Consider the following 233,084-nt stretch of genomic DNA (forward strand, 5'->3'; position numbering starts at 1 on the left):
CTCACAGTGCTCCATCCACCGCTCCTCCGGTCAGGGGCCACGATCTACTGTAGCAGTAGGTCCCAGGACCAGAGGAGCAGTGGTCTTAGAACTGAAGATGACATGCAGGTAACTTACCATGCCTGCGCGACCTCCTCCGTTCCTATGGGCTGCCTCTGCGTTTTTAAAGTTAACGCAGGGCCGCAGAAAGGTAACCGGGACATCCTTGTGTCCTGAAAAGATCTTTCGGGACACAGGGACATCCCGATTTGTCCCGCCTGGCGAACTATGGCAGTGTGCCAACAGAGGGGGCTCAGTGTGCCACCTGTGGCATGCGTGCTATAAGTTCGCCATCACTGGTCTAGAGTAACCCTCTGAACATAAAATACAAGGAAAGCAACTTTAATTTAGATAAGGGTGGTTTAACATGCACACAACTTTTTGTGGCAGTTTTTCTTTCAGCTTTTCGAGCCAGCAATGAATCCCGCAGGAAAGAGGGAGAGAGGGTTTTTGTTTTTTATTTCTCATTTGCTATTCAATCAATTACTGGCTTTGTGTAAAAAAATAAATTCAAAACTGCCATAAACATGAGACTGTATGTGAAAATACAGAATGGCCCTTGAAGCAGAGCCCCATTATTTTCAATGTGATTCCACTGCTCTGTGCATACTGTGGAATTTCCGCCGCAAATGTCCCCCTAAAGAATGAACATGTCGGACTGCATTGCAGTCTATGAGATGGCTCACGTCTGCACGTTCCTACCTCCGATAATTTTGGTGGCACTTGCTTCAAGCAGAATTACAGCAGCTGAATGCCCGCAGGGTGCATGAGGTCTTATAGATGTAGGATGCTTCAACTGGAATTAATGTATGTATACTTCTCTAATAAACACCATTGTTGAAGTAAATCTGTCACCAGTGTCACCTGCACTAACCTGTCAATATCAACAGGTAGTGCTGGTGACACTTAACGGTACTGGTAATCTCCTCCGTTAGCTCAAATGTGATGTGAAAATTATAGAATCTGGCAGATTATTCCTATGTATCACCTATAAAGTAATATAACAAAGAATGTGTTGCCAAAGCTACCCACTGGGAAAATCTAACACCAACAACAAAAGCATCAGCAACAGGGATGTATGAAACATAGCAAAAGTTTATATATTAAAGATTACATAAAATATTCATCATGAGAAATTAAAAGCACAGTGTACACAGCTGGAAGAGAAGGCAGGGACATACAGGTTCAAGTGGAAGGTATTAGATGTAAAGGAAACTGACAAACGTTGCATGGGCAAGTGACTCAGTGAAGAAATACAGACAATGCAGTATAACTAAATAAACTGAATGCGGGTGCAACAACAGTCAGAGAGAGGGACAAGCATATATTACCACAACAGAGCCATGTATTTACCTGCACCTACCCAAACGCACGTTTCATGCCAATGCGCTTCGTCAGGGGGCATGGCTATTCCTGGATACAGGTGTTCTATTTATATGGTGGACTAACCTATCCCTTACTATCAACCATGAATTGACACGTGTCCCTGTGGGCTTATATACGTCAGCATGACCACGAGAGAGTTCCGAACACGTATCAGGGAACATGCTCTTGGCATTTCAGCCGCCGCCAATCAAGAGGACCCATCTAGCCTTACTGTTATCCCAAGACATACCATAACAGTGACCCCACAAGATTCAGATTCAGAGGAATAGACAGGGTCTTCATCAGTCCCAGAGGAGGTGAGTGGAGAAAATTATTGGCACAATGGGAAATCAAGTGGATTGTGAAATTAAAAACCATGCAACCTGCTGGACTCAATGATTATATCAGCTATGCCCCCTTCTTATAAAACATCACCATCACACGTGGTCTCTATACATTTGGTCTGCTCCCATGTGTTTATTTCTGGTTTTAATTAATTTTATTTTAATCTTTTTCCCTTCTTTTCTTTTTCTCTCTTTTTTGCCTGTAGAGTTCTTTACTGGATGGGCACCGTCATCTTCCCATTGGACTATCAACTTTTTAATGCACCTTATACTTCCTGTAATTGCTGCTAGTATGGTTATGTACTATTAACTGAGCCATGTATTATCTGCGCCTAGGCGGTATTCACTTTTTGCACATGCACTGTATATTGTATTATGCATATATATACTTATATTTTTTGATATAATTATTAATTTCTAAAATTCAGTTGTATATATATATATATATATATATATATAACATTTTCTCACAATTTATTTTTTCTAGAAATTCTTTATAGATGTTTTCTTTGTCTAATCTGTATGCATATCCTAGTAATGAACTGTGTATAAATCATCCATTAACCCCTTAAGGACCAGGCCATTTTACACCTTAGGACCAGAGCGTTTTTTGAACATCTGACCACTGTCACTTTAAGCATTAATAACTCTAAGACGCTTTTACCTATCATTCTGATTCCAAGATTGTTTTTTCGTGACATATTGTACTTTATGTAATTGGTAAAATTTTGTCGATACTTGCATCGTTTCTTAGTGAAAAATTCCAAAATTTGATGAAAAAATTGAAAATTTTGCATTTTTCTAACTTTGAAGCTCTCTGCTTGTAAGGAAAATGGATATTCCAAATAATTTTTTTTTATTCACATATACAATATGTCCACTTTATGTTTGCATCATAAAATGTACAATTTTTTACTTTTGGAAGACACCAGAGGGCTTCAAAGTTCAGCAGCAATTTTCCAATTTTTCACAAAATTTCCAAAATCACAATTTTTCAGGGACCAGTTCAGGTTTGAAGTGGATTTGAAGGGTCTTCATATTAGAAATACCCCACAAATGACCCCATTATAAAAACTGCACCCCCCAAAGTATTCAAAATGACATTCAGTCAGTGTTTTAACCCTTTAGGTGTTTCACAGGAATAGCAGCAAAGTGAAGGAGAAAATTCACAATCTTCATTTTTTACACTTGCATGTTCTTGTAGACCCAATTTTTGAATTTTTACAAGGGGTAAAAGGAGAAAATGTATACTTATATTTGTAGCCCAATTTCTCTTGAGTAAGCAAATACCTCATATGTCTATGTAAAGTGTTCGGCGGGCGCAGAAGAGGGCTCAGAAGCGAAGAGGGGATTTTGGAGAGTACGTTTTTCTGAAATGGTTTTTGGGGGGCATGTTGCATTTAGGAAGCCCCTATGGTGCCAGAACAGGAAAAAATACCCACATGGCATACCATTTTGGAAACTAGACCCCTTGAGGAACGTAACAAGGAATAAAGTGAGCCTTAATACCCCCACAGGTGTTTCACGACTTTTGCATATGTAAAAAAATGTTAAAAAAATTTCACTAAAATGTGTGTTTCCACCCAAATTTCACATGTATGCAAGGGTTAATAGCAGAAAATACCCCCCAAAATTTGTAACCCCATCTCTTCTGAGTATGGAGGTACCCATAAGTTGACCTGAAGTGCACTACGGGCGAACTACAATGCTCAGAAGAGAAGGAGTCATATTTGGCTTTTTGAGAGCAAATTTTGCTCGGGGGCATGTCGCATTTAGGAAGCCCCTATGGTGCCAGGACAGCAAAATAACCCCCACATGGCATACCATTTTGGAAACTAGACCCCTTGAGGAACGTAATAAGGGGTACAGTGAGCATTTACCCCCCACTGGTGTCTGTCAGATCTTTGGAACAGTGGGCTGTACAAAATTTTTTATTTGCACAGCCCACTGTTCCAAAGATCTGTCAGACACCAGTGGGGTGTAAATTCTCACTGCACCCCTCATTACATTCCGTGAGGGGTGTAGTTTCTGAAATGGGGTCACATGTGAGGTTTTTTTTTTTTTGCGTTTGTCAAAACCGCTGTAACAATCAGCCAGCCCTGTGCAAATCACCTCAAATGTACATGGCGCACTCTCCCTTCTGGGCCTTGTTGTGCGCCCCCAGAGCACTTTGCGCCCACATATGGGGTATCTCCGTAGTCGGGAGAAATTGCATTACAAATTCTGGGGGGCGTTTTTCCCTTTTACCTCTTGTCAAAATGAAAAGTATGGGGCAACACCAGCAGGTTAGTGTAAAAATTTTTTTTTTTTTTTACACTAACATGCTGGTGTAGACCCCCAACTTCACCTTTTCATGAGGGGTGAAAGGAGAAAAAGCCCCCCAAAATTTGTTAGGCAATTTCTCCCGAGTACGGCGATACCCCATATGTGACCCTACACTGTTGCCTTGAAATACGACAGGGCTCCAAAGCGAGAGCGCCATGCGCATTTGAGGCCTGAATTAGGGACTTGCATAGGGGTGGACATAGGGGTATTCTACGCCAGTGATTCCCAAACAGGGTGCCTCCAGCTGTTGCAAAACTCCCAGCATGCCTGGACAAGTCAACGGCTGTCCGGCAATACTGGGAGTTGTTGCTTTGCAACAGCTGGAGGCTCCATTTTGGAAACAGTGGCGTACCAGACGTTTTTCATTTTTATTGGGATGGGGGGCTGTGTAGGGGTATGTGTATATGTAGTGTTTTTTTACTTTTTATTTTGTGGTAGTGTAGTGTTTTTAGGGTACAGTCACATGGGCGGGGGATTACAGCGAGTTTGAGCTGCCGCGCAAAATTTGCTGCATCGCAAACTTGCAGCCTGATACTCACTGTAAGCCCCCTGCCCATGTGAATGTACCCTGTACATTCACAGGGGGGGGGGGGGGGACCTCCAGGTGTTGCAAAACTACAACTCCCAGCATGCACAGTCTATCAGTGCATGCTGGTAGTTATAGTTTTGCAACAGCTGGAGGCACACGGGTTGGGAAACACTGAGTTAGGAAACAGACAATGTTTCCCAACCAGTGTGCCTCCTGTTGTTGCAAAAACCACAACTCCCAGCATTCTCAGGCATGCTGGGAGTAGTAGTTCGGCAACATCTTTAGAGCCAGATGTTGCCGAACTACAACTCCCAGCATGCTTGGAGTTGCAGTTTTGCGACATCTGGAGGACTACAGTTTGCAGACCACTAATACAGGGGTTCCCAATCTGTGCCCTTCTAGATGTTGCAAAACTACAACTCCCAGTATGCCAAAACTGTCCAGCCATGCTGGGAGTTGTAGTTCTGCAACATCTAAAGGGCCAGATGTTACAGAACTACAACTCCCAGCATGCCTGGACAATAAGGGCATGCTGAGGATGTGTAGTTTTGCAACATCTGGGAGGGAACAGTGGTCTCCAAACTGTGGACCTCCAGATGTTGCAAAACTGCAACTCCCAGCATGCCCAGATGCCAAGGGCTGTCTGGGCATGCTGGGAGTTGTAGTTTACAGGGTCCCATTACAGCAATGCATGTCGCTTTACGGCGACGTGCATTGCTGTAAAGGGCCCGACCGCGGCTGAAGATCTACTCACCTGTCGCGGGTCTTCAGGGACTAGGTAAGTACCGGGGCCGGTCCCCAGCACTCCCCCGTCCCCCGCCGCGTCCTCTGGTCTTCCTCCCGTCCTCTCCGGACTTCAAGGGGCTGGGCAGGACGGGAGGAAGTAACCACCCCCCCCCCCTGCGATTGGTCGGTTAACTAACCGACGGATCGCAGGGGATCGGAGGAGGTGGCAGGCCTGCCACCTCGCTCCTATACTCCAGCATGGTCCTGGCTGTCTGTGACAGCCGGGATCATGCGAAATTACCGGGCGGTCGGGTCCCAGAGACCCGATCAGCCCGGTATCGCCGCAGATCGCAAGGGCGATTTCCCTTGCGATTTGCGGCCATCGCCGACATGGGGGGCCTACATGGCCCCCCTCGGCATTTGCCCTGGATGCCTGCTGAAGGATTTCAGCAGGCATCCAGTTCCTATCTCTGCCCGGCGAGCGGCAGAGACCGGAAAAGGCCATGACGTTGGGGAACGTCATTGGTCCTTAAAGCCCAGGGTGCCATGACGTTCCACAACGTCATTGGTCCTTAAGAGGTTATGGGTAGGTGCAGGTAAATACATGGCTCTGTTGTGGTAATATATGCTTGTCCCTCTCTCTGACTGTTGTTGCACCCGCATTCAGTTTATTTAGTTATACTGCATTGTCTGTATTTCTTCACTGAGTCACTTGCCCATGCAACGTTTGTCAGTTTCCTTTACATCTAATACCTTCCACTTGAGCCTGTATGTCCCTGCCTTCTCTTCCAGCTGTGTACACTGTGCTTTTTATTTCTCATGATGAATATTTTATGTAATCTTTAATATATAAACTTTTGCTATGTTTCATACATCCCTGTTGCTGATGTTAGATTATTCCTATGACATGAGACTGTTGACTGGATTATCCCACATATCATTCTGTGTGGTATGACTCTTGTGATAGGGGTCCGATCATTAATGCTGAAGATGCCATGATCAGTATTAATCACGGCATCTAAAGGGTTAATGGCAGGCATCAGTTACCTTGTCCCAGTCCGTGGCGGAGATCTCCTGTAATCTCCTCTGTTAGCTCCAGCTCCGGCGGTGTTTAATGAAGTCACCGCTGCTTTTCCCAGGACCCAGTAGCGGCTTGAAGCACGGGCAGAGCTTAGTGACCTCACCGCTGCTGCTCTCTGCTGGGTCCCAGGAACAGCAGCGGTGACGTCACTAAGCTCCGCCGGTGTCCGGAGCTGGAGCTAAAGGAGGAGATTACATGAGATCTGCCACGGACCGGGACAAGGTAACCGATGCCTGCCATTAACCCTTTAGATGCCATGATTAATACTGATCATGGCATCTGAAGCATTAAAGGAGTTCTCCAACTGAAATCTTTTATCCCCCGCTGTGCCCAGGCTGTAAAACGGCTGCAGCCGCTGATAGGCTAAGCGCAGAGTGAAGTCACCGACCCGCAGGAAGTGGAAGAGACCGGGACGGCAATATTGGAACAACGGGGGGGATCGTAGGCAGGTAAGTGAAAGGTTATTATGTATAGTTTTACAGCCCGGGCACAGCGGGGGTTAAAAGTTTTAGCTTAGAGAACTCCTTTAATGGGACTCGAGGGGGACTGATCGGACCCCCATCACAGTCATACCATACCACACGGAATGATATGTGGGATATACCACACAGTATATGTGGGATAATCCAGTCAACAGTCTCATGTCTACAGGGACAATCATAGGAATAATCTGCCAGATTCTATCATTTTCACATCACATTTTAGCCCTTACGATCCATTAAAACAAATGACAGCCAGAGCAATTACACTCAACCTAATACAACCCAACAGGGTGAACCTGATTATAAGGAGGTATAATTGATCTCGAACGGTGGCTTTGCACAATGGAGTCAGGACCCTACATACCCAGCATGCTTGATAAGCAATGATGGGACTTTGTTCACAACCAGGCCATGGATTCACGTAATTTATCATTCATTTTAATCCAGATCACCTGCACTATATCCCTGTGGGTTGAGTTTAGAGAGAGTGAACAGTCTTTACGGATCAAAATCTATTTTGTCAATGAGAAGACAGTTAAATTGTGTCATAAAATGGGCATTAACACAAATTGGGTCCACTTCACCATTAACATTTATTGTAAGAACCCTGGGTGATTATGGCTGTTGCCATGTATCTCCTGTAGAAAGAAAGAGGGCACGTGGAAGGAGTATAACCAGCAGTATTATACTATAATCCATCAATGTGCCATAAGCACGGTAGTACAAACAATGGGAGTTGTGATTGTGATAAACTGACCATCCACAATAGATGTCCCTTGAGTTCACGTTATGTACATGACACAAGCAAAAATAAGGAGTCCCAAGAGAGGTCACTCAGAATGACCCTGCAGAGTTACCCTGCAGCTATCCTTATATACAGTCTTACATTCTAATATACCAGCCTGTGCTACCATCGTTGGGAAACACTATTACAGTGGTCCCTCAAGTTACAATATTAATTGGTTCCAGGAGGACCATTGTATGTTGAGACTATAACTCTATGGAATCCTGGTAATTGGTCCTGAAGCCACCAAAATGTCCTCCAAAAATAGGAAAAAGTGAGGATTAAAGATAAATAAGCGTATAACATGCACTTTTTAGGCTAACATTTTTAGCCTAAAGTCTATGTGCGTGTTATACGCCGATACACCCCCAGGAAAGGCAGGGGGAGAGAGGCCGTCGCTGCCCGCTTCTCTCCCCCTGCCTTTCCTGGGGTCTAGAGCCCTGCTGCCGGCCCTTCTCTCCTCCTGGCTATCGGCGCCGCTGCCCGTTCTGTCCCCCTGACTATCGGTGCCGGCGCCCCATTGCCGGCGCAGATAGCCAGGGGGAGAGAAGCGGTGCCGACAGCCAGGGGGAGAGAAGGGGGAGAGAAGGGGCATCCCCGGTTGCATAATTACCTGTTGCCGGGGTCGGGTCCGCGGTGCTTCCGGCCTTCGGTGTGCGTCCCCTGCATCGTTGCTATGCGCTGCACGGCCCCTTCTCTCCCCCTGTCTGTCGGCACCGCTTCTCTCCCCCTGGCTATTGGCGCCGGCAATGGGGCGCCAGCACCGATAGTCAGGGGGACAGAACGGGCAGCAGCGCCGATAGCCAGCGGGAGAGAAGGGCCGGCAGCAGCGCTCTAGACACCAGGAAAGGCAGGGGGAGAGAAGCGGGCAGCGACGGCCTCTCTCCCCCTGCCTTTCCTGGGGGTGTATCGGGGTATACACGCGCACACATGCACCCTCATTTTACCATGGATATTTGGGTAAAAAACTTTTTTTACCCTAATATCCTTGGTAAAATGAGGGTGCGTGTTATAGGCCGGTGCGTGGTATACCCCGATAAATACGGTAGATAACTAATACAGATAAAGCAAATCCTTACATATAAAAGAAAGAAAGATCTGCTGGGAGCTGTAAATCACTGTCTTTCAGGGTTTCCCAACCAGGGTGCCTCCAGCTGTTGCACAACTACAACTCCCAGCATGCCCGGACAGCCAAAGGCTGTCCGGGCATGTTGGGAGTTGTAGTTTTGCAACAGCTGGAGGCAACCTCTTTGGGAAACACTGGTAGAGGACAGAAGCTTCTTCAGGGTCCTGTACAGAACACGCAATGTCCTAAAAAGAGGGAAAATGGAGCCGCCCTCACCTGATGCCCAAAGGGAGAGGAAAAAAGAAAGAGGGAAATTGCGCCCCTAGTGAAGAAAGTTTAAAAATGGAGTTTACAAGTATTCAAGGTTAAACTCACCGGAGGGCGTTGCGCTCAGGGCACAACACCTAAAAAGCGTGGTATGGTAACAATTCCCAGGTCCGCAGCCTCAGTCCTCTGGTAGCAGGCACGCTGTCCCAGTGTAACGTAATAGCAGGTATTGGAAGAAAATGTGGACGAATTTTGGCGCTGGAACTCTGGATATTAAGAAAATCAGGAACACATCCGCATTCCTTTCAGAGGCTTTATTGTGAATACATAAGCTACGCGTTTCTGGTCCGAACCGGACCCTTCGTCAGGCAAAGTATATCCTTTGATATACCCTGATATACTTTGCTAAGGGTCCGGTTCGGACCAGAAACGCGTAGCTTATGTATTCACAATAAAGCCTCTGAAAGGAATGCGGATGTGTTCCTGATTTTCTTAATATACAGAGTTCCAGCGCCAAAATTCGTCCACATTTTCTTCCAATACCTGCTGATGCCCAAAAGGAGAAGCTAACCCTGGCACAGCTAATATCTCCCTGTACTGTAGGGGGCGCTACCAGACACCAGTCCGTGCATGCACAGGGGTTTTACAAGTGAAATATCCATTCTGATTGGTCGGTTCTTCCAGCCATTGACATGTTTCGCCAATTCCAAAGCAATGTATGTTGAGTCTGGTTTCAAGTTACAATGGTCGAGAAAAGACCATTGTATGTTGAGGGATCACCATATATGGTTTTTCCAGCTTGCACAGATACAGGCAGCCCAGGCATGCTGGGAGTTGTAGTTCTGCAACACTTTGAGGAACCTGTTGCTAAACACTGCAATATACTGTGGGCCTGTATGATCAAGTACATATCCTTGTGCTCCAAACACTGTGGGACCACACTGACACTGCTTGCTTTGTAACAACTCTACACACATAACAATGACTCCCCCAGGGATACTTTGTTACACTCATACCACTTCTGTGTCTCCATAGATTGTTAATCTACCACTATACATACAATGCTGCTCTTCCTCCACCCAGTGATCTGCACTCCATCCATCCACTCATAGGCAGTACCTTCTCTGTGGGGATCAAGCGCTGGTCCAGACACCTTCCTACGACCGTCCTCTTGTCCGAGCTCCTATAAGGCGCAGATTGTCTTCCCGCAGCTAAATACCCAGACGGAGCGCTCCCTCACCACACAGGACCCCAGTACTGCCCGAGCTACACACACGTTTGAATCTCGCGGACACCGCCTACACTCCGTTCCCATTGGCTCCCGTTCCACCAATCTAATTGCAGCATTCAACTATTGCCATAGCGACGCAATGTTTTCAGAAATTCGAAAATAAAGACCAATCAGAGAAGGCGGTGGGCGGAGAGACGCAAGGAAAGGGGCGTGTCCATCTAAAGTAAAAATGGTTAAATGCGTGTTTTTCGAGTGGGCGTGGCTTAGTAGTTTAAATGTCTTTATGGGAGAAGGCTACGAGTTCGAGAAATTCATGTATTATCGAAACAGGAAGTGGCGGTGATGAAAAGTTTTGCACGATCCGTAGAAAACTAATAGCGCATGCGCAGGGCAGTGGTGTCCAAACTGTGTCCCTCCAGATGTTGCAAAATTACAACTCCCAGCATGCCCGGACAGCCAACATGCTGGGAGTTGTAGTTTTGCAACATCTGGAGGGACACAGTTTGGACACCACTGGCGTTGGGCTAGTAATTACTGCGCATGCGCTCTTAGTTTTCTACTGATCGTAGAAAACTTTATATCAGCGGAATGCGGGACCGGATACCATTGGAAGGACGCTTTGTGTCATGGAATGTGATCACCTGACGGTGTATACGGTACTTTTAATGGGTGCAGAGACCTTACTGTTCAGTGTTAATGATATACGATGCACTGTTACAGCCCAGAGTAAGTAAACCGTCCTTTGTGACATCTTGTGACACTGGGAACTTTCGAATTTTCTGCCGTATAGCGACACCTCCATCCAGGACCCGAGGGGCACTAATCCTCAGACCTTGTGCTCTTACTCCACCCGCCCAAATACTTGGCCCTTATTTGTAAGTGTTGGGTTTTTATTAGTGTGGAATATACAGTGGTCCCTCAACATACGATGGTAATCCGTTCCAAACGGACCATTGTTTGTTGAAACCATTGTATGTTGAGGGATCCGTGCAATGTAAAGTATAGGACAGTGGTCTACAACCTGCGGACCTCCAGATGTTGCAAAACTACAACACCCAGCATGCCCGGACAGCCGTTGGCTGTCAGGGCATGCTGGGTGTTGTAGTTTTGCAACATCTGGAGGTCAGCAGGTTGTAGACCACTGTTAGAGGAAGTTGTACTCACCTGTCCCCGCCACTCCGGACCATCACCGCTGCCCGGGATGTCGCCGTCCATCGCTGTCGCCGCGTCCTCGAGGTGACCCCGACACTCCGGCAAGGCCTCTGCTTCCCCGGCATCCGCACTCTCCATCGCCGCCATCACATCACTACGCACGCCGCTCCTATTGGATGACGGGACGGCGTGCGCAGCGACGTGATGATGTCGATGGAGAGCGATGACGATGGAGGGGATCCTGAAGAGGACGCGTCGGAGCCATGAGGACAGGTAAGAGACATCACCGGAGCTCACGGGGCACCGTAAACGGCTATCCGGCGGCAGCTGAAGCAGTCTGCGCTGCCGGATAGCCGTTTATGCGATGGCCCCGACATAAAAAAGCATCGTATGTTGATGCTGCCTTCTACATGTGATGGCCTCTGAGAGTGATCGCATGTTGAAATTATCGTATGTCGGGGCCATCGTAGGTCGAGGGGTCACTGTATTGCTTTACACTTGCATGATTCCCCTCTGTTTACTTAGGGGACACAGGTTGTAAAAAGTTCTGAGCAGCTTTTTCTTGGTGGGAATTTCTAGCCATTTCTTAACCCCTTAAGGACCAGGGGTTTTTCCGTTTTTGCACTTTCATTTTTTCCTCCTTACCTTAAAGGAGTACTCTGGTGCAGAGTATTCCTGCTCCGTCCTGCCCGGGCTGCAAAAAAAAATGAAAATAAACCATCTCTCACCTTCCAGGGTTCCCGCAGAGCGCCACTACAGCTGATCGGTCCTCTGGTCCATCCTCTTCATACTTCCGTGTGTAACGAAGCCTCGGCCGGCGATAGGCTGAGCGCCATGTGACTCTTGGTTACACACAGAAGTATGAAGAGGATGGACCGGAGGACCCATCAGCTGTAGTGGCGCTCTGGGGGAACCCAGGAAGGTGAGAGATGGTTTATTTTCATTTTTTTTTGCAGCCCGAGCAGGAATACTCTGCACTAGAGTACTCCTTTAAAAAAAAAATAACTCTTTCAATTTTGCACCTAAAAATCTTTTGCGCCACCAATTCTTCTTTGTAATGACATCCGTGATTTTACCCAAAAATCTACGGCGAAACGGAAAAAAAAAAAATCATTGAGACAAAATTGAAAAAAACGCCATTTTGTAACTTTTGGGGGCTTCCGTTTCTACATAGTACATTTTTCGGTAAAAATGACACTTTCTCTTTTATTCTGTAGGTCCATACGATTAAAATGATACCCTACTTATATCGGTTTGATTTTGTTGTACTTCTGAAAAAATCATAACTACATGCAGGAAAATTTATACGTTTAAAATTGTCATCTTCTGACCCCTATAACTTTTTTATTTTTCCGCATATGGGGCAGTATGAGGGCTCATTTTTGCGCCGTGATCTTAAGTTTTTAGCGGTACCCTTTTTTGTGTGGATCGGACTTGTTGATCGCTTTTTATAAATTTTTTCATGACATAAAAAGTGACCCAAAATACACTATTTTGGATTTTGACTGCAGTTTAATTAATTATATATTTTTATAATTTGGAAATTTCTGCACGCGGCGATACCACATATGTTTATTTTTATTTACACCTTTTTTTTATGGGAAAAGGGGGTGATTCAAACTTTTATTAGGGGAGGTGTTAAATGATCTTTATTCACTTTTTTTTTTTTCACTTTTTTTTTGCAGTGTTATAGCTCCCATAGGGACCTATAACACTGCACACACTGATCTTTATCATTGATCACTGGTTTCTCATAGGAAACCAGTGATCAATAATTCTGCCGCTTGACTGCTCATGCCTGGATCTCAGCCACTGAGCAATCATTCGGCGATCGGACACCAGCAGGCAAGGTAGGGAGACCCTCCTCGTGTCCCACAGCGGTTCGGGATGCCATGATTTCGCTGCGGACATCCCGAACAGCCCCCTGAGCTAACCGGCAGTTATTTACTTTCACTTTAGACGCAGCGTTCAACTTTGAACACCACGTCTAAAGGGTTAATAGTGCGCGGCACTGCGATCATTGCCGCGCGCTATTAGCCACGGGTCCCGGCAGTTGTTATAGGCCGGGCCCGAACCGCTATGTAGTGGCCCCGCGTTATAGAAAGGGAAAGGACTCAGGACGTACCGGTACGTCCTTGGTCCTTAAGTGGTTAAAGGGAATGAATCAGCATATTTTAGGATATATAACACTTGGCAATGCGGTTATATATGCTAAAATCATTATCCTCACAATCCCTGGGGGATGTTTGTGCCCCCAGGGATGGTGAAGATATTAAAGGAGAACTCCAGAATATAAATATTGTCCCCCATACTGCCGGCAGTAAAAAATAAATAAAGATGTACTGTTACGCCGAGCGCTCCGGGTCCCCGCTCCTCCCCGGAGCGCTCACGGCGTCTCTCTCCCTGCAGCACCCCGGTCGGTCCCGCTGACCGGGAGCGCTGCACTGTCATGGCCGTCGGGGATGCGATTCGCACAGCGGGACGCGCCCGCTTGCGAATCGCGTCCCAAGTCACTTACCTGTCCCGGTCCCAGGCTGTCATGCTCTGGCGCGCGCGGCTCCGCTCTCTAGGGCGCGCGCGCGCCAGCTCTCTAGATTTAAAGGGCCAGTGCACCAATGATGGTGCCTGGTCCAATCTTACCAATTACCTTGATTAGTTTCCACCTGTGCACTCCCTACTTATACCTCACTTCCCCTGCACTCCCTTGCCGGATCTTGTTGCCCTTGTGCCTAGTGAAAGCGTTCCCTTGTGTGTTCCTAGCCCGTGTTCCAGACCTCCTGCCGTTGCCCCTGACTACGATCCTTGCTGCCTGCCCTGACCTTCTGCTACGTCCGACCTTGCTTTTGCCTTATCCCTTGTACCATGCCTATCTCAGCAGTCAGAGAGGTTGAGCCGTTGCCGGTGGATACGACCTGGTTGCTACCGCCGCTGCAAGACCATCCCGCTTTGCGGCGGGCTCTGGTGAAAACCAGTAGCTACTTAGAACCGGTCCACCGACACGGTCCTCGCCAAACCCTCTCTGACACAGAGGATCCACCTCCAGCCTGCCGATCCGTGACAGTAGATCCGGCCATGGATTCCGCTGAGGTGCCGCTGTCAAGTCTTGCCGACATTTCCACGGTGATCGCCCAGCAATCCCTAATGATCACCCAACGAAATCACCAGCTGGCATACTTGACCACCGTGACACAGCAACTTCAGTCACAAATACAGCAGCTGCTGCCGCAGATACAGCAACTTCAGTCTCAGACACAGCAGCTGCAACAGCAACAACCATCTCCTCCGCCGGCTCCTGCAACTCCTCCGCAGCGACCGGCCGCTCCTAACCCCTGCTTGTCCCTGCCGGACAAATTTGATGGGGACTCTAGACTCTGCCGTGGTCTCCTGCCTGGGAAGGCCCTGCCATGTGCCACACCGCCCGGAGCACCTCTCTTACTGTATCCATTGCAATCCACCCCTGTGCCTCCCGCCGAGGAGGCTATGCAAGTGGATCGGTCCCGCCTGACCCCTGAAGAGAGGACTCGCCGCAGGAAGAAAGAATATTTACTTCTACACTGCACTGTGCGTTACCGCACAGAACCCCTGCTCTTCAGCATGGAACTTTTTGTTTTGCCCAAATGCTCCTCTGAAGTCCTCCTCGGTCTGCCATGGCTCCAACCCCCATCTTCTGCCCTTGTCTGGACCACCTGGGAGATCGGGAGCTGGGGTGCTTCTTGCCACAGGAAGTGCCTCACCTCTGCTCCCAGTCCCGTCAGTCAAGCCTCTGTGTCTCCCCCTTTACCTGGCCTCCCCAAGGCCTGTCTGGACTATGCTGTGTCTCCTCCTCACGGCTCCCGTCCTGTTGACACTCTGCCCCGTGCCGGGCTTGACCCTCTTCCCTCCCTCCCCACCCCCACGCCTTCTTGTGTGCCCGCTGTTGAGGTTTTCCGGGGCTTCGCCACCATCTGGGAAAAGACTCTTAAATCCCTCATACTAGCCTCATCCCGGGTGAAGAAGCTTGCCGAAGGAAAAAGAAGAACCCCCCCCTGTTTTTGTGTGGCTCTCCACCAAGTATATCCGCTTCCGTGTCCCCAGTTTTAATCTTGGACAACGTTATCTTGGACCCTTTGGAGTTGAGTGCTCAGAGGAGAGATCTTGGGAACCTGAGGACATCATCCTGGACAAAAGTCTTATCCTCAGGTTCTCAGGCTCCAAGAAGAGGGGGAGACCCAAGGGGGGGGGGGTACTGTTACGCCGAGCGCTCCGGGTCCCCGCTCCTCCCCGGAGCGCTCACGGCGTCTCTCTCCCTGCAGCGCACCGGTCGGTCCCGCTGACCGGGAGCGCTGCACTGTCATGGCCGTCGGGGATGCGATTCGCACAGCAGGACGCGCCCGCTTGCGAATCGCGTCCCAAGTCACTTACCTGTCCCGGTCCCCGGCTGTCATGCTCTGGCGCGCGCGGCTCCGCTCTCTAGGGCGCGCGCGCGCCAGCTCTCTAGATTTAAAGGGCCAGTGCACCAATGATGGTGCCTGGTCCAATCTTCCCAATTACCTTGATTAGTTTCCACCTGTGCACTCCCTACTTATACCTCACTTCCCCTGCACTCCCTTGCCGGATCTTGTTGCCCTTGTGCCTAATGAAAGCGTTCCCTTGTGTGTTCCTAGCCCGTGTTCCAGACCTCCTGCCGTTGCCCCTGACTACGATCCTTGCTGCCTGCCCTGACCTTCTGCTACGTCCGACCTTGCTTTTGCCTTATCCCTTGTACCATGCCTATCTCAGCAGTCAGAGAGGTTGAGCCGTTGCCGGTGGATACGACCTGGTTGCTACCGCCGCTGCAAGACCATCCCGCTTTGCGGCGGGCTCTGGTGAAAACCAGTAGCTACTTAGAACCGGTCCACCGACACGGTCCTCGCCAAACCCTCTCTGACACAGAGGATCCACCTCCAGCCTGCCGATCCGTGACATGTACATACCTTCCTTCGCTCCCCTGGGGCCTCCGGTAACCGTCTCCGGTCTCCGCCGCGATCCTCTTTCTGGTTGCCGGTGGTCAGCGAGTCATACTGCGCTCAGCCAATCACCGGCTGCAGTGAAGTCCCAGCTCGGCCAGCGATAGGCTTAGCAGCAGTGATGTTTTCTGCCCCGGCAGCAGGTGCCGATGTAGTGAAGAATTTTGTGTCTTGAAGCGTTCTCACTTCCGCTCAGCCTATCGCCGGCCGAGTCGGGACTTCACTGCGGCCGGTGATTGGCTGAGCGCAGTATGACTCGCCGACCACCGGCAACCAGGAAGAGGATCGTGGCGAAGACCGGAGCCGGTTACCAGAGGCCCTATTTATTTTTTTTCTGCTAGCAGTATGGAGGACAATTTTTATATTCTGGAGTTCTCCTTTAAGTTATAAAGTCCCCCACCCGGCAAGTTGTCCCCTGGGCGGGGACTTATACTTACTAGCTCCGTTTGCTGCAGCCGTGGCCCCGACAGCTTGAATTACAGCTCGCGTCAGCGTTCTGCTCCGTCTGCTTAGGGAGCAGAGCAGTGATGCGAGCTGTAATTCAAGCCAGCGGGGCCACAGCGAACGGAGCTGGAAAGTGTAAGTCCCCACCGAAGGGACTACTTGCCGGGCTGCCGTGGGGACTTTATAACTTAATATCTTCACCATCTCTGGGGGCTCAAACTTCCCCCGGGGATAGTGAGGATAATGATTTTAGTATATATGATGCGTTGCCAGTTATAAATGCTAAAATCTGCTGAGTGGTTCCTTTTAATAGGCTTTTGTGTGAATTCAATATTTACCCCTTACTCGGCACATTTTGGGCTTATAGAAGATGTCCGGTGGTAAAAAATAAATGTCTGATCACGGGGGTCCGACTGCTTGTTTCCCCCGCGATCTCCAATACAGGCCCCAATTCTGCTCCTGTACGTGACTCTTTGCACACAGCACGTCAGCTGGTGGAAACATGCCCCCTCTATTCATCTCTAAGGGTGAGGCGGAGACACAGTGTCCACGTGTCTCGTCCTCTCCCATAGAGATTAATAGAGGGGCATGTTTCCACCAGCTGACATGCTGTGTATAAAACTCTCTCTAGCACAGCCTTGGCCCCATATAAATTTCTTATCACTGGACATCTATGGGCCCAATCTTCTTCCGCTTCTTGGAACCTTAAGCTTATCGTCTGCCACAGCGATGTCCTGTCTCAGTTGGTGATATGCTAAGCGCAGTGTCATGTAACAGGCCTGGGCCCCGCCTTCTTCCTGCTGACCGGGCCAGTTACATGACACTGTACTCAGCATATCACCGGCTGAGGTTGGACATTGCTGCGGCTGGTGATAAGCTGAGCGCAGTGTGACGAGTCTTGCTCCAAGATGTGGAAGAAGGCCAGGCCCAGAAGATTTACAATGGATACATAATAAAAATCCACAGAATATCTCCTTTGGGGGCACAGGAAATTTTAATTTACCGTATATACTCGAGTATAAGCCGACCCGAGTATAAGCCGAGACCCCTAATTTCAACCCAAAATCCCAGGAAAAGTTATTGACTCGAGTATAAGCCTAGGGTGGGAAATACCTCATCCCCCCCCTGTCATCATCCAGACCCATCATTAACATCCTCATCATCATCCCCTTGTCATCATCCCACACATCCCCCCTTCATCATCCCCTTATCATCCCACACATCCCCCTTCATCATCCCCTTGTCATCATCCCACACATCCCCCCTTCATCATCCCCTTATCATCCCGCACATCCCCCCTTCATCATCCCCTTATCATCCCACACATCCCCCCTTCATCATCCCCTTATCATCCCGCACATCCCCCCTTCATCATCCCCTTATCATCCCACACATCCCCCCTTCATCATCCCCTTGTAATCATCCCACACCCCCCCCCTTCATCATCCCCACCCCCCTTCATCATCCCCACACCCCCCCTTCATCATCCTCTTCTCATCATTCGCCCTCAGTGGTCTTCAACCTGCGGACCTCCAGAGGTTTCAAAACTACAACTCCCAGCAAGCCCGGGCAGCCATCGGCTGTCCGGGCTTGCTGGGAGTTGTAGTTTTGAAACCTCCGGAGGTCCGCAGGTTGAAGACCACTGCGGCCTTCAACATCATCCAGCCCCCCTCTCACCCCCTTTAGTTCTGAGTACTCACCTCCGCTCGGCGCTGGTCCGGTCCTGCAGGGCTGTCCGGTGAGGAGGTGGTCCGGGCTGCTATCTTCACCGGGGGCGCCTCTTCTCCGCGCTTCCGGCCCGGAATAGAGGCGTTGCCTTGTCAATGACGCAGAAGTACGTTGGCAATGAACGCACCTCTGCGTCGTTGTCACGGCAACGTGACTATTCTGAGGCCGGGCCCGAAGCGCTTAGAAGAGGCCTCCCCGGTGAAGATAGCAGCCCGGAACCACTATCCCACCGGACCACCTCCTCTCCGGACAGCCCTGCAGGACCGGACCAGCGCCGAGCGGAGGTGAGTACTCAGAACTAAAGGGGGTGAGAGGGGGCTGGATGATGTTGAAGGCCGCAGTGGTCTTCAACCTGCGGACCTCCGGAGGTTTCAAAACTACAACTCCCAGCAAGCCCGGACAGCCGATGGCTGCCCGGGCTTGCTGGGAGTTGTAGTTTTGAAACCTCTGGAGGTCCGCAGGTTGAAGACCACTGCGGGTGGGGGAGTTCACTCGAGTATAAGCCGAGGGGGGTGTTTTCAGCACGAAAAATCGTGCTGAAAAACTCGGCTTAGGCTGGGTCCACACTACGTTTTGTCCCATACGGGAGCGCATACGGCAGGAGGGAGCTAAAACCTCGCGCTGCCGTATGTGACCGTATGCGCTCCCGTATGTCATTCACTTCAATGAGCCGACCGGAGTGAAACGTTCGGTCCGGTTGGCTCATTTTTGCGCCGTATGCGCTTTTACAACCGGACCTAAAACCGTGGTTGACCACGGTTTTAGGTCCGGTTGTAAAAGCGCATACGGCGCAAAAATGAGCCGACCGGACCGAACGTTTCACTCCGGTCGGCTCATTGAAGTGAATGACATACGGGAGCGCATACGGTCACATACGGGAGCGCGAGGTTTTAGCTCCCTCCTGCCGTATGCGCTCCCGTATGGGACAAAACGTAGTGTGAACCCAGCCTTATACTCGAGTATATACGGTAGCTACTTTTGGAGGGTTTTATTTTTATGCAGTGCACTTTATAGTAAGGCCAGGTTTCCATATATGTTTTTTCTGCAGTTTTTGAGCCAAAGCCAGGATCCAGCAGGAAGAAAAGTCTAAGTCATTCCTTTATATTTCCCATTCCTTTTGAATACACTTCTGACTTTGGCTAAAAAGTGGTAGTATTCCCAATAATAATAAAAAAAAAAATTTAAAAAAAAGCCAGAAAAACCCGTATGGAAAGCTAACATGTTTTTTGAATTTTTTTATTCTGTGGTGTTATGGACACTGAAATTGTGTGTTTTTACATCCATCATTTGGCATACATTTCCCTGCCCCCACGGTCTAAAGCTTGGTCACATACAGCCACAGTGGGCTGGGCTGGGGAGCCTATTTTTCCAGGTTGTGCGGGGATAGTGGGAGGATACTGGACCAAAGGGGGTGGGATCTTGGTTGAAGAGGGGAGCATTCTTCTGCTCCTTAGCCTGGGATGGATAAGTATATTGATTGTATAATTTCTACACTAAATATTTATATATCACTCAGGTAGATTCAGGCTAGTTTGCTAAACATAGAGTATGTACTATTGTATTAATGCTTGTATGTATGTCTTATTTGGTTTAGCTAATGTTTTATTAAATGTTATTAACTTTGCTTGTTACCGAGTGATTGTTGATTTGGTGGGTATACACTGCTGGTACAAGACATTTCTGCCAAAATACCTTGTACAATTATTTCATAGTTGTACAAAACTTAATCAGTGTTTCTGGGTGCTTTTTACAAACATATTTAGGACCTATAGTTTTAGCCTGAACTTCCTGCTTCTGTTTTCACATAGTTGGTGGCCATTTTGGGGACTAACAAAGAGAACACATGGTCGGGGGAGGGGAATGTTTGTTTTACTCTAATTCTAAAATCACAATTGGTGTAGTATGCAGGATTTTCCACACGAAGTGTTAGCTGCAGACAGGATTATCACCCTAGAACCGCAACATGTGGGTAAATACAATTAAAATTATACCCATGTTTACATACACTGCTCAAAAAAAGTAAGGGAACACTAAGATAACACATCCTAGATCTGAATGAATGAACTAATCGTATGAAATACTTTTGTCTTTACATTGTTGAATGTGCTTACAACAAAATCACACAAAAATGATCAATGGAAATCAAATTTATCAACCTATGGAGGTTTGGATATGGAGTCACACTCAAAATCAAAGTGGAAAACCACACTACAGGCTGATCCAACTTTAATGTAATGTCCTTAAAACAAGTCAAAATGAGTCTCAGTAGTGTGTGTGGCCTCCACGTGCCTGTATGACCTCCCTACAACTCCTGGACAGTCTGTGGCGCAACGTGGCGTTGGTGGATGGAGCGAGACATGATGTCCCAGATGTGCTCAGTCAGATTCAGGTTTGGGGGATGGGCGGGCCAGTCCATAGCATCAATTCCTTCCTCTTGCAGGAACTGCTGACACTCCAGCCACATGAGGTCTAGCATTGTCTTGCATTAGGAGGAGCCCAGGGCCAACCGCACCAGCATATGGTCTCACAAGGGGTCTGAGGATCTAATCTCGGTACCTAATGGCAGTCAGGCTACCTCTGACAAGCACATGGAGAACTGTGCAGCCCCCCAAAGAAATGCCACCCCACACCTTTACTGACCTACCGCCAAACCAGTCAGGCTGGAGGATGTTGCAGGCAGCAGAACGTTCTCCACGGCGTCTCCAGACTTTGTCATGTGTGTCACATGTGCTCAGTGTGAACCTACTTAATCTGTGAAGAGCACAGGTAGCCATTTTGGTTTTCTTGGGCAAATGTCCTGCATGGTGTTGGGCAGTAAGCACAACCCCCACCTGTGGACGTCGGGCCCTCATACCACCCTCATGGAGTCTGTTTCTGACCACTTGAGTGGACACATGCACATTTGTGGGCTGCTGGATGTCATTTTGCAGGGCTCTGGCTGTGCTCCTCCTTGCACAAAGGCAGAGGTAACATAGTTCATAAGGTTGAAAAAAGACCAGAGTCCATCAAGTTCAACCTATAACCCTAATAAGACCCTATTGAGTTGAGTTGATCCAGGGGAAGGCAAAAAACCCTCATACTAGAGGTAAAAATTCCTTCCCGACTCCAAATATGGCAGTCAGAATAAATCCCTGGATCAAAGTTCTGTCCCTATAAATCTAATATACATAACCAGCGATAAATCTAGTATACATATACATCTCCAAAAATGTATCCAGCCCCATGCACAATGGATACATAAAAAAATCCACAGAATATCTCCTTTGGGGGACACAGGAAATTTTAATTTCACCATGACCACAGTCCTGCTGCTGAGTTATTGCCTGTCTCCTGGTAGCGCCTCCATGCTCTGGACACTACGCTGACAGACATAGCAAACCTTCTTGCCACAGCTCGCATTGATGTGCCATACTGGATGAGCTGCACTACCTGAGCCACTTGTGTGTGTTGTAGACTCTGTCTCATGCTACCATTAGAGTGAAAGCACTGCCAGCATTCAAAAGTGACCAAAACATCAGTGGGGAAGCATAGGAACTAAGATGTGGTCTGTGGTCACCACCTGCAGAACCACTCCTTTATTGGGGTGTTCTGCTAATTGCCCATAATTTCCACCTGTTGTCTGTCCATTTGCACAACTGTTGTCTGTTTCCATTTGCGAAATTGCGGCATTCCGAATAGCTGAGACACAGCAGGAGGGTCCCTTACCTTGCCTCTTGGTGTCCGATCGCCGAATGACTGCTCAGTGCCTGAGATCTAGGCATGAGCAGCCAAGCAGCAGAATCATTGATCAATGATTTCCTATGGGAACCCATTGATTAATGTAAAATATCAGTGTGTACAGTGTTATAGCCCCATATGGGAGTTATAACATTGCAAAGAAAAAAAAAGTGAATAAAGATCATTTAACCCCTTCCCTAATAGAAGTTTGAATCGCACCCCTTTTCCCATAAAAAAAACAATAAACATGTGGTATCGCAGCACGCGGAAATGTCCGAATTATAAAAATATCATTAATTAAACTGCATGGTCAATGGTGTACGTGCAAAAAAAGTCAAATAAGATCAATAAGTCCAATCAATAAAAAGTGATACCGCTAAAAACAGATCACGGCGCAAAAACTGAGCCCTCATTCCGCCCTGTATGCGGAAAAATAAAAAAGTTGTAGGGGTCAGAAGATGACAATTTTAAACGTATACATTTTCCTGCATGTAGTTATTATTTTTTCCAGAAGTACGACAAAATCAAACCTACATAAGTAGGGTATTGTTTTAATCGTATGGACCTACAGAATAAAGAGAAGGTGTAATTTTTACCTGAAAAATATACTGCTTAGAAACAGAAGCCCCCAAAAGTTACAAAATGGCTTTTTTTTTTTCAAGTTTGTCTCACAAAGTTTTTTTTCCCGTTTCGCCGTAGATTTTTGGGTAAAATGACTGACGTCATTACAAAGTAGAATTGGTGGCGCAAAAAATAAGCCATTATATGGATTTTTAGGTGCAAAATTGAAAGAGTTATGATTTTTTAAAGGTAAGGAGGAAAAAGCGAAAATGGAAAAACCCCGGGCCCTTAACCTCTGCAGGACGAAGGGCTTATCCATACGCCCTGCATCCCGAGTCCTTAAGGACGGAGGGCGTATGCATACACCCGTGGGAATTCCGATCCCCGCTGCTAACCGGTCGGGGAGCGGACCAGGATGCCTGCTGAAATCGTTCAGCAGGCATCCTGTCTCATTGCCGGAGGGGATCGCCGCAGTCCGCCGGTAAATACCGCCGGTCTGCGGCGCTTCCGGGTCACGTGGGTCACATGTGACCCAATGACCCAATAAGGATGATGATCGGTGGTGTAACAGACACCACCAATCATCATCCATACAGTACTGGGGGTGGCACTGTTGCCATCCCCCAGTATAGCAGTGATTGGGTGGCTGCAGTGACCGCACCAATCACTGCAGTATGGGGAGGTGGGATCAGGAGCACGCTGCTCCGTTCTGCCCACCATTACTGTGAGAGCTGGTGTGCAGGACAGAGCCTCATATCTCCATCCCCCCCCCCCTCATAGGGAAAAAAGTTCCTCCTTGGCACAGAAAGCAGTCAGGGAAAACTATAGATTAGGTAGGGACAGGAGCTAAAAAAAAAAAAAAAAATGTTTTTTTTTTTTTTTTGCAGCGTACTATCCGTAGGTGTCCGCAGGTCCGTAGCACCTTTAGCTGCATGGCCCTGGCCCTACTGGGTCGCTGTGGTCTGCCGCCAGCATTTTCTTTTTGCACCTATAGTCGGTCTGTGCCACCAGTAGCAGGCCTGTGCTGTGTGGACGGACTGTACCTCTGTGTGCAGCCTGCCCCACCGCTGTCAGTGATTTATCACTGATCAGCGTTTTTTTGGGGTTCAAGCGGGTGCATTTTTTCAGGGTAAGCGTTTTATTTTATTTTTCGGGTATTTTGTATGGGGGTCTGTGTACGTGCCACTGTTACGCCTAGCGCTCCGGGTCCCCGCTCCTCCCCGGAGCGCTCACGGCGTTTCTCTCCCCGCAGCGCCCCGGTCAGTCCCGCTGACCGGGAGCGCTGCACTGTCATGGCCGTCGGGGATGCGATTCGCACAGCGGGACGCGCCCGCTCGCGAATCGCATCCCAGGTCACTTACCCGTCCCGGTCCCCTGCTGTCATGTGCTGGCGCACGCGGCTCCGCTCTCTAGGGCGCGCGCGCGCCAGCTCTCTGAGCCTTAACCCCTTAAGGACCGGAGGTTTTTCCGTTTTTGCATTTTCGTTTTTTGCTCCTTGCCTTTAAAAAATCATAACTCTTTCAAATTTACACCTAAAAATCCATATGATGGCTTATTTTTTGCGCCACCAATTCTACTTTGTAATGACGTCAGTCATTTTGCCCAAAAATCTATGGTGAAGCGGGAAAAAAAATCATTGTGCGACAAAATTGAAAAAAAAAAACGCTGTTTTGTAACTTTTGGGGGCTTCCGTTTCTACGTAGTACATTTTTCGGTAAAAATGACACCTGATATGTATTCTGTAGGTCCATACGATTAAAATGATACCCTACTTATATAGGTTTGATTTTGTCGGACTTCTGGAAAAAATCATAACTACATGCAGGAAAATTAATACGTTTAAAATTGTCATCTTCTGACCCCTATAACTTTTTTATTTTTCCGTGTATGGGGCGGTATGAGGGCTCATTTTTTGCGCCGTGATCTGAAGTTTTTAACGGTACCATTTTTGCATTGATAGGACTTATTGATCACTTTTTATTCATTTTTAAATGATATAAAAAGTGACCAAAAATGCACTATTTTGGACTTTGGAATTTTTTTGCGCGCACGCCATTGACCGAGCGGTTTAATTAATGATATATTTTTATAATTCGGACATTTCCGCACGCGGTGATACCACATATGTTTATTTTTATTTTTATTTACACTGTGTTTTTTTTTTTATTGGAAAAGGGGGGTGATTCAAACTTTTAATAGGGGAGGAGTTAAATGATCTTTATTCACTTTTTTTTTTCACTTTTTTTTTGCAGTGTTATAGGTCCCATAGGGACCTATAACACTGCACACACTGATCTTCTATGTTGATCACTGGTTTCTCATAAGAAACCAGTGATCAACGATTCTGCCGGATGACTGCTCAGGCCTGGATCTCAGGCACTGAGCAGTCATTCGGCGATCGGACAGCGAGGAGGCAGGAAGGGGCCCTCCCGCTGTCCTGTCAGCTGTTCGGGATGCCGCGATTTCACCGCGGCTATCCCGAACAGCCCACTGAGCTAGCCGGGATGCTTTCGGTTTCACTTTAGACGCGGCGTTCAACTTTGAACGCCGCGTCTAAAGGGTTAATAGCGCGCGGCACAGCGATCAATGCCGCGCGCTATTAGCCACGGGTCCCGGCCGTTGTTAGAGGCCGGGCCCGACCCGCTATGACGCGGGGCCACGCCGTGGCCCCGCGTTATAGATCGGGAGTGGACACATGACGTTCCAGTACGTCATGTGTCCTTAAGGGGTTAAAGGGCCAGTGCACCAATGATTGGTGCCTGGCCCAATTAGCTTAAGTGGCTTCCACCTGCTCCCTGACTATATCTGATCTCTGCCCCTGCACTCCCCTGCCGGATCTTGTTGCCTTAGTGCCTAGTGAAAGCGTTACTGTGTTTGTCCATACTGTGTACTTGACCTCCTGCTATTGCCTTATTGACTACGATTCTTGCTGCCTGCCCCGACCTTCTGCTACGTCCGACCTTGCTCTTGTCTACTCCCTTGTACCGCGCCTATCTTCAGCAGTCAGAGAGGTTGAGCCGTTGCTAGTGGATACGACCTGGTTGCTACCGCCGCTGCAAGACCATCCCGCTTTGCGGCGGGCTCTGGTGAAAACCAGTAGCAGCTTAGAACCGGTCCACTAGCACGGTCCACGCCTATCCCTCTCTGGCACAGAGGATCCACATCCAGCCGGCCGATCCATGACAGCCACCAGCCACTGTTCTGGGCTGAGTGGCCGGAACCCCCACTGACTTCTGCGCTCCCTGCCGCCACCAAGCACTAATCAGTGCGCACACCACTGATTGGGTACACGCGGGTTGTTGTTTTTTTGGTGCAGGGCTTTTTTTGCGCTAGAAGTCCTTTTTTTTTTAATTTAAAAAAGGTATTTTTCCCTTTTTTTTTTTGTTAGGGTGGGTTTAGTTTGTTAGGTTAGGTTTGGGCAGGTTAGGGAGGTATTAGCGCATCACACCACACACAGCACATACACAAAGTTTCCCCCCCCCCCCCACATATATACACTTCACCCCCCATTAGAGTAGGGAAATGGCCCGCAGGGCGTTTTCAGCAGAGGAGGCATATGCTTTACTTGCCTCCGACACTTAAAGCGTCTCAGAGGACGAGGAAGACCCCACCTTCCTTATTTTCTCGTCCTCCTCATCATCTAGTTCTGATCATCATCATCATTTTCTCCTATTACACCATGTGAAAATGAAAAATTTGGAGTAACACCATAATTTTAGTGTTAAAAATCAAATCTTTCACTTTTACAGCCCACTGTTCCAAAAACCTGTGAGGTGTAAGTACTCACTGTAACCTTGTTACGTTCCTGGAGGGGTCTAGTTTCCAAAATGGTGTCACATGTAGGGGGTTTCTGCTGTTCTGGCATCATGGGAGGTTTGAAAATGTACATGACCCGACTTCAATTTCGGCAAAATTCTCTCTTCAAAAGACCAATGGTGCTCCTTCTGTTCTGAGACGTGTAGTGTGCCAGCAGAGCACTTAACATCCACATATGGGGCATTTTCTTAATCTGGAGAAATTGGGCTTCATATTTTGTGGTCCATTTTCTCCAGTTACACCATCAATTTAGTGTTAAAAATAAAAATAAAATAAAATTTTTCATTTTCACGTCCAACTTCAACGCAAAGTCGTCAAACACCTGTGAGGTGTTAAATGGGCACTGTCATCAACTTATTTTTTTTGATATGTTGTAGTACATATGTACTACAACATATCTCTAATATATTTTCATTATATATTTTTTATTTTTATTAAAATGTTTAAATTAACGTTTGAAAACCGGCCACTAAGGGTCTCCCTCCTAGTGGCCGGCTGCAGGCTGGCGTGACGTCACGCCTGAATTCGGACTGATGCCGGCCGGGTATCGGTCCTAATTCATTCAGCCTGCGCTCGCTCCCTGCCTGTCAATCAGACAGGCAGGGAGCGAGCGCATTGGCTCCCTGGCCTCAGACGCCGGCCACTCCTCCCGCACCATGCCGCTGATACTGCCCCTGCACACCGCTGATGCTGCTGGACTCTGCAGTTTAAACATATTGGGGATCGGGGTTTCAACACGGGGGTTGCGGGGAGAGCGGGGCTTGGGGTTTCAACACGGGGGTTTCGGGGAGAGCGGGGCTTGGGGTTTCAACACGGGGGTTGCGGGGATTGGGGTTTCAACACGAGGGTTTGGGGAAAGTGGGGCTTGGGGTTTCAACACAGGGTTGCGGGGATTGGGGTGTCAACACGGGGGGGCGGCTTAGCGCTGGAGGGAATGGGGTTGCGCCACGCTGCACCCATGGCCCTAACTTATTGTTTTCAACACAGGGTGCCTCCAGCTGTTTCCTCACTACAACTCCCAGCATGGCCTGACAGCCAATAGATGTCAGGGCAAGCTAGAAGTTGTATTGGTGAAACAGCTGGAGGCACCCTGTATAGTGAACTAAGGGCGGAAGTGTCAGCCCCAGCAGGCATCAGTGACGTCTGCCTGCTGGGAAAGTCTGCCTGGTAGTGAGCACACTACCAGGCAGACAAAAAGACCTTTTTTAATATAGTAAAAAAAATTAAAAGCAGGGAGGGGGTTAGGGAGAGATGGGAAATAGGCAGGGACAGAAAAAAAAATACAGGATGGTGGGAGCTACCCTTTAAAGCTCACTATACCCCTTTGTTGGGTTCCTTCAGGGGTGTAGTTTCCAAAATAGTATGCCATGCAGGTTTTTTTTTTTTTTTTTTTTTTTTTTTTGCTGTTCTGGTACCCTGGGGACTTTCTAAATGCAACATACCCCCCAAAAACCTTTTCAGCAAAATTCTCTTTCATAAAGCCAAATTTTGCTCCTTCTCTTCTGAGCATTGTAGTGCGCCAACAGAGCACTTAACGTCCACATATGGGGCGTTTTCTTAAATGGGAAAAATTGGGCTTCAAATTTTGTGGTCCATTTTCTCTTATTACCCCTTGTGAAAAATAAAAATTTGGGGTAACACCATCAATTTAATGTTAAAAATCTAATTTTCCATTTTCACATCCAACTTCAAAGCAAAGTCGTCAAACACCTGTGAGGTGATAAGGCTCACTGTACCCCTTGTTACGTTCCTTGAGGGGTGTAGTTTCAAAAATAGTATGCCATGTGTTTTTTTTTTTTTTTTTTTTACTGTTCTGGCACCATGGGGGCTTCCTAAATGCAACATGGCCCCCAAAAAAACCATGACAGCTAAATTTAAAAAAATCTTACAGTTGCTCTTTCCCTCTTGAGTCATGTTGTGAGCCCACAGAGCACTTTATGTCAACATATTAGGTATTTTCATACTCGAAAGAAATTGGGCTACAAATTTTTTTTTCACCTAATACCACTTTTAAAAATGAAAAAAATGGGGCCACAAGAACATGTTAGTGTAAAAAATGCAGATTTAGATTTTTCTCCTCCTGCTGCTATTCTTGTGAAACACCTAAAGGGTTAACAAACTTTCTGAATGTCATTTTGTATACTTTAAGGGGTGTAGTTTCTATAATGGGGTAATTTATGGGGTATTTCCCACAGAAAGGCCCCTCAAATCCACTTCAAACTTAAAGGAGTAGTCCAGTGGTGAAAAACTTATCCCCTATCCTAAGAATAGGGGATAAGTTTGAGATCACGGGGGGTCCGACCGCTGGGGCCTCCTGTGATCTCTCTGTACGGAGGCCAGGTTCTCCGGCCAGTTAGCGGGTGTCGACCACTGCACGAAGTGGCGGCCGACACGCCCCCTCAATACATCTCAATGGCAGAGCCGGAGATTGCCAAAGGCAGCGCTTCGGCTCTGCCATAGAGTTGTATTGAGGGGGCGTGTCGGCCGCTTCATGCGGAGGTCGACACGCCCCCTTCCCGCGGGCTGTCGGGGCTCCGTACAGGAGATTGCAGGGGGCCCCAGTGGTCGGACCCCCCCGCGATCTCAAACTTATCCCCTATCCTTAGGATAGGGGATAAGTTGTTCACCACTGGACTACTCCTTTAACTGGTCCCTGAAAAATTCAGATATTGAAATTTTCATGAAAATTTTGAAAATTGCTGCTATACTTTGAAGCCCTCTGATGTCTCCCAAAAGTAAAAACATGTCAACTTTATGATGTCAACATAAAGTAGACATATTGTATTTGTGAATCAATATAAAATTTATTTGGAATATCCATTTTCCTTACAAGCAAAGAGTTTCAAAGTTAGAAAAATAAAAAAACTTTCAAAATTTTCATGAAATTTGGGGATTTTTCACCAAGAAAGGATGCAAGTAACGGCAAATTTACCACTGTGTTAAAGTAGAATATGTCACGAAAAAACAGTCTCGGAATCAGAATAATAGGTAAAAGCATCTCAGAGTTATTAATGCATAAAGTGACAGTGGTCAGAATTGCAAAAAAGTGCTGCATCCTTAAGGTGAAAATGAGCTGCATTCTTAAGGGGTTAAAAAAAAAATCTTAAAATAAATGTTTAAAATTGCCTTATTCTGACCGAATTTAACTTTCTAATTTTCCATTTTTGTGCAATGATTTGTAGCTTTTATCTGTGCCACTTTTGCATATATGTGACTTTTTGATTATTTTTTTTCTGAGATGTGATTAACCCCTTAAGGACAATGGACGTAAATGTTAGTCATGTGCCGTGGTGCGGAGGTCCCCTCACCTGACTTCGTCCGTCTCCAGGGGTCTTCTGCTCTGGTCTGAGATCGAGCAGAAGATCACCGATAACACTGATCAGTACTATCCCTTATGCAATCAAAATATATTGTTAATTATCCCATACAGTGAACGGCGCAAACGTAAAAAAATTAAAAAGTCCAAAATTGCTGCTTTTTTGTCACATTTTATTCCAAGAAAAATTTATACAAAATTAATAAAAAGTAAAACGTAAGCAAAATTGGTAGCAATGAAAACTACAGATCATGGCGCAAAAAATTAGCCCTCATACCGCCCCGTATTTGGAAAAATGAGAAGGTTATAGGTGGTCAAAATAGGGTAATTTCAAACATACTAATTTTGTTAAAATAGTTAGATTTTTTTTTTTTAAAGCGGTACAATTATAGAAAAGCATATAACATGAGTATCATTGATCCACAGAATAAAGAAAACATGTCCTTTTTACCTTAAAGTGTACAGTGTGAAAACAAAACCTTCCAAAATGTGATAAATTGCGGTTTTCTTTTCAATTTTCCCTGATAAATAATATTTTTTTGCTTGCACCGTACATTTTATGGTAAAATAAGTGCCGCTGGGCACCCCCGCAATCTTGCATTCGGCACCCACCTCTTTGAGCTGCACGCCGCGCTGCCAGCTCACAAACTGCCGGGTGCTGACCACGGGGCCGGAGTATCATAATGTCTCGACTCCGCCCCCACTATGCAAGTCTATGGGAGGGGGCGTGACGTAAGATGTCTCAGGGCCGGAGTATCCCTTTAAGGACCAGGCCCATTTTGGCCTTAAGGACCAAGCCAATCGTTTTTTCCTGCTCTCCTTCTAAAAATCATAACTCTTTTTTAAATTTCCATCCACAGACCCATATGAGGGCTTGTTTTTTGCGTCACCAATCTTACTTTGTAATGACATCACTTATCTTACCATAAAATGTACGGTGCAAGCAAAACAATATTATTTATGTGGGATAATTGCGGGGGTCCCCAGCAGCGGGACCCCTGCAGTCAGACATCTTATCCCCTATCCTTTTGATAGGGGATAAGATGTCTTAGGGCAAGAGTACCCCTTTAAGCAATTATCAGCAATTTTTGACTTTGGTATTTTTTTACATTTAAGCCATTGATCTTGATTCATGGCAAGATAAATGGTACTCGCTGCAGTGCAGTACATTTATGACACATGTCCTTAAGGGGTTAAATAGGCCAGGTTATGAAAAATTACCCCCTTTTTTTATTGTTTGACTACACCCCTCTTCCAGGCTAGCAGGTCTATTTTTGCGCATTGCGCCACAAATTCTGGTGCATACACAATTTGCGGTGCACAGCCTGACAAAAGCAGTGCCCCCCCCCCCCCACTCCAAAGTGAACCTTAAATTCAGATTATTGTTATTAATGTAGTTGAGGAACAACATAGCTTCGTCACGGGAGTGGGACCATACTAGGAGGAGGTCATCCATATATTGACAATAGATTATTGGCCAGGAGTTATTCCAGAGCTACATTAACCAGCGCAAAGAACATAGCCAAAAACAAGAACCGTGATGCTCTCCTAACAGAGACCAGGGCCATAAAAAATTCAGGCAGTGTCAAGGCTAAGAATAACCTTCTCAACACAATATAGCACGGATTTTTCAATGATCAAAAACATTGTATCTAAAAACACTTACCGGTTTTATTCGATGATGAAATTTTGACTTCTATTCTACAGGAAGGGGTCCGATTTGTGGCCAAAAGGGGCCGCACGCTAGGTAATCAGTTATCACCAAGTGATATACTTAGTAAAGAATCCTCGAATACCTGGCTCCATCTCAAGGGCTTCTACAAGTGTGCCCGCAATAGATACAATCTTTGTAAGCATGTTGCCAGGTCGACAGAGTTTGTGTCAATTACAAATGGAAACAAATACCCCATAAAAACGTTCATCAACTGTGACCCCACACATGTCGTCTACTTGGCAACATGCAGACAATGCAAATTACAATACGTGGGTTGCGCCACCAGGAAACTGAAGAGACGCATATATGAACATTTTCATAGTTCACACACTGCGGTTTTTAACATGCAGTCTCTATCTGGTCTTGCAAAACATATCCACGAAATTCACCAAGGTGATGCGTCCTTCATAGAAGTATGTGGCATCTAGGGATGTAAGAAAAAATCGATTCTCGCGATAATCGCGATTTTTCATTTGCCGATACAGAATCGATTCAAAATATTTTTGAATCGATTCTTTTAGGGATGTGGAATTTTTAATAAAACGCACTTTATCTTACCTGCCAACGAGCCCGCGGAGCTCCGGTACAGGTGTTCGGTCCCCGGGCTGTATTCTTCTTACTTCCTGTTAGTCCGGCACGTCACATGGAGCTTCAGCCTATCACCGGCCGCAGCGATGTCCCGCCTCCGCTGGTGATAGGCTGAAGCTCCATGTGACGTGCCGGGCTAACAGGAAGTAAGAAGAATACAGCCCGGGGACCGAACACCTGTACCGGAGCTCCGCGGGCTCGTCGGCAGGTAAGAGAAAGTGCGTTTTATTTTATTTTGCAGCCCGGACGGGATAACATGAGAAAAGTGCGCACCGGAGTACTAGATCGCCGCTGTCAAAGCTGACAGCGGCGTCTATTGGGATCTATGAATGCTCCCAGGTGGGCGATATATCGCGATGTATCGTCACCTAGACGGTATCGCGATATATCGCGATATATCGAATCGCCACACTGGTATCGCGATTCGAATCGAATCGCCAAATTCTTGGCGATTCACACCCCTAGTGGCATCGAAAGAGTGCATCCAGCGCCAAGGTTACAGTTACTCCCGTTGGATATTAGTTTTTTATTATATTTTCTTTGTGTATACCGTACTCTAATCATTGGTGATTATACACCAGTTGTGGTTCAATCTGTGACGTAATTCGACATGTGACTGTGATTCTTAGTTCAGTATAAAAGGAGCAGCCGTCCAGATAGGATGCAGCACCATGACTAAGGACCCTTAGTTGGTCCGAAATGCGTCGGTTGGCGTGGGTTTTAACTCGCTGAGCACTGTCTGTCTTTTTTGTCATTTTTTGGACCTATTTTTAAACATGGAATATTAAAGGTTAATTTTTATTCACATTGCGGAGCTGGAGTTCCCCCTTCCCTACCTCCTCCATTTGGATTGTTTGACAAAATTTTGTGCCTGAAATCCACACTCTTGTACGAGTGTCATTTACCCTGACTTTTATGGGGGGGCGGATAAGTAAAATAAAAAGTATAAATATATTTAAAAGTGAAAAATGAAGGGGAAAAAAATAAAACAAAATAAATATAATATAATACAAAAGCAAATGGCCCAAACTATGCCCCTAGCCCAACCCCCTACATACACCACCTATATATATATTAACGATCATAGCTAGACAGGAATGTAATTTTAAATATTATTTTAGCATCACTTTGTGCTGTTAATAAAGAAAAACACGCTTATTTCTGTTTTATTTTTTACATTTCAACCCAAATTACAATAGAATGAAAATTTTCTAAAATAAAATTATGTAATGCATGAACAAAGGTATAAGATGCACTTTTTCTTCCCCAAAAATGGGGGGGGAAAGTTGGTGCGTCTTATACGGCGAATACACACCTATCGTGGCGGTCCCTGCAGCCATCAACAGCCAGGACCCGCGGCTAATACAGGACATCACCGATCGCGGTGATGCCCTGTATTAACCCTTCAGACGCGGCGATCAAAGCTGACCGCCGCGTCTGAAGCGAAAGTGACACTAACCCGGCTGCACCGGGAGGGACCTTACCTGCCTCCTCGGTGTCTGCTCCGTGCCAGGATCCCCTGCATGGTCGGCGCTCTCCTACGTCGTCAATACGTTGTCGCGCACGCCGCCCCGTCATCCAATAGGAGCGGCGTGCGTGGCGACGGCGAGCGAGGATACCGGGCAGCAGAGACGTTCCGGAGCGACGGGGACACCCCCGGGGATGCGGCAACAGCGATGGAGGGCGACATCCAGGACAGTGGTGAATGGTCCGGAGCGGCGGGGACACGTGAGTATTACCTCCTATACCAGTGGTCTTCAACCTGAGGACCTCCAGATGTTGCAAAACGACAACTCCTGGCATGCCCGGACAGCTAACGGCTGTGTGGGCATGCTGGGAGTTGTCATTTTGCAATATCTGGAGGTCCGCTGGTTGAAGATTACTGTGACCTATACTTTACATTGTATTCTAGATTTTCCTCATTTAAAATTGCGTGCGTCTTATATGCTGGAGCGTCCTATAGGGCGAAAAATACGGTACTTCACAGCTTTCAAATCTGCATGTACTTAAACATTTGTCTTCAGTCAGGAAAGAGGATAATGAGCCCCATCTGGAAGAGGTTAGTAAAAATCAAGAGGGACTAAAGGGGTAGTGCTTCTGCTTTAGGAGAGCGCCACAAAAGGTAAGTGGTGGCTATTCATGCTCCCCTGAGAAACCTATAAGTCTCCACACACCTAATGGATGTGAACAGGAGCTGCAGGGGACCGGCAGTAGACTGGGGCTAGGAATGAATGATTTTTTTTTCCTGTTTGCAAACACCCCCTTCCCACCCAGCATCATATTTATTGGTTTATTTTTAAAGGCTGGATAACTCTTTTAAAAATATAAAAAAAATACAGTAGTTAAAATACATTTTTATTTTCCATATGCAAATGTGAATTAACAACACAATAAGTGCAATTCTTAGTGACCTGGGCTGACAGAACCAAAACGGACAAATGTTTAGAAATGGGTATGGAGAGATAGGTATGAAATTACGCCTTTCGCATATGTATGACAGCAGTTCAACACTATGCTCTGGTGTCTGAGTTCCTTTATGTAACATATAAAGGGGTATTCCAAATTCAGTAAATAGTAATGCAATACTATGCAGTCTTTATCAATGCCTCATGATTTTCAAAATCTCTGCTTTTAGTCATTCAATAGAAAGTTTAATTTCTTATTCCTAGAAGATAAAAATCTGTCCAAGGTCATCTGAAGGACACACAGGTGCACTGCCTTTAGAAGACACACATAGCGGCCACAGCGCAGCTACAACACAGATGAACACTAGAAAGAGTTTTATTAGATTTGAGACATATTAAAGTTACACACTTCAACAGAATCAGTCTTTTATGGTTCCTGCTATTGTAGAAATATTTATATACATTTATGCTTCTATAAGAAACAATATTCATCTGTAGAATCTATCATTAGTGTCACTGTTGTAGTAACAGGAAGCACTTCCATCATCTCCTTTGTGATAATGGTCACACATTAAACCATTACATGGATATAAACTCATTCTGTAAACTAATTTACAGCTTGTAAACTGAAGGAAAATATTAAATAGCTTCTTTGATAAGAACACAGTTGAAGTCCATAATGCTGCAGCTCAGAAATTCTCCTTATTAAAGTAAAACTGCACTTTCCTGGGGTCCATGCTAGAGTATTGATGGCAGCATTGTTGCAAGGTCTTTCCAAGTGCTTGAGGCCCACAAAGAAAAACACCTACAGTAGACCTGAAAATAGAAATGAATAGTTAGTCCTGTATCCTAATGCAAATGCATGTTCTTAAGATCTTACCTACAATTTTTATATAATATTGTCCTATATTGTGTAACTGTCATTTAAAAAATAAATAACATTTTAAGAGATATGTCAAAAGTTTAAATCTGTTACCAGTTGTGTACGTAGAAGAAAGGGGGCCCCATAGCAAATATTAAAACAACCACCTATTATGAGACCAATCAGGGCAGGGCCCCCTCTCCCCATGAGCCCCATAACTGTCGCATACCGTCTGCAACTATGGTACCTATGCCCTTGTCATTGTCCGATTAGGTACTGAGACCACCATCATTCGCAAGGAGACGGTGAGGAGAAACAGTGCCTAGCTGAGTGCTTATCTCCGTTCTAGCAATTAGTGGGGGTATCTACTTCCAAACTCAGATAAATCAAATTTTGACATGTCAAACTTTTTTTTATTGACATTGACATCAACACTTTAACCCCTTAAGGACTGAGCCCATTTTAGCCTTAAGGACACAGACAATTTTCATTTTTACGTTTTGTTTTTTCCCTCCTCTCTGCTCCAGAACTCTTATTTTTCTACCAACAGACCGAAATGAGAGCTTGATTTTTGTGCGACCAATTGTACTCTGTAGTGACTCTTTCATTTAACCATATAATATACTGAGAAAGCAAAAATATATCATTTGTGGGCAGAAATTTATAAGAAAACTGCAATTTTGCAACTTTTGGGGGGTTTGGTTTTTACGCAGTGCACTTTTTGATAAAAAATTATACATTATCTTTATTCCATAAGTCAATGCAATTAAAATGATGCCCAAGTTTTATAGTTTTTCTATTACAGTGGGGATCAAAAGTTTGGGCACCCCAGGTAAAAATGTGTATTAATGTGCATAAAGAAGCCAAGGAAAGATGGAAAAATCTCCAAAAGGCATCAAATTACAGATTAGACATTCTTATATGTCAACAAAAGATTTTATTTCCATCATTTACACTTTCAAAATAACAGAAAACAAAAAAAAATGGCATCTCCAAAAGTTTAGGCACCGTGCAGAATTTATAGCATGCACTGCCCCCTTTGCAAAGCTGAGACCTGCCAGTGTCATGGATTGTTCTCAATCGTCATTGATTGAGGGGTGTCTGCTCCAGTAAGGAGGGAGGGAGGAGTACAGGGCAGGCCAGACAGGTACTAGTGGTGGGGGACTCAATTATTAGGGGGACAGACAGGGCGATCTGTCACAAAGACCGGGATCGCCAAACAGTGTGTTTTATGCCTGGCGCACGAGTTCGGCACATCGCGGATCGGGTTGACAGGTTGCTTGGCGGGGCTGGAGAGGACCCAACAGTCATGGTACATATTGGCACCAATGACAAAGTAAGAGGTAGGTGGAGTGTCCTTAAAAATGACTTCAGGGACTTAGGCCGCAAGCTTAAGGCAAGGACCTCCAAGGTAGTATTTTCTGAAATACTACCAGTACCACGAGCCGCACCAGAGAGGCAGCGGGAGATTAGGGAGGTAAACAAGTGGCTCAGAAGCTGGTGTAGGAAGGAAGGGTTTGGGTTCATGGAGAACTGGGCTGACTTCGCTGTCGGTTACCGGCTCTACCGTAGGGACGGGCTGCACCTCAATGGGGAGGGTGCAGCTTTGCTTGGGGAGAAGATGGCTAGAAGGGTGGAGGAGTGTTTAAACTAGGGACTTGGGGGGAGGGAACCTACAGCAAAGAGGGGGAAGATAGTGTAGATAGAGAGGTGGGAATTATAAATGTACCTGGGGGTGGAGCGGAGGGAGGGGTTAGAATAGTTAATAGGAATAGGCTTCATAGGAAAATAAAACTTACACCCTTGAATCCCATTAACCCCAATAACATAAAGGATGGAAATGTAAAGTGTATGTTCACAAATGCCAGAAGCCTAGAAAATAAAATTGGGGAGCTTGAGGCCTTGATACTGGAGGAACATATTGATATAGTTGGGGTCACTGAGACATGGCTGGACTCCTCGCATGACTGGGCTGTCAATCTGCAGGGGTTTACATTGTTTCGCAAAGATAGAATGAACAGAAAAGGTGGTGGAGTCTGTCTGTATGTTAGAAGTGGTATGAAAGTCAGTGTGAACGATGCCATAGTGTGTGATGATTCTGAGGATGTGGAATCATTGTGGGTAGAATTACAAAAGGAGGGAAATAATGAAAAAATAATACTTGGTGTAATCTACAGACCCCCTAATATCACTGAAGAGATAGAAGGTCGGCTGCATAAACAAATAGAGAGGGCCGCCCGGGCAGGTACAGTGGTAATAATGGGAGATTTTAACTATCCAGATATAGATTGGGGTCCGGGGTTGGCTAAAACTACAAAGGGGCGACAATTCCTAAATTTATTGCAGGATAATTTTATGGGCCAGTTTGTGGAGGACCCAACAAGAAGTGATGCCTTGTTGTATCTGATCATTTCCAACAACGCAGAGCTGGTTGGTAATGTAACTGTGCGGGAAAACCTTGGTAATAGCGACCACAATATAGTTACTTTTGACTTAAAATGTAGAAAACAAAGACAGGCGGGGAAGGCAAAAACATATAACTTTAAAAAGGCAAACTTCCCTGGGCTGAGGGCTTCACTACAGGACATAGACTGGGGGGAGGTGTTCTCAAATACTGATACAGAAGGTAAATGGGACATCTTTAAATCAACTCTAAATAACTATACAGTTAAATATATATACCAAAGGGGAACAAATATAAACGATTAAAACTAAATCCTACATGGCTGACAAATGATGTTAAAAGAGCAATAAACAACACAAAAATAGCCTTAAAAAAATACAAATCTGATGGGTCAGCTATAACATTTAAACAGTACAAAGAGCTTAATAAAATCTGTAAAAATGTAAAAAATTCAAAAATTCAAAATGAGAGACAGGTGGCCAAAGAAAGCAAAACTAATACTAAATATTTTTTTAGATATATAAATGCAAAAAAACCAAGGACAGAGCATGTAGGACCCATTAATAATGATAATGGGGAGGTTGTCACAGGCGATAAAGAGAAAGCGGAGCTACTGAATGGGTTCTTTAGTTCTGTATAAACTAGGGAAGAAAGGGATGGTACAAGGTAAGTTAAGTAATATAAATGTAAGCAAATCTCCAGGGCCAGATGGATTGCACCCAAGAGTTCTTAGAGAGGTAAGTTCAGTAATATCTGTACCCCTGTTCATGATATTTAGAGATTCAATGGTGTCTGGTATTGTGCCAAGGGACTGGCGCAAGGCGAATGTGGTGCCAATCTTCAAAAAGGGCTCTAGGTCTTCCCCAGGAAACTATAGACCGGTAAGTTTAACGTGCATTGTGGGTAAATTGTTTGAAGGATTTATAAGGGATTACATACAGGAATACATAGGGGATAATTGTATTATAAGTGATAACCAGCATGGGTTTACTAAGGATAGAAGTTGTCAAACCAATCTAATTTGCTTTTATGAAGAGGTGAGTAGAAGCCTTGACAGAGGAATGGCTGTGGATATAGTGTTTCTGGATTTTGCTAAAGCGTTTGATACTGTCCCTCAAAGACGTCTGACAGGTAAGTTAAGGTCTTTGGGTTTGGAAATTTTAGTTTGTTACTGGATTGAACACTGGCTCATGGATCGTACCCAGAGAGTGGTGGTCAATGATTCGTACTCTGATTGGTCCCCGGTAATTAGTGGTGTACCCCAAGGTTCTGTACTGGGACCGCTGTTGTTTAATTTATTTATCAATGATATAGAGGATGGCATTAACAGCTCTGTTTCTATCTTTGCAGATGACACCAAGCTTTGTAGCATGGTACAGTCTATAGAGGATGTGTATAGGTTGCAAGATGACTTAGATAGACTAAGTGTCTGGGCATCCACTTGGCAAATGAGGTTCAATGTGGATAAATGTAAAGTTATGCATCTGGGTACTAATAACCTGCATGCGTCGTATGTCTTAGGGGGGATTAAACTGGCAGAGTCACTGGTAGAGAAGGATCTGGGTGTACTTGTAGATCACAGACTACAGAATAGCATGCAATGTCAGGCTGCTGCTTCAAAGGCCGGCAGGATATTGTCATGTATCAAAAGAGGCATGGACTCAAGGGACAGGGACATAATACTCCCCCTTTATAAAGCATTGGTACGGCCTCACCTGGAATATGCTGTTCAGTTTTGGTCACCTGTCCATAAAAGGGACACTGTGGAGCTGGAAAGGGTGCAGAGACGTGCGACTAAACTAATATGGGGCATGGAACATCTTAGCTATGAGGAGCAATTAAAGGAGTTACAATTGTTTAGTCTTGAGAAGAGACGCTTAAGGGGGGATATGATAAACGTATATAAGTATATTAATGGCCCATACAAAAAATATGGAGAAAAACTGTTCCAGGTTAACCCCCCCCCCCCCCCCCAAAGGACGAGGGGGCACTCCCTCCGTCTGGAGAAGAAAAAGTTTAGTCTCAAGGGGCGACACGCCTTCTTTACCAATGAGAACTGTGAACTTATGGAACAGGCTACCTCAGGAACTGGTCACAGCAGGAAAAATTAACAGCTTTAAAACAGGATTAAATACATTCCTGGAACAAAATAACATTAATGCTTATGAAGAAATATAAAATCCCATACCTTCCCCAATATCGCGCCACACCCCTACCCTTCAATTCCCTAGTTGAACTTGATGGACATATGTCTTTTTTCGACCGTACTAACTATGTAACTATATAACTATCATCTGGGAAGACCAGGTGATGTCAATTTCAAAGGTTTTAAATGCCCAAACTCATCTGACCTTGCCCCAACAATCAGCACCATCGGTTCTTCTAAGCAGTTGTCTAGAAATCTGAAACTGAAAATAGTTGACGCTCACAAAGCTGGAGAAGGCTATAAGAAGATAGCAAAACGTTTTCAGATGTCAATATCCTCTGTTCGGAATGTAATTAAGAAATGGCAGTCATCAGGAACCGTGAAAGTTAAAGCAAGATCTGGAAGACCAAGAAAATATCAGACCGAACAGCTCGCAGGATTGTGAGAAAAACAATTCAAAACCCACGTTTGACTGCACAATCCCTCCAGAAAGATCTGGCAGACACTGGAGGTGTGGTACACTATTCCACTATAAAGAGATACTTGTACAAATATGGTCTTCATGGAGGAGTCATCAGAAGAAAACCTCTTCTATGTCCTCACCACAAAAATCAGCGTTTGAAATTTGCAACTGAACATTTAGACAAGCCTGATGCATTTTGGAAACAAGTTCTGTGGACCGATGAGGTTAAAATTGAACTTTTTGGCCGGAATGAGCAAAGGTACGTTTGGAGAAGAAGGGGAACAGAATTTAATGAAAAGAACCTCTGTCCAACTGTCAAGCATGGGGGGTGGATCAATCATGCTTTGGAGTTGTATTGCAGCCAGTGGCACAGGGAACATCTCACGAGTAGAAGGAAAAATTGATTCAATAAAATTTCAGCAAATTTTTGATGCTAACTTGATGCCATCTGTGAAAAAGCTGAAGTAAAAGAGAGGATGGCTTCTACAAATGGATAATGATCCTAAACACACCTCGAAATCCACAGGGGATTACATCAAGAGGCGTAAACTGAAGGTTTTGTCATGGCCTTCACAGTCTCCTGACCTCAACATAATTGAAAATCTTTGGATCTTTTGTAAGGAAGAATGGGCAAAGATACCTCAAACAAGAATTGAAAGACTCTTGGCTGGCTACAAAAAGCATTTACAAGCTGTGAACTTGCCAAAGGGGGCAGTACAAGATATTAACGCTGCAGGGTGCCCAAACTTTTGCAGACGCCATTTTTTTTGTTTTCTGTTATTTTGAAAGTGTAAATGATGGAAATAAAATCTAACTTTTGTTGACATATTATAAGAATGTCTAATCTGTAATTTGATGCCTTTTGGAGTTTTTTCGATCTTTTCTTGGCTTCTTTATGCACATTAATACATATTTTTACCTGGGGTGCCCAAACTTTTGATCCCCACTGTATTGTACAGTGGTCCCTCAACATAGGATATTTATTAGTTCCAGGAGGACCATTGTATGTTGAAACCATCATATGTTGAGTACATGTGTCTATGGAAAACTGGTAATTAGTTCCGGAACGCCCATTGTATGTTGAGTGTGTGTAGGTTCATACGATTAAAATGATAACTTATATAGGTTTCATTTTGTTTTACTTCTGTTAAAATGACTATGTTTAATTAAAAATGTCCTTTTCTGACCCCTATATCTTTCTTTCTGCATATATGGGGCTATATGAGGGCAAATTTTTTGCGTCATGGTCTGTAGTTTTTATTGGTACCCCCCCCCCCCCAGGAGAGCTGCTATTGGCCGGATCGTCCGTCCAATAGCAGCCGGCAGGGGAGGGATTAATGACCTCTTCTCGCAGCTCTGCCAGCTTACAGAGTTCAGTCAGCGGGCAGAGCTGCAAGGAGGAGCCAGGGACGACCTCCTCCCCCCCATCTGCCAAGATCGGAGCCCCTCAGGGAAGAAGACATCTGTGTAGTGCAGGGAGAGAATACAATAAAGGGACATGTAGGAGTGAAAAAAAAAATCGAAAAAATTGTTTAAAAAAAAATTTCCTTCGACCCCCTAGTAGATCCTCAAGGGTCCACCGCAGTTTCTTCAGCGTGTCCCGGGCCCTATTAGGGATTCAGGGTGCTGCGATTTGTCACCCTTTTTTGGGGGCGCAGCCAACCCCCCCCCCCCCCACATAACGGTGTCTGATTTATAATCACACACCGTTTTATATATAAAGTTACACAAAGCACATACTACATACTTAGCCGCCTCCCCCTCTCTCTCTGATCAAATCCTCAAGCCATATAACGCCATGCGGAAAACACAGGTATGGTACAAAAAAGTTTTGGTCTACATGGTCCAGGTTGCCATGTACAACTCTTTTGTACTGTCCCAGTACGCTGGCAACACAGGGACATTCCTCCAGTTCCAAGAAGAAGGTGCTGATCTAAAGGTCCTGATCTTTGGTGACTGGGATCTTTGGTGACAGGGAAAGAGCAGGCCGGACTTCCCAAGGAAATGAAGTTATAGGTGAAGAATTATTAATCCTTCCAGTATTAAACTCAGACTATCATTTCCATTTTAATATTTACAGTTCCATTTACTAATATGTAATTCATATATTCAGGCTCTATTATTTCTATAATGTAGTTAAATATATCCCTGTAAATTAGACAACAGGGAATAAGCATTTTGATCCCATAATGATGGCAATAAGAACTATTGTAATTATAGACCCACAAACTAACATTATCAATCTACTTTGGCTTATATTGTGGTTTAAGAATGCAGAATCACAAAGGTCCTTGGAGTCTTTGATTAATCTGCATAGATATACACAACAAATAAATAATTCTACCACTGTACAAATCACTTGCCAGGCCAACCATGGAATACTGTGTACAGTACTGGGCACCAGTGTACAAGAAAGATATAGTGGAGCTGGAGAGGGTTCAAAGACGGGCAACCAGGGTAATACGGGGAATGGGAGGACTTCAGTACCCAGAAAGATTATCAGAATTAGGGTTATTTAGTTTAGAACAAAAGAAGGCTTAGAGGCGACCTAATAACTATGTATAACAGGGGTCTCAAACTGCATGTCCCCGACGTCGGGTGATACAAATTGCACATCCCTGGTGCGGGCCGCAAAATTTCGTTCCGCGAGGCCGCAAGTGGCCAGCGGGCCAGGAGTTTGAGACCTCTGTTCTACATAGTTATTAGGTCACCTCTAAGCCTTTTTTTTTTTTTTTTAACGAAATAACCTTAATTCTGATAATCTCTCTGGGCACTGTAGTCCTCCCATTCCCCGTATTACCCTAGTTGTCTGTCTTTGAACCCTCTCCAGCTCCACTATATCTTTCTTGTACACTGGTGCCCAGTACTGTACACAGTATTCCATGGTTGGCCTGGCAAGTGATTTGTACAGCGGTAGAATTATTTCTTTGTTGTGTATATCTATGCAGATTAATCCAAAACTACAAGGACCTTTGTGATTCTGCATTCTTAAGCCACAACATACTGCAGCAGAAATTGCGCTGTCTGAATGGGACAGCGTAATCCATTGAAACATAATGTGCAGTAAATTCTAGTGGAATTTCTGGCAGAATTCAGCACAGAAATTCCACCGTGTGAACATAGCTTTATTTTACCTTGCAATGTATGACTAAATTGAGAATGGGGGTTTATGCCCACACACAATCTGGCACTGTCAGCAGTGGTTGGACATTGTCAGACAGACAACCCCAAGTACTGCTTGTTTTTCAATACAAACAATAAAACCATCCAGAAGTTATATCAATAGAAACATTTTAAAGGAATACGCTTTCAAATGGCTTTGATAAGTATGTAGTTAAGGTGTTAATAAAAAAATATTTTAATTACAAAGGATATGTTTAGACAGGGATAAAACATGCTGTTTTGGACACATGCTGATTTCTGTGTCACTGGGAGTAGGGGAAATGCATTGACAAAAAAGTGCTGTATCACTTCTTTTCAGGGCGGAAGGTCCTATTTATGTCAATTGGAGCAAAAGAGCTGCCCGAAAATGTTGTGTTGTGATACAACATCCCCTAAAAATTGTATCACCTAAAAAAAACACCACAAATAATTATAGTGCACAATTCTGTTTTATGGGGGAGATTTATCAAAACCTGTCCAGACGAAAAGTTGCCTATAGCAACCAATCAGAACACTTCTTTCATTTTTGAAAAGTCCTCTGAAAAATGAAAGAAGCTATTTGATTGGTTGCTATTGGGCAACTCAGCAAATTTTCCTCTGGACAGGTTTTGATAAATCTCCCCCTATTTCTCTGAAAAAAAGGGGTCTGGAAAAGTCACAAAAAAAAAAAAGAAGACATGCACTAAATTTTGTATGAGTTTTCAACACTTTTTAGACATTTTTCCAAGGTCCTACAAAAACTGGTATGGCTTTGTCAAAAGGTGGTGTGGCTTCAAAAAAATGGCCGTGCTTAAGATAGGACACTGTGAAACCAAAAGCTGTTCTGTAATATTTTGCCTTTTCAGTCTCTACTTATCAAATCCTTCTGCCACAGAGTATAAATTTCTATGGCTCTGACAATTGCTAAGAGTGTCACTTTTTTAACATATGTGACTAAATACATCATTTATTAACTCTATTGATTTGACTTTGTGCAACAAACCTGGGATGTGCATCTGCCACACTTGAAAACTCGTTCTCCCAGATGGGTCGCCCATAACTGGTTTTCTGCTTTAATCCTGTAACTGCATCAGTTGCCACATCAAAGTTAATAATAGCATGGCCAGCCTGGGGAGATAAGCACTGTATATTATGGCTCACATAACAGGTAACATTAATACAGCAAAAAAGTGTTAACATTAAAGGAAAACAGTCACCAGTTCCCCGCACTATAACCCGATACACCGGCTTATAGTGCGGGTGAACAGCAGACCGATGCGGGGTCTCAGACTGCTATGCCAACCTGCAGTCCAGAGCCCCACTCTTCCAAAGGTCCCCCTCTTCCAGCACTGACTTGCGCTTTGAGGAGGGCCTGCTGGCTAGATTTGAATATTTAAATCTAGCCGGCGGGCCCGCCTCAAAGCGCAAGTCCGCACTGGAAGAGGGGGACCTTTGGAGGAGTGGGGCTCCGGACTGCAGGTAGGTATAGCAGTCCAAGACCCCGCATCGGTCTGCTGTTCACCCACACTATAACCTGGTATATCAGGTTATAGTGCGGGGGAACTGATGACCGTTTTTCTTTTAAAGGAATAGTCCAGTTTAAAAAAATGTATCCCCTATCAGCAGAATTGGGGATAAGTTTCAGATTGCGAGGGGTCTGACCACTGGGACCCCCTGTGATCTTCTTCCCAGCATCCCATCTCTCCCCATGAAGGAATTGTGTCTACCATGGCACAAAGCGATGGCTGACACATCCCCTCCATACATCTCTATGGGAGAGTTGAAATACATCGTTCATGTATTTCTGGCTCTCCAACAGAGATGCATGACGAGGGTGTGTCAGCTGCTTTGTGCTGTGGTTGACACACTTCATTTATGCAGCGGTCTAACCTCTCACGATCTGACACGTACAAGTTTTTGTAAACTGGACTACTCCTTTAAACATGAAACAGCATGGAAAAATATGCATTTCAACAGTGTGATAAACTCCAATGAAAACATTCACAGCATGACTGCTTTTAGGCTGAGTTCACATTGCAGAATTTCGTTACTGCCTCCATGGAAGGTAGCATGGGATAATTAGATCTCTCCTGGAAGTTATTACCTTACAGACAAGGCCATGAGGAGCCAGAGAAGTCCTTTCAGATGCAGCCATATATATGTATCTAATACGACTATACGGTAACTATACAATGGCTTACTATGATCACACTTAAAGGTCTCTCATATCTGGTAGCATATAAATAATTTTTATTTGATTAAGATCATTTTAAAATGTTGATCATATTATATAAATTAGTATATATGGTGAACAGATCTTTCCCTAATCTCCAGTTTGAGTTTGTAGGTTCTAGAATACGGAGTACTCCCTTCTGCAGAGAACAGGGTGTGTTCTACGCATACTAAGGCATTCATATAATGCATATATCATAGTCTTATTTTTCACCATCTAATTGATATAAGGAAAACAAGAAAAATGTCCTCAAAATTTAGTACCATAGGTTTTAAATCTTATTGTACCTAAAAATGTACTACCAGATTTGGGTGGTTAGTTAGGGGGGCTGGAGAGTTCATACAGGTCACTTCCATTTTATATATCTAGTGATTAGATATTTGCCCATTCCTTATATGATTGTCTCTGAGAGTATTAACATGAATATGATATTGTCTAACCATTGTCACTGATGTATACTGAGACAGTTACTAAATCCTGCAAATGTGTAGTGATACAGTATGTAACTACTAAGATAAGCTTAGAGTACTTCCTTAATGTTGTACATATGTTTTAATCTCTTTAAGAATTAACACTATGTAGACGATCATCAAACTAACCTTTTAAAATATTTGTTACTAACATTAGCTTATAATGTTTTACTAATACTTTGATTATATGTATATATGAATCACCAATCAAATATGAACATATATACATATAATCATTGTGTTTATATACATATTTATGTTTATTAACCCCTCAGTGACTCAGCGTTTTTCAGTTTTTGCATTTTTGTTTTTTCCTCCTTACCTTTTAAAAACCATAATCCTTTTAATTTTCTACCTAAAAATCCATATGAGGGCTTATTTTTTGCACCACCATTTCTACTTTGTAATGACGGCAAAATAAAAAAATAAAAAAGCATTGTGCGACAAAATTGAAGAAAAAACACCATTTTGTAATTTTGAGGGCTTCTGTTTCTACACAGTACATGTTTTGGTAAAAATGACACTTTATCTTTATTCTGTAGGTCCATATGATCAAAATGATACCCTACTTATATGTTTGATTTTGTCTTACTTCTTGAAAAAATCATAACTACATGCAGGAAAATTAATATGTTTAAAAATGTCCTGTTCTGACCCTTATAACTTTTCTTATTTTTCCGCATATGGGGATGTATGTGGACAAATTTTTTGTGCTGTGATCTGAAGTTTTTATCAGTACCATTCAGTACAATTTTTCCTTTGATGAGACTTTTTGATCGCTTTTTATTCATTTTTTGTGGTATAAAAAGTGACCAAAAATACGCTAGTTTGGAATTTTTTTACGTGTACACAATTGGCCGTGCAGTTTAATTAATGTTATATTTTTATAGTTCGGACATTTACTCACGAGGCAATGCCACATATTTTTATATTTATTTTATTTACATAGTTATTTTATTTACATCGTTTTTTTAATGGGAAGGGGGTTAAATCACATTTATTAACTTTTTTATTTTGCTATGTTCTAGCCCCCCAGGCAGTACATTGATTGCCAGCACTGACCAATGCTATGCCATAGCTTTGCATTGATCAGTCTTATCAACGGTCGATTGCTCAAGCCTGGATCTCAAGCTTGGAGCAATCAATCGCCGATCGGACGCCAAGGAGGCAGGTAAGGAACCCTCCTAATGCATTCTAGCTGTTTCACCGCAGTGGTCCCGATCAGCCACTGGGATCAGGAATGCTTTTTTTTTTACTTTAGACGTGGCGATCAAAAGTTGATTGCCGCGTCTAAAGGGTTAATAGCGCATGTCACCGCGATTGGTGACATCCGCTATTAGCCACGGGTCCCGGGCTACCTTTAGCCGTTGGGACAGACCCGATGTGACCCCACGTTATATCGCGTGAGCGGGCGCAGGACGTATAGGTACACCCTGCGTCCTTAAGATGTTAATCATTACTAATAAATCTGCATATTTTAGAATACCTGTGTATTCTTTTATGAAATTGCAAAAAATACCTCCTAGAACTAAACAATTCTGAGTAAACTGTCCCAGAGACAAGGATTGTAAGGTTTATATTTTTTTTCAGCAATTCATATGTTCACATATTTTACATTTTTGGTGACCATAGGTCATTTTTTTGCGCCACCAATTTTATTTTGTAATGACATTAAGTATTTCACCACAAAATATATGGTAAAACCCCAAAAAATTATTTGTAGGGCAAAACTGAAAAAAAAAAACATGTCATTTTGTAACTTTTGGAGGCTTTAAAGGGGTACTCCGCCCCTAGACATCTTATCCTTTGGATAGGGGATAAGATGTCAGATCGCCGCCGTGCCGCTGCTGGGGATCCCCGGGATCCCCGCTGCAGCACCGCGCTATCATTACAGCACAGAGCGAGTTCGCTCTGTGCGTAATGACGAGCGATACAGGGGACGGAGCCGCATGACGTCATAGCTCCGCCCTTCGTGACATCACGGCCCGTCCCCTTAATGCAAGTCTATGGCAGGGGGCGTGACGACCACCGCGCCCCCTCCCATAGACTTGTATTGAAAGGGGCGGGCCGTGACATCACGAGGAGCGGAGCCGTGACGTAACGATGCTCCGGCCCCTGTATTGCACGTCATTACGTGCAGAGCGAACTCGCTCTGTGCTGTAATGATAGTGCAGTGCCGCAGCGGGGATCCCGGGGCTCCCCAGCAGCGGCACCGCGGCGATCTGGCATCTTATCCCCTATCCTTTGGATTGGGGATAAGATGTCTAGGGGCGGAGTACCCCTTTAAATTCCACGCAGTGCACTTTTCTGTAAAATGACACATTATATTTATTTTGTAGGTCTGTACAATTAAAATGATACCCAACTTAGGCTGGGTTCACACCACGTTATGTTAAATACGGTTCCCGTATACGGCTGGGAGGAGGGGGCGGGGCTTAATTGCGGCGCCCGCACTCAGCCGTATTCGGCAACCGTATTTAATGCATGTCCATGAGCTGACCGGAGTGAACCGCAGCCTCCGGTCGGCTTAGTTTTCGGACGTAAGCAGTTTCCCGACCGTAGCCAAAAACGCGGTCGACCACGCTGCGATTAAGCCCCGCCCCCCTCCTCCCAGCCGTATACGGGAACCGTATTTAACAAAACGTGGTGTGAACCCAGCCTTATATAGGTTTGATTTGTTTAACTTTTTTCAAAAAATTATAACTTTTTGTACAAAAATTTGTATGTTTAATATTGTCCTCTTCTGACCTCTATAACTTTAAAATTTTTAAGTATATAGGGGTGTGTGAAGGCTCATTTTTTGCACCGTGATCTGTAGTTTTTATCGGTACCATTTTTGTTTTGATGGGACTTTTTGATCATAAATTTTTTTAGGGCGCACAAAGTGACCAAAAATACACAATTCTGGACGTTGATATTTGTTTACGTATACACCATTGACCCAGCGGTTAAAGCACATTATATTGCAACAGGATTGGTGATGTTGTCTGAAAATATAGGAAAAACCTAAGGAAAGTTTGAAAATGTTTTTAAATTTTGAATTTTTTTTGTATAATTCTGGCTTCAGATTCAGCTTCTGACATGCTTGAAATTGAAGATACTCTTTTCTGTCATGATGAAGTCAATATTTTAAATGTTGGGAGTAGCAATAGTTCTAGTCTGCCAAGCAAATATGTCAAGGATTGTGTCAAGGGTTATTATTTTTAGTCAAATTATTTTTAGTCAAATATAGGCAATGAAATGATCCCTTTTTTTCGGGATCATAGGTTGTGTATGCGTAGGCCTGGTTGAAACTACCAGCAGCAAGGGTGATGGCGGACTAGAGGAACTGGTAGTAGCCAATGGACAGTGGGAGGTAGACACATTTGTTTTGAGTTCAACTTTGCAAGGTGGCCAAGGCCTGGCTGGAGGTAGTAGCAGCATCAAGGGTGATGGTGGACTAGAGGGACTGAAGCAAAAGTTATGTTGCATGCCGCCTGCTGCTGGCCCGCAAACTCCACTCTCTTCCTCTTCTAAATGTTGCTGCTGACCAGCTCCAAGCCCCAGAACAAAATCCCACCAAAACCAGAATGTATGCAACTATCATAGCTGTTGAGGGAGTTCCCAAGGCATATAAGATGAGGGGACAGTTGCCCTTCCCACATATCTGCATTATTTGTTCTTGGGGATATAGGTTGCCTACAGATGTGTCCATCAGTGGCTTTTCCGGCTTTTCCTTGCAGACATATGTACCTGCTTGGGCCCTTGCTGCAGCCATAATTATTTACTGTATTAATATACTGAATCTATTCCACCCCAGAAAGCAGGAGAATGCAGCATGGAGATGGAGTTCCAGAAGCTGTAATTCTAATCTTCCCCTGGCCATATATATTAAATAAATTAAATCTATTAAAACAAATCTATGTAATAAAGAATGTGTTGTAGAAACATATAGCGCCCTGACAAATGGGGAGGAAGGGTTTAAGACACTCTCAGTTTTTATTTCACCAATTGTGTAGCAAATCTTCACATTTATTGAGGGGTAACAAGGCCATGAAAACAGAGGAGCGGAGGAATGGGACGATGACCGTTTCGCAGGTACTTCCTGCTTCAACTGGTCCCTACCAGTTGAAGGCAAGAAGTACCTGCGAAACGGTCGTCATTCGGTTCCTCCTTGTTACCACACAATAAAAGAATGTGAAGATTTACTACACAATACGTGATTTCTGTCGCCTGCTTTCTATCTGCTTGCATTGACTTCTCCTTGTGGCGACTGAGCACCCTTATCTAGTAACATAGTTCATAAGGTTGAAAAAAGACCAGAGTCCATCAAGTTCAACCTATAACACTAATAAGTCCCTATTGAGTTGAGTTGATCCAGAGGAAGGCAAAAAACCCTCATATTAGAGGTAAAAATTGCTTCCCGACTCCAAATATGGCAGTCAGAATAAATCCTTGGATCAACCTTCTGTCCCTATAAATCTAGTATACATAACCAGCAATGTTATTACTCTCCAAAAATGCATCCAGACCCTTTTTGAACTCTATTACAGAGTTCACCATGACCACCTCCTCCGGGAGAGAATTCCACAGTCTCACTGCTCTTACAATAAAGAACTCCCGTCTGTGCTGGTGGGACCTTCTTTCCTCTTGACGCAGAGGATGCCCCCTTGTTATTGATACATTCCTGGGTATAAATAGATCATGGGAGAGATCTCTGTACTGTCCCCTGATATATTTATACATAGTTATTAGGTCTCCCCTAAGCCTTCTTTTTTCTAAACTAAATAACCCTAATTCTGATTCCTCCCATTTCCCGTATTACTCTGGTTGCCCGCCTTTGAACCCTCTCCAGCTCCACTATATCTTTCTTGTACACTGGTGCCCAGTACTGTACACAGTATTCTATGTGTGGTCTGACTAGTGATTTGTACAGCGGTAGAATTATTTCCTTGTCGTGGGCATCTATGCCCCTATTGATGCACCCCATGATTTTATTAGCCTTGGCAGCAGCTGCCCGATACTGGTCACTACAGGTAAATTTACTGTTAACTAAGACTCCTAAGTCCTTTTCCATGTCAGTCGTCCCAAGTGTTCTCCCATTTAATACATAATCCCAGCCTGGATTTTTCTTCCCCATGTGCATTACCTTACATTTATCAGTGTTGAACCTCATCTGCCATTTCCCAGCCCAAACCTCCAACCTATCCAGATCCATTTGTAACAGTGCACTGTCCTCTATAGTGTTTACCGCTTTACAGAGTTTAGTGTCATCTGCAAAGATTGCAACTTTACTATTCAACCCCTCTGCAAGGTCATTAATGAATATATTATATAGGACAGGACCCAAGACGGACCCCTGTGGTACCCCACTAGTAACAGTCATCCAATCAGAATAAGTACCATTAATAACCACCCTCTGTTTCATATCATTGAGCCAGTTACTTACCCACTTGCACACATTCTCCCCCAGCCCAAACCTTCTCATTTTATGCACCAACCTTTTATGTGGAACCGTATCAAATGCTTTGGAAAAATCCAGATATACGACATCCAGCGATTGCCCCTGGTCCAGTCTGGAGCTCACCTCTTCCATGGCACCACATTTGCCATGCGCCAGTCCTGGGGAACAGTCCCTGTCACTATAGAGGCCCTGAATATTAAAAATAGGGGTCTGTCTATTACATTACTTAATTCCTTTAGAACACAGGGGTGAATGCCATCTGGACCTGATGATTTGTCTGTTTAGATTTTTTGTAGGTGGCACTGTACTTCTTCCTGGGTTAGAGAGGTGACCTGTACTGGGGAGTTTACCTTATCACACTGTATTTCACCTGGCATTTCATTTTCCTCAGTAAATACAGTGGAGAAGAATTTGTTTAATATATTTGCTCTTTCCTGATCCCCGTTTATAATTTCTTCCTCATCATTTTTTAAAGGGCCAACACTTTCATTTTTGACCTTTTTGTTATTTATATAGTTAAAGAACATTTTGGGGTTAGTTTTACTCTCTTTGGCAATGAGTCTTTCTGTCTCTATTTTTGCGTCTTTTATCTGTTTTGTTTTTTTTACATATTTTACATTTTTCTCTATAGCTTTTTAATGATTCTTCACTGCTGTCCTGTTTTAGTAATTTAAATGCTTTTTTTTTGTCATTTTTTGCCCCCTTAACATTTTTATTCATCCATATTGGTTTTCTTTTATTTCTGACCCTTTTATTCCCATAAGGTATATACATCTTACAGTGATAATTTTAGATATTTATAAAAGTCTCCCACTTAGTGTCAGTATTGTTCTTTTTGAGGATATTATCCCATTTTATATTGTTAAGGGCTTCTCTGAGTTGATCGAACTTTTCCTTACGTTCATTGTTTTTGTGGCCCCTCGAGAGATTCCCTTATTGAAGAACAAGTTATAATGTATTATATTATGATCACTATTTCCTAGGTGTCCATCTACTTGCACATTAATTACTCTGTCAGGTACGTTGGTTAATATTAAGTCTAGTAAGGCATCCCCTCTGGTAGGGCCCTGCACCATTTGGGACAGATAATTGTCTTTAGTTATAGTCAGAAACCTGTTTCCTTTATGTGATTCACAGGTCTCAGTCTCCCAGTTTATATCAGGATAGTTAAAGTCCCCCATTATTATCACATCATTTTGATTTGCTGCCTTGTTTATTTGCCTCAATAATTGATCTTCTGGCTCTTCCATTATGTTTGGTGGCTTGTAGCAAACCCCTATCAGAATTTTTTTGTTTTTATCTCCATATATTTCTACCCATAGTGACTCCACATTATTGTTTCCCTCCCAAATATCCTCCAGCAGTGCAGCCTTCAAATTGGACTTTACATAAAGACAGACTCCTCCCCCTTTCCGTTTTGTCTGATCCTTCCTGAATAGACTATAACCCTGTATGTTGACCGCCCAGTCACAGCTATCGTCCAACCAAGTCTCTGTTATACCGACTATGTCATAATCCTCCTCCATAATCCAACTCCAGTTCGTCAGTTTTATTGGACAGACTTCTGGCATTAGTCAACATGCACTTCAATGATGTATGTTTTTTTTTCCTATGATGCCTATCCCTATTAACTATTCTAACCCCTCCCTCCTCTCCACCCCCAGGTACATTATTAAGTCGCCCCCCCCCCTCTATCTACGCTATCTTCCCCCTCTATGTTGTAGGTTCCCTCCCCCCCAGTCCCTAGTTTAAACATTCCTCGACCCTTCTAACCATCTTCTCCCCAAGCATAGCTGCACCCTCCCCATTGAGGTGCAGCCCGTCCCTACGGTAGAGCCGGTAACCGACAGCGAAGTCAGCCCAGTTCTCCATGAACCCAAACCCCTCCTTCCTACACCAGCTTCTGAGCCACTTGTTTACCTCCCTAATCTCCTGCTGCCTCTCTGGTGTGGCTCGTGGTACAGGTAATATTTCAGAAAATATTACCTTGGAGGTCCTTGCCTTAAGCTTGCAGCCTAAGTCCCTGAAATCATTTTTAAGGACACTCCACCTACCTCTTACTTTGTCATTGGTGCCAATATGTACCATGACTGCCGGGTCTTCTCCAGCCCCACCCAGCAACCTGTCAACCCGATCCACGATGTGCCGAACTTGAACACCAGGAAGATAACACACTGTTCGGCCATCCCGGTCTTTGTGACAGATCGCCCTGTCTGTCCCCCTAATAATTCAGTCCCCCACTACCAGTACCTGTCTGGCCTGCCCTGCACTCCTCCCTCCCTCCTTACTGGAGCAGACACCCCCATGGCGGTCAGAGGCAGAGTCCTGCTGCAGTAACGCTAGCTCTGAAATGGCATCCCCCTCATCTGCCAACCGGGCAAACTTGTTGGGGTGTGCCAGTTTAGGACTAGCCTCCCTGACATTTTTCCCTCTACCCCGTTTTCTAACTGTAACCCAGCTAATTGCCTGACTGTCCTGCACTTCCGTCCCACTATCCTCCCCCACCTCTACCCCAGAGAGTACCTTCTCACTGAGCAGGAGACTCCTCTCCGGGTTGTTAATGCATCTCAGTGTTGCCAGTTGCTCCTCTAGATCCTAGATCTGAGCTTCCAAATGAACAACTCGCACACATCACGCACAACAATATGCACCCTCAAACTGCTGTTCAAGGATTGCATACATTGTGCAAGATGCACACTGGACTGCCTTTTCCAACATGGAGGTCATACTAGATTTGGGGATAGCAAAAATTAACAGAAAAGAAAAAAGAAATCTAATATTTCAATTTAAACTTCCTGAATTTAAAGTCCCTTAATTTTAAGTCCCCTCACTTTTACACTCACTCACTTGTATACTTCACACTCTTGTATACAGACACACAATCGCTAGCTCAACAATCGCTTAGTGTACTTGCTTTTATATTTACCACAACCACAACCACCTATTGTGGATTACAGCTTGGGAGAGTTCTACAGCCATGTGCACGTGTGATTTCCTAGTACGGTTTTACGTTAGTGCCACCCTCCTTCTCTAAACTGAGTTTTTGTACAGTGTACTGTATAAAATTACTGTATGATAGAAACACATGCATTTCTTCTGTATTTTGGTCACTCCTCTGGCCTACAAATATTGATGCAATACTGGAGTGTGAAAATGAACTTAAAGCTTTGCAATTATCTCCAATTGTGTAAGTAACTGTTCTTGTCATGTTTAGGCCGTGTTTGCATCTCATTGCAGGACTCTGCCATCATTATGCATCAGAATACCATCAAAAAGGAATTCCAACATATGACCATGGCTTGCTCACAGCATAGTCACAGAGTTGAATAGATAAAATGTAGTCTATTTGTGATTATGATGGATCTGCTTCATGCCAGTATAACTTTTATTTGTAGTACACAATACTATGCTGTTGTGTTCTGCAAATAAAGCATATACTGCCATGAAACAGAGAGACTATCTTTGGTCTATTCAAACCTATGGTTTGAACCCTCTGCTCATACCAGCTCAAATAATATCCCAATGTAAACCACCAATGGAGCCCCAAAGCATGATGTGAATTAGACCTTAAATGTACCATGCTTGGCTACTTGAAAATAATATATAATATAATAGAGTTGAGATTGGACATGGCACATACTATGCTGCTATCCCAGCTGGTCAAAAAGAGTCGATAATTGAGAAATCCATCTTTTCCTGAGGTGATCATCTCCTGTTCCAGAGAACGCAGCAAATCAGCAAACCAAGCAAAAGCTCCAGTCTCCCGACAGATCCAATAGAAATAAATCTGCAGATGTAAAGTTAATATTTTCACTCTTCAGTCAAATAGCAGTTAACTTATACATGCTTAAAGGTAATATGTCATGCTTTACTAACCTACTGCATTAGGCCTGTAGATACGGTGATACTAGTGAAAATAGTCCCTGCCTTTGTTCCGGCAATAATCTTCTTTTTCTTGTAAGGCTAATGAGCAGCTTGGTGCATGGGGGGTGGGGTATATTCTCAAGCCCCGGTTTTCGGTTCCTGTCTCTGTGCTGAGACTCCTATGCTGCAGAAAGGAGCTCCATTCTATGGAATTATGCCTGTCCTCTGCTGTAAAACCTCTCTCACTAGAAGATAGATTTCACTTCATGCAGGCTGAGCATGTGAAGGAGAGGCATAATGCTGCAGAGTGGAGCTTCTTCCTTTAGCATAGGATCCTCAGCACAGGGGTAGAAAGCGCTTCTTATGGAGATTGAAAATGGACATCTCCAGGCACAAGGGCTTGGGCAGTCCCTCATTAGCATATTGAGAAAAAAAATATTGCCAGGACAAAGACATGGCTCAGGGATTGGTAAGAATAATTTTCATCAATATCACCCGCACTACAAGTCTATACCAATAGGTTAGTGCAGGTGATACTGATGACAGATTTCCATTAAGGCTGTGTTCACACTTTGTGGTTATGTTGTCACTTTCAAAAATTGTTACAAAATCTTCAAAGTTTCACTGTAGTTTCCAAAATTATGATAAAACCACATTTCAGGATATTAAGGCAAGGCTAGCTTTGGAACTGCAACACAATTGCAATGGTTGAACAGCTCAAAAAGCTACCCAGCAATATAACATATTTTCTGCATTGCTGCATTGTTATTTACAGTGCTTTAGTTCCTTTTTGTGCTTTTAGTTACATTAGATATTACCATAGTATTGACACCCTGCTTGTTTCACTGCCATGTGAACATTGGCTCAGTTAATATTACTAAAGATCTGACTTGATCTTAATATAAAATTATGTAGTTTACTTAAAGGCGTTGTACAATTTGCATAAAGGGTTACAAACATAAGCAGTTCATAATTTGTGGAGAAACTAGGCAGCAAGTGTTTAGAAGCGTACTTGTCATTTCAGTTGACTTTTCAGCAGAAGCTGCCCTGTGTGTATACATGAGAAGAAGCAATGTTTCTGGCCACGTTATAACTTTTATATGGGGTTACATGGCACATTTCTGCTTTGTGGGCTTCAATTCTAATTTCCAGTTTTCCCAGAGCTTCTTCCTCCTCCTCTCCATATACTTGTATTGCAGGCGAAAGAAGCATTTTTGTCTAAGATATGTTTCAAAGTTTCTTATATTCACTTGTACTATTTTTCTATGATGTGTTTGTTCAAATGACAGCACTTATTTAAGCACATCAATGCAACCATATTGTTTTATTGCTCCAATACATCTACAATAAAAAAGCATTTGGTGTCTATGCAGGATCAGTTTACAGTTTGCTTGATATCATATAGGTCTGCATAGCAGCTGTAGACAAAGAACTGTAGGATATTTTTAATATAGACTATATGCAAAGTTGCCTTATTTTTCATTTTAAATGCAACAGAGAAATAAATAAAATAAAAAAGTAGTAAAGGTGTACATATCCTTCTACTTTAGGTCTACCATAGGGGAAAGGAAGCAACACATTGCAACCATTGAAGCAATTGAATGTCCATGTACTGCACAAATGTGGCCAATCACCTAGGGCAATTAAAGGAGATATCACATGGATAAAAACATATCCCCTATCCACAGGATAGGGGATAAGCTATATATCGTGGGGGGTCCAAGTGCTGGCCCTCCCTGCTCTCCCCTGGAGCGGCGTGTCACAACCCCCATTGGAAGCGGGGGCTGCCACGCCCCCTCCGTATATCTCTATAGAAGAGCCGAAGATAAATGGAGGGGGCATGGCGGCCCCCACTACGGGTGGGGGTCATGATGTGCCGCTCCAAGGTAGAGCGAGGCTCCATACAGGAGAATGCTGGGGGCCGCAGCACTTGAACCGCCAGCGATCTAAAACCTATTCTGCGGATAGGGGATATGTTTTTCTGTTTATGTTAATTGTTGAACGTTCTTAATAAGGAAAATGAGTCTCCTATAACAGACAACTCCTTTAATGTCGAACAAGAATTGTGTATTGGGGTATATACTGTAGGGTTGCCTTGGCTATAAGTTTCCAAGTGTCTTTTACTTTGGTTTTAAGTCCAATTATTGGGTGAATGAGCACATTCATTTCCAATAGTCAGCCCATGTTAAAGGGGTACTCCACTCCCCAGCATTTGGAACATTTAGTTCCGAATGCTGGTGCAGTCTTCGGGTGTCACCACACCCCCATTGTGATTTCACGCTCTCTCAATGTAAGTCTATAGGAGGGGGCGTGACAGCTGTCACACCCGCCTCCAACCTTCAACAATTAACAAACAGAAAAGCAGCAGTTTTTTTCATTTTAAAACTTTAGTTTTTTCCTCCTCACCTTCTAACAATCATAACGCTTCCAATTTTCCACCTACAGACCCATATGAGGGTTTGTTTTTTGCACCACCAATTTTTCTTTGTAATTTCACCACAAAATCTATAGCGAAACCCCAAAAAAATATTTGTGGGGAATTTTGGAACTTTTGGGGGCTTCCGACTCTATGCAGAGCATTTTTTGGTAGATAAAAAAAGACACCTTATTTATATTCTGTAGGTCCATACGAATAAAATGACACCCAACATATATAGGTTTGATTTTGTTTTACTTCTGTTAGGAAGTTCTTTTCTGTCTGACCACAGTGCTCTCTGCTGACACCTCTGTCCATTTTAGAAACTGTCCAGAGTAGGAACAAATCCCCATAGCAAAACTTATCCTGCTCTGGACAGTTCCTGACATGGACAGTGGTGTCAGCAGAGAGCACTGTGGTCAGACAGAAGGGAGATTCAAAAAGAAAAGAACTTCCTATGGAGCATATAGCAGCTCATAACTACTGAAAGGATTAAGATTTTTTAATAGAAGTAATTTACAAATCTGTTAAACTTTCTGGCATCAGTTGATTTAAAAGAAAAAGTTTTCCAGCGGAGTACCCCTTTAACACCTTCGGGACCAAGGGTGTTCATTGCCGCGTCCAAAGTGAAAATAAATGATGCCCGGCAGCTCAGTCGGGCTGTTCGGGACCACTGCGACCCTACCTGCCTCCTCTCCGTCCAATCGGCGATCTGCTGCTCCATGCAGTAAACAAAAATAAACATATGTGGTATCGCCACATGCATAAATGTTCGAACTATAAAAATACAACTTTAATTAAACTGCACAGTCAATTGCGTATACGTAAAATAATTCCAAAGTCCAAAGTTGTGTATTTTTGTTCATTTTGTATACCCTAAAAAACTTATAAAAAGTGATCAAAAAGTCCCATCAAAACAAAAAATGGTACCGATAAAAACTTCAGACCATGGCACGAAAAATGAGCTCTCATACATCCCCGTATGCGGAAAAATCAAAATGTTATAGGGGTTAGAAGATGACAATTTTAAGCATGCTAATTTTGGTGCATGTTGTTATCATTTTTTTAACCCCTTAAGGACTCGGGGTTTTTCCGTTTTTGCATTTTAGTTTTTTCCTCATTACCTTTAAAAAATCATAACTCTTTCAATTTTGCACCTAAAAATCCATATGATGGCTTATTTTTTGCGCCACCAGTTCTACTTTGTAATGACATCAGTCATTTTACCCAAACATCTATGGCGAAACGGAAAAAAAAATAATTGTGAGACAAAATTGGAAAAAAAAAACGCCATTTTGTAACTTTTGGGGGCTTTCGTTTCTACACAGTAAATTTTTCGGTAAAAATGACACCTTATAAGTAGGGTATCATTTTAATCGTATGGACCTACAGAATAAAGATATCGGTTGGATTTTGTCGTTCTTCTGGAAAAAATCATAACTACATGCAGGAAAATTTATACGTTTAAAATAGTCATCTTCTGACCTCTATAACTTTTTTATTTTTCCGGGTATGGGGCAGTATGAGGGCTAATTTTTTGCACCGTGATCTGAAGTTTTTAGAGGTACCATTTTTGCATTGATAGGACTTATTGATCGCTTTTTATTCCTTTTTTCATGATATAAAAAGTGACCAAAAATTCACTATTTTGGACTTTGGAATTTTTTTGCTCGTACGCCATTTACCGTGCGGTTTAATTACCTATATATTTTTATAATTCGGACATTTCCACATGCGGTGATACCACATATGTTTATTTTTATTTACACTGTTTTTTTTTATGGTAAAAGGGCGGTGATTCAAACTTTTATTAGGTGAGGTGTTAAATGATCTTTATTCACTTTTTTTTGCAGTGTTATAGCTCCCATAGGGACCTATAACACTGCACACACTGATCTTTTACATTGATCACTGGTTTCTCATAGGAAACCAGTGATCGATGATTCTGCCGCTTGACTGCTCATGACTGGATCTCAGGCACTGAACAGTCATTCGGCGATCGGACACCAGGAGGCAAGGTAGGAGACCCTCCTCGTGTCCAGCAGCTGTTCTGGGCGCCATGATTTCGCCCTGGCGATCCCAAACAGCTCCCTGAGCTAACCGGCATGGTTTCACTTTCACTTTAGATGCGGCGTTCAACTTTGAACGCCACGTTTAAAGGGTTAATAGCGCGCCGCACTGCAATCAACTTATTCCCTTTCCACAGGATAGGTAAGTGTCTGATTATTTATTTCTATGGGAGTGCCAGAGATACCTGAGACGAGCACCTGGGTATCTTTGGTACTCCCTTAGAAATGAATGGATGATGTGGTGTCTGCAGCTTCAGAATGCATAGAGGGCTGGGACCTGTTCTGAACATCATGGGGGGTCCCAGTGGTCAGACATTTCACAGGATAGAGGATAATTTTTTTGGGCTAGACAACCCCTTTAACCCGATAACGACCATGGACATCTATACTCGTCCAATGGCCGTTACCGGGGTATGACGCGGGCTCCCGACTCGAGCCCGCATCATACCGGCCAGCCCCCAGCTGATTCCTGTAGCTGGGGGCCGGCGTTAATAGCCGACATGCGGCGATCGCCGCGGCCGGCTATTAACCCTTTAGATCGCCGCTGTCAAAGTTGACAGCGGCGTCTAAAGGTGCCTGTATACAGTCCCTGGTGGTCCAGTGGGGTGTATCGACCCCCCCCCCCCCCCCCCCCCCCCCGCGCGCGAGAACGTGGGGGAGCGATCCGCTACTGTGGTAGCCTGAGGGCTTACCTCTCCTGCTGCGGCGGCTCCGGCTCTCTGAATGATAAAGCCTGGCAGGGCCAGGCTTTATCAATCGAGCGCAGAGCACGCAGATCATTGTGGTTTTATGAAACCACAATGATCTGTATGAGGAATCTAATGATTCCTCCTAAAAGTCCCCTAAGGGGACTAAAAGTGTAAAAAAAAAAAAAAAAGTTTAAAAACACACACATTAACCCCTTCCATATTAAAAGTTTAAATCACCCCCCTTTTCCCAAATTCCATATAAAAAATATGTAACCATAATAAAAATATATGTGGTATCGCTGCGTGCGTAAATGTCTGAACTATAAAAATATATCATTAATTAAACCGCACGGTCAATGGCGTACACGCAAAAAATTCCAAAGTCCAAAATAGCGTATTTTTGGTCACTTCTCATACCATAAAAAAAGGAATAAAAAGCGATCAAGAACTCCAATCAAAATAAAAATGGTACCAATTAAAACTTCAGATCACGGCGCAAAAAATTAGCCCTCAAACCACCATGTACGTGGAAAAATATAAAAGTTATAGGGGTCAGAAAAGGACAATTTTAAATGTATAAATTTTCCTGCATGTAATTATGATTTTTTTCCAGAAGTACGACGAAATCAAACCTATATAAGTAGGATATCATTTTAATCGTATGGACCTACAGAATAAAGATAAAGTGTCATTTTTACCGAAAAATGTACTGCCTAGAAACAGAAGCCCCCAAAATTTACAAAATTGTGTTTTTTCTTCAATTTTGTCGCACAATGATTTTTTTTTTCCGTTTCGCCATAAATGTTTGTGTAAAATGACTGATGTCATTCCAAAGTAGAATTGGTGGCGCAAAAAATAAGCCCTCATATGGATTTTTAGGTGCAAAATTGGAAGGGTTATGATTTTTAAAAGGTAAGGAGGAAAAAACGAAAGTGTAAAAACAGAAAAATGCTTGGTCCTTAAGGGGTTAAGTTAGTGAGGTAACAGACTAACAGTGCAGAGTCTGTTCTGTGAAATGCAATGTCATAAGCAATTGTCAAGTTTTAAAGAAATCAAAGAATCAGTTTTTATCATCTTAATCCAGGCAAAATGTTGTATATCTGAATGGCAAACCCAACTATAGTCCTATTTTGTAATATTTCAGTATGTGATACTGTAAGGTAAAACTAAAAAAAAGAGCATACCTTTTTTGTTTTCAAGCGGTGATCTTCATTTTGTAACTTATACCAGATGGATTTTAAAATTGAGGCAAATGGTGTTACACCGATACCAGCACCAACCAGCATGCTGACTTCATACTTAAAAACATCCTCACTTGCTGTCCCGAATGGACCATCTACCTCAAGACTGATTAAAAAAATGCAAATTGTTGACTTCACATAGGAAAAGAAGGCAAATAACTAACCAAACAGTTATATGTACTGTAACAGTCTTACCGTGGTGGGTTATCCGCCATTTCATGAAAAATCTTAATGAGGCTTTCAGTCCAGTCCCCTGCTGATCGAATGTGCACAGAAAACATGTCTTCTTCTGGGGCAGATGTGAGAGTAAAAGGGTGCCACTCCAACCGAGAGACTGAAGGACAGTTGATAAAGATGTATTGACCAACTTCCATCCTGAATCCTCTTTTTTGCATTTGAATTTCAAGGACCTTTGATGGATGGCTGACAGTCTAGGAGAAGTAAGAATTTCATCATATATACATATATCACGCGTCACTCTGCTCATCAATAGGCATCGTTTCCCCCTTCAAACCCAGATAATGTGCAGAATATTTCCTACTTGTCCACAGCCTCTCCAACCCATAGGCCCTGCAGATAGACAGGGACTCTTTACCACCAGGTCATGTAACCCACTTCTTGATATTGACTGGATATCAAGGAGGAATGTGCCCAATAAAACAAAAGCCACTTTTGCGAGTTTAAGAGATGGCAAAAACCTGCTCGCAAGTGGCTGCAGTAAGTCGGGCGAGTTCCCCATCATGACCTAGATGAGGGAGAAAACATGTTTAGAAGGGCCAGAGCTCAAGCACAGGTGTTTTCTCCTAAAGGAGGAGGCAGAGAGCGAAAAGAAAATGCTGCAGCTGGTGAGCTTTCCAAATGCTCAAGTGACAGGGTTCAGTGGTGCACCCTAGGTCAAAAACTGAAGGACCACAATTCATGAAAAAGTGCAGAGTGGGGGACCTAACAGTATCAGTCCATAAGCCAAATGTGGCACCATCAATATCAAGTCTCAAAAAATGGATTCAGAAGCACTGAATAGATTAGGATGAATAAGCTTGGTGACCTTTAGCAAGACATTTATCACAGAGTTTTAGAGTAGAAACAAATAGTAGGGTGGGAGAGAGACAACCTGGAAGATGACACCAAAGTGACTGGGGAGGACTGAATTTCAGCAGAGACTCAGAATGTTGTGTCCGAATGCCTATGCCAGTCAATAATGGTGGATGTTCGTTAACCCAAGACCACTCTCCATTTTGGATCGGTACAGGAGAAAGTGGGCTATTCTTTCTGGTTTATTTGACTAGAAAAACTTAGTGAAGAGAAAAAACTTAACAGATGAAACCACTGGAAATTAAGACAAGTTGAGCCTGAATTAGATTAAGAATGTGGGGTAAAACATCTGTTTTGAATTTACCATTTTAATATACTTTATAAGAAACATTTCTTTTTCTAATAGAAATCATGACTTATAAAAAAAAAAAAAAAAAAAAAACACACACCACTAGGGGTCCCCATACCATCCAGAACATAATCCTGTCTGGCTGCAGCATCGTTGTTGTGCAAGCTGTAGCACAGGCAGAGACTAAGTCCAGTAAGTAAGTGTGGGACTAGCACTACTCTGTGCACACTCCTGTCCTATCAGACTGTAGCATGAAAACAGAGAGAATGGTGTTACAAAGCAGCCTGCAGTGATTGGATGAAGAGGTACTCTTTAAGTCACAGAAAGCCATTTTGATTTCATATTAAATCTTGAAAAGTTTGGAATTACATTTTTGTTACAATAGAAATCCCCTGCATAGCCAAAGCAGTAAATACCGTATTTATCGGGGTATACCAGGCACCGGCCTATAACACGCACCCTCATTTTACCAAGGATATTTGGGTAAAAAAAAGTTTTTTACCCAAATATCCATGGTAAAATGAGGGTGTGTGTGTGTGCGCGTGTATACCCCGATACACCCCCAGGAAAGGCAGGGGGAGAGAGGCAGTCGCTGCCCGCTTCTCTCCCCCTGCCTTTCCTGGGGTCTAGAGCCCTGCTGCCGCCACTTCTCTCCCGCTGGCTATCTGCGCCGCTGCCCGTTCTCTCCCCCTGACTATCGGCGCCGACAGCCAGGGGGAGAGAAGGGGCAGCGGCACCCATTGCCGACGCCGCTGCCCCATTGCCTTCCCCCATCCCCGATTGCATAATTACCTGTTGCCGGGGTCGGGTCCGCGCTGCTTCAGGCCTCCAGCGTGCATCCCCTGCGTCGTTGCTATGCACTGCGCGGCGCACTGACGTCATGCGCCGTGCAGCGCATAGCAACGACGCAGGGGACGCATGCCGGAGGCCTGAAGCAGCGCGGACCCGACCCCGGCAACAGGTAATTATGCAACCGGGGATGGGGGGAGGCAACGGGGCAGCAGCGCCGGGAATGGGTGCCACTGCCCCTTCTTTCCCCCTGTCTGTCAGCGCCGCTGCCCCATTGCCGGCGCCGCTTCTCTCCCCCTGGCTATTGGCGCCGGCAATGGGGCGCCGGCACCGATAGTCAGGGGGAGAGAACGGGCAGCGGCGCCGATAGCCAGGGGGAGAGAAGGGCCGGCAGTAGGGCTCTAGACCCCAGGGCAGGCAGGGGCAGAGAAGCCGGCAGCGCTGGCTGTCTCTGCACCTGCAAAGCCGCTGCAGTTCATTGATTTAAAGTGCCCGCTTTAAATCATTGAACTGCAGCGGCTTATCGTCGTATAACATGCACATAGACTTTAGGCTAAAAATTTTAGCCTAAGAAGTGCGTGTTATACGCCGATAAATACGGTAATTAAATTCTATGTGCTTGCAGCCAGAGCAAGAGTAGCTTACTGCATGTATAGTTTACCTTTTGTGAATGATGAATAAATAAAGGACTTCAAAAGACCAGGATTTTCGGCGCTGACCAAGGAGAAATGAACAAAGCCCAGGAAAAGGAATGGAGGTTTAATAGCATCGCGTTTCACCGCATGCGTGGCTTCATCAGGCTGGTGAAGCCGCGCATGCGGTGAAACGCGTTGCTATTAAACCTCCATTCCTTTACCTGGGCTTTGTTCATTTCTCCGTGGTCAGCGCCGAAAATCCTGGTCTTTTGAAGTCCTGTATTTATTCCACATTTCTCAGAAATGCTGCAGACTACAGGATTGTGATCCTAAGATCAGCATTGTTGTGTATGCCACTACACAACCTAGCAGGGTGAGCACGGAAATTTTTCCTTTTCTTTTTCCCCACCCTTGTGCTGGCTTTACTCCACAGGGAGTGCCTTTCTTCTTTTCTCTTGTGAATGTGTTCTATGTTTTCCTTATTTTAACACAGATAATAAAATGTAAAAATAGGGTGAAAAAAAATCTAAAATTCTTAAAATAAAATATAAAAATATAGATGCAAGTTTCAGACAGGTAAATCCGGTAACACTCACCTTTATAATAACAACTCTCTGCTGTGAGCGACAGAACCTCAGAAACCTTTCAAGTATGTATATTATAATAGGAGCTATGATCCACTTCCATGTCTGGGGTGAAAAGCAATACAAAATATAAAACATAATTTTAACATGGTACTTTTGTTACAATTCTTACATTTTCATTTTTTTTTTTATTAATTGGTAAGATATATGGTATAGCTGTCTATCGATAACACAACACTACTGTCGTAGTTTACTCATTTAGAGTAATTATGTATGCAATGTAATTATGTATGCAATGTAATAGTATGTTATAATTTCCATCACAAATGTCAAAAATAAGGGAGTAAGGGCTCATGCATATGCCAATAGTATGCATGTACTATATATTTGATATTAGGAGATGGAGATCTGTTGCAAAAACCTGAGGCAAATTGTATCGCCCTAATATTAAGCTATGAGAACCACTGTACAGTGGTTCTCATAGCTTAATATTAGGGCGATACAGTTTGTCTCAGGTTTTTGCAACATATCTCCATAAAATCCATGAAACAGAATAACCAATGGCAACCAAAAGGCCATCCAGGCAGGCTAGGATTTGTAGTTTTGCAACAGCTGGAGGCACACCTAGTTGGGAAACATTGCCCCTAGCCAAGTACCCATATTGAAATAAAGTACCCATAAAGCTATGATCATGCACTTTGCTGCAGCAACAAAACAAAGTAAAACATTTTCCCTTAGAAGCAAGACCATGGCTAAAAGAGATTTTTAATATTTGTGAACACTGTACAGGTATGTGAGCATATAAAACCCCAAAAGGACCAACCAAATTTTGTCAAATTTGTCAAATCTGACCTGTCTCACGTTAGGTGCTAATGATTTTACGATGCGTTAACTTAATCAAGTAATTCGGAGGGCGTTTTTTCGTGACATATTGCACTTTATATTAATAGTAAATTTTGGTTGCTACCTTCAGCTTTTATTTGTAAAAAATGCCAAAATTGTCCAAAAAAAAGCATTTTTAGAAATTTGACATTCATTACTATGAAGAAGGGTAGTCATTCCACATAAATTGGCTAATAATTCACATTTACAATATGACTACTTTATGTTGGCATAATTTGGTAAGCGCCCTTTTTCTTTATTAGGACGTTGCAGGGCTTAGAAGTTTAGCAAAAGTTTTAAAAATTTCTATTATTTTAAGGGATTTATTTCCAATTTCAGTTCATTTTGAAAGTGGATTTGAGAGGCCTGGATGCTAGAAACCCTCTTATATCACCCCATTTTAAATAGTGCACCACAGAATTTCAAACTGGTTTTAGAAACTTTGTGAACCCTTTAGGTCAGTGTTTCCCAACCAGCATGCCTCCAGCTGGTCATGGGAGATATAGTTTTGCAACAGCTGGAGGCACTCTGGTTGTAAAACACTGTGAACAACGGTTCACAGAAATTAAGGGAAAGTGGAGATAAAATTATAAAACTAACTTTTGCTAATTTTTATCAATTTAACTTTGTAATACAGCAGGTATAAACATTATAAATGAACTGCAGATTTATTACCCTGAATCTGCAGTATTTAGAAATATCCCATGTATGCCCCTAGTGTTCTGCTTAAAGGGGTATTCCAGGAAAAAACTTTTTTTTTTTTTTTTATATCAACTGGCTTCAGAAAGTTGATCTTTTTAATAATTATCAGCTGCTGAAGTTGAGTTTTTTTTTTCAGTGCTCTCTGCTGACATCTCTGCTTGTCTCGGGAACTGCACAGAGTGGAAGAGGTTTGCTATGGGGATTTGATTCTAAACTGGGCGGTTCCCGAGACGCGTGTCATCAGAGAGCACTTAGACAGAAAAGTCAACTTCAGCAGCTCATAAGTACTGAAAGGATTAATATTTTTAAATAGAAGTAATTTACAAATCTGTTTAACTTTCTGGAGCCAGTTGATATAAGTTTTTCCTGGATAACCCCTTTAACTCACACACCGGCCTCTAAAATAAAGGATCACTCTGTGGATTTTGAGGTCATCTTCATATTAGGATGTTTATCAAGCACCATATTCAGTTGATGTAGCTGTGTGAAGTCTTGTTGTTGTTTTTTTTTTTTTTCTTTTCAGAACAAGCTATAGTTTTTATTGGAACTATTTTAGGATAGTGGGAGAGTATATATAAAAAATAATTATATAGGACCAGTCCTCAAGGATAGTGAGTGAAAAGTAGCAAAGATGAGTAGAGAAAATTAAAAGACATAAATTAGTATAATATATTATATAGTATGCATAGATGTGATAAAAATAGAGTGGTAAAAATGTAAAACTACAAATAAGTTAAAAATAAAGGTTATCAATAAAAGTTACTGGATGATAACATATAAATGGGAATGAATAGAACCTGAATCAAGTATAACAGTAAAATTATACAATTTATTAAGGATGTAATGGTGTTAATAACTGACATCTGGGCAGGGCCCTTGCACCAGGTGTCAATACAATAAGGCATAAAAAATTGAACATAAAAAATAGGTATATGGATAAAAGTTGAAAGTCACTTCTGTGCAACCACCTGCAATTTACAGTCATAAATATGGGAAGGCGTCTGCAGATAAGAAAATCCGAGGTAGGTGGTAGTAATATATATTAAAGTACAAGGATGGTACAGTTCAGGGAGCGATATGGAGAATGGCTTCATATGTATCCTATTTTAGGATACATATGACTTTTTGATCAGTTTTTATTTAAAAAAAAATGTTGGAGGTAACCAAAATAATAATTCTGTTATTATTATGGCGTTCACTGTGCAGAAAAAAAAATGACACGCTATCTTTATTTTGCAGGTTGGTACAATGATGGCAATACCCAATTTTTTAAAACTTCTTATTGTCCCCTTACGGGACTGGAAGTTTCAATTTGATCTGCAGCTGGGCATCACTGGCTTTCTGTACCTGGCAGATTTAGAGGCTGTGATTTGGAATTCAGCTGCCATGATAACCTTAAGAACCCACAATCTGATTGTGGGGTCACCGAAGGGTGACAGGGAGGCCCCTCTACTGTCAATCCTATAGATGCCAAGGATAGTACTGACTGTGGCATCTATAGGGTTAGACTGCCTAAATCCGCACAATCCACAATCTCAATAGCTGTGGTGGAAGCGTAACTGTGATTGACAGCCAGCTCACTCTGCCAATCTCATGCATTCTCCTTCTGAGAACATGGGATCACCATGACATCAATGTATATCATGGTGCATTAAACTACCGCTCACCATGACGTACATTGATGTGCACTAATGGGTTAATTGTTACTAAAGCCATGTTTGCGTACAATTAAAGCAGCCTGCTAGCATATATAAATTATCCAAGTTTTCAATTATAGCCGTGAAAATGTTTTTACAATGTAGTGCAGATAGTACAAAACGTTTAGGGGTAAAAATAAAATGTTATACAAAATTGTGAACTACAAATCACTCAACCTACCATAGGATCATTTCCTTGAAAGCTGGGCATGAAACATTGATTCTTGTGATCATCATCATCATCCTCATCATCTTCACCACCATCTCTACTTCCTTTTTCCTTCCAAACAGTGTATTTTTCATGGCAAGCATCATAACTGTTACTGCTAAGGCTAGCAGTGGTCTGGCCTCTGACAATACGACTGAGAATACAGAAATGATGAAAGTAAACAAAGCAAGAAGCAGAAAAGTATTTATACCGAGTTACAAGTTACAACAGAACAAGTATAAAGAGAATCTGTCAGCTACAATTCATGTCCCAAACTGCTGACACTGTTAGACAGCCATTAGGACAATGATATCTATATATTTATAGCCTAGAAAATCTGAGGTACAAATTAAAAGCTGGCTATTTCATGCTGGAGTTGTTTTTTTTTTTAATTTTTTTTCAAACCTTATAGTTCCTTGTTTGTAAGTGTGAGGTAATTTTTCTTACTCCCACACATCAGCCACCCCACCCATTGAAACACACCTGTGCTGCCTTCAATGCAATAGACCAGAGTGCCTCCAGCTGTGGCAAATTCTTGCAGAATGATCTCCCACCCAGCAGTCGGTCCACCCATTGAAGCAAAGACAGGCTCCCTCTGAACACCTAACTAGTGAGGTAATGTCTCAGCCGCACTGCAACTTGGGAAAACCTGAGACAACACTCATTTTGCATGCTGTTAAAAATAAATGTAGTCGCAAAAATCACAAGAATTGCGAGGCCACTGTGAAACATAGGTACAGACACTATATTATGAACTACACTAACTTTACAGCCCCTGTAGCATAGTCAAATAAAAAGAAATACCGGAATACCCGTTTAAACGTAATGTATCTATCTATCTATATCTATATAATATATATATATATATATATATATATATATAGAGAGAGAGAGAGAGAGAGAGAGAGAGGGTGTTCCCCTGAGGAAGTCACAAACGGTGACTGAACACGTGGGGCTTAGGGGTCCCGTCCCGCCATTCACTATTTTGGCTCCTTTGTTCTGTGGTCGCTATGCACTGGTGATATGAATTTATTATTAATTTCTCTTTGCACTTTGCGTATTTACATCATTTGGTGTTTTGCTTATATGATTTGGTGGAGAGATTAATGTTGCATGTGTATCATTCTTTTTAGTTAGCACCACCACTTGAGCCATTATATGTTATTACAGAGGGACGGGACTTTGGTGAGAAGGGGGTTCATGGCCCCTCTCCCAGGTTGTAGAGGTTGCTCGATGTAGAGCTTTTTAAGTGATTTTAGCCCTTTTTGTCTTTTCTGTATTCTTTATGTGATACCTAATAAAATTTGTTATATATTTGAAACTAACATGACTCCATTTGATTTACTTTGGTGTATACATTCTGATAACGAATAAGGACGGGGGTCAGATATTTACTAGGACACTGATAAAAATCCATATCAGTTTTGGTGCCCAAACAGAGACTTGAGGTTATGAGGTTGCGACACAAGGCATCATTTTGGACCAAAAGAGATGGGACACAGAGACGGGAAGCGGATCATCTCCAAGAGTACAGTAGGGGATATCTTTTGTTCCCCTACTGTACTCTTTTGTACCACTGTCTCCCCCTTTGGTTTATCTTGGTGCCTGTCAACTGTCTCGTGGCCAACAAAAGACAGGTAACATAAATTCTTGCCCAGAGTCATTTACCTAAACCTATGTATATAGAAAGCAGGCGGGCCCAGCATCATACACAAAGGGGTGCTATTAAGCGTACCAAATAACAATGACTACACAAAAAAAGAGAAAGAGATACGCAATATAATGCACACCCACAGTAACTGTAATCCAAAAAGTATATCTTTATTACATATAAATAGTGCAAAAAGCAGACAATACAGTTAAAACCAATTAAAAAAGGCCCAATTGGCCACTGCACAAACGAAGGGGGGGGGGGGGGGGAAACCCCATACCAAAAAGAAGGGGAGAAACCCCACCCAGGGCACCTGCCTCCACAAATACACAGGTTATCAACCTATCATACAACAAGAATGTTTAATCAATACAGTCCTGTCCCCACAACACCAATAATATGTATACAACCTGAGTGTCCTTAATATATAGCACAGGGGACTGGTAGTAGAGGACAATAGATGGAGGAGTAGTACGGCAGGTGCCCCCCTAAAGACTTTGTCATAATTTTAATCATCAGTTATCATCCCACAGTATAGGAATGAGGCATATCCAGTACTATATGGACTTTCCATTGACAAATGCTGCCGCTTACATCTCTGTCATGCACTACTTTTATGTTATAAACACATTTTTTCTGTGCAAGATACATCTCAGTGAACCATTATCTTAAACATATTTATATATGTCCTCTAATGCAGAACCTTTGCTGACAAGCATTTTTCATATATATAAATGTGTACTAAAATCTTTTTATGTGATGTCATTCTGACAGGTGCGATATGCACGTCACCAATGTGCTCAGTTCACATGGGGTGGGCCCACACCTGACCCGTTCGTGGGCTTTTACTGTTTTAAAAAGAACCTGCTTGTTCAGGTAAGTTAAAAGCCACTGTTCATTGAAAGAGGCAGCAGCCTCGAAACGTGTCTGAATAGGCTAATAAAGAACCTATATCCATTACCGGATGCCTGTTTGTTCCTGCGGCACGCGCAAGAAACCAGTTTTTTTTTTCCTGCCTTCTATCTGATGTGTATGTGTCGTGTCATGTCTTAATGTGTCCATGGATTATTGTTAGCTATTATAGAAGAAGAGAAAGAGTAGATCTTTCCTTTCTAGTACCAGACTTAGTTGAAAAGGCAGAACTGCATTTAAATGTGTCTGTTAATTGAGCCCTAATGTTTTAGGGATATCTCCCAAGAAAAGGAGGGGTTTGTAGATAGCAGAAAAGTTTGGGCAGCAGCTGGAGGTCCCACAAATAGGTACCACTTTGAAGAGTACAAGGGGGGGGGGGGGGCCTGTGGGACAAATGTAAGACAGTGAGGTCACAGACACAAAGGTCACAGAGCTGCAGTTCAGAATGACCTCACTGGTAGAGTTGTTGAAAGGAAAGAGGAAGGGGGGCCACCAGACCTGAGGGGGATCGAGTGTGTAGCAAGTATCTGCTGCACAAATGTCAAATGGGTGACTGAGCTGTAGGAAAATGAGCAAAAATGCCAAAAGAAGGATATATGAGTGTGCAAAGATGAGAAATGTATAGAGATGATAATGAAAGCTGGAGAAGCTGAAAAAGTGTGTGTGTGTAAATGGATGAATAGAATGTATGATGGGAGTTGGAGTACCCTCAAAAGCTATGTCTGAGTTATAACCTTAGTAGTTGAGTATGATGCCCAATTGGCCTGATCATGCCTCTTTAGTGGTTTTGTATGTATTGTGCAAGTGATAAGTTAGTCCAAAAGTTAATGATATATACAAGTGATAAGACAAGTAGAAGAAGAACAGATTTTGTTATCGGCTTGAAAAGGAGGAGGTGTGGTTGAAAAACCAGACAAAAGAAAATGGAGACTGAAGGTTTTGATGGGAAAACATGTGGTGAGTGAAATATAAAGTAAAAGAGGATATAAAAAAAAGTGATCACTGTTTAATTGATAGTATAATTTTGTATTGCCTAAGCATTTAAAACCAGCTAATGGTATACTGGATTATAAACAATGTGCATTGAAGGTGATTTTTCCCAATTTTTGAAAGCGCTCTGAATATTTTTCATTCTTTTAAATTTTTTTCGTGAGAATGTGTGTTGGGCCCTGTGTGTTGTACATGTCGGTATTGTTACATGTGTATCATATGTGTCCTTGTACAGTAATACATAACAAGAAAAAGGCAAAAGTTGGGCCGTTGGTGGCGCTGGTCCTGATGAAAAGAAAGCTCTGTAGACCCTTCTCAGTGTCTAAATGTGGTTTTATTAGCACAGAAAGCAACGCGTTTCTGGTCCGAACTGGACCCTTCGTCTGGCAGTGCACACTGCCAGACGAAGGGTCCAGTTCGGACCAGAAACGCGTTGCTTTCTGTGCTAATAAAACCACATTTAGACACTGAGAAGGGTCTACAGAGCTTTCTTTTCATCAGGACCAGCGCCACCAACGGCCCAACTTTTGCCTTTTTCTTGTTATTTACACTGCTGGGACATCACCTTTGCTCCAGAGGACCGTGGCTGCAGACCTGAGACATCACCTAAGGCTATCACAGATGTTGTGCTCTCAGCACAACGAAAATAGGTGAGTGTTACAACTTAACTTGTTTTCATCTCACCTATAAACATCCTTCACTAGGGGCGCATATCCCTGTTTTTTTCTTCTACTTTCTATATGTACAGTAAAACAGGAATCCAGTCAGTTACTAGATATTCAAGCATTATTGAAGACTGACCAAGATGAGGGAAAACAAGAAGCCAGACTCAAAGGGGCAGTGACCAGTGACATAGAGGAGTGGGAGGAGAAAGGTGGGGCTTATAGGGAGAATGACAGCCTTGGTCTACTGAAAGTCACATTAGACTTGAAGAAAATATAAATCTACTGTTTGAACTTGAGTATGTTCATAGTACAAATGTACCCAATGTGATATACCTATACATTCTACATTGCATTTATTTGAATAACATCAGTTTTGAGTGGATAACTTTATAATGATAATTTAGTGTAACACGAAGATACTGAAAAAGAAGACCGTTCTTTGGTAGCTTTGCTACTCTCAGATTATGATTGATTGTCTTGAACTTATGAGGTTAAAAAATACAGAGCTATGATAGGATATTAGAGAATCCATGGTTAATGCTGAGTTGTAAATGTAAGCTTGCTTCAAGGGATGCAAAGATGTAATACATAAGACAGGATATATGGTGACCACACGCAGAGTGAAGTTCTACTTCAATAAACCACTCAATCTGAGCTGCTGGTTCAGAAAGTAGAGTTGAAGATATTCACTGAGACGTGTAAGATATTTGAGGGTAAGACATAATGAGTACGAGTACACTTTTATATTACCACTCACAAGTATGGACCTATTGGAGTAAAGGTTTTTTTGAATCCTTGGGCAAACCAATCAAATGTAGAATCTGTAGTTTGTAATTCAAGCGTTCAAAGTCTTAGAGCTGCCAGAGAAGGTGGCCATCATGCAAGTTCAGACCCACATGAAGGAAACAACCCCAGAAGCCAAGGGGACTGGGTGGTGGAAAAGGCTGCCAAGGCTGCAGTGCTCCTGTCCTCCCACAGTTATGGTACAGAGTGTACCGGTGGATGGGAAGTGTGGATCTGTCTGGTTAGGTCTCTTGCAGGAATCAGCAATGCAAGCTGAGAGAGACCAATTGAAGAAGAAAGAGGTGGTACAGGGCAAAGACAGCATCTGGAGAGTTGGTAAGAAATTGTGTGTGCCAACAGCCTTGTACCCCATGTTAACATATATGGCTCCATACACTAAGCAGAAGGGAGCTATGTGTGTAGTAATATCCGTACATTGGGTGGCCTCAGGATTCAACAATGCAGAAAGAAGGTTTGTACAGACTTTGATATTTACATCTGTTATGACCTAGGTAAAACAATAAAGGTACCTGACCAACTCACTCCATAATTATCTTACCTGTTTCAGAGACTATGAGTAGACTTCATCTAACTGCCTAACGTGGGCCAATATAAGTATGTCCTTGTCTGACTGTACTGATTCCCTAACCATAGATACAGTAAAGAATACAACTAAGAACCTTTTGTAAAGTTGTGCCTAGTTCAGATTCTGTAATTGTTACCCAGTTCCTTAAACCTATGAGTGTGCGTCAGGAAATAAGTGAGGAAAGAGACGCTTACATATGATGATCCTGTATAGATGTATCTAAGGTATATTCTCTGAGAACTGTTAAATTTATGTCTTTACATAACCATGGTTGCTCCAAAGGAAAAGATAATCACGTATTGTTAGGTTGTGACATTGTATGAGGAGAATCAGTGGGTAAACATTTGTGTCCTGTACAAATAGCGGGGTGAAATAAGCATCTTAGTGGGTGATAATGTTATAAGGAAAAGGAATACTTGGTATGTATATTGATGCTATAGGAGTCCCAAGGGGGGTCCCAGATGAATTTAAAGCTATAGATCAAGTGAAAGCCGGATTTGAGTCTATAACACCCCAGATTATCATAAACAAGAATGTAGAGTGGATTAATTATATCTATTATAACCAGCAGAGATTCATAAAATTCTCAGTGGATGCTCTTAAAGGTCAGGCTGAGCAACTAAGTGCCACATTCACTATGACGTTCCAAAATTGTATGGCATTAACCCCTTAAGGACTCAGGGTTTTTCCGTTTTTGCACTTTCGTTTTTTCCTCCTTACCTTTTAAAAATCATAACCCTTTCAATTTTCCACCTAAAAATCCATATTATAGCTTATTTTTTGCGTCGCCAATTCTACTTTGCAGTGACATTAGTCATTTTACCCAAAAATGCACGGCGAAACGGAAAAAAAAATCATTGTGCGACAAAATCGAAAAAAAAACGCCATTTTGTAACTTTTGGGGGCTTCCGTTTCTACGCAGTGCATATTTCGGTAAAAATTACACCTTATCATTATTCTGTAGGTCCATACGGTTAAAATGATACCCTACTTATATAGGTTTGATTTTGTCGCACTTCTGGAAAAAATCATAACTACATGCAGGAAAATTTATACGTTTAAAAATGTCATCTTCTGACCCCTATAACTTTTTTATTTTTCCACGTACGGGGTGGTATGAGGACTCATTTTTTGCGCTGTGATCTGAAGTTTTTATTGGTATGATTTTTGTTTTGATCTGACTTTTTGATCACTTTTTATTCATTTTTTAATGTTATAAAAAGTTAACAAAATACGCTTTTTTGGACTTTGGAATTTTTTTGCGCGTACGCCATTGACCGTACGGCTTAATTAATGATATATTTTTATAGTTCGGACATTTACGCACGTAGCGATACCACATATGTTTATTTATTTTTTTTTTTTTACACTGTTTTATTTTTTTTATGGGAAAAGGGGGGTGATTCAAACTTTTATTAGGGAAGGGGTTAAATGACCTTTATTAACACTTTTTTTAAACTTTTTTTTTGCAGTGTTATAGGTCCCATAGGGACCTATAACACTGCACACACTGATCTCTCATCCTGATCACAGGCGTGTATTAACACGCCTGTGATCAGCATTATCGGCGCTTGACTGCTCCTGCCTGGATCTCAGGCACGGAGCAGTCATTCGTCGATCGGACACCGAGGAGGCAGGTAAGAGCCCTCCCGGTGTCCGATCAGCTGTTCGGGACGCCGCGATTTCACCACGGCGGTCCCGAACAGCCCGACTGAGCAGCCGGGATACTTTCAGTTTCACTTTAGAAGCGGCGGTCAGCTTTGACCGCCGCTTCTAAAGGGTTAATACCGCACATCGCCGCGATCGTCGATGTGTGGTATTAGCCGCGGGTCCCAGCCGTTGATTAGCGCCGGGACCCACGCGATATGATGCGGGAGCCGGCGCAGGACGTAAACATACGTCCTGCGTCGTTAAGGGGTTAAATATGGTGTTAGCGGAAAAAGGGGGGGGGGGGGTATGTAAAATGCTTGGGGAGACCTGTTGCTCATATATCTCAGCCAATACAAAACCCTGAACTGGCACACCCCAACAAGTTTGCTCGGTTGGCAGATGTGGAGGATGCCATTTCAGAGCTAGCAGTACTGCAGCAAGATACTGTTTCTGACTGCCAGGGGGTTGTCTGCTCAAGTAAGGAGGGGAGGTGGAGTGCAGGGCAGGCCAGACAGGTACTGGTAGTGGGGGACTCTATTATTAGGGGGACAGACAGGGCGATCTGTCACAAAGACCGTGATCTCAGAACAGTGTGTTGTCTACCTGGAGCTTGAGTTCGGCACATCGTGGATTGGGTTGACAGGTTGCTGGGAGGGGCTGGAGAAGACCCAGCGGTCATGGTACATAACGGCACCAATGACAAAGTAATATGTAGGGGAAGTGTCCTTAAAAATGATTTCAGGGACTTAGGCCGCAAGCTTAAGGCAAGGACCTCCAAGGTAATATTTTCTGAAATAGTCCTTGAACCACGAGCCACACCAGAGAGGCAGCGGTAGATCAGGGTGGTAAACAAGTGGCTCAGAAGCTGGTATAGGAAGGAGGGGTTTGGGTTCATGGAGAACTGGGCCGGCTTCTCTGTCGAATACCGGCTCTACCGTAGTGACGGGCTGCACCTCAATGGGGAGGGTGCAGCTGTGCTTGGGGAGAAGATGGCTAGAAGGGTGGAGGAGTGTTTAAACTAGGGACTGGGGGGAGGGAACCTACAACATAGAGGGGGAAGATAGTGTAGATAGAGAGGGGGGACTTATTAATGTACCTGGGGGTGGAATGGCTGGAGGGGTTAGAATAGTTAAAGGGGTATTCCAGGCCAAAACCTTTTTTTATATATCAACTGGCTCTGGAAAGTTAAACAGATTTGTAAATTACTTCTATTAAAAAATCTTAATCCTTCCAATAGTTATTAGCTTCTGAAGTTGAGTTGTTGTTTTCTGTCTAACTACTCTCTGATGGCTCATGACCCGGGAGCTGTGCAGTTCCTATGGGGATATTTTCCCATCATGCACAGCTCCCGGGACGTGACATCATCATTGAGCAGTTAGACAGAAAACTTCAGAAGCTAATAACTATTGGAAGGATTAAGATTTTTTTAATAGAAGTAATTTACAAATCTGTTTAATTTCTGAGGAGAATTATGACATAGTGGGTATAACAGAGATGATAGCTATGACTGGGCGGTCAATATATAGGGTAATAGTCTATTCAGGAAGGATCGGACAAAACAGAAAGGGGAGGAGTTTGTCTTTATGTAAAGTACAGTCTGAAGGCCGCACTGCTGGAGGATATATGGGAGGGAAATGATAATGTGGAGTCATTATTGGTAGAAATATATGGAGATGAAATAAAAAAAATTCTCATAGGGGTTTGCTATAAGCCACCAAACATAATGGAAGAGGTAGAAGTTCAATTACTGAGGCAAATAAAAAAGGCAGCAAATCAAAATGATGTGATAATAATGGGGGACTTTAACTATATAACTCACGGAAATTATCAAATAAGGGGGTTATTAAATATACAGTGATTAACACAGAAAAAATATACCCTCTAAAACATAACATTTATTTATTTGCAATTAAAAAGTAACCAGCATAGTATAATATATCAAAAGAGATTTAAGATGTATCCTATAAGGGTGAGATAATTTAGATCCATATAATGAGTTCTACAAATGACAAGGACAGGTGAGTATAAAAAAGATGCTATATAAATATACACTCACGTTACTGCAGGAGTGGCAGACAATTATCTTCCTTTTCGTTGATACAAGGAGCTGAAGTGGGGATGAATAAACAATGTGACAACAATATACTCTATCCTTAACACTATCTCCTATAGAAGAAGCCTGCCCCTACCTAACAGCGGAAAAGGTGCCCCCACTTCAAAATGACGGCTGTCAACTCCCTAAAATCATGTATCCCTAATAAGGTATATATATAACACCCCTATGATGATGCATCATCATACCTTATAAACTAATGTTGTAGGCATATACCAAATAGCAGACAAATATTAAAATGATCACCACTGTGAGAAAAAATCCATATATTCCGTGTAGATTCCTATAACCTCATGTCAGAGAAATAAAATATATACATGAGGTTTTACTAATTCTCTAATCTCACCAGTGGGTGCATGCAAATACAATAGATACAAAAACTATCATTTAGTACAAATAGATATCAAAAGATATATAAAAAAAAATTATTAATGTGAAAAAAAGATATATACTGTCATAACCTCATATAATGCATATGAGGTTCACAATACCTCTAACCTCTACGCGTTTCCCCCCCAGATTTAGATGGGTACCGGGGTTCCTCAGGAGGTTTTGTGAAGTCATAGCTCATAAAACATAAGCCTGCATATGGGGGGGGGGGGGTGGACATCAAACATTAGATGACACCTCCCGCTTTTCCACAACTCCCACATGAAGGGGTAAATGCGTATCCGATGCATGCCAAAGAAGGAATGACTGTGACCAGTATTTATATCCAACATACACAATCGCTCACCTGATGTATGCTTGCACACGTGTTCCGTTTAGCCGCATGGTTCTGGCATTTACTTCCGTCCGAGATTCATCCCGGCTGGCTTGTATGATACCGGGTGGACTTAATGATCAGCTATCTTTTCAATGTTTTATTGAGTAAAGTCTCAATGAGTTCTTGGATTTTTGAAAAAAAAAAATCTAAATAAATGACATTTCTTTTTTTTTTTCCAACATGTCCTGATTGTCCATTGGAGTCTCTTTGGTAATGGCCATATCAGGGTTCTAATGTCCCAGACTTTTTTGTATGTGACAGGACTTGTTTGCCAAATTTGTACTTGGTTCAATAATTAAAAATGTCTGGACCTAAAGTTTTCCTATTTGAAAAATAAAATAATGTAAATAACTTCATATGTAAACAGATACTTGATGCATAGCAACTATTAGAACGAATGACTGACTAATATCCAACTATCAGAGTTTCCTGATGTTTAATTTTTAATTAAAATTGTAATCATATACCGCAATACATCTGGGTCTTTCAGATATTCCCATCCAGTGTTTGTAAAAATCAGTTATTTAGTATTCTTCCTGTGCGTTCCAAGTCTTTGGAACGCATAGTAGTTTTCTGGGTGCGATAGTGAGGCTTACGCATACGCAGTGTGGGAAAGGCCTACTGCGCATGCGACATCCTCCGGCCATGTTTTAAGCTTTGCATTCCATTGCGGTGAGATGCATTGATGCACTCCGAATAATGGAGCGCATGGACGATATGTGCAAGTGCGCTACGTTACTTCTTATTATTTATTGCGCATGCAATATATATATATATATACACATATTTGTTTTGGCCTTTGGAAAGTTTGTGTTCCATTGCGGTGAGACACATGGATGCGCTCCCAGCAGTGGAATACCTTGACGATTTACGCATATGCGTCACGTCACTTCCGGGATGAATCTCGGACAAAAGTAAACGCCGGAACCATGCGGCTAAACGGAACATGTGTGCAAGTATACATCAGATGAGCGATTTTGTATGTTGGATATAAATACTGGTCATAGTCATTCCTTCTTTGGCATGCATCGGATACACATGTACCCCTGCATGTGGGAGTTGTGGAACAGCGGGAGGTGTCATGTAACGTGTGATGTCCACCCCCATATGCAGGCTTATGTTTTATGAGCTATGACTTTACAAAACCTCCTGAGGAACCCCGGTACCCATCTAAATCTGGGAGGAAATGCGGTTAGAGGTTAGAGGTATTGTGAACCTCCCATGCATTATATGAGGTCATGAGAGTATATATCTCCTTTTCACATTAATCATTTTTTATACATCTTTTGATATCTATTTGTACTAAATGATTGTTTTTGTATCTATTGTATTTGCATGCACCCACTGGTGAGATTAGAGAATTTGTAAAACCTCATGTATATATTGTATTTCTCTGACATGAGGTTATAGGAATCTACACGGAATATATGGATTTTTTTCTCACAGTGGTGATCATTTTTATATTTGTCTACTATTTGGTATATGCCTACAACATTAGTTATAAGGTATGATGATGCATCATCATAGGGGTGTTATATATATATACACCTTATTAGGGAGTGGACAGCCATCGTTTTGAAGTGGGGGCACCTCCTCCGCTGTTAGGTAGGGGCAGGCCTCTTCTATAGGAGATAGTGTGAGGGATAGAGTTGTAAAATTGTTAATTCATCCATACTATTCATCCCCACTTCAGATCCTTGTATCAATGAAAAGGAAGATAATTGTCTGCCACTCCTGCAGTAACGGGAGTGTATATTTTTATAGCATCTTTTTTATACTCACCTGTCCTTGTCATTTGTAGAACTCATTATATGGATCTAAATTATCTCACCCTTATAGGATACATCATTAATCTCTTTTGATATGTTATACTATGCTGGTAACTTTTTAATTGCAAATAAATAAATGTTATGTTAACTATCCTAATATAAACTGGGAGACTGAGACCTGTGAATCTCATAAAGGAAACAGGTTTCTGACAATAGCTAAAGACAATTATCTGTCCCAAATGGTGCACGGCCCAACCAGACTGGGCGCGCTACTAGACTTGAAGGGGTATTCCAGGATTTTATCTTTTATTTGACTATGCTACAGGGGCTGTAAAGTTAGTGTAGTTAATAATAATGTACCTGTGTGTGACTTTTTTTTCACAATTCTTATGTAATTTTTACTCCAATATTTAATTTTTAACAGCATACAAAATTACTGTTGTCTCACATTTTTCCCAGGTTGCAATGCGGCCGAGACCTGACCTCACTAGTCAGCTGATGACAGGGAGCCTGTCTGCTTCAATGGGTGGAGCGATCGCTTGGTGGGAGAGAGATCAATCTGCAACTAATGCAACAGCTGTAGGCAAGAGATGCTATTTTGGAATATCTTGATACAAATAAATGTATGACTCCATATCAGCATGGCTTTATGAGGGATCGGTCCTGTCAAACTAACCTCATCAGCTTTTATGAGGAGGTGAGCTCCAGACTGGACCATGGGCAATTGCTGGATGTCGTATATCTGGATTTTTCCAAAGCATTTGATACGGTTTCACATAAACGGTTGGTGCATAAAATGAGAAGGATTAGGCTGGGGAGAATATGTGTAAGTGGGTTTAGTAACTGGCTCAGTGATAGGAAACAGAGGGTGGTTATTAATGGTACTTATTCTGATTTGGTGACTGTAACTAGGGGGGTACCACAGGAGTCAGTATTGGGTCCTGTCCTATTTAATATATTCATTAATAGAGAACAGGGCACTGTTACAAATGGATCTGGATAAGTTGGAGGCTTGGGCTGGGAAGTGGCAGATGAGGTTCAACACTGATAAGTGTAGAAAGAAAGAAAGAAAACTCTAAAAGGAAATACCAATTCAAAAAAATCTAGCCACGGTGTTATGGTAATTTCACAACATTTAGCCACAAGACAAGCACAGATCCTTCCTAATCATGTCCATTACTGTCTGCCATGTACGTACTAAAATCACCTTATGGTTGATAACCCCTTTAACATTGACCAACAGACCTGACAGAGTAACTAATGTGCAGGTAGAAGGATACCTAGGGAATAGTGATAATAATATAATACATTATAACTTATTCTGCAATAAGGGAACCTCGCAAGGGGGCCACAAATCAATGAACTTTAGGAAAGAAAAGTTTGATCAACTCACAGAAGCCCTTAACAATATAAAATGGGATAATGTCCTCAATAAATAAAAGGGTCAGGAATAAAAGAAAAATGTGGATGAATAAAAAAAAAATGTGGATGAATAAAAATGTTAAAGGGGTACTCCGGCGCTAAGACATCTTATCCCCTATCCAAAGGATAGGGGATAAGATGCCTGACCGCAGGAGTCCCGTCTCTGGGGACCCCCGTGATCTTTCATGCAGCACCCCGTTACCATCAGCCCCCGGAGCATGTTCGCTCCGGGTCTGATGACTGCAGATCACGGGGCTGGAGTATTGTGACGTCACGACTCCGCCCCGTGTCACATCATGCTCTTCTCCGTCAATGCAAGCCTATGGGAGGGGGCATGCCAATATTTAAAAAGGGGTCAAAAGGTGACCCTGGGAATTATAGACCTGTTAGTTTAACCTCTGTTGTATGAAAATTGTTTAAGGGTTTTCTAAGAGATAATATTTTGGAGTATCTTGATAAAAATAAATGTACGACCCCCACATCATCATGGGTTTATGAGGTATCGGTCCTGTCAAACTAACCTGATCAGCTTTTATGAGGTGGTGAGTTACAGGGGGAATCGCTGGATGTCATATATATGGATTTTTCCAAGGCATTTGATAAGGTGCCACATAAAAGTTTGGTACATAAAATGAGAAGGATTGGGCTGGGGGAGAATGTGTTTAAGTGGGTAAGTAACTGGCTCAGTGATTGGAAAAAGAGGGTGGTTATAAATGGTACTTATTCTGATTGGGTGACTGTTACTAGTGGGGTACCACAGGGGTCAGACTTGGGTCCTATTCCATTTCATATATTAATTAATGAACTTGTAGATGCGGTTGAATAGTAAAGTAGCAATCTTTGCAGATGATACTAAACTCTGTAAAGTGGTCAACACAATAGAGGACAGTGAACTGTTACAAATGGATCTGGATAGGTTGGAGGAGATGAGGTTCAACACTGATAAATGTAAGGTAATGCACGTGGGGAAGAAAAATCCAGGATGGGATTATGTATTAAATGGGAGGACAATTAGGACAACGGACATGGAAAAGGACTTAGGAGTCTTAGTTAACAGTAAATTTAGCTGTAGCAACAAGTGTCGGGTAGCTGCTGCCAAGGCAAATAAAATCATGGGGTGCATCAATAGGGGCATAGATGCCCATGACAAGGAAATTATTCTACCACTGTACCACTCACTAGCCAGACCACACATGGAATACTTTGCGCAGTACTGGGAACCAGTGTACAAGATAGATATAGTGGAGCTAGAGAGGGTTCAAAGACGGGCAACCAGGGTAATACAGGGAAGAGGAGGACTACAGTACCCAGAAAGATTATCAGAATTTGGGTTATTTAGTTTAGAAAAAAGAAGGCTTAGGGGTGACCTAGTAACTATGTATAAATATATCAGGAGAGATCTCTCCCATGATCTATAGAGACAGAACATTGATCCAGGGATTTTGTCAGGGACCGACCGAAGGATAGGGAGAGAGAGCCCTAAACTGACCCTAAAACCACTTTCCCTGCCTACTTGCCCATCCACCCTAACCGGTGAATCGACAACTGGGCGCCGGTCCCTTCCTGAACTAAAGTGCAGGGGCCTAAAAAAACACATACTAATAAATATTCGGTCACAAACCAGAAACATAACAGGAACATAGAACTCTATAACAGATTAAATTCAGAGGACACAGATCAGTGAGCAGCACAGGGGACACTATGGATCAGCGATCATGAACAGAGGGCACTATAGATCAGCCGACATGAACAGAGGAATCAGTGGTAATTAACAGAGGACACTATAGATCAGTAGTCATGTACATAACTCCAGAGCTCTGAATAAAGAACTAATAAACATAGAGTTCAAAATACCAGACAGGATAACAGATAAGTTTACAGTCTTTAGGAACAGACAGGAATATAGTATAATCCCCCAGAACATCCAGTAGACACAAAGTCCCCATGAACCAGAAACAGGGATCTATTGCTAATCAGGAATATTCGCATTCCCTGTGCAAAACCTCCAGTAGACATAAAGTCCACATGGACAGGTAATAGGGATGCCTAGATACACAGGATATATTTATAGAACACTGTTCACACTGAACACAAGACAGGAATAATAACAATCCCTTCAGAACACCTCCAATAGACAAGAAGTCCCATGGAGCGGTAACAGGGATGCCTAGATACACAGGATAAAAGAAAAAAAACTCTAAGAGAAGGAGCTATCTCATAAATTCCGAATGACTAGTGTATTAACATAACCGTACTTTAATAATATTAGCCTTTTTCAATTGCAGATGTAAGGTCTACACAGTACATGGCTACTATATATAGTCAAAAAAGCTGCCAAAAGCAGGAGAGAGCAGGGGGTGTGATAAGCCCAAAGTGCTCCGAAAAAAACCATTGCAATAAATAAAAAGAGAAAAGCAAACTGAACATTCAGTGTAAAATCAGAAAGAATTAATATCTATGCATATTAAATAGTGAAATGTGCGGTTTTAAAAGAGACATCATATAAGTAAATTTCATCATTGCATAAGTTATACCGGATGTAGTTGAGTTGAAGTTCTTCCGGACTAATAAAAAGAAAATTCTTAATCATAAAATTGTATTAATGTTAAAAGTGCAGCACGGCAAATGTGATAAAACTATAAGGAGCAGCAGTGAAACTCCTTTTAAAAAATGTACAAAATAGCTTATAATGTGAGCGTACAGTCCAAGGAAATGTGTGAACGTAAGGGGAATAGATTTTTATGAATGAAACAGTGAGTAACGTAATGAGATCAAAGTGTTTGTAAACATAGTAGCTGAATGGGCTGACGCGGCAACGGGAGATGTTTGAAGCAGCGGCCCTATGACAGATCTTACTGGCACATGCAAATCGATCAACTCCGAAATTGAGGGGAAAAAAGGAGACAGCGGCACCGTGCACGCATATGGAGGTCCGGGAAAGGGATCCCCTGGAGGCACGTAATGGTGAGTATTAGTTATTATTTAAGAGGCAAGAGATAATTGTAAATGTGTAGTTAAATACAAAGTGGGATCGCAAACAAGCACGGGTCTATTGGCATCCTCTGTTGGATTACTAGAAAGGAAAAAAAGGGGATTTTAATAAAGTGTTGTGAAGGCATCTAAAGTCTGTGATTATTATCATTATAATTAGATTATCTTTGAATGACACTGATGATAAAAGCAATAATATGAGAATAGTACACAAAAATTTTAATATAAAAGTATAAATAATTATACTGCTATGAAATATACCGTATTGTTCGCCCTATAGGACGCACCGGCATATAAGACACACCCAATTTTAAAGGTGCAAAATGTAGAAAAAAAAATTTCTACACCCAACAGTGATCTTCAACCTGCGGACCTCCAGATGTCGCTACGCACGCCGCTCCTATTGGATGACGGGACGGCGTGCGCGGCGACGTGATGACTTCGAAGGAGAGCGCCGGCCATGCAGGGAATCCCGGCACGGAGCAGACACCGAGGAGGCAGGTAAGGTCCCTCCCGGTGTCCTTTAAGCTGTTCCGGACGCCGCGATTTCACCGCGGAGGTCCCGAACAGCCCGACTGAGCAGCCGGGTTAGTGTCACTTTCCCTTCAGAAGCGGCGTTGGGGTCGGGTCCGCGCTGCTTCAGGCCTCCGGTGTGGCGTCCCCTGGGTCGTTGCTATGCGCTGCACAGCGCGGCGCAATGACGAGTGACGTCACTCGTCATTGCGTCTCGCAGCGCATAGCAATGACGCAGGGGACGCCACACCGTAGGCCTGAAGCAGCGCGGACCCGACCCCGGCAACAGGTAATTATACAACCGGGGATTGGGGAGGCAATGGGGCAGCGGCGCCGGCAATGGGTGCCGCTGCCCCTTCTCTCCCCCTGTCTGTCAGCGCCGGCAATGGGGCAGCGACACTGATAGACAGGGGGCGAGAAGGGGCAGCGGCGCCGATAGCCAGGGGGAGAGAAGCGGCGGCAGCAGGGCTCTAGACCACAGGAAAGGCAGGGGGAGAGAAGCGGGCAGCGACGGCCTCTCTCCCCCTGCCTTTCCTGGGGGCTTCTCCAGGGTAAGAAACAGGGTATCAGGGTATAAACACGCACACACAGCACCCTCATTTTACCAAGGATATTTGGGTAAAAAACTTTTTTAACCCAAATATCCTTGGTAAAATGAGGGTGTGTGTTATAGGCCGGTGCGTGGTATACCCCGATAAATACGGTATTTAAGACTCTCTATCAGCATTTCCATATTCTACAGTATTTCCCAGAACAATTTTACCTCTTTCGTTTAGCTATAATAGTTTGTAACATTTATTTTACTAGTAAGCTTCTTTCATCCTTCCACAGTGGGAGATGTCCTAGTGAACCATGGGGGGTATTTATCAATGGATTTATGTGTTTTTTTCCCATAATTTTGGTGCAATTCTTTGGCGCATTCTCTCCACTGTCATTTTTTAAACTTGCTCAAAATCACACGGTCCTGTGTGGGATTTTTGATTTGGTCAGCAATTCATCATTTGCCCCAACCGATCTTTGGCACAATTTTGAGCCTTTAGGGTTTGTTTTTTTTGCGCAATTCACCCCCAAGAAATTTTGTACATGGAAAACACCCATAACAATGTCAGAAAATGTAAAGGCGTCAAAATACATTAAAATATTTTTTTGTGAAAGCAGCGACACCTCCGGAGCAGCGCACTACTATCCTGCAACATGGTTGTCTCTGAGGGACCTTCACCCTCCATTGAGCCAGCATTGGACATGGCCACACAGGTTCAGGAAAGGTAAGAACTAAAGGTAACCAAAAAAAAAATAAACACTCGAGTTAAAAATAAAATCCATTTCATACGGTGGCCACAAAAGAAAATAACTCATGTCGCTTGCTGATATACTGCAGGAGGGATTCTGTAATGGCTGCTCTACAGGGTAAAATACGCATCCTCTGTGGTGGTAAGTTCTGTGAAAAAGACGCTGTGAACAGCTGATTTCAGCGTTTGCACCAAAATTACTAACAACGTGCGTCAAATGATAAATTTGGTGCAGGTCCGCAAAAACCAAAGTGAAAAAAAAAGGGTAGAGGAAACTGTCAACAGGCAAAATTGATAAATACCCCCCATGTCCTGAGGATTAAAGGACGAGCTTGAAAAAAGCAAGAGCTTCTCTGCTAGTTTTTTTTAATTCTAGAATCTACTTTGGACAATTCCTCCAGAATACATATTTTCGGGTCTAATGTTACCTCTTGATATGATCTATTATAAATTTCTGACTCAACTCCATCCCATAATCTCATGACCTTAGGGCACTTCCAAATCATATGAACGAAATATTCCCCTTGCATATTTCAAGTTTGACAGTTATCTTGCCTGATTCTCATCCTTAAGACTCTTAAGTTAAGAGACTATTTGGTGAATAGTACAATTGATGTAGAATTCTCAACTGTCTATTGTCTATATCCCTTTAATATGCTCCTTCAATCTGCTGAAGTGATTTGGCCTAACATTTTCCCCTAAGTATTAAAGGGGTTATCCAGGAATAAAAAAAATAGAGCACATTTCTTTCAAAAACTACTCCCTGTCTGTCTTCAGGTTGGGGGTGGTTTAGCAGCTTGGTTCCATTGAAGTGAATGGAGCAAAGTTGTCCACAACATTCCACACCCAACCTGGAGACAGAGAGGGAGCGGTTCTTGAAAAAAAATTTGCTCCGTTTTTCGATTCCTGGATAACCTGTTTAAATTACCGAATTTCACATTTTCCACCTGTTTTCTAGACAAATCTTAGTTCGTTTGTGTGCACAGAGACACACTTCTTGTTAACAGAGCAAAGAACATAATTCGTTACTTCATATCTAAAACTATGTTTTGAGTCTATACCATATTCTTCTTGAATATCAGAAAAACTCTTTAAATTTCCATTCTGAAAAAAGGGCTCAACCTATATAACCCAATGCTTGCGCCAAAATGCTGTATAATTAAATTCTTAAAAGTTTATACTATCTTAAATTGGAGAACAAGGGGTACTACCCTTAACTGAAAATATTTCTAATAGTTCCAAAATATGTGATCCTAATCCGTACTTCTGTGTAACAAAATAATTCAAAGAAGCCCCTCCTGAGCCAGAAATGTACCACAATTGTGCTACCATGTAGTAATCCCTAAAGTTTGGCACTGCCAGGCCATCTACTTCCCTAGTCAAACACACAAAACATTCTTTATCTTATCTTTTTCCTTTCCCATAGCAGTTTGTTCAGCAATTTATCAATTTTTTTCCCTCCGGAAGATGGATTGGGGATGTGTTTCTAAAATCCAAATTTTAAGGTAGGAGTATTCCAGGAATTTTTCCTATTTGACTGTGCTACAGGGGCTATAAAATTAGCCTAGTTCATAATATTGTGCATGTAACTGTAATGGTCTCGAAAATTTTATACCCTGTTCCAAATTATTATGCAAATTCTATTTAAGTGTCAAAGGGAAAAACAAAATATTTGTTTTTGCCAGGTGAGCCCAATTTAAGGAAAAACTACAAAAGGTGGGTGTTCCATCTTATTAAGCAGAGCTCCATTTTCAAGCAATATGGGGAAGAAAAAAAGACCTCTCTGCTGCCAAAAAGAGTGAAATAGTTCAATGCCTTGGACGAGGTGAAAACATTAGATATTTTGCGAAAACTTAAAGGGGTACTCCGGTGAAAAACTTATATATTATATAAATCAACTTAGAAAGTTAAACAGATATGTAAATTACTTCTATTAAAAAATCTCAAGTTCAATGGATGCAAGACTTGTGAAGCTGCTATCAAATAAGGGGTCCTATGTTAAAATGCAAATGTTTAAAAAGATAAAATGTTGTTAAAAGCTTTTGATTTCAGTAAATATGCTGCAAACACAACAAATTACAATTTTCAGTTCTTTACAACCTATAGAGTGTTTTGAAATTTACTGTGCATAATAATTTGGAACAGTGATTGTAAAAAAAAAAAAAAAAAATACTGTCTGTTATCATTAGGAGGTTTGTTCAATAAAATTAGAATTTTACTCTTAATAGTTGATAACATGAGAACTATGCTGACTGTTACTTATATGAATTACAGTATTTATCGGGGTATACCACGCACCGGCCTATAATACGCACCCTCATTTTACCAAGGATATTTGGGTAAAAAAAAAGTTTTTTACCCAAATATCCTTGGTAAAATGAGGGTGCGTGTGTGTGCATGCGTACACCCCGATACACCCCCAGGAAAGGCAGGGGGAGAGAGGCCGTCGCTGCCCGCTTCTCTCCCCCTGCCTTTCCTGGGGTCTAGAGCCCTGCTGCCGCCACTTCTCTCCCGCTGGCTATCTGCGTTGCTGCCCGTTCTCTCCCCCTGACTATCGGTGCCGTCATTGCGCCGTGCAGTGCATAGCAACGACGCATGGGACGCACACATGAGGCCTGAAGCAGCGCAGACCCGACCCCGGCAACAGGTAATTATACTACCGGGGATGGGGGAGGCAACGGGGCAGCGGTGTCGGCAATGGGTGCCACTGCCCCTTCTCTCCCCCTGTCTGTCGGTGGCGCTGCCCCATTGCCAGCGCCGCTTCTCTCCCCCTGGTTATCGGCGCCGGCAATGGGGCAGCGGCACCGATAGCCAAGGGGAGAGAACGGGCAGCGGCACCGATAGCCAGGGGGAGAGAAGAGCCGGCAGCAGGGTCCTAGACCCCAGGACAGGCAGGGGCAGAGAAGCCGGCAGCGGTGGCGGTCTCTGCACCTGCAAAGCCGCTGCAGTTCATTGATTTAAAGCGCCCGCTTTAAATCATTGAACTGCAGCGGCTTATCGGCGTACAACACGCAGGTAGACTTTAGGCTAAAAATTTTAGCCTAAAAAGTGCGTGTTATCCGCCGATAAATACGGTATTTAGGTAAATGAGAAAAATATAATTTGCATAATAATTTGGAACAGGGAGTATGTGATCTTTTTCCCAGTGTTTATCTTTAGCAGCATACAAAATAAGTGTCGTTTTCCCAGGTTGCAGTGTGGCCCGAGATATTACATGACTAGTCAGGTGTTGAAAGGTAGCCTGTCTGCTTCAATGGGTGTGCCAACTGCTGGAAGAGGAAATCATTTTATGCCCTTTATGGTAAAAATTACATGTTCTCTTTATTCTGTAGGTTAGTGTGATTAAAACAAAACCAAATTTATATAGTTTTTCTATTATTTTGAAACTTGATTTAGCAAAATTAATGTGCTTAAAATTCTCCACTTCTGACCCCTAAAAGTTTATAATTTTTCTGTATATGGGGCTATTTGATGGCAATTTTTTTGTGCCCTAATCTGTAGTATTTATGGGGGAGATTTATCAAAACCTGTCCAGAGGAAAAGTTGCTGAGTTACCCATAGAAACCAATCAGAGCACTTCTTTCATTTTTCAAAGGCCTTTTGCAAAAATGAAAGTAGCAATCTGATTATTTGCTATGGGCAACTCAACAGCTTTTCCTTTGGACAGGTTTTGATAAATCTCCCCCTATGTTTTCTATGGGTACCATTATTGTTTTGATGGGACTGTTTGATCACTTTTTATATTTTTTTATTTATTTATGATGGGACCAAAAATCAGCATTTTTGGCATTTTTTTTTTTAACGTTTATGCCATTGACCATATGGGATAGTTTACATTATATTTTAATAGTTTGGACAATTAAGCACACAGCGATACCAAATATGTTCATTTTTTTCTATTTTATTCTGATGTCTGACAAACATAGGGGGAAATTTAATAAAACCTGTCTGGTTCATTTTTCAGAGGCCTTTTTAAAAATGAAAGAAGCAATCTGAGTTTGTATGGGCAACCCAACAACTTTTCCTCTGGACATGTTTTGATAAATCTCCCCCATAGTTCAGCAGACTCTCCACTAGTCACACATTGGCTTATGCAAATTCAGTCTTGTGCTTTACTACGGGCACCACAGAAATACAAGGATGAAGTAGCACAGGTCACAGCAAGTCTTTGCAAATTGTTTTCATCTCAAGTGCCAGGATGCCATATGCAATCTTGTGCTTTCTTGCTGATGCCACAACCAGAGTCAGCTCCTACAGCAGCACCAAAATCAGTCACAGTGATCCACTGCAGCACCTAGGGATCTACAGCCATGTCGGCAGTCAGGGAGGGGAGAAACCAGGTGGCTACATCCGTCCTCCAGCGATACCCATCCTTGATGACCATAATTTACAGTTACATCATGGTGACCTCACAAACAACAGGGATTTGGGTTTCTGCTGTGACGGCCATGCAACCTCTTAGAATAAAAACTCATTTCTAAGTGGTGTGGGATAATTGAATATCTTTAAGCCTAAGCCAATTGGTTTTAAAAGTTTATTTATCCCACAGCTCACCATAGAGCTAAGTAATTTATGGTAAATTAAAACATATTTCTCATAAATCTACATCAATAGAAAAGAAAAGAAGAAAAATTGGCCCTGGAATTCCCAAAATAGGATGTCGATTAAAGAGATATTGTGGGCAGTATTAATATTTTTTTTATTAATGTTAATAAATTGTGCTCAGGCAGGTGCTAAAAAGAAAAAAAAAATACTATAACTATTGCTCCCTGTTGCCACTGTTAGCAGAGTCAGGGACGGCAAGTAAATAGTGCTGGGTATTGTAACTAGTCAACTGAAAGCAAAGCTTCTTTTAGATGTGAAGTACCATACTCACCCCACTCCATGAATCAGGAGGCCCGCAAAGAAGATAATAAACAGGTGGTGAGTGTACCAAAAAACCTCAAAATAGCACCTGCGGATAAACTCCGTTGATGAGGTGATCATAAGTATGAGTGCCAGTGTGATCACCACGCCTGTTACACCAGCAATGGTAGTGAAACAAATATAAGACTGTGTCTGCAAAAGAAAAGAGAGAGAATAAATATGAGTCTGCAAGAAAAATATCTGAAATACTGAGATGACTTTTGCTAGTTTCTTCAAGTTGTAAATAAAATATTTGTTGTGTAATGTTTGTAAGGGATACTTATACAACTTAACCCCTAAGGACACAGCCCATTTTGGCCTTAAAGGGGTTATTCAGGAATCGAAAAACAGAGCCAGTTCCTTTCAAAAACCTCTTCCCTTCTGTCTCCAGGTTCGGTGTGGTTCTGCAGCTCAGTTCCATTGAAGTGAATGGAGCAAAGTTATAATACCACACCCAACCTAGAGACAGACAGGGAAGGTTTTTAAAAAAAAGAAATTATCTCTGTTTTTTGATTCCTGGATAACCCCTATAGGGACACATACAATTTTATTTTTGCATTTTCGTTTTTTTCCTTCTCGCCTTCTAAAAATCAAAATCTTTTATTTCTCCATCCAAAGAACCCATATGGGGGCTTGTTTTTGCATGACCAATTGTCCTTTGTCATGACATCACTCATTTTACCATAAAAGGTATGGCACAACAAAAAAAATATATTATTTGTGTGGGGAAATGGAAAGCAAAACCGCAATTTTGCAAATTTTGGAAGGTTTCGTTTTCACGCTGTAAAATGACATGTTTTCTTTATTCTTTGGGTCAATACGATTAAAATGACACCCATGATTACATACTTTTCTTTTATTGTAATGTTTTAAAAAAATTCAATCATTTTTTTAAACAAAATTAGCATGTTTAAAATCACTCTATTTTGACAACCTATAACTTTCAAATTTTTCCATATACGGGGCTGTTTGAGGGTTAATTATTTGTGCCGTGACCCGTACTTTTTATCTGTACCACATTTGCGTATATGTAATCGCTTTTAATAATTTTTTGGGAATGTGATGCGACACAAAAGCAGAATTTTATTTATTTTTTACTTTTACGCCGTTCACATTTTACTCTAGTCTGATATCGAGCAGACCAGAGAAGATCGCCAATAATACTGATCATTGCTATGCCTATGCATAACACTGATCAGTATCTGAAATTTAATGATTGCTATAGATAGTCCCCTATGGGGAAATAAAAAGTGTAAAAAAAAAAAAAGTTTACAAAAATTTTAAAAAATCCCCTCCCCCAATAAAAATATAAATTGTCCCTTTTTCCCATTTTACCCCCAAAAAGCGTTAAAAAAATTATTAATGTTTATTAATAATTTTTTTAATGCTTTTTGGGGGTAAAATGGGAAAAAGGGACAATTTATATTTTATTGGGGGAGGGGATTTTTTAAAATTTTTGTAAACTTTTTTTTTTTTTACACTTTTTATTTCCCCATAGGGGACTATCTATAGCAATCATTAAATTGCAGATACTGATCAGTGTTATGCATAGGCATAGCAATGATCAGTATTATTGGCGATCTTCTCTGGTCTGCTCGATATCAGACTAGAGTAGAAGACCCCGGGATAACATCCGTCCGCAACGTTGTATGATCAGATCCCCGTGGCAGCGCCACGAGCGATGCGAACATCCATTCAAACGCCCATATTGCTGCAGATGCCACGATCTGTATTGATCACGGCATCTGAGGGGTTAATTGTCTAAATATCAGTCATTTGCTATATAGAGCAGTTTCCCTCTTTCAGCTGTCACTTCCATGCAGGGAGTGAGAGAAAGACATCATTATCAGATCCTTATCTTCTATCTGAAGGATAGGGGATAAATGTCTTATCAGGGGGGGGGGGGGGGGGATCCAACCTCTGGGACCCCACGCAATCTCCTGCATGACGCCCCGGCTCTCCTCAGGAATGGGCCATGTCGACCCCTGCATATGTATCAAAGTTGATTGCGGCTTCTAAAACGGGAGAAGACTGTTGCCGGTTAGCTCAGCAGGCTGTTTGGGACCGCCGCAGTGAAGTCAGCGGGAGGGTGCTTACCTTCCTCCTCGCTGTCCGATTGGTGTTCTATTGCTCCAAGCCTACCAATCAGGCTGGAGCAGCAGAGCACTGATAACACTGATCAATGCTATGCTATGGCATATAATTGATCAGTGTATGCAATCAAAGAATTGCACGTAATAGTCTCCTATGGGGACTAAAAAAAAAAAAAAAGTTAAAAAAAAAGTTAATAAATTTGATTTAACCCCTTTAGTAATAATAGTTTGAATCACCCCCCCCCCTTTTCCCATTTATAAAAAAAAAAATGTAAACAAAAATAAAAATAAACATATGTGGTATGGCCGCGTGCGTAAATGTCCGAACTATAAAAATATAGGGGGAGATTTAGCAAAACCTGTCACGAGGAAAAGTTGCTGAGTTGCCCATAGAAACCAATCAGATCGCTTCTTTCATTTTTCAGAGGCCTTTTCAAAAATGAAAGAAGCTATCTGATTGGTTGCTATGGGCAACTCAACAACTTTTTCACTGGATAGGTTTTGATAAATCTCCCCCATAATGTTAATTAATCAGCAATAAAGAAAAGAGAAGATCGGTGCACTCACCCTTTAGATTAAAAGGTGTAGCTTTATTCCAAATGTTCAGTAACAAGCATCCAGCATTTCAGGGAGCAGAGTATGTGTGCAGGCAGGAGCATCTCACCGGGTGGCGACAGCTGTAGGGTGAGTGCGCAGATTTTTTTTTATTGCTGATTTATGGACTGTACCTATTATCGAGTAGCACCGCCCAAGACTATTTTGTGACCATTCCGATCGAAGTTAAAGTTTGGACTGTGCCTGGAAATTTCTGTTCACATAGTGATAATGTTAATTAAAGGGGTACTACCGTGGAAAAACGTTTCCTAAAATGGACAGCAGAGGTCAACAGAGAGTACTGTGGTCATGACATCAGAGGAAATGCATTTCTTTTTTGGATTTCTCTTTAGTATACAGCCACTAAAAAGTACTGGAAGAATTAAGATTTTTTTTAATATAAGTGATTTACAAATTCTGGCACCAGTTGATTTAAAAAAAAAAAAAAGGTACCCCTTTAACTTCTTAACGACGAAGGATGTATATTTACGTCCTCCGCCAGCTCCCGCGATATGCCACGTCATATCGGGTCGGTCCTGGCGGTCATCAATGGCCGGGACCCGCGGCTAATACAGGGCATAACCGATCGCGGTGATGCCCTCTATTAACCCTTCAGACGCGGCGATCAAAGATGACTGCCGCGTCTGAAGCGAAAGCGAAACTATCCCGGCTGCTCAGTCGGGATGGCCAAGGTGAAATCGCAGCATCCCGAACAGCTTACAGGACACCAGGAGGGACCTGACCTGCCTCCTCGGTGTCCGATCAGCGAATGACTTCTCCGTGCCTGAGATCCGGAAAGGAGCAGTCAAGCGCCGATAACAATGATCACAGGCGTGTTAATACACACCAGTGATCTGTGTAAAAGATCAGTGTATGTAATGTTATAGGCCCCTATGGGAGCTATAACACTGCAAAAAAAAGTTTAAAAAAAATGTTAATAAAGATCATTTAAACCCTTCCCTAATAAAAGTTTGAATCACCCCCTTTTCCCATTAAAAAAATAAAAAACTGTGTAAATAAAAATAAACATATGTGGTATTGCCGCGTGCGTAAATGTCCAAACTATAAAAAATATATCGTTAATTAAACCGCACGGTCAATGGTGTACACATAAAAAAATTCCAAAGTCCAAAAAAGTGTATTTTGTCACTTTTTATACCATTAAATAATGAATAAAAAGTTATAAAATAGCTCGATCAAAACAAAAATGGTACCAATAAAAACCTCAGATCACGGCGCAAAAAATTAGCCGTCATACCGCCATGTACGTGGAAAAATAAAAAAGTTATAAGGCTCAGAAGAGGACATTTTTAAACGTATACATTTTCATTTTTACCGGAAACTGCATTGCGTAGAATCGGAAGCCCCCAAAAGTTACAAAATAGCGTTTTTTTCCAATTTTGCCCCACAAATATATTTTTTCTTGTTTTTCCATAAATTTTGTGGTGAAATGATTGATGTCATCACAAAGTAAGATTGGTGTTGCAAAAAATAAGCCCTCATATGGGTCTGTAGGTGCAAAATTGAAAGCGTTATGACTTTTAGAAGGTGAGGTGGAAAATACTAAAGTGCAAAAGTGAAAAAACCTGTGGTCCTTAAGGGGTTAAACTCCCATTCTAATCTACATCTAGTTTTTGCATCAACCTGAATCAAAAAACCTGAACAAGACCTGATCAAAACGTGACCAAAATCTAAACAAGTAAGACTACTCCAGAGTTATGTTCTTTTCTTCTTTGGTCAGTAGTGCCATAAAAACATCAATATCAATATACTAGCTTTTGCCAGTGGCATCGCTCGCGTTAAATTTGGGGTAACATAGATTTACTTTTTACGATCCAATAGTAATGAGGCCGCTCAGGGTAAAGTCCTCGGGCATCCAAACAACCCGAAACATTACATCTGCTGTTTCATGGAATTGAAGATCGACATCCTTTGAAGACTTTTACTGAGTCTGAGCGCAGGGGAACCCGCCTTCTCGCGCTGCTTATACAGTCCTCATATCCCATCCTCATATCCCGTCCTCCTATCCCGTCCTCCTATCTTGTCCTCCTATCTCAACCTCCTATCCTGACCTCCTATCCTGACCTCCTATCCCGAATCTCCTATCCCGAACCTCCTATCCCGTCCTCCTATCTCGACCTCCTAACCCGACCTCCTATCTCGACCTCCTATCCCGACCTCCTATCCCGACCTCCTACCTTGACCTCCTATCCCGTCCTCCTATCTCGACCTCCTATCCCGTCCTCCTATCTCGACCTCCTATCCCGACCTCCTATCCCGTCCTCCTATACCGTTCGGTCTCGACCTACTATCTCGACCTCCTATCTCGACCTCCTATCCCGACCTCCTATCCCATCCTATCTCGACCTCTTATCCCGACCATCCCGTCCTCCTATTTCAACCTCCTATCTCTACCTCCTATCCCAACCTCCTATCCAGACCTCCTATCCTGTCCTCCTATCTAGGCCACATATCCCATCCTCCTAACTCGACCTATCTTGACCTCCTATCCCGATCATCCCGTCCTCCTATCTCGACATCCTATTTCGACCTGCTATCTCGACCTCCTATACCGACCTCATATCCCGACCTCCCATCCCGTCCTCATAGCCAGACCTGTGATATGTGTACCAGGTATTGAAATATCTCCAGCTGTACGGAAGTTATGTGGGAACATACATTTCTCATTGATTTGCATGGGACTTTAAACAAACACCCCGACCCTCACAAATGTGGGTAGTTAAGGGTTAAATTAACTATCCTTTATTTTAAGTGGACATATAAGTAACATGTGACCAAGTATTATCGAAATATCTCCAGCCAATTGGAAGTTATTCAGTAACATATTTTTTCACCCCCTTAAGGGTGGAATTTCGAAAAATCCTTTCTTATTCCTTATCTGCGTCTTAAAAACAAGACATGTGCAAAAATTCAGGTTTCTAGGTCCAAGGGTTTAGGCTTTGCGTTGATGAGTCATTCTTCTCCTTTTATATATAAGATATAAAACTCAATGGCCCTTATTTACTAAGAGTGGCGTGTAGGTTTCTTTGTGGGTTTTTAATACCCTACAATTTATTTTCCACAGTATTTACTACGGTTTCCCTACATTTTGCTTTTTTTTTTTTACACATGCTCTGATCTGTAGGGTTTTCCTCAGCTGAAATCCACCACATTTTCTGTGGAAACCATAGTAAATATGTTGGGATTTTGTGAAAATGTCGGGAACACTCCCCTTTTCGGTGACCATGCCCCCTTTTCCCAACGGTCACACCCCTTTTTCAGGTTCTCTTAGCAAAATGGAGAGTTAGTCTGGGTTTTATCAATTCTGGCGCAAATTCTGGTGAAAACAGAATTTCTGGCGCAATGTGCCAGAATCTATCGCACAACCCAACAAAACATGTTGGGTTTGCAATAGTAAGTGAGGGCCAATGTGTGTATGTATGTGTGTGTGTATGTATGTATGTGTGTATGTTCCAGCATCACGTCCAAATGGCTAAAGATATTAACATGAAACTTGGTACACATTACTTATATGTCAACAACAAACATAGGATAGGTCATTTAACCCTTTCTCAGCCCCATTTGCCAGGGTCGGGGTTTTTGTTTAAAGTCCCATACAAGTCAATGGGAAATATATTTTAGTGCATAACTTCCAAACGGCTGGACATATTTCAATAATACTTGGTCACATGTTACTTATATGTCCACTTAAAATATAGGATGGTTAATTTAACCCTTAACTACCCCCATTTTTGAGGGTTGGGGTTGCAAATCTATGGGAAATGCATGTTCCCACATAACTTCCGTATAGCTGGAGATATTTCAATAATAACGTGGTACAGATATTACTTATATGTCAAATAAAAATATATGATAGTTAAATTAACCATTACCTACACCCTTATATAAAAGATGGGTTTTTGTTTCAAGTCCCATGCAAATATATGAGATTTCCAGTACCTTACTCCAAAAGCTCTGCTCTGCATCTCCTGGTGAATGTGTCAGTGTCGCTTGCAAGCCACACCCCATCTCACAAAGACACGCCAACTGTTTAAGCCCCACCCTCTTATTATGTACCCTTTTTGTGCATCGGTCTGGCTTGCAGATCATGCCCAGTCCCACAAAACCACGTCCCCTTCTATTTTCAGCTTACAATATCTTCATCCCAAATCAGTGCAACCTGAGGACAGGATATGAGGATGGAACATAAGGACGGGATATGAGGACAGCATATGAGGATGGGACATGAGTAGGGGACATGAGGACGGGACATGAGGACAGGACATGAGGTCGGGACATGAGGTTTAAATAGGAGGACGGGATATGGGGACAGGATATGGGGACGGGATAGGAGATCAGCATAGGAGGTCGGCATAGGAGGTCGGGATATGAGGACAGAATATGAGGTTGGGATATGAGGATGGGATATGAGATTGAGATATGAGGATGGGATATGACAACAATATATGAGGATGGGATATGAAGTCAAAAGCTTCCTCATTGGTTGGTTTTCCTCCCCAACAAGGATTAGGAAGGAAAAACCAGGCAACGCCGGGTACTCAGCTAGTCATGAGCTAAATAATAAAGGACTTGGGAGTACAGTAAACTCAACTTTAGTGACCAGTGCCAAGCAGCTGCTGCCAAGGGTAACAAAGTCATGAGATGTATCAAGAGAGACATAGTTTTGCTCTGTATAAATCATTAGTTAGACCACATTTGGAGTATTGTGTCCAATTTTGGACACCTGTATATACAGTGCATAGTGAAAGTATTCGGCCCCCTTGAACTTTTCGACCTTTTGCCACATTTCAGGCTTCAAACATAAAGATATAAAACTGTAATTTTTTGTGAATAATCAACAACAAGTGGGACACAATCATGAAGTGGAATGACATTTATTGGATATTTCAAACTTTGTTAACAAATAAAAAACTGAAAAATTGGGCGTGCAAAATTATTCAGCCCCTTTATTTTCAGTGCAGCAAACTCTCTCCAGAAGTTCAGTGAGGATCTCTGAATGATCCAATGTTGACCTAAATGACTAATGATGATAAATAGAATCCACCTGTGTGTAATTAAGTCTCCGTAGAAATGCACCTGCACTGTGATAGTCTCAGAGGTCTGTTTAAAGTGCAGAGGGCGTCATGAAGAACAAGAAACACACCAGGCAGGTCCGAGATACTGTTGTGGAGAAGTTTAATGCTGGATTTGGATACAAAAAGATTTCACAAGCTTTAAACATCCCAAGGAGCACTGTGCAAGTGATAATATTGAAATGGAAAGAGTATCAGAGCACTGCCAATCTACGAAGACCTGGCCGTCCCTCTAAACTTTCAGCTCATACAAGGAGAAGACTGATCAGAGATGCAGCCAAGAGGCCCATGATCACTCTGGATGAACTGCAGAGATCTACAGCTGAGGTGGGAGACTCTGTCCATAGGACAACAATCAGTTGTATACTGCATAAATCTGGCCTTTATGGAAGAGTGGCAAGAAGAAAGACATTTCTTAAAGATATCCATAAAAAGTGTTGTTTAAAGTTTGCCACAAGCCACCTGGGAGACACACCAAACATGTGGAAGAAGGTGCTCTGGTCAGATGAAAACAAAATTGAACTTTTTGGCAACAATGCAAAACGTTATGTTTGGCGTAAAAGCAACACCGCTCATCACCCTGAACACACCATCCCCACTGTCAAACATGGTGGTGGCAGCATCATGGTTTGGGCCTACTTTTCTTCAGCAGGGACAGGGAAGATGGTTAAAATTGATGGGAAGGTGGATGGAGCCAAATACAGGACCATTCTGGAAGAAAACCTGATGGAGTCTGCAAAAGACCTGAGACTGGGACAGAGATTTTTCTTCCAACAAGACAATGATCCAAAACATAAAGCAAAATCTACAATGGAATGGTTCACAAATAAACATATCCAGGTGTTAGAATGGCCAAGTCAAAGTCCAGACCTGAATCCAATTGAGAATCTGTGGAAAGAACTGAAAACTGCTGTTCACAAACGCTCTCCATCCAACCTCACTGAGCTCGAGCTGTTTTGCAAGGAGGAATGGGCAAAAATTTCAGTCTCTCGATGTGCAAAACTGAGAGAAACATACCCCAAGTGACCTACAGCTGTAATCGCAGCAAAAGGTGGCACTACAAAGTATGAACTAAAGGGGGCTGAATAATTTTGCAAGCCCAATTTTTCAGTTTTTTAGTTGTTAAAAAAGTTTGAAATATCCAATAAATTTCGTTCTACTTCATGATTGTGTCCCACTTGTTGTTGATTCTTCACAAAAAATTAGTTTTATATCTTTATGTTTGAAGCCTGAAATGTGGCAAAAGGTCGAAAAGTTAAAGGGGGCCGAATACTTCACTATGCACTGTAAGATGGACATGGCCAAACTGGAGCAAGTGCAGAGGAGGACGCCAAAGATAATTTATGGTATGGGAGGAATACACAGTACCAAGACAGGTAATCAAGCTTTTTTTTTTAGTTTAGAGACCACACTAGCATGCATCTGTGTATTAGGTAGTTGTGCTGGCTATTTATTTATTTTTTTACCCAGAAATAAGTACACTGTCACCTAAAAAAATCAAAATAGACAAATCACCAGGTCCAGTTTAATCCCCTACAACATTTTTCCAAGGTATTTACTAAGGTTTCCCTATATTTTGCTTTTTATTTTTATTTTTACACATGCTCTGATCTGTAGGGTTTTCCTGAAATCCACCACATTTTCTGTGGAAACCTTAGTAAATATTTTGGGCTTTTGTGAAAATGTCGAGGACACGCTCTATTTCTGTGACCACTCCCCCTTTCCCAATGGTCATGCCCCTTTTCGGGTTTTCTCAGTTAAATGGAAAGTTGGTCATTTTTTTTTTTTCTTTTTCATTTCTGACACAATGAGACAGAATTCTGGCATTCATGCCCCTTTTCGGGTTTTCTCAGTTAAATGGAAAGTTGGTCGGGTTTTTTTTTTCTTTTTCATTTCTGACACAATTAGACAGAATTCTGGCATAATGAGACAGAATCTGGTGCACAACCTGAAAAAAAATGTCGGGTTTACAATAGTAAATCAGGGCCTAGGTGTCACTTTTACATGAAAGTGCACCGTGTAGAAACGGAAGCCCCCAAAAGTTAGAAAATGACGTTTTGTTCTTTTTTTTTTTATTTCACCCCACTAAGTTTTTTTGTTTTGCCACAGATTTTTTATAAAATACATTACATGAAGTCATTACAAAGTACAATTGGTGACACAAAAAAATAAGCCCTCATATGTGGCTGTAGGTGCAAAATTGAAAGCATTATGATTTTTAGAAGGGGTTAATATATTTATTAATTATTAATCTTTCAGATTATACTAATTTCTGAAAAGTGGTTAAAATAGAGGACAGTGCACTGTTACAAATGGATCTGGAAAGATTGGAGACTTAGGCTAAGAGGTGGCAGGATTATGCATTAACCCCTTAACGACCATGGACGTGTATACACGTCCATGTGCCGTTAAGCAGGTATAGCGCGGGCCGGCTGGCCCCCAGCTGATTCCTGTTGCTGGGGGTCAGCGTTAATGTTAGGGCTGACACTTATGTTTCTGATGGCTGATAAATATATTAATACTAATATGCCAATATGCCATTGCTGATGCTGGAGAAAGATATTTGTTAAACTACCATTAACCCATATATCAGCTTGCAAACTGCTCGTGACTAAGAGACTTTGGAATGACGCCAGAAGGCCCAAGATGAAACCTAGAAGACAAAACATTTGAAGCATATACAGATTGTATGGAAGGAAAAAGATCCATTTTTTTTTTCCAGTCTCAGAGTGAAAAGAGCCGCATAAATGAACTTTGGCCAAGAAAGGAATGGATGCTAAATATGCTAATATATACAGAGATAAAGCTCAAATAACCAATCAAAATGTAACATGATGATTTTGACATCATAACTAAACCTCCCTTTTTTGTCAAATGTAAAAACAATGTACTTCCGTGTAATTAAACAGAACTCCTTTGGGGCAGCTGCTTAGCGAGTATGCTGAGAAGGAGATATGATACCAACATTCTGTATGGTGTGTATTCCTTGTGCCTGCAATCAGCAGTATACAGCAGCAGTCACTCACGTTTTAATGCCTCACCTCAGGCCATCCTTGACATTAATAGCAGACATGTGTCGATCGCCGCAGCTGGCTATTAGCTCTTTAGATCAGCTTTGACAGTGGCGTCTAAAGGTACCTTTAACTGCTCCCTGGTGGTGTAGTGGGGTTGGGGATTACCTCCCCTCCTGTGTCAGCTTCTGCGCTGTGAATGATAAAGCCTGGCAGGACCTGCTTTATCAATCAAGCGCAGAGCACACAGATAAATGTGGTTCTATTGAACCACATTGATCTGTATGAGGAATCAAATGATTACTCCTAAAAGTCCCCTAAGGGGACTAAAAGTATAAAAAACAAAAAAGTTTAAAACACACATATTAACCCCTTCCTTATTAAAAGTTTTAATCACCCCCTTTTCCCAAATGCCATATAAAAAAAAATATATAAACATAATAAAAGTGAACATATGTGGTATCACCGCGTGTGTAAATTTTTTAACTATAAAAATATAAGGTTAACGAAACCGCAAGGTCAATGGTGTACACGTGAAAAAATACCAAAGGCCAAAATTGCATTTTTTTTGGTCACTGGTACCCTATAAAATTTTATAAAAACCAACAAAAAGTCCTATCAAAACAAAAATGTTACCAATGAAAACTTCAGATCATGGCGCAATAGCTGAGCCCTCTCACATTCACGTATACGGCAAAATAAAAAAGTTATAGGGGTCAGAAGAGGAAATGTTAAACATACAAATTTTTGTGCATAACCTTATAATTTTTCAACAGAAGTAAAAAAAAATCAAACCTATATAAGTTGGGTATCATTTTAATCATATGGACCTACAGAATAAATATAAGGTGTCACAAAATGCATTTTTTTTAATTTTTTTAATTTTTTTTATTTTGACCCCACAAACATTTTTTTTCTGTTTTGCCGTAGATTGTGTGGTAAAAATGATTGATATCATTACAAAGTAAAATTGGTGTTGCAAAAAGCAAGCCCTCGTATGGATCTGTAGGTGGTAAATTGAAAGGGTTATGATTTTTAGAAGGTGAGGAGGAAAGAAAAAAGTGCAAAAAGGAAAAAACCTGTGGTCCTTAAGAGGTTAAAATCGAAACCACTAGAAACGACTAACATGGAAAAGGACTTAGGAGTTTTAGTTAATAGTAAATTTAACTGTAGTGATCAGTGGCAGGCATCTGCTACCAAGGTAAATAAAATCATTACAGGTTATGGATACAAGATTAATAGGGACAGAACATTGATCGATTGATTTATTCTGACTGCCATATTTGGAGTCGGGAAGGGATTTTTACCATTTGTATAAGGATTTTTTGCCTTCTTCTGGATCAACTAACTAGGGACACAATAGGGTTATAGGTTGAACTCAATGGACTCTGGTCTTTTTTCAACCTTATGAACTATGTTACTTTAAGTATACTATAATAATTGTATAATGTTTTACCTCATTCTTGGATCTTATTGGGTTTACCCAATCTTCTTTCTCGCTACCAATGCTTGATAACATTCCTTCAAGAGTTTTATTTGAGGACTGTGCACCATCATAAAATCTTTCAACATTAAATAAGTGTGCAATTGTGTGGACAGCTGAAAGATAAAAATGAAATTTTTGTAAATAATAAAATTTAAGTCTAGTATTTTAAGTAAACATAGTAAACATGTTTCTGGAAAAGCTAAAGGAAACCAGTATAGCCACCATTGCATCACTTATTTCTTGTAATTATTTTAAGAACCCTAAAGAGCAGAAATAAATATCCTAGGAATATACCAAGGAACTACATAGGAGGTGAGGAGGCCCCATAACAAAGATAAAATGGTTTCCAATTACTATTGTTAAATCCTATTGGTTAGAAAAGAAAAAGCTAACGACCAATACTTAAAGGAGTATTCCAGGGTTTTAAAAAAACATAGCTGGTTTCTTCCAAAAACAGCACCACACCTGTCCTTAGGCTATGTGTATTACAACTCATTTCCATTTACTTTACTGGACCTAAGCTGCAATACCATGGCAGGACAAATGTGGTGCTGTTTTTGGAAGAAAGCAGCTATGATTTTTCTATTCCTGGAAAATCCCTTTTATATATACCAAAACAGCAAGTGACAACATTGAATATGACTGACCTGTAGAGAGTCTAACTACAAATACAGCTGGTACAAAATGTATGGAGTGTGTCTGGTAAACAATAAGGAGTCGGCAATGTTCTCTATAGTGCCAGTGCCATTATATCAGCTAATCAGCGGGAATTATGGAAGTCAGAACCCCAATCATCTCATATTGGTAGACTATTTTGATGACAAGCCATCAACATTTAAGGGCATTCCTAGACAACAGGCTTGAAATAAATGGAACATTTTGTAGTGCAACATATAATAAAAAGTAAAGAAAGATCAAAATACTAAAATATTACCTGTCATTAAGGCAATTGTATAACCCAGAATCTTATGAAAGGCCAGATTATTATCAAGCAATTTCCTCACTGAGCGTCGACAACACTAGAAGAGAACATACTGCATTTACACTTTTGTGAAGCATGTCATGGGCAGCATATTATGTGCTTAACCAGCAGAGAATTCTGGACCTAAACATGAGAAGACATTCACTTTGAGCTGGACATGGGATTTTTGTTGACAGCTTGTAATAATTATTTAAAGGGATTATATTACCAAATCCATTTGGATGGCTTAAATAGCATGTTCGCAGCAAGGAAAGATAATCAGCTGACAACTATCCAATGTCTGAATCCAGCTTTGTATTGGACTTTATCACAAAACGTAGAGAAACACAAACATATAGAAAATAGGGGTTGAAAAAGTAGAAGTTTAAAATATAGTAATAATCACATGAATACCTATAAATAACATAGGCCTAAATGTGAACTCCCATAAATACAAAAAAAAACTGAAGAATAAACTGACTCATTTGAAATTATAAGAATAAAAATAGAAAGTGAGCATATGACAGTTTGTGATTCCCAATGTTTACATAACATTTCTATTTTTATACTTCTATGTAAACATTGGGAATCACAAACATATGCTCACATGATCACTCATGCACAAATGAGCTTCTGCCTACGGCTATGTTTTCTGAGCTTCCGCACTTTCTACTCCTTTCTGCAAAGATGGCCGCAGATGTTTTGCAGTTTTGCAGATTCTTTGCTAAATGTGCATGGAATTTGTGCTGACATTATGCAGAATTTCTAGCACTCAACAAACAGATTCTGGACAGAATTGACTTCAATTGGACTTTGCTGCAGAATTCAGAAAAATTTAAAGACCGGTTCAATAGTGTTGCCGAATCTGCAAAACAGAATTTCTGCTGTTGAAATTCTACAGCGGAAAATGTGCCATGTGAATGGGGCAGCGGAAAATTCATTCACCACAATGTTAAAGGGGTATTCCAGGCCAAAACTTTTTTTATATATCAACTGGCTCCGGAAAGTTAAACAGATTTGTAAATTACTTCTATTAAAAAATGTTAACTCTTCCAATAGTTATTAGCTTCTGAAGTTGAGTTGCTGTTTTCTGTCTAACTGCTCTCTGATGACTCACGTCTCGGGAGCTGTGCAGTTCCTATGGGGATATTCTCCCATCATGCACAGCTCCCGGGACGTGACATCATCATTGAGCAGTTAGACAGAAAACTTCAGAAGCTAATAACTATTGGAAGGATTAAGATTTTTTTAATAGAAGTAATTTACAAATCTGTTTAACTTTCCGGAGCCAGTTGATATATATATATATATATATATATATATATATAAAAAAGGTTTTGCCTGGAATACCCCTTTAACTTCATGTAGCAGAATTTTCACGATTCATTTTTCCTCCAGATTCTGCATGGAAATTCTGCCGTGTGATTATACCCTAACTTACCTCTGGTACCTCCTAACAGAAGTATGGTGCATGAGGTCGGAATTCCTTGGCACATGTTGCCAAAACCACAGCTAATACATGTAACATATAAATGTCATGCAATTATATACAGAGTGCAAAAGAAATCTTAAGATATATGACATTATCAATAACAAGGTCTAAACAAAGATAAATATTTAAATGTATACAATTTTTTAATGACATTTTATTGAATTTTTTCATTCATCAACATGAAATAGAAAGCTTAAAACAATATTCATAATGTAAGAAAAAAAGACTTATAATAAGATTAAGAAGAAAGGAACAAAAGTAGACAGAAAAATATAGAAAACTAAAATAAACAGTCCATTCAACCACTCCGATCACACTCCTACCCCAGTCTTAATCTCCAATTGTATAATATTCCTATTTTATTCATTCTATTACACTCACAATGCACATTGTGAGTGGATTATATAATTGTTTTTAACTCTCAATCACTGGTCATATTACGTAAAGATAGTATTTGCACTTACTGAACATGTTCCACGTAAAAAGGACAGTAGGTTTCGACAGACGGGTAACAGAATAATCAAGCAATTAAAATTAAGACAAGCCGCAGATCCTCGGGCCCAAGCAAGAGCAGACTGAAATGAAACAAAAGGACAGGAACTCAGTTTAAACATATATATCTGGTTTGGGCAAATCCAGTTTTGATTTCCGTGTGATATCAATGTGTTTATTTTTGTGCTCACGTACAGTCAAAGCTTCCATTTGATACAGTACATAGCCAAAAGCATGTGAGTGGCACCTAAAATAATAGGATTTTTTTATTTAAAGGGCTCTGCCCATGAAAGGAACAACTTCTCTTATACTTGCAACCCTGATACTTCCTGACAGTATTGGGCTTATGCTGCTTTCTCTCCTTCTACACTGATAGTTTGTGCCGGACTCTTGGCTGCTGAAGTGTGGGACGCCTAGCGCAGTCACGTTTTACTAACATAGCTAAAACTACCCAATAGCCACAGCCTGTGTGCACAAACACCATGGAGGACACCACAAAAACCATGGAGGACTTATTCTACCTTCCATACCAAGCAGTCTTTTTCTGAACTCCTCTGCCCCTTCACCATTACTGTTCTCTGCTGACACCTGTGTCAGGAACTGTCCAGAGCAGGAGAGGTTTTCTATGCTTCTAATCTGGACAGCTCCTGACACGGGCAGAGGTGTCAGCAGAGAGCACATTTGTTATTTTTTTTTTTAAACCCATATTCTTTATTATAAATTTATAATATTACATACATAATTCAAAAAGAACAAGCATACCCCTAGCCCCCTCCCATTAACCTCTACCCCCCCCCCCCCCCCTTGCCCACTACCAGCTAGGTTGTTTCCTCCAATTTTCTCCACTCACTTTCTATCTTTGGTCCATTCTTTTTCCCTCTGTAGTAAATAACCTCATATCTTCTCATCTGTTCTATTGCACTCTGCCATTCGCGACTAGATGGTGCCTCCGGAGCAAACCATCTCCTAAGAACTAATATTTTTGCCATTCCAAAAATGTTATAACCACCCTATACTTAGCCTGCTCCCTTAATCCAATCCCCAGGATAGCTGTTCTAATATCAAACTTTAACCTTATCCCCAGCCTCCCTTCTATTCTCCTATATACCTCTACCCACTACTTGTTTACTACAGGGCAGGCCCACACCATATCGCCAGATCCACCCCCTCCATGCGACATTTAGGACATTTTGAATCCTCTCTCTTCCCTATCCTATGTAGGAGTAATGGTGTGTACGGTATTCTATGGGCCAATTTTATCAGCGATATTCTGTGGTTCATATTTAAAGAGGAACATGCAATATTGGTAAAAACCTCCTCCCACTCTTGTCTTCCTACCTGACCTACCTCTAGAGACCATTTTTCTCTACTTTTTAGGCCTGATTTTTCCAGGGAAGCTCTCACCAGACCCTTATATACCTTACCCAGCACCTTTGAGATTGAGGCCCTTAGCCCAAATAATCCCCTTCACCCCCAATAAACATCTTGTAAATCCCCAAACTTAATTAAACATCACACAAATAGGGGTTCCCCCACATTCCTTGTGTATACACCTACCACCCTCAATTAATTCTAATGTAGAACCTCCACTGCTACCCATCTTAGAGAAGAAGGTTTTTAATACCTCGTCTTTTTTAACCATATATTCAATCTGTGCCGCAACATAATACAATTGCAAATTTGGTATTCCAAAGCCTCCGCTTATCATTGGGGGGCTCAGGAATGCGTGACTCATACGTGTCTGTTTCCCTTCCCATAAAAACCCTTCTATCTCACTCTGTATTTTTTTAAGTGTTGTTCACCTAGCCATACTGACGCTGCTCTTATTACATGTAAAACCATAGGAAAAATTTTTATCAGAAGAGTCCTATCCACCATATTCATACGCAATTTTTTCCATATTTGAAACTTAGCTTTTATCTTCTGTTTTAATGGACCCATATTCAGCTGAGCAAAATCTTCTATTTTCCTGGATATTTTAATCCCCAGATACTCTAGAGCCTCATTTTCTTGGAGCACATGTATTTCTCCTAAACTATTCTCTGATATTCTCCTGACAGCATCAATAACCCTGTTTTTATCCAGCTAATCTGAAGACCCAAGTATTTACCAAACTCCTTGATCATCTCAATTATTATGGGTAAGTTTTTATTTGGGTCCCTCACAAATAATACCACATCATCAGCATAAAGCAGTATTTTCTCGTCCCCGAACCCCCGAACAGCTCAGATCCTCTCACAATCTGTGCTAAGGGTTCGATAAAGAGGGAGAAAAGGAGAGGGGACAGGGGGCAACCCTGCCTTGTTCCTCACTGTAATCTAACCTCCTCCTGGCAAACTATATTGTTTACATTAATCTTAGCTCTAGGATGTTTATATAGGACCTTCAACCCTTAGCAGAGAGCACTGTTGTCAGACAGAAAATAATTTCACAAATGTCTCTGTTTAATATAGCAGCTATTGGAAGGATTAAGATTTTTTAACTGAAGTAATTTACAAATCTGTTTAAAGGGTACCTCTCATCAACATTTTTTTATATATATTATAGTTTAATGTATACAGAATAAATTTCCAATTGCATGTTAGTAAAAATATGCTTCTTTCTATTTAATTTTCCACTTTGAACAAATGACCACTAGGTCAGACTCATGCCGGAGTCCTAAACACTCAAAGCTGCCAGCCTGCTTTGTTCACAAAGGAGGACACTCAGAGCTGCCAGCCTGCTTTGTTCACAGCCTGCTTGGCTGTGAACAAAGCAGGCTGGCAGCTCTGAGTGTTTAGGACTCCAGCATGAGTCTGAAATGCTTGCTGCTAAGACTGGTAGGGAGACCCCTAGTGGTCATTTTTTCAAAGTGGCAAATTAAATAGAAAGAAGCATATTTTTTAATAACATGCAATTGGAAAGTTATTCTGCAAACAAGAATCTATAATATATCAAAAGTTTTTTTGATGAGAGGTTCCCTTTAAACTTTCTGGCACCAGTTGATTTGAAAACATTTGTTTTCTACTTATTTCCACCAGAGTTCCCCTTTAACTGAAATACCCTCAGCTTTGGGTCTACCACTCGATCTACCTTCCATGGCCACTGAATGTGTTGCATTAGAGGAGAGACCATCCTTCCAGGGTGCGCTAAGTCATAGTAAGACTTTTCTACTTCCAGAACAAAGAAAATCTTCTTACAAGGGACATTCTTCATTGGAAGAATAAGGCCACAGAATCCTGAACTTCCAAGACTATTCTGCCTCAATCACTGCAAAATGTCATGCCTTCAATCCAGTCTGCAAGTTTCTAATCAAATATTAGACCATGGACAGCAGGACACTTTTTTTGATGATCCTGAGGAAGCCGGTTGCCAATTCCATGTCCCCCTATCTTGAACCACTCGCTATGCACTGTCCTCCTTGTGCAGATGGCTTTAGTGTCCTTTTGTTCCTCCCCAGGCATAATTATGTTCTGACTTCATTTACATGTTGCATTTATATCTGTTATCTTTGTTTTGCTGCTGGGCATTGTTCGCAACGCCCTTATTTTCTGTTGAGATTGTAACTCACGGCCATTATTTGCTCACATTTTTTTTTCTTTGTTCTTTTAGCTAGCTTTCTTCCTCCTGTCCTTGGATCCTCTATACTACACCACTGTACAATGCCAGTGATCTTCTTTGCTCGCTGGGAAAAAGTGGGATTGCCACCTGCTGACCTCATCTGCTCTCCCCTGCAACTTTCTCCAGAGAAAGGATGAGTACCTCTACACCACAGGGCACTTACACGTATCACAACACCCCCCTACACTGACACTTATCTCAGGGAATGTGGCAGGTCTAAACACTTTGATTAAAGAACTAAAATGCTTACCTACTTAAGCAGCTTCAGCTGGACCTGGTATTTCCCCAGGAAAAGCACTGGGAGCTTGCTGACCAACCCAAATAGAAATCCACCTGACTGGGTCAATACCTGGAAGCCTTGTTCACAGTGGTCAAGTCCTGGGAAAAAAGTGTGTGAAATCCTGCTAACTGAAACAGTGCTACTGCTGTGGAAAAAGTGCAGGAACTCCATTCCCATGCATTCCTGCAGGGCTTGAGCCCTGCTCGTACACCTTCAAGCGACATGGGGTTGCTATTCTATTTAGCAACAGCCTGCCATATTCCAGAACATTACATAAATCCAGATGACCACTTTTTTTTTTTCCTGTTCAGTAAACCCTACACTCTTCTAAACAGTCTCACTAAATATTATGAGAACCTCTATAGTGCCCATGGACCCTTCGGCTATTTATTCTTTTTTGGACTCCGTTTCCCTTCTCAGTTTGATGAGGGATCAAAAACTGTTTTTAAACAAGACATCACTGAGGAGGGTGTGAGGCATGCTATTGCATCTTCTCTGCCGAAAGTTTCTTGGGCTGGGTGGTCTGACCAGTAAGTATTACACAACTACTCTCCCCAGAACTGACTCTCTATCTTACTTTCCAATCTAGCGTATAAATACATAATTACCATCCCAACCTTTGCAGAGGCCCACACTATTCTTTTACCCAAATCTAAAAGACCTCATTCAATCTTACTGGGCGATAACCTTTCTTAATCATGTTTATAAATTGCTTTCCACAATTTTGGAGTTACACCTTTGAATTATCTTATCCACTGTACTCTCGGATGCCCAGCTGGGGTTTATGTCGTCACTCTGTCAAAAAATATACTGAAAGCTGTGACAGCCACGATCTCCACACTGGAAAAGTCGAGGCCCCCGTCCATGCTTCTTATCTTAAACGCGGAAAGCCTTTATTCGTCCCATGGATGGACAACGGATCAAATCCCTATATCGTGCAATCGTATGCCATAGTAAAAAAAAAAAAAAAACTCTGCAGTTGCTGTAACTTCTCTAATATTTGTCTCCTTAATCAAGTGGCACAATCTATAGGCTGGCTTAATAACACCTCTATCCACACTGATATTGACCTGGATTAAATACTAGTGCCTACACTCTATGCTATGCTCTCAACACTGTCAAGGACAATCCCCTCTGCATGTCTGTCTGGGGTTATCCAGGGATATAAACACAGAGCTACTTTTCTTCCAAAAAACGGTACCACCTCTGTCCTTAGGTTCTATGAGGTATTTTGTAACTACTTACAGCCACACCCTCTCTCCTGCTGACTGGGACCCAGTCTTATTTCCTTAAGGCATGCCCCACGGCCAGTAAGGAAAAAATATTGCTCTTCTACAAATATTTACATTCTCTCTTAAATGATAACTCTACAATGAAGGGCCTCTCTGCCTGACTCTCAATATTTGCTTAACAATCTAGATTACTCATTAAAGTTCTTTCCTTTAACTAGATTTATGGAAAAGACTCTCTGGACCTCTCACTGAATGTACATATCCTCACTTATAGGCTGTAAAATGGGCATCTACCCAATGGACCGTTGTCTCTGCTCTGGTATCCCCCAGGCAGACATTTTCCAATGTCTGTGGTCTTGTACTCAGTCTTTTTGGTGGCAAGTCCGTGACGTTGTGAGTACTTCTTTGACCAACTTCATTCCCTTTAACACAGAGTGGAGACTGTTTGGCACACAGAGCTCTCTGCTGACATCTCTGTCCATTTTAGGAACAGCATATGTTTGCTATGGGGATTTTCTCCTACTCTGTGCTCGTGATTTCAGCAGAGAGCTCTATGTTCCAAAAAGAAAATAATTTCCTCTGTAGTATTAAGCAGTTAATAAGTACTGGAAGTATTAAGATTTTTTTAATAGAAGTAATTTACAAATCTGTTTAACTTTCTGGCACCAGTTGATTTAAAAAAAAAAAATTCCAACGGAGTACCCCTTTAATGGACACTTTCAGCACACTACCTGGTATCTTGAGTAAGAAGTCAGAGGCCACCCTCCTATGTAATCATGTCTTAGTGTCCACCCCTGGAGTGCTGGTGGATGCGAGAACACTCTTCTTACCCTCAACCCCCTTCCTTCCTTTCATTTTCCCCTCCCGCTCTTATGTTGTTAATTCCCTGGTCATGTAAAATGACCATGCTGTTTCTAGATTACATTTCTCTTACAATGCATGTGTGTTTTGTTGTTTTTATATGTGAACTCATTTAGGGGCATGGACATAGGAGTTCACTATTTAACCCCTTAAGGACCGGGTTTTTTTCCGTTTTTGCATTTTCGTTTTTCGCTCCTTGCCTTTAAAAAATCATAACTCTTTCAAATTTGCACCTCAAAATCCATATTATGGATAATTTTTTGCGCCACCAATTCTACTTTGTAATGACGTCAGTCATTGTGCCCAAAAATCTACGGTGAAACGGAAAACAAATCATTGTGAGACAAAATTGAAAAAAAAACGCTGTTATGTAAATTTTGGGGGCTTCCGTTTCTACGTAGTAAATTTTTTGGTAAAAATGACACCTGATATTTATTCTGTAGGTCCATACGGTTAAAATTATACCCTACTTATATAGGTTTGATTTTGTCGTACTTCTGGAAAAAAATCACAACTTCATGCAGGAAAATTAATACCTTTGAAATTGTCATTTCTGACATCTATAACTTTGTTATTTTTCCGTGTATGGGGCGGTATGAGGGCTCATTTTTTGCGCCGTAATCTGAAGTTTTTAACTGTACCATTTTTGCATTGATAGGACTTATTGATCGCTTTTTATTCATTTTTTCATGATATAAAAAGTGACCAAAAATGCACTATTTTGGAATTTGGAATTTTTTTGCGCGTACGCCATTGACCGTGCGGTTTAATTAACGATATATTTTTATAATTCGGACATTTCCGCACGCGGGGATACCATATATGTTTATTTACACTGTTTTTTTTTTTATGGGAAAAGGGGGGTGATTCAAACTTTTAATAGGGAAGGGGTTAAATGATATTTATTCACTTTTTTTTTGCAATGTTATAGCTCCCATAGGGAGCTCATAAGAAACCAGTGATCGATGATTCTGCCGCTTGACTGCTCATGCCTGGATCTCAGGCACTGAGCAGTCATTCGGCGATCGGACAGCGAGGAGGCAGGTAGGGGCCCTCCCGCTGTCCTGTAAGCTGTTCGGGATGTCCCGATTTCGCCGCGGCTATCCCGAACAGCCCACTGAGCTAACCGGCATGCTTTCAGTTTCACTTTAGACGCGGCGTTCAATTTTGATACGGTGCCACATAAAATATTGGTGCATAAAATGAGAACGATCGGGCTGGGGGAGAATATGTGTAAGTGGGTAAGTAACTGGCTCAGTGATAGGAAACAGAGGGTGGTTATTAATGGTACTTATTCTGATTGGGTGACTGTTACTAGTGGGGTACCACAGGGGTCAGTCTTGGGTCCTGTCCTATTTAATATATTAATTAATGACCTTGCAGAGGGGTTGAATAGTAAAGTAGCAATCTTTGCAGATGACACTAAACTCTGTAAAGCGGTAAACACTATAGAGGACAGTGCACTGTTACAAATGGATCTGGATATGTTGGAGGTTTGGGCTGAGAAGTGGCAGATGAAGTTCAACACTGATAAATGTAAGGTAATGCACATGGGGAAGAAAAATCCAGGACGGGGTTATATATTAAATGGGAAAACACTTGGGACAACTGATGTAGAAAAGGACTTAGGGGTCGTAGTTAATAGTAAATTTAGCTGTAGTGACCAGTGTCGGGCAGCTGCTGCCAAGGCAAATAAAATCATGGGATGCATCAATAGGGGCATAGATGCCCACGACAAGGAAATAATTCTACTGCTGTACAAATCACTAGTCAGACCACACATGGAATACTGTGTACAGTACTGGGCACCAGTGTACAAGAAAGATATAGTGGAGCTGGAGAGGGTTCAAAGACGGGCAACCAGGGTAATACAGGGAATGGGAGGACTACAGTACCCAGAAAGATTATCAGTATTGGGGTTATTTAGTTTAGAAAAGAGAAGGCTTATGGGAGACCGAATAACTATGTATAAATATATCAGGAGGCCGTACAGAGATCTCTCCCATGATCTATTTATACCCAGGACTGTATCTATAACAAGGGGGCATCCTCTACGTTTAGAGGAAAGAAGGTTTCTACACCAGCACAGACGAGGTTCTTTACTGTAAGAGCAGCGAGACTGTGGAATTCTCTCCCGGAGGAGGTGGTCATGGTGAACTCTGTAAACGAGTTCAAAAGGGGTCTGGATGCATTTTTTGAGAATAACAACATTGATGGTTAGAGAGGTGAAGCGGATGATCCGATCACGAAAAAAGTGGAACATCTGAAGGAGCGCAGACCTCTCTCAGCTAGAATGTTGGACCACTCTTCCTTTTCAAACTGCTCCAGGTCTCTCTTATCGGAAGGGCGCCTTTTCCCAATAGCAATTTTAAGCTCTCCACAGGTGTTCAATGGGATTTGTATCTTTGGTTGTAACCTGGGTCTGGGCCTTTAGTGTCTTTCACATGCTTATGCGCGGGAACTTGTTTACAACAAAACCTAGGATTGGCAGTCTGTTAGAAGGTCATGTGATCACTGAGTGTCAGCTCTCCGGCTCTTCTCCCTTCCTTCTCTTGTCTCCTCAGCCTGGAATCACTGTTTGCCATGCGCAGAGAGCTCAGAACATTGATGGCTATGTATACTAGATATTTAGTGACAGAGGGGGACATGTATCATTTCCAGTGTATAATAGAAGTTTTTTACCCCTCTGCCTGTTGTGTAAATTTGGCGCAGCTGCGTTAAATTTATCATTCTTGTGCAGCTACTTTCTTGAATTGCGTTTAAATTTAGAATTCTCCTCAGAGCATAAATTTACACCGCAGCTCTATTTAGTAGGAGCTTTGTCTGCAGCGTATCTGCACCTAAACAGTAAGTGTGTCCTCGTTATTAGTTTTAGAATTTTTTTCTTCATTATGTAGAGTTTTAATCTCACAATAATACCACTTTTTGCACCCAATTATAACACATCAATTATACCAATGTCCTTATTCTTCATTTAACATCTGTGACCCCCCTGTGCAAATCACCTCAAATGTACATGGTGCACTCTACCTTATGGGCCTTGTTGTGAGCCCGCAGAGCACTTTGCGCCCACATATGTGGTATCTCCGTACTCTGGCTAAATTGTGTCCCAAAAAATGTTTTTTTTTTTCCCATTTACCTCTTGTGAAAATGTAAAGTATGCGGCAATGTCAGTGTAAATAATTTTATTTTTATACACTAACATGCTGGTGTAGACTCCAACTGTTCCTTTTCATAATTGGTAAAAGGAGAAAAAGCCCCCCAAAATCCGTAAGGCAATTTCTCCCGAGTACGGCGATACCCCATATGTGTCCCTAAAATGTTGCCTTGAAATACGACAGGGCTCCAAAGTGAGAGAGCGCCATGCGCATTTGAGACCTAAATTAGGGTTTTGCATAGGGGTGGACATAGGGGTATTCTATGCCAGTGTTTCACAAACAGGGTGCCTCCAGCTGTTGCAAAACTCCCAACATGCCTGGACAGTCAATGGCTGTCCGGCAATACTGGGAGTTGTTGTTTTGCAACAGCTGGAGGCTCCATTTTGGAAACAGTGCCATACCAGACGTTGTTCATATTTATTGGAGAGGGGAGGGGGGGCTGTGTAGCAGTATGTGTATATATAGTGTTTTTTACTTATTTTATTTAAGTGTAGTGTAGTGTAGTGTTTTTAGGGTACAGTCACACGGGCGGGGGGTGACAGCGAGTTTGCTGCATCTCAATCTTGCAGCACTCCCTGTAAACCTCCGCCCATGTGAGTGTACCCTGTCCATTCACATTGGGGGGAGGGGGGGGGAAACATATTATAGTTTGGAGGCACAGCTGGAGGCACACGGGTTGGGAAAAAGAGTTAGGAAACGAACAATGTTTCCCAACTAGTGTGCCTCCAGCTGTTGCAAAACTATAATTCCCAGTATGGCCAGACATGCTGGAAGTTGTATTTCGGCAATATCTGAAGGGTCAGATGTTGACGAACTACAACTCCCAGCATGCTTGGGCAGTCTGGGCATGCTGGGAGTTCTAGTTTTGCAACAGCTGGAGGTCCACAGTTTGTAGACCACTGTATAATGGCCTCCAATCTGTGGTCTTCCAGATGTTACAGAACTACAACTCCAGCATGCCTCGACAGATTTGACATGCTGAGATTTGTAATTTTGGAACATCTGGAAGAGCACAGATTGGAGACCATTATACAGTGGTCTCCAAACTGTGGCCCTCCAGATGTTGCAAAACTACAACTCCCAACATGCCCAGAAAGCCAAAGGCTGTCTGGGCATGCTGGGAGTTGCAGTTTTGAAACTCCCAGAGGCAGCAGTGAGATCGCTTTACGGCGATCTCCCTGCTGCCAATGAAGATGCCACCCTGCTACAAACTCACCGCGGGGACGCACCACCCCCGGGACCGCCTGGAGGATGCCGCTCGCACCGGGACTGCTCATGACACCGCATGGTCGGGTAAGTGACGCTGGGGGACGGGTAAGGGACACTTAGAGTGGTGTGTGTCCCGATCCCCGTGATCCGGACTCACACACCACACTGCTAAGTATTCTCATAGCGAAACGCTGCTATCAGCTAGTCAGATTTGACTAGCTGATAGCAGCGATCGCTGGGGGGGGGGGGGATGAAACCCCCCGTGGTCACATGGTAAGATGGCTGGCTATCAGTGATAGCCACCATCTTACCAGGCGCTGGGGAAAAGTATAACGGAAAGCAGTAAATTGAAAAAATAAAAGGAGAATGATCTACAGTGTTAAGTGGATTACAAAGCTATTTTAATGTGACGGAGCTTGTTCAATGATAAGTTATCAAACATTTCCTATGTAAATGTATTAAATTGTTGGATCATAAAATAACAAAACCAATATACAAGGGATCTAATGAATAACTGAACTGGAAACAAATATTCTATATGCAAATTATTTTAAAAGTGCTTTGGAATAACCAAGGAGTAAAAAGCAATATAAAGCAAACCAAATGAGGAATTGAGATAGGAAAGTAAAAACATTCTGGTGGTTCCTTAGTAGAACTTTCCTTCAGAAATAGAAAGGATTGCTACGTGCAGTTAAAGTTGGCTTATATTTATGGGGAAAAAGACGCACTTGCGTCAAAATTTTTGGTGCAAAGGAAAAGAACGTAGGTAATAAATCCATGTGTACTATAGATGTCACTTCAAGGTACCCTGATTCAGCAGCATCTGGAGGACATGCTCTACCAAAACGTGCGCAAAAAAATGGGCTTGCGCAAAAAAATACACACAAAACAGGGGTACAATCTTTGATACATGTCCCCCAGCATGTTGATCCAGAGATTTATTCTGACTGCCATATTTGGAGTCGGGAAGGAATTTTTACCTCTAGTATGAGGTTTTTTGCCTTCCCTTGGATCAAATCAGTAGGGACTCATTAGGGATATAGGTTAAACTAGATGGACTCTGGTCTTTTTTCAACCTTATGAACTATGTACTCTACTATGTATTCTACTATGTATACTGTGAATGATGGTGCAGAGGGGATTTGGGTTATGTGGGGTTATCACACACATTCCAATATGGGGTGCATATAATTAGCATTGAGTCACTCGTATGTACAGTAAATAAAGTACTATAGGTTCACCATTTTCTAAGATACACAATGTATTGATCAGTACTTACTCCCAAAATAACTCTGGTATATGCATATTGCTCCTGTGTTTCATATATCATAAAGTAATAAATAAATAGGAAAATGTTTATTCCAAGCCAGGCAATCTGCAAGACAAAGAGAAAGTTGAACATGTTATCTATGGTGAATTGGCCCAATTCAAAAAGTTGAAAACAACTTTTATATATATGTATATACACACACACTGCTGAAAAAAAATAAAGGGAACACCAAGATAACACATCCTAGATCTGAATGAATGAACTAATCGTATGAAATACTTTTGTCTTTACATAGTTGAATGTGCTTACAACAAAATCACACACAAATTATCAATAGAAATCAAATTTATCAACCCATGGAGGTCTGGATATGGAGTCACACTCAAAATCAAAGTGGAAAACCACACTACAGGCCGATCCAACTTTGATGTAATGTCCTTAAAACATGTCAAAACTATACATTTTTCTGTAATTAGGCTATTTTACTTTGAGCATAGTGCAAAAATATCTCATTTTCAATAAGTCTCAACAATGCATGAAAATTTTACAGGACAATGTTAAGGACAATGGAGGTACTCATACGCCCCCGTTTCCGAGTCCTTAAGAACCGAGGACGTAGGAGTACGTCCTGTCCATTCCCGGCCCCCGCCGCTAGCCGGAGGGGAGCCGGTGCCCGATGCCTGCTGAAATCGTTCAGCAGGCATCGCGGCATATCGCCCAGAGGGGTCATTATGCGATCTGCGGCGATTTCGGGTCAATCGGGTCTCCAGTGACCCGGAATTACTGGCTGATCGGGGCCGTCAGAGACCCCGATCCCCGGCGTTAATGTTGGGATCGGGGCCCCAGGAGTGACGGCGGCGGGACTGACCTGCGCGGCGTGGATCAGCAGCAGTAGGAGGTGAGTGACAGCCTCCTGCTGTTGCTTAGCAACAGCTCCCAGCATGCAAAAAGGGCATGCTGGGAGCTGTAGTTATGCAACAGGAGGAGGCAGACCACCACAACTCCCAGCATTCCCTTATGGGCATGCTGGGACTTATGGTTTTGCAACAGCTGGAGGCACATTTTTCTATGGAAAAGTGTACCTTCAGCTGTTGTATGACTACAACTCCCAGCTTGCACAATCAGCTAAAGTGCATGCTGGGAGTTGTAGTGGTGCATCTGGTGGTAGCATAACTACAACTCCCAGCATGCCCGTTGGCTGTCGGTGACTGCTGAGAGTTGTAGTTTTGCAACAGCTGAAGGCACACAGAGTTAAGTAGCAAACCAGTGTGTCTCCAGCTGTTGCATAACTACAATCCCCAGCATCCCCAGCCAAAGTAGTATGCCTCCAGCTGTTGCATAACTACAAGACCCAGCATGCCCTTCCACTGTCCGTACATGCTGGGGGTTGTAGGTTTTGCAACAGCTGAAGGCACTCTGGTTGCAAAACACTGAGTTTGTTACCAAACTCGGTGTTTCACAACCAGTGTGCCTCCAGCTGTTGCAAAACTACAACTCCCAGCATGCACTGATAGACCGTACATGCTGGGAGTTGTAGTTTTGCAACAGCTGGATGTTTCTCCCCCCCCCCCCCCCCCAATGTGAACGTACAGGGTACACTCACATGGGCGGAGGATTACAGTAAGTATCCGGCTGCAAGTTTGAACTGCGGCAAATTTTCTGCCGCAGCTCAAACTGCCAGCGAGAAACTACTGTGAACCCCCCGCCCGTGTGACTGTACCCTAAAAACACTAAACTACACTACACTACCAAAAAATAAAATAAAAAGTTAAAAACACTACATATACACATACCCCTACACAGCCCCCCTCCAAAATAAAAAACGTCTGGTACACCACTGTTTCCAAAACGGAGCCTCCAGCTGTTGCAAAACTACAACTCGCAGCATGCACTTATAGACCCTACATGCTGGGAGTTGTAGTTTTGCAACAGCTGGATGTTCCCCCCTTCCCAATGTGAACGTACAGGGTACACTCACATGGGCAGAGGTTTACAGTAAGTATCCGGCTGCAAGTTTGAGCTGCAGCAAATTTTCTGCCGCAGCTCAAGCTGCCAGCGAGAAACTACTGTGAACCCCCGACCGTACGACTGTACCCTAAAAACACTACACTCCCAAAAAATAAAATAAAAAGTAAAAAACACTACATATACACATACCCCTACACAGCCCCCCTCTCCAATAAAAATGAAAAACGTCTGGTACGCCACTGTTTCCAAAACGGAGCCTCCAGCTGTTGCAAAACAACTACTCCCAGTATTGCCAGATAGCCGTTGACTGTCCAGGCATGCTGGGAGTTTTACAACAGCTGGAGGCACCCTGTTTGGGAATCACTGGCGTAGAATACCCCTATGTCCACCCCTATGCAAGTCCCTAATTTAGGCCTCAAATGCGCATGGCGCTCTCACTTTGGAGCCCTGTCGTATTTCAAGGCAACAGTTTAGGGTCACATATGGGGTATCGCCGTACTCGGGAGAAATTGTGTTACAAATTTTGGGGGGTATTTTCTGCTATTACCCTTTTTAAAAATGTAAAATTTTGGGGAAATTTTTTTAACATATGCAAAAGTCGTGAATCACCTGTGGGGTATTAAGGTTCACATTACCCCTTGTTACGTTCCCCAAGGGGTCTAGTTTCCAAAATGGTATGCCATGTGTTTTTTTTTTTTTTGCTGTTCTGGCACCATAGGGGCTTCCTAAATGCGGCATACCCCCAGAGCAAAATTTGCTTTCAAAAAGCCAAATGTGACTCCTCCACTTCTGAGACCTGTAGTGCACCAGCAGAGCACTTTTCACTCCCATATGGGGTGTTTTCTGAATCGGGAGAAATTGGGCTTCAAATTTTGGGGGGTATTTTCTGCTATTACCCTTTTAAAAAATGTAAACATTTTGGGAAACCAAGCATTTTAGGTAAAAAAAAATGTTTTTTTTTACATATGCAAAAGTCGTGAAACACCTGTAGGGTATTAAGGTTCACCTTACCCCTTGTTACGTTCCCCGAGGGGTCTAGTTTCCAAAATGGTATGCCATGTGTTTTTTATTTATTTTTTTTGCTGTCCTGGCACCATAGGGGCTTCCTAAAGGTGACATGCCCCCCAAAAACATTTGTCGCTCTTTCCCTTCTGAGCCCTCTACTGCGCCCGCCGAAAAATTAACATAGACATATGAGGTATGTGCTTACTCGAGAGAAATTGGGTTTCAAATACAAGTACAAATTTTCTCCTTTTCACCCCTTGCAAAAATTCTAAAAGTGGGTCTACAAGAACATGCGAGTGTAAAAAATGAAGATTGTGAATTTTCTCCTTCACTTTGCTGCTATTCCTGTGAAACACCTAAAGGGTTAATACACTTATTGAATGTCATTTTGAATACTTTGGGGGGGGGGGGGGGGTGTAGTTTTTATAATGGGGTCATTTATGGGGTATTTCTAATATGAAGACCCTTCAAATCCCCTTCAAACCTGAACTGGTCCATGAAAAATAGCTAGTTTGAAAATTTTGTGAAAAATTTCTAAATTGCTGCTGAACTTTGAAGCCCTCTGGTGTCTTCCAAAAGTAAAAACTCATACATTTTATGATGCAAACATAAAGAAGACATATTGTATATATGAACCAGAATTTTTTTTATTTTGAATATCCATTTTCCTTACAAGCAGAGAGCTTCAAAGTTAGAAAAATGCAAAATTTTCATTTTTTTCATCAAATTTTGGGATTTTTCACCAAGAAAGGATGCAAGTTACCATAAAATTTTACCACTAAGTTAAAGTAGAATATGTCACGAAAAAACAATCTCGGAATCAGAATGATAACTAAAAGCATTCCAGAGTTATTAATGTTTAAAGTGAAAGTGGTCAGAATTGCAAAAAAACGCTCTGGTCCTTAAGGTGTAAAATGGCCTGGTCCTTAAGGGGTTAAACATTACTATAAACAAGCTTGTCAAAATACCATCAGATTTTTGGATATTTTAGAAGCAATTGTAAATGCTAATACAAAATAAACTGTGTAAACCCGGAAACTCAGCCTAACCCTATGAAGGTATGTCAAATATGTAGCTTAGTATTGTTTCCTTTCAAAGGGTTATCCAGCCTTGTAAAACTGATAGAAAACCCTCAAGAGATTGCTGAGGTCTGACAGCTGGCATGCCTGGGGATCAGATATTAGAAGGGGCTGTGGTGTTGTCACCAATTATAATCCACACTTGATTTTAGTGTGATATGGGGTATGATGCAAAGGGCAGATGTAATTACCCTAGGGGTAGATGGCATTAATCCCTTGTATTCGTGATGCCAGGGCATGGTTTATCCTCAATACCACCTGAAGGTATACCGCTGGATCCTGGGCTAGGCACAGGGGCAATAATGACTCCGACGCCAAGTTACGGATAACGGTAGCTTTCCAGAGGTTAGGCTGGGTTCACATGACGTTTTTACCAATACGGGAGAGAACTCCTCCCAGGGCTTATATGGGGGAGACTAGCAGGGAGCCCATAGGCCACCCTTGGGTCATCTGGTCACTGATACCTCTGGTAACAATCACATGACAACCTTCTTAAAGTTATAACACCTCTTTACACATTTTATAATACAAAAATTGGTGAAACATTTGTACATGGGGGAACAAGTGCAAGGGAGGCCCAGGGGACACTGCAGGAGGCTGCCTGACAGGACAGCAAGGGTACGGGATAACACCTCCTGTACTAGTCCACCGCATTAGCTTCATCAACTGCGTCATAAACCTGAACTAAATCTGAGGTTTTACTTTAAATTACTAAAGACAAAGTCAGGAACAGATCATAAATTGAGAACATGTTTAAAGGGGTATTCCAGGCAAAACCTTTTTTATATATACCATTAGAATTGACTATTTGTAGTGATTCTTTAACCCCTTAACGACGCAGGACGTATATTTACGTCCTGCGCCGGCTCCCGCAATATGAAGCGGGATCGCGCCGCGCCGCATCATATCGCGTGGGTCCCGGCGCTAATCAACGGCCGGGACCCGCGGCTAATACCACACATCGCCGATCGCGGCGATGTGCGGTATTAACCCTTTAGAAGCGGCGGTCAAAGCTGACCGCCGCTTCTAAAGTGAAACTGAAAGTATCCCGGCTGCTCAGTCAGGCTGTTCGGGACCGCCGCGGTGAAATCGCGGCGTCCCGAACAGCTGATCGGACACCGGGAGGGCTCTTACCTGCCTCCTCGGTGTTCGATCGACGAATGACTGCTCCGTGCCTGAGATCCAGGCAGGAGCAGTCAAGCGCCGATAATGCTGATCACAGGCGTGTTAATACACGCCTGTGATCAGGATGAGAGATCAGTGTGTGCAGTGTTATAGGTCCCTATGGGACCTATAACACTGCAAAAAAAAAGTAAAAAAAAAGTGTTAATAAAGGTCATTTAACCCCTTCCCTAATAAAAGTTTGAATCACCCCCCTTTTCCCATAAAAAAAATAAAACAGTGTAAAAAAAAATATAAATAAACATATGTGGTATCGCCGCGTGTGTAAATGTCCAAACTAAATATATCATTAATTAAGCCGTACGGTCAATGGCGTACGCGCAAAAAAATTCCAAAGTCCAAAAAAGCGTATTTTGGTAACTTTTTATAACATTAAAAAATGAATAAAAAGTGATCAAAAAGTCAGATCAAAACAAAAATCATATCAATAAAAACTTCAGATCACGGCGCAAAAAATGAGACCTAATACCGCCCCGTACGTGGAAAAATAAAAAAGTTATAGGGGTCAGAAGATGACATTTTTAAACGTATAAATTTTCCTGCATGTAGTTATGATTTTTTCCAGAAGTGCGACAAAATCAAACCTATATAAGTAGGGTATCATTTTAACCGTATGGACCTACAGAATAATGATAAGGTGTAATTTTTACCGAAATATGCACTGCGTAGAAACAGAAGCCCCCAAAAGTTACAAAATGGCGTTTTTTTTTCCATTTTGTCGCACAATGATTTTTTTTTCCGTTTCGCCGTGCATTTTTGGGTACAATGACTAATATCACTGCAAAGTAGAATTGGCGACGCAAAAAATAAGCCATAATATGGATTTTTAGGTGGAAAATTGAAAGGGTTATGATTTTTAAAAGGTAAGGAGGAAAAAACGAAAGTGCAAAAACGGAAAAACCCTGAGTCCTTAAGGGGTTAATTAATATTTTGTTGTTTTTTTTTATTTTTTTCAGATCATTATTGGAATATGGTGGAGTGCTATCAAATAGAGGAGAACTTGCTGTTTTCGCGTCCTATATTTTTATATACGTTAGTTTAATATCTATTGTGTTATAGTATAACTTTATTTCATTGAATCTTTTGATTCCCCCTTTTTTGATTCTTCCCTTGATGTGGCTAGTGCACCGAGCAATCACATATACTTTCGATGTATATATTACCATACTATAGCACATATTTGCTAGCACATTATGGTCGAATAAAATTTATACTATTTACAGGATTTATATTTTTTTTGTTTACTTTATTATTGATTTTTTATTATTATTTCCATTATTATCATGTTTTATTTTCTTTATTTACATTTATTAAAAAAAAAAATTAAATAATATTCTCTGTGAATAGTGGCTGTCTTTCCCACAGAATGATTGTCATTAACGAGTGCAGCACTCTCCACACAGCAACATGTGGCCCCATGACGTCACAACATGATCATCCTGCCTCATAAGGTGATGTTTAACACTGCCCTGAGATAGGACTCTTCTGCCTTCTCACCCAGTCCTGGGAGATGGTGGCGAAGCATGCAAGTGGGGTTGGGAGAAAATTGTGCTGAGGTGCTTGAACATGGATGTTGTGGGTTCAAGACCAGGCTTACTACTACATTTATTTTGTTTTTGTTTTTTTATTCTTTTATTTTTCTTACTTTTGTCCTTATTACTTTTTTGGACCACTGTTTTATGTGCAGAGCAAATATATAGCGAACTATCACATACTTCTACTTCATTTTCTCTTTTCTATACATTGGCTTATGCCCTTTGTCTGCATGGTTGCACGGGACTTAGATTCCCCGTTGCGCATGCCCGAATGACGCGCAACTGACGTGAGCTACACGTCAGCTGATCATGTGATTGACCGGTGCCACTATCCCGGAAGTGGAAACAGCGTGGACGCCGCTGCACGCCGACATACATTACTGTATGGCGTTTATGGCTCTCTATTGCTCCTCTGTGCGGTAAGCTCCGCCTCCCTTCTTATATTTAATTAGTTATACCACCTGATTTTCTTGATCCCTATTAGTAGAATATATGTTTTTAATGCACTAGTGTCACTTTTATTGTATTAGCACCTTAACTTTATGTATATTGGCCCTCCAGACCTCTTATATTGTACCACTATTTATAATTTTTTATCATGCTACTGTCTTTTTTGAAATAATTCACTTTTAATTATGTATGATGAGCCCTGATGTGTGTTGCTATTTAAGGCTCCTTGAATCACTCAGTCACTGCTTGAAAATGGTGATGTGAGGCCACAGAAACGTTGCCTGTATTTATCTTGGAATAAATCCTTTTGCACATTTATTTGGAGTGCTGCGGTCGCCATCTTTGTTTGTATTGCCCTTTGGACCCAGGATCAGGGTCCCAGAGACTGACTGCACCCACGCACAGTTGGCTTGGGAGTGCTGCTCTTCAACTCGAACATCCATCCATCCATCCCTCCCTCCCTCCCTCCCTCCATCCATCCATCCCAACTGGCTCCGGAAAGTTAAACAGATTTGTAAATTACTTCTATAAAAAAAATCTTAATCCTTCCAATAGTTATTAGCTTCTGAAGTTTTCTGTCTAACTGCTCAATGATGATGTCACGTCCCGGGAGCTGTGCATGATGGGAGAATATCCCCATAGGAACTGCACAACTCCCGGGACGTGAGTCATCAGAGAGCAGTTAGACAGAAAACAACAACTCAACTTCAGAAGCTAATAACTATAACTAAAAGTTTTGGCCTGGAATACCCCTTTAAGGGTAAAATTGAAGCTTCTCATTTCAAATCCATTCTTGCCTTTGAATTCAATAATTTCAATTAAGAACTTGAATGTGTAAATACACCATAAGAGTATCCTTATGGCTGGTATCACACAGTGCAGTTTTTGGAAAACTGACATTGCAGTTTTAAGTGCAGCTTTTGAGCCAAAGCCAAAATTTTATCTAGAGGGAGGGAAAAGTGTAAATGTATTTATTTATATTTCCCTTTGCTTTTAAATCCCCCTCTGGCATTGAATGAAAAGCATGGCACAAAAATTTGTGCGTGAAACCACCCTTAGGGCTCGTTTACCCTGCGGACATTCTGCCAGCGGAATTACGCTTGAAGCAGAGCCCCATTGGGATTCTGCTGCTCTGTGCATACTGAGGAATAGCCACAGCAGAATATATGTCTGCCCAAAGAATTAACATGTTCATTCTTTGAGTAGAATTCCAGTGGACTACATTGCCATCTATGAGACGATGCATGTCCGCGCAGTCCTACAGCCAATGGTTTCAGCGGCACCCGATGCAGATGGACATTCAACTGGCAGACATTCCATAGAGTGAACGAGCCCTTAGGGGTTACTTATATATCCCCTTTTAACTGGACCCACTGCTGCCTTTGGTATAGTTTCTGCTGCAGAAAATCTGCATCATATCTGCAATGTGTGTTCCTACCATTGGGGATCGTTCACATGGGTGGATTTATTGTGAACTTGCAGTGTGTTTCCCGCAGCAAATGTGACTAAGGGCAGGTTCTCCACAGCAGATTTTTAGTAGTGGAATTTCCGCTGCAGGAAATCTGCCGCAGACCCCATAAGTCTAATGTGTGAAACAAGCCGTAAGGGTCTGTTCTCACGTATGTATTTTGCTGCAGATTTTCTGCTGCTGATTTTTCTTCCCTTTACCTTCAATAGGCAGAAAAACAACAGCAGAAAATCTGCAGCAAAATTCTCACTTGTAACTGTACCCTTGGGGTATATTGACATATACCGGATACGCAATTGCAGACCCGCAGTTGCAAATTTTACAAGGCAATCAAAAATACAGAAATTGACATGCGATTTCCTGTGATCGCCATCATGGGGTGGGGGTCTCAGGACCCCCCTCGGCAATGTGCCCTGTGACACAGGGCCAGAAGAAGCGCAGATGCGCGATACGGTCGTTGCCTGAAGTCTCACTACTGTCTGCTCTCCCCTTGCACATGGATATCTGAACGCAATGAATAAAGCCTCCCGATGCTACAGAACGGTCAGTGCTCCGTGATTTTTTTCTCCTTTGCCCATGATATCGTACAAGTGACTGTGATACGTAGTAGCACTGACCTTAAAGCACAGACAGCAGTGTTAGCATGAAGAGTCGTCACCTGCTGGAATAGGTACACAGAGATATACGTAGAAAGGTGCTTTTGTTCCCAGTTCTATACAGATTGATTTGTTATTGGAATGCTTATTCTGTGCTTGTATGGTAACTTACTTTTTTTTAAATCTGTGTAATGTGTTTAACATATTGGGAACAAGTTATTTGCTGATCACTCAGAGATAAATGTAAGTGAGACACTTTTGACCTTAGGACAATTTTCATTTTTTGTGACTTAAGAACCATAAATCTTTCCATGTAATGTCATCTTTTATTTTACCATAAAATGTATGGCGTAACCCAAAAAATATTATTTGTGGCAGGAAATTGAAAGAAAAACTGCTACTTTTCTTTGCACAACTTTTAAGGTTTTTCATATTTATCAAGTGCACTTTACTGCAAAACTAACATTCTTAAATTAAGTGTGTTTAAAGGGGTACTCCACTGTCCCAGCGTTCCGAACATTTTATTCCGAATGCTGGGTGCGGGGGTCATGAGGTCATGGACACGCCCCTCGTGATGTCACGTCACGCCCCCTAGATGCAAGTCTAGATGAGGGGGTGTGGTGTTTGTGTCCTCTAGGGTTTAAAGGGGTTCTCCACTGCCTTAACCTACTTTTGGCAGTTAGTTGGCTCTGTGGCTACATGTTATTATGGCTTTTTTTCATGTTGCTAACGGTTCTGTATGTGGTGTTTTACTTACCTTTTTTCCAGACCCGGAAGCTGGTTTCTTCATTTGCTTCCTGCCTAGCCTCGACCACTTTTTTTCTTTTCTTCCGCCGCCATCTTGCCACCGGGACGTCACCGTGGAGGGTGGTGTGTTGGAGTCCGGCCTGCCCCTTGCTCCGTACGTGCCCGCCTCCCGCGACGGAATCCTCTGTCGTTATCAGCGTGCACCCTCCTTACTTTCAGCTTCTTCTAAGCTGAATGCGGATTGGGCTGCTTTCGGCAAATCGGATGCCGTGATGGGTGCACCCAAAGGCTGTCTGGGCTTGCTGGGAGTTGTAGTTTCGCAACCGCTGGAGGCACCCTGGTTGGGAAACACTGCCATAGCAAACCTTCAGGAGCTGTCCAGCGCTCCGGGACTCACCTCTGGCCAGGTTAGGGTTAACAATCCTCCAGCGCGTCAGGCCCGATGCTGACATCACTATGGAACATGCACAGATGATCCTCCGGAGCGAGGACCGACTGCGCATGCGCCCCTCACGGCATCCGATTTGCCGAAAGCAGCCCAATCCGCATTCAGCTTAGAAGAAGCTGAAAGTAAGGAGGGTGCGCGCTGATAACGACGGAGGATTCCGTCGCAGGAGGCGGGCGCGTACGGAGCGAGGGGCAGGCCGGACTCCAACACACTACCCTCCACGGTGACGTCCCGGTGGCAAGATGGCGGCGGAAGAAAAGAAAAAAAGTTGTCAAGGCTAGGCAGGAAGCAAATGAAGAAACCAGCTTCCGGGTCTGGAAAAAAGGTAAGTAAAACACCACATACAGAACCGTTAGCAACATGAAAAAAAGCCATAATAACATATAGCCACAGAGCTAACTAACTGCCAAAAGTAGGTTAAGGCAGTGGAGAACCCCTTTAAGGACCAGATGATTTTTTTGTTTTTCCACTATTCATTTTGACTATTGGTATGTTCACCGGTGAATTTCCCGCTGCAGCAAATTACATTGTCCTTGCAGGTAACCTGCCTGCGTGAACAAACCCTAATAGTAAGGGAGGTCTCAGATCTCGTTAACATGTTGCAGTTGCACTGCAGCCAAAATCACATTAGTGAGTTGCCACAGTTTACAAACTGCAGCTGAAAGCCGTTTGAATATTGCTGGTCCTGTGATATTACCGCAAAACTACCCCAAAAAAAAAAAAAATTAAGAAGAAATATATTTTTCAGTACCTAATCCTCACTATGTGCATCTAATATTTATGCCTCTATCACCTATATTTATTATAAAAAATACCTCATTTCATTAGAAATCCTCTCAGGGGAATTGGGCGTGTTTCTCCTTTGTGGTGGTGGGTGGTAATTGGTGTGTCTGCTCATTCAGCGTTGTCCATGAGTAATCTCTTGTCCATGAGCCATGGACAAGCCTGATGCTGCTGCAGGACTGGTTAGTGTCCCAGTAGGTATGGGGGCCCCTAGTGGTGGGATTTTCAGGATCTATTTTCTTTAATCTTCATAACTTTTTAAAAACCCATATTATAAAAGGTCTTTAATTTTCACCAGTAACAACATATAAACAGTTTTTAGATCTGACAGTGCCCATTTAAAGTAGGTTGGTGTCAATTTACACTAGATGCATTTCATAAGGTGAAACTTAGGTGAATCTGACCTATAATCAGGCCCGGACTGGCCTACTGGGATACCGGAAAAACTCCCGGTGGGCCGCGGAGCGGTGAGGAGGACGCACGCGCATGGTAGGTAAGTGACCAGCAGCCAGCGGCATGTCATCTTCAGTATTCCGACCACCGCTCCGGGGTCACGATCATAGGCTATGGGCCATAGCAGTAGATCGTGACCTCAGAGCGGTGGTCGAAATACTGAAGTGGGGCAGTAAACAGGCATACAGCCTCCAGCCATACACTGTATATGGCTGGAGGCTGTATGTCTGTGGGGGGAACATACTGCACCTAATGTGGGGGAACTGTACTGCACCTAATGTGGGGGACTATATACTGCACCTAATGTGGGGGACTATATACTGCACCTAATGTGGGGGACTATATACTAGGGATCGACCGATATCGTTTTTTTTAGGGCTGATACCGATAATCGGTGGAGGTTAGGGCCGATAGCCGATAACTTATAGCGATATTCCGGTATAAGTTATCGGCTATTTATCCCCCCGCGACACCGCTGCAGATCATTGATTTAAAGCAGGCGCTTTAAATCAATGAACTGCAGTGGCCTTTGCAGTGCCATAGACTGCCACCGCCACCCGCTTCTCTCCCCCTGCCTGTCCGGGGGTCCTGAGTCCTATAGCCGCCCCCACCGCCGCACCGCTCCACGTCGCACCCCCCACCGCACCGCCCTGGCCCCATTGCCTCCCCCATTCCCGGTTTTATAATTACCTGTTCCCGGGGCCTGGGGTCCACTCTACATCTGGCTCCGGTGGCGTCCTCCTGAGCTGTAACTGTGCGCACTGACGGTGACATCACGTCGCGTCACGTCACTCGTCATTGCGCACAGCGTAACGCAGGACGCAGCAGAAGCCAGAAGTAGCGTGGACCCCGGGCCCCGGGAACAGGTAAATATAAAACCGGGGATGGGGGAGGCAATGGGGCCGGGGCGGGGCGGGGCGGTGGGGGGGTGCGACGCGGTGCGGTGGGACGGGGGGGGGGGGGCGTTCGCGGTGCAGTGGGGGCAGGGCATTATCGGCAAGGTAGTTGCCGATACTGATAATGCCCAAAATCGTGATGATCGGCCGATAATATCGGCCAAACCGATAATCGGTCAATGCCTACTATATAATGCACCTAATGTGGAAGACTATGTACTGCACCTAATGTGGGGGAACTATACTGCAATCAAAGAGGGGGGGGGAGAGGAGTGACTAAGACTTAACTTTTAATCAAGTAATCTTAAAAAATATATAATTATATGGGAATGTACAGTGTGGGGTAGATCTGATATCTCCCCACCATAAAGACGCAATAATTACACACTGTTAAATGACCACAAGTGTTTAGTATTGTAATTTTAGCATCATCAGTTATTTCCCTTAGTGTCCGACGCGTTTCGGTCACCATCCATGACCTCCTCAGGGACAGGTAGGGTGTTATTTAATATACCAGATGAGCCCTGCTTATAAGTGGTACAGTCCTAAGCCACGTCTACATATAGCAGGGAACAAAACACTCATCACAAGCAGGCAGTGATACAGTACTGCCTCTTGATATTACTTAAAATCCAGAGTCATAAATAGACAAATAGCAGACCCTGGAGCGCCTTGGATATGGTCAATCCAGTTAGGCGTCTAACGATAGTCTCCATGTGCATACCCGCTTGGTTGCGGGGAGCCGTACAGTCCTGTCGGCTTCTACAGTGCACATGGAGAGACGCCGCGGCGTTCTGTGTAATATCCGATCACCGGGCGGAAGGGAGGCGGGGCCCGGATGACGCAGCTAGGGGAACTATACTGCACCTAATGTGGGGGAACTATACTGCACCTAATGTGGGGGACTATACTGCACCTAATGTGGGGGAAACTATACTGCACCTAATGTGGGGGAACTATACTGCACCTAATGTGGGGGAACTATACTGCCCCTAATGCGGGGGAACTATACTGCACCTAATGTGGGGGTACTATACTGCACCTAATGTGGGGGCAACTGTACTGCACCTAATGTGGGGGCAACTGTACTGCACCTAATGTGGGGGACTATAAACTGCACCTAATGTGGGGGACTATGTACTGCACCTAATGTGGGGGAACTATACTGCACCTAATGTGGGGGACTATGTACTGCACCTAATGTGGGGGAACTATACTGCACCTAATGTGGGGGAACTATACTGCACCTAATGTGGGGGAACTATACTGCACCTAATGTAAGGGGAAATATACTGCACCTAATGTGGGGGAACTATACTGTGCCTAATGTGGGGGAACTGTACTGCGCCTAATGTGGGGGGAACTGTACTGCGCCTAATGTGGGGAACTATACTGTGCCTAATGTGGGGGAGCTATACTGCGCCTAATGTGGGGGACTATATACTGCACTTAATGTGGGGGACTATATACTGCACCTAATGTGGGGGACTATATACTGCACCTAATGTGGGGGACTATATACTGCACCTAATGTGGGTTGAACTATACTGCACCTAATGTTGGGGAACTATACTGCACCTAATGTTGGGGAACTATACTGCACCTAATGTGGGGGAAACTGTACTGCACCTAATGTGGGGGACTATATACTGTACCTAATGTGGGGGACTATGTACTGCACCTAATGTGGGGGAACTATACTGCACCCAATGTGGGGGAACTATACTGCACCTAATGTGGGGGAACTCTACTGCACCTAATGTGGGGGAACTCTACTGCACCTAATGTGGGGGAACTCTACTGCACCTAATGTGGGGGAACTATACTGCACCTAATGTGGGAGAAACTGTACTGCACCTAATGTGGGAGAACTATACTGCACCTAATGTGGGGGAACTATACTGCACCTAATGTGGGGGAACTATACTGCACCTAATGTGGGGAAACTATACTGCACCTAATGCAAGGGGAAATATACTGCACCTAATGTGGGGGAACTATACTGTGCCTAATGTGGGGGAACTGTACTGTGCCTAATGTGGGGAACTATACTGCGCCTAATGTGGGGGACTATACTGCACCTAATGTGGGGGACTATATACTGCACCTAATGTGGGGAACTATATACTGCACCTAATGTGGGAGAACTATACTGCACCTAATGTGGGGGAACTATACTGCACCTAATGTGGGGGAACTATACTGCACCTAATGTGGGGGAACTATACTGCACCTAATGTGGGGGAACTATACTGCACCTAATGTGGGGGAACTATACTGCACCTAATGTAAGGGGAAATATACTGCGCCTAATGTGGGGGAACTATACTGTGCCTAATGTGGGGGAACTGTACTGTGCCTAATGTGGGGAACTATACTGCACCTAATGTGGGGGACTATATACTGCACCTAATGTGGCGGATTATATACTGCACCTAATGTGGGGGACTATACTGCACCTAATGTGGAGAATTATACTGCACCTAATGTGGGGGAACTATACTGCACCTAATGTGGAGAACTATACTGCACCTAATGTGGGGGAACTACAGCCAAATGTGGGGAACTATACTGCACCTAATGTGGAGAACTATACTGCACCTAATGTGGGGGAACTATACTGCACCTAATGTGGGGAACTATACTGCACCTAATGTGGGGGAACTATACTGCACCTAATGTGGGGGAACTATACTGCACCTAATGTGGAGAACTATACTGCACCTAATGTGGGGGAACTATACTGCACCTAATGTGGGGAACTATACTATATAATACTGAACTATACTGTGACATATATATGTGTGTGTGTGTATATATATATATATAATATCCATGTAAAGTAATACGCCTGGGCACACGGTGGCCAATGGCTGGCACAATGTGTTGTGGGGCTGGTATGCAATAATTTTCCGGGCTGGTTTTTATCCCCAGTCCGGCCCTGCCTATAATCACAAGTAAGTATATAATCACATATATTAAGGGTGTACTCCACTGCCTCAGCGTTCAGAAAAGGTTCCAAACGCTGAGGCAGTGGAATACCCCTTTAAGCACAGTAACTCTGTGAGAGTCAGACTGTTGATCACATGTCCAAACCAGAGTAATTAAATAGATGCAGCTATGCTGGAATTAAACAAATGGCGCTGTGCAACTAGTGATGGCGAGTGGGCATTATATTGGCAAAAAACAACGACCTGGAGTTCTTCGTTAAGCTGCAATCAATTTGAAAACCATGCCGGCTTGCATGTTAAAACATGTTTAGTGCAGAGATGCCGCGCCTAGGCCGCAACATGTAAACCCAGCCTTATGGAAAGAGGTTTTCAAGATAAGATCAATTTTTTTTTAGATCATTTGTAATTGAGGTACACATGTAGATACTGGTCATGGTCAGGAAATATGAAACTTTTAACCCTTTTTACACACTAAACAAAAAACTGACATCCCTATGAATTTTGCTTTATTCTCTCAATTTCAGCTAGAAACAAGAATATATTTAAATTTCATACAAAGATATATAACAGATATTAAGTTGAAATTACATTTATACCCACAATTATCTCAGGAACAGTGAAAAAGTCATCAAATAGTGCTCATAAGTAGTAGTGGTCTTAAAATATGCATGGTAGAATAAGGGCTCATTTACACTACAGAATCTTTACTGGGAGATATTCCGGGCAGAGATTCTGTCTGGAGTGAAGGGCGACAAAACAAGCTGGCGCTAGGACCAGTCTGAAATGCGCTCTCAGTAGACTGCAATGTATTTCAGGGCAAAATCTGGGATATGGAAATTCCGTAGTGTAAATAGTGCAGCCCAATTACACAAAGATCAAAAGGAGGCTGCTGCACCCTATTTTCCAAGTGGAATTCTGAAAACATGTAGTATGAAGGGGCCCTAACTATTAAAGGAGTAATCCACAATGAGGGGATTTTAGTATGTTCCTGCCAGACTGTAATGGACATGCTTAGTAAGGATCTGTGCTTGTCTTAGGGCTAAATTGTGATTCCCTCATAAAGCTGGTGCTTTCTTTTTGTAAAAGGCTATTTCCTGTTGGAGTTCCCTCCCTCCAACTACCCAGGATCCCTTGTTGTGAGGTTACCATAACATTGTGGCTATCTTTTTATGATCTGTCTTTTTCCTGTTAGAGATTGTTTCCTCAAACTACAATTCCCATGATTGGTCACTTTTCTTCCTCCAACATATTGGCCACCCCCACACACATTGTAACACACCTGTGATCCCTTCTACGTTATCTACAATTCTTTCAGAATGATCTCCCTCCCACCACACAGTCACTCCACCCATTAAAGCAAAGACAAGATTTCTCTGACTAGTGATGTAATGTCTCGGGCTGCACTGCAACCTGGGAAAACCTGAGATGACACTCATTTTGTATGCTGGTAAAAATTAACATTAGGGCAAAATCAGAGAATAATTGCAAGACCCCCATGAAACACAGGTTCAGACACTATATTATGAACTACACAAATTTTACAGCCTCTGAAGCATAGTCAAATAAAAAAAATCCCTGAACACCCCTTTAAATCTGTTTTCTATGAAGCCTCATTTATAGGGTAACTACATAAACATGATGTACAGGGTAACTACCTAAAGGTTAGGGAGTTTCCTTCCTTATGGAGACCTATTTTAAATCACTAGTACTGGAATAGGAGGCAGAAAAAATTGTCGTTTTGTTTCTGTATTTTTTTTTCTATTAATATAAGATATATTTAAAGGGGTACTCTGCTGAATTTTTTTTTTCAAAATTAACTGGTGCCAGAAAGTTAAACAGATATGTAAATTACTTCTATTAAAAAATCTTAATCCTTCCAGTACTTATGAGCTGCTGTATGCTCCACAGAAATGTATTTTCTGTCTGACCACAGTGCTCTCTGCTGATACCTCTATCTATGTCAGGAACTGTCCAGAGCAGGATAGGTTTGATATGGGGATTTGCTTCTGCTCTGGACAGTTCCTGACATGAACAGAGGTGTCAGCAGAGAGCACTGTGGTCAGACAGAAAAGAAATAAAAAAAGAAAAAAACTTCCTGTGGAGCATACAGCAGCTGATAAGTACTGGAAGGATTAAGATTGGTTTAATAGTAGTAATTTACAAATCTGTTTAACTTTCTGTCACCAGTTTATTTACAAAAAAAAAATTCCACCGGAGTACCCCTTTAAAATTGATCTTTGTTCTAAACCGTTTTTTATTTTTTACTTTTTATTTATCTCCTTTGGATTGATTTTTGTTTCAGTTTAACTGTGGATTTGATTTTAGTTTTGTAGCAGCATTTTTTTTTTCTCATTTTTGCATAAAATTTCCTACCAAAAAGTACACAAGTAACTGATATAGCTAAAGCTGGCAAAATACTTTAGACGTGTGTGTGAGCCAATCAAGAGCCTTCCAGGGGACAAGATGACAATCTCATTTGTATGGAGGGGGAGAGAGGGTTCATGCATGCTAGATATTAACTGCCCAATCCTTTTGTTTTTGAGAAGAAAAGGATATTTTATAGGAATACAGTGGCATTCATTGTCCATAGGTTCCACTGTAGAAAATGTATACAGTACAGAATATTTCATTGGTTGCCACTGTATGGAATAATTTAGTCTGCTGGGTTATTCCATTCAGCAAAAAAATACAAATAAAAATTAATAATATATATATATATATATATATATATATCTGACATATACTGGCCATATTAAGGCTAAAAAGACCCTAGATACAGACTTACACTTATCCTCCTGAAAGTACACATAATAATATGAAATATATAGAACGTGTAACATTTCCACTTCAGATATACATAAGCATTAAATAAGTACAATTTCTTACCAGAACAACTGCAGAGAACCAGTGATTAGCAATCCAGTTTCCCATGTTGTCTTCCTTGTGTTGGTTCCTCTTCTGCTGAACAGGGAGTATTACTTTGTGTGTGTCCTGCTCTATCTTTATTGAGTTTGCTGCATCTATTAGTCACTCCTTATTCTGTAACAGGTGAATTCCCAGTGTATCTGTATGAGGAAACAATTAGCTTTTATTTCTTTTCTCCAAGTATTGCAATAAGCTGACATGCCCAGCACCTGGCCTTTCCCCAGTTTGATAGTGGGAGAACTGGTTCAGTCTTCCTACATGAAAGTTTCAACATTACAGGAGGTTTCTGTGTTTTTTTTTCAATTCCATCCTAAAGGAATCAACACCTCTCCATATTTCAATGTTGCATTACATTACACTGCAGGTAAAATCAACATTGGTCTTTAGTAACGCTTTGTTGGAACCATGCCAACGGTTTAAATCAACTGGTACCAGAAACAGATTTGTAAATTACTTTTATTCAAAAATCTTAATCCTTCCAGTACTTATGAGCTACTGTATACTACAGAGGAAGTTCTTTTCTTTTTTGAACATCTTTCCAAAGTGATCGTTTATTATAAGTAGCAGACAATGTGACAAGAAAACAGACAGTACAGTCAGTTGAATAAGGGACCCTGGTCTCACCCTTATCTGTAGCACCCTGCCTAGTAATAGTAGGTCCCCTGTCCTTGTGACTGGAGCCTACACAGGAACCTTCTAACCAGTGGGGATCGTATACAGTCATGACTGTAAATATTGGCACCCCTGCAATTTTTGAAGGAAATGAAGTACCGTATTTATCGGGGTATACCAAGCACCGGCCTATAACACGCACCCTCATTTTACCACGGATATTTGGGTAAAAAAAGTTTTTTACCCAAATATCCATGAAAAAATGAGGGTGCGTGTGTGCGCGTGTATACCCCGATATACCCCCAGGAAAGGCAGGGGGAGAGAGGCCGTCGCTGCCCGCTTCTCTCCCCCTGCCTTTCCTGGGGTCTAGAGCGCTGCTGTCGGCCCTTTTCACCCCCTGGTTATCGGCGCCGCTGCCCGTTCTGTCCCCCTGACTATCGGTGCCGGCGCCGATAGCCAGGGAGAGAGAAGCGGCGCTGACAGCCAGGGGGAGAGAAGGGGCAGCGGCACCCATTGCCGGCGCCGCTGCCCCGTTGCCTCCCCCCATCCCCGGTGGCATAATTACCTGAGTCCGGTCCGCGCTGCTCCGCTGCTCCAGGCCTCCGTCGTGCGTCCCCGGCGTCATTGCTATGCACGGCGCGGCGCATGACGTCAGAGCGTCGCGCCGTTCAGCGCATAGCAATGACACCGGGGACGCACGACGGAGGCCTGGAGCAGCGGAGCAGCGCGGACCGGACTCAGGTAATTATGCCACCGGGGATGGGGGGAGGCAACGGGCAGCGGCGCCGGCAATGGGTGCCGCTGCCCCTTCTCTCCCCCTGGCTGTCGGCGCCGCTTCTCTCTCCCTGGCTATCGGCGCCGGCACCGATAGTCAGGGGGACAGAACGGGCAGCGGCGCCGATAACCAGGGGGTGAAAAGGGCCGACAGCAGCGCTCTAGACCCCAGGAAAGGCAGGGGGAGAGAAGCGGGCAGCGACGGCCTCTCTCCCCCTGCCTTTCCTGGGGGTGTATCGGCGTATAACACGCACACAGACTTTAGGCTAAAAATTTTTGCCTAAAAAGTGAGTGTTATACGCCGATAAATACGGTATTTCTCACAGAAAATGATTGCAGTAACACATATTTTGCTATACACATGTTTATTCCCTTTGTGTGTATTGAAACTAAACCAAGAAAAGGGAGGAAAAAAAGCAAATTGGACATAATGTCACACCAAACTCCAAAAAACGGTCTGGAAAAAATTATTGGCACCCTTTAAAAATTGTGGAAAAATAAGATTGTTTCAAGCATGTGATGCTCCTTTAACGACGAGCGCCGTAAATGTACGGTGCTACAAAGTGCCGCTGCGTTCCTTCCGTCTCTGGACGCGGTGATCGGAACGGGATGACTGCTGATATCTATCAGCAGTCATCCCGGTATAACGCCCAGGGGGGTCCTGAAACACCCCCCCCCCCCCCCCCCCTTGTCGGCAAATCACGGCTTTTCCGGGCTGATTGGGTCTCTGGTGGCCCGATAGCCCCGAAAATAGGGATGATCGGAGCTGACTGACGAATCGCAGGGCAAAGGCGGGGGGTGGGGGTCAAAGTTGAGATCCCCGCCCTGGAAGTCCAGGCAGCGGGGTTAAGATGGCGGCGGCGCTTACTGGCGGCAGACAGCAGGGGGACGTCTGCAGACAGCTGGGGACCGGCGGCAGCAGAATGCAGGCAGCAGTGGCGGAGACAGAGATAGAGACAGCAGTGAAGATCTGGTAAGTGATCTTCACTGCTGCCTTGTAGTTTCACAACTACAACTCCCAGAATGCCCAGATAGGCAAAGGTTGTCTGGGCATGCTGGGAGTTGTAATTTTGCAACACCTGGAGGGTTACAGTTTGGAGACCACTGTATAGTGGTCTCTAAAGTGTGCACTTCCAGATGTTCCAAAACTACAACTTCTAGCATGCCAAGACTGTCCAGGAATGCTGAGCGTTGTAGTTTGGCAATATCTGAAGGGCCAGATGTTGCAAATCTAAACTGCCAGCATGCCCTTCGGCTCTCCGGGCATGCTGGGAGTTGTAGTTTTGCAAGAACTGAAGGCAAACTAGTTGGGAAACACTGTTTCCTAACTCAGTGTTTCCCAACCCATGTGCCTCCAGCTTTTGCAAAACTACAACTCCCAGCATGCATTGACAGACCATGCATGCTGAGAGTTGTAGTTCTGCAACAGCTGGAGGTACACTGGTGTGGAAACACTGCGGTAGTCTGTTACCTAACTTAGTGCACCCAACCAGTGTGCCTCCAGCTGTTGCATAACTACAACTCCCAGCATGCAGGGTCTGTCAGTTTATGATGGGAATTGTAGTTTTGCAATAGTTGAAGGTTAGCCCCCACCCATGTGAATGTACAGGGTACATTCAAATGGGCGGGGGTTTACAGTGAGTTTCTCGCTTTATGTTTCAGCTGCAGCAAATTTTCCGCCACAGCTCAAACTCGCAGCGGGAAACTCGCTGTGAACCCCCGCCGTGTGAATGTGCCCTAAAAACACTACACTACACAAAATAAAGGGTAAAACACTACATATACACACCATTACGCTGCCCCCCCCCCAATAAAAATTTAAAACGTCTCATAAAGCAATGTTTCCAATGTTTCCAAAACGGAGCCTCCAGCTGTTGCAAAATAACTCCCAGTATTGCCGGACAGTCATTGACTGTCCAGGCATGCTGGGAGTTTTGCAGCAGCTGGAGGCACCCTGTTTGGGGAACACTGCTGTGTCCGTCTCTATGCAAATCCCTAATGTAGGCCTCAAATGCGCATGGCGCTCTCTCACTTCAGAGCCCTGTCGTATTTCAAGGCAATAGTTTAGGGCCCGTACACGGGAGAAATTGCCTAACAAATTTTGGGGGGCTTTTTCTACTTTTACACCATATGAAAAGGTAAAGTTGGGGTCTACACCAGCATGTTCATGTAAAAAAAAAAAAAATTTTACACTAACATGCTGGTGTTGACCCATACTTTGAATTTTTACAAGCAGTAAAAGGAAAAAAAGACCCACAAAATTTGTAACGCAATTTCTCTAAGTACGGAAGTACCCCATATGTGGGTGTAAAGTGCTCTGCGGACACACAACATGGCTCAGAAGTGAGAGCACACCATGTACATTTGAGGTCTAAATTGGTGATTTGCACAGGGGTGGCTGATAGTTACAGCGGTTCTGACATAAACGCAAAATAAAAAAAAATCACCCACATGTGACCCCATTTTGGAAACTTCACCCTTCACAGAACATAACAAGGGGTATACTGAGCCTTAATACCCAACAGGTGTTTGACAAATTTTTGTTAAAGTTGGACGTGAAAAAAATGCTGGTGTTACCTCAAAGTTTTTATTTTCAGGGGGGAATTGGAGAAAAAGCCCCCAAAATTTGTAACACCATTTTCTCTGATTATGGAAATACCCCATATGTGAACATAAAGTCCTCTGTGGGCGAACTACAATGGTCAGATTAGAAGGAGCGCCATTGGGCTTTTGGAGAAAGAATTAGGCTGGAATTGAAGGCCATGTGCGTTTACAAAGCCCCCATGCTGCAGAACAGTGGACCCCCCCCACATGTGACCACATTTTGGAAACTACACCCCTCACGTAATGTAATAAGGGGTACAGTGAGCATTTACACCCAACTGGTGTCTGACAGATTTTTGTTAACAGTGGTCTGTGAAAATGAATAATTTAAAGAGTAGCTCCCACCATCCTTTTTTTTCCTTCTGTCCCTAATCCCCTCCCTGCCTTTAATAATTTTTTTTACTATATTAAAAATGCCTTTTTGTCTGCCTGGTAGTGTGCTCACTACCAGGCAGACTGCACAACTTCATTGATGCCTTCTGGGGCCGACACTTCCGCACTTAGTTCACCTATGTCTGATTGACAGGCAGGGAGCGAGCGCAGGCTGAATGAATTTGGACCGATTGCCCGGCCGGCATCGGTCCGATTTCAGGCATGACGTCACGCCAGCCTGCAGCGGTTTTCAAACGTAAATTACAACATATTAATATGAAAAAAAAATAATGAAAATATATTAGAGATATGTTGTAGTACTACAACATATCAAAAAAAAAAAAGTTGATGACAGTGCCCATTTAAGTTTTCATTTACACAGCCCACTGTTCAAAAAATCTGCCAAACGCCAGTGGGGTATAAATGCTCACTACACCCCTAATTAAATTCTGTGAGGGGTGTAGTTTCCAAAATGGGGTCACATGGGGGGGTCTACTTTTCTGCACCCATGGGGGCTTTGTAAATGCACATGGCCCTCGACTTCTATTCCAACCAAATTCTCTCTCCAAAAGCCCAATGGCGCTCCTTCTCTTCTGAGCATTGTAGTGCACCTGCAGAGCACTTTACATCCACATATGGCACAGCCTGGAGTTGGCTGAAGCAGGAGGAGACCCCAGTGCTTCACAAAAATTGTCAGAATACCACCTGACATTCAAAATAATAAAATGATACATACGTTATCTGAAGAAAATGATCCTTCATTAGATGACAATATGAATAGTGTGTGTTCCAGTGACATTAGCTCATTGGAGAAACAGGAAAACATGATACAACTTAATTCTACAACTGAAGAACCACAGCAAAGAATGAACGACTTAAAGCCTACTGGAACTGAGGAACTTCAAAATGGTAAATCTACCACCTGGGATAGTCAGTCAATTCCAACAGCCGGTGGTCAGTATCCACATTTCCCTGTTTCTACTAGTCCTTGGCAATATTCATTTTATTACTGGTCTGGTATCAACATGGCAATAATACTGGGAGTGTAACTCAAGGATAGCCACATGTTTCCTACAATACACAGTCAATATATGGAGACCATATAGTGTCTGAATGGCACAGCCTGGAAGTGGCTGAGGATACCATATAGTGGCTGAATGGCACAGCCTGGAGGTGGCATCAGGAGTCCTGAAAGTGACCCTAATGCAAGGAATTTCTGAAACTGGGGACCAGCACCTTAATTATGTTTTGCAGTTTCCATGGCAGCACAATGAGAGAGCCTGGAGGTGGTAGCATCAGCATGAGAATACCATAGAGCAGCACAATTAGAGAGCCTGGAGGTGGCAGTATCAGCATGAGGAGACCATATGGCGACACAATGACAGTACCTGGAGGTGGTAGCATCAGCATGAGGAGACCATATTGCGGCACAATGACAGAGCCTGGGAGGTGGTAGCAATAGCATGAGGAGACCATAGAGCAGCACAATGGCAGAGCCTGGAGGTGGCAGCAGCAGCATGAGGGCCATGCCAACTGAAGGTTGAGTGTGAGGAACCCACCGACTGTTGACTGGGGGTGTCGAATGTCACTTGAGATGAAGTGGATGACCGAGTGAACCGATGAATGATTTTAGGCCTCTGCCACTCCTCTGTGCACTTCCTGGCAATACTCTTCCTGACATACTTATTGCATATATGATGGGAGTACAATACGCTTCACTACACTTAAAACAGTATTTGTCTAGAACAGCAGCAGGTGTGTACGATTGGCTGTCCTTTCACAGTATCTAAGCTAGATTAACAAGAACAAAATAGTACACTACTTAGATGTAGGTATGCGGTATGCACTGATTGATGAGGGCAGAAAAACGTGCCACACTACGCATTAAAAAGTCTGTATTTTTGTAAAACACCAGCCGGTGAGTACTATTGCTTGGACTTTCACAGTATGTAGGCCCTTGACAGATTAACAGGTACAATATGGTACACTACTTAGATGTAGGTATGTGGTTTGCACGTATGAGGGCAGAAAAATGCGCTACAGTACACTTGGAAAACATATTTTCGTAAAACACCAGCCGGTGATTACTTTTGCCTGGACTTTCCCAGTATCTAGAATGGTTACAGATTTACAGATACAAAATAGTAGACTGCTTTGATGTAGATATTTTTGCACAGCAGCAGGACACCACAGTGCAGCACTACAAACAAAAAAAAGGGGGCATTAAACCCTTAATTGCACTTCGTCTGTTAAGAATGGTGTGGACTGGTTTTTATACTGTCTGCAGACTAGTATAAGCAGCAGATGATTTCTTGTGGAAAAAAAATACACAGAATTGCGCTGAAAAATCATTCCTGCCTCCTGTGATAGGTTCATGAAGTTCAGGCAGCTTCTTGATATATATGAGGCAATGAAAAGCTATCTGCCCCTCTCTGATAAAATGCTGAATTAAGTGACTGGGAGCTTATTGCTTACTACAGTGACAACGAGCACTGCACTTCTTTCTGTCCACAACGCTAATGTAACTAGCAGTTGGCAGTGGAACACTGCGGTATAATCAGTTCAGCATCTCTGTGTAACACACACACACGCAGTCCGTCCTATCTCTGCAGTGTATATGGCATGAAATGAGCAGCCGCAAAATTCCTGCCGATTATATAGGGCTGTGACATCAAAGGGGTCAATGAATGCATTCCGCATGTGATTCAGGGTCATCACACTTACCTCGCTTCCCACCTCGCATTCCCATCTTCCCAGCATCCCCTGCCCCATGTAATGACATATGGATCCGCCATTTTAGGTGTCCTGTAGCCTTTAATGAAGCGATTCGTGCGATAGAATCGCGACAATATTCACATTAATTGCAAATCGAATAAATCCTGAAATTCGTAACAAATTCGGGCTCATCTGCTTCGATTCGCTCATCTCTAAATATTAGAGGTATAAAATAAAGGATCAAGAGAATCTCCACCGTTGATTAATAACGATCTACCGGCTATTGTTTGTTTGGTGGAAACCCATTTAACTAGCGATTCTCTGAATTTGGTTAAGAAAAGGTGGGCGAAATGGGAATTTCACTCTACATTTAACAGGTCCCTGTGGTCGCCGGTAATCAGACCTGGAGCGAACACGCTCCGGGAACTGATTATAAACAGGGTGCCGCGTGCAAGATCACGGGGGTCCCCAGCGGCGAGACTCCCGCCATCAGGCATCTTATCCCTTATCCTTTGGATAGGGGATAAGATGTCTAAGCACCGGAGTACCCCTGTAAAAGAATTCTAGATGAATAGGAAAAAATGGTTTTTGGGAAGCAAGAGATGGAGGAGATAACAACTAAGTATTATCACAAACTTTATCAGAGTGAAAGTGTAGAAGAGGAGGAGAAAATACTTGGAAGAATTAGTACTTGGAAAAATTAGTGATTCCGAAGGTGGGGAAGGAATATCTGAAAGGTCTTAATGAAGAAATTACAGTAAAATAAATGCAGGAAGCACTTAAGAAAATATCAGGGAACTCCGCATCAGGATCGGATGGGTTTGTGTTTGAGGTGTATAGGATATTTGGTGACCCCTGTTGTATTTTCTCTTGGAGGTATTTCATGAATCCTTGAGGGTGGGAAAGTTGTCCCTATCCATGCAGTAATTATTTTGATACCTAAAAACGGAAAGCATAGCAGGGAGATGGATGCCTTTAGGCCAATTTCGCTGCTCAATACTGATAGTAAGATCTTTTCAAAGATATGGGCAGTGAGGTTGGCCAGGGTAATTAATCAGGTAGTAGGGGAGGAGCAGAAAGGATTCATCCCAGGTAGAAGTTTGTTTGGGAATGTGAGAAGGTTGTTCTGGAATATGCATAGCGAGTGCGGGGGCCCGTTCCATTCTGTCTCCTGATGCCCGTAAGGCGTTTGACAGACTGGAATGGGGCTTCCTGTTTAAGGTACTGGGTAAATTTGGTTTAGGAAATAAATTTATTAGAGGAGTTCAAACCATCTATAGTAAACCCACAGCTAGGATTCAAATAAATGGTGATCTATCCCCAAGTTAATCTTGGCTGCTTTCACACTGAGCATTCATCCGTTATTAAATGTCCGTTTTCTGTGTAAAAATGGACGTTTAATAACGGATTAAATAAAGGGTGCTAACGGCTGAATAAATATTCATCCGTTGCCTTTATCCCTCATGTATGGTCAAACACCTCTACCTACAGACTCCCACAGCCGGGACTACTACTGCTCCATCATGGAACAGATTTGTTTCCATGATGGGAGTAGAAATTCCCTGGCGGCAGGAGTCTGCAGACAGCTGGGGAGGCTACATTAGTGCTTGTACTATTACCCCCATCATGGAACAGACTCTGTTCCATGATGGGGGTTGTAGTACAGGGGCTGAGGGATTGATCGCACCGGGTGTCACTTCTGAGACCCGATACGATCAAAAGTTATTTAGCCGGGGAGCGGGCGGCATGCTCCGCAACCCTGCGATGCATCAGTGTGTTTTAACTTTCATTTTTGAATCCCCCACGGAGAGCCCTGAATGGCCGATCAGGGCTCTCAGCGAGAGATTGAAAAATGAACTTTGAGATTAGCAGGGGCCAAAGAGCACTGTGGGGGGCAAGATATATAGCGCTGCAGAGGGGGGGGGGGGGGCAGACATATAGCCGATATATCTATCCCCCAGCAGCGCATTAGATATGACCCCTGCCTGCACATTAAATATATACCCCCCGCCGGCGCATTAAATATATACCCCCGCAGCGCATGTATATGTGCCCTCGCAGCTCTTCCATATACAAATGCCCCTACTGCCGTATGAATTAAAAGTATTTCTGTTAGCAGCGCATAGTGCCGGCTCCCGGCACTATGCGCTGCTAATAGAAATACCTTTCATTCATATGGCAGCAGGGGTATATGTATGTAGAAGCACTGGGGGGGCCAGCTAACGCTATATGTCTGCCCCCACAGCTCTTCTATATACACATGCCCCTGCCGCCGTATGAATGAAAAGTATTTCTATTAGCAGAGCATAGTGTCGGCTCCCGGCATATAGCGTTATCTAACCCCCCAGTGCTTCTACATACATATACCTCTGCTGCCATATGAATGAAAGGTATTTCTATTAGCAGCGCATACTGCCGGGAGCCGGCACTATGCGCTGCTAATAGAAATACTTTTCATTCATATGGCGGTAGAGGCATATGTGTATAGAAGAGCTGTGAGGGCACATATACATGCGCTGCGGGGGTATATATTTCATGCACTGGCGGGGGGTATATATTTAATGCCACAGCGGGTATATATTTAATGCGCAGGCGGGGGTCATATCTAATGCGCTGCTAGGGGGCTAGATATATAGGCTATATGTCTTCCCCCCCCCCCCCTCTGCAGCTCTATATATCTTTCCCCCCCCACAGTGCTCTTTGGCCCCTGCTACTCTCAAAGTTCATTTTTCAATCTCTCGCTGAGAGCCCTGATAGGCCATTCAGGGCTCCCTGCAGGGGATTCAAAAATGAAAGTTAAAACACACTGATACATCGAAGGGTTGCGGAGCATGCCGCCCGCTCCCCTGCTTAATAACTTTTGATCGTATCGGGTCTCAGAAGTGAAACCCGGTGCGATCAATCCCTCAGCCCCTGTACTACAACCCCCATCATGTTCCATGATGGGGGTTGTAGTACAAACACTAATCTAGCCTCCCCAGCTGTCTGCAGACTCCCGCAGCCGGGGAATTACTACTCCCATCATGGAAACAAGTCTGTTTCATGATGGGAGTAGTAGTCGTCCCTCAGCACTGCAGGAGTCTGCTGATGTCACCTCTTCTGAGCATGCTCAACAGTAATAACAGATATAATAAACTGTGTGCAAACGGATGCCATAAAGGCTCATCCGTCAGCCATAGACTTCAATGTTAAAAATAACGGCCGTTAATTTACCCGTTTCTTGTGACGGAAGAAAAATTAGTGCATGTGCCGTTATTTCTTCCGTCAAAACTAACGGCCGTTATTCATGACTAACTATAACGGGTCATAAAGGATAATCAAAAAATCCCTAGACTTTAATGGGATTGTTTAACTGCCGTTTACCAGGGCTTTTATAAAGGACGTTTGTAACAGATTAATTTTTATAGTGTGAAAGCAGCCTTAGTCGAGGGACGAGACAGGGGTGCCCTCTGGTGCCCTTTTCGCATTGTTTATCATTTATGTTTATTGGCTCTAAAAATTCAAAGTACTGATAGCTTTGAAGCATTTGGAGTAAAGGGGAGTGAGGAAAAAATCCTTTTATATGCAGACGATGTAGTTTTGTTTGTGAACAATCCAGAAATAGGGGTCCCAGGCGTTATGGGGGTAGTAGAAGAATTTGGGGGGAAAGCAGGGTTCAGAATAAATTGGAAAAAATCTGCACTTCTCCCACTGGACGAACCAATAGTAAACCCAATAGGGAATATAAAAATCCTGAGTTTGGGCGAAAACTTTGAATATTTGAGAGTTACAGTATCAAACAATATCCAAGAATTTGAGAAACTAAATATGTCTCAGCTGAAAGAAAAAATTGTAAATAAATGTAAGATATGGAATAAACTTGGATTATATATGGCAGATAGAATCGCCTTGGTGAAAATGGTACTGTTGCCAATGGTGTTGCATTACTTAAGGATTACCCCAATAGGGATAAGAATTTTTTTTTCGAGGAGATTGACAGAAGGATAACAGTTCATATGGGGTGGGAAAAAAGCCTGGCTTAGGAGTTGTTATTTGAACCCTCCAATTGAGAAAGGGGGTCTGGGTCTTCCTAATTTTTATTACTATTACGTGGCTACACAGATAACATATATTGCACAAGAAGGTGAATTTTTGAGTGAGATATTTAGAGTAAAAGGAATTAAAGGGGAGGATATTTGGGAAATTTTAGAGAGTGGGAGATTAGGTAAGAGATAATTTACAAAAGAGAATGGTATACAAGCACTAGATTTGTGGTGGGTTAAATTTAGGAAATTGCTTGGTGTAAAAGGGAGTTTTAAATGTATACCATTGTGAGAAAACACATACATGAAAGAATTTTTGAAAATCGCAAAATTAACAAATTGGAGTGAAAGGGGGATTGATAAGATTTCATATTTATTTGAAGAGGAGAAGTTGAAGGGATGGACACAGATTTGCAATGAATTTGGATTAGAGGAAGAGAAGAAAGTTGCCTATTTTCAAGTGAAAGATGCATGGGTGAAGGAAAACCCAAGGTGGAAAATTGAAACACATGAGATAGTGGACTGGTTGAGGGGTGTAAAGGGACAAAGAGTGAAGAATGTATTGGGGATTGTGTATAGAAATGTGGTGAATGGTATTAGGAGTGCCCAGAAAGCTAAGCGTAAAAAGAGGTGGGAGGAGGAAGTTGGGAACATAACAGAGGAAGAATAGAATGAAGTCTTTAAAAAAGTTAAGAGGGCATCAGTCAATATGAATTATTGTGTATCCTTTTGGAAATTGAATTGCAGGGTGTACTATACCCCGAAACTCTTAAATGCGATTTGTCCTAAATGTAAGAGAGAAGAAGCAGAGTTTTTCGAGTGCGTCCCAAAAAAATTGTGATAGATTTTAATATCACTGTCCTGCTAGAAGATAAAAGTGCAATTTTGGGGATAGGGCTAAATGTAATGGGGTATGGTAATGTGATCCTCAAAATAATAGGGTTGGCAAAGGCGATGATACTTAGGCCCCGGAGGTACCAACAGAAAAAGAAAGGATAAGGCTTGTGAATAAGGTTAAAAAATATGAAGAAATCTTATACAAGAATAGGAAATCAAGAACAAAAGAAAAAGAAATGTGGCCATTATGGGAAAATGAGAGAATAGTTGATAGTAAGGGGATATCCCAATGTCAGGCTGACAGGGGGAAAGGGGGGATTGGAGCTGAGGTTTATTAAGAATGTATTTGTTTTGTATTTGTATATTTGGGGGGGGGGGAAATCTGGTAAACCAGATGTTAGGGACTGTAGAGAACACAAAGACACAAAGGAAACAGTAAGACAAAGAACTCTCTCCCACACACAGGAAAAGAGGTCCAACAAGGTGGAAAAGGCATGTGAGATCCCTGCAAGCCGGACTGATCACACGGTACCAAACCAATGGCTATCCATGACGATGAGATGGACCGTTCAGTTTTCCTAGGACCAGAAACGAGGTTCTTACATGGACATGGTAAGAGACACAAAAATGGTATTCCATTTAATTAAGACTAATTTGGATAATGTGGATGGAATGATACCATTTAGATTGGCGAATAAATTGATTTAATAAAATAATTAATTGTCTCCATATTGAGATTATAGTTTTAGGATATTGCTAGACTTCATTCTACCTGCAGAAGAATTAAGACTCATAAATCTATCAAAGCATTAAAGGAGTACTCCGCCCCTGGCATCTTATCCCCTATCCAAAGGATAGGGGATAAGATATTAGATCGCCGCGGTCCCGCTGCTGGGGACCCCGGGGATCGCCACTGCGGCACCCCGCCATCATTACTGCACAGAGCGAGTTCGTTCTGTGCTTAATGACGGGCGATACAGGGGCTGGAGCAGCGTGACGTCAATGCTCCGCCCCTCATGACATCACTGCCCCTCCCCTTAATGCAAGTCTATGGCAGGGGGCGTGACGACCGCCACACCCCCTCCCATAGGCTTGTATTGACGGGGGCGGGCCGTGACGTCACGAGGGGCAGAGCTGTGACGTAACGATGCTCCGGCCCCTGTATTGGCCGTCATTACGTGCAGAGCGATCTCGTTCTGATCAGTAATGATAGCAGGGTGCTGCAGCAGCGATCCCCGGGGTCCCCAGCAGCGGGACCCCGGCGATCTGACATCTTATCCCCTATCCTTTGGATAGGGGATAAGATATCTAGGGGCGGAGTACCCCTTTAAATAATGCATAAAATATAGTCTAGCGCAGGCATAGGCAACCTTCGGCACTTCAGATGTTTTGGACTACATCTCCGTGGATGCTCATACAGCCAAACTGCTGCAAAAGCAGTATGGGGTGGAAATATATCATAGCTCTTCCATGTTTATATCCTTAGATGGATTTGCCCATTCATGGAGTCATGTAATGTGTAGTTGGTTAGAAGTGGGTGGGGAGTGTATTTAACATTCCATATTGATATGTCTATGATTAGATATTACCCCTCTTGATATCATGAGGTTCCTCTGGACAGAGTGATATGTAACCTTTTTATTGTATGCTATCCTACCTAGTAGCTTTTGTTTTATTGTAACATGTTACTTACTACTTACATGTATTGTTCTACTATATGTAGTCAATTAACAAGCTTGTAATGTTTACTAATATATCTAATTGATATTCATTTGCATATATCATTGTTAGAGATGAGCGAATTTACAGTAAATTCGATTCGTCACAAACTTCTCGGCTCGGCAGTTAACGACTTATCCTGCATAAATTAGTTCAGCTTTCAGGTGCTCCTGTGGGCTGGAAAAGGTGGATACAGTCCTAGGAAAGAGTCTCCTAGGACTGTATCCACCTTTTCCAGCCCACCGGAGCACCTGAAAGCTGAAGTAATTTATGCAGGATAAGTCATCAACTGACAAGCCGAGAAGTTTGTGACGAATTGAATTTACTGTAAGTTCGCTCATCTCTAAATCATTGTATTTGTTACTCATTTATGTTTATAACCTTAAAACCAATAAATCTATATATTTTTATAATACCTGTGTATTATTGTGTATTGCAAAACTACATCCTTAAGCGTTAATGTCATCCCAACATAAAAAGAACTTTTTGATATGAGGAAATAGTCGGACTCAGATGTGAATTGTATTGATCGATTTTGTCTACAATTCACTAGGTCATAATTTTGATATTTTTGATAATTTTCATGAATTTAACATTTTTCATAATTAATATTTTTATGACCGTAATTCATAATTGCTGTTACGCCGAGCGCTCCGGGTCCCCGCTCCTTCCCGGAGCGCTCACAGCGTTCTCCTATTCGCAGCGCCCCGGTCAGACCTGCCGACCGGGTGCGCTGCGATAATGTTCCCAGCTGGGATGCGATGCGGGACGCGCCCGCTCGCGATGCGCATCCCGACTCGCTTACGAGACCCGTTCCCCGTCTGTGCTGTCCCGGCGCGCGCGGCCCCGCTCCATAGGGCGCGCGCGCGCCGGGTCTTTGCGATTTAAAGGGCCGGTGCGCCATGAGGTTTTAATCAGTACCTTCACCTGTGCATTTCCCTACTTATACCTCACTTCCTCTGCACTCCCTTGCCGGATCTTGTTGCCATTGTGCCAGTGAAAGCGTTTCCTTGTGTGTTCCTAGACTGTGTTCCAGACCTCCTGCCGTTGCCCCTGACTACGATCCTTGCTGCCTGCCCTGACCTTCTGCTACGTCCAACCTTGCTCTTGTCTACTCCCTTGTACCGCGCTTATCTCAGCAGTCAGAGAGGTTGAGCCGTTGCCGGTGGATACGACCTGGTTGCTACCGCCGCTGCAAGACTATCCCGCTTTGTGGCGGGCTCTGGTGAATACCAGTAGCAACTTAGAACCGGTCCACCGACACGGTCCACGCCAATCCCTCTCTGGCACAGAGGATCCACCTCCAGCCAGCCGAATCGTGACAATTGCTTTATTACCGCACGACAAAACTCAATCCAGAAGAAGATTTCAAAGGCATACAATCAAGCACTCTTGACTTTTAAAGGGGTTCTCCACTATAATTTTATGATTTTAGTACGTACCTGGCAGACAGTAATGGACATGCTTAGGAAGGATCTGCGCTTGTCTTGGGGCTAAATGGCTATGTTGTGAGATTACCATAACACTGTGGCTAGCTTTTTGTGAACTTGTATTTCCTTTTTAAGTTTTCTTCTTTGCCTACAAATCCCATAATTTAATTTTCCTCCATCCCACACATCAGTCACCCCACCCATTGAAACATAAATAATCTGCATCCATTCAAAAGACCTGTGGTTTTCAATCATGGTGCCTACAACTGTTGCATTATTTGCAGATTCATCTCACTCCCACCAAGCAATCCCTCCACCCATTGAAGCAGACAGGCTGTCATCAGCTGACTATTGAGTCAGGTCTCTGCCGCATTGCAGAGGGAGAGGCGGCCAGCCAGCGGGGGAGATGCCTTCAGTGCGCTTATTCTCATTAGAAATCCCGGAACTTCAGAACAAGATATCTCGGCAGCTAGTTGACGAAAATAAGTGACCCCTCATTTGAATACTGTTCACCCACATTATAACTCAGTCTATTGGGTTTAGTGCGGGTGACAGTTTTCCTTTAAAAGGGGCATTCTGGTTTCAGGGGTACTCCTCACCTTGACATCTTATCCTCTATCCAAAGGATAGGGGATAAGATGTTTGATTGCAGGGGTCTGGCCTCTGGGAATCCCCGTGATCTCTGTGCAGCACCCGACATTCTGAACATTATGTCCAGAACGCTTGGTGTGGGCATCTGTGCTTGTTACAACATGCCACACCCCCTCTATTCATGTCTATGGGAGGGGCTTGATGGATAGGGGATAAGATGTCTAGGGGCAGAGTACCCCCTTTAGCCCCTTAAGGACTAAGCCCATTTTGGCCTTAAGGATCAGGACAATTTTATTTTTGCATTTTCATTTTTTCCTCCTTGCCTTCTAAAAATAATAACCCTTTTATATTTTCACCCACAGACCCATATGAGGGCTTGATGTTTGCATCACCAATTTTACTTTGTAGTGGATGGTATTAACAGCTCTGTTTCTATCTTTGCAGATGACACCAAGCTTTGTAGCACGGTACAGTCTATAGAGGATGTGCATAAGTTACAAGATGACTTGGATAGACTAAGTGTCTGGGCATCCACTTGGCAAATGAGGTTCAATGTGGATAAATGTAAAGTTATGTATCTGGGTACTAATAACCTGCATGCATCGTATGTCTTAGGGGGGATTAAACTGGCAGAGTCACTGGTAGAGAAGGATCTGGGTGTACTTGTAGATCACAGACTACAGAATAGCATGCAATGTCAGGCTGCTGCTTCCAAAGCCGGCAGGATATTGTCATGTATCAAAAGAGGCATGGACTCAAGGGACAGGGACATAATACTACCCCTTTATAAAGCATTGGTACGGCCTCACCTGGAATATGCTGTTCAGTTTTGGTCGCCTGTTCATAAAAGGGACACTGCGGAGTTGGAAAGGGTGCAGAGACACGCGACTAAACTAATATGGGGCATGGAACATCTTAGCTATGAGGAGCGATTAAAGGAGTTACAATTGTTTAGTCTTGAGAAGAGACGTTTAAGGGGGGATATGATAAACGTATATAAGTATATAAATGGCCCATACAAAAAATATGGAGAAAAACTGTTCCAGGTTAAACCCCCCCAAAGGACGAGGGGGCACTCCCTCCGTCTGGAGAAGAAAAGGTTTAGTCTAAAGGGGCGACACGCCTTCTTTACCGTGAGGACTGTGAATTTATGGAACGGTCTACCTCAGGAACTGGTCATAGCAGGAACAATTAACAGCTTTAAAACAGGGTTAGATGCATTCCTGGAACAAAATAACATTAATGCTTATGCAGAATTATAAAACTATATCCCTTTCCCTTATCCCCTTACACCCTTCCCTTCAACTCCCTGGTTGGACTTGATGGACGTATGTCTTTTTTCAACCATACTAACTATGTGACATCACTCATTTTACCATAAAATGTACGGTGCAACCAAAAAATATCATTTATGTGGGGAAATTTAAAAGAAAACCGTGCACAGGTGGGGACGTCATGACGTAGGACGTGTGGTTCTGCAGACCTCTCCCCTCCTCAAATCCACCACATTTTATGTGGAAACCTTAGTAAATATGTTGGGCCTTTGTGAAAATGTCGGGAACACGCCCCTTTTTGGAGACCACACCCCTTTACCCAATGGCCACGCCCCTTTTCCTGATTTTCTTTGCAAAATGGAGAGAGTTAGTCAGTTTTTTCAATTCTGGCGGAAATTCTGGCACAAAATCTGGCACAGACAGAATTTCTGGCGCAATGCGACAGAATCTGCCACACAACCAAACAAAACATGTCGGGTTTGCAATAGTAAATGAGGGCCATTGACGAGTACTATATAGAAAAAGCTCAACAAAATTATTTTTTTGCTAAACAAAAATCGTTTATAGTAGGGGGTAAACTATTGGCAAATATAATTAAAGCACAGAAAGAAAGTAATGAATTTACAAATTTAAGACAGGGCGATGGGTCAATAACATCGGACCCTGTAGAGATACATAACATAATCCAAAACATTTTTGCTGAATTATATAAAGGAGAGGTGACGTTAGAAGATGAAGTGATGAAGAAGTATCTATCAATAATTGCAGAGGTTTTTGTGGCCAGTTCTGGAACAATCTGGATTTGGGGAAAGAATTATCAAATGGTTAAAACGGTTATATAAAGAACCAGAAGCAACACTGATAGTGTCCCACTGTTAAGAGGGACACAGCAGGGATGCCCCTGTCATTGGATGCTATACATAGAGCCATTGGAGAGTCTTATTAGAGAAAATGAAAATATAAAAGGTTTTGGGATGTTAAGTGAGCAAAATAAAATATCCCTTTATGCAGATGACATGCTTTTGTTCCTGCAGAACTCAGAGATGATGCTTCCCGAAGTTATGGAGCTTATAGATGAATTTGGTAGGTTCTCAGGATTAAAAATTAACTGTGAGAAGTCCACTTTAATGTGGGTTGAGGAGGGTGTGCAGTTTGAGCTGGAGGGGATCAAAAGTGTGGAGAAAGGGGGAATAAAATACTTGGGGATAGAATTGGGCAAAGAGAGAGAGAGAGAGAGAGAGAGAGAGAGAGAGAGACTTTCTGGAAAAAAAAACTTATACCCGTTGTTCTAAAAGTAAGATATGCGGCTCTTTGCCCCTTCCCCAGAGGATAGGGTAGCAATTATAAAAATGATAGTTTTACCACAAGTCTTGTATGACATTCGATGTTCACCAGTATGGATACCAGAGAGGTGGTTTAGAGGACTGACAGCCATATTAAACAGATTGATTTGGGGACGTGGAAGGGTCAGAAAGAAGTATATACATTTTACACTACCAATAGAACAGGGAGGATGGGCCTTACCTAATTTTAAATATTATTTTTTAGCTGCAAAACTACAAGATATCAAAAAAAGGGCAAAAATGAGACGGTGAGATATATAGCGAGAGCACATAATGAGAGCCACACTGATATAATAGAAATATTAGAAACACAAAAAATGTATGTAAAAAAAAACTTCCTTTTTTAGATATTAATAGAAGGGTATAGAAGGAAATACGTAAATATGTAAAATATTAAAATATGTAATATAGTAAATAGTATTCAACAGACACCGTTGTGGGGACATGTTTCACAATTTTTTGATCAAGGTAAACTTAACACGTTTGAGATGTTAAAAGTAAAATATAATCTTAAAGAATTTAATAGGTTTTGGTATAACCAAGTTCAACAGGCTGAGGTGCACTAAAGATAGGACATATTTGATAATAAATGCACATAGGTTGGTGGGTATTTAACCCCTTAACGACCACGGACGTAAATTTACGTCCTGGTTTGGCGGTACTTCACCGTACATTTACGTCCTGTGTATGACCGCGAGCATCGGAGCAGTGCTCGCATCATACACGGCAGGTTCTGGCTGCTATCAGCAGCCAGGGACCCGCCGGTAATGGCAGACATCCACGATCATGTGGATGTCCGCCATTAACCCCTCAGATGCCGTGATCAGTACAGATCACGGCATCTACGGCAATGCACATGTTAAAATAGATGATTGGATTGCCCGCAGCGCTGCCGCGGCGATCCGATCATCTGTAATGGCGGAGGGAGGTCCCCTCACCTGCCTCTGTCCGTCTCCCGGCGTCTCCTGCTCTGGTCTGAGATCGAGCAGACCAGAGCAGAAGATATCCGATAATACTGAACAGTGATATGCCCTATGCATAGCACTGAACAGTATTAGCAATCAAATGATTGATATAGATAGTGCCCTATGGGGACATGAAAAATCCCTTCCCCAATAAAAATTGTAAATTTTTCCCATTTTACCCCCTAAAAGCGTAATTTTTTAAAAATAAATGTCATGCTTCGGCTGGCAGGAGGTGGATCCTCTGTGCCAGAGAGGGATTGGCGTGGACCGTGCTAGTGGACCGGTTCTAAGCTGCTACTGGTTTTCACCAGAGCCCGCCGCAAAGCGGGATGGTCTTGCAGCGGCGGTAGCAACCAGGTCGTATCCACTAGCAACGGCTCAACCTCTCTGACTGCTGAAGATAGGTGCGGTACTAGGGAGTAGACAAGAGCAAAGTCGGACGTAGCAGAAGGTCGGGGCAGGCAGCAAGGATCGTAGTCAGGGGCAACGGCAGGAGGTCTGGAACACAGGCTAGGAACACACTGGGAAACGCTTTCACTGGCACGATGGCAACAAGATCCGGCAAGGAAGGGAAGGGGAAGTGAGGTTAAATAGGGAAGTGCACAGGTGAATGAATTAATTAAGCCAACTGCGCCAATCAGCGGCGCAGTGGCCCTTTAAATCGTAGAGACCCGGCGCGCGCGCGCCCTAAGGAGCGGGGCCGCGCGCGCCGGGACAGGACCGACGGAGAGCGAGTCAGGTACGGGAGCCGGGGTGCGCATCGCGAGCGGGCGCCACCCGCATCGCGAATCGCATCCCGGCTGGGAGAGGTATCGCAGCGCACCCGGTCAGCAGGTCTGACCGGGGCGCTGCGATTGCGAGGATGTTGCGAGCGCTCCGGGGAGGAGCGGGGACCCGGAGCGCTCGGCATAACAGTACCCCCCCCCCCTTGGGTCTCCCCCTCTTCTTGGAGCCTGAGAACCTGAGGACCAGACTTTTGTCTAGGATGTTGTCCTCAGGTTCCCAGGATCTCTCTTCAGGACCACAGCCCTCCCAATCTACCAAAAAAAGTCTTTTTCCTCTGACCGTCTTGGAGGCCAGTATCTCCTTTACGGAGAAGATGTCAGAAGAACCGGAAACAGGAGTGGGAGAAACAAGTTTGGGAGAGAAACGGTTGATGATGAGTGGTTTAAGGAGAGAGACATGGAAGGCATTGGGAATACGAAGAGAAGGAGGAAGAAGGAGTTTGTAAGAGACAGGATTAATCTGGCACAAGACTTTGAAAGGACCAAGATAGCGTGGTCCCAGTTTGTAACTGGGGACACGAAAGCGGACATATTTAGCGGAGAGCCATACCTTGTCTCCGGGAGCAAAGATGGGGGGAGCTCTTCTTTTCTTATCGGCAAACTTTTTCATGCGAGATGAAGCCTGTAAAAGAGAATTTTGGGTCTCTTTCCATATGGTGGAAAGATCACGAGTCACTTCATCTACAGCGGGCAAACCAGAGGACAAGGGAATAGGGAGGGGGGGAAGAGGGTGACGGCCGTACACCACGAAAAATGGGGATTTAGCAGAAGATTCAGAGACTCTAAAGTTGTACGAGAATTCGGCCCAAGGTAGAAGATCTGCCCAGTCATCCAGGCGGGAGGAAACAAAATGCCGTAAATAGTCACCCTGGACCTGGTTAATTCTTTCTACTTGCCCATTGGATTGAGGATGATAAGCAGAAGAGAAGTTTAATTTAATCTTGAGTTGTTTACAGAGAGCCCTCCAGAATTTTGACACGAATTGGACACCTCTATCCGAGACAATCTGCGTGGGCAAACCGTGAAGACGAAAAATGTGTACAAAAAATTGTTTTGCCAACTGAGGCGCTGAAGGAAGACCAGGAAGAGGAATAAAATGTGCCATCTTGGAAAATCCATCAACGACCACCCAAACAACAGTGTTGCCACGGGATGGGGGTAGGTCTGTAATAAAGTCCATACCAATCAGAGATCAAGGCTGTTCGGGGACAGGCAGAGGGTGAAGGAGACCAGCAGGCTTCTGGCGAGGAGTCTTATCCCGGGCACAGACAGTACAGGCCCGCACAAAATCAACAACATCTGTTTCCAGAGTCGGCCACCAATAGAAACGAGAGATGAGTTGCAAGGACTTTTTGATACCCGCATGGCCTGCGAGGTGGGAGGAGTGACCCCATTTGAGAATCCCGAGACGCTGGCGTGGAGAAACGAAGGTCTTCCCTGGAGGAGTATGCCTGATGGAGGCTGGAGAAGAGGAGATCAGACAGTCAGGAGGAATGATGTGTTGCGGAGAGACCTCTACTTCCGAGGCATCCGAGGAACGAGAGAGAGCATCGGCCCTAATGTTCTTGTCGGCAGGGCGAAAATGAATTTCAAAGTTAAAACGGGCAAAGAACAACGACCACCTGGCCTGGCGAGGATTCAGCCGTTGGGCAGACTGGAGATAGGAGAGATTCTTGTGATCGGTGAAAACGATAACTGGAAATTTTGATCCCTCCAGCAGATGCCTCCATTCCTCAAGTGCCAATTTAATGGCCAGTAGTTCTCGATCCCCGATGGAGTAGTTCCACTCCGCCGGAGAGAAGGTCCTAGAAAAAAAACCACAAGTAACAGCATGCCCGGAAGAATTTTTTTGTAGAAGGGCCGCTCCAGCTCCCACTGAGGAGGCATCAACCTCCAATAGGAAGGGTTTAGATGGGTCAGGTCTGGAGAGCACGGGAGCAGAAGAAAAGGCAGACTTGAGCCGTTTAAATGCGTCTTCCGCTTGGGGAGACCAGGACTTAGGATTGGCATTCTTCTTGGTTAAAGCCACGATAGGAGCCACAATAGTGGAAAAATGTGGAATGAATTGTCTGTAATAATTGGCGAACCCCAAAAAACGTTGGATAGCACGGAGTCCGGAGGGGCGTGGCCAATCTAAGACGGCAGAGAGTTTATCTGGGTCCATTTGTAGTCCCTGGCCAGAGACCAAGTATCCTAGGAAAGGAAGAGATTGACATTCAAACAGACATTTCTCCATTTTGGCATAAAGTTGATTGTCTCGAAGTCTCTGAAGAACCATGCGGACATGCTGGCGATGTTCTTCTAAGTTGGCAGAAAAAATCAGAATATCGTCCAGATACACAACAACACAGGAATATAAGAGATCACGAAAAATTTCATTAACAAAGTCTTGGAAGACGGCAGGGGCGTTGCACAGGCCAAAGGGCATGACCAGATACTCAAAGTGTCCATCTCTGGTGTTAAATGCAGTTTTCCATTCGTCCCCCTCCCTGATGCGGATGAGATTATATGCACCTCTTAAGTCCAGTTTGGTAAAGATGTGGGCACCTTGAAGGCGATCAAAGAGTTCAGAGATAAGAGGTAGGGGGTAGCGGTTCTTTACCGTGATTTTATTAAGTCCGCGGTAATCAATGCAAGGACGTAGGGAGCCATCTTTTTTGGACACAAAGAAAAATCCAGCTCCGGCAGGAGAGGAGGATTTGCGGATAAACCCCTTTTTTAAATTTTCCTGGATGTATTCAGACATAGCAAGAGTCTCTGGGGCGGACAGAGGATAAATTCTGCCCCGGGGTGGAGTAGTGCCCGGGAGGAGGTCAATAGGACAGTCAAAAGGCCTGTGAGGGGGTAAAGTCTCAGCTTGCTTTTTGCAAAATACGTCAGCATAGTCCATATAAGCCTTAGGGAGACCGGTTACAGGGGGAACCACAGGGTCACGGCAGGGAGTACTGGGAACCGGTTTAAGACAGTCCTTGAAACAAGAAGTACCCCAGCTCTTGATCTCTCCTGTGGACCAATCAAGGGTTGGGGAATGGCGTTGAAGCCACGGTAGTCCAAGGAGAATTTCGGAAGTGCAATTGGAGAGGACCAAAAACTCAATTTTTTCGTGATGAGGTCCGATGCACATTAGGAGGGGTTCCGTGCGGTAACGCACGGCACAGTCCAATCTTTCATTGTTAACACAATTGATGTAGAGGGGTCTGGCGAGACTGGTCACTGGGATGTTGAACCTGTTGATGAGAGAGGCCAAAATAAAATTTCCTGCAGATCCGGAATCCAAGAAGGCCTTAGTAGAGAAGGAGAAGGTAGAGGCAGATATCCGCACAGGCACAGTAAGGCGTGGAGAAGCAGAGTTGACATCAAGAACTGTCTCACCTTTGTGCGGAGTCAGCGTACGTCTTTCCAGGCGGGGAGGACGGATAGGACAATCCTTCAGGAAGTGTTCGGTACCGGCACAGTACAGGCAAAGATTCTCCATGCGGCGTCGTGTCCTCTCTTGAGGTGTCAAGCGAGACAGGTCAACTTGCATAGCCTCCACGGCGGGAGGCACAGGAATGGATTGCAGAGGACCAGAGGAGAAAGGAGGCGGGGAGAAAAAACGCCTCGTGCGAACAAAGTACATATCCTGGCGGAGCTCCTGACGCCTTTCGGAAAAACGCATGTCAATGCGAGTGGCAAGATGAATGAGTTCATGCAGGTTAGCAGGAATTTCTCGTGCGGCCAGAACATCTTTAATGTTGCTGGATAGGCCTTTTTTAAAGGTCGCGCAGAGGGCCTCATTATTCCAGGATAATTCGGAAGCAAGAGTACGGAATTGGATGGCGTACTCGCCAACGGAAGAATTACCCTGGACCAGGTTCAGCAGGGCAGTCTCAGCAGAAGAGGCTCGGGCAGGTTCCTCAAAGACAGTTTGAATTTCCGAGAAGAAGGAGTGTACAGAGGCAGTGACGGGGTCATTGCGGTCCCAGAGCGGTGTGGCCCATGACAGAGCTTTCCCAGACAGAAGGCTGACTACGAAAGCCACCTTAGACCTTTCAGTAGGAAACTGGTCCGACATCATCTCCAAGTGCAGGGAACATTGTGAAAGAAAGCCACGGCAAAACTTAGAGTCCCCATCAAATTTATCCGACAAGGAAAGTCGTAGGCCGGAAGCGGCCACTCGCTGCGGAGGAGGTGCAGGAGCTGGCGGAGGAGATGATTGCTGAAGCTGTGGTAGTAGCTGCTGTAGCATCACGGTCAGTTGAGACAGCTGGTGGCCTTGTTGCGCTATCTGTTGCGACTGCTGGGCGACCACCGTGGTGAGGTCGGCGACAACTGGCAGTGGAACTTCAGCGGGATCCATAGCCGGATCTACTGTCACGCTTCGGCTGGCAGGAGGTGGATCCTCTGTGCCAGAGAGGGATTGGCGTGGACCGTGCTAGTGGACCGGTTCTAAGCTGCTACTGGTTTTCACCAGAGCCCGCCGCAAAGCGGGATGGTCTTGCAGCGGCGGTAGCAACCAGGTCGTATCCACTAGCAACGGCTCAACCTCTCTGACTGCTGAAGATAGGCGCGGTACTAGGGAGTAGACAAGAGCAAGGTCGGACGTAGCAGAAGGTCGGGGCAGGCAGCAAGGATCGTAGTCAGGGGCAACGGCAGGAGGTCTGGAACACAGGCTAGGAACACACTGGGAAACGCTTTCACTGGCACGATGGCAACAAGATCCGGCAAGGAAGGGAAGGGGAAGTGAGGTTAAATAGGGAAGTGCACAGGTGAACTAATTAAGCCAACTGCGCCAATCAGCGGCGCAGTGGCCCTTTAAATCGTAGAGACCCGGCGCGCGCGCGCGCCCTAAGGAGCGGGGCCGCGCGCGCCGGGACAGGACCGACGGAGAGCGAGTCAGGTACGGGAGCCGGGGTGCGCATCGCGAGCGGGCGCCACCCGCATCGCGAATCGCATCCCGGCTGGGAGAGGTATCGCAGCGCACCCGGTCAGCAGGTCTGACCGGGGCGCTGCGATTGCGAGGATGTTGCGAGCGCTCCGGGTGCGTAAATGTCCGAACTATCAGAATATAATGTTGATGATCTAAAAGTTTTATATATGCAAATGTGGTATCAATAAAAAGTAGAGATGACGGCGCAAAAAATTAGCCCTCATATCACCCTATATACGGAAAAATGAAAAAGTTATAGGTGGTCAAAATAGGGCAATTTTAGATTACTGATTTTGTACAAAAAGTTTTAGATTTTTTTTAAGCGGTACAAAAATATAAAAGTATCTAGCCATGGGTATCATTTTAATCATATTGAGCCACAGAATAAAGAACACGTCAGTTTTACTGTACTGTAAGTGCAACCTCCAAAATGTGCAAAATTGTTGTTTTCATTAAAATTTCTTCCCTAAAAAAAAAAATTTGAGGTTTCATTACAGTAGTCACGCAAATTGGTCACGCAAAAAAACAAGCCCTTATATGGGTCTGTAGATGGAAATATAAAAGAGTTATGGATTTTAGAAGGCGAGGAGGAAAAAACGCAAATTGGCCTGGTCCTTAAGGTCAAAATGGCCTTGGTCCTTAACCTCTTAAAGACGCAGGGCGTACCTGTACGCCCTGCGCCGGTTGTTTAAAACGGGGCCACGTCGTGACCCCACATCACACCAGGTTGGTCCCGGCTGCTATTGATAGCCGGGCCCCTGTGCTAATAGCGTGCTGCACAGATCTTTGTGCCGCGTGCTATTAACCCTTCGAAACACGTCAAAAACAAAAGTAAAAGCTTCCCGGCAGCTCAGTCGGGCTGATCGCTACTATCACGATAAAATAGCGATGTCCTGATCAGCTAGGACGCGAGCAGAGGACCCCTTACCTTGCTCCGTCCCATCCGATTGGCGTTTGATTGCTCGAAGCCTGAGCTACAGGCTTGAGCAATCAACCCCCTATTACGCTGATCCATGCAAAGCTATGGCTTTGCAGGGATCAGGGTAAAAGATCAGTGTGTGCAGTGTTATAGCCTCCTATGGAAGTTTAAAAAAAAGTTAATAAAGGTAATTTAACCCCTTCCCTAATAAAAGTTTGAATCACCCCCCTTTTTCCATAAAAAAAAAACTGTAAATAAAAATAAACATATGCGGTATCGCCGCGTGCGTAAATGTCTGAACTTTAGAAATATATTGTTAAGTAAACCGCACGGTCAATGGCGTACGCGCAAAAAAATTCCAAAGTCTAAAATGGAGTATTTTTGGTCACTTTTCATATCATAAAAAAATGAATAAAAAGCGATAAAGAAGTCCGATCAATGCAAAAATGGTACTGGTAGAAACTTCAGAATACGGCGCAAAAAATTTGCCCAAATACCGGCCTGTACGCGGAAAAATAAAAAAGTTATAAGGGTCAGAAAATGACAATTTTAAACGTATAAATTTTCCTGCATGTGGTTATGATGTAAGATGTAGGGTTTGTATTTTCCTGATGTAATATTGTAATAGAAGAAATGAACATAAATATATTTAAAGAAAATAAAAGGAAAACCACAATTTAGCAAATTTTGGAGGGTTTTATTTTCACGCTGTACAGTTTACGGTAAAAATGACATGTTTTCTTTATTCTGTGGGTCAATACGATTAAAAAGATACCCATGATTATATGCTTTTTTTTTTTTTTTTTAATAATTGTACCGCTTTATAAAATCTCAAACTATCTTAACAAAATTAGTATATTTGAAATTGCTCTATTTTGACACCTGTTACTTTCAAATTTATCCATATAATTAACCCCTTCATGACCCAGCTAATTTTCCCCTTCATGACCTGGGCATTTTTTGAAAATTTAAACATTTTGTCACTTTAAACATTAATATCTTTGGAATGCTTTTACTTATCATTCTGATTCCGAGATTGTTTTTTCGTGACATATTCTACTTTATGTTATCGGTAAAATTTCACTGATATTTGTATCCTTTCTTGGTAAAAAATCAAAAAATTTCATGAAAATTTTGAAAATTTTGCATTTTTCTAACTTTGAAAGTCTCTGCTTGAAAGGAAAATGGATATTCCAAATAAATTACATATTGATTCACATATACAATATGTCTACTTTGTGTTTGCATTAAAAAATTGACAAGTTTTTACTTTTGGAAGACACCAGAGGGCTTCAAAGTTCCGCAGCAATTTTCCAATTTTTCTCAAGATTTTCAAAATCGTAATTTTTCAGGGCCCAGTTCAGGTTGGAAGTGGATTTTAAGGATCTTCATATTAGAAATACCCCATAAATGACCCCATTATAAAAACTGCACCCCCCAAAGTATTCAAAATGACATTCAGTAAGTGTTTTAACCCTTTAGGTGTTTCACAGGAATAGCAGCAAAGTGAAGGAGAAAATTCTAAATCTTCATTTTTTACACTCGCATTTTCTTGTAGACTAAATTTTTGAATTTTTACAAGGGGTAAAAGGAGAGAAATCACCCTAAAATTGGTAACCCAATTTCTCTTGAGTAAGGAAATACCTCATATGCGTATGTAAAGTGTTCAGCGGGCGCAGTAGAGGGCTCAGAAGGGAAGGAGCGACAATGGGATTTTGGAGAGTGAGTTTTTCTGAAAGGGTTTTTGGGGGGCATGTCCCATTTAGGAAGCCCCTATGGTGCCAGAACAGTGGACCCCCCCCCACATGTGACCCCATTTTGGAAACTATACCCCTCATGGAATTTAATAAGGGGTGCAGTGAGCATTTACACCCCACTGGCGCTTGACAGATATTTGAAACAGTGGACTGTGCAAATCAAAAATTTTATTTTTCATTTTCACAGACCACTGTTCCAAAAATCTGTCATACACCAGTGGGGTGTAAATGCTCACTGCACCCCTTATTACATTCCGTGAGGGGTGTAGTTTCCAAAATGGGGTCACATGTGGATATTTATTGTTTTGCATTTGTCAGAACTGCTGTAACAATCAGCCACCCCTGTGCAAATCGCCTCAAATGTACATTGTGCACTCTCCCTTCTGGGCCTTGTTGTGCGCCCCCAGAGCACTTTGCGTCCACATATGGGGTATCTCCGTACTCAGGAGAAATTGCGTTACAAATTTAGAGGGTCTTTTTTCCCTTTTACCTCTTGTGAAATGAAAAGTATAGGGCAACACCAGCATGTCAGTGTAAAAAATTTATTTTTTTACACTAACATGCTGGTGTAGACCCCAACTTCACCTTTTCATAAGGGGTTAAAGAAAAAGCCCCCCAAAATTTGTAAGGCAATTTCTCCCGAGTACAGCGATACCCCATATGTGTCCCAAAACTGTTGCCCTGAAATACGACAGGGCTCCAAAGTGAGAGAGCGCCATGCGCATTTGAGGCCTGAATTAGGGATTTGCATAGGGGTGGACATAGGGGTATTCTACGCCAGTGATTCCCAAACAGGGTGCCTCCATCTGTTGCAAAACTCCCAGCATGCCTGGACAGTCAATGGCTGTCCGGCAATACTGGGAGTTATTATTTTGCAACAGCTGGAGGCTCCGTTTTGGAAACAGTAGCGTACCAGACGTTTTTCATTTTTTGGGGGGAGGGGGGCTGTGTAGGAGTATGTGTATATGTAGTGTTTTTTACTTTTTATTTTAGGTTAGTGTCAGTGTAGTGTAGTGTTTTTAGGGTACAGTCACATGTGCAGAGGTTCACAGCAAGTTTGCCGCTGGAAGTTTGAGCTGCAGCGCAAAATTTGCGCCATCTCAAACTTGCAGCACTCACTGTAAACCTCCGCCCATGTGAGTGTACATTCACATTGGGGGAGGGGGCAAACATCCAGCTGTTGCAAACTCCGAGCATGCCCTTTGGCTGTCCGTGCATGCTGGGAGTTGTAGTTTTGCAACAGCTGGAGGAACACTGGTTTGGAAACACTAAGTTAAGTAATAAACTTTCAAGTGTTTTGCAACCAAACTTAGTGTTTCCAAACCAGTGTGCCTCCAGCTGTTGCAAAACTACAACTCCCAGCATGCATGGTCTGTCAGTGCATGCTGGGAGTTATAGTTTTGCAACAATTGCAACAGCTGGAGGCACTGAGGTAGGAAACGGACAATGTTTCCCAACTAGTGTGCCTCCAGTTGTTGCAAAACTGTGGACCTCCAGATGTTGCAAAACTACAACTCCCAGCATGCCCAGACTGCCAAGGCATGCTGGAAGTTGTAGTTCGGCAATATCTGAAGGATCAGATGTTGCCGAACTACAACTTCCAGCATGCTTGGGCAGTCTGGGCATGCTGGGAGTTGTAGTTTTGCAACATCTGGAGGTCCACAGTTTGGAGACCACTGTATAATGGTCTCCAATCTGTGCTCTTCCAGATGTTAGAGAACTACAACTCCCAGCATGCCTGGACAGACTGAGCATGCTGAGATTTGTAGTTTTGCAACATCTGGAAGAGCACAGATTGGAGACCATTATACAGTGGTCTCCAAACTGTGGACCTCCAGATGTTGCAAAACTACAACTCCCAGCATGCCCAGAAAGCCAAAGGCTGTCTGGGCATGCTGGGAGTTGCAGTTTTGAAACTCTCAGAGGCAGCAGTGAGATCGCTTTACGGCGATCTCACTGCTGCCAATGAAGATGCCGCACTGCTGCCGGAAACTCACCTCCGGGACGCAGCGCAGCCGGGACCGCATGGAGGACGCCGGGACCGCTCGGAACACCGCTCCGACGGGTAAGTGACGCCGGGGGACGGGTCAGGGACACTTAGCAGAGCGGTGTGTGTCCCGATCCCCGTGATCGGAACTCACACACCGCGCTGCTAAGTATTCTGATAGCGAAACGCTGCTATCAGCTAGTCAGATTTGACCAGCTGATAGCAGCGATCGCTGGGGGGGGTGGGGGACGAAACCCCCCGTGATCGCACGGTAAGATGGCTGGCTATCAGTGATAGCCACCATCTTTCCGGGCGCTGCGGGATGGCGCGAGTAGCGGCAGTAATGTCCATGACGTACCTGTATGTCATGGGTCGGGAACACCTTGCCACCCATGCCGTACAGGTATGTCATAGGTCGGGAAGGGGTTAAGAGGGCTAATTTTTTGCGCCATGATCTGTAGTTTTTATCTGTACTACTTTTGCTTATATTTTACTTTTTATAAATTTTTTATAAAAAATTTTTGGGAATAAAATGTGACAAAAAAGTAGCAATTTTGGCCTTTTTTTAACGTTTATGCCATTCACTGTACGGGATAATTAACAATATATTTTGATAGTTCAGAGTTTTATATTTTGATGCCAAATATGTTTATAAAAAAAATGTTTAACGCTTTTTTGGGGGTAAAATGGGAAAAACGCATTATTAATATTTTTATTGGGGGTGGGGATTTTTCACATTTATTTTTCTACACTTTAATAGTCCCCATAGGGGACTATTTATAGAAATAATTTGCTTGCTAATACTGTTCAGTGTTATGCATAGGGCATAGCATTGATCACTGTTATCGGCTATCTTCTGCTCTGGTCTGCTCGATCTCAGACCAGAGCAGAAGACCCAAGGAGACGGCCAAAGGAAGGTGAGGGGACCTCCGGATGCCATGTTGAATGATCGGATCCCAGCAGCAGCGCTGCGGGCGATCCGATCATCAATTCATTATCACAGCATCTGAGGGGTTTATGGCGGACATCCGCACGATCGCAGTCAGGACCTGCCGCGCATGACCGGTGCTCGCGGTCATGGAGGAGCGTAAATGTATGTCATGGTGCACTAAGAAAAATAAGTATTTGGTCACCTACAAACAAGCAAGATTTCTGCCTCTCACAGACCTGTAATTTATTCAAGTGTCTCCTCTGTCCTCCACTTGTTACCTGTATTAATGGCACCAGTTTGAACTTGTTATCAGTGTAAAAGACATCTGTCCCCAACCTCAAACAGTCACACTTCAAATTCCACTATGGTCAAGACCAAAGAGCTGTCAAAGGACACCAGAAACAAAATTGTAGACCTGCACCAGGCTGGGAAGACTGAATCTGCAATAGGCAAGCAGCTTGGTGTGAAGAAATCAACTGTGGGAGCAATTATTATAAAATGGAAAGACATACAAGATCACTGATAATCTGATAATCAGACGTGTCCACCTGCTTAAGCCAGTACATGTCTGGGCCCGTATGATGTTTGCTAGAGAGCATTTGGATGATCCAGAAGAGGATTGGAAGAATGTCATATGGTAAAATGAAACCAAAGTAGAACTTTTTGGTAAAAACTCAACTCATCGTGTTTGGAGGAGAAAGAATGCTGAGTTGCATCCAAAGAACACCATACCTACTGTGAAGCATGGGGGTGGAAACATCATGCTTTGGGGCTGTTTTTCTGCAAAGTGACCAGGACAAGTGATCCTTGTAAAGGAAAGAATGAATGGGGCCATGTATTGTGAAATTTGGAGTGAAAACCTCCTTCCATCAGCAAGGGCATTGAAGATGAAACGTGGCTGGGTCTTTCAGCATGACAATGATCCCAAACACACCGCCCAGGCAACGAAGGAGCTGCTTCGTAAAAAGCATTTCAAGGTCCTGGAGTGGCCTAGCCAGTCTCCAGATCTCAACCCCATAGAAAATCTTTGGAAGGAGTTGAAAGTCTGTGTTGCCCAGCAACAATCCAAAAACATCACTGCTCTAGAGGAGATCTGCATGGAGGAATGGGCCAAAATACCAGCAACTGTGTGTGAAAACTTTGTGAAGACTTACAAAAAACTTTGAACTCTGTCATTACCAACAAATGGTATTAACAAAGGGTGAGATTAACTTTTGTTCTTGACCAAATACTTATTTTACACCATAATTTGCAAATAAATTCTTTAAAAATCAGACAGTGTGATTTTATGGATTATTTTCTCATTATGTCTCTCATAGTTGAGGTATACCAAAAATGAAAATAACAGTCCTCTCATCTTTTTAACTGGGAGAATTTGCACAATTGTTGGCTGACTAAATACTTTTTTGCCTCACTTGTAGGTTCTCTCTGCAAACAGCATGTAAGCCGTGGCCAGGTCCTGAGAGTAGGAACGTCATTACATAGACTTATGGTGACTCACCACAAGGCCACGTGGGACAGTTTAGATGCCCCACAACATGAGGAAAATGCTGCTGCTGGTGATCCTCCAGATCACTCCCAACTGTGTAACAGCCAGGCCTAATCCAGAGGCAGAACATTTTTAGGATTTGCCTCTTCAGTGTTGTGTCCTGCTCCCTGATCCCGTCAGTTATCCATTGGGGAACCCATGTTCTCCAGACAACAGTATTGTCCCAGTCCCTCTTTTGTAGTGTCCTTTCTGCTTTGCGCTATCATGTAAGGAGAGGGTGGGCCAATCCATGAACTTGTCTGTGTGCAGAACAGAGCATGCCATGGTAAATACGTGGAGAAGAAGCTACGGCCAGGACCATTAAATGTTTTTTTACGGCCCACTGGGTCAACATCCTGCAGAATGAGGCTCCAATGCAACAAGGCCAGGAAATCGTGGTGGCACCTCCACGGTTGCATCTATCAGGTTCAACTACTGACACCACCCACCTATCCTCTTCCTAATGCGGGTCCTCCTCCTCCACGGACATCTTGCATTGCATCACCCCACAGGGAAGAAAAGACATGCAGCGGAGGAGCTGCTGCCCTGTCTGCAACAGAAAGTTTCACAATGGCTTTCTGGTCATGATCTGACATTAGGAAATGTGGTGACCGATAACGGCACAATCATCATCAAAGCGCTCCATTTAGGTGGCATGATACACTATCCCTATTTGGCACTTGTGCTGAATCTTGTCGTGAAGCGTTTCATGAAAACTTGTGACAGTCGCATACAAGTGCTGGATATGTGCAGGAAAGTGTGCGTTCAGTTCAGCTGTTCCTATGCCTTCCTTTACCCACAGCACCAAAACGGTCTCTCTCACCACCACCTCATTTGTGACCTTTTTCCCACAGTGGAACTCAACATTACATATATGTTGGATCGCCTGTACCAGCAGTGCAAAGAAGGCTACCAGGTTTGTCACCAAGGAGAACAGCAGAATTAGTGACTTAACCCCTTAAGGACTCAGCCCATTTTGGCCTTAAGGACTCAGACAATTGAATTTTTACGTTTTAATTTTTTCCTCCTCGCCTTCTAAAAATCATAACTCTTTTATATTTTCATCCACAGACTAGTATGAGGGCTTGTTTTTTGCGCGACCAGTTGTCCTTTGTAATGACATCACTCATTATATCATAAAATGGATGGCGCAACCAAAAAACACTATTTTTGTGGGGAAATTAAAACGAAAAACGCAATTTTGCTAATTTTGGAAGGTTTTGTTTTCACGCCGTACAATTTATGGTAAAAATGACATGTTCTTTATTCTGATGGTCAATACGATTAAAATGATACCCATTATTACATACTTTTATATTATTGTTGCGCTTAAAAAAAATCACAAACTTTTTAACCAAATTAGTACGTTTATAATCCCTTTATTTTGATGACCTCTAACTTTTTTATTTTTCCGTATAAGTGGCGGTATGGGGGCTCATTTTTTGCGCCATGATCTGTACTTTTTTTTGATACCACATTTGCATATAAAAAACTTTTAATAAATTTTTTATAATTTTTTTTTTAAATAAAAGGTATTAAAAAAGTAGGAATTTTGAACTTTTATTTTTTTTTTTTCGTTCACGCCGTTCACCGTACGGGATCATTAACATTTTATTTTAATAGTTTGGACATTTACGCACGCGGCGATACCAAATATGTCTATAAAAAATGTTTTTTACGCTTTTTGGGGGTAAAATAGGAAAAAACTGACGTTTTACTTTTTTATTGGGGGAGGGGATTTTTCACTTTTTTTTTACTTTTACTTTTACATTTTTTTACATTTTTTTTTACACTTGAATAGTCCCCATAGGGGACTATTCATAGCAATACCATGATTGCTAATACTGATCTGTTCTATGTATAGGACATAGAACAGATCAGTATTATCGGTCATCTCCTGCTCTGGTCTGCTCGATCTCAGACCAGAGCAGGAGATGCCGGGAGCCGCACGGAGGAAGGAGAGGGGACCTCCGTGCGGCGTTCTGAATGATCGGATCCCCGCAGCAGCGCTGCGGGCGATCCGATCGTTCATTTAAATCGCGAATTGCCGCAGATGCCGGGATCTGTATTGATCCCGGCACCTGAGGGGTTAATGGCGGACGCCCGCGAGATCGCGGGCGTCGGCCATTGCCGGCGGGTCCCTGGCTGCGATTAGCAGCCGGGATCAGCCGCGCATGACACGGGCATCGCTCCGTAAATGTACGTGCTGGTGCGTTAAGTACCACCTCACCAGGACGTACATTTACGTCCTGCGTCCTTAAGGGGTTAAAGGGGTTAAAGGGGTTATCCAGGAAAAACCTTTTTTTATGTATATCAACTGGCTCCAGAAAGTTAAACAGATTTGTAAATTACTTCTATTAAAAAATATTAATCCTTTCAGTACTTATGAGCTTCTGAAGTTAAGGTTGTTCTTTTCTGTCTAAATGCTCTCTGATGACACGTATCTTGGGAACCGCCCAGTTTAGAAGCAAATCCCCATAGCAAACCTCTTCTAAACTGGGCAGTTTCCCGAGACACGTGTCAGAGAGCACTTAGACAGAAGAGCACTTAGACAGAAAAGAATAACCTTAACTTCAGAAGCTCATAAGTACTGAAAGGATTAAGATTATTTAATAGAAGTAATTTACAAATCTGTTTAACTTTCTGGAGCCAGTTAATATATATAAAAAAGTTTTTTCCTGGATAACTCCTTTAATGCCGCTGATATTCGTTTTAGAGCAAATGTTAAAGGTCATGATTGAAGAAGGAGGGATGGAGGAGAGTTCCCATCTGGCTGGCAGCAGTACGGATGTTCTCCTTAAAGGGGTAGTCCAGTGGTGAAAAACTTATCCCCTATCCTAAGGATAGGGGATAAGTTTGAGATCGCAGGGGGTCCGACCGCTGGGGCCCCCTGCGATCTCTCTGTACGGGGCCCCGACTCTCCGCCGAGATAGCGGGTGTCGACCCCCGCATGAGGCGGCGGCTGACACGCCCCCTCAATACATCTATATGGCAGAGTCGGAGATTGCCGAAGGCAGCGCTTCGGCTTTGCCATAGAGTTGTATTGAGGGGGCGTGTCGGCCGCCGCCTCGTGCGGAGGTCGACCCGCCCCCTTCCCGCGGGCTGTCGGGGCTCCGTACAGGAGATCGCAGGGGGCCCCAGCGGTCGGACCCCCCGCGATCTGCAACTTATCCCCTATCCTTAGGATAGGGGATAAGTTGCTCACCACTGAGTCACCACTGGACTACTCCTTTAAGGAGGAGGACTTGGATAAGGAGTACTGAATGTATTTCAACTTCACTGTCTTGTCTAGTCACATACACTTTGGCAGAAACGCGTTGCCTGTGTGTACATAAAAGAAACTGTTTTAAAGGCACAATACAGTGTTCCTAGTCCTTTTACATCCAGACTACCAGCGCCAATACCCGCCATTTTTTCAAAAACATTCCTTTCAAGGTGGGGGATCTAGGATCCATCCAGCGCAAGGTTATAGACTTGCTTGCTAAAAACAGCACCTCAATAAGGAATACAATTTCATAAGGAGTCCATTGGTGCTCCTCAAGGAGACCCAATAAACAGACCTTAAGGTCAGCAGGTATGGGGCGTTGCATAAGTGTACCTAAAAATCCAAGTGTCTGATCCCAGAAGCCCTGCACAGTCGGGCAGGACCACATTAAGTGCAGAAAATCCTCCCCACTAGCTCCGCATCGGTGACAGTTTGTGGATGTAAGCCTACCCATTTTAACCAAACGTGTATGTGTGAGGTATGATTGGTGAAACATGTATAATTGAATGAGTTTGTTATTTACGGCAGAAGAAACATGTAAATGGAAGGAGAGAGCCTCCTCCCACTCCTCCTCAGTTAACCTAGGCAGAAGAGCTTTCCACCATGGCTCAACTGAGAGGGGTTCCCTGTCCATTTTAGCACCCAGTAGGAAGATATAGAGCGCAGAGATGAAGCCCCGAGGGCCCTGTGATTTAAAGACCCCTATCACCGGGAATCTGGAGAACAGTGCGGAGGAGGTAGAAAATTGCGTGGAAAACGCATGTCTGAGCTGGAGGTATTTATAAAAGGACTGGAGGGGATTGCACAGTTATCTAGGAAGTGTTGGAAGTCCCTGAAACTAACTCCGTCATGTACATCTCCTATAGTGAGACTTCCAAAATGAAGGGTCCAAGGCATCGGAAAAGTGAGGGAGTAGGGGATCAGACCATAGGTGTCTATCCAACATGTTATCCGTATAAGCTAGAAGTCTCTTGGAGGCTGACCAGACCTGAGAGGTCAGCCTATGCAGGGGCAGCCAAGGGCCACCCGTGCCCGACCTACCCTCCAAGGCCGGCCACAACTGAGTGAAATGGAGATACTAGGCGAAGTGATGCTCTCCATTAGGGAGGGGGGAGGAGGACACCCAATGTCTCAGATATCAAAGCTGTCCCACCAGATAGTACAGATGAATATCAGGGAGTGACATGCCGTCCGTTCCTTCCAGCGTTGCAAAATAGATAATTTAAGTTTAGAACGATTTGTCAAAATTTACTCTGAGCCCAGAGAAATCTCCAAACCTGTTAATAAGCATTATCCCAATAGGGTAGGCAACCGTTGGGTGGGACATAAAAAGTATCATGTCATCAGCATACAGGCCTACCCCATCCTCCCATGAACCGACACAAATGCCGTGATAATCAGGGCATTGACGGATTTGCAAAGCCAAGGGCTCAATGGCGATGGGAAAGAGCAGGGGAGACATAGGGCATCCCTTACGCGTGCCCCTGGCCAGGGTGAAGTAGGGGGAAAGAACACCATTTACAGACATCCTAGCTCTCAGGAATCAATATAGTAGCGAAATCCATTTAAATAAAATTAGGGCCAAATCGAAACCTGCGCAGGACTTCTATGAGAAAGGGACAGTCTATGGAGTCGAAGGCCTTAGCAGCATCTAGGGAGGCCATAGCCCAGCTTTCATTACGTGTCCCACCCACCTGAGCCAGGACCTGAACTCTACGGAAATTGTCCGAGGTGAAGCGACCAGGCATGAAGCCCGACTGGTCCGTGTGAATTATCTCCAATATTGCTCGGTTAAGTCTGGTAGCTAACATTTTGGTAAGCAGTTTGTAGTCTATGTTTAGTAGGGAAATAGGTCGGTATGAGCCACAGTCCAGTGGATCTTTGTCCGGCTTTAAAATTACCACTATGGAGGCATCATAGAGAGAGTCAGGAAGTCGGTCTGCAGCAAACACTGCCTGGTACATGGACAACAGACAGGGAGCCAGCTTCTCCATGTACTGTTGATACAACTCGAGTGGGAGTCCATCGGGGCCCGGCGACTTACCTCTCGCAAGGGCACCCAAGGCATCTGACAATTCTTCCATAGTGAAGTCAGACTCAAGAGAAGCAATACTATCATTAGAGAGTCTGGGGAACACAACTGTGTCAAGTTAGTCAGTCAGGGCAGTAGGGGGTATGTGGCCTGTGAGGCATACAATTCAGTGTAGAACATAGCAAACCTAGCCGAAATATGAGCATTGGAGGTTAAAATGCAGCCATCCGGGGCCCGAATTTGTAGTACTGTCGGAGACTGAGTTTTGGTGAATTAAGTGAGCCAAAAGTTTGCTAGATTGATTGCCCAACTCAAAGGCCACCTGTCTGTTAAAGAAAAGTTTCCGAGCCACCTTTTCCTGTAGGGATTGGAGATAAAGTTGGCCTGCCTGTAACCAGTCATCTCTTCGAGCATCAGTAGGGTCAGTCGCGTAGCACCTTTCCAGCTCAGAGCAGCGAGTCGCCAACTCAGTCTCCTCTCACACAGACTCCCTTTTAAGAGAGGAGATAGCGGAATGGAGACATCCGCGTAGGAAAGCTTTGGTGGTCTCCCACACTAAAATCTCATCCCCAGTGTCCCTGTGGTCATTCATAAACATCTGCAACTGTATCGGAATGCCATCATGGGGGCCTAGGAGGGCCAGCCAGTATGGATTAAACCTCCAGCTTCTAACTATCATGGGACCCGGTAGCTCCAGAGTCAATAATAGTGGGGAGTGATCGGAACACTCCCCTGGTAACATAAGACAAGTCTTTCCCTTGGGGGACTACCAAAGGGTCATGTAGTCAATACGTGAAAGAGAGGCGTAACCCACAGCCTGACAAGAAAAGGTGCGTGTAGAAGGGTATAAATGTCTGTAAATATCTAGCCATCCTAGCTCTGCGAGTAGTGTAGCTAAAGGAGTGTCAGTGATGCAGGAGCGAGAAGGGCGGGCATCAGAAGCCGGACCTGCTCTGTCCAGCCAGGGGTCCAGCACTGTATTAGGGTATGTTCACACTACAGAGTGTGAACGGAATCTCCGCTCACAGAATTCCGCGAGCGGAGATTCAGCCTGGCAGCCGACGGCGGCACTGCGCCATCACCATTGACGGCTATGCAGTACTCGCGGACTTCCATGTAAAGAATAAACATGTTCTTTCTTTGCACGGAACAATTTCGCCGCTGAATTTTGCAGTATGAACGGGTCTCGTGGAGACCCATTCACACTAATGTTAAATTCACCCCGCAGAATTCCGCGGGAATTCCGTAGTGTGAACATACCCTTAAGGTCGCCCATACAGAGAATCTTAGTCCCAGGGAAAGTCACAGCAAACAGAGCCACCTTATGCAGCATCTCCAAGGAGCCAGGGTGGGGGTGGGCACAGATACCCATTAGTACATAAGGAGAGTTGTCAATGAGGCATGAGATAAAAACAAACCTACCATCAGGGTCTGTGTATGGCAGGCCTCCCATTTAAGTCACTTGTGAATCAGTATGGATACTCCATGTGAGTGGGAGGTATGACAGGAGTGGCTCGTGTATTGAACCCACGGGCGAGAAAGCCAGCGAATATTTTCAGCAGTCAGGTGCGTCTCCGGCAGGCAAACAACTAAGGGACTGTACTTCCGGATAGTAACACACACTAAAGAGCGCTTACAGGGACATCCAAGACCCCTCAAATTCCACGACAGGCATTTCACGGTAGCCATGAGACTCGGGTAGGACAGGAACTAAAGGAGAAAGGAAAAAGGGAAAAGAAACAGTAGATGTATGGAGGGGTAGGTGAGAGAAAGAAAGAAAAACATGGGGTTAATCCGAGTGAGCACACATGGACACACAACAAAGACAAGACACACACATAACAAAAAAAAAAAAAACAAGTATGCAGCATTGGTAAAACAACACCCACAGACTAACAAGTCGATGTGAACCACTGATACGGTGGTGGTGGTGGGGTCCGTGCAACTAATGCAAAAACAAGATCTAAGGCTAGGACTCACAGAGATCCAGGAACTAGGAAACTGTAATGAACCGTAAAGCTTGGGTGGACAGAGCAAAACAGAAGGGCCCGGCGTGTCACATCTATACTGGCCAAGGAGAGACCTCAAAATGTAGAGGTCAGGCAGGAGGGAGAAAACAGAAGGGGAAGAAAGTTAGGAGGAAGCGGGGAAGGATAGAGTATAGAATAGGGGGGGGGGAGGACAAGAGAGGAGAGGGGAAAGGAAGAAAAAAAGGGGTGGGAAAGGGGGGAGAGGGGGGGGGGGGGAGACATGATAAAACAGTAATACATATTTCTATCACTCTGGAACCAAGGAGCAATCAAATCCAATAAGAACTCAGGGGTAGAGTAGAGAAGTAGCATCTGCATAGTCCCAGGGAAGGGATAACGAGTGAGGTAGGGAGATCACGGGCTGGATATGTCCATCCATCAGGGAGAGGGAAAGCCACAGGAGGTAGAGGTCCATTTGAATGTCCAGACGGTGGTAGGGCCAGGGCAGCTTGAAGATGGAAAAAGTCTGATGGGGGACAGCGAGAGGGGCATCAGGGATAAGGAAGCAGGGGGAGAGGGCTAATGAGTAGTGACAGGACATCACACCAGTGATCGGAGTGGGGTATCGGGGGCAGGGGGAGGCTAGACAGTCCATGCAGGTCCAGGCTCAGAAGGTGAGTCCAGGTATAAGGGGCATGGAGGCAGGGGGGATGCAGGGAAGGGTGAAGGCTAGGTAAGGAGAGGAAAGTCCAGAGCATGGGGGGCCCAGTATGGGTACAGTACTCACAGCCAGGTCCGCTTCCAAGAGAGGGAGAGCTCCCCCAAGGCAAGAAGGCAGCATGTGCCGTGTAGGCAGGTGCATATTGTAGATGTAGAGCACTAGCAGAGCGCTCCGGAAAGAGGCACTCTATTTATGGTTGCGGCGTCGGGAAGCCCATTCATCCGCCTACTGTGGAGTAAGGAAAAACAAGGTATGTTCGCCGTCCACTATCCGCAGCCGTGCAGGGTATACCATGGAATAAGGGACCGCCATCTCTCGCAGCTTCCACTTGACAGATTGAAAGGTTGCACGCTTCTTTTGAAGGTCCGGGGAGAAGTCCGGGAAGATGGACACTGGGGAGCCATTATAGGTGATTTCAGGTAGGTGGCGGAGCAGCCGCAGCGCTAGGTCTCGATCACTGCAGTTGAGCACCCGAGCGAGTAACGGACGCAGGGGTTCCCCAGGTGGAGGGGGCACGTCGGCACACGGTAAGCCCGCTCCACCACGTAGGCCGCAGAGAAGGAAGCATTGGGTAGCAGCTCGAGAGACCCATGATCCGGAGGTTGTTCCTCCGCAGCCTGTTCTCGAGGTCATCCGCCTTTTCCTTCCACTGGGAGGCAGTCCGTTCAAGAGCCGCTATAGAGGCAGGTAAGGTAGCCACATTGTCCTCCACGGTAGAGATGCGGTCCTCAGCATGGCGGACCCCCTGGAGGTTATGGAGGTCCTGGCGTAGCAGATCCAGGTCTACCCTTTCCTCCTCCAGCCTACTTGTGAGGGAAGTCTTGCAGGCAGTGATAGCAGTCAGCAACTACGTAGAGACCTCCCCGAGGGTAAGATCAACTGGTGGGGTAGTCGGGGAGAGGGCAGCTGATGGTTCGGCAGTGGCGGGGTCTTGCTTGTGAAGCAGCAGTGAGGAGCCAACGCCATCTTAAGGTTCCGGGCACGCAAGCTGCTGCAGCTTTGCCGTCGAGGCGTTTTTATGCTGCGGCATGATGGAGCCCAGAGACCCAGCACAGTTCCGAAGCCTCTGAGGTAGGTTCAGGGAGTCCAGGATGATGGCAGGAGAAGTAAAAGCATGGGCTTAAAGCGGAGCTAGAGCAGCATGCGTCTGCTCAGCTCAGAGTCCATGCCACGCCCCCCTGACACATTATCTTTATTCTGTAAGTCCATACGGTAACAAGGATACCCAAATTATATAGGTTTTATTTTATTTTACTACTTCAAAAACATTTTGAACTACATGCACCAAACGATTAGTATGCTTAAAATTGTCCTCTTCTGACCCCTATAAACCTTTTTATTTTTCTGCATACGGTGCTACAGTACAGACCAAAAGTTTGGACACACCTTCTCATTCAGAGTTTTCTTTATTTTCATGGGTATGAAAATTGTAGATTCACAATGAAGGCATCAAAACTATGAATTAAGACATGTGGAATTATATACATAACAAAAAAGTGTGAAACAACTGAAAATATATCATATTCTAGGTTCTTCAAAGTAGCCACCTTTGCTTTGATCACTGCTTTGCACACTCTTGGCATTCTCTTGTTGAGCTTCAAGAGTTAGTCACTTCACAGGTGTGCTGGTGTGGAGGAGGAGGTGTGATGGTGTGAGGGTGCTTTGCTGGTGACACTGTTGGGGATTTATTCAAAATTGAAGGCATACTGAACCAGCATGGCTACCACAACATCTTGCAGCAGCATGCTATTCCATCCGGTTTGCGTTTAGTTGGACCATCATTTATTTTTCAACAGGACAATGACCCCAAACATACCTCCAGCCTGTATAAGGGCTATTTGACCAAGAAGGAGAGGGATAGGGTGCTGCACCAGATGACCTGACCTCCACAGTCACCGGACCTGAACCCAATCGAGATGGTTTGGGGTGAGCTGGACCGCAGAGTGAAGGCAAAAGGGCCAACAAGTGCTAAGCATCTCTGGGAACTCCTTCAAGACTGTTGGAAGACCATTTCAGGTAACTACCTCTTGAAGCTCATCAAGAGAATGAGTGTGCAAAGCAGTAATCAAAGAAAAGGGTGGCTACTTTGAAGAACCTAGAATATGACATATTTTCAGTTGTTTCACACTTTTTTGTTACGTATATAATTCCACATGTGTTAAATTAAATAAGTTTTGATGCCTTCAGTGTGAATCTACAATTTTCATAGTCATGAAAATAAAGAAAACTCTGAATGAGGTGTTTCCAAACTTTTGGTCTGTACTGTATATGAGGGCTCATTTTTTTATCTGTGTTCTGAAGTTTTTATCTGTACCATTTTTGTTGTGATGAGACTTTTTGATTGCTTTTTATTAATTATTTTATGGTATATGGAGTGACCAAAAATGCACAATTTTTGACTTTTATTTTACGTGTACGATATCGACCTTGCGGTTTAACAACCCTTTATATTTTTTAATAATTTGGACATTTACGCAGGTGGGGGTACCACACTTGTTTATTTCTGATTTCCTTATTTTATTAAAAAAATGGGAAAAGGGGGTGATTTTATTAACTTTTCTTTTTGAGATTTGGCTTAACATTGATCAGTGATATCGGTGCTCTGCTGCTCAAGCCTGCAGAGCCTGGCTGGGACATCAGAGCGCAGATTGTAAGGCGAGAAGGCAGGTAAGGGCCTTCCCTTCCATTCAGCTGATCGGGAGCTGCGATTTTGCTACAGATGTCCCGATCAGCTCTCAGAGCTAAATGTCACGGATAGAGTCTGCATTTACACGCCACAATCATAGTTCATGGCGTACAGGTAGATGGGATATAAATATATATATATATATATATATATATATCTTTTTTTTTTACCTCCCATATGCTGCTGCAAAAAATAAAATAACATTTGGAATAAAGTATCATTGGACCATATGATGATGATACTAAAGCCCATTATTTTGTTTCAGATTTAGTTTTTTATAGCCTTTTCCCATCTCAAGTACCCCTGTTTTAAATGTAAATTGATTCACCAATGGTGGATAAGTATCTTTCTAATGTTAAGTTAACTTTCTATCAGTATATAATAGGCGGCCAATAGCGATTTTAGAATGGCCCTGAAGAGGAGGATCATTATAATCTATCCCAAAACAGGTTTCATTGTTACTATCTGTTACAAATAAAAAATTCTACTAAAAATTCTTAAATCAAAAAGAACATTTAAATGTTTTAAAAAATGTGTGTGTCCTACAACTGATCATTAGAGGTCCCCGCAATACCCCTGAACAAACTAAACTTTTAATATATTGTTTCTTTTGTAATTATAAGACACTTTGCTCTTTACTTGCTGTTAAAATTCTTAACCTTTATATGTTTTAAATGTGAATGAAAAACTGTCCACTAGGTGGCTCTGATCTGTTCCTGCCACAAGTCACACAGTTAGTTTGGTCTCCTCCCGATCTGACAGTGCATGCGGGACACAGCTCTCGCAGGCGTTCATGACGTCTCACTTCCAGGGGAACGCCCACTTTCTCCTCCTAGGAGCTCACACAATGTGAGCAAGTAGAAGAAAATCTCGTAAGGGCAGGAGGGGTGTTATGAGTAGTTAGGGAATATAATCTGAGTTAGTTTAGAAAATATGGTTTAATGACAGGTACTCTTTAAAGTGGTTATCCAAGAATAGAAAAACAGAGCAAGTTTCTTTAAAAAATTGCTCCCTGTTTATCACCAGGTTGGGTGGAGTTCTGCAGCTCAATTCCATAGAAGTGAATGGAGCCAAGATGTAATACCACACACAACCTGGGGACAGATGTGGAGTTTGTAAAAGAACTTAGCTCTGTTTTTCTATTCCTGGATAACGCCTTTAATTTAAATATAACCCTTTGAATAAAACTATAAAACCTAGTGGCATACCTGCCACAGAGGCAGTTACAAAGTTGCAATGGGACCCAGTCCCTATGAGAGACATGTCACTCAATACTGGTGCAAATGTTTTGGCTATAGAGGAGTTTCTGAATGACACCCAAATATGGACCAAAATACTGATTGTGAACCCAGCCTAAGGAGGGCTGGTTCACATCACGTTTTCTCCCATACGGGAGCGCATACGGCAGGGGGGAGCTAAAACCTTGTGCCGGCCACAGTGAAACGTTCAGTCCGGTCGGCTAATTTTTGCGCCGTATGCGCTTTTACAACCGGACCTAAAACCGTGGTTGACCACAGTTTTAGGTCTGGGGAAAAAGCGCATACAGCGCAAAAATGAGCCGACTGGACCGAACGTTTCACTGTGGCCGGACCATTGAAATTAATTACATACGGGAGCGCATACGAAAGCATACGGGAGCACAAGGTTTTAGCTCCCCCCTGCCGTATGCGCTCCCGTATGGGAGAAAACGTGATGTGAACACAGCCTAAGGCTGGGTTCACATCACGTTTTTGCCATACTGTTTTCAATCCGTTTTTCTAAAGAAAACCGTATGGCAAAAAAAACGGATGGAACAGTATGGGAAAAAGTAAACCGTATGCGTTTTTAAACTGTATACTGTTTTTAAAAGTGCATACAGTTCCGTCCGTTTTTATAAAAAAAAGAAAACATACGTTTTTGATAATTTTGTCCATTTTAAATGGGAGGGGTGTTCGGTGGGGATTTTAAGATGCAAATGCGCGTATGCGGTTTCAGTAGGGTTTTTAAACCGGAGACAAAAACATGGTCAACCACGGTTTTGACTCCGGTTTAAAAACCGTACTGCAACCGCATACGTTTTTTTTTTTTTTTTTTTTTTTTTTTAACATGGACGTCAATGGGAAACGCACATGTATACAGTTCCATATGGGAAACCGTATACGGTTTTTACTTTGCACATGCGCATTTGCATCCTAAAGTCCCCACCCAACACCCCTCCCATTAAAAATTGACAAAATTATCAAAAACTTGTGTTTTGTTTTTTTTATAAAAACAGACGGAAATGTATGCAGTTTTAAAAACAGTATACAGTTTAAAAACGCATATGGTATACTTTTTCCCATACTGTTCCATCCCTTTTTTTTGCCATACGGTTTTCTTAAGTAAAACGGATTGAAAACAGTATGGCAAAAACGTGATGTGAACCCAGCCTAAGGCTGAATCCAGCTTTTGCTAAAGCTTATCTTTACTTAGGGTGTTACTTTAGATTTAAGATGTGTACTTTTACACATCAGCACTTGCAAGCCAAAACCAGGTGTGGAACACACACAGAGTAACGGTATAATGTGTCTTGGACCCACTCCTTTGACCTACAAATATGCGGGGTCGGTGGAAGGATTTTTGGCCGCCCTAGGCTAAAGTTAATTTTGCTGCACCATGGCTCCGCCCAATGTCTCCGCCCTTTGACCCGCCCCTTTTTCACCGCTCTACCTATTTAATGGGGTACTCCACTGCTCAGCCTTTGGAACAAAATGTTCCGAATGCTTAGAGCCGGCGCCGGGAGCTCGTGATGTCATAGCCCCTCCAGGGCTATGATGTCACAAGCTCCCAGCGCCAGCTCCCAAACGCTGAACAGCAGAGTACCCCTTTAATGATTTTTGCTGTAAGCTACCAAGACATGCAGGGATATGTAATTCTGCACTGAACTCAAACTAGTAAGCTCTCCATTTATAGAAAAACTACAAGTTCCAGCATGCTTTGAGAGTTAGAGGCTGTCTGTTGCTGTCAGGGCATGCTGGGAGTTGCAGTTTTGCAACAATCGCAGAGCCCCAGGTTAGAGATCTACATTGAAAACACCCTCCCAATGGATAAATGAAACCGGAGACAAAGGAGCCGCTTATCAGCTCGCACTACAGAGGTGAGCCCCTGTACAGTTTTATATCATCAAACTCACATATCTTCTAACGCTGGTTTGACATATATCAGGCATTCTGCATAATTTCCCTCAAGGCCTGCACCGGTGGGAAACTGATGCTAGAACTGATCCCATGAATTTGAAAAGGACCGTTCAAATTCATCCAGCGCCTCAATTTTGACGCTGCATGGTTGGACATGCCAGAGGGCACCGGACAGGGGAACACAGCTTGATGCCCAGAAACAATGGACGCCAGATGCCATACAAATGATGACAAGTTGTCATCAGTCATGGTATCAGCTGAGTCGGATCTAGGCTGAGTTCACCTAGCTCGGATGCAGGACATATGTAAAATAAGCACTGATGAAGCAGTGAGATAATAATAAAACGTCACATTTATTTCTCCATTTAAAAAAAGGTATTGACGAAAAAAATTTAAGAAAGAAAAAATGTATAAATTCACACAAGGCAATCAAACTATGGTGAATAACAAAAAGTGTGCACAAAAATTTTTCTTTAAGACACAATAAAAGTTCGGCCACCAACTGCTGTAGGTAGTAGCACCCTGATTATGATTTAACCATATCCCGCTGAGCAAACCTATAGCGTGGGCAGGAGAGGGATACCTTAGGTGTAGATTTCAATTTCACAGTCATATATTGTTTCACACCAAAGTACACAGGATTTCCATAAAAAAGATAAAATCACTTGCAAATGCTGAGAATAGTACAATGCCGACCTGCAAGGTGTCTTGTGCTCCTGTTCACACAGTCCGGTACCGCAGGGTATCACAATTCACACCTAGGTAATTTTTTTTTAGCAGCAGAAGGTCATATTTAAAGTCACAGTCCATCTCAGGCAGTGATAGGATATATAAACAAAGAAAAGTTAAACCTGGTATCCCGGGCTTGCTTCGTACGGATGTGGCTCATTAAGAGCAGTGTTTCCTCCGGGTGGATTGCAGTCCTTACGGTGGTTCAGAGGTCCGTATCGAATCCTGCCGGTGTGCTCAGCGTATTAAGGTGCTTTGTTTTGGACATCAGTCCTGTAGGCATACAGTCCATGCAGTTGGTTGTAGATAATGCAAATTCTGTTGCGGATTCAACGCGTTTCTTGCTGTTAGTCTCATCAAGAATCGTTATTTATACAGCATTTGGATTCTTTAGAAGGAAATATTTAGGCTCTCTGTCATGAGATGCCGCATACAGCTCTGATGGCAACCGTAACATAGGACATATGTAAACCCAGTCTAAGGGTACATTCAGACGTGCGGCTTTTCGCTGCGTATTTCACTGCGGATCCGCCGCTGAAGGACCTCCTATATGCTGCCTTTATATGTGCCTGCTCAGAGCGGCAATATGCCGCTACGAGCGTCTGCTCGTAGCGGCATATTGCCGCTCTGAGCAGGCACATATAAAGGCAGCATATAGGAGGTCCTTCAGCGGCGGATCCGCAGTGAAATACGCAGCGAAAATCCGCACGTCTGAATGTACCCTTAGACTGGGTTTACATATGTCCTATGTTACGGCTGCCATCAGAGCTGTATGCGGCATCTCATGACAGAGAGCCTAAATATTTAGGCTGCGATGTGCGAGTCACCGCGTGCATGCGCATTATACTCTCACATCGCGGCAGCTCTCGGACTAGCTCATTGAGCAGGGGAAGCGGCCACGATGTGTGCGAGTACACCGCACATGCGCGGCGACTCGCTCATTGCAGTGTGTCTGCTCGGAGCGCCGTATTGCCGCTCTGAGCAGGCACATTTAAGGGCACCATACAGAGGTCCTTCAGCGGCGGATCTGCAGCGTAAAATACACTGTAAATCCGCACGTGTGAACGTACCCTTACAGTGAGTCACCCAGGATGAGCAACCCATGACATCCCAACTCTTCCTGCTGAGAATAATGAATACACTCCATGGGTCATGTGCATTGTGTCTGGCTCACAGAGTATAAGGGGGCGTTCACAAAAGTACACAAACGTATTACGTTTCAAACTCACAGTGTGTTTCTATTGCACTGCTGTATAGCACTGCTGTACTCCAATAATGGGAGCCCCTGCTCTGTACTAGCTGTGTCCGCAATTAGTTTGGTGCCTTTTGGCTGAGCAGGAGGTATAAATTGTATACCTCTTACTCGGACAGTTAAACACTTAAGGACACAGGGATTTCTTTTTATTTTTGCACTTACGTGCCACCAATTGTAATGACATCACTATTTTAACAAAAAATCTATAGTGAAACCAATATTATCTTTATTCTGTAGGCCCATACGATTACAACAATTCCAAACTTAAATAGGTTTGATATTGTACTACCCTTAAAAAATCTGGGGGAGATTTACCAAAACCTGTCCAGAGGAAATGTTGCTGAGTTACCCATAGCAACCAATCAGATTGCTTCATTTTTCAGAGGCCTTTTCAAAAATGGAAGTGATCTGATTGGTTGCTATGGGCAACTCAGCATCTTTTCCTCTGGACAGGTTATGATAAATCTCCTCCTATAAAATTTTTGTACGATAATAGGTTTGCCTAAAATTGTTCTCTTCTAACCCCTATGCCAGTGTTTCCCAACCAGGCTGCCAACAGCTGTTGCAAAGCTACAACTCCCAGCATGCCCGGACAGCCTTTGACTGTCCGGGCATGCTGTGAGTTGTAGTTTTGCAACAGCTGGAGGCACCCTGGTTGAGAAACACTGCCCTATGCTATAATTCTCTTATTTTCTGTCCTCCCTGAGCTCGCTTGCTCTTTCTGAGTGTTGCTGTGTAAGAGTGGGCTTGAAAGAGGAGCTTCAAAAACAGGAGTTTGAAAGCAGGAGGTTGAGATCGCTGTGAGTGTTCATTTCTGAACCCACTAGGTAATTTTGACTGTCTGTTTTTGCCTATACATTTGTGAAATCCCCATAACTAGATGGCCTCTATGTTGGAAAATGCAGTCCGGTGTACATCCTGCGCGATGTATGCAATCCTTGAGCAGCAGTTCGAGGGTGCATACTGCCGTGTGAGATGTGAGCGAGTTGTTCATTTGGAAGCCCAGATCCTGGATCTAGAGGAACAGCTTGCAACATTGAGACGCATTGACAACCCGGAGAAGAGTCTCCTGCTCACTGAGCAGGTACTCTCTGGGGTAGAGGTGGGGGAGGATAGTGGGACGGAGTTGCAGGACAGTCAGGCAGCTACAGTTAGAAAGCGGGGTAGGGGAAAAAGTGTCAGGGAGGCTAGTCCTGAACTGGAACACCCCAACAAGTTTGCCCGCTTGGCAGAGGAGGGGGATGCCATTACAGAGCTAGCAGAACTGCAGCAGGATACTGCCTCTGACCACCAGGGGGGTGTCTGCTCCAGTAAGCAGGGAGGGAGGAGTGCAGGGCAGGCCCGACAGGTACTAGTGGTGGGGGACTCAATTATTAGGGGGACAGACACGGCGATCTGTCACAAAGACCGGGATCGCCGAACAGTGTGTTGGCTGCCTGGCGCACGAGTTCGGCACATCGCGGATTGGGTTGACAGGTTGCTGGGCGGGGCTGGAGAGGACCCAGCAGTCATGGTACATATTGGTACCAATGACAAAGTAAAAGGTAGGTGGAGTGTCCTTAAAAATGATTTCAGGGACTTAGGCCGCAAGCTTAAGGCAAGGACCTCCAAGGTAGTATTTTCTGAAATACTGACAGTACCACGAGCCACACCAGAGAGGCAGCGGGAGATTAGGGAGGTAAACAAGTGGCTCAGAATCTTGTGTAGGAAGGAGGGGTTTGGGTTCATGGAGAACTGGGCTGACTTCACTGTCGGCTACCGGCTCTACCGTAGGGACGTGCTGCACCTCAATGGGGAGGGTGCAGCTGTGCTTGGAGCGAAGATGGCTAGAAGGCTGGAGGAGTGTTTAAACTAGGGACTTGGGGGGAGGGAACCTACAGCAAAGAGGGGGAAGATAGTGTAGATAGAGAGCGGGGACTTAATAATGTACCTGGGGGTGGAGCGGAGGGAGGGGTTAGAATATTTAATAGGAATAGGCTTCATAGGAAAATAAAACTTACACCCTTGAATCCCATTAACCCCAATAACATAAAGGATGGAAATGTAAAGTGTATGTTCACAAATGCCAGAAGCCTAGCAAATAAAATTGGGGAGCTTGAGGCCTTGATAATGGAGGAACATATTGATATAGTTGGGGTCACCGAGACATGGCTGGACTCCTCGCATGACTGGGCTGTCAATCTGCAGGGGTTTACATTGTTTCGCAAGGATAGAATGAACAGAAAAGGTGGTGGAGTCTGTCTGTATGTAAGAAGTGGTATGAAAGTCAGTGTGAACGATGCCATAGTGTGTGATGATTCTGCAAGGCGCATATGGTGCCAATCTTCAAAAAGGGCTCTAGGTCATCCCCAGGAAACTATAGACCGGTAAGTCTAACGTGCATTGTGGGTAAATTGTTTGAAGGACTTATAAGGGATTACATACAGGAATACATAGGGATAATAGTATTATAAGTAGGGATCGACCGATTATCGGTATGGCCGATATTATCGGCCGATAATCACGATTTTGGGCACTATCGGTATCGGCAATTATCTTGCCGATAAGCCGATAATGCCCCGCCCCCCGCACCGCGACCGCCACCCCCTCGACCCGCAGCACCGCACCGCCGACCCACCACACCACGTCGCACCCCCCACCGTGATGCTAGGCGGTATACCGGTATGGATTTTTTCCCATACCGCTATACCGGTCGGGCCCCTCCCCCAACCTCCCAGTCAATAAAAAAATTAAACTTACCCGTAATGGGGGTGATCCGGGCCATCCATCCATCGTTCCTGTAGAGTCCGGGGGCGTTCCGGGTGGTCCGGTCCGGGCTCTCCTTCTCCCACCGTCTTCTTCTCCACTCCGGGCAGGCTCCGGCCTAGTACGCTGCATAGACGCCACTACGCCGTGACATCAGGTGCGTCGCTGCGCACGGGCGTCACTGCGCAGCGGCGTCTATGCAGCGCACTAGGCCGGAGCCTGCCGGGAGTGGAGAAGATGACCTCCGGAGAAGAAGGACAGCCCGGACCGGACCACCCTCCACCCGGAACGCCCCCGGACACTACAGGAACGATGGATGGATGGCCCGGACCACCCTGACAGGTAGGGGGAGAGAAGCGGGTGGTGGCGGCGGTGGCCTATGGCCCCGCAAAAGCCACTGCAGATCATTGATTTAAAGCGCCCGCTTTAAATCAATGATCTGCAGCGGTGTCGCAGGGGGTTAAATAGCCGATAACTTATACCGGAATATCGTTATAAGTTATCGGCTATCGGCCCTAACCTGCACCGATTATCGGTATCGGCCCTAAAAAAACTATATCGGTCGATCCCTAATTATAAGTGATAACCAGCATGGGTTTACTAAGGATAGAAGTTGTTAAACCAATCTAATTTGCTTTTATGAAGAAGTGAGTAGAAGCCTTGACAGAGGAATGGCTGTGGATCTAGTGTTTCTGGATTTTGCTAAAGCGTTTGATACTGTCCCTCAGACGTCTGACAGGTAAGTTAAAGTCTTTGAGTTTGGAAACTTTAGTTTGTAACTGGATTGAACACTGGCTCATGGATCGTACCCAGAGAGTGGTGGTCAATGATTCGTACTCTGATTGGTCCCCAGTTATTAGTGGTGTACCCCAAGGTTTAGTACTAGGCCCGCTGTTGTTTAATTTATTTATCAATGATATAGAGGATGGCATTAACAGCTCTGTTTCTATCTTTGCAGATGACACCAAGCTTTGTAGCATGGTACAGTCTATAGAGGATGTGTATAGGTTACAAGATGACTTGGATAGATAAGTGTCTGGGCATCCACTTGGCAAATGAGGTTCAATGTGCATAAATGTAAAGTTATGCATCTGGGTACTAATAACATGCATGCGTCGTATGTCTTAAGGGGGATTAAACTGGCAGAGTCACTGGTAGAGAAGGATCTGGGTGTGCTTGTAGATCACAGACTACAGAATAGCATGCAATGTCAGGCTGCTGCTTCCAAGGCCAGCAGGATGTTGTCATGTATAAAAAGAGGCATGGACTCGAGGGACAGGGACATAATACTCCCCCTTTATAAAGCATTGGTACAGCCTCACCTGGAATATGCTGTTCAGTTTTGGGCACCAGTCCAAAAAAGGGACACTGTGGAGCTGGAAAAGGTGCAGAGACGCAAGACTAAACTAATATGGGGCATGGAACATCTTAGTTATGAGGAGCGATTAAAGGAGTTACAATTGTTTAGTCTTGAGACGTTTAAGGGGGGATATGATAAATGTATATAAGTATATTAATGGCCCATACAAAAAATATGGAGGAAAACTGTTCAAGGTTAAACCCCCCCAAAGGACGAGGGGGCACTCCATCCGTCTGGAGAAGGAAAGGTTTAGTCTCAAGGGGCGACACGCCTTCTTTACCATAAGAACTGTGAACTTATGGAACAGTCTACCTCAGGAACTGGTCACAGCAGGAAAATTTAACAGCTTTAAAACAGGGTTAGATGCATTCCTGGAACAAAATAACATTAATGCTTCTGAAGAAAAATAAAATCCCATCCCTTCCCCAATATCGCGCCACACCCCTACCCTTCAATTCCCTGGTTGAACTTGATGGACGTATGTCTTTTTTCATCCGTACTAACTATGTAACATTGCTGTTTGAGGTCTCATTTTTGCACCGTGATCTGATCTGAGTTTTAGATCACTTTTTTTTCCTGGTATATGAAGTGACCAATAATGCATACACTGGACAATCCTATGCCATTGAACAGCATTAATCAGTGTTATCGGCGCTTATTTACCAGCATTTGGGTAAGAAGCGTGCTCAGCTGGAGCAGGACTAGGGCATACATGTACGCTGGATATCCTTAAGAAATTAAATAGCAAAGCTGTATACATGGGGCGCATGCAGCCAGCCAACATGGTGTGGTCCCGGGTGTGGTGGCATATGTGCAATTATGTGTGATTTTTGCAGAAGTTGCACATAATACATCCTGGTGTGAGAAATAGCACACTGTGTTGGTCTGTCACTGCCTGAGCCTGACTGTCTCTAGTCTGTCAGACTGGCTTCGTCGGCGCCTGGGATGGGGTGGTATAGAGCAGACAATAACTGAATCAATGTGGAAGCCACTGGGGGCACAGTGTCTGCTGGGGCACGAATCACCAACTCCCTGCAACATTTGTGAGACACCATACCAGCAACAACTCTCAATGTCTTCACGGAGTGGGAGCACTATTCTTCATGCACACAGACAGAACAATCAAAGCACTCCGTGCATGCAGAAGTTACACAGTGACAGTGGGGGGTGCTGTGCTGCTGATGCAAAAGTGTGCTATAGGCAATGCCTACTTCGCCTATAGTAAGAACCGGCACTGCAAATACGATGTAAAATACTGACTTAAAATACTTTGTTCTTGCTTGGGCAATATTTTTTGTGGCCACTGCCATCTGGAGAAAATAAATTTGTCATGTTTTATGTAATGGATTACAATGTAATTTTAAAAGTTCTGTTATTCTTTTATTTACTCTTTCAAATCAGCTGACAAAGTCATACCTTAAGATGCTGTTAGCATTACATATAACATTACATACAGTAATTACAAGATGGCAAACTTGTACTTATCAATGAATATAGTAACAAAAACCATCTTCAATGATTGTGAAAACAGTGCACCATCTATAGAAAATAGGCACATGCAGTACGTCATGTCTTATAGGTCTAACATGTACATAATTGCACCAAGTACATTGCATATTTTCTGTAAATTCACTGATGCAAATTTGCACAATTTGGTGTGGATTTCCTGATGGGGTTTTCAGTGCAAAAATGCTGCAAATGGATGTACCCTCAATGGGGCTTTCTGACAGATTAAAATTAGGATTTTTCTTATATTAAAATATCAAGTACTTGCCAGTTAAATTCATTTTCCAACACTTGAGAGATTCCTGCCAATCTTTTCTTTGCTTACAGGCAGCAGTGATCACGCATCAATGGTCAGTGAAGCCAGGAAGTATGGCTTGTGTCCACTAAAGGCAGTGATTGGATGCAGCATCATTTGAGAAAAAATGTCATTGCGGCTGCCTGTAAAAGACTGAGAGAAACTGCAGCAGGATCTGTGTTGGATCAGTGGAAATTGAATAGGAGAGTACAGTTTGCTATATGAGAAGATTTGTGCCCTCCCTCCTCCAAACTACCAGACAAGCTGTTTAAATGGTTTAAATAATGCTCTTTGTTTAAATCAAAAATGGTAAGTTTTCTGAACTGTGCAAAATGCTTGGCAAGAATGTTTACCTGATGCTTCCATCTTTCCATATTTTTCTTCCTACATTCTCCACTGAAACCAATATGTATTTTACAGTGAACAGTAGTAGCTTCAATGGGAGCTGCTTTACCACCACTTTAGGTGGGTTAATGTTCACACAATGGAAACGGCATAATAAATACAAAACAAAGTAAAGTCAAGGTTATTAGTCCAATGATGCAGAAGCATTGCATACATCAGAGAACATAGTTAATCCAGACAGCTATAAAGCACACAATAATCTGATTAGCTTCACATGTGGTTAAAACAGTAGTTGCTATAACAAGACTTAAAATGTTACTTATTGTTATGTAAGCCATGCACCTTTAATCATCTTATCCTTGTGGTACTAAAGGGATACTCCATTGGAAAAATCAAGGAAGGAGATCTTTGTGGAACCCAAAGATCCTCGAGAGTCAGTAGGAAAGATGAACGTCTGGTGAGAGTGCTCCTGGCTACAAATAAAAATGAATTATATTTGAAGCCAGAAGCGCCAGCTCCAGAGGCCCATCTTTCCTACAGACTTCCGAGGGTCTCATTCCTTGACACATATCTGTTTTTTATAAAATACTATAAATGTATAGTATCTATTGGGCAGTAGTCACCCACTTTAATTAAAGTGATACGGTCATTGAAAAATATTCCTTGTCAGCCATCACCTTTAAAGTGTTACTGCCATTAGTAAAAAATAGAAGTGCGCTTCACTCCCCGGTATGGTGCTCAGTCACTATGCAAGCGACAGGCTCCATTATAGGCTATAATGGATCCTTTCGCTAGTAAAGTGACTGACTGAGCTCCAAGCTGGGAAAGGGGTGGAGGGGTGCACATTGATATTTCTAGGGACTGAGACCCAATCGACCAAAACTTTGGATAAGTCAGCATGACATGCCAAAAGTTTTTTTTTTTATGACAATAACACTTTAACACCTTAAGGACACAGGATGTAAAGGTACTTAACGCACCAGGACATACATTTACTTCCTGTACATGACACGAGCACCGGAGCAGTGCTTGCATCATGCACGGCAGGTTCTGGCTGCTATTAGCAGCCAGGGACTGCCGGTAATGGCTGGCATCAGTGATTGCGCTGATGTCCGCAATTAACCCCTCAGATGCTGGTATCAATACAGATCACAGCATCTACAGCAATCCGCAATTTGAGAGGATGATCAGATCGCCCGCAGCAAAAAATGGGCAAAGCATTGAACAGTGTATGCAATCTAATGATTGCATGTAATAGCCCCTTATGGGACAAAAAAAATTGTGTAAAAAATTTTTTTTTTTTATCTTAAATGTGATTTAACCCCTTGCCACAAATGGACGTACATTCACGTCTATTTGATGCTCCCGAGGTATGACAGCTGAGCATGCATCATACCCGGTGGGTCCCGATTGCTATATTGCCAATCGGGCTGATCTCCAACATTAACCCTTTAGACGCGGAGATCAAACTTGATCACTGCGTTTAAAACAAAAGTACAGCTTGCAGAATGTGAGGAGGATCCCTACCTAGCTCCTTGATGTCTGATTGCCGAATGACTGTTCCGTGCCTGAGATCCAGTTGAGCGGCGATAACACTGATCCATGCCATGCTATTGCCTGGCAGTGAACAGTGTAAGAGATCAGAGTGTATAGAACATTGCAATAAAAAAAAAAAAAAAAAAATAAAAGTTAATAAATGTGATTTAACCTTTTCCCTAATAAAAGTCAGAATCACTCCCCTTTTCCCATTTAAAAAAAAATAGTGTAAATAAAAATAAACATATGTGGTATTGCTGCGTGAGTAAATGTCCGAACTTTAAAAATACATTGTTCATTAAATTGCGCGGTCAATGGCGTACACGTAAAATATTCCAAAGTCCAAAATCGCGTATTTTTTGTCACTTTTTATACCATATAAAAGTGAATAAAAAGTGATCAAAAAAAGTCAGATCAAAACAAACATAGTACCAATAAAAACTTGAGAAAAATTAGCCATCATATCGCCCTTTTTACGGAAATATAAAAAAGTTATAGGGGTCAGAAGAGGATATTTGTCAACGTATTAATTTTGGTGCATGTAGTTATGATTTTTATTTTATAGTAAAATAAAATCAAACCTATATAAATTGGGTATCCTTGCAACTGTATGGACCTACAGAATAAATTTAAAGTGCAATTTTTACCAAAAACTGCACTACGTAGAAACAGAAGGCGCTAAAAATTTTCGCCGTAGATTTTGTGGTGAAATTATTACGGTAATGGTATTACAAAGTAACATTGTTGGCACAAAGAACAAGCCCTCATATGGATTTTTAGGTGGAAAATTGAAAATGTTATGATTTTTAGAAGGTGGAGGTGGAAAAAACTAAAAAGTGCAAAAATGAAAAACTGCCAAAGAGTTTGATAAAAGTTTGAATCACCCATTTAAAAAACAATTTAAAAAAAAACATACGTGGTATCGCCGCATGTGTAAATGTCCAAACTATAAAAATATAATGTTTGTCCAGAATTAGGTATTTTGGTCACTCTGTATACACAATTTTTTTTTTTTTTTTTATAAAAAGCAATCAAAAAGTCCCAGCAAAACATAGGTAGTACAGTTAAAAACTACAGATCACTGTGCAAAAAAAACAGCCCAGTATACAGAAAAATAAAGTTATAGGGGTCAGAAAAGGACATTTTGTGGCATACTAATTTTCTTACAAAAAGTTTTTTTTTCCACTAGCAAAATAAAACAAAACCTATATAAAATGGGTATTGTTGTAATCGTATGGACCTTCAAAATAAAGATAAAGTGGCTCAGATTTATCAAACTGTTTGAGAGAGAAAAAAATAGAGATTTTCCCACAGCAACCAATCACAGCTCAGCTAGCGAGCTCAGGTAAAGTGAAAGCTGAGCTGTGATTGGTTGTTGTGGGAAAATCACAATTTTTTGGGCCAATGTGTAATTTTTACCGAAAAGTGCAGTACGTAGAAATGCAGGAACCAGTTCACATTGTCCGTTTTGTATAATGTGAACAGAGCCTTCTGGCAGTGTCTACCCAGACAGTGAGACTCCAGCTGTTGCTAAACTACAACTCCCAGCATGCCCAGACAGCCAAAGGCTGTCTGGTCATGCTGGGAGTTGTAGTTTTGCACCAATTGGTGGCTCCCTGTTTGGGTAGACATTGCATCATGGGTGCTCTCCCCAGCGGACAGCGCCAAAAATGTCATAACCAATTTTTTGTGGGTTTTTTTCTTCTCGTTTCAGATCCGTGTATGCAGAGGATTACGGCGGATTCGATGGATTACGGCAGATAAATTTTTTTTCTTTTAATAAAATGGTTAACGAGGGCTGTGGGGGAGTGTTTTTTTTATAAAATAATTTTTCCAATGTGTTGTGGTTTTTTCCTATTGAATTTTCAGGCTTAGTAGTGGAAGCCAGTCTTTTGACGGAATCCATTACTAAGCCAGGGCTTAGCTCTAGCCCTAAAAACACCAATTATTACCCCGGTACCCACCGCCACAGGGAAGAGCCGGTACCAACAGGCCGGGAGCGTCAAAAATGGCGCTCCTGAGCCTACGCGGTAACAGGCTGGCGTTATTTAGGCTGGGGAGGGCCAGTAACAATGGTCCTCGCCCACCCTGGCAACGTCAGGCTGTTGCTGTTTGGTTGGTATTGTGCTGAGAATGAAAATACGGGGAACCCTATACATTTTTTTAAAATTTAAATAAATAAATTAAAAAAACGCATAGGGTTCCCCGTATTTTCATTCTCAGCACAATACCAACCAAACAGCAACAGCCTGACGTTACCAGGGTGGGCGAGGACCATTGTTCCTGGCCCTCCCCTGCCTAAATAACGCCAGCCTGTTACCGCCTAGGCACAGGAGCGACATTTTTTATGCTCCGGGCCTGTTGGTACCGGCTTTTCCCGACACCCCTGTGGCGGTGGGTACCGGGGTAATAATTGGGGGTTAGCACTAGCTGTTTTTGGGGCTAGCGCTAAGCCCTGGCTTAGTAATGGATTCCGTCAAAAACACCAGCTTACACTACTAAGCCTGAAAATTCAATAAAAAAAATAAAAAAAACACAACATCTTGGAAAAATTATTTTATTTTAAAAAACACTCCGCCACAGCCCTCGTTAACCATTTTATTAAAAGAAAAAAAATTAATCCGCCGTAATTAATCGAATCCACTGTAATCCTCTGCATACACGGATCTGAAGCGAGAAGAAAAAAAAAACACAAAAAATTGGTTATGACATTTTTGGCGCTGTCCGCTGGGGAGAGCACCCATGATGCAATGCCTACCCAAACAGGGAGCCACCAATTGATGCAAAACTACAACTCCCAGCATGACCAGACAGCCTTTGGCTGTCTGGGCATGCTGGGAGTTGTAGTTTAGCAACAGCTGGAGTCTCACTGTCTGGGTAGACACTGCCAGAAGGCTCTGTTAACATTATACAAAACGGACAATGTGAACAGAGCTTCAGATTTACTAGCCTGGTTCCCTTCTGTAGCTCCGCCCCCTAATTACATCATCATTAGGGGGCGGAGCTACACGGACCTGCCCGGGACTCGAGGGCAGTAAGCGGACTTCGTCTTCTGTATACACTATATACAGCTATCTATAGATAGCTGTAAATACTGTATACTGCCCAAACGGCTATAGGAGCAGGGAGTCCTGTCAGTATAATGACAGGATTCCCGTCTCCTGTACAGTATACACGGGTACACTATGCTCCCCTGTATACTATACTACCGGGGAGGCGAGTAGTGATGCTGTACATCACTCCTGATCTCCTTACACTCTGTGGACCGGGCGCTCAGCATCCGACCCACAGAGTGGTACCCTGAAGGCAGTGAGAAAACTGCCACAGGGGACAAAACTAGCTATTTCCACACACCAGGGAAAACGCCAGAAAAAACACCAGAAAAACTGCCAACATGCAAGGAAAATTCGTGGCAGTTTTCCTTGCAGTTTTTCCTGGCATTTTTGCTGGTGGGAAAAAATCTCAGTGGAGTCCTAGCCTAATAGCGTTTTTTTTCTTTCAATTTTGCCTCACAAATAATTTGTTTTGGCTACACCGTACATTTTGTGGCACAATGGTTGATGTCATTACAAAGTGCAATAAGTCCTGCAAACAAGATCGAAAATTTATGAAAAATTTGAAGAGTCATTGATTTTAAAAGGTGGAGAAGGAGAAAATGTTAACACAAAAAAAATCGCTGCATCATTAACCCCTTAACGACGCAGGACGTATATTTAAGTCCTGCGCCGGCTCCCGCGATATGAAGCGGGATGGCGCCGCGATCCCGCATCATATCGCGTCGGTCCCGGCGCTAATCAACGGCCGGGACCCGCGGCTAATACCACACATCGCCGATCGCGGCGATGTGCGGTATTAACCCTTTAGAAGCGGCGGTCAAAGCTGAAAGTGACCCGGCTGCTCAGTTGGGCTGTTCGGGACCGCCGCGGTGAAATCGCGGCGTCCTGAACAGCTGATCGGACACCTGCCTCCCCGGTGTCCGATCGACGAACGACTGCTCCGTGCCTGAGATCCAGGCAGGAGCAGTCAAGCGCCGATAATGCTGATCACAGGCGTGTTAATACACGCCAGTGATCAGCATAGGAGATCAGTGTGTGCAGTGTTATAGGTCCCTATGGGACCTATAACACTGCAAAAAATTTTTAAAAAAAGTGTTAATAAAGGTAATTTAACCCCTTCCCTAATAAAAGTTTTAATCACCCCCCTTTTCCCATAAAAAAATAAAACAGTGTAAAAAAAATAAAAAATAAACATATGTGGTATCGCCGCGTGCGCAAATGTCCGAACTATAAAAATATATCATTAATTAAGCCGTACGGTCAATGGCGTACGCGCAAAAAAATTCCAAAGTCCAAAAAAGCGTATTTTGGTCACTTTTTATACCATTAAAAAATGAATAAAAAGTGATCAAAAAGTTCGATCAAAACAAAAATCATACCGTTAAAAACTTCAGATCACGGCGCAAAAAATGAGTCCTCATACCGCCCCGTACGTGGAAAAATAAAAAAGTTATAGGGGTCAGAAGATGACATTTTTAAACGTATAAATTTTCCTGCATGTTATGATTTTTTCCAGAAGTGCGACAAAATCAAACCTATATAAGTAGGGTATCATTTTAACCGTATGGACCTACAGAATAATGATAAGGTGTGATTTTTTACCGAAATATGCACTGCGTAGAAACGGAAGCCCCCAAAAGTTACAAAATGGCTTTTTTTTAAATTTTGTCGCACAATGATTTTTTTTTCCGTTTCGCCGTGCATTTTTGGGTAAAATTACTAATCTCACTGCAAAGTAGAATTGGCGACGCAAAAAATAAGCCATAATATGGATTTTTAGGTGGAAAATTGAAAGGGTTATGATTTTTAAAAGGTAAGGAGGAAAAAACGAAAGTGCAAAAACGGAAAAACCCTGAGTCCTTAAGGGGTTAAGAATATCAGTTTGTTTTTGTTGTTGTTTTTTTTTTGTCTTTTGTTTTTTTTCCTTCTTGCCTTTTAAGAGCCATAATGCCACACATTGTACTTTATAATGACATCACTCATTTTAACACAAAATCCCCAAAAATTATTTGTGGGGCAAAATTGAAAAAAATAAATAAAAAACACAAAAACTGAATTTTGTTACTTTTGGGGGCTTCAGTGTCTACGCAGTGCCCTTTTTGATAAAAAAATCTTTATTCTGTGGGTTTCATGAATGTTATATTTTAATAGTTCAGTCACTAAGGTTCAGTGTTATCGGCACACCATTGCTACTGACTGCTGGCAGGATTGGAGCGTCAATCGAATGAGCCAGAGGCAGATAGCTCTCCGCTTGTGCTCTCAACTATTTGGGACCCTGCGATTGTTACGGTGGTTCTAATCAGCTCCATTTGATAGTAAATACAATTCATTACTTTTTGTATTTATTTATTTTTATATTTGTCCATATATTTTTCGGATATGTTTCTCCTGTAATTGTTATATCACATTACATATTCCAAATGTTCCCTCCCTTTCTTGTAACAATGTAACAAACTACGTCTCTCCTATAAAATACCCATTCCCTGTCATGCCTGATGAAGCTGCTTTCCTGCAACAAAAAGCATTGCATCTTGGGAAATAAATTACCTTGTTTTATCTGATCTCCATTCCTTTTGTATCCACGTGAAGCGGGCGTTCTTCTTGAAGCCAAACCGATTGAATATCATTGTCATTTCCCTGTTTTAGATGCTGCAATAAACTTTAATGTCAGCGTCTAAAGGGTTAATGCTGGACATCGGCCTGATTGGCATTAGCTATGAGTCCAGGCTGCTGATAGCAAGGGAGTACGCTCAATGTCCTTAATGTGATAACTGTGGTTTTCTGGTTGTAGGTAAGAAATATGGAATCAATGTACTTTTTCTTCCTTAAAATATGTGAACCAGAATTTCTGCAGCAATTTGTTGCAGATGACATCTGTTAAACTCTCTTCCACTTTGCAAGTTCTGTAATACACACAAGATTTTGTCTTCAAATCTGCAATGTCCTCTGAACACACCCCAAAACTACATAATACTCTGTGATGTATCATGACATACAGTGACAAGGAATGTGACCTGTTTAGATATTTATCTTTTGAGGCCTTACCTGAAGCTATAAATAGAAAACACAGAGAAAATAACAATACACCAGAGTATGAGTGATGGAAATTCCCTCAAGTAAACTTACAGTATTTTTACTGACTCTTATGCAAGAAGATCCAGTGATAGCACTTTGATAGAACTGAAATTCCAACTGATTGACTACAGGTTTTTCTACAGTAACATATTAAGCACCTTTTACACTGGGTGATTATCAGGCAAACAGACCATTTATGGCCCCATGTAAAAGACACACAAAATCAGCTGACCAATGAGCAATCGCTTGGGATGGTGCAGCCCCAACAATCATAGTTAGGTGGCCACACATCTTGTGTAAACAGCCATGTGTGCACTACACTAAGTGAAGAGCCAGCAATCATTTGTGTTGTCCTGCCACACAATAACAGCCATGTAAAAAGCTCCTTAGGGGTTATCCAAGAATAGAAAAACTGAGCTAATTTCTGCCAGAAACTGCACCATACCCATCCTCAGGTTGTCACACACAACTTGGCTCCATTCACTAAAAGAAACGGAGATGAAATGCCATAAGAACCTGGAGGGATTTCACAGGGTAATTGGAAGGTCTCCCCGCTCTTGCCGGTATTGTAGATGAAACCATGGATGCCACAGATAGAAAAATCTTTTATTACATGCCATTTTTGCCAGCTGTACTAGTGCTTACAATAAGTCACTTACCAATACTCCGAGGAATTACTTCTTCCCTGTTCTGTATAACCATACGGCTCCTCCCCCAGCATCTCTGGCCCCTGCATTGCGCACAAAGGCCCCCATTGCCCATAAAACGGTCGGCTTTGTAAGAGCATGTCATGAACACATACATTTTCCCTCCGCCACTGCGCTCCTTGGTTGTGTGCAGTGTTCTGCTATGAAGGAAACAGAGTGATGTGTTTGTCATATATTCCTCAATAGCCAGCCAGGGGCTGGAGATCGCTGGGATAGTAGCTGAATGTAGCACAATGACATTTAAAACTTAGCTTTTAATAATAGGTAATAAAAAGCTCAGAAAACAAAGAAAAAAAGAAAAACGGGGGTATATATTCAATACACATACACAGCGGCTGCCATCTTAGTGTCCATGCTATCATATAAGGTAACAAAATGGTATATAGTCCATTGTCCGGGACTCACTTCACTCAGGATCATAGCTCTCTATTCTTGCAGCTGGGTGTATCCAAGGAAAAGGTATAGTCAATTGCATTACATCCGACAGGCCTCTTGCTGTCTATTCACAATTTCCTGCAGACGGTATATATCTATGTCCATAGGCCTCTTATTATAGCACATCCATTTTGCACTTGTATCATTGCACATATATCCACATAGCAGTTATTATCTGGGGCAAAACAGAGTGTCCATATAGCCACATATATATCAGATATAGCTAGGTATTAGTTATGTTATGCAAACTGGAAAATTGCTGCTCCTCTGAACCAGGACCTGATCATTGCATAAGGTGCAGGATATCATGTATGGCAGCATAGATAATATTGCACAGTTGAAAAGCTATTGCACATATCCTATTGCCCAGTTCATAGAGATATTCCACAAATCTTGTTGCATAGTTCATGGGAATATTGCACATGTAATAATTTCACTTATGATGTATATTGCACTGTATAATTAGGATGTGGTATTAGCAAAGAAAACCTATTCCAGTGTAACAATGTGCACAGTGGGTGCTATACAATCTAACAAACCTGAACTTGCTTCATTCATGTATCCGGGTTAGCATCAGGTGGCTACTTCTTAGCGCCAATATTCAGATTCAGTTTATATTTGATGCGTTTCCCGCTGTTGGGTTTATCAGGAATCTTCGTTCTAACAGCCTTGGTTTTGCATAGGTAGTTGCTTGCTTTATCGTGCATCCGACATGACACTGATGGGGGCCCATGTCTCTCTGTGTTATTTGAGCTAGTCTTATATATCATCATAGGCCCAACCCCCTTCATTCATTACCTGCACTACACACCTGTCCTCGTCATCATGTAGTCAGTCCGTTTTCTCACCTAGCCGGCGTGTCAGCTGATCTAGTGGAGGCGTGTATGTTGTGCAGGGTCACGGGATTGCTGACTTGTAACTCCATGTCTCGTTTTCAATTCCGTTGTCTAGCAACCTGAATGGCTTGCGTATCAACTACACGGACTAGGTGATCACAAGGTAAGTGATAGCTAACTTCTGTGTGGTATATATAGTCAAGCTATATTAGGGATGCACCATATATGGGAAAAAGCAGGGGAGGGGAGAATGTGACAAGGGGAGGGGAGAATGTGACAGGGGGAGGGGGAATGTGACAGAGGAGGAGGGGGGAATGTGACAGGGGGAGGGGAATGTGACATAGGGAGAAAATGTGATGGGAGAAGATGTGCCCATAAGGGGAGAATGTGATAGGGGGAGATAGAAATTAAATAGGGAGATGTGAAATGGGCGGTGGGCATAAAATGGGTGGATAGTTGTAAAATGGAGGAGATTGGACATGAAATGGCGGGATTTCACCCTTTATTATATTGCACTGCATATCGAAATTGCAATATTTAGGCCCGCAATCGCACATTTTCCCCATATCGCGCAGCCCTAAGCTATATTATAAACAGCTATATTATCAACGGACATCGGTGCCGATATCGACCCTGCCATTCTATATTCTCTATCTAGACCCATATAGTAACATAAACATGATTAACCACTGTATCTCCATACATTTTGGCATTATTCTACTGTTTACTTCAGCTAAGATATTAATACTTAAAAGAACAAAAGGGAAAAGAAAAGGGAAGAACAGATCAGGTTATTGCAACATTATATAACTGCAAAAATTGTTCAAAAAATTTATAGAAATTGTACAAAAATATCCTGATCCCTAATTCATTCAATAGTGTGCCCCCTCATCACAGGGCAATAGTATCACATTATCCCCTTCTATTTATAAAAAGCATGAGTGGGAAATAAAATTACTAAGACCTTGGGGCTTCACTGATTGTATTCTAAAGGTCCATTCTGCCTCTCTTTGAAGTAGGAGTTTATCCCATCCCCCCCTCTGTGGGGGCTTGACTACTTCAATTTCATGTGCCCTTAAGCCACTACTGTTGCTGTAATGATATTTTTTGAAATGTACGGCAACTGTCATATTGCTTTCGTTGACAATGTCACCCACATGTTCTTGCAAACTTTTTTTAAGGGGTCTAAACGTTTTACCCACATAGCTTTTTTTTTTTTAGAGATGAGCGAACTTACAGTAAATTCGATTCGTCACGAACTTCTCAGCTTCGGCGGTTGCTGACTTTTCCTGCATAAATTAGTTCAGCTTTCCGGTGCTCCGGTGGGCTGGAAAAGGTGGATATAGTCCTAGGAAAGAGTCTCCTAGGACTGTATCCACCTTTTCCAGCCCACGGGAGCACCGGAAAGCTGAACTAATTTATGCAGGAAAAGTCAGCAACTGCCGAGCCGAGAAGTTTGTGACGAATCGAATTTACTGTAAGTTCGCTCATCTCTAAGCTTTTTGGGCATGGGCATGTATATCAAATTATCCCCTTCTATTTATAAAAAGCAAGAGTAGGAAATAAACTCATTCAGACCTTGGGGCTTTACTGATTGTATTCTAAAAGTCCCCTCTGCCTCTCTTTAAAATAGGATGTTCCTAGGATATTCCTCACCAGTGGACTCACTTTTGAACGTTTTACTTGGTGCTACATACCTACATGCAGAACATTACCTGCACGGATATGTGCCTAGTATTTTGCTTTTTAGCCATGCATCTGGTGCCCCAATTGGTGCAAGATAACTATTAGTTAGATTTCCCCCCCCCCTTCTGTATGTTATAGAGGGTGAGTCAGGGATCAAATCAGTGATCATAGTATCGGGCTTGAGAATGTCCCAAAAGGACAATATGATTTTACAAACCTCAACAGCTTTCTCATCATATGTCCCTATAATTCTAGGGAGTTCTTGTTTTTGCTCACTTTTTTGGGGGGACAGCAGGTTGTTCCTGTTACTCATTGGGGCTCTTGTAAATGCTTTTTTGAGGGTTCTAATGGGATACCCTCTTTTTAAGGTGCTTACGTAATTCTGAAGCTTTTTTCTTAAATTCCTCCAGTGTGGATCAATTGCGCCGCACTCGCAGGTATTGACCAGTTGGAATACCCCGCTTCAGTGGAGGTGGGTGACAGCTCTCCCACTGAAGCAGGGTATTCAAGCGGTCTCTTTTTGGTAAATGGTAGTAAGGATCTGTTGGTTACTCGCTATCCAGATCTTTAGATCTAAGAATATAAATTCTTGTTTACTGATGGTATATGTAAACGTAAGGCCCATATCATTTTGATTTAACTTGGCGAAAAATTTCATACAGGACTCTTCTGATGACGTCCTTATGAGGAAGACATCATCTATGTACCGGATCCATAAATTAATGGATCCGGTCCTTAGAGACATCTCCTCAGTGAAGATCCAGATAATAACTGCTATGTGGATATATGTGCAATGATACAAGTGCAAAACTCATGTGCTATAATGAGGCCTCTTGACAAATATATATACTGTCTGCAGGACAGTAACTAGACAGCAAGAGGCCTCTGGGATGTAATGTAATTGATTATACCTTCTCTTTGGATACACCCAGCTGCAAGAATAGAGAGGTATAATCCTGAGCGAAGTGAGTCCCGGACAATGGACTATATACCATTCTGTTACCTTATATGATATATGACAGCATGGACACTAAGATGGCTATGTATGTGTATTGAATATATACCCCCTTTTTTTCTTTGTTTTCTGAGCTTTTTATTACCTATTAATCTCATTGTGCTATCAGTGCTACATATATATGCATGAGATAAATGTGTTGGATGTGTTACAACACATATCAGCGCCTGAGAAGCAGCTGAATGGTTATAAAAAATGGGCCAAATACAGCCTCAGGGTATTGGTAAGTGACTTATTATAAGCATGAATACAGTCTGCAAAAAGTTTTATAAAAAGGTGGCCAACCCCTTTAGAGGCAATCTGCAAGCATTTTTGCGGTAGCAAAACAGATGACAGCCCTAAGAAAAGGTTAGTGCATATATATCTGCAGCTAAGGCTGCTAAGCAGTCAAGAGCTCCATGTAATGGAAGCATCCTGGTCCCCACTTTCACCAATGATTGACAGCTCTAGTCATTTTCTGATTGGCTGCTACAGCTGTCAATCATTGGCAAGAGGTGGGTCCAGTTTGGGGGGTGGGGGGGTGGCTACTTGAACACCACGCTAGGATAACACTGATCTACAAGATCGATGCTCATTTAGAGCATCCATCAGTCTATCTAATAGGGCCCAAGAAGATGAGGGTTCTAAACAAAGGATGCTCCTCTATCTAATTCTCTGTGCTTTATTGTTTGTAATTAGACTATACTTTGCTTATATCCACATGTGAAAGATTTGTTCCCGTCTTATTCATCACATGAGGGCTTGCATAAAATAACCTGTTGGGGACGGAGGGCCCTTGCGCCCCGATGCTGAAGGACAGGCCTGTCCACTCTCCGCATTTCCGATCACCGCTGCTCACCGGGCGGTGATCAGAATGGGATGACTGCTGATATCTATTAGCAGGCATCCTGTGGCAATGCCTAGGGGGGTCAATAAGGACCGGCGAATCACGGCATTTTCGGGCCAATGGGGTCACTGGTGACCGGGAAAATAAGGGTGATCAGTGTTGTCTGAGACAGCACAGATCACCTCACCCTGAAGGATAGGAGTGGGGTGGTAGGGTTGCCACCCCACTCTTATCCCTGCTTGTGGTCGGTCGGAAGTGACCGACCAATGGCAGATAAAAGCAGGGGGGTATTCAGAGTTCAGTTCCCCTGTTCTGCCCGCCACTCCAAGTCTGGGCAGAGTGGGGGAACAATCTGTGGCGGTGGTGGCAGCAATACGCGGCAGGACGGGTCCAGCAGCGACAGCAATCAGGTGCATAACTACAACTCCCAGCATGCCCAAAGTCTGTAAGGGCATGCTGTGGGTTGTAGTTTTGCAACAGCTGGAGGCACACTGGTTTGTAAACACTAGCATACACACACACACACACAACAGGGACTACAACTCCCAACACGTGTCATTCAGGAGTCCCCCCTCCCCCTTCACATATACTATGGGGGAGATTTATCAAAACCTGTCCAGAGGAAAACTTGCCCAGTTGCCCAAAGCAACCAATCAGCTTGCTGGTTTCATTTTTATGAAGGCCTGTGAAAAATGAAAGAAGCAATCTGATTGGTTGCTATGGGCAACTGGGCAAGTTTTCCTCTGGACAGGTTTTGATAAATCTCCCCCATAGAGATCATTCCCAGTATTCCCCTGCAGTCCCCTGCAGTCCATACATCCCCAGCCCGTGCACCTTTCTCATCCTCCCCTTCAGATAACACTTATCTTCTGTGTGTTTCTTCTGCTGTGCAGACCTGTGTCCTTAGAATACAGAGCAGGGGGAGGGGAAGTGAGGAGCTGTGTACTCAGCTGGATGAGATGAGGGGGCGTGGCTTATTACTCTCATGCAGACAAAGAAAAAAAAAAACTGTGACATCTTGTCCACAACAGACTCAGAACTGTGGACAACAGTAAAAGAAAACCCTCTGAACTACAGAACTTCCTGCCCAACAAACAGGTAAGAAAAACACACACATGCTGCCAAAACATATAACACATGTATAATGCAAAAAAACTCAACTTACAAAGAAGATGCCATATAGTCAAAAAAATTAACCACCGGAGTACCCCTTTGAGGTCTGTTACCTAACTCAGTGTTTCCCAACCTCTTCCTCCAGCTGTTGCAAAACTACAACTCCCAGCACGCACAGTCTGTCAGTGCATGCTGAGAGTTGTAGTTTTGCAACAGCTGGAGGTTTGCGCCCCCCCCCCCCCCCCGTGCAGAAAAAAAAATCACTCACATGTGACCCCATTTTGGAAACTACACCCCTGAAGGAATGTAATAAGGGGTGCAGTGAGCATTTACACCCCACAGGTGTCTAAAAGATTTTTGGAACAGTGGTCTGTGAAAATGAACACTCTAATTTTTCATTTGCACAGCCTACTGTTCCAAAAATCTGCACCAGTGGGTGTGAATGCTCATTGTTACATTCCGTGAACAGTGTAGTTTCCAAAATGGGGTCACATGTGAGGCGGTCCACTGTTTTGGCATCATGGGGGCTTTGTAAACGCACATGCCCTTACTTCAATTCCAGCCAAATTCTCTCTCCAAAAGCCAAATTTTGCTCCTTCTCTGAGCATTGTAGTGCACCTGCAGATAACTTTATGTCCACATATGGGGTTTTCCCATACTCAGAAGAAATGGGGTTACAAATTTTAGGGGTGATTTTTTCCTATTAACTTTTGTGAAAATAAATTTGAGGAAAAAAACAAATGTTCCTCAATCACCTGTGTAAATATTTTGGGAGTTTTTTTTTTCTCCTTTTACCCCTTGTAAAAATAAAAAAAATGGGACTACAAGAACATGTTAGTGTAAAAATGTAGATTTTGAGTGTAAATTAAAATTTTTATTGTAAAAAAATGAAGATTTTGAATTTTCTCCTCCACTTTGCTGCTATTCCTGTGAAACACCTAAAGGGTTAAACTTTCTGAATGTCATTTTGAATACTTTCAGGGGTGCAGTTTTTAAAATGGGGTAATATGTGGGGAATTTCTTACAGAAAGGCCCCTCAAATCCACTTCAAACTGAATTCAGATTTTTTATTTTTCATGAAAATTTGGAAAATTGCTACTATACTTTGAAGTCCTCTAATGTCTTCAAAAAGTAAAAACATGTCAACTTTTTGATGCCAACATAAAGTATACATATTGGGGGAGATTTATCAAAACCTGTCCAGAGGAAAAGTTGCATAGTTGCCCATAGCAACCAATCAGATTGCTTCTTTCATTTTTCAGATGCCTTGTTAAAAATGAAAGAAGCAACCTGATTGGTTGCTATGTGCAACTCAGCAACCTTTCCTCTGGACAGGTTTGGACATATCGCCCCCATTGTATATGTGAATCAATATATCATTTATTTCGTATGACCATTTTCCTTACAAGCAGAGAGTTTCAAAGTCATAAAAATGCTAAATGTTCATGAATTTATGGAGAAAGAAATGATAACAAGTATCAATGAAAATTTGCCAGTAACAAAGTAAAAAAAAAAACATCTCGGAATCATATTGATAAGTAAAAGCATCTCAGAGTAGTTATTGCATTAAAGGACAACTGTAGTGGTCAAAAATCCCTGCCCAAATGTTCCCCAAACAAAAGTTATACAATTCTGTCTATTAGTTCTATTTACCTATATGCAGCCGTTTCTGAGATATTAGAGTTGCCAGCATAGCCCAGTAGTCCTGCGTCCGTCCCCTATTCATTACATTGCAGCCGCCATCTTGGGGACGGAGATCTCTTCCTCCCAGCAGTGTTTGTGCTCCCCCTAGCCTCTGTCAGGTCCTCCCTGCTTATGCATATGCATGAGCGGGTGCTTTCTGAGGCAGCCATAGGCTCATCCTCAGAAACGCCCCTATCTGTAAGATTGAAGCAGGGGGAGAATAAGGACGTCCACAGCTCCTCCCCCCTCCCCTGCTCTGTCTACATAGGACCTCACTTATCACAGGGAGGATTCAAGTTTTCATGGGGGAAAACACAGAGCAAACCACAGAGCAGGGAGGGGGGGACGTGTGTGTGAAGGAGACATATTACACTGCACGGGCTGGTGGTGTATAGACTACAGGGAATAAATATCATACTGGAGATGATTCTGTGTGTGAGGGGGGGGGGGGGGGGGACTACTGAATGACACATGCTGGGAGTTGTAGTCCCTGTTATGTGTGTGTGTGTGTGTATGCCAATGTTTCCCAACCAGGGAATGCTGGGAGTAGTAGTTTTGCAACATCTGGAGGCACCCTGGTTGGGAAACACTGGTGTATGAACTACAACTCCCAGGAGATTACAGAGATACAATAGAGGTGTTTGTGAACTACAACTCCCAGGAGACTACAGAGATACAATATAGGTGTTGGTGAACTACAACTCCCAGGAGACTACAGAGATACAATACAGGTGTTGGTGAACTACAACTCCCAGCCAGGAGACTACAGAGATACAATATAGGTGTTGGGGAACTACAACTCCCAGGAGACTACAGAGATAAAATAGAGGTGTTGGTGAACTACAACCCCCAGGAAACTACAGAGATACAATATAGGTGTTGGTGAACTACAACTCCCAGGAGACTACAGAGATACAATACAGGTGTTGGTGAACTACAACTCCCAGCCAGGAGACTACAGAGATACAATATAGGTGTTGGGGAACTACAACTCCCAGGAGATTACAGAGATACAATAGAGGTGTTGGTGAACTACAACTCCCAGGAGACTAAATAGATACAATAGAGGTGTTGGGGAACTACAACTCCCAGGAGACTACAGAGATACAATAGAGGTGTTGGTGAACTACAACTCCCAGGAGACTACATAGATACAATAGAGGTGTTGGTGAACTACAAATCCCAGGAGACTACTGAGATACAATAGAGGTGTTGGTGAACTACAACTCCCAGGAGACTACTTGTGTGATTGAGTGTATACAGGAGAGCCGAGTGTGATTGTGTGTATACAGCAGAGCTGAGTGTGTGATTGTGTGTATACAGCAGAGCCTCTGCTCTGCTGTATACACTCGATCACACACTCAGCTCTGCTGTATACACACGATCACACACTCGGCTCTGCTGTATGCACCTGATCACACACTCGGCTCTGCTGAATAGACACAATCACACTCGGCTCTCCTATATACACTCGATCACACACTCAGCTCTGCTGTATACACACGATCACACTCTCTCTCCTGCTGTATACACACACATTCACACACTCGGCTCTGCTGTATACATATGATCACACATTCGGCTCTACTTTATACACTCGAACAGCAGAAAGCTGTCACGGCATGCTTGGATGTATAGTCTTACAACAGCTGGAGTCACCTTTGCAACTCCAAGCATGCACATACAGCAGAAAGCTGACAGGGCATGCTGGGATTTGTAGTCTTGCAACAGCTGGAGGCACCACTGGAATTCCCAGCATGCCCAAACAGCATATTAAATAACTGGGCATGCTTGGAGTTGTAGTTGTGAAAAAGGTGGAGGGACCCCTATCAGGACAGTTTTATAGACAAACAATTATGTGTTTTTTTTTACCATTTTTCCTTTCACTCTCCACTCTCCAGTGTCCACACTACAGTGAGCACGGAGGCAGCTGCTTCATCACTGGACAGGAGCCAGCATGGGGAGGGGGAGATGAGCAGAAGGGGAGGGTGTATGCATAGGGAAGGGAGATGTGGGCGTTACAATATAATAATATGCTCGGGGGGATAGAACAGGGGGAGGGCAGCAGCTTACAGGAAGTAAGCACAAGGCATGATGGGAGATGTAGTTTTTCTTTCACTTGTCCTCAGTAATTCATGTGCTGATAGCGGGAGAACGGCTGGGCCAATTTTGATGGGGGAGACATCGTTGGAAAGGTCTTTCAAAGACCTATTAAATGAGGTAAAAAAAAAGTTTTTTTGCCCAGCACTGCAGATGTACTTTAAGTGACAGAGGTCAGATTTTCAAAAAATGCTCTCGTCCTTAAGGTCAAAATGGGCTTTGTCCCCAAGGGGTTAAAGAGTATGCTGTGAAAACAACATCACTCAGATGCATATAACTTTAAATGCAGGAACTACTGCCACATGTGAATATAAACTTAAAGGGGTATTCTGACTTAAGTACTTATCGCCCAAGTAAGTGTCATAACGGTGGGTGGGTTTGGGGTATGACTACTGGGAACCCCTGGAATATAACACCCTGCGGATTAGGAATAAATCAAATTATCCCTTTAAAATGTGGATGCAAACATTACATAATGTTAACCCCTTAAAGAAGATATCCCATGCAGCAAAGAAAAAAAAAACACCTAGCCATTCCATAGTATATTCACCTACCACCTCTCTGACATGTTTGTGATTTTTTTTCCGGCCCCCATTCACCAGCTATTCAGCTCATAAATTTCAGTTACTTCCTGGTTATGGTGGCTATGCCTGTGATCTCAAAGACTACATTTCCCTGCATGCACTGCTCACATTTCCTGCTCTCAGCTGCCTGAGCAGAGAGCTTGTTACCACCCCTAACTTATGTTAGTCACTCCCACATAACACTGAGCTCCAATCATAGCCTTATACAGCAGGGTGGCCGCGAGGAAACAAAATGTTATCTCAGTGCTCAGAGAGAGGGACCCTGGAGTGGAAGCTGCAGTTTTACACTGTAAAATCACTCCCTCCCCCTCCTCCTCTCAGTGAAATAGCTTTACAGTGGCACAATCACCTCCCCCCTTCTCTGCCCTGCACTCCTCTCTCTCCAGTGCTCAGTGTGACAGCTCCCTCCCCTCCCCCCTCTCCTCCGTTCTCAGTGTAAAAACATTAGCAAGGAGAGGGGAGAGAATCAGCCTGTTTGCTGACTCTGCTATGATCTGAATCAGCCGGCGTATAGGCAGTGCTGCTCAGCCAATCACTGCAGAACAGAGGGAGGACAGTAAATATTCATCAGATGGGAGGGGCTAAGGCCAAGCACAGGAGCTCTCTGCAGCACAGGGGTTTTCTGGGTAATTGTCACGTCACGGCCCCTGGATGCTGCTGATAACAGCCTGAATAGGGGGTCGAAAGTCATGAAAAACTGGAACAGCTGCATTTCCTGTCAGACAGAAGAATGCAGATAAAGCTTGTTTCTAAGCAGCATTGGTAATGGAAGTGATTTACAAACATATATAACTTTACCTTCTGCACTAAAAGCTGAACAATTTTTTACTGTGAGACTTGTCCTTTAAGTTTTTTTCTTTTGCACTTTCGTTTTTTCCTCCTCACCTTCTAAAAATCATAGCTCTTTCAGTTTTCCACCTACAGACCTATATGAGGGCTTGTTTTATGCGCTACCAATTTTACTTTGTAATGACATCAATCATTTCACCAAAAAATCTACAGTGAACCAAGAAAAATAAATTTGTGGGGCAAAATTGAAAAAACAAACAAACAAAAAAAAGGCCAATTTATACCTTTTGGGGGCAGTGCACTTTTGCATAAAAAGGACACCTTATCTTTATTTTGTAGATCCATAAGATTAAAATTATACCCAGCTTATATAGTTTTTTTTTTACTTCCTTAAAAAAATTATTACTTTTTGTATTAAAATTTGCATATTTAAGACTTTATTTTTCCATATACGGGGATGTATGAGGGCTAATATTTTGCGCTGTGATCTCTAGTTTTTATCAGTACTATTTTTGTTTAGATGTGACTTTTTGATAGCTTTTTATACATTTTTTTAGTGTATACAGAGTGACCAAAAATACGCAGTTCTGGACTTTGGAATTTTTTAAGGTATACGTCATTGTCCGTGCGGGTTAATAAACATTATATTTTTAGTTCGAATATTACATGTGCACAGTGTAGTAATGTTATTAAGAGTGATAACTTATTACATCCACACTCTGGAGAGGTTATCAAACTCAAACATTTCAGTACCTGTGACTCAAAGAACGTGATCTACACTATTAAATGTCCATGTGGTCTCCTATACGTCGTGGGAAACCACCCAGCGTGTAGGGGACCGCATCAACAGACATAAATCATCAATTAGATGTAGGAATTTGTTGTATCCCATCCCGTCCCATTTTGAGAAAATGGGTCATAATGTGTCACAGCTACGGTATCAGGTCATTGATCAGGTACAAAATCCTAGGAGGGGAGGTGATATTAAATCTTTATTGAGGAAAAAGGAGGCGTACTGGATCCACCGCTTGTCTACTTTAGAACCTAGAGGCCTCAGGAACTGGTCACAGCAGGAACAATTAACAGCTTTAAAACAGGGTTAGATACATTCCTGGAACAAAATAACATTAATGCTTATGCAGAATTATAAAACTACATCCCTTTCCCTTATCCCCTTACACCCTTCACTTCAATTCCCTGGTTGGACTTGATGGACGTATGTCTTTTTTCAACCATACTAACTATGTAACTATGTAAATAAGTCTAAATAGAATTGTCTTCTTTCTTGTAAAAAGGTTTTTATTGAAAAATTTATTTTGCTATGTTTTTAATAAAGTTTTTTTCTCATTATATCTTAGATCTGTCAGTAAGGGGATGTACCAGAGGCATGCAAGCTAGATAAGACCAGTAGATATGTTCATATACATTTTGATTACTAGGAATTTATTATGTCTATGTGATAGTAATTGACAAGTATTGTTTGTAAATAATTTGGTAACCATGCCAACGCCCAATGACCGGTAGTGGGAAGGGCTTCCTTGTATATATATATACCATGATGATGTCTTGAGCATGTATGTCAGTCTGATAAAGGCTTTGGCCGAAACGCGTCATATTGTGTTTGCACCGTGTTTTAATAAACACATTTCACTTGGCAGAAGACTAAAGTGAGTGCCGGGATTGTTCTTTCTGACATTACATGCTATTCTGAAGTCTGTGATCCACAAATACACCCAGATCCTTCTCTACCAGTGACTCTGCCAGTTTAATCCCCCCTAAGGCATACGACGCATGCATGTTATTAGTACCCAGATGCATAACTTTACATTTATGCACATTGAACCTCATTTGCCAAGTGGATTCCTAGATACTTAGTCTATCCAAGTCATCTTGTAACTTATACACATCCTCTATAGACTGTACTGTGCTACAAAGCTTGGTGTCATCTGCAAAGATAGAAACAGAGCTGTTAATACCATCCTCTATATCATTGATAAATAAATTAAACAACAGCGGGACCAGTACAGAACCTTGGGGTACACCACTAATTACCGGGGACCAATCAGAGTACGAATCATTGACCACCACTCTCTGGGTACAATCCATGAGCCAGTGTTCAATCCAGTTACAAACTAAAGTTTCCAAGCCCAAAGACCTTAACTTACTGTCCCTCATAGACGTCTGACAGGTATCAAATGCTTTAGCAAAATCCAGAAACACTATATCCACAGCCATTCCTCTGTCAAGGCTTCTACTCACCTCTTCATAAAAGCAAATTAGATTGGTTTTACAACTTCTATCCTTAGTAAACCCATGCTGGTTATCACTTATAATACTATTATCCCCTATGTATTCCTGTATGTAATCCCTTATAAGTTGTCAATATTCGGCAGGCTGGAGGTGGATCCTCTGTGTCAGAGAGGGATTGGCGTGGACCGTGTCGGTGGACCGGTTCTAAGTTGCTACTGGTTTTCACCAGAGCCCGCCGCCAAGCGGGATGGACTTGCAGCGGCGGTAGCAACCAGGTCGTATCCACCGGCAACGGCTCAACCTCTCTGACTGCTGAGATAGGCGCGGTACAAGGGATTAGACAAGAGCAGGGTCGGACGTAGCAGAAGGTCAGGGCAGGCAGCAAGGCTCGTAGTCAGGGGCAACGGCAAGAGGTCTGGAACACAGGCTAGGAACACACAAGGAACGCTTTCACTGGCACAATGGCAACAAGATCCGGCAAGGAAGTGCAGGGGAAGTGAGGTAATATAGGGAAGTGCACAGGTGAAGACACTAATTAAAACCCATGTGCCAATCAGTGGCGCACCGGCCCTTTAAATCGCAAAGACCCGGCGCGCGCGCCCTAGGGAGCGGGGCCGCGCGCACCGGGACAGCACAGACGGGGAACGAGTCTGGTAAGCGGGTCGGGATGCGCACCGCGAGCGGGCGCGTCCCGCATCGCGAAACGCATCCCGGGTGGGGACATTATCGCAGCGCACCCGGTCAGCGGGTCTGACCGGGGCGCTGCGAACAGGAGAACGCCGTGAGCGCTCCGGGGAGGAGCGGGGACCCGGAGCGCTCAGCGTAAGATAAGTCCTTCAAACAATTTACCCACAATGCATGTTAAACTTACCGGTCTATCATTGCCTGGCGAAGACCTAGAACCCTTCTTGAAGATTGGTACCACATTCACCTTGCGCCAGTCCCTTGGCACAATACCAGACACCAGAGAATCTCTAAATATCATGAACAAGGGTACAGATATTACTGAACTTACCTCTCTAAAAACTCTTGGGTGTAGTCCATCCGGTCCTGGAGATTTGCTTACATTTACTTTACTTAACTTACCTTGTACCATTTCTACATAAAGCCAGTTCAGTACATTACATGATGTGTTACCAGCACTGACCTGTCCAATGTCAGCTCCTTCTTCCTTAGTATATACAGAACTAAAGAACCCATTCAGTAGCTCCGCCTTCTCTTGATCGCCCGTGACAACCTCCCCATTATCATTATTAAGGAGTCCTACATGCTCTGTCCTTGGTTTTTTGTATTTATTTATCTAAAAAAATATTTAGGATTAGTTTTGCTTTCTTTGGCCACCTGTCTCTCATTTTGAATTTTTGCTGTTTTTATTACATTTTTACAGATTTTATTAAAGCTCCTTGTACTGTTTAAATGTTATAGCTGACCCATCAGATTTGAATTTTCTGAAGGCTATTTTTTTTGTTGTTTATTGCTCTTTTAACATAATTTGTCAGCCATGTAGGATTTAGTTTTAATCGTTTATATTTGTTCCCCTTCTGTATCAGTATTTGAGAACACCTCCCCCAGTCTATGTCCTGTAGTGCAGATCTCAGCCCAGGGAAATTTGCCTTTTTAAAGTTATATGTTTTTGCCTTCCCCGTCTCTTTGTTTTCTACATTTTAAGTCAAAAGTAACTATATTGTGGTCGCTATTACCAAGGTTTTCCCTCACGGTTACATTACCAACCAGCTCTGCGTTGTTGGAAATGATCAGATCCAACAAGGCATCACTTCTTGTTGGGTCCTCCACAAACTGGCCCATAAAAATATCCTGCAATAAATTTAGGAAATATCGCCCCTTTGTAGTTTTAGCCAGCCCTCGACCCCAATCTATATCTGGATAGTTAAAATCTCCCATTATTACCAATGTACCTGCCCATACTTATTAGCGATATGGTTGTCTTTTGCTCTTTCTGACACCAGACATCTACCATTTAATCTTTTTTGATATTGAGCTGAGGACTTATAACCTTTATTCATTTTTTTATTTCATCTCTCTGTGGGGGAGAGCTTTAGTTAACCTCGCTCATTTTTTGTGGTTGAGCTACACATAACTACTCCTATTTTTCACAAAGTAGAATATGTTACGAAAAAACTATCTCGGAATCAGAATGAAAAGTAAAAGCATCCCAGAGTTATTAATGCTTAAAGTGACAGTGGTCAGAATTGCAAAAAATGCTCCTGTCCTTCGGGTTAAAATGGGCTCCGTCCCCAAGGGGTTAAAAGTACACTTAAATAAAAACAAGCTATAAAGTATTAATTTTAAATACTCACACGACCACGTCCTCTGCCACGAACAACGAGGCCTCGATCTTCCTCGTTTTTGCTGAGGCTCGGGACGCTATTTAAAAAAAAGTTAATATATTTAATAAACGGTATACAACATTTTAAAAAAACTGTAGTATAATTGTGCAATACATACTGGTTCAGGCTCTTTGGAAGGCCTATCCTGGGAGTCCTTGGGGGCCGACACATGCGGGACTCTAACTCTCTCCTCCTCGGATTCCTCATGTGATTGATGAGATGGAATATAATCAGACTATGAAATAAAGTTATATAAAAATATACAGTATTTAAAAGCGTATAACAGTAATTTTATATGCAAAAATCTTTAGCATATAGTCTATACGCCAATAAACTTTTTCTGGCCCTGCCAAAGCAGCTACAGTTCAATGATTTAAGGCGGATGCTTTAAATCAATGAACTGCAGCAGCGTTTGCGGGTCCAGAGACCTGCTGCCGCTGCCTGCTTCTCTTCCCCTGCCTATCCTGGGGCCAGGGACCACCCCCGTCGCTGCCCCATTGCCTCCCCCATACCCTGTTTTATAATTACCTGTTCCCGGGGTCCGCACTGCTTCTGGCTCCGGTGGCGTACTGTGCTATTGCTGTGCGCTGCGCAATGACGAATGAAGCCCTCAATGCGACGTCACTGTCAGCAGCCCACAGTGAAAGCTAAGGACGCCGCCGGAGGCAGAAGCAGCGCGGACCTTGTAAACAGGTAAATATAAAACTGGGCATGGGGGAGGCAATGGGGCAGCGGCGGCGGCAATCTCTGGCCCTAGGACAGGCAGGGGGAGAGAAGCGGGCAGCGGCGTCTGCGGTCTCTGACTGCACAAAAGGCACTGCAGTTCATTCATTTAAAACGCCCGTTTGAAATCATTGATCTGCAGCATCTTCTGCATGGCCAGAAACGCTATCAGGGTATACCTGCGCGCGCGCACACACACACACACACACACACACACACACGCACCCTCATTTTACGAAGGATATTAAAAAGCTTTTTTTAACACAAATTGCCTTTGAAAAATGAGGGTGCGTGTTATAGGCCGCTGCGTGGTATACCATGATGAATACGGTAATTTAATAATATTATATATATGATTAAAAAAAAATTAAATTAACCTTTGGGCTTCTGGTCTTTGTTGCAGAATCCTCTGCAGAAGCATCATTCAGATGATTCAATCGGAAGTTGTTCCGGTATATGCTTCTGCAAAAAAAAAAAAAAAAATTATTAGTTATTATCTATACATCCCAAACATTTTAAAAAATACCTTTTTGGACTTGGTTTCTTGTGTATGATGCCTTTTGCTTGTTTTTTTTCTTTGTGGAACACTGTGTGTCTAGAAAAAGAAGAAAAAAAAGTGTTGTAACACATTGAAAAAAATTGACTGGCCACTTGAATACCAATTATTAAAAATAATATCATAAATGAATTTATAATAATAATAAAAAAAAAATATTTAAGCAAAATAAAATTATAATACACTGGAGCTTGAAGAATCTTGGGAACTTTCAGATTCTGAGGAATTGCATTGGTGGTGGTGGTAGCTTCTGAAAAATACAAATAAAAAAATGATATACAATTTCAGAAAGAAGATCAATTAAAGAATGTAAAAAATTGTAAATCATTTAAAATGATGATAACTCACCTTTTTTGATGCTTTATTTTTTTCGTCCATTTTTTGGGGGAATTTTTTGGGGTCTATAATAAAAAAAAAAGATTTCACTTTAATTATTGAAAAATAAATACAAAGCTACAGTTGCAAGATACAAAAGCCAAAGCAATCATGCACCCATTAAAAGTGCATTCAAAAATGCCAGTGTCCTGCAAGAATGCAAGCACATGCCTGAAAGAAAAATGTTGCAGAGTTGCACCACACGCTCATGCTCAAAAATGAAAATGCACACTTCATTACAAAAAACATTAATGCACCCATTAAAAGTGCATGCATAAATGCAAGTGTCCTGCAAAAATGCAAGTACATGGCTGAAAGATATATATTGCAGACTTGCATCACATGGTCAAAAATGATCATGCACAATTCCCTACCAAAAGCCTTCATGCACCCATACAAACAGCGGGAAAAAAAATAGCAAGCAAAGCACATGTTTCAAAAAACACTGAAATAGGCAGAAATAATAGCAGCCATCAATGTACCCACCTTATGGCAATAGTTTTGTTTGGCGGATGATGGCGGATGTAGTCAGATTGCTCAGGAAGAAAAATGCTGCCTCCTGCCGGGTCCAGAAGAAAAGAGGGGGTGGGACAGGGGGTGTGAGCACTACACCCCTTTCCCAAGTGACTTCAGGGGCGTGAAAGCTTAGTAAGCTAAGTACAGGTTCTCATTGTAGATATGCAGAAGGTTTAGGGAGTTCTACAACAGACCAAAGCTCCCTGTTAACCCGTTAACGACCATGGACGTCCAATCGCCGTTAACGGGTACTATGCGGGCTCTCGACTCGAGCCCGCATCATACCGGCCGGCCCCCAGCTGATTCCTGTAGCTGGGGGCCAGCACTAATAACTGACATGCGGTGATCGCCACGGCAGGCTATTAACCCTTTAGATCGCCGCTGTCAAAGTTGACAGCGGCGTCTAAAGATGCCTGTATACAAACCCTAGTGGTCCAGGGGGGGCGATCCATGACTGTGGTAGCTTGAGGGCTTAACTCTCCTGCTGCGGCAGCTCCGGTGCTCAAAATGATAAAGCCTGGCAGGGCCAGACTTTATCGAGTGCAGAGCACACAGATCAATGGGATTGTATGTAATCCCATTGATCTGTATGAGGAATCAAATGATTCCTCCTAAAAGTCCCCTAAGGGGACTAAAAGTGTAAAAAAAAAAAGTTTAACAAAAAAGTTTAAACACACACACATTAATCCCTTCCTTATTAAAATTTTAAATCCCCCCCCTTTTCCCAAATTCCATACAAAAAATATATAAACATAATAAAAATACATGGTATTGCCGTGTGCGTAAATGTCCGAATTATAAAAATCTATTGTAAATTAAACCGCACGGTCAATGGTGTACGCGCAAAAAAAATTCCAAAGTCCAAAATAGCGGTACCGATTAAAACTTCAGATCACGGCGCCAAAAATTTGACATCATACCACCCCGTACGTGGAAAAATAAAAAAGTTATAGGGGTCAGAAGAGAACAATTTTAACCCCTTAAGGACCCAGCCATTTTACACCTCAGGACCCGGCCATTTTTTGCACATCTGACCACTGTCACTTTAAACATTAATAACTCTGGAATGCTTTTAGTTATCATTCTGATTCCGAGATTGTTTTTTCGTGACATATTCTACTTTAACATAGTGGTAAAATTTTGTGGTATCTTGCATCCTTTCTTGGTGAAAAATCCCAAAATTTTATGAAAAATTTGAACATTTTGCATTTTTCTATCTTTGAAGCTCTCTGCTTGTAAAGAAAATGAATATTCCAAATAAAAAAAATTTTTATTCACATATACAATATGTCTACTTTATGTTTGCATCATAAAATTGACGTGTTTTTACTTTTGGAAGACACCAGAGGGCTTCAAAGTTCAGCAGCAATTTTCCAATTTTTCACAAAATTTCCAAACTCACAATTTTTCATGGACCAGTTCAGGTTTGAAGTGGATTTGAAGGGTCTTCATATTAGAAATACCCCACAAATGACTCCATTATAAAAACTGCACCCCCCAAAGTATTCAAAATGACATTCAGTCCGCGTTTTAACCCTTTAGGTGTTTCACAGGAATAACAGCAAAGTGAAGGAGAAAATTCACAATCTCCATTTTTTACACTCGCATGTTCTTCTAGACCCAATTTTTGAATTTTTACAAGGGGAAAAAGGAGAAAATGTATACTTAAATTTGTAGCCCAATTTCTCTCGAGTAAGCACATACCTCATATGTCTATGTAAAGTGTTCGGCGGGCGCAGTAGAGGGCTCAGAAGCGAAGGAGCGACAAGGGGATTTTGGAGAGTACGTTTTTTTTAAATGGTTTTTGGGGGGCATGTTGCATTTAGGAAGCCCCTATGTGCCAGAACAGCAAAAATCCCCCACATGGCATACCATTTTGGAAACTAGACCCCTTGAGGTACGTAACAAGGAATAAAAGTGAGCCTTAATACCCCACAGGAGTTTCACGACTTTTGCATATGTAAAAAAATAAAAATAAAATTTCACTAAAATGTGTGTTTCCCCCCAAATTTCACATTTTTGCAAGGGTTAATAGCAGAAAATACCCCCCAAACATTGTAACCCCATCTCTTCTGAGTATGAAGGTACCCCATAAGTTGACCTGAGGTGTACTATGGGTGAACTACAATGCTCAGAAGAGAAGGAGTCATATTTGGCTTTTTGAGAGCAAATTTTGCTCAGGGGCATGTCGCATTTAGGAAGCCCCTATGGTGCCAGGACAGCAAAAAAAAAAACACATGGCATAGCATTTTGGAAACTAGACCCCTTGTGGAACGTAACAAGAAATAAAGTGAGCCTTAATACCCCACAGGGGTTTCACGACTTTTGCATACGTAAAAAAATAAATAAAAAAAATCACTAAAAGGTGTGTTTCCCCCCAAATTTCACATTTTTGCAAGGGTTAATAGCAGAAAATACCCCCCAAAATTTGTAACCACATCTCTTCTGAGTATGGAGGTACCCCATAAGTTGACCTGAAGTGCACTACGGGCGAACTACAATGCTCAGAAGAGGAGTCATATTTGGCTTTTTGAGAGCAAATTTTGCTCGGGGGGCATGTCGCATTTAGGAAGCCCATATGGTGCCAGGACAGCAAAATAACCCCCACAAGGCATACCATTTTGGAAACTAGACCCCTTGAGGAACGTAAGAAGGCATAAAGTGAGCATTTACCCCCCACTGGTGTCTGTCATATCTTTGGAACAGTAGGCTGTACAACATTTTTAATTTGCACAGCCCACTCTTTCAAAGATCTGTCAGACACCTGTGGGGTGTAAATTCTCATTACATTCCGTGAGGGGTGTAGTTTCCAAAATGGGGTCACATGTGGGGTTTTGTTTTTTTTGCTTTTGTCAAAACCGCTGTAACAATCAGCCACCCCTGTGCAAATCACCTCAAATGTACATGGCGCACTCTCCCTTCTGGGCCAGTTTGCGCCCACATATGGGGTATCTCCGTACTCGGGAGAAATTGCGTTACAAATTTTGGGGGGCTTTTTTCCCCTTTACCTCTTGTCAAAATGAAAAGTATAGGGCAACACCAGCATGTTATTGTAAAAAGTTTATTTTTTTTACACTAACATGCTGGTGTAGACCCCAATTTCACCTTTTCATAAGGCGTGAAAGGAGAAAAAGACCCCCAAGATTTGTTAGTCAATTTCTCCCGAGTACGGCGATACCCCATATGTGGCCCTAAACTGTTGCCTTGAAATACGACAGGGCTCCAAAGTGAGAGCGCCATGCGCATTTGAGGACTGAATTAGGGATTTGCATAGGGGTGGACATAGGGGTATTCTACGCCAGTGATTCCCAAACAGGGTGCCTCCAGCTGTTGCTAAACTCCCAGCATGCTTGGTCAGTCAACGGCTGTCCGGCAATACTGGGAGTTGTTGTTTTGCAACAGCTGGATGCTCCATTTTGGTAAGAGTGGCGTACCAGGCGTTTTTCATTTTTATTGGGGAGGGAGGGGGGGCTGTATAGGGGTATGTGTATATGTAGTGTTTTTTACTTTTTATTTTATTTTGTGTTAGTGTAGTGTTTTTAGGGTACAGTCACACGGGCGGGGGATTACAGCGAGTTTTAGCTGCCGCGCAAAATTTGCTGCATTGCAAACTTGCAGCCCGATACTCACTGTAAGCCCCCTGCCCATGTGAATGTACCCTGTACATTCACAGGGGGGGGACCTCCAGCTGTTGCAAAACTACTACTCCCAGCATGCCTGAGAATGTTTGGGAGTTGTGGTTTTGCAACAGCTGGAGGCACACGGGTTGGGAAACACTGAGTTAGGAAACAATGTTTCCCAACCAGTGTGCCTCCAGCTGTTGCAAAACCACAACTCCCAAACATTCTCAGGCATGCTGGGAGTAGTAGTTCGGCAACATCTTTAGAGCCAGATGTTGCCGAACTACAACTCCCAGCATGCTTGGAGTTGTAGTTTTGCAACATCTGGAGGACTACAGTTTGCAGACCACTAATACAGTGGTTCCCAATCTGTGCCCTTCCAGATGTTGCAAAACTACAACCCCCAGTATGCCAAAACTGTCCAGGCATGCTGGGAGTTGTAGTTCTGCAACATCTGAAGGGCCAGATGTTACAGCACTACAACTCCCAGCATGCCTGGACAGTAAGGGCATGCTGAGGATGTGTAGTTTTGCAACATCTGGAAGGGCACAGTGGTCCAAAAACTGTGGACCTCCAGATGTTGCAAAACTGCAACTCCCAGCATGCCCAGACGCCAAGGGCTGTCTGGGCATGCTGGGAGTTGTAGTTTACAGGGTCCTATTACAGCAATGCATGTCGCTTTACGGCGACATGCATTGCTGTAAAGGGCCCAACCGCGGCTGAAGATCTACTCACCTGTCGCCGCCGCCATCTTCATCGTCTGGATCCGGGTCTTCAGGAACGAGGTAAGTACCGGGGCCGGTCCCCAGCACTCCCCCATCCCCCGCCGCGTCCTCCGGTCTTCCTCCCGTCCTCTCCGGACTTTCAGGGGCCGGGCAGGACGGGAGGAAGTAACCGCCCCCCTCCTGCGATTGGTCGGTTAACTAACCGACAGATCGCAGGGTATAGGAGGAGGTGGCAGGCTTGCCACCTCGCTCCTATACGTTAGCATGGTCCTGGCTGTCTGTGACAGCCGGGATCATGCGAAATTACCGGGCGGTCGGGTCCCAGAGACCCGATCAGCCCGGTATCGCAAGGGCGATTTCCCTTGTGATTTGCGGCGATCGCCGACATGGGGGGCCTACATGGCCCCCCTCGGCGTTTGCCCTGGATGCCTGCTGAAGGATTTCAGCAGGCATCCGGTTCCGATCTCTGCCCGGCGAGCGGCAGAGACCGGAAAACGCCAGGACGTACGGGGACGTCCTGGGTCCTTAAGGCCCAGGGTGCGGGGACGTCCCCGTACGTCCTGGGTCCTTAAGAGGTTAAATGTATTAGTTTTCGTGCATGTAGTTATGATTTTTGGGGGCTGTGTGGTTTAATTAAATATATATTTTTATAGTTCGGACATTTACGCACGCCACGATACCACATAGCGTACTTATCAGCGTATAACATGCACTTTTAAAACTTAAATTTAAGGCAAAAAGCCTGCCTGTGGGTTATACGACGATAAATGTGCTGGTCACTGATTTAAAGTGGCTGCAGCGGCGGCTGCTTGTTAAGGATCAGCAGCCTGGCCGCGGCCACTTTAAAACAGTGATCAGCGGGGCTCCTGCGGGCTCAGACTTCTCTCCACTCTGCTTTTTATTTTTCTTACCTCCCCCCAGCATCTAATTGTTTTTTTTTTTTTTTTCCTTGCCTGGCTGCGCTGCGGCAGGCCAGGTCAGGTGGCGGGTCTTGCGGGCTGCGTGGTCAGGGAGGCAGATGAGCAACATCCTTTGTCGGCTCCTCTGGGACGGCACTTTTCATTTCTTGAAGCCACCTCTGGTCAGAGTGGCCGCAGCGCCAGCTGCTTAAGTTCAGCAGCTCAGCTGTGGCTACTTTAGAATAGTGACCAACGGCAACTGCAGGAAATGAAAAGTGATGTCCCTGATACCGCTCAGAGGACCTCACTCATCTGCTTCCCTGACCACGCCGCCGCCTGACCTGGCCTGCCGAAGAGCAGTACCCGCCGCCTGACCTGGCCTGCCGAAGAGCAGTACCCGCCGCCTGACCTGGCCTGCCGAAGAGCAGCCAGGTAAGGAAAATAACCAGGTAAGGAAAAAAAAAAAAAACTAAAAGCAGGGGAAAAGGGGGAATGGCAAGGCATGGGGTGGGAATGATTCGGCATGGAAAGAATGGCATAGGAGGAATGAAGAGGCACTAAAGGGGTAATGATTTTTTTCCAAAAGTAGGACAAAATCAAACCTATATAAGTAGGGTATCATTTTAATCGTATGGACCTACAGAATAAAGATATAGTTTTATTTTTAATGAAAAATGTATGGCGTAGAAACAGAAGCCCCCAAAATTTACAAAATCGTGTTTTTTTTCTTCAATTTTGTCGCACAATGATTTTTTTTTACGTTTCGACGTAGATTTTTGTGTAAAAGGACTGATGTCATTACAAAGTAGAATTGGTGGCGCAAAAAATAAGCCCTCATATGGATTTTTAGGTGCAAAATTGTAAGGTTTATGATTTTTAAAAGGTAAGGAGGAAGAAACAAGTGCAAAAACAGAAAAACGCTTGGTCCTTAAGGGGTTAAAAAAAAAGGATAAATGGTTCCCTAGTGCCATCTATAGGACGCTACCCTGTAAGTCAACTTCCAACTCATTAGAGAGGTTATTTATCCTTTAAAAACTAATGGCCTATTTTCAGGATTGGCCATCAATATTTGATCAATGGGTGTTTAAACTGTTGAAAAAGGTTGTGGCCCTTCTAAACGTTGAAGAAGCTACAGCGCTCACACATCACCTGCAAGCCTGTTCATACTTGAAAACAACATACTATATCTAGGAGGAGTGCAGTGTTGACCTATTCAAGTTACCTGGAAAATGCTGCAGTAACTGGCACCACCACTATGGCATGGCATTCGGAAGTATGAATCTACATACCACCAATGTAAACTTGCATGTGCATGTCCATAGATTAGAGGATAACTAGGTGATTGGTGGGGGTCAGACAGCTGGAACATGTAAAACCCCATGAATTGCAAGATGAAAAACAACATGTGTTTACTTCAGGGAGACCATGTCAAACAAATTTTTGGATTTTTGGATTAGGGGACAAAAATAATAGATGACTGAAATAAAAAAGCACAAACGGATGCGCTCCGTAGTGTAACACCAAAGTGTGATCGGTAACGCTAAATGTAAACTGCGCTTACCGCATGGAGTTGTACTACAGCCAAGAACATCAATGGAACAAGGCATTTCATCAAGGTATCTCTGCAGCTTCTTCCCGCTGGGGTAAAAACACAATAAAAGCAAACAAGCAATCTCCAGACAGCAAGGTGGGATGGATAGGAGCGCTGAGACAAGGTAAAAGTTAAAATGGTTTATTTCCCATCATGCAACGCGTTTCACGGATACCCACTTCCTCAGGCATGCCTGAGGAAGCGGGCAACCGTGAAACGCGTTGCATGATGGGAAATAAACCATTTTAACTTCTACCTTGTCTCAGTGCTCCTATCCATCCCGCCTTGCTGTCTGGAGATTGTTTGCTTTTAAAAATAATAGATGTCGGAGGTGGAGTACACATCACTTAAAGGAGTAGTCTAGTGCAGAGTATTCCTGCTCCGTCCTGCCCAGGCTGCAAAAAAATAAAAATAAACCATCTCTCACCTGCCCGGGCAGGACGGAGCAGGAATACTCTGCACTAGAGTACTCCTTTAACCCCTTAAGGACTCAGCCCATTTTGGCCTTAAGGACAATTTAATTTTTACGTTTTCATTTTTTCCTCCTCGCCTTCTAAAAATCATAACTCTTTTATATTTTCATCCACAGACTAGTATGAGGGCTTGTTTTTTGGGCGACCAGTTGTCCTTTGTAATGACATCACTCATTATATCATAAAATGTATGGCGCAACCAAAAAACACTATTTTTGTGGGGAAATTAAAACGAAAAACGCAATTTTGCTAATTTTGGAAGGTTTTGTTTTCACGCCGTACAATTTATGGTAAAAATGACACGTGTTCTTTATTCTGAGGGTCAATACGATTAAAATGATACCCATTATTATATACTTTTAGATTATTGTTGCGCTTAAAAAAAAATCACAAACTTTTTAACCAAATTAGTACGTTTATAATCCCTTTATTTTGATGACCTCTAACTTTTTTATTTTTCCGTATAAGTGGCGGTATGGGGGCTCATTTTTTGCGCCATGATCTGTACTTTTTTTTGATACCACATTTGCATATAAAAAACTTTTAATATATTTTTTATAATATTTTTTTTAATAAAATGTATTAAAAAAGTAGGAATTTTGGACTTTTTTTTTATATTTTTCCGTTCACGCCGTTCACCGTACGGGATCATTAACATTTTATTTTAATAGTTCGGACATTTACGCACGCGGCGATACCAAATATGTCTATAAAAAATGTTTTTTACGCTTTTTGGGGGTAAAATAGGAAAAAACGGACGTTTTACTTTTTTATTGGGGGAGGGGATTTTTCACTTTTTTTTTACTTTTACTTTTACATTTTTTTTTTTTTTACGCTTGAATAGTCCCCATAGGGGACTATTCATAGCAATACCATGATTGCTAATACTGATCTGTTCTATGTATAGGACATAGAACAGATCAGTATTATCGGTCATCTCCTGCTCTTGTCTGCTCGATAACAGACCAGAGCAGGAGATGCCGGGAGCCGCACGGAGGAAGGAGAGGGGACCTCCGTGCGGCGTTATGAATGATCGGATCCCCGCAGCAGCGCTGCGGGCGATCTGATCGTTCATTTAAATGGCGAACTGCCGCAGATGCCGGGATCTGTATTGATCCCGGCACCTGAGGGGTTAATGGCGGACACCCGCGAGATCGCGGGCGTCGGCCATTGCCGGCGGGTCCCTGGCTGCGATCAGCAGCCGGGATCAGCCGCGCATGACACGGGCATCGCTCCGATGCCCGCGGTTATGCTTAGGACGTAAATGTACGTCCTGGTGCGTTAAGTACCACCTCACCAGGACGTACATTTACGTCCTGCGTCCTTAAGGGGTTAACTAGATTTTAGTAAGCCTTTTCACACTGTCCCACATACAGTAGAAGACTTATCAATAAACTAAAGTCTTTGAACTTTGACTCTCATATTGTTGAGTGGTTAGGCAGTGGCTGAGTGACTGACAACAGAGGGTTGTAGTAAGTGGAGAATATTCACAGCAAGGTCTTGTTACCAGTGTGGTAAGTGGATAAGTGCAAGATAATGCAGCTTGGGTATAAAAAACCAAGGGCAGAATATAGAGTATTTGATACAGTCCTAACTTCTAAATCCAAGGAAAGGGATTTAGGGGTATTTAGTTCAGAAAACTTAAAAGGTAGACAGACAATGTCATAGAGCAGCAGGAAATTTTAGCAGAATGCTTGGGTATAAAGGGAGCGGTATAAGCAGTAGAAAGGGAAGTGCTTGTGCCCACTGTACAGGCCACTGGTGAGACCTCACTTGTGCACAGAACTGTAGACCACATCTCTAGAAGGATTCAGATACTTTGCTGAGTTTAACCCCTTAAGAACCACAGGGTTTTCCGTTTTTGCACTTTCGTTTTTTCCTCATCACCTTCTAAAAATCATAACGCTTTCAATTATGCACCTACAGACTCATATGAGGGCTTATTTTTTGTGCCACCAATTGTACTTTGCGATGAAATCAATTTTACTACAAAATTTATGGCGAACCCAGAAAAAAAATATTTATGGGGCAAAATCGGAAAAAAAAACGCCCTATTGTAACTTTTGGGGGCTTCCGATTCTAAGCAGTGTACTTTTCGGTAAAATTACACCATATATTTACCGTATATACTCGAGTATAAGCTGAGTTTTTCAGCACCATTTTTCGTGCCGAAAAAGTCCCCCTCGGCTTATACTCGAGTGATGGGGGGGGGGGGGGGGGGGGGAAATCGCAGGCATACCGGTGGGGGTGGCGAGGGGATGGGCCGGGCCGTCCATCGTCGCCCATCTATGCTGTAGGGACACTCCGACTTCCAGCTGGGAGGGTGAGCAGGTCCGGGCCGTCCATCTTGACCGAGAGGCCCTCTTCTCCGCTCCGGGCCCGCCCTGGACTAGTGACGCTGCATTGACACCGCCGTGCAGGGACGTCTGTGCGCAGCAGACGTCCGTGACATCAGGGGCGTCCCTACGCGGCGGCGTCAATGCAGTGTCAGTAGTCCAGGGCCAGCCCGCAGCAGAGAAGAGGGCCTCTCGGTCAAGATAGATGGCCCAGACCGGCTCACCCTCCCCACTGGAAGTCTGACGGTCCCTGCACGGCAGCATCACTAGTCCAGAGCCGGCCTGGAGCGGAGAAGAGGGCCTCCCCACTAGAAGTCGGACGGTCCCTGCAGTGACGTTGGACGGCTGATAGGGAAGGACCAACAGAGCTGCAACTGGGGAGGTGAGAAGACAACAAGAGGGGGGGGTCTGGATGATGACAGGGGGGTATGAGGGGGATCTGGATAATGATATGGGGGGCAAGCGGGATGTGTATGATGGGGGGATCTGGATGATGACAGTGGGAGTCGGTATGATGACAGAGGAGGGTGGGATGATGACAGGGGGGAGGGGGGGGAAATGATGCATTTCCCACCCTAGGCTTCTACTTGAGTCAATAAGTTTTCCTGGGTTTTTGGGGTGAAATTAGGGGCCTCGGCTTATATTCGGAAAGGCTAATACTCGAGTATATACAGTATTCTGTAGGTCCATATGGTTACAATAATACCAAAATTATTTACTTTATTTTACTACTTAAATTTATTTTTTTAACTACATGCACCAAAATTTATCCCCAAAATTAAAGCCAAAAAAGTCACAAAGTTTAACATTAATAACTCAATTTTATTGTTCGATTGTTAACCCCAAAATACCCATAAAAATATATACACAATCACATAGACACATGCCTATGCTTTTGTCCAGGAGCGGTCCTGGGACAAAGCAGAGGCGAAACGCGTTGGAGGGTGGCGTGGGGGAGCTGTGGATCTGTCTATTTGCACCCACTTGGGTAAATATTATCAGTACATTGTTGTCCTTCTATTTTGCTGCACTTGTGGTTATTGCTGGATTGATGCACCTCATTTTGCATGCACTTTATAAGTTGCTGCTAATCAACATCACTGCCATCTATCCTTTCAGTGCAATATTATATATCTCTATGGGCCATATAAGTGCAATATTACCATATATGTGCAATTTATCTTTTTAGTGCAATATTTACTAAGATCAGTGCAATATTACTATATATATATGCAATATTCATTATATTTGAAGCACTTCATATAGCCAGTAAGGTTGTGGCCAAATTTTTGTATGAATAGTTACCTATTTGCACTATATGGCACTTTATTAATATATTAATTTGTTGTATTATTGGCACTATTTTCAATGTATTGGATCATTTAACATCATGTATTGTATATGAATTTCTACTATAATTCTGATCCCAGTTCCCCCACCAAATTTTAATGTGTCTATATGATTATGTATATGTTTTTATGGGTATTTTGGGGTTAACAATCAAACAATAAAATTGAGTTAATTAATGTTAAACTTTGTCTGTGACTTTTTTGGCTTTAATTTTGGGGATATGTATTGCTTGGAAGCTGAATTGTGATTATAGTGAGGAGTTTTTCCAAATTTTTTTGGTTATATGCACCAAAATTTGTATGTTTAAAATTGTCCTCTTCTGACCCCTATAACTTTTTAATTTTTCCGCATACTGAGATGTATGAGGGCTCATTGTTTGCACCGTGATCTGAAGTATTTTTCGTTACCATTTTTATTTTGATCTGACTTTTTGATCGCTTTTTATGAATTTTTTTATAGCATAAAAAGTGACCAAAAATACGATATTTTGGAATTTTTTTATGGGCACGCCATTTATCGTGCGGTTTAATTAATTATATATGTTTATAGTTCTGACATTTACGCACGCGGCGATACCACATACCGTACTTATCGGCATACAACACGCACTTTCAAAACTCTCTAAATTTAAGGCAAAAAGCCTGCCTGCGGGTTATACGACGATAAATGTGCTGGTCACTGATTTAAGGTGGCTGCAGCGGCGGCTGATTGTTAAGGATCAGTAGCCCGGCCGCGTCCACTTTAAAACAGTGACCAGCGGCGGTTCCAGCTGGCTCAGACTTCTCACGGCTCTGCTTTTTATTTTCCTTACCTCCCCCCCCAGCATCTAATTCTTTTTTTTATTTTCCTTGCCTAACTGCACTTTGGCAGGCCAGGTCAGTTGGCGGGTCTTGTGGGCTGCGTGGTTAGGGAAGCAGATGAGCGACGTCCTTTGCCGGCTCCTCTGGGACACCACTTTTCATTTCTTGAAGCTGCCGCTGGTCAGAGTGGCCGCAGCGCCAAGCTGCTTAAGTTCAGCAGCTCGGCTACGGCCACTTTAGAATAGTGACCAAGGGCGACTGCAGGAAATGAAAAGTGACATCCCTGATACCGCTCAGAGGAGCCGGCAGAAAACGTCACTCATCTGCTTCCCTGACCACGCAGCCCACAAGACCCGCCGCCTGACCTGGCCTGCCGAAGCGCAGCCAGGTAAGAGAATAAAAAAGCAGGGGTTAAGGGGGAATGGTGAGGCAGCAGGTGAGAATGATAAGGCATGGAAAGAATGGCATAGGAGGAATGATGAGGCACTAAAGGGGTAATGTCTGTATGGCTAGTGGTCTAAGGCAGACATGTACCCTATTGTTGCCAGTTTGGTAGTCTTTGATGGGGAAATGATGAGATGGGGAGGTGGGCAATGAGAGGGGTAACGGTGGCACAGGGGCTCATAAAAGCGGAGGAATGATGTGGCACTAGGGAGAGGGGGAACCAAACTGAGGGGCAGGGGATATCAAAGTTGGAGGTATGATGTGGCATTTAGCCCAAGTCATTTATTTTTTTTTTTTGTTACTTAAATTTCCCTGTTAAAATTGGTGTGCTTGTTATATTATTTATTTTTATTTACATCTTTTTTTTTTTTTTTTTTATAGGAAAAGGGGGGTGATTCAAACTTATTAGGGAAGGGGTTAAATCCCATTTATTACCTTTTTTTTTTTTGCAATGTTATAGCCCCCATGCATTACACTGATTGAATACACTGATCAATGCTATGACATAGCATTGCATTGATCAGTGTTATCGTCGGTCGATTGCTCAAGCCTGAAATCTCAGGCTTGGAGCAATCAAATGCCAATCGGATAGCGTGGAGCACTGTAAGCCACCTCCCGCTGTCCTCCCAGCTGTTCGGGACGCCGCTATTTTACAGTGGTGGTCCCGAACAGCTCCGCTGAGCTAACCGGCAGTATATTCTCCCGTTTTAGACACCGCAATCAACTTTGTTAAAGGAGAACTACTAAACCAGTACATGAACTAAATGATAAAACAGAAAAGGTTAAAAAAGGACCTTTACATGTATAGCTTAGAAGAAAGATACAGAGACAGGTGATAGGATAGAAACTTTTAAATACATAAAGGGAATCAACACGGTCAAGGAGGAAAGCATATTTAGAAACCTACCACAAGAGAACATAGAGGGACATTTATCATTGTTGCTTTAGTAAGTGAGTTCTGTAGTCGTGATTTTTTTTTTTTTTGCTTTGGTTTTGCTTATGTGTGACATATTTATCATACTATCACAGGGGATTGATACATTTTGCTCACATAAGCAAAAAACAATAAATCACTTTGGAATACCATTTTTTTTAGCACACATAAGCAAAAAAAAAAAAAAAAAAAAGTATACGTGTTTATTACATTTTTTTTTTTTTACCACTTTTCCCCCCAAAAAGGTACTAAACCATTTTTTTTGTGTTTTTTTCTTCTCATTTCAGATCCGTGCATGCAGAGGACTACTTTGGATTCTGTGGACTACGGTGACCAGTGGTTTTTTTTTTTGGATTAATATTAATAAAATGGTTAACGAGGGCTAAACTTTTTTTTTTACTTTACAGGCTTAGTAGTGCAAGCTGTCTTATAGACATAGTCCATTACTAAGCCGGGTCTTAGCGTTGGCCCCAAAAACAGCTAGCACTAACCCCCAAATATTACCCTGGTACCCATCATCACAGGGGTGCTGGGAAGAGCCGATACCAACAGGCCCAGAGCGCCTAAAATCGCGATCCTGGGCCTAGGCGGTAACAGGCTAGCGTTATTTAGGCTGGGGAGGGCCAGTAACAATGGTCCTTGCCCAACCTGGTAACATCAGGCTGTTGCTGTTTGGTTGGTATTTGGCTGATAATAAAACTAGGGGGAACCACACACGTTTTCTTATTATTAGTAATGAAAAAAAAAAAAAAACGCATATGGTTCCCCGTATTTTCATTCTCATACCAACCAAGCAGCAACAGCCTGAGGTTACCAGGATGGGCGAGGATCCGCAGCCTTAATAATGCCAGCCTGTTACCACCTAGGCACAGGAGTGCCATTTTTGATGCTACGGGCCTGTTGGTACCGGCTCTTCCCGGCACCCCTGTGGTGGATGGTATTGTGGTAATAATTGGGGGTTAGCGATAGCTGTAATTGCGGCTAATGCTAAGCCCCGGCTTAGTAACGGACTCAGTCTATAAGACGGCTTCTACTACTAAGCCTGCAAAGTAAAAAAAAAAACAATAAAAAAAAACAATAAAAAAAAACTTTTATTCCAAAAAACATTCCCCATAAGCAAACATTAACCATTTTATTATCAGTAAACAAAAAAAAAAGTGGGTCATCGTCGTAGTCCACCAAATACCAAGTAGTCCTCTGCATACACAGATCTGAAATGAAAAGAAAAAACACTAAATAAATGGTACTCCGCAAAATAAATGGTCAAAGGATAGGGAATAAAATGTCTAATCGCGGGGGTCACGCCGCTGGGGACCTCCGGGATCTCGGCTGCAGCACCCCTCTGTCATTACTGCACAGAGCAAACTTGCTCTGTCCGTAATGACGGGAAATACAGGGGCCGGAGCACTGTTATGTCACGGCTCTGCCCCCTCGATACAAGTCTATGGCGTGGCGGCCATCACGCCCCCTCCCATAGACTTGCATTAAGGGGGTGGCCCATGACATCATGGGGGCGGAGCCGTGACGTCACGATGCTCTGACCTCTATATCGCCCGTCATTATGCACAGAGCAGGTTAATAAATAATAAAAAAAAAGTTAATAAATGTGATTGTGTAAATGTCCGAACTATAAAAATATAATGTTAATTAAACTGCATGGTCAATGGCGTATACATAAAAAAAATAATAATAATAAAAAAAAACATTCTAAAAGTCCAAAATTGCTTATTTTTGGTCATTTTGTATACCCTAAATTTTTTTTTTACAAAAAGCGATAAAAAAAATCACATCAAAACAACATAAGTGAAAAAACCTAAAGTGCAAAAACGGAAAAACGTGAGTCCTGAAAGAGTTAATGCAAGTATTACTTTTCTGAGAGCAGAGATGCAAGGAATAGCCTTCCTGCAGAAGTGGAAGCTGCAAATACAGTAAAGGAGTTATAGGTATAAGGCTATCCTTCATAAAAGGATGTCCCTAGCCCTATTAACTCCTTAAGGACTTAGGGCGTACCTGTACGCCCTGAGTCTGCTCCCGTCCTATAACGCAGGGAAACAGTGCTATTAACCCTTTAGATGCATCTAAAGTGAATCTATAACGCTGGCGGTTAGCTCAGGGGGCTGTTCAGGACCACAGTGATGAAATAAAATAATAAATAAAAGTTTGTATCACAGCCCCTTTTCCCATTAAAGGGGTTGTGCGCTGCCCTTACTTTCGGAGCTCCGCTCACAGCGTCCGGAAGTTCATTACTCTGAACGCTG

General features: G+C 43.2%; 2 protein-coding genes across 9 annotated transcripts in view; both read right to left on the reverse strand.

The window, feature by feature from the left end:
• Positions 1 to 10,313, reverse strand: part of CCNB3 (cyclin B3) — a 64,874-nt gene extending 54,561 nt beyond the window's left edge. Inside the window, exon 1 of one of the 2 annotated variants that reach the window (XM_056539553.1) lies at positions 10,069 to 10,313. In XM_056539553.1, coding sequence (XP_056395528.1) covers positions 10,069 to 10,110 — 42 coding nt within the window. In that variant the 5' untranslated portion in view covers positions 10,111 to 10,313. The remainder of the gene's footprint in view (positions 1 to 10,068) is intronic. The other variant, XM_056539554.1, reaches the window with a different exon arrangement.
• A 24,353-nt stretch (positions 10,314 to 34,666) lies between these two features.
• On the reverse strand, positions 34,667 to 216,868 carry NOX1 (NADPH oxidase 1). Of its 7 annotated transcripts, XM_056541279.1 has the most exons (18): positions 216,734 to 216,868; positions 216,585 to 216,669; positions 215,603 to 215,719; positions 215,455 to 215,521; positions 184,062 to 184,212; positions 137,269 to 137,447; positions 118,831 to 118,926; positions 107,184 to 107,294; positions 105,201 to 105,285; positions 104,237 to 104,379; positions 91,961 to 92,142; positions 68,958 to 69,138; positions 65,508 to 65,600; positions 62,302 to 62,537; positions 62,050 to 62,212; positions 55,468 to 55,614; positions 44,685 to 44,809; positions 34,667 to 35,481 (listed from the first exon to the last, which is right to left on the reverse strand). In XM_056541279.1, exons 6-18 carry the CDS (start codon positions 137,311 to 137,313, stop codon positions 35,355 to 35,357), a joined length of 1,734 nt encoding a protein of 577 aa, XP_056397254.1. In that variant the 5' UTR covers positions 137,314 to 137,447; positions 184,062 to 184,212; positions 215,455 to 215,521; positions 215,603 to 215,719; positions 216,585 to 216,669; positions 216,734 to 216,868; the 3' UTR covers positions 34,667 to 35,354. The 7 variants fall into 7 exon arrangements, with proteins under 7 accessions (XP_056397254.1, XP_056397256.1, XP_056397259.1 ...); XM_056541281.1 differs by lacking the exon at positions 184,062 to 184,212; XM_056541284.1 differs by lacking the exons at positions 184,062 to 184,212; positions 215,455 to 215,521; positions 215,603 to 215,719; positions 216,585 to 216,669; positions 216,734 to 216,868 and adding exons at positions 198,585 to 198,940; positions 207,384 to 207,760.
• Positions 216,869 to 233,084: the final 16,216 nt, after the last annotated feature.

The sequence above is a fragment of the Hyla sarda genome, chromosome 9 (assembly GCF_029499605.1).
Source record: "Hyla sarda isolate aHylSar1 chromosome 9, aHylSar1.hap1, whole genome shotgun sequence".
NCBI classification, from domain to species: Eukaryota; Metazoa; Chordata; class Amphibia; order Anura; family Hylidae; genus Hyla; species Hyla sarda.

Bases quoted from the DNA above. Each gene is read 5' to 3' on its own strand.
- NOX1 (XM_056541281.1), bottom strand. From the start codon at position 137,313: ATGGGAAACTGGATTGCTAATCACTGGTTCTCTGCAGTTGTTCTG. The intron at 92,143-104,236 runs GTAAAACATTAT...TTTCTTTTGCAG, and splicing joins CAATAAGATCCAAGAATGAG to ACACAGTCTTATATTTGTTT. The intron at 65,601-68,957 runs GTAGGTTGAGTG...TTTTCACCCCAG, and splicing joins TTCAAGGAAATGATCCTATG to ACATGGAAGTGGATCATAGC.